General features: G+C 35.1%; 5 protein-coding genes across 13 annotated transcripts; 2 read left to right on the top strand and 3 right to left on the bottom strand.

The window, feature by feature from the left end:
* Positions 1-1485: 1485 nt before the first annotated feature.
* On the bottom strand, positions 1486-29034 carry LOC128985860 (protein SPT2 homolog). The gene is made up of 8 exons (XM_054405805.1): positions 28666-29034; positions 26809-26955; positions 16948-17083; positions 15597-15754; positions 12005-14423; positions 9222-9348; positions 4398-4483; positions 1486-3792 (listed from the first exon to the last, which is right to left on the bottom strand). Exons 1-8 carry the CDS (start codon positions 28723-28725, stop codon positions 3701-3703), a joined length of 3225 nt encoding a protein of 1074 aa, XP_054261780.1. The 5' UTR covers positions 28726-29034; the 3' UTR covers positions 1486-3700.
* A 7875-nt stretch (positions 29035-36909) lies between these two features.
* LOC128987671 (39S ribosomal protein L39, mitochondrial) lies at positions 36910-66329 on the top strand. Its single transcript, XM_054408647.1, has 8 exons — positions 36910-37272; positions 49214-49402; positions 50691-50933; positions 53466-53684; positions 54730-54830; positions 64398-64469; positions 65829-65876; positions 66187-66329. The coding sequence occupies exons 1-8, from the start codon at positions 37209-37211 to the stop codon at positions 66250-66252; spliced, it is 1002 nt and encodes a 333-aa protein (XP_054264622.1). The 5' UTR covers positions 36910-37208; the 3' UTR covers positions 66253-66329.
* A 3321-nt stretch (positions 66330-69650) lies between these two features.
* On the bottom strand, positions 69651-170023 carry LOC128988139 (histone deacetylase 11). 7 transcript variants are annotated; one of them, XM_054409366.1, is made up of 10 exons: positions 124027-124183; positions 122540-122671; positions 100639-100791; positions 95991-96101; positions 95045-95136; positions 82936-83146; positions 77949-78118; positions 73446-73554; positions 70366-70474; positions 69651-70020 (listed from the first exon to the last, which is right to left on the bottom strand). In XM_054409366.1, the coding sequence occupies exons 2-10, from the start codon at positions 122570-122572 to the stop codon at positions 69980-69982; spliced, it is 1029 nt and encodes a 342-aa protein (XP_054265341.1). In that variant the 5' UTR covers positions 122573-122671; positions 124027-124183; the 3' UTR covers positions 69651-69979. The 7 variants fall into 7 exon arrangements, with proteins under 7 accessions (XP_054265341.1, XP_054265340.1, XP_054265336.1 ...); XM_054409365.1 differs by having other exon boundaries at positions 70269-70474; positions 124027-124182; XM_054409361.1 differs by lacking the exon at positions 124027-124183 and adding an exon at positions 169910-170023 and having other exon boundaries at positions 69651-70474.
* A 4676-nt stretch (positions 170024-174699) lies between these two features.
* Positions 174700-204375, top strand: LOC128986914 (F-box only protein 6-like). The gene is made up of 6 exons (XM_054407525.1): positions 174700-175583; positions 184054-184170; positions 190067-190298; positions 196395-196524; positions 200847-201026; positions 204192-204375. The coding sequence occupies exons 1-5, from the start codon at positions 175238-175240 to the stop codon at positions 201024-201026; spliced, it is 1005 nt and encodes a 334-aa protein (XP_054263500.1). The 5' UTR covers positions 174700-175237; the 3' UTR covers positions 204192-204375.
* A 10019-nt stretch (positions 204376-214394) lies between these two features.
* On the bottom strand, positions 214395-267807 carry LOC128987419 (zinc finger CCCH domain-containing protein 11A-like). Of its 3 annotated transcripts, XR_008490238.1 has the most exons (6): positions 267709-267807; positions 263139-263244; positions 256808-257042; positions 228818-228940; positions 217995-218900; positions 214395-217417 (listed from the first exon to the last, which is right to left on the bottom strand). XR_008490238.1 is itself a non-coding variant. In XM_054408253.1 (5 exons), the coding sequence occupies exons 2-5, from the start codon at positions 263196-263198 to the stop codon at positions 218395-218397; spliced, it is 924 nt and encodes a 307-aa protein (XP_054264228.1). In that variant the 5' UTR covers positions 263199-263244; positions 267709-267807; the 3' UTR covers positions 214395-218394. The 3 variants fall into 3 exon arrangements, 2 of the variants coding, with proteins under 2 accessions (XP_054264228.1, XP_054264229.1); XM_054408253.1 differs by having other exon boundaries at positions 214395-218900; XM_054408254.1 differs by lacking the exon at positions 267709-267807 and adding an exon at positions 267470-267670 and having other exon boundaries at positions 214395-218900.
* Between the last annotated feature and the right edge of the window lie 3214 nt (positions 267808-271021).

Raw genomic sequence — 271021 nt, forward strand, 5'->3', positions numbered from 1 at the left:
AAACACCCTGTATGGCACAATGATCAAGGACAGCTGGGTCCAGTTTTGAACCATCACAAAGCTACAAACTTTTCTCAGGATTGAAATAGCTACCTTTTGATTACTAGTCGAACAATATAACCAGTGAGCTACTCAGCTATATATACCTAAGGAAGTTTATGACGGGCTAAGACAATTACTTTCCACTGTTTTATTTTTGTTGTATTTTACATGCAAAAGAAAAATATATGGCAGTGACAAAATCAAACAATATCAATAATTACGCCTCTCAAATATTTATATCTATCGGCTACTTGGATTCTTTACATAATTACATGTTTTACAAAAACCTAATTTAATATTAGTAACATTAGAAACCAATAAGAATGTAATAAGGCAGAAGACAACACAAATCTCAAACAGCGATAAGAGATCAAATTCACGACAAGTAGGTAAAAGAATTGTCTTATAAAACTTAAAACATATATTTACGCTTATACTGTTACTCACAAGACGGTAAATATACATAACAGATGGAAAGTGGGATCAATTTCGATTGGACACTCCAATCTTCATCAGACCTAATAGGTGTCCAACCTAAAGGATAACCAATAGGGTTCTTGTGAATAACAATATAAGTGTAAATATATGTTTTAAAACATTTCTTTTATTTACTTTTCGTAAATTGAATAACACGTACAATGCTGATCAAGAAGTTATTTAGATAAAATTCAGTAAACCACTAGTTATTTTGAGATGACTGTAGTTAGTTAAAAGAATGTAGTAAAAAACTATTTAACTGAATTTAATGTCACTGGGCTAAACTGAAAGAACAAAGAGAAGATACTTTTGAAATTAAGTTAAATTAAGACTAACTTGTGTTGAGGAATTGTATGAACTGTTTGTAACAGTAGAAAAGAAAAGAATAATATTTTCACTATTTTTCCAAGATGTGGGTATCTAAAATGGCATACAATTTTAGTCTTGATTTTAGTAATTGCAAAATGATGAAAAAACTTTCATAATAAAAAAAAAACTGTGTTTTTTAAAAGCACTAAATTCGTAAAATAGGATCTTACATTGATAATCTAAAAAGTACAAGTGTATTTCTAGGAAAACAAATTATTCTTGTAATTTCCTCTCAAAGCACGTTCTTTCATACCAGTAGAGTTTGCTGTTTTGTGTATTTATTTGATTTGTAATATTGTTTTTATTTGATTTTTTAGTGTATTGTACAATTTTCTTATGTTTTAAATATTGTAGATTATGGATATAAAAAAAACTTAATTATGAACACTTTTGCAAAAAATGTTACATTTTAGCATATGAGGTTAAAAATCTAGAATTATACAAACCTCTATTATAAATAACCCCTATAATAATAAATATGGCTCACAAAATATTCCAAAATTATTTCCTAAAATCCACAAAAAGTGTGTTTATATATATATATCACATATATATAAAGATGACATGCTCATTTTGAAATACACATTACATGGTAAGTAAAAGCTCACAATCTTTGTATTCAGTAACAAAATAAAAAACAAGTACGGTACACTTAAAAAGACTTGACAAGTCTAAAACATAAAAGTAGGAATGAAATCAATAGCCGATGTTTTTGAATCATCAATGTTCAATGTTTTTGGCCAACTATCGTAATATCAATGTTTTTCATTGACTGAATTGTATTAGTTTTAATGAAAATTTTAATATTGGTATGAACAAGAAATATAATTTTTGTACTTTTTCTATTGAGAAATTAATGAATCCAAAAAATATTGCAAACTGGACTAGACTTAGACAAAAATTTTAATATTGGTATGAACAAGAAATAGAATTTTTGTACTTTTTCTATTGAGAAATTAATGAATCCAAAAAATATCCCAAACTGGACTAGACTTAGACAAGAGTAGAGTGAGAGTGAGATAACTGTCTACATTGTTGAGGTCCCTGTTATAAATACTGCAAAAAAATCAATTCATTCTTAATAAATTTCAGAGGCAGCAGTCCAGTTCCAGCCTAATTAATTGAAATATTTTGTCATGCAAACATGAAAAAATCTTCCAATCTGGAATGTCTTGCCAGTAGCTAGGTTAATTAATTAGTCGAGGCAGAAAGCTGGAGAAAAACTCAAAATGAAGAAAAAACATCGATTATTGATGACGTTTGTGGATATCCACCGAATATCCATGTTTGGGTAAACTAATCTAAACAATTGACAAGTTAACAAACAAGTTATAAGAGCCAACTCATAAATTCTCTATCTTATAATATACTGTATTTTTTTTACTTACATTTTTCACATTTTTACATTTTTTATACTTTTTTTACAGTACAATAGGTATCATAAAAATAATCTTAATCAAATTCTAAGTCTACATACTCATGGAAGCGCTGCAAGGTGCGTTGTGTATTGCACGCTTCAACGTGCATTCTTGAAACACTACCAAAGAAATTTCTGTTCTATTCAAAAGGCCTTTTTTTGTTTGAATTTTAAACGGTATTTTTTTACACTTTTTGTTCATATTTTTTACACAGTAAATTTTTGCTGTATTATCATTTTTAATGGTAAAAAAAGCAATTTTATACTTTTCGTTATGATTATGGAAAATAAAAATGCCATGTTAAGATTTTTAAGTAGATTTTGATAAGGGGGGACTAATAACCGAGAGTATAGATTAGTGTACTAATTTACCTGGTTTACTTTCTTTGTATTTTCGTCCGATCTTTTAGTCTAGAGTGCAAAACCCATCAAATACAGCCTCAACCATTTCTATAGTTACTAGGACGGTCCAAAACTCATGAAGATGTTTTTCTTTTTTGGTGAGTTGGTAGCTCAGTTGGTAGTACCACCGACATTGGGCTCAAAGCAGTTATGTCATGGGTTCGGATCCTGGTTTATACCACTAATTAATATCAGTACACTTCACTCTTCAACTGTGCTAGCTCACAACTTGCTTTGCTGGATACTTTCCACGCACACGTCTGAAGCCTATGTGTACGTGCAAATGAAAACATTAAGAGGATGACAACCTCTTAAAAAATCAATTCTAAAGACGAGTTTAAAGGTGCGATGCAATGCTTTCATGTGTACATAGCCTTAGGTTGCATAGTTAAACTTCAGTAAAATAAAATGTATAAAAATATTGATTCTTCAATTTCACAACATTGTAAAACATTTAAATAAATATTAACAGATTAATACATGTTTTGACAAAACAGTTAAAATAGACATTAAAATTAAATAGATCAATTATATACATACACAACAGAAAAACTCTTAGAGTTACATAACTTTTATAGACCAAGCATTACAATTAGAAATGGAAACACAACAATAAAAAAATAGTGACCAAGCCACAACCATGTCTTTACACTTAAAGTTTCTTCCATTAATATGGTTTAAAAATATATAGGCTAATGTGCATTTTAAACTAAAAATTCAATGTTAGGCTCAAATTAGAAGGGTACTGTATAGATCTAAAATAGCAATTAATTACATATCACATAAAATTACCTAATTAACCAATAAATGTAAATGAACTTAACTGTAAAATCTATACGTCTTAATTGTGCTAATGTAAGAAGGCTAAAAAGAGCAAGAGAACATTTTTTACATGATAGAAAACTAAGTATTATTTTACATCTAATATGGTTGCTGTACAACTGGTAGTGTGTTTAATTCACAACCCAAAACGTTCCCCACAATACTTTTGCATCACCTCTTTCCTTTCTCCATTAGTTTCCGCTGTTTTGCCCTTTTTTTCCTTGCCAAATCCCTCATCAACTCTTCATAATCTTCTTTTGCGCCTAGAAATTAAGCGAATTAGATAAGGATCAAAATAGGCAACTTTCACTGATTTTGTAGGGTTAAATTAAAAACCAACATTGGCGATCATCAAAAACATCATCAGTGTGAGGTTAATTTAGTTGGATTTTAAGGAATATTTTATAGTTCAAGTATTACAATCTTGGGGAAAAAACAAAAAGTATGGTGGTACGAACTTCTCCAGCAAGCGTCAGTTCAAAATTTGTCAAAAATTTACAGTAGACACTCACTAATAATGCTGTTATCGGGTTGCACTAAACTCATTGATGAAACAAGTTGAGACTCGGGACTCGTCATGTGCCCACTCATTTATGTAGCCTTATTAATTTATAGTTTTTTATTAATAACGACAAGAACATCTAAATGATGGATTTTCAAGTTTTGTTCAACCCAATGATGAAGTGTCAACAAGATCGAAACTCATAGTTCTTTCACTAAGTAGAAGAATCACAAGGCAGTACCACATATTTGAACCTAAATAAAACTTAAATTCATTAAGTTTTTCAACTTAATATTTATAGAGACTAGCCAAACTGTGGCTATGATTAAGTTTTTCGGCTAAAATTAATGAGGTGAAATATCTTACCTATCTGGAGACTTCTAAGTTCCTCCCTGTCTATCTGTCCAAAGTTAGACTCCATACATTCATCATCATCATCCATTCCTGCGTATCTGTAAAATACATCCAAATCGATTAAAGGTTTATCACTAACAGCAAAATTGTTCAGCTTGATACCTACTCTGATAAATAGTTAATAACTTCACTTCTATCAGTTATCCTTGCATTTTGGAACTAGGTAGACTAATTTGACCTTAAGAACTTCATAGGCTTACATATAATACGCAAGACTAGCATAACCAAACTTCCATTTACCATCCTAGCTAGAACAGCCTGAAAACAAAAAGCTTTATTTGACAAGCCCTGCAAACTGAAAGTCAAGTTTAGAACTACCACGCTGGGGCTTTTGGTTGCACGATGTTGTAGTTGTGGTAGACCTTCAGATTTAATCAATGGTCGAGCGATCTAAGGTGTTTCTCCTTGGTCAGGAGATGCAGAGATGGCACTGTAGATTAAGGGTTTTGATCCCGTCTTGGTCAGGTGTTCACCGTTCACCTGACTGTGGCAAAGTTTGTCAGGAAAGGCCCAACTTTATAATCAAAAGTGGACAGCTTGTGTGAAAGTTGACAAGTTGTGCATATGTTTTGTGAGTTGCACATTTAAACAGTAGTTTTACTGAATTTTCCTATTCCTTACTGTGTGTGTATGTTTACAAAAATCTCCACCAATGGATTCAAATAGTTATTTGTGTAACTAGTGAGCAAAGTGGCACTGTGCTGCACACGAGAGCGCGGAATGATCTCGAGTGCAGCAAAGGCCTTTGCACTCGTGTTACACATTAAATTTTTCCTACAGTCACTATAAAGCATATAAATAACTAGGCGTACGCTCATTCTTCCCGTATTGGGACGAAACGAAGATAGTGAACAAGTGGAATAAGGCTGCGGTAAGGCGACCAGAATACACAGTAGTACCATTTGAGTAGTACTCTAGTTGTTGGTGAACAGAGGAATTACTGGATATAGCAGGCATGTTTCCACACATATGCTAAGACGGTGTCTTGCAAAGCAAGAGATCATTTTGAGAATTCCAGAGGTCTTGGCGCAGATGCGGTGAATGTCTGGCTCAAACTCTTATGAAGAGTCAATAAGAATATAAGAAATATTCAGTATTCAGAGAATTTTGCTAAATGCTAAATGTTTTCAACTTATTTTTGGTGGGATTCACCATATTCTTTGTTTAAGTCTTAGCTGAGACATTATTAAGAGCCTTCAGCAAGGACTCAAAGTCATAGAGGGAAGCAACTTTCCAAAAAAGTTTTATATTGTCAGCAAACTTAAGAAAAGGGATCTTTATAACTCTTTTGATGTCATTAAAGAAAATGTAGAACCAAAAATATTTGAAATTTTTTTGCATGTTTTCTTGATAAATAGGCAAAAAACTCCATATTCACCCAATAAAACCACATGAAAGCCAGTTTACATGATCTAATGGTTTTAGTAAAACCATTAAACTCAAAATTCCGTATTTTTTTGTAATTTGAAGTGGTTTTCTTTAGGCTTTAAAGGTATTTTCTTGTTTATTAAGATCGTAGGAATGTTTTAAAAACGTTTAAAAGAAAAGTCCAGAAAGTTCAGAACTACCGAAACTCTAAACATGAAATGACAGGTTAAATCGTAGTTATAATAGTCAATCAGCTGCTCATAGTATTACAGTAGAGTCCCGCAAACTCGGCGTAATGTGGACTGGAAGGGTGCCGAGTTTGTGAAATGCCGGGTTATCAGTAATTAGGGTTAAAATAAGAACAATAAAATCTTTAAGCTTTTTAACCGCCTTTTTTATTTATATTTATATTACAAGTTAGTATTGAGTCATCAGATATAGTACAACAAATCCTTAGTATGAGTTGCTAATGATTTGACTTGAGCTGGCTTGAGTCCATGTTTAACTCGGACTCAAAAAATCACTAATTTTCTGAGCCAGGTGATGGCCGAGTTATCCAGACTGCCGGGTTATCGAGTGCCGAGTTTGCGGGACTCTACTGTATTATATTTAAGTGTTGCCAACCTATTTCCAAGCGTACACGGATTACTTGCATAATAGAACCACGCTGGTTTGTGTTGTTTCGTTGGAATTCTGATGTGCGCCAAAGTATAAACCGTACGACAAAGTATAAATATGCAGCAATTAGCAGCTTTCTGTACTATAAACAGTACAAGGAAGCCCAACTTTGTCGGGTGACTGTAGGAAAAAGGTATTTAACCTCTAGAATACAAAGGGTTAAATATTGTGTTATTTAGTTCGTTGGAAATAAATCTGAGAATAATTAAAAAAATTAAGATTACACACTTTTAACAGTCCCAACTGGACAACTCAACAATAAAACATATGGCTTACATCATCCTCTTCTAAATATGAGTTTGACCTATGTACTGTAGTACATGAGTAAATCCTCATTAATCCACACTAATTTGGGTTCAAAGTTGACTGGATTAAATGCAATAACCTCGACATAAAGAAAGGCAGCGTTATTCCTGGAGTGTTTGCGTATGCCTCGTATATAACTTATTGAAGAAATAGTTGATATTAGACGTCATGAGACAGCTCAAAAATAATATTTTAGATGTCATGAAGCTGACTATATCATTGGACGTCATGACACTGACTTATATCATTGGATGTCGTGACATTGACTTATATCATTGGATGTCGTGACATTGACTTATATCATTGGATGTCGTGACATTTGGACGTCGAGCAATACTCCCTGCAGCTCTACCAGTGGCAAGAAGCCTAGTTGCGGCGTTAAAGAGCTATACGCAGAAACGGCCCTTACTTGAAAAACGACCCTCGTATTTATACAATAAGGGTTTCTCTGTTATATCCCTTATTCAATCTGTTACCTTATTCAATCGCCCTAATTAACAGATTTTAACGATTGATGTGTAATTTTAAAGCTTATGATCTAGCGGAGCAACAAATGGTAACTGAATAGACGGTATCAGCAATCTGACACATACCTTCTCCCATAAGTTTGTCAACAACCTTTATTATGGGTAAGCGTTGGGAGTAACTATGATATTTTATAGGGGAAAATCACATAAGTTGCAATGACCTTTAATCCTTAATTGTAACAGCAATGGGGGTTGCACTTTTTTGTTTAGAATGATAGAAATAACAAAGTTACAACAACTTTAGAAACCATAATTTTTAAAAAAATTGAATTTGTACCTTTTTGTTCAAAATTTAAAGGACCATAACATACTAATTTATTCGAAACCGGCGATTTTTTGTTATTTTATGGGGTTTTTATGGGAAAATAGCAAAGTTGCAATAACTTTGAAACCGTAATTTTTACGGACATGGGAATTGTACGATTTTGTTCAGAATATAAAGGACTATAACATACTAAATTTTTATCAAAATCGTTTTGACCATTTTAGAGAAAATCCAATTTTTCCGTACACAGACATCACTTTGAGAACCACTTTTTGGGTTCAGGGGAACCCAAAACGGATATATCCACGCAAAACTCAAACTCGACGATTTTGACAAAACCAATACTTTCTCCATAGGCTTTACTATGTATAGCAGGAGAAAGTAAAAGGCAATTTCTTTTATGGCTTAGCCTCTAGCCTTTGATCAAACATTCAGTGTTTTTGAACAACTTTCTTTACAAAGTTTACATGTGAATTTCAATGTGAAGAGACGATACTTCAGGTAAATGTTTGACCACAGTCATACTGTTAGCAAAAGACAAACCAGTTTATGGAAATGGATTTGAAATAGGTTACAGTAGAACCCCTCATATCCGGCCTTGGTTTTACCGGTCCTCTGTTTATCCGGCCCCTTCCAGGAAGCCAATATCAAAATGTTTTTCTCACAGCTTACGGACGTTAAGATGCAAGCACTAGTCTTTGTGACTGCTCAAGTCATCAAATAAATTGTTCTCACTATTTATCTGTTTATACATTTTTTGCTGTGTCACTATACTAAGTTGAGCTAGTAGGCCTAACCTTTGATCAGTTGGTTGATTATTTCCAAAGTAGGGTTAGTGTTAGTACAGTACAGTATATTATTAGTTTTTGTATTTTACAAAATGGATAAAAATGTTGAGTTGAAATCACATTCTGTGGTTGAAATGCATGTACCATTTAAGTCCTAATGATTTTCAAGTCCAATTTATAGTCATTTTTACCTTCATTAATAGTATTTGTCGGCTGGAATCATAATATTTGTACGTTCTTCATTACTTAACCATTTTAACCTACAAATATTTTTTTTTCTTATTACAAACATGTTTATTTTTTTTAAGAACAGACTGGAATGAGACTTTTCACTGCATATATTGATTACCTATTGTTATAACTGGTATGAATTATCATTTTCATTATAGGTTGGTTTATCCAGCCAAATCGTTATCCGGCCAGGGGCTTGGTCCCGTGGTGGCCGGTTATAAGGGGTTCTACTGTACTTTTTTTGTAACTACATATTGTTTGAGGTAGGTAAAACACTCTTTATGGTGTCAATCTATAAGCAAAAAATTTTACAACATTATCATATACTTTTAATTCAAAGTTGTATGGACTTAATAACTATCTCAAAGAAACATAATATTTACAAGGTAAATAATGCTACTTCATTGGTTTTGAACCCTATTGAAATGCACAATTTTCTCACAAATCCCCTTGTTATACTTAAACACTCTTATTCAATAGTTTATGACAATAATATTTAGCTTACAAATTAAAAACATGATTAAAGAAAAGCTAAACTTAGTTTTATTTATAACAACAACAAAGTATTTTCTACAAAAATTGCTTTGTCACAGAAGTAATGATGAACAGTTACCTTGATTTGTCGTAGCCGAATATCTGTTGGATTTCTCTAGATATATCTTCTGCTCTGAGATCTGTGCTATCATCAATAAAGCTGTCCATATCAGAGTCATATTCATCATCCGAGTCTTCGATTCTACCTATTGACAGAATTAACAACAAATTTAGTAAACTTTTAAAAAGTATAGAAGAAAAAATAATAAAATGCCAAAGGTAAGCAAAAATAAACGGTATCAGCAATCTGACACATACTTTCTCCCATAAGCTTGTCAACAACATTTATCATGGGTAAGCGGTGGGAGTAACTATGATTTTATGGGTGAATATCAAATTGAGAGAAAATTTATGTCCCAGAAAAAAAAAACTATAAATAAATTTAAAAAAACCCAAAACTTATTTTTATTTTACTGTTCCATGTATAAATAACATACTTAATACAATTTATGAAAGGATTTATCATATATTAATATTTAATACAATATTTGAAAGCCGTTTTTGTCAGGTTGCTAACTGTCCCCAAGACGTCGTAGAGGAACTTTAAGCAGTTTATGAAATTTAAAGAATAAAAATAAATAAACTTTTATGTTGTACAAAAATTGTTCAGTGTCTTTATTAACCCCTATTAAGTGTTTTACAATTAAATTATCACTTTAAAACAAAATTTTAGCATGTAAACTTAAGTTCCCAGTAAAACGCCAAGTATGAACGACAATTTGAATTTGCCGCCATAATTACCACTAGCCCACCTAGAGTCCCACCAGAGCCATCAGTGTCGCCATGACAGATGGATAGAGTGGACTATGCAGTGTTTGTCCGGATTTCATTTAGGCTACCCTTTTGATCGCCAAATAATATCGATTGAGCTAAGTGTTGTTGTTATGTTTATTGTCCGTCAGGTCGCTAACGTCTTTAAACTTATTATTTATGCTAATAAAAACAATTTTAACACTGAATATCATAGTTTTTGTGGTGCACTGTTGTCACGACCGTTTACCACCATTTTAGCTGTTACAACGGCACTATAGACAAAGACGACCAAATTCGTCAGTTCGGTAACGCTATTGCTCTTAATAAACGTTTAACTCATGTCGCTGATGTTATTGACCTGATGTTATACCTGATTATTCTCTGTTTCATCACAGATCCAGTAGATTTAGATGCAATGAGTTGTTTGCAATGTGAATTGTTTTACTCTTCTTTGTTTCAAATGAATATACTTTCTTACCTGTACTTTGGTAATGACAATGTTATATTTCTATGTACAGATGCTATGGGTCAGATCGCTAAAGTTTTCTAACATCAGTAATATTACTAAAACAAGATAATTTGTACTAAAAGTTGTATTGTCTGAAAATGACTTGCATTTGTAGTAAATACTCCTTATTTACTTCGCTGAGTGCCATAATTAAAGCCTAAAAAACGTTTGTTTTGCTAGCACCGCATCAGGTCACCAACTCCACATCAGATCACTAACGCTCACGAAAATGAATGCAAAATGAAATTTAAAAAATATATTACTCTGTTGATGTATTATTTATAAAGGTTTGTTCGATTTGGTTGAAGTAGTTAAAAATTAATAGGAAAACATTTTTTTACATTAAATATTCAAAATTATTAATAAAAAACGTGTACATTTCAGATTGTTCCGTTATTAATGTTTTACTTTTACATATAATACAAATTTTAATTTTAATTATATGATAGATGCATTGTTTTGGAAACAAGTTAGATGTTTATAAACATTATTTTTAATTTTCAGTAGAATTTACTAATTTTTTCAGACTTTTATAAACATTAGTGACCTGATGTGTCTTTGTAGTTGTTGAGACAATTATTTGTAAAAAAATAGAAAAACTTACATTCAAGCTCTGATAAGGTTAGCAATTTATAATGTAACACTTTGTTAATTATTGGGTCTATAAAATATGTATTTGATCCAAAAAAATATTTTTTATTTTTTCTGTTTTGATTTTCTCTTTCAATTAGATTAGATATTCATAGGGGGAAATCACAAAAGTTGCAATAACTTTTGAACCATTATTGTAACAGCAATCGGTTGCACTATTTATTTTTTTAGAATTACAGTAGAGTCCCGTTAGCCCGAAATGGTTGGCACCGGACCTATTTCGGATTAGACGTTTTTTATTTTTATTTTTATTTTTTTTTTATATTAAAATTTTTTTTGTCTTAGGACGCTAGGCACGAGCCCGGGATTGTTTTTTACATTACTTTAGGCTAGACTTAGGGGCTGCAGCATTATCACTTAAATAAAATCCATTTGTGGATCCCATTGTCCGGTGTAGTCAGCTATATACACATCCACACTTACAGACACACACTCACCAAGACCACACTAAAAAACAGGCCGTAATGCTCGTCAAGCTAATGTACGCCACGATAGAAGACGGCAATGACATAATTTTTGCCGTTTGTGATCAGCTGCTGGTTTTAATCTTTCCTAGGAAAATAAATAAATAAATAACTACGTCATTGCCGTCTTCTATCGTGACGCCATGCTTGACAAGCATTACGGCCTGGTTTTTTAGTGTGGCCTTGCACACACACAACCAGACATCACTTCGAAAACCCCTTTTTTTGGTTTTGGGGGACTTAAAAGGGATATATCCACTCAAAACTCAAACTCGAAAATTTTGACGAAAAACAATAGGTACTTTCTCCATATATACTATGTATAGGGGAAGAAAGTAAAAGAGAGAAAATTCTTGTAGCTAAATTGATAGGATGAGTTATTGTACTGTTACTGTTAGAACAAACATTGTTAAAATAAATACTTACGAGGCTTTGGTTTCCTTTTAACATCTGGTGGTGGAAATTGTCGTGGACGTACATCTTTGGGAGGAAACTGCCTGGGCCTCAAATCACTTGGAGGAAACTGTTTGGGTTTTAGATCATTCGGAGGAAACTGTTTGGGTTTAATTTCTCCCTGCTTTAGTCTTGAGTCTTTAGCAGACAGATCTCTGGATTTGTTGACAGATGATTCATTACTCCTTGATGAAGCCATCTGTGCCTTTGCACCTCTCTCAGCAGCGGCCTTCATTAAAAGACTCGGTTTGCCCTGAGGACTCAGTCCTGGCTTAGCTGCAGGTCTCCCATCTGATCTACCGATCAATGAACTTCTGTTTTCTGAAGGTCCAGATCTAATTCTATTTTCAGGAGGCTTTGAAAGAGTTGGTTTTTTATTCATTTCTCGTAGTCTCTGCAGCTGACTTTCACTTAAACCACCTAGAGGTCTGGGTGAAGGATTAGATGGTGACTGATTGCAGGGCTTAGACCAGACATCAGCACTTTTTTTTAGAACTTCCTCTGCAGTTTTCTTTATGTTTTCTTTTGTGTCAGTTTTAAGGGATTCTGTAGAGGGACGAGGTTTGAAGCTACTTGTTTCGCCTGGACGTTTTCTATCACCATCTGGTTTGGAGGTTAAAGAAACTCTCTCTGATTTTGAACTTTCTTGTTGATACTTTTGTGTATCTTTGCTTGATGGTTTTAGAGAATGAGAAGATTTTGAATTTTCCGATGATCTGTATCTGTCACTTTCTGATGATTTGGATTTTTCAGATTCTGATTTAGAACTTTTAGGAATTTTGAATTTTGAATCTGAGGAAGGGTGTTTCTGTCTGTCTGATTCAGGTTTTGATTTTCTGACATCGCTTTCATTGTGTCTTTTGTGATCAGTAGACATTTTTGGTCTCCTATCTTCATTTACTCGAACTTTGTCATGGTTTGATGATTGTTCATCATCTGATCCCTCAAATAAACTTGAAATTTTCTTCACCTTACTTGTTGATAATTTTTTTGTTGGAGGTCCATTTCGCGAGTCATGTTCTGATTCAGGTTCAGAATATGAAACTTTACGTTTTTTCTCTTGACTTGAGTAGCCTGGAGACTGAGACTGATCTTCATCACTCTCCACAACTTTATCACGATACAAAGGCTTGTATGAAGAACTACCCTTTGTGGATGGTCTGTATTTCATCTCATCTTCAGAATCTGAACTAGATTGTTTACGGTTGTTTGAATATTTTCCATTATTGAAACTACTTCCTACAGGAGAATAAGACCTGCCGTTACCATTAGACGAACTGTTAAGCTTGGAAGATTGTTTTTCTGGATGGTATGGTTTATATAGGTCATGTTTATTTCCATTTACATCAGTTTTATACTTTGCCTGAGGTTTGTATTTGTGATGACTTGCTTCAGAGTTTGGCTGTAATTTTGTAGGATTATATTTTCTACTGTCATTACTAGACTGAGAGTCAGTACATTCATTAATATTGTTAGAATATTTTTTTGGCTTATATTTTTCTGCATTGCCTCTTTCCGACCCAGATGAAGGACGATGTTCATACTCTCTGTAGGAAGTTGAACGTTCTGATTGGTGCTCCATCAAATGGCTGCTATATGATCGTTGTGATTTCTCATAACCTGAATCTGATGCATCTGACTCCTCGTCATCTGATATGTTATGGTTTCTTGATTTAATTTTGTTTGATGAAATTGAAGGCTGTTTCGGTTTAAGTGGTTTCTGATCATCTGTCGTTGAAAGCCTGGACTTTAAGATGCTCGAATCTTTCCTGTAATCGTTGGTTCCAGAATTACTATAAGACCTTTCAGATTCTAAAGTGTTTTTACTCTTTTGTCTTTCAGTATTTGAGTACCTGTCACCATTCCCCTGATGATCATCAGTTCCACCAGAGTACCTTTGGTTCATTTCCTGTTTTGGCTTACTATCTGCTGCATTTGATTTTTTTGGAATACGTCCCAAACCATTTGGTTTCTCTTTTCTTTCACCACTGTCAGATGACTTGGATCTTTTATTTACAGCAGCTAGCCTCATCGCTTCTCGTTCTTCTTTCCTTCGTCTGCTTTCAAGTTCTCTTTCATATTCAAGTCTTTGTTTTTTTGTCATTGGTCTCTCTTCATCTTCCATCTTTTTTTCAATTTTGATAGGTTCAAACTGCTTTTGTTCTGCTAACTTCAGTAAAGAGGAGAAATCTATCGGAGGAGGAGCCATTTTCTTGGGCTTTTTAGGTTTTTTTTCTTCTACGGGAGAGGATTCTCTTGAGGTTCTCCTTCTATCATCATCGTCTTCATTGCCGTTTTCCTCATCATGTTTATCAGATTTTGATTTTCGTTTCCTTTTATGTGGCATCATTTCTTCTTCTTCTACTCGTTGCAAAGCAGCTTTTACTCGATCCTTGTGAACAGAAAAAAATACCTTTTTATGTGCTGTTTTGTGAAGTGAAAAACATTTGAATGTATACATAATTTGCCTCCAGGATTGATCTATTGACATAAAATGAGGTTACTAACCTGTCGTCAATCAATCCTCTATTGTCTTGGATGACTAGTTTCGGGGTTAAAACCCCATTTTCAAATCTCTTCAGTCTTCAAAAGTCAAACATGTTTTCTTGCATAAGCCGTCGTCAAAATTACTTCACACATACACATAAACACACACGAAAACATTTATATTTACAAATCATGTACATGCGCGTGAGGCCGGCCAAGGACAAAACCAGACTGCCAGTCTGCCAGTCTTGGCAGTCTGGTTTTGTCCTTGGCCGGCCTCACGCGCATGTACATGATTTGTAAATATAAATGTTTTCGTGTGTGTTTATGTGTATGTGTGAAGTAATTTTGACGACGGCTTATGCAAGAAAACATGTTTGACTTTTGAAGACTGAAGAGATTTGAAAATGGGGATTTAAACCCGAAACTAGTCATCCAAGACAATAGAGGATTGATTGACGACAGGTTAGTAACCTCATTTTATGTCATTTGAATGTAATAGTTTTATGATATGAAACTTTATTCTGAGCTTTAGTTGCTTATATCTCCACTGTCCAGACAGGTCAGTGTGATATAATAGGAATCTAAATAATTCTTAATCAGCAAAGTGTCTTAATAGTACTTGTCTTAAATTAATTTAAAGAAAAGTAAATAAAAGTCAAATAACCTTTGTTTCATACAACCCTTGATTAAATGGTGTTGCAAACCTCAATAAGAAGTCAACCTTGATAACAAGCCCCATTTGATCATCCCAATGAGACTTCTTATCGAGGTTAAGTTTAGGTCTACATCATAGAATAGTTTTATTTTCTGTATTTTTTGTTTAGGTTAAGTATTTGTACATAGTAATTATAAGCTTGACACTATTTATTGTACGTTTTGTACATAATATAAATAAAGATAATTTGAATACATTATTTCTATGGCTATTCATTGCGAGCATTTAAAAGTTAAACTATCTATCTGAAACAAACAAACACTTAGTAAGGATACTTTATCCATGTGAGCCAACTATTCAAAAATATTCAATGGAACAGTTAATTGTGATATAAATATAACTTTAAAAAAATATATTTACCTTAGCAGCATTTAAATCCTTTGGAACAGTTTTCTTGGATAAAGAGAATTTAGGTTCTTCAGGTGGCATATTTGCATATTTATCCATCATTTTAGAGTAAAATTCAGAGGCCTCCTTGGAAACGTAGCCGTAATCGTCTTCATCACATTGTTGCGGTCCTGAAACATACCAATTTATAACACCAGACTAAAGAAGATTTAACTTGCTAAAAAGTATTATTATTGTCATACAAAGGCTGTCTGTATGATAAAATCTCTAACAAGCTCCAATTGCAGCTATGCGAGCTATTTCAAATCTGAAACCAGAGACGTGTTAACAGCATGAGGCTGGTGCTAGATTTTAACTAAAGTAGCTTGCTTGGTTGCTTGTTGTAGCTAGCTGGACTGGATCTCATTGGAGACTTTGACAAACAGACAACCCTCGCACATTAGACTAATTACTTTATTTCTTCACTCAAAACCACAATTGTCAAACATGTTACCAGTTTAACCCTTAGCTATCCAAAAGATCCTTTTAGGTTGACTCAGCTAGTCGGGTAGAATTTGAACTGTCCGAGTTCGCACAGTAACTCAGATAAATCTCAAAACAATTATTGTCCCTGCTGCTTGTTTGGCCAACGGCGCTACCCTAAATTAAACACACAGAATGCTCAGCAACAGCACAGGCAAAAACACATTGTTTTTTTCATAAAATGTTGCTGTGATGTCTGCTGTTGATGCCTGGTGAGCAACTTTGAAATTAAATTAAATGTGGGCTGTTGGGAAAAATCGTCCATGATCAGTGCAGAGCTGATACATAGACATACTGTTTCCTATGAAACTGAGAAAGACCGAGCACAAGGATAAGTACTGACTGTACCGGAAACTAATAATATTTTTTATATTTATAAAACAAAAACCTGTAATTTTGCTGTGAGGTGTTGTGATTTAATATTTTTTTTGTTTACAATGTTCTTCAATCTTGCAACATTTTGTTTTACTTAATTTTACATTTTCTGTGCTCTTCTGGTTCTGCATTTTCTGTTTAACTTATTCTATGCTTTGTAAAAAAAATCCTTAACTTTATATATAAATATTATTGAAAATAGTTATATATATGAGACATACTTATACAGTATTTAAACTCTGATTAGGGGCATACATAGGTTCAACCGTACCTTATAGAACTTTCAATACCAAATGGGGAAATATTAGTGCCACTGGGTAAAAACTGAACTTAGTGCCTCTTGCAGCAGCTAGCTTAAAGTTGAAAGTGAGAGCTTTGTCTTTTTACATTGTAAAAGCTTTCAAACAATAAGTTATAAGCAGCAAGTCTTTAACAAAAAAAATCTGAAAATGTCATCATAACATACCTGCCATGGTAACAACGGTGTTGACTTCATCAATAGCATCCTCCATTACACTCTTGTTTGCCGATTTTGTGCGTTTCAACATTGTCTGAACTCGTTTAAAGGCTTTCTTGTCTTGATTTCGAAGAGCTATAAGTTCCTGAAAAATTGAGCAGTGGTAAAATTTAGTAAACATTGTAAGAAAAATATTGTTCTCAATTAAATTATTCCAATTGTGATAATACATCATCTATACTTATTTAATACGCAAGCAGGTTTGGTTTTTTGTGACAATTACTCCTCCGAAACTACTGAACCGATTGACATGTTTTTGGTGTCATTGGAAAGAGCGTAACGTGAAGTTGTGCAGGAAATAATTAGAGAGTGAGGCCCTGGGGCCCTTTAAAGTTTTGTATTTCCCCATAAGATTAACATGGGAAACAAACATTATTATGAAACTCCAGCTGTTGTCAGAAATTATATGTGAGAAGAAGAACATTTTTTATTGTAAACAGTCAATAAGTTTGCTACAAACATTTACTGACTTGGTTGAAATGAATATTTACTATTTGAATTTGGGTTGACGTAAATATTACAATGAAAAAAGCGAACGGACCTGGATCATTGAAAGAGCCTATTTGCAAACTATGGAAACATAGGAAAGTCATAGAACACCACCAAGGAGAAGAAATAGAAATAATGTTTGTTTTAGAACTTATAATACTTATTATGGACAACCTAATGCGGCTATGAGTGGGAAACATTTGTAGAAAACACTAAAAAATCAAGATCAGCTTTTGAAAAAGGAAAGATATTTACAAGAAATTGCCATTACATCGAACTGTTATGTACATCGTGAGTATTTCCATAATCTTTGAGTCGAATCTTATAAAGTCATAAGAAATTATGATATTTACTCTTTTTTAAATAACGCCAGTAATACTTAGCAATTGTTTGAATTTGAGCAACAGGGATAATATTCATATGTAGGCTTTTACTACCTGTATTAGAGACGATCAATGTTGTTATTGCCATATATTATTAAAGGATAAGTCTCTGAATTTGCCACTTTACAACAAAGGCAAAATATTTGTCAGTGAATTATATATGGTATGATGCATTTGATCCTAAAAACACCGAATGGAATTGTTTCTGTGTAGTCTTCTCCATTAGTCAAAATAGAGAAAATTTCAACCCTTCAATACTTTTAAGATTAGTTAGTTACCCTCACTCAATTTTTACAAGAATTTAGTTTTAACCCTCGACTTATTATTTGCTAACTAGCTGTTCCCCCACAAAATGTTGCGGTTCAATCAAAATAATAAAACTCATAATAAATACAAACATTTTGAATTTTTTATTTAAAAGTTTAAAATACCCACATCAAAAGTTACAAAATCTCCTTATATACTATGCTGACCGTTCTGTTGGTTTTTGGGAGGATTTCCACCTTGATTTCTTTGAAATTCCTAGCTCTGGACAGAGCAACATATAGCTGGCCATGGTTAAACACTGGTTGTGGTAGATAAAGCCCAACCCTGTCCAAAGTTTGTCCTTGAGCCTTATTTATTGTTATTGCAAAAGCCAGGCAAATTGGAAACTGTCGCCTTCAAAATAAAAAAGGCAATGTGTATGAAGGAGATACAATTGTTGTTGTGAGAAGGAAGATTGTCCACTCTTGGCAGCAAAACATCATTTCCTGTGTGCTGTTCAGTTATAATTTCTAAACGTAAGAAATATTCATGCATGTTTTTAACAATAAGTCTAGTTCCATTTAATAAACTGATTTTAGCATTCAAATTTCTAAGCAAAATTACAATTACCCCTTTTTTTAGTTTCAAGATATGTGGTGGAAGACCACTCAAATCCAAACTATCTAAAAACTCTGAGGGAAACTGCATAACTTTACTCAATTCTTCACTAATCAAGTTATTCACACTTAAATATTCCTGATAGTCCCCTGAGAGTAAATCCATCACCTTCAAATTTATTTCATTGCAGTGTTTATTTTTCGGTACAAGAATTGCAACCTTCGATAATTTCCCTCTGCAATCTTCCAAAGTTAATTAATAAATCCCTATAAATATCAGAAATCATGTCCGTTTCTGAAATTATCTGTGTGGCTAAATCAACTACCTCTGGGGCCTCACCATCTGGAACTATGTGATCTCAATTTCCAATGCTTAATAAAAAATTTGCGAACTCAAGGTCCTCTTGATTTGATCTTTAATTCTTTGTTAGTTTAAAACTTTGAATGCCAACAAAATTGGTGAACATTTAATACTGTTCTGCACTATCGTGTGTCTAGAAGCATGTGGGACTACTAACAAGCAAGACTTACCTAAAATCTCTCTCCTATTACACATTACGTCCTGGAGTAATCGATCCACAGCCATCAAAGCATAACAACTTTGTCCCAAACAATGAGTCTAGCATTCTTTATTGAATCAGATTCCTTGCTATTTGGCTTCAGTGGAGAAACGGAAGTTTCATTTAGCTGTAGTGGCAATTTAAAACAGCTGTGTACTGTGCGACCATAAGGTAACAACATTGTTGCTATCCCAGTCCACGCTACGGGAATCACACTAAAGTTTTTGGTTTCACTGTATTGGATTAAACAATTGTATATCAAAGTTTTTCCTGTTCCCCAGGACCTTATATGAAAAATGCGTTGCTCTTATAAATTGTATTTTCCTCTACTGCCTTGATTACTGTTTCAATTACAGTTAATTGATCACTGTTTGCCTTATGGATAGAATCAAGATTATTTTGAAAAGGGTCCTCCTTATCAGAGTGATGACCTCATTTGTATTCATTGTAGGAAGAGAAAAATTGTGCAGTTTAATTAATAGTTGCATCAATATTTAATAGGGCATGATTAATGGCTACATTCTCGTAAAATATTCCAAGGTAAATTGGTAGTCCTCACAAAGAAAAGCCTTTAAAACCTTCCTACATCTGTAGTGCATTGTTTGGTGATTGGAATACCAAACTGTAGGAAAATAGCTGACAGTTGTTTAGGCATTTGTTAAACAACGCTGCCATTCACTATCATGTAAAAGTAAACCACGCTGTATAGCATCCTCCTTATATGTACGGTAAACGACATTTTTATATGTTCTTATTTATTCAAAACTTGAAACACCAACTAACTATGTGATTTGGTAACAAACGAAGATGGTATCTTTCACAGTCAGACGGTGAAACATTGTACATTCTTCCAATTATGTTCCAATTTACATATTGTGTTTGTCCAGCAATTCTTGGTCTTATTCCAAACATAATGAAGCGGGGTTTCTGGGTATGTATATGGGCTTTTTGTTTCCTCGTCAGGTTTATGGTAAAATGTCATAACCATATCTTTGTATGGACGATTTTCAACCATGGCAAGTTGTTTATCCTCTTCAATTTGATGGTGTATAGTTTTGTACTGTTTTATATAAGGATTGCATTTTTCCAGCTCTTGGCTAATCAAGTTTAGAACATCTCTCAAATTACAGTTAGGTTGACGATTTAACCTAATATTATTTGCTTGATTATAATCTAAGATTTATAATAGTCCATATGCAATATCACTTTTGACGTTTGCGTAAAGACGAGAAATTGAATGGTGGACAGTGCCTAGAATTTTGGAAAAAAACAAGTTTCTTTTTAAACGGCTGTAGCTCGAACGATTTGAAAGAATTTTCATGGTCATTTAAATTTTCTACAAAACACTCTTAAGCGTTTTCCGAAAATCGCACTCCTTCACCTTAAAAAATCGCTCTATTTCTAAAATTTCTCTGATTTTTCACAGGTTTTTTTATTGAACAAGCATTTTTCAAAGGTGTGACTAGCTAACATGCTTGTTCCATAAAAAAACCGTAGAAGATCCAAGAATTTTTACAAATTTAGTGGGGTGATTCTACAGGACCTGCTACACAAAATTACCTTCAAATCAAAAAAAGGATCATCAAAATCTGTCAAGCGGTAGTATCGCAATCTGAGTTAACTAAATGACAAAATTTGTCATAATTTATTTAATATTTTTTAATGTATTTAATATTTTTTAATGTATTTAATATTTTTTAATATATATGATACCTTAATTTTTTGCCAACACAGTAAGTAGGACCTCGATAACAAGTCATCCTTGATCAAAAGTGTAATTTTCAAAACCCATTGAATTTATTTTACCCTTAATCACATGTTATTACAAACCTCAATAAGAAGTCAACCTTGATAGCAAGTCTAATTTAATAATCCCCATGAGAGTCTTGTTATCGAGGTTCTCCTGTAATATTAGACTATGTCTCCAATTTCCACTAGAAACATAAGTATTTAACGATAAACATTTAATTTTACACAAGCAAACACAAAAGTTTACTTAAAAAAAAATCAACATTTCATTCAAAAAATAACAAAGCATTTAGGAAATTGGAAATGAAATAAACGGTATCACATTCTGACACATACTTTCTCCCATAAGTTTGTCAACAACCTTTATGATGGGTGAGAGTAAATATGATATTTTATAGTTAAAAATCACAAAAGTTGCAATAACTTTTAAACCAGAATTGTTACATTGGGGTGTTGTACTATTTTTTTTTAGAATTATAAGGACCATAACATAGGTACTAATTTGGATAAAAACCAGCTTTTCTCAAGAAATCTGATTTTTTTGTTACCGGTATTTTATGTTTTTTTTTATGGGAAAATAACATAAGTTACAATAACTTTTGAACCGTAATTTTAAGGGAAATGGGATTTGTACCATTATGCTCAGAATTTAAAGGACTATAACATAATAAATTTTCATCAAAATCGTTTGGGCCATTTTTGAAAAAATCCAATTTTTTCGTTATTTTATGAGTTTTTATAATAAAATCAACATTAAAAATAAAAAATTCAAAAAAATAAAAAAAAACGCCTGGAGATACCATGGATTAAAACCTACACACCAAGTTCATTGAAATCGGACCACAGGTGTAGTCCCTAGCTCTGTACACACACAGACATCACTTCGAAAACCACTTTTTTTGGGTCCAGGGGGACCCAAAACGGATGTATCCACTCGAAACTCAAACTCGAACATTTTGACAAAAACAATACTTTCTCCATATAGGGGGAGAAAGTAAAAAACATATTTTCTCATTGGAGAAGGATTTGATGATCAATAACAATCTAGACTGAACTTTGATTTGTCTAGTAGAGTAGTTGCATTAAGTAAGACGATTAAGTAAGTAGACGATGTATTAAGGTAGGTATTATTATTTTAAATAACTGCCTGACACCATAGACCTACCAAGTCTATGTGGTGACCAAAAGACAATGAGTTAATGTTATGGATTTTATCACATGAACAAGAGTGTGGTGTCTGTAGTGATAAGATAGTGGTCACAGACCAGCAATATTAGCCTTATCAGTCCAAGATGCAAACAATGAACTACCTCGCCAACACCAAACAACATACAGTAATAACCAAGGTAATGTGGACCGAGAAAATCAACATCCTCGGTCAACACGGATACTTAAATAATAAAACATTAATAAAACCCCAAAATAACATGAACACTTTTACTGTTAATTAATTGACTCACAAAACATACAAATAACTTTTTAATTATTTACATAAAGAATGTATCCAACTGTAATACCAATTATTATAATACAATTTGTAACATAGGCTCACTCCTACTTTACCTCTAAAACTAAATATGTACAAAAGTTCAAACGGCTTGACCCTGCTGCATCAAGTCTGTGCCGCCAAACTGTGCTTACGACAAACGTAATTGTGGCATTGTGTCTTTTTATTTTTCTGTGTACAGCAGTGCCTTCTCTATGCCGTGAATTCTTAAACACCATTGGTCAAAAGCAAGTCAAGAATTTTCAGAAACTGTGTAATGTGAAAGAAACCTAGACACAACGTAAAATCGTTCTGTTTTCTACTGGACGACGGAAACCATATAGTGTGAAAGGAGCGAAAAGATGTTTTAATAAAGATATCAGAACATTTAATCGCGGTTTCAATTGTATTTTTTAGTACAATTAACCTCATGCAATTGCCCAAAAACTCCACTGAATACGCCCAGACTCTACCGAACATGTAGGGATATTGCGATATTATCGATATCAATGCATATATCGATATTTTAATTTTGATATTTCCGATATTGGGGTTTCGATAATATCGTGATATCGGAAGAATTTTGACGATATCGGTTCTCGATATTGAATTTTCTAAGTTTAGATAAAGTTTTAGTGATATCGTCATACCTCACAGCCGCCTTTAACTCCAGGCCGCAGCCTTCGAAGTGGCAACGTCGCAAGTGGTGTTGTAACAGCTGTTTTGTTTGGAAGCAGCTAATGGTATTTGTGCATTTGTGAAAGATTGGTTACTGGACTATGACAATATTAACTCCGCTTAAAATGTACAGATCTAGATTTTTAATTCATATTGTTTCGGTTTTCCATTCTGTATGTTTTATTTTCAATATTTTAATAAATTTATGTTCATAAATTTAAATTTAAATCAATAAAGTGTGAATTAATGAGCTGATGTCACCTGTCTACCATGTTATCTTATGGGACGTCTGTCGCTAAACAACACCACTTACACGACGTTGCCAATTCTACCAGGCCGCAGCCTGTAGTTAAAGGTGGCCGTGCATACCTTCTTATCGAGTTAAGTTATGTACAAGATGAAATCCACACTAATATGGGAATAGCTGCTTATATTTTTTGTGGTAGAAGGAACTAAGTTAGTAGTAACTGATTTTTATTGCTGGAGTGTTGGTTGCGCTGTCAGCTGTCACTTGTTAGTTTTCAGAGCTCAAGAGCCATTGATTATAGCCTATACTAAAGTCTACCAGTGCTAACATTGTTTAAATTGTTGTAAATACGGTAATTATTGTTTTTATTGTAACTCCAAAAAATTAGGCTGGTTTTGAAATGCACTGTGTTTAAAGCTCCAAACAACTATGTTTATCGCTTAGATTTTTATTAATAATTTCAAATTTCACTTCCTCTTTAGTCCTTATAAATAAAAAGTAGTAACAATCAACAGGTACTAATGTGAAAGTAACATATCTGCCAAAAAAGATTTCCTGACAGAACGCCCAATCAAAATCCTAAGCAAGCTCAAGCAAGTCATTAAAAAGTAGATTCCTTCAAAGTAATATCGATATTCGATATTACAGGCTGGTATATTAGAGGCTGGAATCGTTATCGATATCTAATATCGATAGATTGCTGGTATCGCAACAACCCTACGAACATGCCCTGAAGAGTTTGTCAGTAACAGAGGCCTTCATTGAAAAAGAGCCAAATTAGAATATAGAATATGCAGGATTAACATGTGACGTGCTATATTCTAAATAAATTTAATTGACTGTATATATAGTATCAAGGGCGTTGTTGTAGGCCTATTTTTTTTTATCAAGCCTACTTTATTTTATTTTAAAGTAAGAGAAAAGATAAATATTCTGCAGTTTGAGTGGCGTATCATAAGGCTAGGGCCACACTTGGCGACATTGTCGCAGCGACCTTTTTTCGCGCGACTGAGGGTGGCTACAATAGGCGACAATTTCAACCTTTCAATTTACTTTTTTACCATACCAGTAAAAATAGAGTTTCGAGATGTTATAGGCCTACTGTATTTTCAAAATCGTGTCATTGATAATGGAAAAAAATAAGGATCCATGAAAGTTTTTGTATGTTTTTGGGCCACCTTAGAATACATCTGTTTTTACTATTATTTACCAGTATCATACAATTTAAGCAAATATTTCACAAATTAAATCGTATATACAGTATTTATACGTGCACTCTTTATATTTCGTACTAGGTCACGTAATAATTTTTAACCATTTACCTGCAACAAAAGAAAAAAAATTTTTACTAAATAAATGTGTTAAATTATGTTTCTAAAACCAATGTGGACGTCTAAATTGTCAAATCACAGTTTAATGCTTGTTGTTGCTATTTATTGTATATCTAAATACCCCCGCCGCAACAAACATGCAGACTAAGCGAATTTACATTTGTTTGGCTAGATTTCTACTAAAATATTCACTTTAACTTGTCGGATTTATTTCCTATTTAAAGCAGATGAATTTAAACGAATGTTTAGGTTTGCTGGTACAGATAAGGTAACCTAATGAGGAGCGTTTGTTAATTTAAATTTTGATAGCTTAGTAAGAAATTAACAATATTGCCAAATTGTATTAAAATATATATTTGAATAAACATGCAAACTACAACAGTTCATTCTCCATAAAAATGGGCATTTTAAATTTACAATTTTTTAAATTATCTCTGTAACCGTTAGGCTTACAACAAGGCTTCAATGGTATGTTTTAGGGTCAAAATTAAGAAATAAACAATTTTATACCCCATTTAAGCCCCTTAAACCAATGTTCCCATAGTACGATCATTCTGATTTGCGATCTCGTTTGAATTAACGTTGGTTTAAATATTTATACCAAATTTCATTAACTTCTTTAAAAATCTCATCACTTTTGCTCAAGTTATCGCGCTAATTGGGCACATAGACCTATAAAAACATAAATATATACACTGCACATGTATATATATACAGTGTGTAAATTAAGTATGGAAACAAATCTGTATTTTTAAAACCGAAATAGATAGAAATATTCTATTTGTGGCAATAATAGTTAACAAAGATTCCGCAATTTTTCACATGAAAAATATTTTTTTACCCCCCTAACAGGGTAGGTGGTAGGGTGTGACTTATTTTTTTCAAATAGCAACCCCTATGGAGTGACCCCTCATTTTGAAGCGTTTGTCAAAAGAAACACAATGACGCAAATCCGAGGTGAATATCTCACTCCTAGCTAACATAGCGGATATTCCAAAATGGGCTTTTTTTTACAAAAATTAAATTTTTCATTACCCACCATTTAGGCTAGGGGTGAAATATCTACCTCGGGTTTGCGTCATTCTTTTTCTTTTAACAAACCCTTCAAAATGAGGGGTCACTCAATAGGGGTTGTTGTTGAAAAAAATAAGTCACTCCCACCCCCTACCCTGTTAAAGGGGTTGAAAAAATATTGTTGATTAAAAAAATTGCGGAACCTATGTCAACAATCAATTCCACAAACAGAATATTTCTATCTATTTCGGTTTTAAAAATACAGATTTCTTTCCATTATTTGTGAAATTGGTGCTTTTCACGTACAATAAATCAAATTTTGGAATATCCGCCATTTGGGCTAGGAGTGAGATATTCACCTCGGATTTGCGTCATTGTGTTTTTTTTTGACAAACTCTTCAAAATGAGGGGTCACTCAATAGGGGTTGCTATTTGAAAAAAATAAGTCACCCCCTACCACCTACCCTGTTAGGGGGGTAAAAAAATATTTTTCATGTGAAAAATTGCGGAATCTTTGTTAACTATTATTGCCACAAATAGAATATTTCTATCTATTTCGGTTTTAAAAATACAGATTTGTTTCCATACTTAATTTACACACTGTATATGTAGCTTACTAATATATATATGAATTTGAACGGAAGGATAGGACACATGATAACATGTCGACACTTATTTTGTCGATGAAAATATTTAAAAGCATATTTTCCATATGTCAGTCTAAAATGAACAATATAGATATGAAAATAGAGCAGCAAAGGGTGTGTGAGTAAGCGACTTGTCGTCTAGTATGGCCGGTGCCGTATGATAACATAGGGAACGTATTTGACGCCGTGACAAAAAAACACACCTGGTTTCGTTTATTTTTCTGTTACCGGTGGTCACTGGTCGAGAGTCACTTAGCGTGGCCGCCTCTAGGGGCCTATTTAGTTTAATGCTACGCACTTTGATTCATTGTCACCGCAATTTTGTCAACAAGTGTCGCCTTAGCCTAAAGGATGCAATATTACCTCTTTCTTTCTTTTTTCTTCTTCAGCTCGTCTTTTTTCTTCTTCTTCTCTTTTCTGAAGATATTTTTGAATGTTTGCAGACAGATTGGGTTTAGGAGGTTTGACCTCTTTTTTAGGAGGGTCAAATTTGGTTTTGTAGCATTTAACCTAAAAAGAAAATCATTCAATTTAGAAGTGAAGAGTATGCTCGAAATGGTAATAAACTAGAGTATGCAGACCCAACCACAATGTTAACAATTGTTTAAAATAACATTCAGCATTTTATTTACACACTAAATACACACCCAACCAACCCTACAACAAAATCCAGCCGTATCAACCCAACATTACCATAAGACTAACTTAGGCCTAGGCCTCCCGTCCACTAGTCCCAAGCAACAGCAAAACAGTACGGTAAAATAAGTTATGTCTAAGTTAGGCCAAAAAATATAACGACAAAGTAATAAGTTAATATGTGACTGTAATGTAAACAGAAGAGAGGATATAACTCCAAATGTTTATAATAAGTTAAGTATATATAGGCTATATAAATGACGATCAGTAGGCCTATGAATAACTATCAATATCAAATGACTTTCACTTTAAAATGAACTGTATGCTCTGATTGCAAATCTCTTAACTTACTGTAAGTTACATCGACATATCAACTAAGTTAAACAGTTAGATGAAATTGTAGAATTCCTCATGGAGGACATACTGGAGGACATAACTGACCTCAACAACGAAATTTACCATTTCAAAGAAAAATTATCTGCTCCCAGAAACCATTATTAATTCAATTAATAACTTAATAATAATTAATTTAAACCTGAAGTAGGTCTAATAGCCAAACTTGAAAATGTAATTAATGATTTTGCTCTTGGAAATTACTCCCCCACTTTAAGCCTAACCAAGGATAACTTAAGTAGCCTAAATTTAAACTCCTGGCTTAAGTTAATGACCCATTAGACGAAGAAACTTCGCACTTTTTCCACTTGTACTTTCGGGACAGTTGCTGATTTCAACTCAAAATTTGCGTTTCAAGGTTAAAAAAACGCAATGTTAGTGGGATAGCCATAAACGTGATTAACTTATTTTGTTTAGAAAGTAGATCATGCATGTGGGTATTTTAACACCATTCTATTAATGACGACTAGCCTTCTGATACCATCATAATTCATTTTAGTTCTCTATGTAATATTTTCTATGGTGATGTATGTAGGTATCTAACTTATGTAGGCTAGGCTAATATTGTAAAATGGATTAACCATTGGGAGAATTAAATTAAATAGAAAATACCAGTGTATCTACTGTTATCAGTGGCTGCACCTTTAGTATCTGTCCTACACTTATTCAAAAGAAAAATATTGATGTAGGCATGGGCTACATAGATTACCGGTATTCAATATATCGATTGTTTTATTCAATTAGTTAGATTAGGTTAACCTATGTCTAACTAGCCAAACTATCGAATGAAATAATCGATAGGCCTATATTGATCAATATTTTTCATTCAAATTAGTGTGGGACAGGTAGCCCAGGGTACGGTACTAAATTTTGGCCTTATCAGTAGACCTAACTAAAATGTAGGACTAGGCCTATGTTCCTTTAATTTATTGCCTAACTTACTATTGCCTAACTGTAGACTAAAAATAGGCCTAGGCCTATCACTGGGCTATGTAAAAGGGTTTAAAACCAATCCTAGGTATATTAGATTTAATAATTAGGTCAATAAATGAGTGATTACAGGTAACAAACTCAAATCTATGGTGAAAGGCGTGTCAATTTGAATCTGGCATGGTTTAAAAATAAAAGTAATTTGAACTTAATCTAATGTACTACAGTACGCCTAGTAGTGTACCCGTAAAATATATTTACCTCTTTGTTGGTAATTTTCTCATTTTTATGAGCAGTATAGAGAACAGAACCAAAATCCATTACAAAAATATAACCTAGTTTCCTTAATGCAACACAAGAAAATGAATAAATTTTTCACACCATACTGAATTTTAACCGAGAAATGTGTTGCTCTTACACTTGCACTTGGGGGCAACGCTGCATAGAATAGGTTATTTAGGTTGATAGTTGATGTCGATGTTGATGGTCAGCAATGGAAAGTTCTGTTTTAGATTAGATAGAAAGAACCCACGATTACTAGTAATCGTGAAAGAACCTGACTGACTGAGCTGAGACTGCTGTGCTGTGATGTTGATGTGATTTGTGATTAGAGTAGAGGAAGAGTAGGATAGAATAATTACGAATAGGACTACACACACACACGGATACAACAGCTGATGCAGACAACCTCTACCTCTCTCTACTTACTTTACCTACTTCCCTGTCATGGTCATCTTTTCCTGCCAAAGTGGCACAAAGACATTTAAAATTAAAAATGCTATCTGTCGTATTAGCGATTTTTTTACTATATTACGTGACAAATGAAATAAAATAAAAAAATAAATAGACTATTTGATCCACGGCCGCCTTTAACTCCAGGCCGCGGCCTTCGAAGTGGCAACGTCGCAAGTGGTGTTTTAGCAGCTAATGGTATTTACTATATTTACGAAAGAATGGTTACTGTTGATGACAATATTGACTCTGCTTAAAAATGTACAGATATAAATTTTTAATTCATATTGTTTCGGTATTCAATTCGGTATGTTTTATTGTCAATATTTTAATAAATGTATGTTTATAAATTTAAATTCAAAGCAATAAAGTGCGAATTAATGAGCTGATGTCACCTGTCTACCATGTTATCTTATGGGACGTCTGTCACTAAACATTAAACAACGCCACTTGCGACGTTGCCAATTCTCGCTGGTCGCGGCCTGTAATTAAAGGAGGTCATGATTTGGTCATAAAATACCCCTACCACAGCAAACCTATAGACTAAGCGAATTTCCATTTACCAGAATTGATTTTAAATAACCTTGCCATACCTATGTGGCCACTCAAACCTCAGTAGGTTTTTGGTCTCACCAACGGGTGGGTTCCATATTATCAACTTTAGATAATAAAACAAAAACTAATAAAAAAAATCCATCGAAAAAAAAACTTTGGATGGATACCATAATCATCCTCAAGCAAAGTTTGGCCTAGGTAGCACGTTTTAACTACCTTCTTACACGAAAAAAAAACAGTATAATGAATCATAATAATAATGTCAAATTATTGTAAAGCCTTCAAATGGCAGAATACAATTTATATACAAAAGATAGTTGTGATAACAGACAAATTTGAAGGTGACTGCAATCGCCGTGAAAAGAAGTCGCTCGAAGTTTAAAAAAATAACGACTCTCATTATATATGCATCCGGACTCAACCACTCAACCGAGCTTTTCAGCAAGAACTGTTCACCTTCAATCTGAATCCCCCGCTCTTTGTCGATCCGTTTTATTAGCGAATTTCCCATATAGGGAATAAGCTATTACCGTAGTACTCATGGTAAGACCTGGACGCGGGACCGATTTTTTTTTCGTTTTGAGGTCCCTAGAGGCCAAAAACACCATCCGTTCAAATTCATATATATATATATATATATATATATTTATATATATTTATATATTTATATATATATATATATGTATGTGTGTGTCTGTTAGCACGATAACTCGAGCAAAAATGATCCGATTTTGATTAAATTTGGTACAAACGTGTAAACCTACGTTTATTCGAACGAGCAATAGTTCCCAGAGTGGATGTGCTGTCCATGCACACCCACTACTAGATTAGGGGTTGTGGCCTTAGGTGGTTGATCGTGCGAATTTACCGTTTATTATTGGTTTTATCGATTGATTATCTGATTGGTTTATTATTGGTTTCATCAATTGATTGATTAACTGATTAGTGATAACTGTTGCCCTAGAGCTCTTTCATGATTCAAGAGTTTTCTCTGTTATCTGGCATCAGCTAGTACAGGACTGTTATTGCATGTAATTGATTGGTTATTTGTGGTACTAATTGGACTTAAGTAAGTACTTTATGAGTTTAAATTACTATTCTACAACAATCAAATAGTTTTTGAAGAAACTATGATGAAAGAAAAGCTTTTTATAGTATAGTGTCAAAAGATTGAAATTTACAAAATATTGGGTCCATCATAGGCATGTACCCATCATTCTAAGATTAAAAACACTGTACTAAGGCTCTAAGACAATATATTACTTTTACAAAATGAATAAAGTTTGAACAAAGTCATTTATTAGTGTTTAATCTCCTGTTTCAATCGACATAAACTACCTTTTACCTCGTCTACTTCCTGTACTATAAATTTACAATTGACTGTATTTCAAAAGTAAAAAGGTCAAATTTATTAAAAATGGTCAGTTGAGTCACTAAAATATATAAATCGCCAAGAAATATAATAATAATTCACTATATACTGCATCATTGTATGAGAAATGGCAAAAGTTAACAGTAATCTCCTTGAAAGAGGAAAATTTTTTCAAATGGATTTTTGAGCCCTAAATATGCAATTAAATTGAGGAGATTATTCTCCCAACTTATTTTGTATGAATTTAAAGTAATAATTAAAACTATAAAATATTGAATATGCCAAAAGATGTTTGTTTAAGAAGAAAAAAAGGTTTAGTTAACATTAGCCTTGATAACATTATGTTCATATCTAGTCACGTATGACATTGGGACCAACACTTTGGTTTACAAACTGTTTGAATTCTCCTTACTATATAATCTGATGGATGATCTTTATACTTAGTGACTTCATAACAGTGTTACAGGTGAGAATTCATTTGTTATATTCTATATCCTAACATGTTATCTTATGAAGATTTTTTAAAATTTCTCATTAGAGATTATCTAATAATGAATTTTGGATTCGGAACATTGAGTGTACATACTAAAGAAGAAATTAAACCTATGATTCAAAGATTTAAGAATAAAATTCCATCCATTAATCAAAAAATACATGACATAATAAATGGAAAATGTATAATATCCAATAGAAGTAAATTAGTCAAATGTATTATGGAGATACTATCTGAAAATAAAGACAAATTAACAGGAAATGTTCAGGTTACATATAAGATTTTAAATGAAATGGAAGACTCTAAATTCGACTCAACATCAAATCTACCCAAATGGATTGATTGTGGAATAAGAAGAACAATAAAAACATGTGACTCATGCAAGAAGAATTCAAGTTGTGTGAAGCTTTGTAGAGACAACTTTAATGATTTTTATCAAATATGTTGTTGTTGTTCACTATTGAACAGTAAATTTTGGAAGTATAAAAATGATTTGAAATATTGTGAACCAGAATTTCATACCTAACTTTGTATAGATGGTTGAATTTTAAAAAAGAATTCTTGTTATTGTTAAAAAGAATTGTATATAATAAAATTGTATATTTGTATAACCATTCTTTTCATTATTCTTAACTGTGATAGCATATTTTGCTTAAACAACTGTCGACAAAATAAAAAATGTATTTATTTCTTTCTATTACCATCATTCAAATCTAAAATCGAGATAAACTCAAAGTATACTCACAGAAATCCTGTTATTTCAATCATCAATCAGACAATCAATCACTATTAAGACAAATTACTTTTTGTAGCAAAACCTTCTTTATGGTAGACAAAGGTATAAGAGACTGATTTTAAACATGGCCCTAGGTTAAACTAGAGTTATTTTTATATACTTGAGATAATAATACTATACGGTACATTATTTCAGTAGGCATGTTAGGAATAAAGGGAAACTCATCGTCTTTTTGGTAGTTTTAACAGAAAAAAACAATCAATCTAGCATCTTTTGGGTAGGTTTAGTACCATACCGTATCTTATCAGTCAATCTATAAATCAGTAATCAGCCTATATATCAATTAGATAAAACCAATAACAAACGGTAAATTCGCCCGATCAACCACTTGAAGCCACAACCCCTAATCTAGTAGTGGGTGTGCATGGACAGCACATCCACTCTGGGAAGATTACCCTCCCTGATGCAGCAAACCTAAGTACTTGTTAAACTAATTCTATTTAAATAGGGAATAAATGTTATATTTTTAAGGAGACATTTCAGTGTAAATCCAATCAGTCAAATGGAAATTCGCTTAGTCTGCAGGTTTGCTGCGGCGGGGGTATTTGTCGACATTGCAGTATCGATAAAATGGGAAAACTTACACAGCTGTTGCATATTGATACTCTCCTGATCTCAACAACCTGAAATGTCTTGTCATGTATCTGTTTACTAAGTACAAAAATAGTCATTTAAGATCTTTACCTATGCCAAGAAAGAATACAAACATGCCTTACAACTAGCCAAAATAAATTCTTATGAAAATAAAATAAACTCTGCCCAGAACAAAGCGAAAGCTGCTTGGCAGATAATAAAAAAGGAGTCCGGTCTCAGCTCAACTATGAACACTTGTCCTGCAGCGTCTAACTTCAGCAGCTACTTGAACACTATTGTTGAAGATGTCCGGAGCAGCATCCCTGCTAGCGCCTCTCCTACGCCAGCCCTCAGGACCCAACATAGAGCACCCCCCACAAACCTCAAATGGCAGCTTGTGAATCCAGGTGATGTCTGCAAAGTTGTATCCAAGTTTAAGTGCTCAAAAAGTGCCGATATTTATGATATTTCTAATTATTTATTGAAGCAGGTCATCAGTGTGATATCAATTCCTTTAAGCATGTGCATTAATGTACTTATACTTTTATTTCAAATGGCGACCATACAAAGTAGGTATTTTAAGCCAATTATGAATGGAGATGAGTGTATGATGAGTGGCGCGATCTTGTAGTCTTGTTAGTGACTAAGGCCGACATATTCCTTAGACACAGCTGTTAATTAATAGCCCATACAGCTAATGGCGACTAAGGGACCTATAGTTTATAGTGGAATCCGAACCACATTTTTTCCTTGGTATATACGAATTGGTCTAATTATCAGAATAGTACACTGCGGATAGTCGTAGCACTCACCCGTGCGGACGTTAATCCACAACAGGGAGTATCGAGTATCGCATCTACAGTGCATTCCTATAAATATCCACAATTCGTGACCTCCTAGTAGCCGGATTACAGGACGACGCCACCCGTCCCAGTCTGTTTATCTGAAGGTTTTTTTCCTCAAAGCTCAAAGTTTCAAAGGTTATACCTATTTACAAAAGAGGGTGTCGTGATTCTGTCAGTAACTATATAGGCCCATCTCTCTGGTCCCGACTTTCGGCAAGGTTTATGAATCGATTACCGTATTAAAACTCAGGTCTGTAATTTTTTTCAAGTTTTTAGCCTTTTTTCTAAGAATCAGATTGGCTTTAGATCAGGAATGTCCCCTATTGATGCAGTCGGAGAGCTAATCTCATCTATATTAACAAACTTTGAACTTGGCCAGCCTACAGGCGCAATTCTTTACGACCTAACTAAAGCCTTTGACTGTGTGGATCATGGCATTCTTTTGAAGAAAAAAAATGGATCTTACGGAATAATTGATTCAAAACTGTCTTTTTAGATCATACCTCAGTAATCGGAACCAAAAGGGTTTTTCCAATCAATTCTTCTCGGAACAAACTGAGGTAAAATATGGGGTACCACAGGGGTCGGTACTAGGCCCTTTCCTTTTTCTAGTCTTAATAAATTACCTAGATATGAATGTTAATGCTAGTTCTATCCTTTTTGCAGATGACGTAACCTTTTTTAAGACAAGTCCCTCTGTTGCCACAATTAGGGATGAATTCAGTAGCATCATAAGTGAAGCCAATGAGTAAGTCAAATCTTTTGTTTATGAATGTAGAGAAAACTGAAAGCATGATCTTTTCCTTGAACCCTAGCTTAAGTAGATTCTAGTCATAGTGTTAAGTTGCGTGGTATTCACTTATATACCCTAAATTATCCTGGAATGTGCATGTAGAGTTTGTATGTAAGAAAACTAAGTCGAATTAATTATTTATTGAAACACTTGAAGAAATATGTATCCTCTGACTATGTTAAAACTGTCTACTTTAGTCTATTTCAAAGTGCCTTTTCCTATGGTCTCTTGCTCTGGGGATATAGCCCTTCTGTGATCGATCGATGTACTTCTCGCCCAAAAGAAATGTATTGGAATAATGACCGATTCTGATTATAAAGATCACTGCAAACCACTTTTTATACAAGAAAAGATTTTAACTGTTGTAAATCTCTACATCCTTCACTGCATGCTTCACACAAAGAAAAATCTTAACAGTTTAACTCTTAATAGAAACTTACATAGCTATAACACAAAAAATTGTAATTCAATATAGCTAGACCCTACTCCTACACCAGGCTGAGCAAGGTGTTCAATTCTTTTGAACAAGTTGGTGTAAAATTGTTTAACAGGCTGCCTTTTGAAGCCCATGTGGCTGATTTTGACCATTTCAAAAAATTACTTCACAGGTGGCTTTCAGTCACACCCTTCTACAGTATTGAAGAATCCTTTGCCTGTGATATTAGCCTAGTTTTTTAACCACATTGATTTTTTTGATATCTGTGATTTTATCTTGTGTAAATTTCCAACTTGTAAAACTTTCATTGCTAACTGCTTGCCTGTATTATTTATTCAAGTATGTCGCCTACTGTGATTTAACTTATTCCATACTTAATTACTAGGTGTGCAATGCAATTGTATGCTTGCAATATTGAGCGGAGCTAGCATATTAATCCAATACTTTTCTAAAATCAATTTTACATGTGTTCCTCGCAAATGAGATTAAATACTTGCAGATCCAATGTCAACGGTATATTTGGTTCACTAAAATGGAATGTCTATTTGCAGTATTCTAAGTCAATTATAAGTCTGGTTCACGCAAATGAATTGTCTACTTGCAGGAACCAAAGTTTATGTTTCATCTGGTTCTCATATATTAAATGTCTAATTACAGTTTCCAATGCCAATTATACATTTGGTTCGGATAAATAAAATGCCTATTTGCATTATCCAAAGTCAATGGTACGCCATTGACGGTTTACATAAATGGAATGTCTATTTGCAGTATTCCAAGTTAATTATACGAATTGTTTACTTGAGGTCTCCAAAGTCAATGATACGTCGGGTTCACGTAAACGAATTGTTTACTTGGAGTATCCAAACTCAATGGTGCATTTGGTTCATGTAAATGAATTGTCTACTTGCAGTATCCAAACTCAATTGTATGTAGGCCTAGATTTGGTTCACATAAATGGAATGGCTATTTGGATTATTTAAAATCAATGGTGCATCGGCCTTATTCCGCCGACCATAATTATTGGTATTTCATTTTGTAGTAAATTATACTCAATGATATTAATCCGATTGTTCTTCCCTTTTTCTCTGTACGGTATTTGTAATATGCTATTTAGATGATTCGTTGACTAACATATGTTGCGACTCTTGTTTACCTTTTTATTGTTTTCTCGCAAATGGCAACCAATTAACCCATAAGGCCCATGTTAAATTTCCAAAAGTTTGAATTCACGTAGAGAAAAGCCCTGTGGTCCGATTTCTACCATTTCAGATTTATACCTTCCCATGGCCGGTTCCTATGATTGTGCTAAATTTGGTGCAGATCGCTTCAGCCGTTCAGAGGAGTATTTGTAAAACAAAAGCAGGAGTGTAGTATAAGAGCTTCGCTCGCTTCGCTTCGCTCCGCTCAACTAGTGCATATATTATTTAGTAAGCCTGTCTGTATGATTTATAATTTATCTTATAGGTACTTATTTATTGTGCATGTAAACCTTAATTGATGTGGCTTGATTGTATGTATCTCTCTGATTACCTTGTTTACTATTTATTGATATGATCTATTGCATTTTATGTATAATGTTTAGTGATCAAATAAATCTATCTATCTATCTATTGTCGACATCCCAATTAACCGACATCCCATTTTACAGACATCCCATATTACCGCCACTGTCGATATTTTGAGTTGTCGACAATATGGGACTATTTCAGTGTCGATCTTTTGGGAAGTCGATAATCTGGGACCCCATGGTCTTAACAACATTATGATCATAGTGCTTTCACAAAAATCTACACCTTTTTGTAGACAAAATCAGTAGGTTCTTTTTCTTTAGTTCTTTTTCTTTAAATCTTCTTCTTCTGCTTTACGCTTCAGTCTGTTCACTGTTCTCTCGTTCTCTGTTCTTCTTCTTCTCTCTTCTCTTCTGTTGTTCGTTGTTCTGTCTGTGATTGTGTTTTTACTCTACAAGATAATATCAATACAATATCCTGTTTTAATAATTCAAGTTGCCTAGTAGTTTTAGTAATTAAAATCACACTTCCTTATTATTTCATACCGAACCGTAAATTTAAACCAATCCACCGTAAAAGGCACTCTCAATACAAACATAATTTTACCCTAAAAAAATTAATAGGGTTAGGATAACAGTTAAAAATTGTTCAGTACTTTTTGTATGTTCTTAAACTTATTTTAGTCAAGCGTGCTTACAAAAATGAAAAAGTTCACCCGTATTGGTTTATTAACAACTCATACGTTTAAAAGTCTAGCTCAAAATAGTAAGTACCCATAGGATCTCATTTAGGTTAGGTGTAGTATTTACCATTTACCAGTAGTATATGTAGTTTAGTATATGTGGTGTTAGAAATTTGAAAGCTTGTTAAACAAAAGTTAGATAGCCTATGGCTCTTTACACAATTTGAGCGTAAACCCTCTGAGTGGCAGAATTGTAGTGCTCACTAACTCATAATAAACTTATCTTACAAGCAACAACTGCAATTTCTTAGTTGAAAAGGTGGCGTGAGGAGGCTACTCGTTAGCGATATTATTTTGTTGGACGATATTAAGTTACTGTTGATAGTCAAGTGTTACTTTTTACAGGTTTTCTAAACTTCAAAATTACGGTGTTCAGGCTGTGGGTACAGTTCCACAAAAAACCTGTGATTGGAAACATTTGATGAAGGGATAACTTAACCCATTGGGGAAGAAATTAATGCGCTGCCTGCAGCACCCTCTGTCGGCAATTAATTTTACCGAATTTGTAGACTTTTACTCTAATTGTTATAGAAAGAAAACCTTAGGTAATAAATTAACAATTCTTTCACCATTTTGTTTGCAGTAAAACTAACTACAGAAAAGTGGTAACTTAATTGGATAGTCAAAGTATAAAACTAAAAAAGCAAAAACTGTAAAGATTAGGCTATAAAAAATAAAAATGTTAAAAACAATTTTTTGAAAGTAAACTTGATTTACAAATTTCAGGATTAATCTAGACACCAAATAACACCACTATTATAAAGTTCAATTGATTCCCTACGTAGAAAAATCAAAAGTTGTGTACTTTTATAAGTAACTAGCTGTACCCGCGGGCTTTGCCCCGTTTTACTTCATAAGTGAGGTCGTTCGCATGGCTCAATCACGTCCTGGTTGAAGTTCGTTCGCTACCCTCACTCACCTTTAGGTTGGAGCTCATTCGCTGCGCTCACTTGCCTTCAGGTTAGCTCGTTCGCTACGCTAACTCGCCTCCAGGATGAAGTTCGTTCGCTACGCTCACTCACCTTTTGGTTGCAAATTAGCTGTTATCATAGATTAAAAAAAAATAATAATGCTGCACCCTGTTGGTAATCCTTGTAAGTTTTTAATGCTTTTGCATATCATAGAATCAACTTTTTAGTTGAAACAGCTGACTAAATTATTTAATTCCCTTTTAATATGAATGCTCATAAGGTTAACATGGGGAACTATAGAGCCACTGGGGCGGAGCCCGAAAGGATTTTTGAGATAAGAATATGCCTATACCTATGTTAATCGGGAATGTGAGCTATCATCATGCCAAATTTCAGCAAAATCCGTCCAGTGGTTAATGCGTTCACTTGTCACAAACATACATCCAAACTTTCTCATTTATAATATTAGTAGGATAACGTAGAAAAATATTTGTTTACCTTACCGCAGCTGATTTTTGGTGATATCTGGTTTCCATGGCAACACAAAATTGTTTGTTATTCGCTAAAATAAATGAGTAAATACGCAAATCAAGAAGCAAAATATTTTTAAACATTATAAAAGTAAGAAGAAACAAAAAGGGGGGAAAATAATCTTATATATTAAAAAAATTTGGTTTTTCTTTTCCGAGTTCGTTTGGCTCTTCTACCCAACCGATTTTCTTGATTGAGGTCTCAAATTGAAGGTATGCACGCTCAGATTTGCCATCAAGCATCGGCATATATTTATCTATAATCCTACTCGGCTTATACGTAAAAAAAATTTGCTCCCCATGTTATTCTTATGGGAGTTAAATTTGGTTTATCTTTGCCGAGTTCGATTGGCTCTTCTACCCGACCGATTTTCATGATTGAGGTCTCAAATTGAAGGTATGCACGCACAGATTTGCCATCAAGCATCGGAATATAGTTATCTATAATCCTACTCGGCTTATACGTAAAAGAAATTTGCTCCCCATGTTATTCTTATGGGTGTTAAATTTGGTTTATCTTTGCCGAGTTCGATTGGCTCTTCTACCCGACCGATTTTCATGATTGAGGTCTCAAATTGAAGGTATGCACGCACAGATTTGCCATCAAGCATCGGGATATATTTATCTATAATCCTACTCGGCTTATAAGTAAAATAAATTTGCTCCCCATGTTATTCTTATGGGAGTTAAATTTGGGGTTTCTTTGCCGAGTTCGTTTGGCTCTTCTACCCGACCGATTTTCATGATTGAGGTCTCGAATTGAAGGTATGCACGTACAAATTTGCCATCAAGCATCTGCATCAATGTATCTATAATTCCACGCGATTTCTACGTAAACGAAATTTGCTCCCCATGTATTTCTTATGGGAGTTAAATTTAGTTTCTCTTTGCCGAGTTCGTTTGGCTCATCTACCCGACCGATTTTCATGATTGAGGTCTCGAATTGAAGGTATGCACGCACAGATATTCCATCAAGCATCGGCAAATACTTATCTATAACCCCACTTGGTTTATACGTAAAAAAAATTCCTCTCCATGTATTTCTTATAGAAGTTAAATTTTGTTTCTCTTTTCCGAGTTCGTTTGGCTCTTCTAACCGACCGATTTTCAAGATTGAGGTCTCAAATTGAGGGTATGTACGCACAGATGTCCCATCAAGCATTGGAATATATGTAGCTACAGTCCAAACCCGGATTATACGTAAAATAAATTTGCTCTATTGGTAGTTAAATTTAGTTTTTCATTTCCCAGTTCGTTTGGCTCTTCTACTCGACCAATTTTCATGGTTGAATTTTCAAATTGAAGTTATGCATGTCCAGATTTCACAACAAGCATCGGTTTAAGATACAATATACAAAATACAAAAAAAAAATAAAAAATACAAGGTTAAACCCGTCGAAATCAACAGGTACTGTTGAGGTAATTCTATTTTGGAACCATTTGGTTTGTTTGTGATTCAGCACTATGCCAATCTTAATAATCATAATTAATTACACAAATGATGCCGGAATTTTACCGAAGGTTCTTATATGAAAATAAATAGGATAACGTAATTAGAATTGAGTATAGATATCAACTTTCGTTTTTTCGTTTCGTTTAGTTTTTTGTTTTGTTTTTGTCTAAATAATCTACTCTTATTTGGGCTATCGGTATAATATCGGGCTATACTTTTATTCGGGCGGAGGGTATGTTGAGTTGAGCTGACTTTGAACTTTAGTTTCAAAACATTTTCCAATATCTTATCTTAGACAAAATTTGTGATTCCTTCAAAAAAGTCTCCGGCTTAAAAGTCAACAGTAAAGAGGCTTCTATCATTCGTTTTGCAAAATTAATAATTTGGGATGAAGCACCTATGGCCAACAAATATGCTCTAATGTGTGTCAACCGGCTACTGAAAGATATAATGGATAACGATGTGCCATTTGGTGGGAAAATCATTTTAGGTGGAGATTTCCGGCAAGTGTTGCCGGTTGTGCCTCATTCATCTAGAGCCTCTACTGTTCAGAATTCAATTAAGTTTTCATACCTATGGCCACTATTAAAAATTTTTAAATTAACAAAAATATGAGGGCTAAAACTAATGAGTTATATTTTGCTAACTTTTTGCTCGAAATTGGCAATGGGGAATACCCAACAATTGATGACAAATCTGTGGACTACCCCCACCACTTATCTCTGATTCAGACATAGTTTCAGAAATTTATGGAAAAAACCTACAAACGCCTATGGACTCATCGTACTTATCAAAATGTGCCATTTTAGCACCAAAGAATGAGCATTGTGAGGAAATCAATAAAAGAGTTTTAAACCTCATCCCAGGCTCAAGCAAAACATATATAAGTGTGAATAAACTAATTACAGATGATGACAGTGAACTATTGCAATTCCCTATTGAATTCCTCAACAGCCTTGAGATGACTGGTTTGCTTTCTCACAAATTAGTCTTAAAGGAAGGTGCCATTGTGATGTTATTAAGAAATTTAAACTACACAGCAGGTCTTCTAAACGGAACAAGACTTATTGTCAAGAAAATGTATGAAAACAGTTTAGACTTAGAAATCATAACTGGCACAAATATTGGACAACGTGCACTATTACCCCGCATTGATCTCTCTCCATCAGATTCTACAGTACCATTTTCTTTCAAACGAAGACAATTCCCCATAAAGGTTGCGTTCTGCATGACCATCAACAAGGCGCAGGGCCAAACGATTGATCGAGTTGGTGTGTACTTGCCTGAACCAGTATTTAGTCACGGTCAGTTGTACGTCGCCTTATCGAGAGGGAAATCTTTCGATACTGTAAAAGTAGAAACTAAATCAAAAGATGGACGAACAGCAAACATTGTTTGGAAGGAAGTATTACAAAAGTCGTAATATTAATAAAGATTACCAGATGGAGGGAACTACTCCTGAGAATATGCGTACATGCAATTCTACCGACAGAGATGTCTATTTTACAAGAAATATTGTTGTTAATAAAACATTCTTAATAAAGCCTCATTCACGCTGTGTTACATATGAGTTAACAAATGTACGTGCTTTCTCTGTAGGTGCTTTTAGGAAGTGTGTGGATATTGTTCTGGATTAATTGATTTTCAAAACGGAAAAAAATACATCGGGACGATTTTCTCTGTGTTATATGGAATGTGTTATACTGTACTTTAATTTGGTCATAAGGCGAAATTAATCCAGCAGCCCTATAAGAGTTTAATTAAAGTTATACCGCCCTTATTAAGTTTAGAATTTTATTTCTTTATTATTAATTTCAATGCTGCGGAGCAGCACGGGTCATCTAGTAATAATTAAATAACTAGTGGCGCTGCGTAGCGGTGACACGAGCGGCACTCGTAAGTCAGCCACCGAGCCTGCAGCAGCCGTACGAGTAACACTCGTAAGTCGACGCCAATGGGTTAATAATAGGGGCACGATTGGCAGAAGCCTTGAATATTGATTATGGTGCGCATTCTGGATCAAGTAGTTTGTTCGTCAGTTCTAAACAATAGAAAAGTTGGAAAAGAGAATGACGGCAAAACCACTCGGATGAATATAAATATACATATCGATTAGGCCTATGATTCGTTTCTATATAGGGTAAATATCGGGTAGAATTTAATTTTACTATCCTAGGCTATGATAGGTATAAATGAAATCAAAAACAAAAATATTTATTTAACTTAGTTGTTTCTTTTTTGTATCCTTAGTTGTATTTTTAATTTATACAAGTAGGTACATGTAACTTAACTTTTAAGTTTAAAAATTGAAGAAACAATAAATTTTTTAACCGTATGCGGTACCGGTAACTCAAGTTAATTATATTGTTTTAAGAGTTAACTTATTGTTTGTCTTGGTAACTTTGATGAAAAAATGTATTTTGTTATTGAATGTTGATGGCTTCTTTTATTAAACAATAAAATCGTAAACAGATAAGAAGTTAAGTTAACTTAAATCAATTTTTATATAAACAAATTATATCGTAGTTAAACGATCTATTGACCTTAATCAAAATTGATATAGTTATTGTTTTTTTTTTTTTTTATGATAATATCACAGGTTCTCTGCGGAGCTGAACCCCAGCCTGTGAAGAGAATAAGTTTAAGGCAAGATTCGGTGGAAACCACCACATGTGTAAGTTAGTACTGTAACCAGACAAGATTTTATTAATGATGGATGACATTCTTTAAATAATATGAGCATTTGTTCAACAATGACAGCCTCGACTGCACTTGGGATATTATAATTCCCACCTCTCTATGTAAAGATTTCCACTCAATTTAGGTTTTTTCATCAAGGAACTCCTCTACATCCGTCAAGGTGCTCCTAAACAGACAAAATGAGACAGGTGGCTGAGTGGTATACCATCTCATGAATTCAAATTTTATATTTGCCCGTCAGTGGACAGCATTAAGCCGATGAGCATACACACTCAGCTGCTAAGTAGCGCCTATGATGACCAGTCTCGAGTGATTCTTACAACAAACAATAAGCTTAACAAAATTAAGTTCAACGTCGCTGCTCCGATGCTTAATCTCTCAGGAATCAATTGACCCCACGGGGTCTCAAAGTTGCAATGTAATCCTTATGGAAGCAGTATTTAACATATAAACAAAGGCATAAGATCAGCTGTTAACTTTTAAATTCAGTATATCAGTATATCAAAAAATAGCTGATAGCATTGTTCCACAGATATTAGAACAGAAACGGTCTGGATCATAAAATTAATCAAATGACGACACTAGCTTGAATCTTATACTTTTGTTTGGATCTTACTAGCTGGCCTTAGCATCTTGTTTGGACGTTTATTGATAGTTACAAACATGTTTGGTTTCGGTCCATCCAACTAAATTAACAGTAGAAGAGTTGTGTTTGAAATGTTCTAAGCTTAGTTGGGAAAAGCTTATGTAATCTTTTTAGTAGCCTATGTACTAGCGATGAGTTATTGGTTTGTGAATTAGTCATCAATGCAAACAAAGTTGATGTGTTAACATGGTAGTACATACAGCTTTTTAAATAATAGTTCCTTAGTTTATATTGTGTTTTTTATGTGATAGGCTTACTTGAGAAAAACTGAATTTTTAATATTAGCTTTAATGAAAAAGTTATGAATTCGTTTGAATGAAAACCATACACGTTAACAAAGTTTACATATCATCCATACACAGGATTCATTGAATAATTGTGGATTTTATTATGGGTTTGAAATGCCGCTACATAGCAAATAGTTCAAACTTGTCAAGATCAACAATGACCACTAGGAAGCACAACACTTAGCCAAAATTCGACGGCTTAACCTTCGTATTCGATCACTTTCCGATTAATTATTAACGTGTAACACATCGGTTACGCTAGAATCAGTGTGAATGTCAATGTCAATATAACTTCTGTAACATTTTTTTATATTTTGAAATGTTCACATTCATTGAAATCAAAATAAAGTCAAATTACAATTCATTTAAGTCAATCTATAAATTTCATATTGTAAAAAAGCATGTTAAATAGTTTTACTGAGTAGGTATATTCTGTTTTAGTAGTTATGAAGGACTCAGATTTAAGAGAGTTATATATATTTCGCGTTTTCACTTATTGAGCGGAGCGAGCGAAGCTCTTATACGTCGACTTTTATGCATTTCGTAATACGCAAACTCCTCCTAGACGGCTGAATCAATCGTTTTCAAATTTTGCATGGTGATAAAGACCATATCGGTGAGTGCCAACATCTATATGGCGTTAAAAAAGTCTCTCAGGAATCCGCCCCACTGGGTCTCAAAGTTTCAATGTAATCCTTATGGAAGCAGTATTTGACACAAAAACAAAGACATATGATCAGCTGTTGACTTTTGAATGCAGTAGATAAATAAATAGCTGATAGCATTATTTCACAGATATTAGAACATAAACGGTGGTATGGATCATAAATATAATCAAATGAAGACACCAGCTTGAGGTCCGTGACATAGGAAGTGGTGAAGGAAGTAGTAAAGGTGAGCAGTCTGGAGTGTATAAAATGTTTAAGACGATTAGATTTAGGTAGGTATCTGCATTCCTAAAATTCTATGGGAAGAGAGGAAAACGGGTCCGAGACGTAGGAAGTGGTGAAGGAAGTAGTCAAGGCGATCTGCCCGGAGTGTGGGAACTGTTTATGACGATTAGATTAAGGTATCTGCATTCCTAAAATTCTATGGGAAGGGAGGAAAACGGGTCCGCGACGTAGGAAGTGGTGAAGGAAATAGTCAAGGCGAGCTGTCCGGAGTGTGGAAACTGTTTATGACTATTCGGTTAAGGTATCTACAATCCTAAAATGCTATGGGACGGGAGGAAAACGGGTCCGCGATGTACAAAGTGGTGAAGAAAGTAGTCAAGACGAGCTGCCTGGAGTGTGGGATCTGTTTATGACCAATAGATTAAGGTATTTGCATTCCAATAATGCTAAGGGAAGGGAGGTAAACAGGTCCGTGACTTAGGAAGTGATGAAGGAAGCAGTAAAGGCGAGTTTTTCAGAGGGTGGGAACTGTTTGTGACGATTAGATTAAGGATCTTGGTATCTACAATCTTAAAATGCTATGGGAAGAGAGGGAAACAGGTCTGCGACGTGAGAAGAGGTGAAGGAAGAAGTAAGGTGAGCAGTGTGGAGTTTGGAACTGGTAGCAGTTAGATTAATGTATCTGCAATGCTGTAATGCTATGAGAAGGGATGGAAGCATGCCCACGACATAGAAAATGGTGAAAGAAGTAGTAAAGGCTAGCAGTGCGGAGTGTGGGCAATGTTTGTGGCAATTAGATTAACGTATCTAAAATACTAAAATGCTATGGAAAGTGATGAAAACAGGTCCACGATGTAGGAAGTGGCCTAGGAATTAGTAAAGTATTAACATATTGTGAGAACGGTCTGTGGCAGTTAGATTAATGTATCTTCAATCCTAAAATGCTATGAGAAGGGAAGGAAACAGGCCCCACGACGTAGGAAGTGGTGAAGGAAGTAGTAAAGGCTGGCATTGCAGAGTGAGGGAACCGTTTGGGCAGTTAGATAAATGTATCTAATACTTAAATGCTATGAGAAGGGAAGGAAACAGGTCTATGACGTAGGAAATGGTGAAGGAAGTAGTAAGGCTTGCAGTGCAGAGTGTGGAAACTGTCTTAGGCAATTACATTAATGTATCTGCAATCCTAAAATGCTATGGGAAGAGAGGGAAACAGCTCCACGACGTAGGGGGTGGTGAAGGAAGTAAGTAATAATGGTGGGCAGTGTTAAGTGTGGGAATGGATTAATGTATCTGCAATTCTAAAATGCTATGGGAAGAGACTGTAGACTGAAGGTTAAAATGATTATGAAGGACGAATCGTTACATATTTCGATACGTATTCAATCGTTTACAATAGAAATTTACAACTGAGTTGACAACAGCTCTACAGCTGAGTTTTACTCCATAGGGGCTTAAACGAATTGTATTCCCTAAAGAATAAAAATGCTACTTTAGACCCGCAACGCATGCACCAATGACGACTGTTTTTACTGCAGTATGACAAAAACAACATAATATGAACCCTTGATGACTCCGCTCAATTTTGTGGATGCCTCTGCGAACGCCACCTAGTATAATCACCATCACATGTAGTCCTTTTATGCAGTTGTAAGTAGCAAAAATGGTAGAATCCGAAACTGTATGGGTTGATTTCTAGGGTACAGCTGGAACTGTACTGCCTTGTTTGGGAACAACTTTATGACTAACCCAGAGGTTTTAAACGTAAAATCTAAATGCAGGTCTCCGAAAGGGCCTAAAATGATATCTCTGTGTTTTTACACCCCTTCAATGCAAAACTATGTTTAGTCAATCTAATTACCTAATATTTATCTCTACACAAATGTTGTCTTCACTTAAAATTGTAGGTGAAAATAATTATGAAGCTCGGTGGAGAAGGTGGATAAAAATATAATAACCCTAATGACTCCGCTCAATTTTGTGGGTGCCTCTGCAAACGCCACCTAGTATTTAATTTTGCAATTCAAGGAAAAGCATATAAACACTGAGTTGGTTTAAATTAAATATTTAATATTTGAATTTGGGTTTGCGTACATATTATAATAAAAAAATCAAAAAGCTTGGACAATTTGATATATTTCACCAAATAAGATAAATGAATTGACACAGTGCCATATTTCTTGAGCAATCCTTGAATGAACCGATTTTCAAACAATTGAAACATAGAAAAGTCATAGAATGCCACCAAATAGAAGAAATGGGGATAAAGTTTTTAAAGAATTCAGTATTGTTCTTAGCCTATAATGAAAAACGCCAACAAGATGAAGATTCCTACAAACGATGAACGAGGATATAGCCGAAGTGCTACCAATTTTAGTACGAAACATGGAAAACCTTTGTGATATATTGCAGAGGAAACGCCTAGGACTAAATAAAACTGGTATGGCAAGGCCGTTAAATATATGTTTTCATAAAAGTCAAGTGCGTCCATCCCTTCCAAAGAAACTTTCTTGAGAATAAGCCTTCCTTTTCTCCGTAGTCAGCTAGACTTTCTCTTACTTTTAAGACGTCCTAAATTCAAACAAAACCTGTGGCCTAAAGTAGCTCGCCATTATATTAGTTACTGTAACCAGTTTAGGGGCAATCCCACATCTTATGATGTCGAAATTATTAAATGCTAGTCAAGCAAAAATTGCCAGCCAGTACGAGAATATCAAGTTGAAACTTGCATATTCAGTTCACAATATTAAATTTAACAAAACCTGTCTCAGACATGATTTAACACCGAACTATGTCCAGATAATTCGTTATATGTGTTCGTGTGTGTGTTTGTGCTGTATGTTGTGAACTGTTATTTGTTTTAACCCAATGACGTCCATTGGACTGAAGACTCAAAACTGGCCCGCCTGATGATGGTTGGGTTAAAACAAATAACAGTTTTCACGACATACAGCACAAACACGCACACAAAAACATATAACGAGTTATCTGGACATAGTTCGGTGTTAAATCATGTCTGAGACAGGTTTTGTTAAATTTAATATTGTGAACTGTATATGCAAGTTTCAACTTGATGTTCTCGTACTGGCTGGCAATTTTTGCTTGACTAGCATTTCATAATTTCAACATCATAAGATGTGGGATTGCCCCTGAACTGGTTATAGTAACTAATATAATGGTTTTAAATACCTTCAGTCACCAGTTCAAATAAGTCGGCTGTTGCGACCTAGGTTTCAGCACGAAATTGTACCATCATCAGGCGGGCCAGTTTTGAGTCTTCAGTCCAATGGACGTCGTTGGGTTATAACAAATAACAGTTCACGACATACAGCACAAACGCGCACACGAACATATAAAACGAATTATCTGGACATAGTTCGGTGTTAAATCATGTCTGAGACAGGTTTTGTTAAATTTAATAATTTAAATAATAATCTAATAAATAAATAATCTAATAAAATAAATAATTTAATATAATTTTGTACACTAACACCGGGCTTGTAGAATACTTTACATCACGTAATTATTAACATATTTTAAGATTGAAAGAATACGTTTATCGTTGTATTCTAATGCCCCGGTGTTAGTGTACACACTCTCAACAAGTAGTGTTCCAACAGCGCAAGGCATCAAAGGTACGAATTCACAACCCAAACGACTTAACATAGGCTATCACATTTTTTTTAATTTCAATATACAGATACATTTTCCCCCAAAACAAACAGCTAGGCCTATTTTCAAAATTAAAAAAAAAATTATAAAAGAAAATTTTTAATTAGCTAGTGATTATTATCTTATTTTTCCACACCTGAATGCCAATTTTGGTGAGAATCACATTACCCATTCTCCCTGTGAATTGGTAACAAAGATGAAAAATTTACTACTTTTAAGCTCCATATCTCGCGTAATATTCAAAATAGAAAATGTTGTCTTATATATTTGTATCTCCAATTTTTAGTACAATTGAACAATAACAAAAAATAAGACATCAAATTTTTGACCAAACACCCTTAAATAATTTTCTTCTGTTGTAATAAAGAAGTTTTTCATAAAACTTCGGTGGAATGTAGAAGTAAATATTTGTAATTTTCTCAAATCATAATTCTTCTTAATTCTTAATTCACAATGCTGCGAGATGGATCAGTCCAACTTGACAAATATTACCTCTTGATTAAAATCCATTCGGTTTCATAAATCCCTGTTTGTTTATACAGGAAATTGTTGCATGGAATAACAACTCTTGGATTAAACTGTATGAATTTACTTAAGTAACATAGTTTTAAGGTTCTGTAACTGTCAATATGTGTTAAAACGTTCAAAATTTTCATAAGTTCCCTCCCACTGGGAATATGCCTGGCCCACATCACTATATATATTTGTTACCGGTATTGTCTTATTATTCCAATTTAGCCTCACTAATAAAATAGTAAGAACAATAACAGTTATAATTCAACAACAGGTAATGTAATTAAAAGGCAAATAAAAAGTATTACAAAATACAATTATTAGCCTAGCACTCAAAGGGCTAACAATTATTTTTTTTCCAGGAAAATCAAGTTCCCTGCCATTGAGTGAATGTATTAATAAAAGAAATGCCTTATACAATGCTGAAGTTAAAAGGCAAAAAGAAAGCATTGGTAGAATTGAAAAAATAAGTGTCTGCTATGAAGGAGTGCCAAAAAATGAATATTTTGCGATGAACCGACAAATGTCCACCCCTTACCATGTTGCATTGCGTAAGTTTTAAATTGTAGCCTAATCTGTTCCATAATTTTTTTAGTGTAAGATGTCTAGTATTCTTATTTTTAATACAGCATTATATTATATATGAAGTCGTCTGCTATATAATTATTGGTGTAGTCTGTCTGCTAGTCAGTTCAAGTTTTTACAGTTATAATCAGTTTATTGTTGTTTTTAAAGCCCTCAGTACAAATAAAATGAAGTGTGAGTTATACTACACATTCAATCGATACATTTAACTTATTATTTAATTTAAAGAGTAATTACTCACATTTCTGCAAAGACTAGGTTATGCATGCTGTATTTTGATTGCATTAACTGAACAGTTCACACGTTTAAGATTGCATGGAACATATTTATAAATAACTGTTACGAACTAATTATGTGTATTCTGAATTAATAGTCAAGTAATCATTTAATTGCTTTCTAATTGAAATGATTTTGGGCTCACGAGTTGTGTTGTGATTGAGCATGTTCTGACTTGAACTACTGTTGGTACTTGGAACTGACAACTGACAATCAAATCCGTCTGCACACAGAGTATTCCAAGCTAGTCAGTTTTAGTTTCCATGAAGCTGTTCTGTTCTTCAAACAGCATTGAATAAATCCTCTGATTCATTAGTTTGACATTGGCACACAATTTTATATTATTATATTCTTAAATTCTTATCCATTTCTTCATAGTTTACATGGAATTGAAACTTGGGCAAACCAAAAATGGTAAACCAAATATTATATACAATAATTTTAAATTCAGACAGAACTGTAATTGATTCAGTTTTGATTATTTTCATTTCCTGGTTCTTGGTTTTTGATTTAGATAATGATCCAAGATATGCAAATCTGTAAATTATTAATTTAAGATAGATTTAGTTGACACCATTCAATGTACAACACTGTACTTTATGAATAAAGCATATTTGATTTGATTTGAATATGGCAAGTCTCTAATAATTGTGTTGTCTAGTGGTATAGCCAGGTTTAGAGCTCCAGGGAGCAGTATGGCCCAAGCCTCCCTGCAAACATTGAAAGTCATCGTGCAAAATACATTATACAGTTGTACCAACATATCCGACCATGACGGGATTGGGCCATCATCAGTACAGCCAATAGGTCAGATATTGGTAGGAGCCTATCTTGCAGTCTCGGCGACACCAGAGATAAATGAGTTCATAGCACACAAGTCTGGCTGGGACTAGTGGATAGTCAGAGACTCTGGGACATGCATCGGCCCCTTTACTCTGATTGTATATTTCAGTTGTTGAGTCAATGTGGATGTTGCAGATATAAATGAGTTCATAGCACACAAGTCTGTGCTGGGACTAGTGGATGGTCAAAGACTCTGGGACATGCATCGGCCCCTGGACTCTGATTGTACATTGCAGTTCTTGAACTTTGTAGACTCCGATCCTCACCACTGCAACAAGGCATATTGGCGGTCGTGTTCCTTCTTACTGGGAGCCCTCGCAGAAACATGCTTCAAAGATAGCATCCACTGTAACCTGCACAGCTTCCCATCTCCCAATGGTCAGTAATCATCTCACTGATTGGTTGTAATATACAGGTTTGTATTATTCTTGTCATGCAGACTTAGATAAAATGTCAAGTCTGGCCAAGGTGGCACTTAGCAATAAAGTACGTGTTAGGTAGGGGAGGCATCAGCAAACTGACAAATTATTTTTTCCATTAGCTTGACGTTAAAATTGAACACCATATGTAGGTAGCCTAGTGGTTAAGATTCATGGAAGCATGCAATTTACAGTTGGCTCTCAATAATCCACATCGACATTTACTAGTCCGTTACGCTCGGTAGTCCGATGCACCATTGGGTGGCGGTGTAGTACTGTAGTACAAAACTGTACTGTACTGTACAAGTGTTTCACATCGCTGCAGGCAGACGACAGTCTGCTTCCGGCTGTCACAAGTAGGCCTAGACTACTAGACTCGGTCACAGCCAAAGGCGTTTAGTGAAAAGATATGCTATAGTAACTATGATCAGCTGTCATAATAACAGTAGAATAATCTTTAATAATTTTAATCATTACTTGATTACTAACTATTGAGCATACTTCACTATATTTATGTCCATGCCCTTCACCTTGCCTCATTCCCTCAAATTGCTCATTTCACTGATTTATCTTCATAATCATTTCCGGTACCTTCTTTACAAATTACTATTACTTTTTTTATTATTTTTAAGAGATTGATTTTTAAGTCACTGATAGCAACTAAGCCTACCCACAGGCTTCGAGCCCATGTAGGCCTATTTCCTAAACATTTAATATTGAACATCGCTTTCTGTTAAACCCACTATTCTTTGTCATTAGTATTATCTTTGACTATAAATACAACTGGACATTCCATCCCCATGTTAAATTTGTAGCCAGTTTTTTTATGTGAGCCACCGACTGTGCTGATCCAAATTTCTAACTTCTGTCAAATACACCAACTGTTTCACCAAGTCAAACTAATGGCATTATTTATTGTGAGCTATAGCAACTTTTATCATACTAATATTATAAATGTGAAAGTTGTGCAGTGGTGTAGCAAAATTTGGAGCAGGAATGGCCCAAGCCACGCCCCACTACTGGGGCGTCCGGGGAAAAAATTATAAAATAATAACTGTAAACTAGCGTTTTTATGCAATCTAGACATAATAATAAAAAAAAATATTTGGTATTTTTATTGGATTTATTATATTTAACCTATTTTGATTAGGGTGTTTGAAAATAAAAACATGAATATAAATTAAATTCATTGGCCGGAACTTATCCTTATTTAGAAATCTCCTCAAAACAGAATAGCTTTACCAAGTGCACGTAAACAGGGGGAACTGAGCAAAGGACGCACGAATTTACAAATGGCGAGATGTCAGTGAAGTTTAAGCACTTTCTTAGTTAGAAGATGATGCCCGTTTAAGGCATAGTTGAACAGTACAAACATAAATCCTTTCCTACTTTTTTTTTATCCTACAGGTTTTTTGACTTTGTGTAATAACTAAATCGGGTTTTGGCGGGCCTAGCAACTTTAACTCAACTTCTCTGTTTAAAACTTACCACCCGCATACTTTGTAGAAATATTTTTATCCGAATTCAAAGTTCATTAGCAGCACTAAACAACACTTCTAAAGAAACAGTGGTATATTAATAAAGTAACAACTCGAATACTGGCGCTTGCGGCACAATAAACATAAAATCACGAATCAATACAGTGTTCACTTATTTGACTGATCAGTGATCTCATAATAATTGTGGTTTAGTTGTTGTGTCTTATTGTATTGGTGTTGTGTTGTAAAAAAAAAATCCTAGCCTGGTGCTGCCCCCTAGTGCTTGCCGCCCTGGAGCGACTGCTCCACTCGCTCCACTGTCGCTACGCCACTGAGTTAGTGTGTTTGTTTGTTCAATCACGCATTAACTACTGGTCGGATTGGGCTGAAATTTGGCATGATGATAACTCACATTCCCGAATAACATGCAGGCCTACCTATTCTTATCTCACAAATAATTTCCGCCTCTGCTTCAGTGGCTCTTTAGTTTCTTATGTTAACCTTAATAGTAGTCATATTTAAAAGAAATTAAAGAATTTTGTCAGCTGTTTCAACTAAACAAGTTGGTTCCATGACATTCAATAGCATTAAAAACTTATAAGGCTTACCAACAGGGTGCAGCACTTTAACTTTTATTTTCTCCCCCTATACATCATAGCATATGGAGAAAGTATTGTTTGTACAAACAAACAAGAGACTAAAAGAAATAGGCGTAGAATATCGGAACGGAGAGGCTAGCGTGTTGGCGCGGGTACCAGCTCCAATATGTTTTGCCGCCACTACAACATTGACATTACATGTATTATTTAAAACCCACTCCACTACGCTCTAGCCTCCCGCTCCACTATGTTTTCACCCTAACCAACACAATTAAGTTTTATCTATGCTTATTCTGTCCCTATGTCCTTCTATGCTTTCTATACTTTATTTATTGTTCTTCATTTTTATGAAAAACTCTGTGAGCAAGTAATAAGTCTTTAAAATAAAATGTTAAAATTTCAATTTCTTTATAGTGAAGAGTGGCAGTTTTGTATATGACGTTCAACTGTCTTTGGATGATTGGACGCCAAGCAAAGACGAGCTGCGTATCTTGTCTGCGGAGTTCAGCAAGCTCTGTCGACAACATCTGCCCTTTCACCGTCTTGATGTAGATCCGGAGGTAGCTCTGGAGATATTCAGCTACAACCCCTTCAAATCCTCACAAATACCTGACATCGCAATGAACAGTCCAGGTAAAGCCTTTCTCTCATTATTTGTTCATGAAGCCGTGACCCACTTGTTATTTGCTATGCATGTGCTATTAATTATTATTTATTATGTTTCAAACGCATATTGATTTTTTTTACTATTACCGATTGTATAGCTTTGCATCTTTGTATGTAAGGTATTTGTTTTATAATTGTTTTTGTCGTAAAATAAATAAATTGAATTGAATTAAATTGACAATACAGGCCAAGGAGTAAAAGTTGATTTCCATTTTATAAACAAATAATTATTTCAAGGCCACTTCTTTAATTAATTTATCAGGCCTACCATTGTGTGAACACTTAACATTAAGTATTCATTAAAATTGAAGTTAATAAATAAGAAATAAATAATCAGACAATTTTAAGGGAATATTTTAGTGAAAATCCAACCAGATAAATATTCTATTTGTGGGGGTATTTTGTCTTATTCTTGCTCAACTATTATTTTGAATCATAAGACTGTAAACAACACTTTTATGTGTGGGTGGTAGTCTCAATTAAAACTTACAAGAACAATAAAATTCCTCTGAAAAGTTTATAAAAAATAATTAATGAATTAAACCTTTTTTAGTCTAATGGTTGTTGTGTAAAAGAGAACAGAAAAAATATTAGTATTATTATCTTGCAAAAAAGAATAAAAATATATATACATATATGTCAAAGAAGTAAAAGAAATATGTCTACTATGGTGAAAACATTTAAAAGAAAACGCAAAATACTGAAATACAATTATTAGCCTACTAACATTTTATAATGCAAATACTCTAAGTTAGACATGATGTACTAATATTAAGAATATAACTGTTCAATTTCATAATTTGATTTTGTTCAAAGACTCTTTTTTTAAGACTTCTTAATAACGCTAGTTACAATAACAGGAATAACAGTAAAAATTTTTATGATAAATAAAAAATACACTTCTTAAATTATATGACAAATAATGAGCCTGCACTGGTGAATGCATAGGACTGAATCTGCTGTCGTACAGACATCTAGCAAGAGTTGCTTTAATTTACCGTTGTGTTTGTAGGCAACAAAATCACACTGTACAGAGTTGGAGATCACGTGGACATCAGTCGAGGGCCGATGATCAACAACACGAAGCAGATTGGTCGAGCAACCATCACTGCTGTACGTATATACAGCAGATTTATCAATATTGGAAGAAAATAATTTTTCACTGAGATAGACACAATCAATAGAAACAATTTTAAAAGAACAGAATTTATCACTATAACCTTTGACTATTGGATACCGAGGTATCCCTTTTATATGGACCAGCTGACGCCGTATTTCTTTTATTTATTTAAAAAGGATGTAGTTTTGTGAGCCAGTTCCAGAATGCACTAGAGTCTAGAACTCAGATGTTGTGAGGTGTTTAGTTCGGGTAGGGTCACCTAGCCTAAACTTACCTCCGTTCGCTCGGACAGCTCGAGTAGTCCAGGGTTCTCACGCTAACAGTCTCCGTCGCTCGCTACCGCTTCTCGGCCCTCGTAAATTTGCTATTGCGTCAATCTACCAGTACACGAGTACACCCTGTGTACGTCGGCACATCGACGCACCGAACACTAATTGCCACTATAACGCGATGTCAGCACAGAGACGCATTGACAATGAACAGGTTGATTCTAACTAATATGCGCCTATGAATAAAAAGGCAAAGTAGACTGGGAACTAAAGTAGAGAGCCAGCTCCTAGGCTTAACAAAAGAAATCACTCCTCAAATAAAACTAAAAATAATCTTCTCGTAACAGAAATGTCACTAACTCGCGATAATTAAATAAAATAAGTCTGGGCTTATATGCCAATGCACTTCTTGCCCCTAAGGAAAAGAAATAAAAACACTTCATATGAAATAAAACAAAACGTAGAAGGCTACTGCGACACTACACTCGCAGTGTCGGCCGGTAAACTACGATAATCTTAGTTCTTAACGACCTAAAATAGCCTAATAAATAATAATGTAATTTCACTCGCCAAAGTGAATACGAGGAGGGATACAACACATACGCTAGCTATACATTGTACTTACGTTTTACAATATTTAAGTATACTCGATTGACGAATAGGTGTTCCGCATACCTTTGTCTGGATACGTTAGAAGGATTCGACACACAGCCCAAGGGTGCTTGGTGTGCGCGAACCTCTCGCTCGCTGCAGACTGACTTAATAATCCTCTACTGTCCACCGGTCTCGGCTACTCCCCACCACCGCTACGGCAGCACTCCGAGGTGGCACAGCCGAGTCTCAAACTATGTAAGGCACTGGCCAAGTAGATCATTGTTGCCGTCGTGACGTAACCGACGCGCTCGCATCGTTCGTGCATATAAATTTTTAAAAAATACCCCTAACACAATTTGACCATTGCAATGTATACATTGTTTTTTGTTGCTGGTGACATATTTAATGGGTCATAACAGTTGATATGGCTCACTGTAAGTAGTTTGACTTGATAAAGCAGTTTGTGTATTTGACAGAAATCTGTCATTTACAGATTATCGCACAGATTATGCACAGATTATCGTTGGCTCTCATCAAATACGACGATTTTGAAAAAAACTGGTGACAACACATGGTGATGGGATGTCTAGTTTTATCAACGGTCAAAGCTATATACAGTATAACATATGTCACATTCCTTTTGTTGTTGTCTGTTTTTTTGGCTCAGGGCTGTCTGTTATGCATAGCCCCAATCGATCGATCTTATGCAATCTGCTGCTTTACTAGTTACAAAGAAAATCTAGAATCTACAACATAGGTGTGTCACCCAGATCTCGCCTCTGGTTGGTTGTCATTCCATTGCACTAGTCAAAAACTTGCTACGGGAGTCAAAAGGATTCATTGTCTGTACCGTGCTGCTACCTAGCATCAAATTATGAACTATGTCCACCATGATTATTGGTAGCACATTGTATTGAATTACGATTTTGACATTAGGTGGTGACCCCTTTCAGTCTGGGAATGCATTTTCTACAACAGATTGGATATTTGGTTGCAGTTTACAGAAGTTTGAAGAAAACAAAATCTCTTTTTTGGTTTGGTCTATTTCAATTTTGCCATTCCCAATGTCCAATAGTTATTTAAAGAATGTTTTTGCAACTGTTACTTTCAGTAAATATACACGCATGTTCGTTGGAAGAGTATTTTTTTCAACACTGTACCATAAGTAAGATTTTTAGGCATGCGTTTAGCTGGTTCACATGAAAATATGTCACACAAAAATATTGATTTGAAATTCCCTGAGCAACACTCTAACTTAAAACAAAACCCTTTTGACGGATCTGCATCGTTAATAGTGGAGGATTTAACCGTTGCTGAATGCACAGGTGTGCTGCAATTAGGGTTTAATATATTTGGACGTATTTAAAAGTAAGATAGTTTTCGGTGCTGCATTCTGTGGTAACAGTGTGGCACTTTTTCAAATCATGACTAATAAAGAATGCTGTGATTATTCAAAACTACAAAACAGATGGTAAAAGTAAACATCTGTTTTTAAATAATATTTATTTGTAAACATTATAGTTACTTTACATTATACAGGGTTAGGCAAAAGTCTGGAACCCCCCAGTTAAATTTTTAACGTGTTGCAGTAGGAAATCCAAACTCGGCACATATGTACAACATAAGAAATTGTACTTTTTCATCAAAGTTACAACTTTGCCTCAGCCCCCAAAATGGGGTATTTTGGGGGCAGCCTCAAATTTTCAAATGTAAACACCTATCATGTGACCCCTCATTTTAAAGGGTTTATCAATAGAAATTGAATGGCGCAAACCAGAGGGCAATATCGCATCCCTAATCAAAATGGCAGTCATTTTGAAATATACCCTATTAAATTTTTAACAGATTATAGCAGGAAAACTAAACTCAGCATACCTTTATAAAAAAAGAGAATTCACCTTTTGGCCAGTATCAAAATATGAAATTTTTAAAGTTAACTGGGGGTGCTTTTATCTTGCTTGCTCATCTTAAATAATTAAAATGGCTGCCATTTTGGTTAGGGGTGCGATATTGCCCTCTGGTTTGCGCCATTCAATTTCTATTGATAAACCCTTTAAAATGAGGGGTCACATGATAGGTGTTTAAGTTTGAAAATTTGGGGCTGCCCCCAAAATACCCCATTTTGGGGGCTGGGGCAAAGTTGTAACTTTGATGAAAAAGTGCAATTTCTTATGTTGTAAATATGTGCCGAGTTTTGTTTTCCTACTGCAACGCGTTAAAAAGTTAACTGGGGGGGTTCCAGACTTTTGCCTAACCCTGTAGACTTCTGAGCCGATTATATGGTATTTAATTTAAAATTGATTTTTGTGAATCTAATGGGAGTCTATCCTCGTAAGCCTTTATAGCCTAACTCCCTAGCCTTCTACCGAGACAGTGCTTTGTTGCCCATTAATTTACTCTGCACAATCAAAAACTCTCACTTTTGAAATGTGTTACTCTGTCCAGAAATTACTACAAAATATGAAATACAAAATGCTATAAATAATTATACTGATGATCGTAAAAATAAACCCTTACATAGAACATAAAAATTAATACTACATCACAGATAATCATTACACTTAAATTAAATGGCTTTTTTAATTCAATTTAATAAGTTTATATTAGGGATGGTCAAGTCTCGAAATTTCGGGAAATTTTCGGGAAATTTTAAATCTCGTTACATGAGACGAGATTTCTTTTTGGCCGAGATTTTTATCGAGATGAGAATAAAAAAAAAAAAAAAAAAATTAAAAACGCCTGCAGAAAGTCAATGCAATACCCGCAATACAGGAGCGTGTTGTAGTTGCGTTTCCTTTGCGAAGGCGTTCTTATTTAATTAATTCTTTAAATGTAAATATTACTTTAATTTTAATTATTTTAATAATATTACTTTAATAACATTTGAGAACATTATCGTGTGAGGAATGTTTTATTACTATAAAAAGTCAAAACAAGTAACTATTTTATAAAAAATTAATATTGCTTTTATTTTATGATTTATTTTATTTTAGGATAAGTTGAACTCTATCCTAACTGATATCACTATGTTTCCTAATCGTAGGCATTTTTAACCCTCCGAGTGTCATGCGTCGCTGCAGCGACGCGTAACGCACTTTGTATAGTGTCGTGCGTCGCTGCAGCGACTCGCGAACACTGTTTACGGCGAAGGCTCTATGACTAACTGAATCGGACTGTACTGGATTGAGTTAGGTACCTATCGTTCTTTCCATTATATTCTAAGCTTTCTCCAAATGTCTGTCTCAGCGCTAGGTTATCTGAGCCGATCCTAATGTAGTAGACAGCTGACGTTCGTGTTTTAGACAACTTGGATATTTCGCATCGGTGACTTGTGTGTTTTTGTACGTTTATCGTCGTTTTTAGTGGTGAAAATGGACAGTAGTGATATACGTAATGCACTACAAGATGAAATTAGTGATGGTGAAGGACTTATTGACGATCCGGATGAAGTTAGTAGTGACATAGAAGTTAATTATCATTCAGATTCTGAACTATCTTTGCTAGACTTTTCGTCAGGGAGTGGAGAGGAGTATGTGCCCGATTTGAACGATTTAGAGACGTCAGATATTGACGAAAATCTTGAAATTGAAAATGAACAAGACCCTAATGCAGGTAGGCCTAGGCTAATACCAGTACAGCAAAACATAGAACCTTGGATTAGGGTGTATCCCCCCGAACCTCCGAAAGATGTCAGACCTCAGTTTCAAGTTAGGGCTACAGGACCCAAAGATTTACCCCCCAGAAATTCTTCCCCTATCAATTATTTGAACCTATTTTTGACAGCTGCCTTTTGGAATCTCATAACTAGAGAGACAAATGCCTATGCTCAAAGAACATTAGATGAAAAGAGAGATAATTTGAGTCCACAGTCTAGGCTCAAAAAATGGACCAATGTTTCCATACAGGAAATGAAAAAGTTTTTTGCTATTCTTATCAATATGGGAATGACAGTTAGAAAAAACATCAAATCATATTGGGACACTAGAAAAACAGAACATATAGCATTTTATTCAAACACCATGGCGATAAATAGGTTTTTACTCATAAGCAGTTTCTTGCATTTGACATCGGCCCGCGCTGTTGAGAGGGGTCAGCCTGGACATGACCATTGGATAAAAGTAAGGTGGTTGTTAGATCATCTGAATTCAAGTTTCAAAAAACACTTTGTACCAAATCAGGAACTCTCCATCGACGAAAGTGTAGTAGGAACAAAGAACCGATGCATATTTATTCAATATATGCCAAATAAGAAACACAAACAATACGGAATTAAGAAGTTCGAACTTTGCGATAGTGCCACCAATTATGTTATGCACATGGAACTATACAGTGGACGTGACTACCTTGCTGAAGCTAATTATGATGAAGAGTTATTTACTGAGAGGGTAGTAAAGAACTTGGTTGAAAAATCTTCATTGTTTGACAAAGGATATCATGTCTTTACCGACAATTTCTACACGAAAATCCCATTGGCTGAACACCTTCTTGAACGACAAACATTCATCACCGGAACCATAAACAAAAAGTCAAAATTTTTATCAAAAAGAATTAAAAACTATAACTTAGGAGAAAGGGAAACAGTATACTTTAGAAAGGGAAATCTGTTATTGGTTGGTTACCGTCAGAAACTGAGTAGGAAAATTGTGTATTTGATTTCTACAGCATACCATGCGGAAGATCAAATTGTTACAAGTAAAAAGGGACTGAGAGGTATGAAACCGGTTTTGATACACCATTACAACCAGTTTATGGGTGGTGTGGATGTAAGCGATAAATCTGTGTACCATATGTCTTGCAACCGCACCACTTCTAAGTACTGGAAGAAGCTGTTCTTCAATTTTATTGATATTGCGCTCGTAAATGCTTACATTCTGTACAGAGAGAACACTGACAAACCTGTATCAAGAAGAGATTTCCACATATCTATTGTAGAATCCCTCGTAGGCCAAGCAACCTGCGATGCCTTACCTGGACCAGTTCCTGGACCCCACGGAGATTGCGGTGACCACCGACTTGAAAAACTGCCTCAAAGACAAGAAAGAAAGTGTATCGTTTGTGGTCACACCAAAACTAGAGGCAGGTCTAGATTTTGGTGCCCCGGTTGTAATGTGGGTGTTCACCGAGAATGCTTCCACAAAATGCAGCACTTTTTGAGGCTAAAGAGGGGCAGAAAAAGGGCCAAAGTGACCCTAGACCAAAGTAGCGGTGAGGACTCTGATTAGGCCCATGTGTTAATTCTTCTGTATATAATATTTCTTTTCATAAGTGTTTAGTTTTTATTTACAAGTGTTGAAAACTATTGACAGCAACAACTTTGCAAGTTTTTTGTCTAACTTTTGTGACTTTTTGTAAATATATTTTGGATACTTTGTAATTTATCAAGTTCAGCAAACGAATTCTTCAAGTTCGGCAAAGGATTCTGGCCCCAATCAAGGTAAAACCATGCTGTATTTTTCTCATTTACTAGTAGGCTGATTTTGTACTAACTGTAAATAAAATTTCATACAACATGAAATACTCTGGTTGGTTCAATATGTGTTTTTATGAAAGGTGTTGAGTCATTTGGCGATTTCGGTATTTTCTTTCAAACGCGCAAAACATGTTTTTCACTCATAACTTTTTTATTTCATAACTTACCTCACTATATGATTATATATTTGTAATCCTCATAAAATTTAGAACAAAGTGGCTATTTTCAAATATTTATAGGCCTATAATTTATACAATTTCATTGAGCGCGAACTTATTTTTTTTTTGAAAATTTTCCAAATTATATTTTTTTTTACATAAAGATTTTTTTTTTTTAAAAATGTTCCTTATGTTTTATATATAATATTGAAGCCCATGATTTTCCAAACAAAATGGTATATAGAACAGTATAATTAACATTGTTTTTAAGCTTCTCAGATCAGTTTTAATAAAACCTTGCAAATGAGCAAAAAATAGGCTGACATTAAGGCCAAAACACGTGACACTCGGAGGGTTAATAAGTTAGGCGTGATTAATAAAAAAATTTTATGCTGATGTTTTTTAATAAAAGATTGTAAATATTCTTGCCTATTGTCATTATTTTTGTATTTAAACAGTCATCTAACAATGTTACAAAATCAGGTAAAAATTTTGAACGTGCATTTCCCGTTGTGTATGAGAAGGGAAAGCCCGTCTCGATCTCGTCTCGAAATTTTATGAGAAATAAAAAATATTGTCTTGTCTCGTCTCGAACTAAAAATCCAATCTCGTCCATCCCTAGTTTATATTCAATTGACCAGAATTTCTATCACAAACTAACCTCTTAATGCAATGTGTCAAATTTAATAAATCATTTAATTCTGAATTTGTGGCCATGTGCTTTAATCATACCAAGTGAAACATGAAATATTCAGACCAACTGTGACATGATTTTTCTGACTGTAAAAATGGACCATGCATGTGAAAAACAGCAGATTGGCAGTACTAAACTATTTCTAAAACACAAACAACACAAAACATTCACTTATGTACACATGTCGACACATTTAACACTCATACAGATGGCAATTCACACACGGACGAAACATTTAAAAACTGACTCGTAGCATTTGTCTGACCGAGCGAAATTTCACGACAACGGTTGTTTCCAGTGTAGGACTTATAAATGTTTTTCGAGCTGGCGTTATTGATTCAATTGAAAATACCGCCACGACAATTTACGACTCGCTAAGAAACTATAATTTGCTATCGATTTGATGCATGTACGAATCTCCTCACGAACGCAACAATCAGTCTGGCAATCTCAAACGACTCGACTTAAAACTAGTAAAACACACCCCCAATTGCAGTTTGGCAAAATTTTGACAGTTGCGATCATATGATGCACATACAATTTTCACCCGAACGCGAATTTCCGAGCTACGAATAAGATATTAATAAAATTGTCCTACACCGGTGACAACGCAACCTTCGTTCTTCACGTCGCTACTACGAGTGACGAGTGACTTTGCGCACGGCCCAGTTCTCGGCCCTTCGCTCTCATATCAATCCGCGTTAGGTCATGGTTAGACTGACTTCTCCGTTGCCTTGGCGTGGATTTTAAGCCTTTGGATTTGAAATCGGCACAAAATGTTTGACATTGGACCCCTTAAAAGCCCCTTGGGAGAAGTCCTTTCAACAGCTCTGCACCAAACTTCACACAAACCATCCTTGAAGAATAATGCTTAATAATGCCTGAACGTTTCATTACAATCTATCAAACGGTTACAGACTCCATAGAGTATTTACATATATATATATATATACATACATACCTCCTGTTTTATAGATTTAGATATGTGTCCATTAGCATGATAACTCTAGCAAAAATAATCATATGAAGTGGTTTTGAACTGTTATTGGTTGTGACGAGAATTGTTCCAGTTCTGAGAAAAAAGCTAATTGCAGTCGGCTTTGCTCGGAACGGGAACAATTCTCTTATTCAATATATTGAACCGTTGCAGTTAGTACGACAGGCCTGATCGTTTTTGTAAAATGTTTAAATGTTATTCATATTGTTCGTGGGTGTTATGTGTTTTAACTTCAACGTAGCTACTTCAGCCGAGATTTCGTTGTCTGACGATGGCATTGTAATGCCGAAACGGCCGTAACCAAGGTAGTTACATCTTTTGAGCTGGATTGTCAAAGGTAAAGCCTATTTTTAGTATACATAATATGTACACCCTTCTTTGGTTCGGGGTTTGTGATTATTTTAACATGAAGAAATTTTTTGTGTTTTGGTTTAGTAACACAGGTTATACAGGGTGTTGAAAATGTCTGGAACCAGCATTATATCTGGTGAGTGGTTAAAGAAATACAACTGATATTTTGTGTACGGATATACTATGGTTTTACCTATCTTTTGGTGCCTTATGACATTTTTTACCACTTATAGGGAACGTCCTGTGGAGGATGCAGTAAAAAGTTTTAATGGAAGGCTATGGTAAATGATACATCGTTTTAAAGGCCATTTTATTCTGAGTACGGAGCCACAAGTTTCATCTCAAAAGGACCACCCTAGCGAAAATGGTGACTGTTTGAAGTTTTTGAAAATAATTGAATTTTAAATTTCAAACAGTCGCCATTTTTGCTAGGGTGGTCCTTTTGAGATGAAACTTGTGGCTCCTTACTCAGAAAAAAATCGCCTTTAAAATGATGTATCATTTACCATAGGCTTCCATTAAAACTTTTTACTGCATCCTCCACAGGACGTTCCCTATAAGTGGGTTTTAAAATTTCAAACAGTCGCCATTTTTGCTAGGGTGGTCCTTTTGAGATGAAACTTGTGGCTCCTTACTCAGAAAAAAATCGCCTTTAAAATGATGTATCATTTACCATAGGCTTCCATTAAAACTTTTTACTGCATCCTCTACGGGACGTTCCCTATAAGTGGTAAAAAATGTCATAAGGCACCAAAAGATAGGTAAAACCATAGTATATCCGTATACAAAATATCAGTTGTTTTTCTTTAACCACTCACCAGATATAATGTTGGTTCCAGACATTTTCAACACCCTGTATATTAAATCGTAGCTAAAAATTTTTTGGAAAATTGCTGTAACTTGAGAAATTAATCTGGCGCATATCAACTAATCAATTTGAGTAAATATTAAACAGCTGATGCGGTTTCAAAATGTTTTCATTCACACTGCATTTCTTGGAAAGTTAAAATCATACTTATGTTTACAGGTACATAAACTTGAGAGTGAACTTGGTCAAATGTTCAGATTTCAAGGAGTTTCGATTCCAGCTGAGTTTAGAGTAAGTATTCCTAAAATACTACCTTAGTAGCCCTTCTTTATACCAGTATTGATTAAATAAAATGTTCTCCTCAGTGAGTTTTTTACTAATGACAGTTGTAATAGTACATTTCATAACAAGAGTAGAAAGTGAGTCATTACATATTTGAGACCATATGTTTTAAATTTATCGAGCACTTTAAATATGGTCGAGAATATGTATACAGTATTTACTCGTGTTTTGAACGTTACTTTTCGCTACACTACAAATATAATTTTTTCCTAATTAAAACAGACAGACTTTTCTTTTTTTAAATTAGAAACATTACTAAAGTCATAGGAATTTTTAGGTCATATATTCAATTTAAATTTAATATTTACATTCATTGTACAGTTTTGCAACAGTTGAGACAACAGTTGCAGTTGAAACAGTTGAATAGCAAATATTTGTTTATTTACATCGGCGAAATCCAAAAAAGATAGTAAACATTACTTTTGCATAGTAAACATTCTTTTTGTGCAGTAAGCAACATAATGAAGAATTTTTGCAGGTGATAAACATATAACGAAAACAGGTCATTTCACAGTAGTGAAGCAAAAACATGTTTTAACACTACAACTTCATGCAACTTCATACAACTTCATGAAATGTTTAAGATGTTGAGACACCATTTAATTTGGTCTATAGAGCCCATTTGACTGATGTAATATCCGAGTAAGGTTAAAAAATATAAATTAATCAATTGTCCATGTTTTAGCAAATTTCCCATATAGGTAATAAGCTATTACCGTAGGTCTCTTGGTAAGACTTTGGCCTAGGACCGATTTACTTTTTCGTTTTGAGCTCCTGAGGCCAAAACAACCCTCTGTTCTATTATATATAAATGTGTGTGTCCATTAGGGTGATAACTTGAGCAACAATAATCAGATTTTTATGAAATTTGGTACAAACATGTAAACCTACATTTATTCGAACGATCAGCATGATTAGACTATGGGACCAAGGGTTTATGGGGTGAAAATAGGTTTTTCCCATTTTAGACCCTAAAAACATAACATTTTCAATAATAATAATAGTAGTAATCATAATACTAATAATGGTAGTGATAATGATAGTAGAATCAATTATATTTCTTAAAACATACACCTGGAAACAAGCTGTTTGTAATTTTTTAGCTACTGTTTCAATGTTAGGATATCATGTCAATTTTTTTTTCAATATTCAAGCCTAAAAATTTAGTTTGTTCGATAAAACTAAAATATCATTTTTATACGGTAATTAAAAAAGGTTTTTTGCTAGTTTTATCCCTAGCAAGTTTCCTGATATTTTTAATTCACTTGTTCAATGCTACAGACTAAAGCTGTCTAATTGCTTTTTCAGCTTAACCACTTTGCGTACAACATACTTGAAGAGAGAGCAATGAAACTGGTAAGTTCAAATTGGAGATAATGTTATTTGAGCGGAGCGAAACGAAGCTCTTCAGGATCGGCTTCAATTTAAACATTATCACTCATTGAGAGGACTGCTGGAGTATTCTTAAAAATGTAATATGTAAATTACTTGTTGGATACAGGTTCACAATCTTTTGTTTTCAAATGTGGGAATGTCATTTAAGCTGTCTTTCCTGATGTATAGAAAGGGTTGACTTGTTTTATTAATTTATTTTCATTTCATTTCTACAATGTAGTAAGATAGGTAGAAATATATTGATTTCAATAAAGCATTTGATCAATTTCAGAATCAAGCAAGAGTTCCTGGACCTTCAGAGTTTGCCCCTGGACTTCAGTCTGCAGAGATAGCATAAAACCATTAAAGTTTTTAAACCAATTTGTAAATGTATCATAAATAAAACGTGTAAATAGATAGCCTCTTTTATCTGAAGTGTTCTTTATTCATTCTTACTTTTATTTTGTTAAACAATTATTGGATTAGTGATACCTTGGGGTGAAAACACACATACAGCGACTGAGTGCGGAGTGGGCAGGGCAATCCAAGTGAGCTGTAGCGGCTTATGTTGCACACACGCAGCGGCACAGAGAGCTTGCCCAGGCTCAGTTCCAAGATGCCACATAGTAAGTTTGCACACAATTTTTTGTACATTGAAAATACATAGTTAAAAACATTCATTTTGCGTGATCAAACCAGCTGGAGTAGTGAATGAGGGAAGGGAGGTGCATGGTGTATATCACCATTGTTTCCAGTTCTTAAGAGGCATGAATCACGATTTTTGCAGTACATGCGTATGTCTACCTCGTCAACCTATGATTACATCCTTTCAAACTTGAAGCACACTCGGTGAAGCAGAATACTAATTGGAGGAAATCAATATGCGCAGAGGAAAGACTCGTGGTGATTATAAAGTAACTATCAAACCACAAAGAGGAAGAATTTATTTGTTAATGTATAGCATATCCAATACAATCTCTATTTACCTCCATAATATCTCAATGGTTTCAATATCCTTTTTTTTTTTTTTTGTAATTTAAAAGAAATGTAGGGGTAAAATAATTGACGTCACTACACTCTACCTTCGCACAATGAATAGAGCAGACTGACGAAAAAAAAACAAGATTGTTCCAAATTTAACCGCCTCTTCGTAGTTGAACATTTTTTTTCAAAAGCAATGAATCTGTATTTTAAGACTTTTCTGCATATAGTTCAATGTTCCACAAAATGGTTTGATACCTGATCGCAACACAATTCTTCGTTGGGTTGCCTCTTCTTACAAGTGGATCAATTATGAAGCAGAAGTCGTCTGGTTGTCCTCGCACGTCGCTAACTCCACAAAATGTTGACAGAGTAAGGGCATCTGTTATTCAACGTCCTCGCCGCTCCACTAGGCGGCGTGCTCAAATTGTCCAGACGCTCGCTGCAGCGCATCCTGAGGATGAGTTTAAATTTCATCCTTACCAAATCTGATTGTACAGAAGATTTATGAACGTGATTACTAACAGTGGAGACTGTTTTGTAAAAGAATGCTTGATGTTCTTGCCACTGATTGCGTTTTGTTAATGATGAGTGATGAAGCGCACTTTCATTTGATGTCAATAAGCAAACCTGCCGCTATTGGGCAGCTGAAAACCCCAAAAAATTGCACCAAAAACCACTGCACAGTACAAAATTGACCGTTTGGTGTGGGGTTTCAAAAGTGGGAATCGTTGAGCTTTACTTGTGTCCCCTTTTCCCTTTCTAGGTGCCAGTTTGTCCTGCGCTGCTGATACCTTCCTCTCATCCACTTTTTTCCTGGCTTCATTAGTTTCTATGCCCTGTTCTAAGAAGCATAGGTACAGTAACATCCTGTAGAGTTAAGCGTATTGTTCCCATTGCAAATCGTTGTTGCGGAAATGCAGATTCCTAGAAGGCAGTGGTTAAGCCAAACTGATCTCAAAACAAGGTCGGTCAAAACCAACTGTAATATTTTGTGACGTAATTTTCCTGGCGGACGACAAGTGGGAAATTACGCCACCGGTAATGAAACGAAGATCCCAGGATTCGCCCTAGTCTGGTCGCGGGGAGTTTCCCAGGAGTCGATAGTAATTCGGATAGCCTAGATTTGATAGCCCTGGTTGTCAGAGCTCAAGACGAACGTTGCGGGTTACCCAAACACCCAACTAGAAATCACCACTCTAGCCTAGGGCTTGTGGGGAAATTAATAATTTTGACTTGACTCTGTGGGCAAATATCTAAATGACACACTACTAGCTAACTTAACGAATCAACAAGTAAGCTAAGTAGCCACTCCGCTTACCTACGGAGTTAAGTCGTTAACCTGAAACAAACAAGGTTAGTACAAGATAGGCCTAACCTAGCCTACCTCCCACAGAGTCCGAATTTACTAAAACAAGAAAACAAGTTGGCTTAAATTGTACAAGTGAGACACGAAACGAGAGATAACTGAAACTAAAAATAAAACCGCTCCTGGAGCTGATAACGAAAAACTAAAACTTTAACTTCCTCACGTGTTCAACTTAAACCAACTTCGACAGAAATTGTCCAGCAGAAACCTGTCTGCTGGGACAAACTTTGGGACGTTTGGGAACTTTACAAAGGGTTTTAAGAATTAAAAAGAAAGTCCCAAATATGGATTATGAAACGTTAATCGAAAATAATTTTCACCAACTGCAATACTTTACCAAATTAGTTGGTTAAGGCGTATGACTAGGTCTGCGTATCAGGCCTAGCCTTCAAGTTCAACCAAGTTTCGTACACGAAAACTGGTCAAGCAATATACGAAAACCAAAGAAGTTAAGCAACTACGCAACTCACCAGTCGACGAAATTATAACCCAACTATTCACTACAAAACTATTCGAACTTAAGCTTTCAGAGCTTGCCGAAACGTAACTTTAAAAACAACGAAGAAATTGAACGAAATCACTTAAAATTCAAGACGAACGAACGAACTCGCGAAAAGCCGGGAATACCAATGACAGACCATCCTTTCACAATTCTTATTCTTCTCCTCTTCACCTTCGTCTCAGAATCGAGACGAAGGTTAAAACGCTCCCTGATTGGTCGGCACAAACAGAGTCAGCTGAGTCCCGTGCTGGCGAAGGCAGGCGCATAAAAGCTTCAACATGCTTACAGCCGCGTACCGTTTAAAAGGTGGCCCGCTGCTCCTCTTTTCTCCCGTAGCCCGCCCTCAGACGCAGTCGAACAGCCAAACAACCAAACTGACACCAACGTCGTCTGCGATCTTGGAATTTGAGGTTAGGTGCGATGTCAGTTTAGCGTCGCGACTAGGGCACAACAGCAGCTTACATTCAGCTGTTTAAGTTTTGTGGTTTAGCTGTTATTTTACCCCCTACATATTTGACCCGTTACAATTTTAAGAGCAGGGGCGGATAATTCGATTTTCGGGTAATGCGAGGTCGGTTAAGAGTGGGTCTACTGTACTTGATAAGTATATCGGATGCTATGTTATAAAGCATACTGCGTTGGTTTAGGATATTAATCCAATGTATAATTGGCAATGTATACAAGATATGTCATATATCTTATAAAAAGTTAAATGCAAATGTTAAAAATTCAGTCTGGAATTATTAGAATTTTGGCAAGTTCCCACAGGGGCTGTTAGATTAATTTTCATTAAGACCAAACTTGGTGGCCAAATGAAAAATTTAAAATGCAGAAATTAAAAAAAATACCATAACAAAACAGAATACTTAAAGTAGAGTAGGTGATGAGGAGAAAAGGAAGGAACTTTTAGATGTAACAACTGTATATTCTTTGTATGAAAAAACTGTCAAAAACATCAATTTATACAAGCTTATAACTTCTGGGTAACAGATATTAGAAGGTAATTTTTTTTTATATCATAGTTGAAAAAAAACATGGTGTGTCTACTGAACCATTAAATATGAATCCTTGACTTTCCAGTGACTTTTTAATTTGCCTGCAATATATTTTTGTTGCATACATAGTGTATCTTTTATAAAATGGAAATCTCAAAGCCGTAGTTTGCACGCTAAGGGCCCAAGAGATAATTGTCCCCCCCCCCCCCTACTTGCGGGGGAATGATGTTTCTCACCTTTAGCATCCATGGGCCCATTTAAGCAGCCCTGGGAAAATTCCTAGAAATACAGAAACTATTAAGTAAATCATGTGCTGAAGAATTTCTCTTTATTTTGGATGGTAAACATTATTATAGAACTAGTTTTCTGTAACTTAGTCCATTTATGCCAATGGTGGTAAATTGGTACTCCAAGAAGGGACGCAACTATTGGCTATAATTTAAAATGTTCTTACTACCTACTTAAACCAGTAAATTTATTCTGTAGCTTGAACAAACCGATGTTAAGAGTTTACAATGATTACATACTTTTTAGGACATGAATAAATGATTCAAGAGATCTGCTATAGGGATTTATCAGTCAGTGATATGAGACTATGCTCATGAAGATTGAGAATGGAATCACCAATGATGCGAGCTGTCTTCTTGAGGTAGCCTCCACTAGTGAGCATCACGATCGGAATCTTGCGTTCTCTTGCCTTCTTGAAAACCATCTCATCTCGCTCTATGATTCCCTGAAATCAGAATATAGATTATTATAAATTTATTTATTTCTTCTTCCACAATTTGCTTGATACAGAAAAGCATGCAAAAAACATTGTTGAATAGGTTCAAATCTACAATGACTAATATTATCTATTTATATATATATATTTAATAGGTGAACACAAATTTTGTGATAATTGTTTTGAAGCTACTATGCATCCAATCACCAAGTTTAAGGTGTCGTTGGATAGGTTGTGGCACGTAGATTTGCCATTTGTCATCTATCAAAAAATCTTTGAAATTCCATCAGGGCTCTGCCACAGTGGCATTCAAAGTTCCCATGTTATCCTTATGGAGAAAATGTTTGTTTACATTTGAATAGATGAATACATTGAAATCCACATATAAATCCCAAAGTACCCATGAACTTTTGAGAAAACTACACCCCCATAAACCATATACTTAAAATGATCGTCATGACAAGAAACCTTGCACTAAACCATCCATTATTACATAAATTGCCCGTTAAAGTTGTAATTCCTTTCCAAAGGGAACTTTCCATATAACTACAGTCGGGACCACATAAGTTAGCAGTTGATGGAGGAGCCTATTTACCATATGGTTTTGAATGAACCAATGAGAACGATGCGGTGTTGCCAAATCTAATAATACCAGCTGATTTGAAAATATTTCTTACAGTATTTGCTTTGTATATTTTAATTAGTGTTGTCAATGGGCGATGTGGCAACGTCGCACTAGCCTTGTCTTGTGATTGGCTGCCACCTCAGCTGTACTTATTTGTATGTTTTATTCTTTCAATTTATTACCTTACTAGCTGCTGTGCCCGTGCTTCCCAACGGGAAGATGTACCATACGCCCATACTGCCTAATCCAAACACTTGTTAAGTAGATCAAATTTGTAAACAAAGAGCCACCAAATTTTACAAAAAAGTATGACCTACATTGTAATTGCCCTACTGTTTACATTAAAATATATCAATAACATAATTTTCATAACTTATGGTTTTAAAATTTTGAATTTTACTTTATTTCCATAATCAATTATATAAATAAACCTACCACATGGTTGTGTAAAATATTTATATAATGTTTACAATTAACATATGTTCTTCTCACTTTTAATTTCTGACAACAGCTGGAGTTGCATAACAATGTTTTTTCCCATGTTAATCTTGTGTAGAAATACAAAACTTTAAATGGCCCCAGGAAATAACTCCCTAAATATTTCCCTAAAAAGAAAGTTTCCTGCACAACTTCACATTACGCTCTTTCCAATGACACCAAAAACATGTCAATTGGTTCAGTAGTTTCGGAGGAGTAATTGTCACAAAAAACCTGTTTAGGTATTAAATAAGTATAGATTACAATGTGATTAATTGTTCGTATTACTGTATTCTGTTTTGTTTATTTCAGCTTAACTTAACCAATCCATAGTTTTATTAATACTTATTAAGTCAAACGGGGTGAAGCCCGTGTGTAGAAACAGCTGGTTATACTAAAATTCAAATTAATATAAACATCAGCTATAAGTATTTACTAGATTTGTTGAAAAGATAAATACCCCCGCCGCAGCAAACCTGCAGACTAAGCGAATTTCCATTTGACAGATTTGATTTACACTGAAATGTCTAGTTAAAAATATATAACAGTTATTCCCGATTTAAATAGAATTAGTTTAACAAGTACTTAGGTTTGCTGCATCAGGGAGGGTAAAACTTTTTTTTTGTAAAATGTTAATAGTTAGTAAGAAATAAAAACATTTTCCAAATTTGATCAAAATATGTTCATAAACAAACTACAACAGTTTACTTATTCTCCATAAGAATAACATGGGAATTTTAAATTTACAATTTTTTGGAATTTTCTCCGTAACTATTAGGCGCATAATAACGCTTCAGTATACTAAATTATTTGTTTTTTTAAGCTCTACAAAATGGTTTGGAAAGAAATTGCTAAATTTTATGTTTTTTGGGTCAAAAATGGGAAAAACCTATTTTTACCCCATAAAACCCCCCGTAAACCCCCGTTCCCATGGTCCCATCATGCTGGATCGTGAACTCGTTCGAATAAACGTAGGTTTACACGTTTGTACCAAATTTCATCAAAATCGGATCAATTTTGCTCGAGTTATCGTGCTAACGGACACATATATATATATAAATATATATATATATATATATATATATATGAATTTGAACGGATGGTGTTTTTGGCCTCTAGGGACCTCAAAACAAACAAAAAAATTGGTCCCGCGTCCAGGTCTTACCATGAGTACTACGGTAATAGCTTATTCCCTATATGGGAAATTCGCTAAAATGTACTCTGTTTTTGTGGTTTAAAAATTGCTGTTTCACTGAAAAACATGTTTATAAAGGTTCAATGATTTTAAAAGTCAACTGACAATACAGCAGTTACACTATTTGTTGTGATTTTTAAGATCATTGTTTACTGAAACTAAATAACAGTATATTATTTTTTGAGGGAAGAATATCAATAACAACGGAACAATAATTTGTTTTCCAATTTTTCTATTGTAAGGGATGGCACGTGCATTCTTCTGTATGATTATTTATAATAGGTGCACAAGAATAATGATCAGAAGTTATTGCCATTAGTACCGGTATAAACTTTAAAAACATATTTTTCATCTCCGAAAAGAATATTTTTTTATATCGGAAGGTTGGATGGGCGGGTCTAAAAAATTCTGGAAAACACTATTGTTGTTTTAAACAGGAATCTTGAAATATCGTCATTTTTATGTGAAAAATATAACGCTCTTTATATAAAGAATGAAAACGTCCTTGTACCACCTGATTAGGCCCCACATAGGAGCCAAAACTAGTTGCAACTGCAATTAAATAGATTGCATAGTAGCAGATATTTACATCTTTTTAATGTAAAGCTGAAATGGCAATATATTGACAACTTCACAGGAGTGTATCTATAGTCAAAGTTATTAATAAAATGTAAATAAATTACATGAGCTGACACAGAGAGCAGGCCCAGGCTGTCCCCCGCCAGGACATCCGTGCCAGCGTTGTAGACCAGGATATCCGGCTGGAAACTATCCAGGCTCTTCTCCAGGTTTCTAAGTAAAAAATAAATTAATGATCCTTCTCCCTTCAAATCATATCGTTTCCAAGGAGAAACTCCAGGGATTATCTAGTAATTAAATTTGACCTGTTTCTTAAAAATGTCTATACCTAAAATTATGGAAAAACATCTATATATTAATTTGAAACTGTTTTTCTTTGTCATAGCTAAATTGGGAGAAATGCTGGGCGTAGAAACTCGGTAGAGGTGTCTAAAGAAAGGTCTTGGTCTGTAGATGAGCCATCAAAAGAGAAACGTGGTAAATTCCCTTGGGGTTCTGCCCCAGTGGCCTTTGAATTCCCATCCCATGTTATTCTTATGGAGAAAAAACTGGGTTTTTGTCCCAGCTAATTTGAGAGAACGGCTTGGCGTAGAAACTTGGTAGGGGTCTCTAAAGAAAGGTCTTGGTCTATAGATGAGCCATCAAAAGAGGAACGAGGTAAATTCCCTTGGGGCTCTGCCCCAGAAGCCTTTAAAGTTGCCTCTTCAAATTTGTTTACCATATGCATAATTCTACACTACTGTTTAATGAAACAGCTGTTAATATTTAAATAGTGATTTATTGAATTTTTTAAAAAATAGTACAGTTTTTGCAATGGGTTTTTCTGATTTTAAAATCGATTTTATTCTGCATCGTGTCATGTTTTGCAATATAATGTTCTATTATCAAATCAGTGAAAATCCTAATATCACAGTAGCTCTTAAAATTATTTCTTATGGAGTTAACTTATATCATTGTATGACTTGGTTTCTGCCTTTTTTTACCACTTCTAGGAGATTGTACGTAGGTGATATTCTTTGGCATATTGCATCTGCAGACGAAACTTGGATTGGTGAAATTATTACAATGGAAAACAGCGAGAAATCCTGGACAATTTGATATAGGTAGGCTAAAAATAATCTATATATTAATTTGAAACTGTTTTTCTTTGTCATAGCTAAATTGAGAGAAATGCTGGGCGTAGAAACTCGGTAGAGGTGTCTAAAGAAAGGTCTTGGTCTGTAGATGAGCCATCAAAAGAGAAACGTGGTAAATTCCCTTGGGGCTCTGCCCCAGTGGCCTTTGAATTCCCATCCCATGTTATTCTTATGGAGAAAAAACTGGGCTTTTGTCCCAGCTAATTTGAGAGAACGGCTGGGCGTAGAAACTTGGTAGGGGTCTCTAAAGAAAGGTCTTGGTCTATAGATGAGCCATCAAAAGAGGAACGAGGTAAATTCCCTTGGGGCTCTGCCCCAGAAGCCTTTAAAGTTGCCTCTTCAAATTTGTTTACCATATGCATAATACACTACTGTTTAATGAAACAGCTGTTAATATTTAAATAGTGATTTATTGAATTTTTCAAAATGAAGTACAGTTTTTGCAATGGGTTTTTCTGATTTTAAAATCGATAATGTTCTATTATCAAATCAGTGGAAAATCCTAATATCACAGTAACTCTTAAAATTATTTCTTATGGAGTTAACTTATATCATTGTATGGCTTGGTTTCTGCCTTTTTTTACCACTTCTAGGAGATTGTACGTAGGTGATATTCTTTGGCGTATTGCATCTGTAGACGAAACTTGGGTTGGTGAAATTATTACAATGGAAAACAGCGAGAAATCCTGTACAATTTGATATAGGTAGACTAAAAATAAAACTGAATTAACAATATGCTACATTTCTTGAGCAATCATTGAAATAACCGATTTGCAAACAATGGAAACATAGAAAGTCATAAAACACAACCAAGTAGAAGAAATGAAATAATGTTTTTTTTAATTAATAATCGTTATTATAGACAACCTAATGCAACTATGAGAGGGAAAATTTTTTAGAAACACTAAAAAACAAGATCAGCTTTTTGAGAAAAGATAAGATATTTACAAAAGTTTTTGATTATATCTAACTGTTGCGTAGATCGTGAGTATTTCCATAATCTTCGTGAGTCGCCTGTAATGCTTCGCAATTGCTCGAATTCGAGCAACAGGTACACTAGTTTTAAATTAATTTAGAAAAAAACAATGGACGTACACACAGTAAGGAATAGCAGAAAGAAGCAAAATTTCTGATTTGAGGAGGAACTTAAAAAGAGTGTCCACCTATCCCGTCAGTCTCCAGGCTAGTCATCTACACAGACTCTGTCCTAACGGAGACAGGATTTGAACACTCAAGCTGCAGTTCTGTCTCCTGGTGAGGGAGACTACTTCTCATACTGCTCTGCCTTTGACCATACCTGGGTTGCGGCATTAGGCCTTGCACCAATTCTTCTTGGTGCTGTTTCTCAAACTTTGTCAGTGTGTTAGTTGGAACCATGGTTTTTTAAACAAAAATTCTACTTTAAAAATTGTGTTTTTCTCAATTATGTACAAACTAGCTGTACCCGCGGGCTTCGCCCCGTTTAACTTCATAAGTATTCACATGGCTCATTCACGTCCTGGTTAAAGTTCGTTCGCTACGCTCACTCACCTTTAGGTTGGAGCTCGTTCGCTTCGCTCACTTGCCTTCAGGTTAGCTCGTTCGCTACGCTAACTCGCCTCCAGGTTGAAGTTCGTTCGCTACGCTCACTCACCTTTTGGTTGGAAATTAGCTGTTGTCATAAATTAAAAAAAAATAATAGTGCTGCACCCTGTTGGTAATCCTTGTAACTATTATGCTATTGCACATCATAGAACAGAACCAACTTGTTTAATTGAAACAGCTGTTAAGATTCATTAATTCCTTTTAAATATGAAAAATCATAAGATTAACATGGGGAACTACAGAGCCACTGGGGCGGAGCCCGAAAGGGTTTTTGAGATAAGAATATGCTTTGATGTTAATCGGGAATGTGAGCTATCATCATGCCAAATTTCAGCTTAATCCGTCCAGTAGTTTATGCGTGATTGAGCAACAAACACACACACAAACACACACACAAACATACACACAAACATACACACAAACTCACAAACTTTCAGATTTATAATATTAGTAAGATATTGAAACTCAGAACTGTCTTTAGCTGATCCATTAACCTTTGTAGACCTAATGGCAAATAAATATTTGATGCCGATAAGCATGGTAAATCTATTGGGGAGTATGTTTAATCTATGGTTTTATAGACCGAGAGGGTAATCCTATTTAAAGAGGTTTTCTGAATTAAGAAAGTTTGAATTGAGCTGTCTAGACTCTGCTTAAGGCATAAACTCTGTCATTGAACTGCTGATTATTTTGAGATAATTCAAAGTTAACTAACTAAACATTTGATTGTAGTTGTTAGCCTCCGGATTGCCAAATAATATTAAGAGGTTCAAATACCTGTTATTAAGCAATCCAAATTTGTTGTTAGAACAACTAGTTTCGGTGTCTGTGTGACACCATCATCAGGCTGTACAAGGACAGTTTTCTTTCTTCATACGAAGAGCGTCATATTTACACGAAAATAAATAAACATTTACAGACGACACAAACACGAACACGAGACATTTATGGTAACTGATCAGTTAAGAAAACAGACGACGCTAACCCGGCGGAGTTTGAGTCCAGACTGCGGGTGGTCAGTGCAGTGGTGTACTTCCGTTATCTTCTCATCCCAGGTTGCGTCCTGTCAATCACACCTCCCCTCTCCAGTAAACCGATGGCAGTGTCATACATAAAATTAGACGAGAAAAATTGTTAGTCATTTAGTACATTATGGTGGTCGGATTTTACTGCCTTATATATCTCAAACTCTTCCAATGTGTTAAGTTTATATCTGTCTTTACAAAAATGTAGAATATCCATATTGCTGCTAATGTTGGTATAATTGTGGCCTTGGGATATTAAATGTTTGGCAAAAGATGATGTTTGGTGGGCTGTTGACGCTTTTGGAATATGCTCTTTGAAACGTTTTGTAAAGGAACGTGCTGTTTGGCCGATGTAATATTTCGTACAATCGGTGCAATTGATCTTGTAAACGCCAGTTTTATCATAAGATTGCGTCATCGTGGGACTGCGTTCCTTTAACAATGAACCAAGCTTGTTTTCTGTTCTGAAGGAAACTGTGATTTTGTTTTTTGCCATGAGATTTTTATATTTATTGCTCATAAAGGTGCCAAATTTTGCAGAGATGAAAGTGTTCTGTTTATTAGTTCCTGTTTTATTTTTATGTTTGTAGATGAGTTTATCCACAATACTACTTGGATAACCATTTGATACGGCTATATGTTTTATTGTAATTACTTCTTTGTTGTAGTCCTGTTCATTCATTGGAATTGTAAGCAATCGGTGTATGAAACTATTAGTTATGTAACTAGTAGCCTGATGATGGTGTCACACAGACACCGAAACTAGTTGTTCTAACAACAAATTTGGATTGCTTAATAGCAGGTATTTGAACCTTTTTTAATAAACATTTGAAGTGTTATACATGTTGATGAGTCAAGTGACCTGTGGACTAGAGCGAGATATTCTCTGTCCTCGATGAAAGGAGCAATCTTGACCTTGCACCGGATAGCTGCTTCGGCTTCCCGATCCTTGGGGTAGATGGAACTGTTGTAAACATCCATGATGAACACTTTATCTTCCTTGCCCAGGAAGTCCCTTTCATGGCCGTTCCCCTGAGAAAATAGTAATGTACTGAACTGATGCAGGCTGACTGTTGAGTGAAATACTAACTAATTGTAAACTTTTATTCAATGGATATCACGTACATCCAATCTGGTTAGTGGTAGGCCTTATATTTTACTATAATATCATTCAAATATCAATATGTTTTTGTGTTACCGATTTATGTTTATGCAATACCGCAATATGGGTTTACAGAAATTTAAATTAAATACAATGACAGTTGCCAACAAATATATTCAACAATTGAGTTATACAATTTATGTTGATTCTTTGATCAACTTTTGTGATAGTATGCTATCTTTTGTATACAGAGCCCTCCCACCACCTTTGATCACCAGCCAATACTACACTACACTGACTTACATTACTGGACACATTTACCAAGTTGTAATAAAAAGATAGTTTAAGTTTGTTGATTCAATGTCTACGCTAAACAGGTTACATGCCACGTTGTGATTTCACTGTTTATAAGAAACTTGGTGCCTAGACCCTTGGCTACCTGTGGTCCGACCCTCCCTCCCTTGCTTCTTCAAGCAGTTGTTCCAGTGAAGAGCTACCTAGAAGCACCCCTACTGCAGTTATTACTTTTTTTGTTACACAAATTGTTGATAGATTTTTATTACAACCAAAAGGTTTGAGTAAATAGAAAAATTATACTATTTGTCTTCTCCTACACTTCTACATTCCTCTTTCTACACCATCTGCCATTTCACTCCTTCCTTCATTTCATCCATTCCCTTTGTCTCAGTTTCCTATCCTTTATCACCATCAACTCCACTTTCCTATAAATGCTCTTTCCTCTCTTGCTTAAATCATATTACACCTATTTAACTTTTTCTACTCTCCCTATTACAGTAGACCCCCTCTTAACCGACCCTAATGGGACCGGACCTAGGTCGGATAGCTCAAAAGGTCGGTTAAAACGGGCAATCCCTAAAATCATAACATAATTAAGTGTTATTAATTTTGAATTATATAATCATTATTTTGAAGTCATACTTCTATTATTTATAAAATAAACTACTCTTATCTCCTTTTTTTCCTATTGATAGAAAAGTCATAAATAAACACTAAACACCGTTAAGTCAAATATGCCTACTTTAAGTGGAATAGATTATAGTACTAGGCAAGAGTCAATAAAAATTCCTATTTTAATAACTTTAGTTCCAACCCCCCTTCCCTGCCCTCCATACAAGTTGCATTGTTTGTTTACTCTAGCGATAAGATAATCAGTTCTCAAAATCGTAACGCACTTTACGATTTTATAAATTTGCCGCACAGATAACAAATCAGATCAGGATGTGCTCGCACTAAACGATGATGACAAACTGACAATATGCTATATTTTTTTGTGATCAATGCAAAATAATTTATTCTTAGTCACATCCTGTGGAGATAAGCGTATGGTTCGGTTCTCATCGCCCAGTATGGGAGCGGAAATGCCGAGATTCCTAGAAAGCGGCGGTTAAGCCGAACTGCTCTCAAAGCAAGGTCGGTTAAAACAAACTGTGATATTTTACGATGGAAGGCGGATAATCCGATTATCGGTTAATACGAGGTCGGTTAAGAGAGGGTCTACTGTAACTATTTTATCCTTTCCCAGTTCACAATTCAAACAGAAGATTACTCATTCAAAAGACTTAATTTATTGTAGTAAAAAGTTAAAATACCCCCGCCGCAGCAAACCTGCCAACTAAGCGAATTTCCATATGTCTGAATTAATTTTCAATTAAATTTAATTAACATTAGGTTTAACGAGTACCTAGGTTTGCTGTTACAAGGAAATTAATAAATAATGTGTGTTTTTAATAAAATATTAATACAGTAAACCCTCATTAAACCGGACTTATTGGGGCTCCAAGTCGTCCGGATTAACGAAAGTCCGGATTAAAACAAATAATCGTAAACGAAGAAAGACAGTGATTTTTGGGTACCCCTGGTATATAATGAAACACCTTTTGCAGATAAACTTTATGTATATTCTGAATATAAAAATACATATTGTACAAACAGTACATACAGTAGTTACATTTGAACAAAAATATACACTTGGTATTTACTTACGTCCATACAAAAAATGAGACAACGAAAAAAGACAAAATTACTTTGAACATGAGGGTTGAGGTTCGTCCTCACGTGACTGAACTGGTTTCACTGGTTTGAAGAAGGAGTTGATCTTCATTTGCCTTCCTTTTGTGTTAATTTCTTGTACAATGAGATGGCGCAAATGTCTTAAATGTTCATAATATCCAGAGACCTGCTCATTGCTACTTTCGGAAACATATTTAATGACACAATCAATGTGATCTTTCACTTCACTTAGTTTAGGCTTGGGATTTATGTCATCTGCTTCATCGTCGTCGTCGTCATCTTCTTCTGCCACTGTTACGCTTTCAGCAATTTCCTCTTCTGTCAAAATGTGGTGGCCTGGATCTTGATCATCTTCTTCCAACCACAGCTCAATGTCATCTAGGGTAACTGCACGCTCACCACCATTGATAAGAGCGTTGTGAAAATCTTCAGTTTCCAACCCAGCGGTGTCCGGCTCATCATCTTTATTAGTGAGAAGCTTCTTCCACGAGTTTACTATCGTTGATGGCTTCAGCTCTCTCACAGCCGCTGCAAAATTGAAGATCATCGATCTGATGTTGTACTCTTTCAGATTCTGCAATGTCTTTTCACCTCTTCTGTCTTCTTCTCCTTCAGCTGGTTCCTCGACTTCCAAAATTTCATGCAAAAGCTTCTTTTTGTATAGGCGTTTAACTGCGTAGATAACGCCTTGATCCATAGGCTGGATTAATGATGTAGTGTTGGCTGGCAAAAACATACATTTAATCTTTCCGTCCTCACTTGTCATTTTTTCTACTGATGGATGAGCAGGACAGTTGTCAAGTAAAACTAGGGCCTTCACTTCATCTTTAGGAATTTTTAAAACTTCCGTTTGATGTTTTATAATTTCTGGCACTGCCTTTTTGTGGAACCACTCCATTGTGATGTCTGAAGTAAACCAGGCACTTTTTGAACTGAAGTAGTGCACTGGTAGCTTGTCCATTACATTCTTTATAGCCCGAGGCTGTTTACTTTTACCCACAATCACAGGTTTCAGCATGTGACTTCCATCAGCGTTTGCACATAACAATGCAGAAACTCTATCCTTACTAATCTTTCTTCCCGGTGTGTTTTTTTCAGCTTTAGAGGCTTGAGTTGTGTCGGGTAATGCTCTCCAATACAACCCAGTCTCATCATAATTGTAGAGTTGTGACAGCTGTATTTGTCCTGTTTTTAAAAGTTCATCCAATTCAATTCTGAATGGCTCAACTTCATCAACATTTGCACTGAGACTTTCTCCACAGACTTTTTTGTTTGTGATGTTATGGCGCCTTCTGAACCTGAACAGCCATCCTGAACTAGCTTTAAAGCCTGTAATGTTTAACTGTTTAGCTAATCTTTCTGCAGCAGCTTGAATTTCAATCCCTCGTACAGTCATTCCAGAAGAACGAAGTTGGCAAAACCATTTATAAACAGCATCGTCCAGGGATGGATCTGAAGGAAGACGCATTTTTTTCACTGAACTTGCCTCTTTTTCAACATTAAACTTAAGAACAAATTTTCTCAGGTTGTCCTTTTTCTTTCTTATGTCTGAGACTGTCTGTTTCGCTATTTTATATTCTGAACAAATGCTTGAAACAGTAGCTCCATCTTCAAGTTTTTCTATAATTTTCAATTTATCATTAAGAGACAGAGACACGTGTTTTCGTTTTTTACAATCCACTGGTTTACTTAAAGACATTTCTAATCTTCCATTAACACACCTCAAATACAGTTCACATTAGTGTACACACAAACCCACGCACATTTACAAAAACTCGTAACAACGCAACTAAAACGTAATGGTTAGAAACAGTACACAGCAGTGCTACCTCTGTGACCTCTGTGGAGCAACTGACGGCCTGACACGAGCAGGAGGAACACAATCGTGTGACTGAGCTACTATTGGCTGACAGTATCCATGGCAACGGCACGTACGCCTTGCGCTGTGACAGTAACCATGGCAACGGCACGTACGCCTTGCCTGTGACTGCCCCCTCCACCATCCGCCCGCACTCGGCACACTCACATCGCCGGGCGCAGTCGTACAGTGACGATCGCGTGCTACTAATCAGCATTCTGCGCATTAAAACTGCGATCCAATGGCTGTCCGGATTAAGCGAAGTCCGTATTAATGGGGTCCGGATTAACGAGGGTTTACTGTAGCTTGGTATAAGATAAATAAATTTGCCAAGTTTTATCAAAATATATCCATAAACAAGCAAACTACAAAATTTTACAATATTCTCCAATAGGAATTTTAAATTTAAATTTTTTTAATTTTCTCTGTTATCAATAACCGTACAAAAACACGTTTATATACTAAATTATTTGGTTTTTTAAACTCTTTAAGAGGGTATAGAGAAAAATTGAGAAATTTTATGTTTTGAGGGTCAAAAATGAGAAAAACCAATTTTAACCCCATAAAACCCCCTGTAAAACCCTTGTTCCCATGGCCCGATCATGCTGGTTTGCGAACTCATTCAAGTTTATCCCGCCTTACACCTTTAAACAATATTTCATCAAAATCTGAAAAAAAATACTCAAAAATTACACGGACACATATATATATATATATATATATATATATAATTTTTAATGAATGGTTTTTTTAGCCTCTGGGAACATCAAAATGAAAAAGTAATTCGGTCCTGGGACTAGGTCTTACCGTGCTACTTCCCTATAGGGAATTTTGCTAACAAGACAAATTCACACTAACCTGATGAGCATCCAAGTCAACGATCATTGCCGTCCGTACACGTTGAGGCTCATACTTAAACAAGTGTTTCACCAACAATGTGATATCAGCATATGCACAGAAGCCTCCGCCCTTGTCTCTGCTGCAGTGATGGAACCCTCCTCCAATGTTGATGGCCCAACCCCGCTCCAGAGCCAACCGTCCTGCCAAGATGGATCCTCCCGTCTGGAACCTGGGCATAGCAATGAATAAGAGAACCAAATAAACAGTATCAGCAATCTGACACTTACTTTCTCCCATTAGCTTGTCAACAATCTTTATCATGTGTAAGTGATGAGAGTAACACTATGATATTTAATAGGTAAAATCACAAAAGTTTCATTAGCTTTTGAACCGTAATTTTTACAGGGATGTCCTATTTTGTTTAGAATTATAAGGACCATAAAAAGGAATTTCAATCTGTAGAATTTCGGTAGCTAGTGTGGAGTGGATGGAGTGGACTGTATTTGTTGCATAAGCGGAGTTTAATTCTTTATAACACCAATTACCAGCACTTGAAGATACAATTGACAAATAGTTTTAATATTAACAAATAAACTTTCAATAATTTCACAGAGCTTTAAAAGAGATTAACATTACAAAAGAGAGAGAGAGAGAGGGATCTTCATTCTTGATGTTTTGTTTTCAACTAACAAATTACTATTAAATTAGTCCATTGTTAAATCACTTCTATTATATATATATCTAATATATAAAATTCTCGTGTCACAGTGTTTGTCTGCAAACTCCTCCGGAACGACTTCACCGATCGTTATGAAATTTGGTGTGTAAATTCTGTAGGTATGCGAATCGGACGTAAACTATTTCCCGTTTTGAAATTCTTAAAAGGGCTCCGCCCCAGTGGCTCTGGAGTTTCCCATGTTAACCTTATGAGAAATGGAATTAATGAATCTTAACAGCTGTTTCAATTAAACAAGTTGGTTCTGTTCTATGATGTTCAATACCATTAAAGTTACAAGGATTACCAACAGGGTGCAGCACTATTATTTCTTTTACATTTATGACAACAGCTAATCTGCAACCAAAAGGTGAGTGAGCGTAGCGAACGAACTTCAACCTGGAGGCGAGTTTGCGTAGCGAACGAGCTAACCTGAAGGCAAGTGAGCGCAGCGAACGAGCTCCAACCTAAAGGTGAGTGAGCGTAGCGAACGAGCTCCAACCCAAAGGTGAGTGAGCGTAGCGAACGAACTTCAACCTGGAGGCGAGTTAGCGTAGCGAACGAGCTAACCTGAAGGCAAGTGAGCGCAGCGAACGAGCTCCAACCTAAAGGTGAGTGAGCGTAGCGAACGAGCTCCAACCCAAAGGTGAGTGAGCGTAGCGAACGAACTTCAACCAGGACGTGATTGAGCGATGCGAACGAGATCATTTTGAAAATTAAACGTAACGGTACTTAAATTATAAATAGTCAAAGGCAAGACAACGTCTGCCGGGTCGGTCTGTCTTAGGGGAAACCTATAACTTAGGCGATACGAAGTTCGCTGGGTCAGCTAGTCCTTATATATAATACGTGAAGGCGATTTCTTGAAAACACTACCCCTCCGTTAATAATGGACGGATTTTTACAAACGACGTGTCAAAATAAAATATTTTTTGTGTAGACACCCCCTTTCACCAATTCATGTAGTAAAAATCCTCGGGCTTTGCCCCACAGGCCATCAAAGTTGGAGTTTCTCCCATAAGATTAACATGGGGGAATCTAAATATTTGATTGGAAACTTTGTCCCCACTAATTTGAGAGAACGGTTGGGCGTAGAAACTTGGTAGAGGTGTCCAAAGAAAGGTCTTGGTCTGTAGATGAGTTATGAAAAGAAAAACTAAGCAAAATCCCTTAGGACTCTGCCCCAGAAGCCTTTAAAGATCCCTCCACAGAGTTGTTTACATTTTGGCCATGAGAATAATACTTTTTAATGAAACAGCTGTTCATTTTTAAATTGTATTTCAAACAACACATATTTATTGGGAGTTGAATTCTACCAAATAAGTATTTGCAATGTTATTTTCTGATTTTAAAATTGATTTTCTTCTTTATCATGCCATGTTTTGCAATATAACGTTCCATTACGAAATCAGTGGAAAATCCTTTTATCACAGCAATTCTTAAATTATATCTTATTGAACTATCTTATATCTATTGTACGGGTTGGTATGTGCCTTTTTCGCCACTTTTGCCTACATCTAATATATAAAATTCTCGTGTCACAGTGTTTGTCTGCAAACTCCTCCGGAACGATTTCACCGATCGTTATGAAATTTGGTGTGTAAATTCTGTAGGTATGCGAATCGGACGTAAACTATTTCCCGTTTCGAAATTCTTAAAAGGGCTCCGCCCCAGTGGCTCTGGAGTTTCCCATGTTAACCTTATGAGAAATGGAATTAATGAATCTTAACAGCTGTTTCAATTAAACAAGTTGGTTCTGTTCTATGATGTTCAATAGCATTAAAGTTACAAGGATTACCAACAGGGTGCAGCACTATTATTTCTTTTACATTTATGACAACAGCTAATTTGCAACCAAAAGGTGAGTGAGCGTAGCGAACGAACTTCAACCTGGAGGCGAGTGAGCGTAGCGAACGAGCTAACCTGAAGGCAAGTGAGCGCAGCGAACGAGCTCCAACCTAAAGGTGAGTAAGGGTAGCGAACGAGCTCCAACCCAAAGGTGAGTGAGCGTAGCGAACGAACTTCAACCAGGACGTGATTGAGCGATGCGAACGAGATCATCTTGAAAATTAAACGTAACGGTACTTTCTTTCCATCGGTCTGTCTTAGGGGAAACCTATAACTTAGGCGATACGAAGTTCGCCGGGTCAGCTAGTTTTATCATATTATTCTACAAAATATCAAATATTTATGTAGAAATATCTGCTCTTATTGTGTCTAATAAAATCCAAACTTAGAAACATTGCCTAAAATAGTACCTATCTTGACAAATAATTTGCACCTGCCTATATTACGGACTTTGGCGCCCTGAATTAGTAACATTATCGAAAATAACACGACATTTTCGCTGTAAAATATGGTACAAAGAGAAAATACTATTTAAGCAGCTACTGTCATGACAGAAAGGTCATATTCCTTTTAAACTAGATCAAATAATCCTTTGACTGGGACGGGTGGCGTCGTCCTGTAATCCAGCTACTAGGAGGTCACGAATTGTGGATATTTATAGGAATGCACTGTGGATGCGATACTCCCTGGTGTGGATTAACGTCCGCACGAGTGAGTACTACGACTACCCGCAGTGCTATCCTGATAATTATACCAATTCATAAATACCAATGCAAAAAAATTTGGTTCCAATCCAATTCAACTATAAACTGTAGATCCCTTGGTTGCCATTCGCTGTATGGGCTATTAATTAACAACTGTATCTAAGGAATGTCGGCCTTAGTAACTAACAAGACTTCAAGATCGCGCCACTCATCCTACACTCATCTCCATTCATACTTGGCTTACCTACTATGAATGATCGCCATAAAAAAAAAACGTATTAAAGGATTAAAGTATTTATCATATACGTTGATTAACAATATGTAAACGTCAATATATACGTAACAGCCATTTTACAGTATTTTTGCTTTTTGGAAAAGTTCAATTGCTATGTCATTTGCATTATTTATTGCCAATGAAGCCGCCAAGATCATATGAACTAGGAGGCCCCTAACAGTTCAAGAATAAAAGCCAACTTTACTTCATGTATTCCACTACACCTAACATTCCGTAGAGAGATTATATTGACAACTTTATGTTATTGATAAGGCCGAGGCCGAGACAACTAAATGACATCCCCCATGTCAAGGAATTTCAGCAGCTTTATCAGTAACCCCACAGTCAATTTCTCAAAACTATGCTAGAGGGTTCATTCATTGGCACAGAAGTACGATATGAACTGACGCGACGTGACGAAGGAAAATCAAACTTACACTGTAACGGATATACCTCCCTTTGAAGTTAGAACGTGTCTTCTCAACAAACATATATTTTTTCTCAAACACTGATGAAGTCGCGGAAGTGTTTAACTACAAGATCCACCAATACGATTTAAATACTATTTAAAGGTTCTACCAAAGGAAGAGATACCATATAACATACTAATAATAACTCCGATGACGTACAGAATAGGAAATATTTTAATCATTGAATGAACAACCAAATTTGGCAACTAACGCAATATTGTTATTGTTTTTACACTTACTCTTTGAACAATGTTAAATGCTCAAAATATGTATATTTCACCCAATTCATCGCAGTTAGATGAATTAACGTAAGCCTTGAAAGTAACCGTCGATTTCGACGGGTTTCCCCTAGTATATATATAATACGCTAAGCCGATTTTTGTGAACAGAACTCCTCCCACATTTTTGGACCGATTTTGATGATTAAAGTGTCAAAAAAATTGCCCTGATCTGTAGTTTTGCAAAGTGTTTTTAGTTTTTTGAAATCTTTATTAGTTTGGGCAGGATATTCCATCAAAGTTGGGTTTTCTCCCATAAGATTAACATGGGGGAATCTAAATATTTAATTGGAAACTTTGTCTCCACTAATTTGAGAGAACGGATTGGCGTAGAAACTTGGTAGAGGTGTCAAAAGAAAGGTCTTGGTCTGTAGATCAATTATCAAAAGAAAAACTAAGTGAATTCTCTTAGGGCTCTGTTCCAGAAGCCTTTAAAGATCCCTCCACAGATTTGTTTACATTTTGGTCATGTGGATAACACTTTTTAATGAAACAGCTGTTCATTTTTAAATTGTAATTTAAACAACACATATTTATTGGGAGTTACTAAATAGTCCAAAAGAAGTATTTGAAATGCTATTTTCTGATTTTAAAATTGATTTTCGTCTGTATCATGTCATGTTTTGCATTATAAAGTTCCATTACGATATCAGGAAAATCCTTTTATTACAGTAACTCTTACAATCAATTATTTCTTATTGGACTATCTTATATCTCTTTTACACGACATTTTGGCTGTAAAAAATAGCACAATGAGTAAACAATATTTAAGCAGCTACTGTCGTGACAGGAAGGTCACATGCTTTAAAACTAGATTACATAATCCTTTATAAGATATGTTGATTAAAAATGCATGTAAACATCAATATTTACGTAACAGCCAATTTACAGTTTTTTTTTTGCCTTTTGAAAATGCCCCATTGCTATGTTATTTACATTATTTGCTGCCAATGAAGCCGCACGACCATATAAACGAGGAGGTCCCAGTTCAAGAACGTACTACTAATACTAATTTAAAAAGCCAACTTCACTTCAAGTATATTCCACTATACACCTACAGTAACATGAACTGACCCAACGTGAAGAAGGAAAAATCAAACTTATACTGTAATGGAAATACCTCCCTTTGAAGTTATAACGTGTCTTCCCAACAAACAGATTTTTTTTTCAAATAAAATCATTGATTAATCTGCATTACACTGATAAAATCACGGAAGTGTTTAACTACAAAAGATCCACCAACATACCAGATAACATACTAATAATATCTCCGATGACGTACGGTATGGGAAATATTTTATTCGTTGAATGATCAACCATTTTTTGTAACGAACGCAATTAATATCATTATTGTTTTTACACTTATTACTCTTTAAACAAAAAACAATGCTGAATTCTCAAAATATGTATAATTTTACTCAATTTATTGCAGTTAGATGAATTAGCGTAAGCCTTGAAAGTTACCGTCGATTTCGACGGGTTTCACCTAGTGTTGTTTTAAACATTAAAACAAGTTAAAAATCAATGCCTTCTGTATTTATTTTTAGATAAAAGAAAGCATTATTATAACAAATCACAGTTACACTGAATATTACAGAACATACCCCCGCCACTAAGAGGGGTTCACCTAATAATCAAGTATTGAGAAAAAATGTATTTTAGAAATGAACATATTTACAATAAGTTTTTGGTTAACAGTCTAACTTCTTTCATTGTTCATTATTGATTGATAGGGGTGAGACTTTAGTTATAGATCTGGAGAGTGTTCCTGTTGAAGTTTTTAATCTTACAACTCGTACAAGACCATCTTGCCCTGGGGAGGTTGAAATGATACGTCCCATTTTCCATGAAAGGGGAGGTTGGTTTGGTTCATGCAATAGGACAAGATCTCCAATTTTGATGTTAGGTTGAGGACTTCTCCATTTCCCTCGTTGTTGCAACGTGTAGAGGTAGAGGCATTCCTGTTGCCATCTTTTCCAAAAAACTTTGGGTTAAGGCTTGAACAAACTTCCACCTTGACAATCTGTTTGTTGAGACATCATTCAAGTCAGGTTCGGGAAGAGGTCCTCCAATCAGAAAATGACCTGGAGTTAAGCAATTAATTTCGCTGGGGTCAGATGAAAGTGGGGTTAAGGGCCGTGAATTTAGAATTGCTTCGATGCGAGTTGTTAGTGTGATGAACTCTTCAAGAGTAAGAATCTGTTCCCCTATGACTCTCCGAAGATGGTGTTTGACACTGCGGACAGTTCTCTCCCAAAGGCCACCTTGGTGTAGAGCTGCGGGGGGTAAGAAATGAAATGTAATGTTGTTTTCCATGAAAACTTACTAAGAGCTTCTTGAGTTTCTTTCTGGACGAAGAAATTCTTAAAAATCTTTTGAACTTCATTAGCGGCACCTACATAATTTGTTCCACAGTCCGAGTGGATGTTGCTACACAACCCTCGTCGAGAGACAAATCTTGTCAATGCTGCTAGGTAAGCTTCGGAACTGAGATCCGTAACAACTTCTAAATGTACAGCCTTAACAGAAAAACAAATAAAGATACAAACGTATATTTTGATTGGACAGGACTTCCTTAATTTGCAAGGTTTAACTGAGAATGGACCTAAAACGTCCGTCCCGCAGTTGTAGAACACTCTTGCGGGTAGGACTCGTTGTGGAGGAAGATCTCCCATTTTCTGAGTTGCTGTCTTAGGATTGCATTTGAAGCATCGGATGCACTTGTAAACTCTTCTTCGAATAACACTCCGAGCAGATAGGATCCAAAACTTCTGAGATATAACGGCTTGTAAAAACTGAGGTCCAGCATGCAAGTGTTTCAAATGGTAATGATCAACGATGAGATTGGTGACATGGTTAGTTTTGGGCAAGACAATAGGGTGCTTTGCAGCGTAGGATACTTGAGAGTGCTTAAGGCGGCCTCCAACACGAATCAATCCATTTTCGTCTAAGAAGGGGGAGAGAGACGCAAGACGAGAAGAACAAGGTTTTCCAGCTTTCAATCTGGAAATATCTTCAGAAAAGACTGTTTGTTGAATCATTTTACATAATGTGATTGTTGCTTTATCAAGCTCTTCAAGCTTTGAAAATCCTGATTCTTTAACTTGGTTTGTTAAGTTATTTTTGAAGCGTAGAATGTAAGCGATGACTCGCTGGAGGGTTGACCAAGATGAAAAACTGTTGAATAAGTCTGGTTTTTCGGCCTTACGTTCTGGCAATTGTTCGTCTTGGAGAGGAGTGAAGCGAGGAATAGGCCACGATTCCTGATCCAGAGATAACCAATCGGGACCATTCCACCATAAACTGTTGTCTTTCATAGAAATGGGAAGGGTTCCTCTACTGGCAATGTCAGCTGGATTACAATGAGTTGAGACATGTTTCCATATGTAAGTAAGTTCCTGAACTTCTAAAACTCGATTTGCAACATAAACTTTTAAGCGGTAGGGTACAGTTTTTATCCATGACAAGACTACAGATGAATCACACCAAGCATGTAATTTGTTGACGAGGTAATCTTGAGAGAGTAGGGAGTTGCAATAGTTTAGGAGTTTGGACAAAAGATGGGCACCACACAATTCTAGTCTAGGGATGGAGATCTTCTTAAGAGGAGCAACTCGAGCTTTGGCAATTAACAGATGTACGTTGATTTCTCCGGAAGAACTTACACATCGCAAGTAGACACAAGCTCCGTAACCTGTTTCAGACCCATCACAAAATCCATGTAAACTGATATGAACAGCATCAGCTACGGAAACATATCGAGGTAAGCTCACTTAAGAAAGGGAGTTGTTGGAGGAACTTAGACCATTTTCCAGTTAGATCCGGAGGTATAGGCGCATCCCATGATAAACCTAGTGCCCATAAAACTTGTATCAACGCTTTTACCCAAAGAGTGACTGGAGTCAACCAACCATTTGGATAAAATATTCTGCTAACTGTTCCAAGTATACCTCGTTTAGTGGGAGGTGTGTCTGGGATATTCAACTGATAAGAGAAAGTGTCTGAGTTAGGTGACCATTTTATACCTAGTACCTTAAAATAAGGTTGATCTGAGGAGTTGAAATATAGAGGAGTTTCTTTGTAAAAGTCGGGAAGAGTTTCCATGATTTGAGGGCAGTTGCTTGTCCATTTCCTCAGTTCGAAACATCCTTTTAAGAGAAGTTGTTCCACCTCATTTCTTAGTACCAAAGCTTGTTCTATGCTGTTGGCACCTAAAATTAAATCATCTACATATACTTGTTTCTTGAAAGCCTCAGCTGCCAGTGGGAAGTTTGCTCCTTCATCAGTGATAAGTTGGTGAAGTGTCCTTAGTGCCAAGTAGGGTGAACAGTTGAATCCAAACACAACTCTAGTTAAATGGTAAACTGAAAGGAGATCGTCTTCCCATATACGGAATAAGCTATTAACGTAGTACTCATAGTAAGACCTGGACCCGGGACCGATTTTTTTTTTCGTTTTGAAGTCCCTAGAGGCCAAAAACACCATCCGTTCAAATTCATATACAGGGTGAGTTTATACTAAGTGCGTTAATTTTTACCAACTATTCTACTCACTAAAAGGAACAAAAAAATGCCAGGAAGAATTTTCTAACCCCACCCGTTAAGCTTTAGTGACCGATTTTGTGTATTTTATAAATTACCTGTAGTGGCATCACTATAGCTATCATAGAAGCCAAACCAAAACAGTTACAGAATTATACCTTACACCAATGAAAAGAACGTTAAATTTTCCATAGAATCATTGCAACAACTTTAACATACAACCCTATTTACCCCGCTTTAAAACTCACATAACATAGACAATGAAGTTTGCTAATAACTTCTTTACAACTTTAAAGTGCCGTTTCACCTATTAACATTAATGTAATGTTTTGTCAAATTGCTTAAAAAACTTTCTCATTTTATAACCTTTAAAATGATGTAACCAACAAGGTTATTACTGCATTCACATTTCGAAAAATTAGGTCAAAACTGTGTCAAGGTCAGAACTTTGGTAATCTAAACAGGGATCCAAATTTAATATCTGTTATTTTCTTTTTACCTGTTGTTAATCAACTGACACGATCAGCTGGGGTTTAAACTTTATTCACAAAACCATATGATTTTGATTGTTGCATTATAACCTTTAAATGATTAACTATTTTCTTATTTTATAATTTTGTGACAAAACTACAAACTCAGTTTAAAAAAATCTAGTTTTAATACAATTTAACAAATAAACAGGGAGGGATATTAAAAAAAATAATTGTGTAGGGTCTAGTTTCTGGATTTTCAATCACAATAAATTTTCAAAATGTCCACCATTTGCTCGTATACACGTGCGGATTCTTTTCCGAAAATTTCTCACTGTTGCATTCAGATTTATCTCCTCTTGAAGAAGGACGGAAGCTCTGAGAATTCGATTTCTTAGCTCATCCACTGTTTGAACTGGTGTTCGGTAAACTTCCTGTTTGAGGTAACCCCATACGTAGTAGTCCATGGGAGTTAGGTCTGGTGACCGTGGTGGCCAAGCAATTGTTCCTCCCCTTCCAATCCACATTGGGAAAGTATTTCCAAGGTAAGCTCGTACACCATTATCAAAGTGGGGAGGTGCACCATCCGCTTGGTAGACAATTCGCTGACGCACATCCAACGGGACGTCTTCAATGAGCCTTGGTAGAGTATCAGTAAGGAAGTTGAGATACTGACGGCCATTTTAATGAAGGCGGAAGATCAATGTAAGGGCCGATTAACTGATTTTCAATAAGTCCAGTCCATACATTCACTTTAAACCTCGTTTGGTTTCTACACTGGTGAATCACGTGTGGGTTTTCGGTGGCATAGTGATGTTCATTATGGATGTTGTAAACGCCATCTCGAGTAAACGTAGATTCATCTGTCCACAATATCGTCTTCAGAAAGTCACCCTGATCAAGTCGGCTAACAGAGTGACAAAACTGAAGTCTCTGTGAAATGGAAGGTCTCTCTGAACTCGTGTGAAATGGTAGGGATGCAGCTTTTCCTTTCTTAGTAACTTGGAGACGTAAGTTTGAGAAACGCCCAACTCACGAGAAACTGCCCTTGTGCTTGTCCGTGGATCGTCCTCAAACCGCCTCAACACAGCTTCTTCAACACCCACATCTTGTATCACGTTCCCAACTGAACGATGTTTGGTGGGAAATTTACCATTTTCACGCAAACTCCTATGAACACTGATGAATGTTTGTTCATTCGGAAGTCGCCTATTAGGAAACCGACGACTGTATTCACGCTGGCTCTCAGCTGCATTTTGAGAACAGAATCCATAAACTAAAATAATGTCAAGATATTCTTCGTTCGTGAACACTGACATAGCACTTAATTAAACTATTTCCAAGGTATGTTCATGAAATAGTGAATAATTTGAATGTTTACAATGCAACAATCAAAAACCAGCTGGTTTTGTGAACAAAATTTTATAACATCAGCTGATCACATATCAGTTGATTAACAACAGGTAAAAAGAAAATAATAGATACTGTATTAAATTTGGATCCCTTTTTACATTACCAAAGTTCTGACCTTGACGCAGTTTTAACCTAATTTTTCAAAATTTGAATGCAGTAATAACCTTGTTGATTACATCATTTTAAAGGTTATAAAATGAGAAAGTTTTTTAAGCAATTTGACAAAACATTACATTAATGTTAATAGGTGAAACGGCACTTTAAAGTTGTAAAGAAGTTATTTGCAAACTTCATTGTTTATGTTGTGTGAGTTTTAACGCGGGTTAAATAGGGTTGTATGTTAAAGTTGTTGCAATTGTTCTATGGGAAATTTAACGTTCTTTTCATATGTGTGAGGTATAATACTGTATCTGTTTTGGTTTGGCTTCTATGATAGTTTTAGTAATGCTACTACATGTAATTTAAAAAATACACAAAATCGGTCACTACAGCTTAACGGGTGGGGTTAGAAAATTCTTTCTGGCATTTTTTTGTTCCTTTTAGTGAGTAGAATAGTTGGTAAAAATTAACGCACTTAGTAGAAACTCACCCTGTATATAAAGGCCTATATACTGTATATTTATATATATATATGTGTCCGTTAGCGCGATAACTCGAGCAAAAATGATCCGATTTTGATGAAATTTGGTACAAACGTTTAAACCTATGTTTATTCAAACGAGTTCGCGAACCAGCATGATCGGACCATGGGAACGGGGGTTTATGGGGGGTTTTATGGGGTAAAAATGGGGTTTTCCCATTTTTGACCCAAAAACATAAAATTTTGCAATTTCTTTCCAAACTATACTGTAGAGCTTAAAAAAAAAAAAAATTTAGTATATTGAAGCGTTATAATGCGTCTAATGGTTACGAAAATTCCAAAAAATTGTAAATTTAAAATTCCCATGTTTTTCTTATGGACAATAAGTAAAGTGTTGTAGTTAGCTTGTTTATTAACATATTTTGCCCAAATTTGGAAAATGTTTTTATTTCTTACTAACTATTAACATTTTACATTAAAAAAACACTTTTACCCTCCCTGCTGCAGCAAACCTAAGTATGTGTTATAAACTGATTCTATTTAAATAGGGAATAAATGTGATATTTTTAAGGAGACATTTTAGTGTGAATCCAATCAGGCAAATGGAAATTCGATTAGTCTGCAGGTTTGCTGCGGCGGGGGTATTTTAATTGTTTTATGAGTTAGAAACTCTAGGCTCCAAGGACGCTTAACTAAGGTTGTAATATTATGTTTGAAAAAAAGGTATAATAATCATATTTAACTGGAGACTATCTCTGTGGATAACCACATAGTTATAGTAATTGCAAACAAACAAAACAGTATTTGTTGGTTAAAACTTCAACCATTATTTACCTCATAGGTCGAAGATAAAGCTTCTGTATTAGAAAATTTGGCACAAAAACGAGAGCAGGAATTTCTGCTATAGCTGCAACATTCCAGCCCCACTGCAACATAGGATTGAAAAAAGCTACAGTTACATGAATGGTTGCAACAATAACTCTATCAAAGGAATGAATCTAGGCCTATTATTATAATTCACTTAAAGTGAGGGGTGTAATAGTATCTTACATTGGTCTCACTACTGGATATAGGCTCTCCCTGTTTTATGTTGAAATATTACATAAAAACAGTAAAAACATTAAGCATCTCATTTCTCCAGCTTGGTTATTACCATGTGATATGCATTTAGTACCAAGAGCTTGTTAAACACCAACAAGTCATTTTTCACATTGGCCAGAAGAAACAGAAACATAAAAAATAGAACCAAATTAATTGTCTAGGTTGCCAGATTGTTGTAGTGCTAGTTTTAAAATTTGAAGATCGTTGGTTTGATTCCAAGCAAGATAGTTTCTGACTATTTGTGATTGGGCATCAATAACAAGAGGTCAATGTTGGATAGTAACAAAACCAGGTTTTGGACTGCTAATTTACAAAAAACATTAAAAATATGCAAATGCCATGGAAAAAACAAAAACACAAAGGATTACAGAAACTGGGGATGTAGAGAAGGCAAGAAGAAGAAGAGAAGTCTGAAAATGTATTAATATGTTGGTTGACTACCCACTCAGACAGGATTTCTGACCTAATGTCATGCATGGTTAAAAGGCTCCACTGCACCTTAGGCCAGTAAAACCAACTCAAAGATCAGTTCACTATTATTAAAACACTGGGAATTTAATAGTGTAGTCGTACAGAATTTGGTAGACCAGCGTCGGTCGGACATTTAAAGATTTCTTGTGCCTGTAACTTAAAAGCCCTAGAGCACTTAGTATAAAACAAATGTTGGAATATTACTTACTTTAAGACTATTCAGGTACTTCTTGGTATGAACTAACAATAAGTCTGTTTCAGTTGCTTCTTTTGGCTTAGCTATAGAATCCTCAGTGACCAACCCTTCTTCTTTCAAATACTAAATTAAGAAAAAACCTTATATTATTTTAAATAGAAAAATAAGTGTACATCAAATACATCCAATAATGATATAAGAACAAAGTATAACGTTTAAAATAGAATAGCTCTGTGAAATAGAAGAAGAGTGGCATGATATTTGACATTGGAGAGAAATACCTATCGTCCAAATAGGTATCCTTATATATAAGTGAAGGCGATTTCTTCGAAACACTACTCCTCTATTAATAATGGACGGATTTTTACAAACGATGTGTCAAAATTAAGTAGTTTTTGTGTAGACACCCCCTTTCACCAATTTCTGTAATAAAAGTCCTCGGGTTTAGCCCCACAGGCCATCAAAATCCCAATGTATTTCTTATGAAGAAAAAATTTTGTTTACTTAAACAGACGAATAATTTGTATTAATTACATACTAAAACAGCTGTTTATAGTAATCACATGATACACACAAGAGCGTTCATTTTCAGAGTGAGTTGGTTTTCAGTTTCGATAACTGGAGTGGAGTGATTGATTAGAAATTATTTTTGAGTTGACTCTTTTAAGTCATCGGAAATTATTACTATTATTCGTTTTGAAATAACGCCTGTAATACTTTGCAGTTGCTCGAATTCGAGCAACAGGTACACTAGTTCTCCAGAAAATGTGAATATGAAAACAAACTAAGAATCCAGGCTGGAGTGAATTCACACAATTGAAATACCTCTATCTTCCAAGTTTGAGACCAACAATACTGGAGGCTCTTCATCAAATCAATGACAATTGATGCATATTGAGGTTGAAAGACTTAAAGAAATGAATAAAATAGAGAAGTTACAAAAAAACAAGAGCTACAGCGCCTGAGACACTTTGAGGAAAGAGATATGTAGTGTCTGCGATGGGAGATAGAGAGGGAGACAACTGAAAGCTAAGGAATTAGAACTGCAGAAACGATTACTACAGGCAAAGCAGCATCAGTTTCTCATCAGTGACTCAAGTCAGCATCAGTTTCTGGTAATTACTATTTCGGATCTAAGGCAGAACTTCGTGCAATCCTTGGAAAGGAGGAAGAGTCTAACTGCAATGTCAAAAATGGCAGTAGGAAAAAGAACCGTCAGTTCAGATGCCCCATTGTGATAAAGGCCATGCAGAAACTAGCAGATTTATTCAGACATACTATCCAGCCTGTTTCTAGCAGCCAAATGCTCCCAAACCATAGTGATAAATCTGAAAAATAGCTGATGTTTTACTCCGCGTACAAAAAATCCCCTATCTTTTCAGCAAGTAGGATAAGAAAGTCTTGCTAGGATAAGAAATCGTCTTGAGGTAGATGCCTTTAAAATGGGAAAGCCACTTTATACGCCCCCTAGGTGCGTATTTTAACCCAAATATGACCTGTGTAGCTTTGTTACTGACTAAGATCAGCGGTTTCATTAGTCAGGATCTTTATTTAAAGCCCAATGATCAGGAACAGCTAGGTCCAGTTTCAAACCATCAAAAAGCTACTGACTTTTCTCAGGATCAAACCAGCGACCTTTTGATTACTAGGCGAGCACTATAACCACTCAGCTACCCAGCCAGTTGAAGATAACTCGTATGCTCTTCCCTGTAAAAAAGTTATCCAGCTGGTCTTATTGTTTTCAATCAATATTTTTTAATTTCAACCACAACAGCAGAATCATTGCACTTTCAGAATTAGTATATGCTTAACCCACAACTGTAAAATTTAATAACTAAGTAAGCTATCTTACAGTCTCAAATTTTTTATGGACAAACCTGATCTTAAAGAATTGTCAAACTGGTTAGTATAGTAATGTTCAATCTTGAGAAGGCTATACACTCCCACCTTCCAGATGACATGGTGCAGAAGGAAGATGACTTGAAAGTGGTTTTCACAAACTCAACTTAGATAAAATCCCTTATTCGCGGAGAATATTGAAAATGAAAGGTGTAGGGAATTTTCAGGATAGCAGATGTGTCCCAACGATGAAAGATGACTGTAGAAAAGAAACCATGTATTTTCTGCTTACGGTCTCATTGGCTCAAAACGAATAGAATCAAAAAGGTTTGTGGAATAAGGTTCACTCATCCATTATTGGGCATTTCTACAGTTAGTTCAATAACAAATGCGTGATATTAACATCTCAGCTGTTGACCAGCATTGTTGCGAGTTGCGAATATTATGCGCTCTCTGGTTGTAACATATGTTAGTCATTGGATCGCGTAACGTCGCAACAATGATATCGTCCACCGATATTAGAACAGAAACGGTTTGTATCAAAACATAAAAGAATGACATCACTGGATGGAATCTAATACCAATAAGCTCTACATGTGTTTTGGACTTTTTTGAGAGTTTTGTTGAAATAATAATAAAAACATGTTTATTTTCAGGTTGGTTATTAGTTTGTTTATGACCCATATTGTTTCTATTTTATAATCCATGGGATCGTCAAACAACACGCCCATTCCGGTGGCGCATCGTCAAAACTACAGAACGTCCTTGGGTTTTTCTCAAAACTCTTAGTTCAGCATTAATGTATAATTTTTGCGGTAAAATATTCTATGTTTATGAACAGTCGTAATTATCCAATTGTTTGATAAAATACCCCAACTATATTAAATATACAATGCTAGATGGCATGGATTTATGGAAATGTTGTTTTCTTTTGTACTGTATTTAGTATTTTGCCACTGCACTGTAAATGATTGTTTATAAGCACATGTTAATTTACAATAAAGTTCCAAACTCCTTAAAGCAGTTAAACTTGGCAAAATTTACAGACAAAATCAAAACAGTTTTAGTAGGAAATAGTTATTTGTGTAACTAGTGAGCAAAGTGGCACTTTGATGCACACGAGAGCAACGTTTACTCACCTGCGGCTCGTGCGGAATGATCTCGAGTGCAGCAAAGGCCTTTTGCACTCGTGTTACACATTATATTTTTCCTACAGTCACTATAAAGCATATAAATAATTAGTCTTTCAAACACTATACAACACGTTTTTAGGTTCAGCTGGCAACACAAATAGGGGCCCTAGAGAAAGTAGTCACCGGTCCGTATCACTCCGCTATTTTTTCCTCGGCAAGCAAATGTGCTCCGCGACTTGAGAAAATAGTTCCGTATGTTTTTGTAATTTGCAGTGGTTTCCGCGCCTAAAAAAATGCTTTAAAGGTATTTTCTTGTTTATTAAGTCGTTTTATTATCGTAGGAATGTTTTAAAAACGTTTAAAAGAAAAGTCCAGAAAGTTCAGAAATACCGAAAAGAGAACAAACTATAAACACGAAATGACAGGTTAAATCGTAGTTATAATAGTCAATCAGCTGCTCATAGTATTATTTTTATTTAAGTGTTGCCAACCTATTTCCAAGCGTACACGGATTACGTGCATAATAGAACAACGCTGTTTTGTGTTGTTTTGTTGGAATCCTGATGTGCGCCAAAGTATAAACCGTACGACAAAGTATAAATATGCAGCAATTAGCAGCTTTCTGTACTACAGGGTGGCGCAGATGGATCGGGTGGTTTTAAAATACTTGTCAAACTGTCAATTTTAAAGGTATTGGATTGAAATAAAGTGCAAAACGTGTAGTTACAATGTTTATTGAGTTTATTGAGTTTATTGAGAAAAAATTAGTTAAGTTAGTTTTTTTAAATTACATCCATCAAATGCCTTCCTTCTCGAGCGACGCATTCTTGGAGTCGGTCCTTGAGGTTCCGCATTGCTCGCTCAAGCACATCACCAGGAATTGATGTGATTTCGTTGTGAATTGAAGCCTTCAACTTCTGAATGGTCCGGGGTTTGTTCATGTAGACCCTTGCTTCAGGAGTTGAAGGCTGCAATTCACAACGAAATCACATCACTTCCTGGTGATGTGCTTGAGCGAGCAATGCGGAACCTCAAGGACCGACTCCAAGAATGCGTCGCTCGAGAAGGAAGGCATTTGATGGATGTAATTTAAAAAAACTAACTTAAACTAATTTTTTCTCAATAAACTTCCATTGTACTACACGTTTTGCACTTTATTTCAATCCAATACCTTTAAAATTGACAGTTTGACAAGTATTTTAAAACCACCCAATCCATCTGCGCCACCCTGTATAAACAGTACAAGGAAGCCAACTTTGTCGGGTGACTGTAGGAAAGGCATATTACACTCTTGAGGAATTTTTCAACGACTCCTGGTAATAGACACCCATTCTCTCATCAACCTCTCCTAACATAAACAGTTCCACCATGCTGTAGCTTTAGTAGGGGTACCTTACTGGCTAAATCTTTTTTATATATTTAGAATTCCTTATTTATTAGAAACCTTGACAATGTACCTATCTGTGTATTATGTTTGTAATAATTGTAACAGATGTTATGTGCAATAAAGAATTGTCATTTTTGTCATTTGTTACAATTCATTTATTTACATTTTGGTAAAACTGTCTTGGCTACCTAGCTTTCCATAAGACCAATGTATAAAAGTAAATAAATAAATACATATTAATTACATGGTACCTTAAAATATCTAAAATATAATTATCGAAGCAAGAATGATTTACCATTACCTGGAATATATTTGCCCATTTAACAGCGTCAAATGGATGAAGTTTTTCCAAACCTCCGAACCTGACATTATAATGATTGCAGTAAACTATTGGCCACTGTTCAGTTGAAATGTCAAACCATAGGTTAGTCTTTGGTTCACTGTTCTTGCTATCCTATAAAAAGAAAAATTGTCAATATTTAAGTCACAAGATAAGCTCAGTACCAACTTTACCATGTACAAATTATCGATTTTACCATTGGTATTAACTCACTTGTAATACCTACTTATATATAATTCAGTTTTAAAAATCGTTGTACAACTAAATCTAGAATTCTACTGGACCGATTTTATTAATTAATTTACCGTTGAGAAAGTTAATTCATGTAGATCATACTAATATTATAAATGTGAAAGATTGTGTGTTTGTTTATTTGTTTGTTTGAAGTTCAATCACGCATTAACTACTGGCCGGTTTGTGTTGAAATTTGGTATCATGATAGCTCAGATTCCCGATTAACATATAGACATATTCTTACCTCAAAATCCTTTCGGGCTCCGCCCCAGCGGCTCTAGAGTTTCCTATGTTAACCTTGTGTGTATTCATATTTAAAAGGAATTAAATAATTTTGCCAGCTGTTTCAACTACACAGTTTATTTCTATGATATTCAATAGCATTAAAAGGTTATACGGTTTACCAACAGGGTGCAGCACCATTAGTTCTTTATACATTTATGACAACAGCTAATTAGAACCAAGCAGCAACAAAAACCTGAGTGTGATAACTTTACTTCTTTCTATTGTTTAGATGGCTATGGTAGATGTTCTATATACTATAGTATACTGTAGATTATAGTAAACCAAATTTTCTCAAAACGTGTCCTCTCTCATTGCAAATGCAAAGCACGAGTATTTAACTACAATAAGCATTGTATACCAACCCCGTACGAAGGACGGGTACTCAGCTAGTTTGCAAATAATTATGAAAGTTTGTTTTTGTTATGATTTATAGTGAGAAATAAAAAAAAAAAACATGTTTTTCATAAGAAATACATTGAAAACGGTGTTTTTCACACTTTTTATTTGGATGTGACTTGTGGCTGCCTTTTTTTAGTATTTCCAAGTGCATGGTATCAGTTTGTAGGTAATTTTATTCTCTTTCAGAATATCACCTTTTCCTTTGGTCGATTTCCTCACAATTTAAAAGTTATTTGCAAAAAAGCTAAGCACCCTCAGAATTTATAGTAATGAGAACATACTGAGTTAGGGATTTTTGTTAAACTTTGTACAACTAAATCTAGACTTCTAATAGACCAATTTTGTTAATTAATGGGTCAATGGAAAGCCTAATTCATTTAGATCTGCAAATAATTATGAAAGTGTGATTTTATTAAATATTTGTGGTGAAAAAGTAAAAATAACAAAAATTCATTAAAAACTGCTTTTTTCAAATTTATATTTGTAGCCAGCTTTTGGCTGCCTTTATTAAGTATTTTCAAGAAATGCGTAGTAGTTATTTATAGTAAATTTTATTCTCTTTCAGAATATCACATCCACTTTGGTCGATTTCCCCTACATTTAAAAGTAATTGGCAATAAGCTAAGTGATCTCCAAATTGATAGTGGTGAAAAAATTACTGAATTAGATATATTTTTGTTAAACTTTGTACAACTAAATCTAGACTTCTACCGGACCGATTTTGTTACTTAATGGGTCTTTAGAAAGCCTAATTCGTGTAGATTTGCAAATAATTATGAAAGTTTGATTTTATTACATATTTGAGGAGGAAAAATAAAAATAATCAATAATAAATTTAAAACGCCTTTTTCCAAGTTTATATTTGTAGCCAAATTTAGGCTGCTTTATTGAGTATTTTCAAGAAATACATAATAGTAATTTGTAGGAAATTTTATTCTCTATCAGAATATCACCTTCCACTTTGGTCGATTTTCCTCACCATTTCAAAGTTATTTGCAAAAACGTTAAGCAACCTCCAAATTTTATAGTGGTGGGAAAATACTGAATTATAGATGTTGTTGTTAAACTTTCTACAATTAAATCTACAGTTCTACAGAACCGATTTTATTAATTAATAGGTCATTGGAAAGCCTAATTCTTGTAGATTTGAAAATAAATATGAAAGTTTGATTTTTTAAGATTTTCTAGGTGAAACCCGTCAAAGTCGACAGTTACTGTTGAGGTTGCAAACAAGATTGTTTCATAATAAATCAATGATAAATAACTCTTAACAACTTTTAACAATTTGGGTTGTTTGTGATTTAGCAGTGTGCTTTAGGTATGTCCGATCTTAATAATCAATAATTCAAATGGAAGCTGGTATTTCACTGAAGGTTCTGAGGTCAAAATAAATAGAATAACGTCAATAGAATAACGTAATTAGAATTGAGTAAATATATCTCAAACTAAATTCCATATCCAAGATATGACAAAATTTGTGTTTTCTGATTGAGAGATACAGTATCTTTAACTTAACTGATTAAAACTATCAATATCTCAAGTGAAAGCCTTTGAAGTATATTAAGACCAAGACATAATAACTTAAATAAGAAAAGAGTTACGTATCATTGATTTCAGATTTAAGTACTAAAACGATTATAATTATTGTTGATTCGTGATTCAGCATTGTGCTTTAGGTAGGATTATTAAGATCGGAATCTTAATAATCAATAGCTTAAATGTAAGCTGGTATTTCACTATAGGTTTTTAGACCAAAACATATAGGGTAATGTAATTAGAACTGCTGGAATACATCTTTAATTAAAGTAAGAAATAAAAAATAAATCAAATTTATGTTTTTTGTTGAGTAATACATTAGATAAATTAATGAGCATGCTTGATGACAAATATGTGCTAGCATAAATTTATTTTAAGACCAAAATTATGAAAATCGGGCGGGTAGAGAGCCAAACGAACTCGAAAAAAACAAAATTTAACTCCTATAAGAAATGTACAGGGACGCATTTTGTGCATAACTCGAAATATACATCAAATTGAATGCTGAGTGCTTGATGGAAAATCTGTGGTGCGTCCATACCTTTAGTTTAAGGCCAAAATTATGTAAATCAGTCGGGTAGAAGAGCTAGCCGGACTCGGATAAAAGAAAAACCAATAATTTTTATAGATGGCAACAATAAGTTTACCAGTATGCATAATCTAATCATACAAAACATGTGTTAATAATTTAACAGCTAATTGTTATATTATTGTTATTTAATTGATTTTTCTTTGATTAAATGTTGTTGTTAACACTTTGCATTTGTGTTTAAAGTGTGTTCCTTATGTTAAGTGTGTGATTCTAATGTTATGTGCTTAATCTGTACCATTAATATTAGTGAGTAAAGAGGTGTATGGATTTCATAACCATTGTTTTACTAGAGACTGTTGTATTCAACCACAACGGGCTATGTTGCTAATTATTATTATATTTGAGATTATAGATCCTGAGAAAAGTCAGCAGCAGCACCTTTTTCATTTAAAACTGGACCCAGCTATCCTTGATCATTGGGCTTTTAATAAAATGGTCCAGGCTATAGAAGCAGCCCATCTAAGTCAGAAACAAAACTAAAGAGATCATATCACTCCATTCTACACTTATCCTTGCATTCATACTCATCTAGGTGTGCGTCACTATCTTCAAGTAATAATAACTAGCAAACCTGGTGCACGGAGTCATGATAAAAAAAAAAAAACGTTTTTCAATAGCCTATTTCTAGCTTTGGATAAAAAATTGCTAGCCAGTTGTTGGCTAGTAAGTTAAATCAGTGATTTAAATTATTTGTTTTAGTTTCAGTTGCAATTAAATTTAAAAAATCAGTAAGATAGTGTACAATGAATACAAACCCTTTAAGAAGCGCAATGCATTTGTAAATAATTCAGTCAGGAAATATATCAATTTTGGATAACTCCCGTGGTGGCCGCTAGGTAGACTAGCTATCGCGAGCGTGCGGCCAAGTCAGCTGACTGAGTGAGACAGAGAGGTGGCCTTGCGCGACGGCCGTGTGAGCGATCGTAACGGCGGCGCGCAAAGCTTATTTCGGTGGCAAAATTTTCCATCTTTCGCTTCTCAATTATCAATTATCAATTATTTAAGATGGGGACGCCACTATGTGCGTATTTTAACGGGTATTTCTTAAAGGGTTTGTATTCATTGTTGTGTTCATACAGCGGTAGTTTCCAAATGCCCTGTAATACTTTCTCTCAATAGTTAACTTCTCATGTTGAAGAATGCTTTGATCAATGGTTTTCACCTGAGTGGTTTTTCCTTTGTGCTGCATTTAGATTAAATAAGTTAGGTATTTTGCTAATAACATTTTGTAGGTAAGTTACCTTATAAATTTAGTAACTCATAGTCCTTTCAACTCCAAGCAAAACGGTACAACCCCACTGCTTAATCAATTACGGTTCAAGGTTCAAAGTTAAGGTAATTAATGTGATTTTACCATAAAATTCTGGAAAAATTGGATTTTTGAAAAAAACTACTTGACTGCTTTCAATTAAAATTTAGTATTATTATGTTAAGTTATGGTCCTTATAATTCAAATCAAAAAGGTACAACCCCTTAAGTTTTATTTCTTAACATTTTTACTTCCAACGCCTTTGCAATCGCTTACTGATTGACTTCCGGTCTCTGCTCCACTCTAGCAGTCATCACCTCAGACCAACAGCAACGCTTCAACAAACCAAGCGACACGACAGTGACTCAACAACCAATGTTTATTTTGGTAATGACTAAATTTACCTACAGTATTTCAAGTCAATTTCCCATAATTTGGGGAAAGCTCCCATTCCTCCCGGCTAATTAAGCACTATAACCCATAAAATTACCCTCCAATCCAAATAATTAACCAATATGGATGTCCCCTCCCCCCACCCAAAACCTAGAATTCCCACTATTCCCCTAGTGAATTGGGGTGCTTATATATTAAAGTTAATTAGTACCTAATAAAAGGAGGCCTTGCCCCCAAAAAGTCAATTTTAAGAAAGTTGTAGTGTTGATGTCAAAGAATAGTTTTAGGGGTTTCTTAAACATTTCAGGTCTGTCCTAAAAAACTACCGGTACGGTACTCGGTTCATTGTTAAACACAAACAATAGAATATATAGGCTACCTATGTAAAAATAATCGTGTAGTAGAAGCAATATTATCACTGTCACAAGATGGGCCACTTTTTACATTGTTTATTTATTTATTTTACGGCAAACACAATTTTTACATTAATTTTACATTGTGATACATGCGACAAGATGCCTATTACATGTTGTTAAACGTTGTACAGATACATACAGTGATACATGCAAAGGTTGTGTTCAATGAAAATGACTTGGAGTTGTAATAGCAATGAAGAGTGATAGTTGAATTAACTAGGTACCATAATCATTATAATTAAGTAACATGTTCAGTGAATAACAGACTATAACTATAGGTAACAATAACAATTAAATATAACATGCTTGGCGATAAACAATCTATAACTAGGTAACAATAACATGTCTATGTTGATGATGTCACTGACTGATTGAGAGTACCGGTAGTGGACACGTAACCAATTGAACCACTGACAGATTTTCGACATCCTAAAATAATGTCATTTTGTTTAATGACAGTTTTATATATTTTTAATATTGGTAACAATAATAATTGGCAACAATACTGGCAGTGGTGATAGATTCAATGTGGAAACGAGTAATAGTGATAACAATAACAGAATAGAAATAGATAACAGTGATAGTGAATGAAGTAGGCAACAGTGATAACATTTATAAAAGATAACAAAGTTAGACTCTGATGCAAACAGCAGATAAATCGAAAACACTCCCCCGCCCCACAATGTGGTTGTGATTCTCTAAGGCGCCACCAATAACAAAACACAACACCGTTTCATGACTAGAACACTGTAGCGAGGTCACTTTAGTCACAGAAAACATACTACTATAACCCAGAATGCCAACCGCATGGTAAAAAGCGTTAAGTACTTTGAGAGAGCTTTGCCTGTCAATTTGTAGGCAGTGCCACCAGTGTTGCTATGCTATAATCCTGTCTGGGTTATAGTAGTATGTTTTCTGTGCTTTAGTGGAGTAGCCTCCGGACGTCTCGCTTGAATGAAGCTGGTGATGGCCGAGAATACACATCTTCGCTGGTTCTCAGGAGTCTAGAGATGCCGTGGTTACGAGCATAGTTAGTTGGCTGGTATCTCCTTGTGAAGACAGATCTGGATCGAGTGCCCCTGGGAATGATGAGGTCGATGTCGTTTAATAACTCAGGACAATCAATGATCCCATTTACCAGTTAATACACGAAGATGATGTCACAGACCCATTGTCTCACTGGAAGAAGTTGTATATCAAACTATTGGGCCAGGGCTGTCACTGGTGCTTGCAGGAAGGGGAATCCAAGTTTAAGACCTAGCAGTCTGAGGAAACGTGTTTGAATTCTGTTTAGGATGTCCATGTGGCCTACTTGATATGGAGACCAAATGACTGAGTAGTATTCTAAAATTGGCCGTGCTAGTGACTTGTACAGGATGACTAATGTCAAAGGGGATCTAAGGGGCCTCGTAGAGCGATAGATAAAACCCAGCAGAGATGATACTCTAGAAGACATATACACCAAATTTTCAAGTGGGCAAAGGAAGGGAGTGGTAATCACACCAAGATCCTTGATTCTCTGGACCACATTAAGACTGCTGCCATCAATGCAATAAATATACTCATGCACCACGCTACTTCGACTGAAGAACATAACCACACATTTTGAGACGTTGAGTTCCATAGCATTCAATTTACACCAGTTGCTAATGTAGTTGAGAGAGAGTTGGAGTTCTTCTTGGTTACCTGTCGAAGTGATTTTGTTGAAAATCTTTATGTAACAACATAAAAAATAGCCGATTGGTAACAAACTGCCAGTTAAATTCAAATAAACTCTTGAAAATAAAGATTTTTTCTGACAGCCACGGGAAAGATTTAAGCAACTTATTACAGCAGAGGACTTCCTTTAACGTCTCAGCTTACGTTAGACCCGGAGCCAAATTTTACCACGTGGTGGAGGAAGTAAAGACAATCGCCAAGGACATGAAGACTATCTACTGGTAGTGGGAGGAGCAAATAATGTGGAAACTACATCGACAAGTCAGCTTTTGGACGACATCAGCCTTTTCATTAAAAGTGTGTCCAAAACAAACCTGCTGCTGGCAACCATACCTATGCGACATGATCGACCAGATCTTGACCTTAAAATTAGCAGGATAAATGCAGAGCTGGAAAAAATAACAACCTCAAGCAGTAACATGACTCTAGTACCCTTCCACAAGTTACCAAGGCACTTTTTCACAAACCACGGTTTGCATCTGAATAGGAGGGGTAAGAATCACTTAGCTAAGATGATAGTGAACATCGTACATAAGAAGGAGTCACCCAAATTAAACAAATTAAGAAACATCCTGGTAGAGAGGGATACTAGAAGAGAAGTTCAGCTAAAAGAAAATGATATTAACGTGGTTGATATTAAAATGGAGGATATGATTGCTAATGTTAAACATGACTATGCTAAAACAGCCTTTGCTCATACAATTTCGGAAGATTTTGGAGATAACAGGCACATGTCAGCAGGAGTAGCGGTGGTGTTTCGGAAAATGTTTGGTCGTCCAAAAACCTCGGATTTTGTTGATACAAAACTAACCAGACAAAAGGAAGAAAATGGATTGACAATCTTCAGTTTAGTAACCAAGTCTAGGTATAATGGCAAGCCTACTGTTTCGGACTATGACGAAGCATTTATCCAGCTTGAAAAACATTTCAAAAGCCAAGAACTCGAGAATCTTATATGCTCACCTATGGGCTGTGTGAGAGACTTAATTGACGTGCATCACTTTGCTCAAAAAATTGTAAATTTTCAAAAAAGAACTAAAGCTACAATTACTATTGCTTCCTATGATCAGCCATCAGCAAAAAGAGCTCTGTGGAAGGGCCTTTCTCACAATCACTTCCTTGAGGTACTGAGAGAAGAAATTAAAAAATCAAAAGCTCAGTTCAAAGAATCCTTCCTACTGCATGACGAGCCTGAAGGAGGTAGACGCCCATCGGAGCAACCTACTGGCATCACGAGTCAGGTGACAGAGCATCAACCATCCACTGCCCACAACCCAGACACCAGCAGCTCTTCAACTTTAGGGGCATCTCTGACCCACAGTGCTAGTGATGGTGCAAATTATGGGCAATATAGTGATTGTGAAAGTGGTAGAGTGGAGAATAACAATAGTATTTTTTTAGCTCATCCTTCAATGTCCATAGTAATATCAGATTAGAAAATAGTCCCCCATTTAAACACCGTTCTTACAACCAATCAATTTCTTTAGCTAATACTAAAATTAATAAAACTAAGAACCTGAAAATTTTTCATCAAAACATGCAAGATTTACAGTCACGTATTGAACCGTTAGAAATAATTTTGTCGGAAATTAAACCTGATATAATAATACTTTCTGAGCATAATCTTGGTCCAGTAGAGATAGAACGTTTTAACCTATCTAATTATTGCTTAGTAAATCAATATGCTCGAACTACACCTACAGGAGGAGGAGTAATGGTTTTGGCAGAACGGGGTTTGAAGGGGAAAGTTTTTGTTTCTATAGAATTAAACAGCCTTTGTGAGGATAGAATGTTTGAATGTTGTTTGGCCAAATTTCAGATAGGTAAATTCAAATTTATAACAGCGGCAGTATATAGAACACCTAACTTCCAAACAATAGAATTTCTCAATAGGCTCGATAACCTGATAACTATACTGTTAAAAAAAGAAAAATATATTGTGATTGCTGGAGATTTTAATATAAATATTTTACAAAGCTCTACTGAATCAGTTGAGTTTTAAAATGTTCTTACTCGGCATGGCTTAAGGTACTTAGTAGACTTTCCCACCAGAGTAACAGCTAATTCAGAATCTGGGATAGATAATTTTTTAACTAACATTGATGTCAATTTTCTTCAGATAGAAGGTTTAGTACCTAACTGGTTTGTCTGATCATGATGGGCAGGTATTGAAAATTAGATGTACATTAGGTAATAATGAAAATAAACAATTATTTAGGTATGGGAGGAAATTTACAAAAGATAACATGACTCTCTTCAATTCATTACTTGTAAAACTTGCATTTTTAGTCGTGTGAACTGTGGTTGAACATTAAAACACTTTAAGATTTAAACGGATTATATTTGAGACACAACACCAGTCAACAGTACATAAACACTACATCATTACATTCAGCAACCGACAGCAGGACTACCAACATTACAAAACGTATTAGCCTATACAAAGCAATGTACCAATCCATTAGGCTAAATCTATATCACTAGATTACAGTGATATATATAATAATACAACATACCCCCTTAATCTAGTGATAGCTCAACCAACGCTTCTTCACATTAAGTCAAAGCAATACCTTTAGTACAAAATACATGTTTAGCTTTAGGAAGACCTTTAGTCAATACATCTGCTAACATTTTATCTGTAGGCAGATACTTCAAAACTACTTTGTTTGACTTAACAGTTTCCCTAATGAAATGAAACTTAGTATCAATGTGTTTTGTTCGATTATGAAAAACAGGATTGTACACTAGTCTTTGAGCGCTTTGGTTGTCATTATACACTACAATTGCTTCATCATAATCAATAAGTTCTTTTAAGAGGCCTTTTAAAAACACACATTCTTTAGCTGCTTGTGTAATTGCAACATATTCTGCTTCAGTACTACTTAAAGTTACACAGGGTTGTTTCTTAGCTTCCCAAGAAACTGGTCCATTACACATTTTGAAAACAAATCCGCTGTAGGACTTTCTATCTAGTACATTGTTTGCCCAATCGGCATCTACATAACCTATGACATTTATGTCTGCACTGTCATCATAAGTTAAACCATAGTTGATTGTACCTTTCAAGTACCTCAGAACTCTTTTTGCAGCTTTCCAATGAGAGAGATTAAAACAAGTATTAAATTGACTCAAGTACGAAATAGTATAAGCAATATCAGGTCTAGTATTTACAGCCAAATACATTAATGAGCCAATTAAGGATTGATATGGAACATCGGGCTTTGATTGGTTTTCCTTCTCTTTGTTGCTCAGATCTAACCTAACATTACATTCCATTGGTGTGCTTACAGGATTTGCATCCAACATATTGAATCGCTTTAACAAATCAAGGATAAAAGTTTTCTGAGAGACTTTTACTTTACCATCAAATTTCTCAAGATTCAAACCGAGACAAAATTTTGCTTCACCTAAGTCTTTTACACTAAACTTTGACATAAGATGTTTCTTAAGTTTAGACTTTTCAGAATCATTATTAGAGAACACCAAAAAATCATCAACATGTAATGCCACAACATTGAACGAGTTACTTTTGATTTTTGTGAACATACAAGAGTCATACTTAGATTTCTTATAGCCAAGTTCATTTAACTCTTCCTCAACTTTATTATGCCATACCCTAGGGGATTCTTTAAGACCATAAAGTGCTCTTTTTAAAAGACAAACTTTGTTAGGAAATTTCTTATTTACAAAACCTTCTGGTTGCTCCATGTAAATAGTTTCCTCTAACTCTCCATTTAAAAATGCAGTATTAATATCTAGGTGATTAATTGATAGATCTAACTTACCAGCTAGAGCGAACAATACCCTTAGTGTGGTTTTGTTTACAACAGGTGAGAATGTTTCATTGTAATCCACACCGTATTCTTGCGTAAAACCTTTTGCAACCAACCGAGCTTTATGATTAACTGCTTCACCGCACTCATTGCCTTTTACACTGTACACCCAATTGCACTTCACTATCTTCTGATTCTGCGGAAGATCCACTAGATCCCACACGTTGTAGCTAGACAGGGCTTCCATCTCCTTTTGCATCGCTTTCAGCCAAAGTCCTTTTTCATCACTTGCCATCGCCTCACGATATGTAGTTGGAACACTATGTGAAAGTTTTGACTGGAACAAGACGTAATCAGAAAATCTTTCGGGTATTTTTCTCTGTCGTCGTGGAGTTAGGCCTAGACGTAGGCCTATATTTTCATCGTCTTCTGCTTCATCTGGAATGATAATGTCTGCTGCGTCATTTTGATCTTCTGCTTCATTTTCTTCGGAAGATTCTTCATCGCCGTCAGTCTGGTTTTCTTCATCTATAACATTGTCGTCTTCATTATCGCTGACTTCATTCTCGTGGATTGAAACAACAGCCGAGTCTTTTTCATCTCTTGAGCTATCCAGTTTGTCAATTGAAAATTTATTCTCCAAGAAAATTACATCTTTCGCTCTTACAATATTTCCAGGTTGATTTGGATCAATCAATCTGTAGCCTTTACTTTCTTCACAATAACCGACAAAAATATACGGTACACTTTTTGAGTCCCACTTTTTCCTTTGAGCTTTAGGTATATGTGTGTAAGCAACACATCCAAACACTTTCAAATGTTCTACGCTGACTTTCTTCTTTGACCAAACTTCTTCTGGAGTCTTCTGTTCTTTGATCGCTTTATGAGGTGACCTGTTTGCTAGGTATTCTGCTGTATTTACTGCTTCTGCCCAAAAGCGTTCATCACAATTAGCTTCTTTCATCATACACCTTGCTTTTTCTACTAGAGTCCTATTCGTCCTCTCCGCAAGTCCATTTTGTTCCGGAGTGTAGGGAATTGTCAACTGGTGCTTAATTCCTAGTTTCTGCAGATGATTCTTCATGTCGTTTGATACATATTCACCACCATTATCTGTCCGAAGCACTTTGATTTTCTTGTCCGTTTCATTTTCAACCATGGCTTGAAACTGTTTAAAAACATTAAACACTTCGTTCTTTGCCTTTAGAAAATAGACAAAAACTTTCCTCGAATGATCATCAATGAAGGTTAGAAAATATCTAGATCCACCCCAAGACTTTTCTGGCATCGGTCCACAGAGGTCAGAATGAATTAGTTGTAATGGTTCGTTTACTCTTTTACCGCCTTTACCTTTAAAAGGTAGTCTAGCTTGTTTTCCTTCTAAACACGCGATACAGGGTTCAGATGAAACATTGTCAAGCGATATTCCACTTGCCATTCCTTTACTGAGAAGATCCATACCAATGCGGTTCAGATGTCCCAATCTTCTGTGCCAAAGTTGTCTATTTATGGAGTTTTTCACTGTTACGAGAGAATACTCTGATTTCTCATCCAAAATATACAAGTCATCCTTTTTAGTTGCAGTAACAACAATTTCTTGATCAGAGTTGTACACTTTACACTTCTCAGAATCAAACACTACTGTATGACCTTTTTCTGTCATTTTATTAACCGAAAGTAGGCTAGTCTTTATATCAGGCACAAACACAGCATCTTTAATAACTTTTTCACCATACTCCGTAGTTATTTTCACATCTCCGACACCTTGTGACTGAATTGTTTGATTATTAGCCACAGTGACTTTAAGACTTTTATCTAATTTAAGATCCACAAAATTCTCTTTCCTGGGAGTCATATGAGCAGTCGCTCCAGAGTCGACAACCCAATTCTTCTTATCACAACTTGCAGATAAGACAGTTAACAAAGATTCACTTTTACTTTTATCTACATTTTTACTGTCACTTCTTTTTGTAGGCCTATCAACTTTATTGTTATTAAGAGAATAGCAGTTCTTTTTAATATGTCCAAACTTGCCACAGGCATAACATTTTGGTCCGATTTGATTCGTGGGTTTACTATTCATAGTAGCCACTTCATTAGGCTTAGGCCTATATCCATAATTTCTTTTGAACTTAGTCTTGGCAGCAAGAGCTGTTGTCGCTTCTGCACATTTATCCTTCTCGAGCAGCCTGTTCTCCACTATACACAGCCTCTCACAGAGATTCTTTAAATTTCTCTGATCTTTAGGCATTGATTCCCAAGCGTTTAAAAACTCAAAGTAATCATTAGGCAGAGTATTGAGTATTCTGTTCAAAAAGAGTGATTCAGGCAATTTTACCTTGTCTTCTTTCCAGGTTTCATCTTGCAATTCCGTCCACAGTTTTTCGAGTTTTGATATGTGTTTAGCAACACTGTCATTACTGTCCTTCATTTTTATACCGAAAAACTCATTAAACAGTCTATCCTGGCGTTGTTCTGTCCGTTGTTCAAACACACTGTGTAGTTTGTCCCACATGTCCTTCGCTGAGGTGCACATGTTTATAAGCTGCCTCACCTGGCTACTTATTGAGCTTACGATAAGGTTTTGAGCTACAAACTCACTTTTGTTTAAGGCTAGCACTGTCTTCTCGTATTCTTTATGAACTTTTTCACTTTCCGTATCAGGAGGTTTCTCCGGGAGTTCGAACTTATTTTCGACTGCACTCATGACATTGTTCACTTGTAACTGAATTTAATCTGAAATTTCCAATCAGTCCAATTGTGCTGTCCTTCCAATTTATCAACAATACATTTCATTGGATCCATTGTGAGTATATAATTTCACAATTTTAATTCCAAAAACGAACTTACTCGCACTGTCAAGCAATTTAACTGCATAACCTCAACCTCACTTCAGTTCAAGCAATGTGACTGCATAACCTCACTTTTTGACTATGGGGTTATTCACGACTTTAACTTCCAAAAAATAACTTTTTTAGTTTTAGCATACTTGGCCCATGACCACTTGCATTTTTTGTCGTGTGAACTGTGGTTGAAGATTAAAACACTTTTAAGATACAAACGGATTATATTTGAGACACCACACAACACCAGTCATCTCTGTACATAAACACTACATCATTACATTCAGCAACCGACAGCAGGACTACCAACATTACAAAACGTATTAGCCTATACAAAGCAATGTACCAATCCATTAGGCTAAATCTATATCACTAGATTACAGTGATATATATAATAATACAACAGTAAAGGAGGATTGGAGCGCAGTCTACAATGCAACTGTTGATGAAAAGTACAACAGTTTTGATAGCATATTTAAATATTATTTCAATCTTTCTTTTCCACGAGTTCTATTAAAAATAAATAAAAATAAAAAAACATGGATAACTGAGGAGTTAAAAGAGGAAAAAAACAATATTGTAGAACTTAGCCAACAGGCAAGAAGGACAAAGTCTACTGAACTTCATAAACAAGTAAAAACTAGAAATAGGCAGTTCAAAATAAATTCAGTAAATGCAAAGAAACAATTTTTCCAAAACAAAATTGCAAACTCCAATAACATCTCCAAAACAACTTGGGAAATCATTAACTCAGAAGTAGCAAATAAAAAAATCAAATCTGGTGAAAATATTGTAATAGAATCTGATGGTAGACTGGTCTCCAATCCAACTCATGTTAGTAAGATTTTTAATGACTATTATGTAAATGTAATTGAAAATTTACTTGAGGATTTGCCTCCAGCACAACCCGTGACTTTGACAAATAACTTGTTAAATCCACAAAAAGTGTTCCGATGCAATCCACTTAATGAGGACGAATTGGCTAAAGTAATTGATTCTTTGAAAAATAAAAACTCTTACGGATATGATGAAATACCAATAACAGTTATAAAGTTTTCAAAAATCGCATTGATAAAGCCTTTATTACACCTGATAAATTCATCATTCATTTCTGGCATCTTCCCGGACAAATTGAAGATTTCTAAAATCATACCAATCTACAAAAAAGGGGATGAACTTAATGTAGAAAATTATCGTCCAGTTTCTATTCTCCCTTCAATCTCAAAAGTTTTTGAAAAAGCCATGCATGGAAGACTCATGCTATGTTTAGAACAAAATAGTCTTTTAGATGACGAACAACATGGTTTTTGCAAGGATAAATCTGTCACAACAGCTCTGATCAATTTTACGGAATCAATTATACAATCAATAGACAAAAAAGAATGTGTTGCTGGTATTTTCATGGACCTTTCCAAGGCATTTGATAGTATACATGAAAGGCTGTTACAGAAATTGCACTATCTTGGGATTCAAAAAACTCCTTTGCAGTGGTTCAGGTCATATCTCACCAACAGGCAGCAATTTACAGAAATCAGTCATATAAACAACGCTATAATTTCAAAAATTCCCTCCGCAACACAAAGTATAAAGAATGGCGTCCCGCAAGGGTCTATTCTTGGACCTTTGCTTTTTATTTGTTACGTTAAGAATATGCCAAACTGCCTATGTAACAATGTAATATATAGTTCTAAACTCGTACAGTATGCTGACGATTCTAATCTTATTGTATCTGCTAAATGTCAGATTGATTTGGAAGTAGCAGCTCATATAGAATTATCACAAATCCAAGAATTTTTTGTAAACAATCGATTAATGCTAAATTCACAAAAAACTAATTTTATTTCTTTCAGCACTAAGCAGAACAAAAATAAGTGTAGCCCTCATATTTTTATTGACAACAACACAATAAATCAAATTGATTGTACAACATTTTTAGGTATCCATATTGATGAATGTCTTAGGTGGGATCATCATGTAGAAAGCATTGTGCGCAAGGTAAATTCTGGAATCTATGCCTTGAAAAGAATGTTTTATTTAAGTGACCTAGCAACATTAAAAATAGTTTTTCATTCCCATATCCAATCACATATATCTTATGCAATAGTAGTGTATGGAGGCACTTCCCAGAAAAATTTAGATAAGATATTTGTTTTACAGAAAAAGGCAATAAGAATAATGTTAAATCTAGATTATAATGAGTCTGTAAAGCAACAATTTGTCAATTTGAAAATATTAACTGTGTTTAGTTTGTACGTACTCGAATGTATCGTGCATGTAAAAAATAACCAGGAAAAATTTAAAACACATTGTGAAACCCATCAATACAACACTAGAAACAAAAATAATATAGTTCTACCGAAACACAACTTAGAAATGTATAAAAATAAGCCCTCATATGCCGGTGTAAAGTTTTTAAAGATAATACCAAATGAAATAAAAGATATTAAGGATAAAAAAAAGTTTAGACAAAAACTTAAAGAATTTTTGATAGAAAAACCCATCTACTCAATAGATGAACTGTTTATGAATGTATACAGCTATAGATAGTTTTATTTTCTGTATTTTTTGTTTAGGTTAAGTATTTGTACATAGTAATTATAAGCTTTGACACTATTTATTGTACGTTTTGTACATAAAATAAATAAAGATAATTTAAATTTGAATTTGAATTTGAATGTCATCAGCAAACAGAAGGAACTGTGTTGTAATCGAATTGCAGATGTCATTGACGAACAGGTTGAACAGCAGCGGGCCAAGGTGAGAGCCTTGAGGCACACCCGAAGTGACTGAGAAAGGGGGAGACAGGCCTCCGTCACATTTAACAATGAGGATGCGACCTGTGAGGTAACTCTTTACCCAGCAGAGTAATGAACCACATATGCCATATCCTTCTAGTTTTTCAATCAGATAAATCCTTTTGAAGGCCTTGCTGAAGTCTTGATAAAAGCAATCTACTTGAGAGTGTTCAGTAAACGCTGTCATTACGGCATTTTGAAAGATAAGGAGGTTGGTATTGGAGGAGAGATTTAGCATGAAACCATGTTGTTCAGTAACAATGTGTTTGCTGAGCTGAAAACTTAAGGAATCAATAATGAGACCTTTGTAAACCTTGGATAAGGCAGGCTGAATCGCAATAGGGTCTGTAATTTTGTACGTTCTTTTTGCATCCAGATTTGAATATGGGGACAACATAACTCTTCTTCAAAGACGAAGGAAAAACACCCACTTTGAGTAGTTTTGTGAAGTAAATATGGAAGTGAGGGGCAAGAACAGGAGCACAGTATTTGAGTACAGCAGGAGGAATGCCCAGCACCCTTGTTTGGGTAAAACCCAGCAGAGATGATACTCAAAAAGATATACAGGGTGATTGATATAAGTGTGCCAGCCGTTTTATTCGAAAACTATAAGAGATATCAAAAAAAGTTAAATGGTAAGTCCCTTGGATTTTTTATTTAAAAAATTATAGTCAAGCCAAAAAAATTATTTTAGCCGCCATTTTTCCAATATGGCCGCCAACTTTGATTTTTCTTATGGAACACTCTGTATTTTATGATGTATTCTGGTAGAAAAAGTAATTTTAAGACGATATTTTTTTCATAAACCTAACCGTTTCAAAGATAATAATGGTTTAAGTTGTGAAATTTTTAATGGTTTTCGAACAAAACAGCTGGCATGCTTGCTTAGGCCTTTATCGAAACTCTTTCTCATGCAGAAATTTCAAAACTTTAACCATTATTATCTTTGAAACGGTTAGGTTTATGAAAAAAATTACAAGAATAAAATCGTTTTAAAATTACATTTTCTACCGGAATACATCATAAAATACAGGGTGTTCCGAAAGAAAAATCCAAGTTGGCGGCCATATTGGAAAAATGGCGGCTAAAATAATTTTTTTGACTAGACTACAATTTTTTTAATAAAAAATCCAAGGCACTTACCATTTAACTTTTTTTGATATCTCTTATAGTTTTCGAATAAAACGGCTGGCACACTTATATCAATCACCCTGTATACTGTACACCAAATGTTCAAGTGGGCAAAGGAAGGGAGTGGTAATCACACCAAGATCCGTGATTCTCTGGACCACATTAAGACTACTGCTATTGATGGAATAAACATACTCATGCACCAAGCTACTTCGACTAGGAAGAACATAACCACACATTTCGAGACGTTGAGTTCCATAGCATTCAATTTACATTATTTGGAAAACTGCAGTGCCTGCAACTTACTTTGTCATCTATGGCTGAAAACAGGGCCGGACTTACCTATGGGCGAAGGGGGCGAACGCCCGGGGCCCCCGGGCCAAGGGGGCCCCGACAGGGGCCCCCTTTGTACATTAGTTTTTATCATTAACTTCGAAAATTGATCAGACACTTAACAAATGGCCTTCTTTTGTAATAGCTTTATTTTTATTTTCGCTATCCTATGTTTAAGGTTATTGTTCGGTGCATTTTAAGGCATTACTAGGAATGAGATTCTTGACCCTAAGGGACTTTTTCTCAGAGTTGCACTGGGCCCCACGCTTAGGCCTGGTTTACATGAGCTGAGCATATGTGCTATATGTGGTATTACTATAGGCTGTGACGGACAAGTTTCAGTTTCAATGAAGCCGCTCGCCCGAACGTACGGCCGCGGCGAATGAGTTGAAGGGGGTCCCGCGTTTGGGGCAAAAATACAATAAATATGAAAACCCTTGTCCCAACGTAGAACGTAACTTGTAAAATTGTATTGTGTTAAATGGAGATTCACTGGAGTTCAAATACTTTTAAAAATAAAAACATTGCTCCGTTTATGTTTTATTAAATGTTATTCTTTTCTTTTACCTCTAAGTATATACCAATCAGGATTTTAAGGGGTAGAAGTATATTATCCGTTCAATTGAAAGGTTTTGTAAAATAGTAATTAATTAAGTTATGCGTCCAAATTTTGATCTCCAATTTAGTCTTTGGAGTCAAAATCATATACTGTAGCACCAGTAAGATTTTTTAAACCTATATAGACACTTTAAAACCACTAGAGTCGTCTGATGTTAACAAAAAATTACATTTATTGGGATTGGGCGAGCGTTGTCGTATGAAATCGTAAATAAGCGAATAAGCAGAAGCAGCTGCAACAATCTATACTATTATAAAGAAGAGGTGGTGTCTGTGTGTGTGTGTGTGTTTGTATGAGATAATCTCAAAAACTACTGAACCGACTGGGCTCAAATTGCACACAATTGAAGCTACAGCTCCGAGGATACATATTCCCGCCTCGATATAGTCCTAGGGCTCTGCCCCGTGGGCTTTCAAAAATTTGAGGTGAGAGATTTAAAAGTAAATATTGATTGGTGGTATCCATGGTAACAAAGAACAAACCTACAAAGTTTTAAAATGTAAACAAGCAGAACTAACGGTCAGATGAATTTTGATTTCACAATTCTACACAGCTGGTTCAAACATATTAAATACTGCACGAATATTAGAACAAAGAGGGTAAGAATTATAAATTTAAAATAATGATGTCACTAGGCCGAATGTAAACATTATTTAAAATGACTTAAATGGAGCTGTCAAACCATATGTTAATGTAATTTCATTAGTAGGATTCTTTTAGTTACTTCATTTGTTTACGTTTATGATCTCTGTTCTAATATTTGTGAAATGTAGTAATACATTTTATAGGAAATAATTCATTGTAAAAGAAATCATTCACGGATATAGGAAATAACTCAGATTCTATATTGCCGTATTAACCTAGGCCCTTATCCTAAATTTTTATGAGGTTTATTCTTTTGATTTATTTTTTTGTTAACAGTAATATAATCCCCCTGCCGCAGCAAACCTATAGACTGAACGAATTCCCATTTGCCTGATTATAATTTCACTAACATATGTTAGAATTAGAAAATTACCCTATTGTCAGGTTTGGAACTATTGTGATAGCTTTTCCTTTACAGTGCAAACCATTAAACACATTCTTTTATCATACCTTAAAACCTATCATTGGTTTTGTATCCTTGGTAGCCTAAATAAGTATTCACAGTATGAGTTAACAAAAACGTACTATTATTAAGTTAAGTAATAGAGTTTAATGTCGTTTCTAAATTAAACGGTAGGAGTGAAACCGTTTTGCATTTTCAAAGAACCAACTTTGTCTCTTTTGCATACTGACCCTGTTGCAAGGCACGGGCATAGCTGCTAGCACGAATTCGTGGCTGCTAGAAAATACGAATAGTAGTGCTGGTTGCAGTAGCGCCAGTCAATTAACAAACGACCGGCTCTACTAATTGTGACCGACGGGATTTATTTATTTAGTATCTTATATAAATTTGAGTTAATCATGTATTACAACAAAGTCTTCTTTCTAAATCAATTACAATTCCATAATACCCTCGCCGCAGCAAACCTGCAGCCTAAGCAAATTTCCATTTGTGTTACTTTTTTCAATTAATTCTATCTAATTCAACATCATAAGGTTTAACGAGTACCGAGGTTTGCTGCTACAGGGAGGGTAAGGAAGTGTGATTTTTAGGAAAATATCATTAGCTTAGTATAATTAAAAAAAAATAATCAGCCAAGTTTGATAAACAAATATCCATAAACAAGCAATATTACAACAGTTTACTTACCCTACTAATTTTGTAGATGCGTGCTACACTATAGGATACCATTACCATATAAATGAAAAAACCAAATTTTCTTAAACCATCTCCTCTCCCATTCTGCAATAAGCATTTTATACTTATATGCCAACCCCGTACGAAGGACGGGTATTCTGCTAGTAAATGATAATGAGCTGATAAGGGATCCTGTCTAGTCCTGCCTCTCACGCACGTGCATACACACACATAAAATGCCTTATCGCCTATCCAAAACAATTTAAATCACTTTACTCCCATAGTTTGTCCTTTGAGACTAGTGGTCACGTCAAGTTGGTTGAAATTGTCTTACTTTTGTGTTATTTTATTGTAATTCTGCAAACTAACAGTACAAAAACAAAGCTGAAGTGAGTAATGTTGTATTAAATGCTATGTTTGTGTTGTAATCGATATTGGATCCATTTAAACATCTTTCAGTTACTCATATAAATACTTAGCTTGTGAGTGTTTATTAGACATTGCAAGATTTTGCTCCTCAATAAAAAAACTCAAACTTGAAAGTCCCCAATGGTACTTTTCATGTTAGGACTTTAACATATTATAAAAACGAGAATGCCATAGGTACCAAAACCATTATGAAAATAAAATAATCACACCTATATTGTAGTAATATTGAAAAACCATACAAATCAACGGCAATAATCGATAATTTAAATACGTAATAAACAAAAATATATCAATACTTCTTATCCAAATATATTATGGTAGCCTACCATAATACCATACCAAATATGCCGTCACTGGTACTATAAAGCAATACATTTTTATTTTTGTGTATAAAATTAAAATATGCTGTATATAAAAATATGTTAAAATAGTTATATTTTAAGAAAATTTTTTTATATAGAACTTATTGCTTATTTGGCCTTAAATTGCTCTATTTGAAGCCTAAATTTAGAAAATTTTCCCGGGGGAGGACCCCCTAATCCCACTGGAGGACCCCCTTCCCCCGAACTGAAATCCTAGGGCCCCATTGGAAAATTTGCCCGGGGCCCCTGATGTCGTAAGTCCGGCCCTGGCTGAAAAGGTACAGTTCTATTGACTGATTCAACCCAGAGTCATAAGTTGGCTGTGGTATGTTGCTCAGGTTGAATACGGATGAGAAGAATCTCGAGAAAAGGTTACATTTTCCTCCTGCGTCAGTAGCCTCGTCGGAGTCAAGAAACATGGAAGATGGAAGAGAAGTGGAGCTTTTTTGACAGTTAACATTTAAGAACAGAAGGATTTTATATTTGAGGGGATGCTCTCCTCAACTTTGTTTAGATATACAGAGTGGCATTGGCTGGTAAGTTGATTACAGATTCTTCTTAAATGTTGAAAGTTGATCTAGTCTTGTTGGGACGGGGATGACTTGTAATTTTATGCAGAATCTTCTTTTGAATTACCAAACTTCTAAGATGTTTTGAAAACCATAAATAAAATTTACAACTGGCAACTTTTCTCATCGGTGTGTACTGTTTGATCGCAGATTCCAGGTAATTGCAGAAATTGTTAAATTCGTCTTCAATGATGGTGATCGGTAAAAGCGGGATAGTTGAGTTGGAGCAGACTATCAAACACAGCACTCATGTCGCAGCGACGGAAATCATGGAAGTATGAGGAACATTGAGAAATTGGGGGGTCAGTGACCCTGAAGGAGAGAGTCAAAGCAGGGTGGTGTATATCTTCTTGCAGCAATATCTCTTCTGCAGTCCTCACCTCAAGACCTTCATTGTGTGTAATTCTGTACCAGGCTATAGGCCTACAAACTAGCCTACATACTTTTGAGGCTACTTACCCTAACTGAAGAATGTCTTTTGAATTTCCCCATTGACGTTGACTTTAATTAAGGTTGTATTAAATTTAAATTGTGGTCATTTTGGTCTTCATTGGTCATGATTTATCACAGCTCTTCAATCGATCTCCAAACCTAAAATAAATTAAACTTAACTATATAACAAAGACAGTTCCTATAAGTTAGCTCATGAGCATTGTAATTGCAAATAAGAATTTGTATTCTACAAACTTGGTCATTTGGATGTGGACTATTGAGCAAATATATGTAAAACTTCTATAAATATTGTCAATGTAAGAAATTGATATTATAGGTAAAATACAAGAATTTGAAAATGAATTTCTTATGTTTTACCTTTGACTATTAACACAACTCTACATACCATCCCCATGCAAAATTTGTAAGCCAGTTTTTTAACCAAAATTGTCATAGTTGATGTGAGCCACCGACAGATTGTGCTGATCTAAATCACTGATTTCTGTCGAATTAACAATCTTTTTTACCAATTTAAACTAATGGAATGACTTATTGTAAGCAAGAGCAACTGTTATGACCCACCAAATTGGCCAGCAAAAAAAAAATAAGGTAGAAAATTTTAGTTACCGCTGACACAACTGTGTTCTTTTTTAACAAAAAATTTACGACAGCTGGTCCATATAGATGAAACGTCTACTACAGTAACCAATAGTCAATGGTTTTACTGAATATTGTAGTAGAGTCCCTGAGTAGATTACGGATTAGTCTAGATAGGTACCAGTAATGCTATTATTAATGATTATAAGTTAACGTAATGAATTAAAAGGTGGCGATGACAGTGGTAAAAAAATAATAGCCAAGGCACAACCGACAATCTGAGACGACAGTCCGTCCGTCCGACAGTGTGAGAGTGACAGTTTGGAATTGGTAGTTACTAAGGGGTTTTATATTACGATTACACTAGCAGCAATAGCGCAGTTAACATGGGAGTTTTATATTTACCTACAATTTTTTGTAATTTTCTCCGTAACTATTAGGCACACAACAAAGCTTCAACATACTGAATTATTTGTTTTTTTAGCTCTACAAAATGGTTTAGTTACAAATTGCAAAATTTCATGTTTTTAGGGTCAAAAATGGGAAAAACCATTTTTTACCCCCTAAAATCCCCCATAAACCACTGTTCTCATAATTTAGTCCAATCATGCTGGTTTACGAACTCGTTCGAATAAATGTAAATTTACACGTTTGTAGCAAATTTAATCAAAATCGGTTCATTCAAGTAAATTGGTCTTGGGTCCAGGTCTTACCATGAGTACTACGGTAATAGCAATAGCTTATTCCCTAAGGGAAATTTGCTAAATGTTACAAAGCATAGATTGAGCTTCCTATTACCAAATAAGTTAAATGGAAATATATCAATGCCTAACTTTAGAATAGAGATCATCCAAATAACCTTTATTTTTATTTTAAAATTAGGCCTACAAAATTTAATAGCAAATGTTTCAACATACCATCACAATAATTGTAGGCTAGTAATTGATTAAAAATAAATAGCTAGCCTACTATCTATTAATATTGTACATTTTAAATAAACAACCAATTTGTTGTTTAGAGATTTGACAGTTACAAAACAGAGGCAGGGAGGCAGACAACTACAACTACGTACAAAAAAAACGTCACTGTCCAACGCTGACGCTGTGTAGTGCAACCACGTTTTTTCTAGTAATCGTGAGTAGTCCAAGCCGTGGGGTCCCAGTTTATCGACATCCCAAAAGATCGACACTGAAATAGTCCCATAATGTCGACAACTCAAAATGTCGACAGTGTCGGTAATATGGGATGTCTGTAAAGTGGGATGTCGGTTATGTGGGATGTCTGTTATGTGGGACGGTTGTGTAAATTTTCCCACTTTATCGACACGCAAAATGTCGACAAGCAAAACAGATCGACAAAGAGCGGGAGATTCAAATTGAAGGTGAACAGCTCTTGCTGAACAGATCGGTTGAGTATAATGAGAGTCGTTCTTTTTTTAACTCCGAACGACTTCTATTCACGGCGCTTGCAGTCTCCTTCAAATTTGTCAATGCTATATCAACTATCTTGTGTATATAATATGTGTTCTGCCGTTTGAAGGCTTTACAATAATTTGACATTTGTCACACTTGTATTATGATTCATTATACTGTTTTTTTTTCGTGTAAGAAGGTAGCTAGTTAAAACTTGCTACAAAGGCCAAACTTAGCTTGAGGATGAATATGATATCAATCCAAAGTGTTTTCAATCATAAATTTATTTGAAATATATACAGGTGTTCATTTGAAAACTTTCCATATCTGTTGTGTGCAAAGGTAAGGCGTTTAACACTTGTTTGTTCTCATTTCCCCCTAATTTGGACATGCAAAATCCAATAAAATAATTTTTAATTTTGAAAAATGCCCCAAAAGGGCCCAATTTGGGGGGTTGGGGTGCTTTTTGAGAAATTTTCAAATTTAAACATGGGTTGTGTGATACATCAATTTAAAGGTCTAATCACCCCGATCATTTTTGTGCAAAGAAATTTAATTATCTTTAACCGTATTTACAGGGTGGTTTAAAACGTTTTACAAAAGGACTTTGAAGTTAACTACCGTAATACCCTAACTACTGAACGGAACAGCACCAAATTTCTTTCCAAGCCTATTCATGAGCTACTCTTTAAGATAACTTGTAGCAAGGGCATTTTCCATGTTATTTTCTAATTATAAAAAAATCTCGAATTTGAAGAATAAAAGAAAGCTGAAAACTCAAAACTGTTAAATAGCAAGCTAGGCCTATAACAAATCTTCTATATATATAAAATCCAATGTATGTTTGTTTGTATGTATGTATGTTTGTTTGTTTGTCCTTTATGGACTCCGAAACCGATCGACAGATTGTAATGAAACTTTCAGTTATTATTAAGCATTATTCAAGGATGGTTTGTGTGAAGTTTGGTGCAGATCCGTCAAAAGGGCTCCGCCCCAGTGGCTCTGGAGTTTCCCATGTTAACCTTATGAGTACTCATATTTAAATGGAATTAAAGATTCTTAACAGCTGGTTCAAACTAAAGAATTTAATTCTATGATGTTCAATAGCATTAAGAAATTAATAGGTTTACCAACAGGGTGCAACACTATTATTTTTTTCAATTTATGACAACAGCTAATTTGCAACCAAAAGGTGAGTGAGCGTAGCGAACGAACTTCAACCTAGACGTGATTGAGCCATGCGAACATGCTCATCTTGAAAATGAACGAACATTTGACATAAAACCACATTAGGACAGGACGACGTCTGTCGGGCCAACTAGAAATATATAAAAGAAAGTTGTGTTAGTTACAGCGTTTATAACTAGAAAACTACTGAACCAATTGGCATGAAAATTTACAGGGATATTCCTTAGGTACTATAATAACATAATAGCCGGTTTCCGTTTCAAAAACCCTTAAGGGTAGCGTCCTAAGGCCCTTTACAGTTTACATGTTAATCTTATGGAAGAATGTTTTATTTTGTTTACTATGCCATGTTTGTCATTTCTTGATTAAATTAAATTAAGGAAACAGCTGTTGTAATGATAACCTAATTTTTAAAAACAAATCTATGCATAAAAAAATGAGAGCTATCAAATAGGTTTCTATCCCATTTGTTTTTTACGAATATTTGTTGTCAAATGTAACATAAAATATTACATTATGTTGTTAAATATTACATGTTGTTCCTTGGAGGCAATTCTGGAAGCAACCACCCCCTTCATACATTGCAATGTAATTACTAACGTTGATTGTTATAACTCTTATAAGCCTTGACTGAGCTCCAATATTGGCTTAAAAAGTGGAGGATAAAAGTCAACGAAAACAAGTCCAAACATATTGTTTTTACTCTGAGAACAGAGTACAATCCTCCAGTAACCATTAATAATATGTAGCCTTAACGGAGGCAGACAGTGTAAAATATTTAGGTCTAACTCTTGACAAAAAATTAAATTGGAAATCTCATCTCTGGTGCAAGAGACAGCAAATGGAATTAAAAATTTGTAAACTCAATTGGCTACTAACTAGGTACGAATTCAAAATTATCATTGGCTAAGAAAATTTTACTGTATAAAATTATGATCAAACCAATTTGGACATACGGAATTCAACTTTGGGGGACCTCGAGCAAATCCAACATCGAAATTCTTAAACGATTTCAGGCTAAGGCACTGAGAAGAATTGGCGCACCTTGGTTCTTATCCAACACTACAATTAGGAATGACTTCAAAATTAAATCAGTGAAAGTAGAAATTACAGACCTTAGCAAAGAGTATCAAGAAAAATTAGAATATCATCCGAACAGTCTTGCTGTTAATCTGCTGGGCAATAGTCAGTGCATTACCAGATTAAAAAGTGTTGTGCATGTGCTGGACCTAAGCTACAGATTTCTGTAAATATTTATGATTGGTCCAATTTTTGGCAAGACTTGTTGATGAACAGGTGCTTGCTTCCTGACATTGTTTTGATAAATGTTTTACTTATTGTTCTCATATTTGTTTGACCAGATTGTAATAGTATATTTCATTACTAGGACCGAAAGTGGCATTTTCCGTCGCGCGCCCAAGTTTTTGTGTGAGGCGAAGCCGAACACAGGGAACCCCAATTACACGTGCGAGGCGAAGCCGAGTATGTGAGAGCTATTTTCACGTACGAGGCGAAGCCGAGGACGGGAATAATGGAGCAAGTGCCGGATAATAACTTTCGGTACGAGTTATGAACGATACTTTTCATCACGACGCAAAAATACACAAACACAGAATAGCAGACCTCAGTATATTAAAACAATTTGATTTCTCAATTAATTTGATTGAACATCAAAATAAAATAAAATCTTCTAAAAAGAAACCTACGTATATTTCTCAATAAATTTTGTTTAAACATCAAAATAAAAGAATAACACAACTTTTAAAAATACGTACAGCTGATTAAAATCATTAAATTAAACCGTAACAAAACACTGGCGCGCGCAGTGAATAAATGGAGAACTAAATGAGAGCGAGGGAAAGTAAATTTAGAGCGAGGGAAAATCAGCTGATCGATTTTCCCTCGCGCTAAATTAGAGCTTGGGAAACGACTAATTTCATTGATATCAGCTGTTATCGAAAATAGTTACTTTCGTTAAGGAGTGATGAAAAATAAATTCTGATAAAAAATGTAACTGAAGGCAAGTGAGCGCAGCGAACGAGCTCATATTGAAAAGGAACGAGCATTTGACATAACACCACATTAGGACAGGACGACGTCTGTCGGGCCAGGTAGTTAAATATAATGTGAAATGTCCTTTTTAAACAAACATTTTACGTATTTAAGTTTTCTTTCTATCTCTTACCGTTTCTATCTCTTACCGTAAAAATTGCAATAGAAAAACATAATCTTCTATGGTAAAATTATAACTAGTTGTCTAATAAAACACATTGCATTTGCTCAACGATGTAGTAGGATTAATTACAAATTGATCAACTACTTTTAATTGTGTCAGTTCATCTTGGACCATTCATCCTGTCCCTTTGTCATTGGTAACTGAGAGTAACTGGAAAACTTCCTAATTTAATCATTTACAGCTATTATTATGACTTCAATAATCTCGTTTAAGTGACTAATTGAATGATATACGGTTTAACGAAAAATAAATAGTGTTTGTCAAATGACTTAGAATACGCTATATGAGTTCCTGTTAGGAAATGTAAATTAATTAAAAGTGTTAATCTATTTCGATTATTTTATTTAAAAATCTAAAGATCAACTGTTGTATGAAACATTTTGTACATATTCATAAACAGGCTGTTATTGCCGTAATGTCTTATTTGAACCGTTTACCTATTAACTTTTACACTTATTGTAATAATCATGTGATTGTGTTTACCAAAGTTTGTTTAGTGCCTAATCTAAGTTAGACAATAAACAACAATGAATTTTTAAATTTTAGCTAATAATCTAGCTCATAGAATATTTTTTCGATTCTCATTTTTTACTATGTTATAATTGATGTATTAATGTCTCATGGCACACTCTCTTATATGTCGCTCTAAACACAGATTGTTTAAATTCATCTTAACACTGATGTTTTGACACTAAATACACAATTTAAGCTAGTCGGACGGCAATAACCCATTAAATTTAGTAAATAAATTAGCTTTGATGGACGAAACAACCACCCCCTTCATACATTGCAATGTAGTTACTAACCGTTGATTGTTTCAACTCTTATAATTTAAACCAAACAACTGTAATGCTATATATGATTTTAAAATATTACACCAAAACATAAGAAGTTATGGTAAAAACATTGACGAATTTCTAGTTTTATTACAAGGTATTAAATGTAGATTTAATTGTATTATTCTAACGGAAGCATGGTTGAATCGTCAGGGTGATCTTATGCATGGTTATAATACTTTCAGAACCTATAACAATCTGAATCAAAGTGACGGTATCGTTGTCTACATCGATGACTCGTTATCAGTGTCCTGCAATCAGCTGCTGCTCAGTGACGTGGCTACGAGCTTGTCCTTGACCTTCGACTGGGCCGGAGCTACATGTAACCTGCTTTGTGTATACCGTAGTCCGAATACATATTTACAGATTTTTTAACGACAACTTGAAATAATTTTTAGAACTTAACACAATAAGTTCTCAGATAAATGTCTACGCAGGGGATTTGAATTGCGATATTATTCAAACTAATTTTAACTCACAAGAAGAGCGGTACCTCGATATCCTGTCCGAGTCCGACTTAGGATTCATTGCTTGCATTGATAAAGTAACACGTCCTGCTAGTAAGACATGCATTGACCATTTTTTCATAACTTTGCCACCATCTTTCACAGCTTTCTCGGCTGTGTTGGAGACAGAAATAACAGATCATTTTACAACCTATCTGGAATTGCAAAGCACCAGGTCAAAAAATATAGAAATAAAAAATTGTACTTCAAAGACAATCAATTTGGCAAAGCATTGGCGTGGAACTAAATTCATCCAATTGGAACAATAGGAATTAAATTCGGTAGACGTGGACGAAGTTTCAGAAATGTTTAATAAGATTATAGGGCAAATTTTAGATAAATATACAATTATTGAAAATAAATCAGCCAAAGCCTCTAAATTAAAACCATGGATAACTAAAAATGGGCTCCTAAAGTCAATACGCTATCGAGATAAGTTAAGTAAGCAGCTCCGACATCATCCTTTCAACACGCATTGCGGACAAGGTTTACTAGATACCGGAACATATTAATATAATTGATAAAGAAAGCTAAATACAGGTAATATAACACTAAAATTGATGAAGCTAACGGTGACTCAAGAAAGTTCTGGAACATTGTGAATGAGTCGCGGGCCGCCCAAGTAGAAAGGAAAATTTCCCAGTTTATTGTTTCTGCGCGCACGGTGACTCTGCTACACCTGTTTTCTGTGACCAGACGCAATAAAAATTGTCAGCAATAATTTCAATAACTACTTTGCCTCAGTTGGCGCGCAACTTGCGAGTACAATTAAGACGGACGGGCCAGCCGAGGTCGTGACGCCATTTACGCCACAGATAAGGTTTTCTCCCTGAGACATGTCAGCGAGAACTCTGCGATGTTGTGAGAACTATAAAGAGGCAATTAAGCTGCCGGATGGGATGACATTCCATCGAAGCTTATTAAATATAATATTGAAACTTTGAATACACCACTTTTACATATACTTTATACTTTTCTTTGAAATGGCGACCATACAACGAAGGTATTTTAAGCCAAGTATGAGTGGAGATCGGAGATGGAGTGTATGATGAGTGGCGCGATCTTGTAGTCTTGTTAGTGACTAAGGTCGACATATTCCTTAGACACAGCTGTTAATTAATAGCCTAAACAGCTAATGGCGACTGAGGGACCTACAGATTTGTAGTGGAATCCGAACCACTTTTTTCCTTGGTATATACGAATTGGTCTAATTATCAGGATAGTACTGCGGATAGTGCGTAGTCGCCACCCATCCCAGTCTATAGGTATATACAGTAGTAATACAGTAATAGGTACACTATAATACAGTATAATAATGGTGTTTTTGGCCTCTGGGGTAATCAAAATTAAAAAGTAGATCGGTCCCGGGCCTAGGTCTTACCATGAGACCTAAGGTAATAGCTACTTCCCTATAGGGAAATTCGCTAATATATACAAAATTCCTTATCCTGCATGCCATAAGCTATTTACATTTGGTTAACATTTTACATTTTGTTTGGAAATTCACTCATTATGCTCACGTAAAAATCTTTACCTCTTATTCTTATTACCTCCATAAACTCCCGTTCACATTCACGTATTCCAAATGTGTTGGTTCGCGGACTCATTCGTTGTAGGTTTTCACGACACGTTTGTACAAATTTCATCAAGATCGGATTATTTTTGCCATGAGACCATGAGAGATTTTTTCGCATATGGTAATAGCGTATTACCTATATGGAACAGTCACCAAAATGTTTTTTACAATATCTTTTAAAGAAACCACATTGAGAACTCAGAGCAGCCATTTTTGGCAAAGGGTATGGTATGGTAAAATGGAAAACTCTATTAAATTCATTCACATAGCTAATGTGTTTATCAAAATATATCCATTGATATTTAGTGGTATTTCTCATGGCTAAGTAGTTTATTTAATAATAATTAGTGAATCCGTTTGCTCAGAACAGTCTTTAATTTATCAAAGCTTGCCTCCTTGTATTACAAATCAAAATAAAATCAAATAAAATATCATTTAATCCATGAAAATTGAATGGTTACAGAAATTACAATAATTCTTAAAAATAATGGAAGATCCCCACATAGGCAAAGCCTGTGCGTGAGGAACGAGTACATCAGTCCATCCATATTCTATAGTCGAAACATTGTTATATAGACAAGTTGCATTTACAAAAGGAGGAGAAAAATAATTTTACCAGGAAGCCGCAGCGGATAACGTTAACACTATGAAAAATAACTAGCAAATTTAAATAAAAATAAAAATAAAATTAAGAAAGTGCAAGGAAGTATAGAGCTGGCAAAATCGGAAACAGGGAACAAATGCTACAAGCTAAAATAGTACGATTTTATTAATGCTACAAGTTTCACAACTCCATTAACGCTCTATTATAAATACTCGAATAAATTATAGAGTTGATTGGTTTAACCCATAATAAGCCTAACAAATATGCATAAAACATTTAGTTTCATTAAAAAATGTTTTAGAAATATAAGAGATTACGTTAGATTAGAACGTTAACCAGAAACGTTTACCAATTCTTGGACATGAAAGTACATACAGTAGTTGTACAAATCCATCCCTGATGTTAGGCCCCATTCGATATGGATCCATATATGTTCATTGCAGCAAGTGTTGCAAAAGTTGTAATACCGGTTAAGCGCATATTTTGCTGCATAGTACAGTATTACATTTTGTGTAACAACAAATTTTTTTATTTCTACCACCTAGACTACTGCATAGTTTTACCATGTTTGGCAGAAAATGACCCGCCAGTCATTTATATACATGTCAACGATAAAATTATTTAAATTTATAAATACGTATGATTAAGCCTATATTGACTATAACATAGTGACTATAATATAGTGGTATAATTACCATTTATATTGCCCAAATAAACAACAAAATAATAAAATACATGCATATTTTATTTCGTGCAACATGGGGTCACCACATTTGATATATAGTTGTTAAAACGACGGATAGTTACTGAAAAATGTGGATTCCACTATAAACGGTGGGTCCCATAGTTGCCATTGGCTGTATGGGCTATTAATCAACAGCTGTCTCTTTAGGAACTGTTGTGAGAACAGTTTATCCATAACACCTGTTAAATTCTGTTAATTATAATCATATGTTTTTTCGTTATTCTATATTTTGAAAAAAGGTAAATAAAGTGAGTTAGTTACATGATATGACTATAGGTAAACCGTTTAGAAAACGACCTGCGCGAAATTTTTAGCGCATGTAGGGGAGGTAACGTTGAGGGAGGGTATGTTCCCCCTCTCCGCCAACGTCCGTTTTCACACTGCAGGATCTATTTTTTTCAAATTTTAACATTAGGCTTATGGGATAAAAGTAGCCATATGACAGTTTTTTGTTTACAAGAAAAATGTAAACAAGGGAATCATAAGGTATTTCCAAACTTTCTAGACTTTTCTTTTAAACGTTTTTAAACCATTCCTATGATTTAAATAAACAAGAAAATGCCGTTAAAACACTTTTTTAAGGCGCGGAACTCACTGAAAATCGAGAAAATATACGGAACTACTTTCTCAATGCGCAGAGCATAAACAAGGAGCGGAGGGATACGGACCAGTGACTACTTTCTTGGGAACCTATTTGTGTTGCCAGCTGATCAGAAACAGCAAATGTTAGAAATCAGGACTTAATAAGCGATATATCGAACCGCATCGAAATCGATATTTAATCCGATAATACATCACAGGTTATATTATGTTGAATTACATCGACGGTGCAGTCAGCTATATTACACTTATTAATAAAACGCAGATTGAACACTGATCTAATTTAGGCATGTGGGGAAGGTAGGTCGGGGTTTATGAGTATTCATGACTACATTAAAAGTTTTGAAGTAAAGTTAGATTAGGGAGGTAAAGTGTAGGTTATAAGTAGGTGATCGAGTTGTTTATTTGTGTTGCACCATATAACTGGCTTTCACCTATCTGAAAGCAACCCTAGTTTACATTTTGATCAGCTGTATAATTTAATTGCTGTTAATATTTAAGCTGCAATTCAAAGAAATGCGTCCTACAAAAAACTAAATCTTTAGAAATTAATCACTGAAAGAACCCATGAAACATAAAAGTCATAGAACGCCACCGAGTAAAAGAAATAAAGATAATATTTTTTAAGAATTTACTATCGTTATTAGCCTGTATAATGAAGAACACCTAGGCCTACAAGATTCACATTCCTACCAAAGATGAACGAGGATGTTAGCCGAAGTGCTACAATTTTTACTAGGAAAGATGGAAATGTGATCATTGCAGAGGAAAGCCCTATATGGGAAATTCGCAACAATAACTATATAACTGTATTCACAGTTCCGTTTAAGTAATGCCATTGACTAATATACCAACAGGTCAATGGTAATGTATAGTCAATGGTAATGCTCAATTGTGTTTACGCTAGTGACATCATTAGTTATGGTACATACCGTTTCTGTTTTAATAATCGTGATTTAACATCTGTTGACAAGCATTGTTGTGACGAGTCAGTACGACCCTGCGCTGAATCCTCCACGCGGACTCTCTTTTTATGTCTCGAGATTTCCCCCTTCATTTTGTTGAAAGTTGCAACAACGTTTATAATTGTTAATATTTAGTGATAGTTAGTGATAGTTTAGTAGGTAGGAATAGTTTTGTTCAGTTATTTTATAGTTACGGTAGCTATTTAATAGTAAATCGTTTTTTGAAATTGTGGTAGATTGGTATATGACCTGTGTTTGTTGACAAACGTAATGGCGACATCAAAATCTTCTTCTGTATCTGGTCGACCTCTTGGAGAGCAGGCAAGAGAAATTGTGTATAAAGTTGCAGAACACTTGAAAGGTATGAGGAAAGAACATGATTTGACATTTAATTTGGCCGAGGAAACATCAACAGCTACAGGTATTGGGCAAACCCTCGTAAAACAAATTATTCGTGAGGGAAAAAGAGCGATTGAAATCCGAGGACAGTTGACCTTTTCTACACCTACAGGCAAAAAGACTGAAAGAAAAAAAAGAATTGAAGTTGATGATTTTACTAAAGCCGCTATTAGAAGGAAAATACAGGAAATGTACATCTTAAAAAAAGAATTGCCTACTGTGAAGACACTCATTTCAGCTCTTGAGGAAGCAGACATTTTAACATGTGGAAGGACGTACTTAATATCTGTGTTAAAACAATTGGGCTTTAAATGGGTTAGATGCCAGTCTAGAAGAAAACTATTGGTAGAAATCCCTTCAACCGTTGATTGGCGAATTCGATATTTGAAAAAAATTAAGAAATGTAGATCAGAAGGCTTTCCAATTGTTTACATCGACGAGACTTACGTTAATGCGAACCATACAGTAAGTAAATGTTGGCAAAGTCCTGAGGAACCCGGCGTAACCAAGGCTGTTGGGAAAGGCGAACGGCTGATAATTGCACACGGTGGCGGTGAAAATGGATTTGTAAGGGACAGTTTGGCAATTTTCAAAGCACATCAAAAAACAGGCGATTATCATGAGTCCATGAACTATGAAAATTTCAATAAATGGCTTGAAAAACAACTGTTGCCGAATCTTGAAGAACCAAGCGTTATAGTGATGGACAATGCAAAATACCATTGCGTAGAGGAAGACAAAAAACCAACAAGTGGTTCTTTGAAGAAGAACATTCAAGACTGGCTTCATAAACACAACATTGACTATGACGAAAATTTTACCAAAGTAGAACTTTTGATGTTGGTGCAAAACGTCCAGAGGGAGCCGGTGTACAAAATAGACCAGCTTATTAACAATTTTGGACATCAAGTGCTGCGACTGCCACCATATCACCCCGACCTCAACCCCATTGAGTTGGTATGGGGAGCTATAAAAGGACAGGTAGGCTTAATTTATGTTTTATTATTGTCATATATTTTATAAGTGTATTAAAATTGTTTTCATAACTCCAATCCGGTTGTTGAGGAAGAGGCAATATGAAAATAGGTGGAGTGCGTTTAATATATTTTTTTTAAAGTACTTTTTAACACAACAGTATTAAGCCAACTACACATAACCTTTTACAGGAATTCCTATATTAATATAGCATTATAACACATAATTGGTTTGAATTATAATAACAAGTTATAGTATTTAGTATAATTAATAATTATAGTACGTGTAGGCTTAATATATATAATTGTAACAGTATAAAAAACCAACGTAAAATGTAAAGAAATTACGTGTTCGTATGGGATTTAAAAAGTATTTATTTATACAGGTTGCTAAAGATGTAGCTGAAAGACATTGGACCAAAAAATGAGACTTTGTGACAGTCTGTTTACGTCATACACTGCAGAAGAATGGAAGAAATGTTGTGAACATGTCAAAAAGGTCGAACAAGATTACTGGGAAAAAGACCATATAATAGACAATGAAATCGACAGACTGATAATTTCAGTAAACCAAAATGAATCTGAGGATGACAGTGATATCAGTGATTTCATTACCGATTCGGAATAGAGATAATATTTAGATCGTCGACATTTGGTTTTCACTATTAATTAAGGTATGTCGTTTATTTTATTCTCAAACTGAAAATTATACAAATTAATTTGTATCAATATCATTCAATATGATGCATACTGTACATATGGTTCACATTTATCAAAAAGCTTAAGTTCTTCCAATAACTGATCAACATATATATCGCTATAAAGGTAGTCCGTGAGAATCATTAGTCTATTCTATTATATTAGTGTTCTTAAGCTATTTATATTTATGTGTGTTGTGTTACCTAACGATGGACTTAGTCCCAAAGAATTATTGTAGTTCAAAAGGAAATAATTATTGTATCATTGTATTCAACGAGAGCGAGGTGCCGGTCCGGTAGCAGTACGCGAGTACACTGCACTCTGCAGGGTTGTGTTTGTGTTGCGTTGTGTTGTATCACTGCGCGGTCCGCGGTGTTCGGGAAGGTTGGGGGTTGGCGGCAGCGGAGTGGGGGAAGAGCCATAGTCTGTCTCACTCCCACAGCTCGGTATCTCTCTCTCGCACCAATGCTACGAGGAGGACGCTTTCTAAACGGTTTACCTATATTTATTTTTCCAATCCAAGATCTTTCACTGGGGAGATTCTTGGTCAAGTCATTTACTTATATTATGCCTTTTACTAATTGTTCACAGTTGTACCGAACAGATTGTAAAATAAAATAAAGTTTAAAAAAAGGAGTTTAAGTTATGACATAAAACAGTGCATCCACTTAATTCTTAGTAAAATATGGAGGTACAGGAACAAGTCGGCATTTTAGTCATTGACAAGACTACGAGATCGCGCCACTTCCTACACTCATATTTGGGTTAAATTAAAATACGCACAGCGACTTCCTCGTCTTAAATAATTGACCATCGATAATTGATAATTAAAGTTAGAATGTGCTTCAGCTTCACTGACCACTAAATGTGTATAGTTTTTTTTTAAACTTCTATCTTTACAAGTATAGTTAGTTAATCTTCCCCATAATTTGAGCCGGACTTCCAATTATAATCAAAACAGTTAGCGTTTTGTCATCGCATTGGCCGTGCTCGAACGGGAAATTTCGTTCCAACATACTGACTACATCACTGCATTTACCTAGCAGTGTAGCCATGCTGCGGGAGGAAAGTTGAAATCAGGGGCGTAGTCTCGCTGAATTGAATTTAAAATCATTCCAATCCATTACCGTCATCGTCCTACCGTCATTATAATCATCGTACCAAAGCTTACAAAAAAGGTTTCCACTCATTGACGGTGCTTCAAGGACTGTTGTGTAAAGTGCAAAGTAAAAAAATCACAACTGCAGTGGGTGATCGTGGATGATGCTGCGATCTTGGAAGATCTTTCTGATTTCGCTGTGGTCGTAGCTAAACTCGCTTTTCCAATGTGTCACTTTGGTTTCTACTTACGGTACTTACATTTCGACAACGATATCGGTACTTTTCCTACTGAAGAAGTAAAACTACAAACGTCCAAAACCCCAGATTTGTGCGTTTTTTGTCATATTTCCTCCGAATATTTGCTAGATATATGTACCGATTATCGTTTAGAGATTACATAATCTTTTAAATAAGAAACCTTTGTTTGGATAAAGGTGGTTTCTTCAAACTGTCATTAATATGTTAACATTAAAAGTTGCTTACAAATAATGCTATTAATGGGAAATAACTTTGATTTTCGAAAACTAAAAAAAAATTATATTAATAACTTTGGTACTGCACCACAGTTAACAGTGAACAGAGTGAGCAAACCATAGTGAGTTAAAGCTTTACATTGTTAACGTTACATCTACATGTTACATGTTTTGTGGCCTGTGTACTTATTTATTTGCCAACGGATTAACACCTATAATACAGTTTGATTAGAAGGACAGTTTGAATTGGTTGTAAGTCCTAGCCTCTAGTTCTTTTCTTAAAAGTAAACGTTGGTTTTTGTACTGCTACTTTTCCTTAGAACCGGTGGTAGCATTAAGAATCATTTTTACGTACAAACACATCACTATTTACAACTATAGTTATCGTTTGTGCTGCACCTTATTTCTTATTAAATTTAATTGATGTCTTACTGTATAATTTTTGCATTTTCTGTCTGGACCCCAAAATGTTAGTTTATGCTATGAAAATGATAAAACATTAGTGAAAGATTTGTTTTAGCAAACCATCATGAATTTAACGTATCAATGTTTTGTGGACTGTGTATTTATTTACTTATTTATATATTTGCCAACGGATTTACACACCAATTTTACAGTTTGATTAGGCCTAAAGACGATTATCATAAAATTTGATGACACTATCAAAACTTTCAAATAATTATTTTGTTTGTAATTTGCTTTGGTTAAAGCGTAGCAAATCCCCTAATTCAATTTTGTATTTGTGTGTGTGTCTATTGGTAACGCATTAATGTCCTTTATTTCTCAGTGTTTCGTGGAAAAGACAAGAAATTTTCAACCCGAATAAAGTGAGTAGGTGGCTCAGTCGGTAGCGTCGCGGACTTCGGGCCCAAGGCAGCGATGTCGTAGGTTCGGGTTCAGATCCTGGTCACTGCCACTAAAATTTATCAGTACAGTCCACCTTTGTACTGTACCACCTTGCTTTGCTGTAAACGTTCCAAGCACGGGCGGTTAGTCTATGTGGACGAGCAAATGCAAGGTTAAAAGAGGCCGCCAACCTCTTTTTAAAAAGTAAAGTAAAGTGTGCAGTAGTGAGGTTGAGGTAGTATTTTAACTACTTTTAACCATTGTCAAAAGTAACTTTCAATTACAGGCCTACCTTAGGGCTATGCCTCATAGATCTATAAAGCAATTCCTTTTGTCAATAGATATGGACTAACACGATCGGGTGACATTTAATTGCGAAGCATTCGTTTTGGCTTTGAAACTGTCAGATATTGTATTTGCGAAGGTTTAAAGGTATTCCTATACAGTAATAGTTTTGCAAGGATATATGGAAAAATGCACACTAAATATGCAAACCAACTCCTGTTCTGAATATAAGGTTTCAAAGATTCCCGTACGTAGAACGGGCAAACAGCTAGTTTATAATATTTAGTAAGATTATTTATATCTATACTTATTTAATACGCAAGCAGGTATTTTGTGACAATTACTCCTCCGAAACTACTGAACCGATTGACAAGTTTTTGGTGTCATTGGAAAGAGCATAACGTGAAGTTGTGCAGGAAACTTTCTTTTTAGGGAAATAATTAGAGAGTGAGGCCCTGGGGCCCTTTTAAGTTTCGCATTTCTCCATAAGGATAACATGGGAGATAATTTTTATTTACACAACCATATGTTTGTTACTTGAAAATAGTCAAAGTCTACTACATAATAATTGCTGTGTATTATGACTGTTAATGTATACTACATTTCAATCAAGGATTGTGTACCTTAAAGTTTACTCGTAATGGATCTCACTACTTTATTGTAATGCTGGGAATAGTAAAATTTAGTTGAGAATAAGTTATCATGATTTAGAAAACTTTACTATAATAATTGATGTATTTAAAATCACAAATCTTTGACATTATTAATGCATTAGAAACGAAACAGCTGATCATGAAATCAAACAAATCATCTAATTCATGTAAATAATGTTTTTACACAAACATAGTTTTTTTGTTTAACCAATAACTTGATTCTTTTTTACTTGGGTGTATTTTGAGTTAGCAGTTTTGAAAGCACCAAGCCAAGTAACTTCTATCTAATTTTCTATAAACTAACAGTATTAATGAATTACTACATGAACTTGACAAGTTAGGTAATTAATTGTCAGTATGCCAAGGGGAAGAAGAGTGAGTCCTCGAAAACAGACGAAGGCGGAGACACCCATCTAGAAAATCCAACTGAGTTTTTAAATATAGAGGTCAGTGGATTGCCAAGACACAGATTATACTATTAAAGGGGGCAGTGGTTTTATTGATATTAATACATCAAAAAGGGCCTCATTAATGGCACAAGGCTTCATGTGATCAGAACGGTTAACAACAATGTAAAGTAGAATGTAAAGTCCTAACTGGAACAAGTGAGTAGGGACATATTTTGATTTCGAGGAAAAAATTTGCCCGTCTGAAACAAACTTACCTTTTAAAATGGAAAGATGCTAATTTCTGTTATCTTTGGCATTTGCAGCACAAGAATACAGCTAAAAATGACTGGACTGCTTCCCTTCTATTATTACTGTATTTAATTTTCGACTTCGAGTCAATATATAGGCTAACGCGATGCATTTGTTTTCTAAATTCATGTGTTTTTTGCGGGGCATTGAGCCGCACAGGTTCACTAGTCATTTGCTTATTGTTCAACTTGAACAGATTGTAAATTAAATAAAGTAAAATACCCCCGCCGCAGCAAACCTGCAGACTAAGCGAATTTCCATTAACCTGATTGGATTTACACTAAAATGCCTCCATAAAAAAATAGCACATTTATTTCCTATTTAAATAGAATTAGTTTAACGAGTACTTAGGTTTGCTGCAACAGGGAGAGTAAAAACGATTTTTTTTATAAAATGATAATAGTTTAGTAAGAAATAAAAGTATTTTCCAAAATCGATCAAAATATGTTCATAACAAGCAAACTACAACAGTTGACTTATTCTCCATAAAAATAACATGGGAATTTTAAAATTACAATTTCTTTGAATTTTCTCCCTAACAATTAGGCGCATAATAACGCTTCAATATACTAAATTATTTGTTTTTTTAAGCTCTACAAAATGGTTTAAAAATAAATTGTGAAATTTTGTGTTTTTAGGGTCAAAAATGGGAAAAACCTATTTTTACCCCATAAAACCCCCCATAAACCCCCGTTCCCATAGTCCGATCATGCTGGTTCGCGAACTCGTTCAAGTTTATCCCGCCTTACACCTTCAAACCAAATTTTATCAAAATCGGACAAAAATTACTCAAGTTATCGTGCGGATGGACACATATATATATAGATATATAAAAATTTGAACGAATGGTGTTTTTGGCCTCTGGGGACATCAAAATGAAAAAGTAAATCGGTCCCGGGCTTAGGTCTTACCATGAGACCTACGGTAATAGCTACTTCCCTATAGGGAAATTCGCTAAAACTGCATATGGGCCATGGTTTGCCGTGCTGGTGACGAAATAACAACGAAATGTAAACAGAAAATCAAAACAAATGGAAGAAATTCCAATCGCACAGTGCGGGTGGAAATATAGAACTCCGTACCTTATAGATTATTTTGGTCGAGTTTTTGGCCACTGAACGACCTCTCTCGTATATGGTATACATTATATGGTAGGATAGTTGTAAATTTGAATTAACGTAACACCATCGACTATTTAACACTTAAGTTTTACTCAAATTATATTCATATATTACGCGTTTTTCACAAAGGCCATTTAACTTATAGTTCTTGGACCAGAAGAAAAATTAGAAAGAAGCTCTCTGTTTACGTACGTATGTATGTGGAGTCTGTGACTTACCCAAAATTCCCTGATGAAGGCCTTATTCAACCAAAAGGCCTTCAATTTTAATAAGGATAGGTACTAATTTTAATATTAGTTCATCTATGGCTATAGTTCGCTGACGCAGAATTTCCAGACATGTGTATAAGCTTGGTGTGTATTTGGCGAGAAGCAATATAGGTTCTATGTATTTTTCATGCAATGTATAATCAACCTTGACAATGTTTGTTATTTAACAAATAAACAAAGTTTTACCGCGTTAGATAATTTAAATACCGTACTTAAAGATTAAAAGTATGCAAACATTATTAACGGGTACCCCAAAAAAGGGCTGTCGGTGCAATCGTAGGTACTAATCCCTGACCATAGGTGCAATCGGACAACTACAGGAGGAATAGTAAACTTACTATATATTAGTTAAATGAAAGCAATACAGATTACGTTAACTGCGTGTTTTATTGATTTGGCGAATAAACCCATCCTGACCTTTTTACTGACACAATTCTTTATATGGAGCTTTAATTATATGTTGTAATTGATAATAATAATTGTATTGTTGTATTTTAAATGTACAATTATTAAGGGGTTTCGAAATTATATCACTCTTCTTTTCAGTTGGACAAAATATTTCATATTGTAGGGTGTAATATTAAATTTGTTCCTTACTGAAGTAGAGTTATTATTTCGACGCCACCATATGTGAGTATTTTAAGGAAAAGATGAGGGAACAAATATATATACAATACAATTGACTAGTCAATGACAATACATGCTCATATCCTGCCTACAGTAGGGAAACGGTCCTTACTAGACCTAGACAATTTGAATAGTACAGTACTGAATATACATAATACAGTATACTGAATAGTACAGAAAAGTACAGTACGCCGTTGGGAGGCTCACGCTCACATCGTTGGGTGAGCTTTTATGATATCAATGGTATGGTATTTCCGCTCGGGCATTGTATAGTGCTGGAGAGATAGACAGCAATTGAGATAAGGCTTGTTTGAGTGGTTTCGGCTTCTCTAATGTATAAAATGTAAAAATAATCAAAAATATATAATTCTGAGCAATGTACAGACTAAACTCTAATTTTATTTATGAAGATTTATTGTTTGTTTGTTTAGGCCTACTCTATTACCTTTGACTCACGATATTTAATAGTGCTTTGAAATAATAAGCGCTTCTTGTAAAAATATTTTAGCATTTTTTTGACCCGGCCTTATTTTTTTGTGTTTTCCACAAATGTTTCCCGAATTAAAGCTGTTACCAGTAAACATTTCTTGCGCGTATTTATTTGATCTGACTTTAGGTAGGCTTACTAAAGATTACCTTGGTGACAGATTGTTACTACTGTGACAACATGATGTGTATATTCTTCAGGGTTTTTTTAAGTTGCTTAATATATCTGGCAAAAATTATTCATCTCCGAAGTATGATTGTGTACCTGGATTTACTGTGAGACCAGGCATCTCCTCTACTCATCTAATACGTATAATATTTCCTATTAATTGTCTCCTCCTCCTGTTTTCAATATTTCTTCTTTAAACTCCAGAAATTTTGTGTTCTTCCAGCAAAACTGATTGACTGTTTAGATTCGTCTATAACCGCAATCAAGAATCAAGAACTTTTATTTCCACAAAATGGCATTTTGAAAATGCAGTTATATTACTGGAAAACGTCAGTACAACTACAGCTAAAATAAAAACTAAAATAAGAGAATGGTACAAGGTTTCATACCAATATCCTATCCTATACTCTAATATGAACAATGTTTGCTGGTATGTATGTATGCATGTATGCTTGCACCAAGATCTCAAAAACGGCTCCGACGATTTTCTTCAAATGTTGTAAATAGTTTATTACTGGCCTAAAAACGAGTTTACTGCAGTTAGAACTGCCAACAAAAATCTAACTACGTAGAAAAATGAAACTGAAAGTCACAGTTTTTTAACATTAGTCTTATGGGTTGCTTAGTAACCATCTTGGCTGAATTAAATAACAAGGAAAAAGTAAACAAAAGACTTGTAAGTAGTCTATCCACAGTACTAGCAATTACAAAATACAGTAAAAAAGGAAAAACATCAGTTGTTACTATTAAGCAAAGATTATACTGAAGATTACTCGATACATTGTAGTCAAGGGTAGCAGTGTGGAGTGTGAGATCTGTTTATGAGATTAGATTGCGGTATCTGCAATCATTAAATGCTATGGAAAGGGAGGGAAACAGGTCAGCGACTAGGAAGTGGTGAAGGAAATAGTAAAGGCGAGCAGTCCGGAGTGTGGGAACTGTTTATGACGATTAGATTAAGGTATCTTCAATCCTCAAATGCTATGGTAAGGGAGGGAAACAGGTCCGCGACGTAGGAAGTGGTGAAGGAAGTAGTCTAGGTGAGCAGTCCGGAGTGTGGGAACTGTTTATGACGATTATATTAAGGTATCTGCAATCCTAAAATGCTATGTAGAAAAGGTGAGCAGTGTGGAGTGTGGGAACTGGAAACAGTTTGTAGCAGTTAGAATAATGTATTTGCAATACTGAAATGCTATGAGAAGGGATGGAAACATGTCCACGACACAGGAAATGGTGAAAGAATTGGTAAAGGCTAGCAGTGCAGAGTGTCTGGGAATGGATTCATATCTGCAATACTAAGACTGCTTTTAGAGTAAACTAATGATTTTCCCCGAGCGGTCTCCAACAAATATTCTTCACATTTTAAGTAATTCAATCAGCTGATTTATTTATAAGGATTCTTCTAAACAAACTGGAAGTGTGGAGAATCTTCTTTTGTAAAGTAGCTCATGAGTAATATTTATAAAATTTATTTATTACTATTCCATATTATTCTATAGACTACTAGCTATTGTACCCGTGCTTTGCAACGGGAAGAGGATACAGAACAGAAACATTTTAATATTTACATCTGTTGCATATAATAGTTACACATCCCCCAACGCTTTTAGAAACAAAATTCAACGTTTAGAAACATTTAAGTTATGACTTTTAAATCTGGTAAGTAGTAGATATGTACCATCATTTTGGTTTTGATTAATTTTAAATCTTGTGTTGGCTGATATGCGGAAAACTGACCAAATCCTCGAATAAAACTTTGACATACATTATTTACCTTCATCTCCCTTAGTTACATATATCTTTTAATTTATTATTGACATTTTCAATTTCAACTTTGAAGTTGCAAAAAAACTAATTATTAGATTTAAATGACAATTTTTAAAAATTTAACTCTTCTTTATATTAAATCACAAATCCTTCCATCTTCAGTTTCTTCTCTCACAATAAATCATTAGCAAAACTAAGTAAGCTGTTATAAACTTTAGAAATATTGCTGTGCCTTATCAATACAGTCTTTTCAAATATTAAAGAAACTATATCTATAGGTACTATAAAAAATGTTAAACAAATAATTTAGTGTTAAAGACAGCAGACAAATTAATATGATTATTAAAGCATCAAGGACTAAAAAATGTAATAGCAAATACAGTATATGTTTCATTGCATCTCTGATTCTACTCTAAAAATATCAAAAACCAACTTAATATACAAACCAGTTCTTTTAATCAGTTCCATCATCCATTGCCTTTACATTTTCACACTTACCATTAAGTAAACATAGTAACAGATATTTCATAGATTTTAGAAACAAAAGAACACTGTGTACTGCAGTTTTATGACCGGTATTTTCCTTGGTTTAATTTAATCAGTGTTGTTGCAAAACACTAATAATAAATGTATCAAATAAAGTAAATATGAGCTGAAAGCTATGCTAAGATAAAATAAGAGTATGTTGTATTATTAAATTCAAATTGTAAATATTTCATTTCAACCAAGTCAGTAAATGTTTGTAGCAAACTGTTAAACTAGCAAACTTAATTGACTGTTTACAATTATCATATGTTCTTCTTCTCACTTTTAATTTTTGACAACGGCTGGAGTTTCATAACAATATTTGTTTCCCATGTTAATCTTATGGAGAAATACAAAACTATTGTCACAAAAAACCTGCTTGCGTATTAAATAAGTACTAGTGTCCCTGTTGCTCGAATTCGAGCAATTGCTAAGTATTACAGGCGTTATTTTAAAACGAACTTCAACCAAGTCAGCAAATATTTGTAGCAAACTGTTTAATTAGCAAACTTATTGACTGTTTACAATTAACCTATGCTCTTCTTCTCACTTTTGATTTCTGACAACAGCTGGAGTTTCATAACAATTTTTGTTTCCCATGTTAATCTTATGGAGAAATAAGAAACTTTAAAGGGCTCCAGGGCCTCACTCTCTCATTATTTCCCTAAAAAGAAAGTTTCCTGCACAACTTCACGCTACGCTCTTTCCAATGACAACAAAAACATGACAATCGGTTCAGTAGTTTCGGAGGAGTAATTGTCACAAAAGATCTGCTTGCGTATTAAATAAGTATATAGATAGATAAGATATAGATAGACTTTAAAAAATTAGGAACATCAATCTCCTTAAAACCAAATCACCACAAATCTTTCAACCACTCAAAAGTCACAATACAATAAATCATTAATAAAAACACAAACATCAGCTGTTATAAACTTTAGAATATTGTTATGCCTTATCAATAGTGTTTCATCAGAATATATAAAAAAACAACATTTAATTTCATATAATTTTATTCATTTCAGTACATCAATACAGAAATAGCGATCTATACTATATAAAGTTGGAAATGATTAATTTACCAAATATCGAAATATAAGAAGGTTTCAACTGACTTATACGATCCCCGCCCATAGATAGAACAGGCACCCTGCTAGTTAAATATCAAGATATCTCTTTTCACCCAAGACAAGGTCCATTAGTGGAAGTAGGCCTAATCATTTTAACAAACATAATAAACAGTTTTGTTTTTTACCAGGCAGAAGTACAAACAAATATTAAAAATTTAAGAAAACATCTTTATAAAAATAATAAAATTTTCTTAATTAAATAATCTAAATGAGAAAAAAATTTGAATAAAAGTATACTGGTATTCAAAATAAATATTAAAATAATCATTATAATGAATCTAAACTGATTTGTCTTCACTTCTTCAGCCTTCTCTCCCCCAACCTCCATGCCTCCATCGCCATCCACCCTGTCATCAGGCCTGGAATATAACAGAACAAAAATTAATACAGTCTAACCTTGATATAACGAACCTCGATATAACGAATTCCTTGATATAACGAATTTTTTTTAATCCCCTAGAACTTTCCATAAGACACAATGTATATTTTACCTCTACATAACGAACAAACCATAACAACGACAACGATTTTGATGAAATTTGGTACAAACGTGTAAACCTACGTTTATTTGAACGAGTTCGCGATCCAGCATGATCGGACCATGGGAACGGGGGTTTACGGGGAGTTTATGGGGTAAAAATAGGTTTTTCCCATTTTTGACCCAAAAAACATAAAATTTAGCAATTTCTTTCCAAACCATTTTGTAGAGCTTAAAAAAACAAATAATTTAGTATATTGAAGCGTTATTATGCGCCTAATGGTTACGGAGGAAATTCCAAAAAATTGTAAATTTAAAATTCCCATGTTATTCTTATGGAGAATAAGTAAACTGTTGTAGTTTGCTTGTTTATGAACATATTTTTATCAAATTTGGAAAATGTTTTTATTTTTTACTAACTATTAACGTTTTACAAAAAAACTGTTTTACCCTCCCTGATGCAGCAAACTTAAGTACTTGTTAAACTAATTCTATTTAACTCGGGAATAAATGTTATATTTGTAAGTAGACATTTCAGTGTAAATCAAATCAGTCAAATGGAAATTCGCTTAGTCTGCAGGTTTGCTGCGGTGGGGGTATTTTTTTGTTGTTTTTAAATTGAAATATTTGTATATCAGCTTAGAATTAGGAAATTTAACGTCATCAAACAATGTTTATGTCGAGGGTAGGTTAAGTTAAGAGGAACTTGGTTGAAAATATACATATCATGACCATGAAACGCTCATAAAAAGTTATTCATTGAATAGAATGTGAAATCTACAGAAAGTGTCAAAAGTTAAAATATGGATAGGTAGTAGCTACCTCTGGATTAGAAAACATCATAACTAATCTATGGGTAGTAATATGAAATTAGGATTTAAAAATTTGTGAAAAGGCAAATGGTGTAAACAATATTTCTCTCAAAATGGCAAAAATATACAATTAATTATCTCCTTGAGAAAAAGTTTCAATTTTTAAGGTGTGTATCCTACTCTTAACACATGTTAATTGTTCAAAAATTTTAAAATGATTCAAGTAAATGTGAACTTTATAATTTCACTATTTTTTACACCAAAATCTTTCAATACAATTATTCACATTAGCGAAATTTTTAATAATTAATTAGGGTTAGATACAACAACAGATATACAATCTCACTTATTTCATAAAATCAATAATCAATGAACCATCAAATATAAGAATAAATAAACATGTCACATTTTATTTATATTCGTTACAGACAGTTAATGAATCTAATCAAAAGAATAGTCCCTGCTCGTATTGATTCATTGTACTTGTTTACTGCCGATGAAATAACCAATATTTATACAATCAATATTCAAAAGTAGGCCTAAAAAGCAGATATTCTGATAATGTCTTTGAATATTAGCTTTGTATTCTACAAGCAGAAAGACAACAATTAACGTGCGGGAGACTACCTGACTGAGGGTAGAACGAAACTTGTTCGCAAACGGGACTCCTTCCCAGGTACCTCACCCCACAGCCAAAAATTTGTTTGCAAATGGGACTGTTCGCAAACGGGACGACACCATTCCCACCACCCTCCAACACTCACTTCCTTGACAGGGTGGCAAAAAAAACCGTCAAATAATTTTGTTTGTCAAACGCCCTGAATGACCTTTTTTATTTCTTAAGATAACAAATTGACCTGGTGGGCAATGTTTTATGTCAAATGATGAGGTCATCACTGAAAAAGAAGAGTATTTTGAAGGCTTTTCATGTTTGTAGGGTGCTATTTATTTGGACAGCATTTGAAGGAGGTTTTGCGAAACTAAGATAAGTGTATAGAGCTAAATAAAAGGAGATTATAACAAAATAAATCGAATTTATCACAAAAAATTGTGTTATTATATATTTTTCTAAGGTCTTATTGAACCACGCTCGTACTAAATACCTTATTGATGTATGAGAATTTTTCTACTTGTTTCAACTGCTTCTGTTGACAGGGCTTTTCCATTTGTCTTAAAATTATTGCTGTTTCAGTACTAACCAAATGTAAACACAATGACATATTCAAAATAATTATAATTACTGTATGGTGTAAAAAAATATAGCCTACATTTCCTAAAAAACAAAAACAAATTTTTAAGCACCTCTCCAGTTAAAATGCTGGTTAAATACTAGTAATTCAGGAGGGTTATGCGACATAGGCTTCGGGGCAATGGACACGGCCCTGGATTTATAAGTATTAAATTTAAGTAAATGGCAAAACTTACCATAAGTTAGTTTTCTTCAATATTAGTCTTAAACTGGCCCCATCCTCCATCTCCTCTTCCTCTGACACCTCTCCCCTGTATCCTCCAGTGTCGGAGGATATTAATTACAACACCCCCATTTTACTGGTAGGCTTCAGCTCTGTACAGAAATATTGCAAAAAAATAGTGTTATACAAATAATTTTAGTCTAACAAATAATACAAGTGTGTACACTCCTTTCTATATTTGCGATATTCAAATAGGTACACAGCTAATAGGAAAATGTTTGAGCAAATCTGGGTCAAGTTAGTACAAATATTAGAAATTGTAACAATAATTTTGGTTTAGACAAAATAAATTGCTTCAAATATTAATTCATTGTTATTTCCCAATTTGCAAAAATGCAAGCTATAGCCTAATTAAGTAATTTCCAAACAACATGTTTCGAGATGTAATCCAAATAAATTTTAAGTAGGGGCCTAGATTTAAATTGTTATAAAAAACTATAAATTTGCATACAGATTATATATTATCCTCATGCTCCACCAAAAACTATAGTAACTAGTGGGCGAAGTGGCACTTTGCTACACATGAGAGAAATGTTTAAACGCACGAGCCGTAGGCGAGTGTGGAAAGTATCTCGAGTGCAGCAAAGGCAGTTTGCACTTGTGTTACAAATTATATTTTTCTTACAGTTATTATAAAACATATAAATAATTAGTCTTTCAAACTCTGTTCAACACGTTTATAGGTTAGGTTAAATCCAAACATTGGTGAAATGGTAAGCTGTACCAGTTGATCGTAGTCGTAATATCTTGAATGGGTAGCCAACTTATTTTCAAGTGTACGTATGTATTATACGTGTCTAATAAAACCACGCTGTTTTGTATTGTTTGGTTGGAATACAGAAGTGCGGCAAAAAAAGAGCGCGGTAAAAGTAAGTAAATGCAGCAATTAGCAACTTTCTGTGCTATAATAAGTGCAAGGAAGGCCACTTTGTCAGGTGACAGTTGGAAAAATAATTCACATGCGCTTCATTTTGAAAATTGTGAATGACTGACTTAAACAACCTTTTTATTATTACAGTTATCATGTTAAAATGTGTAATTTTGCACACAGGCCGCCTAGTTATTAGTTTATACCGTAACTAATGTGATAACTGTATACACACATTTTTTTGTCCTAGGACGCTACAGGCACTAGTCCGGAATTTTAATTCACATTTCACACTTCAGCCTAGGTCTAGGGCTGTGGTGTTCACAAAAAAATAATAATAAAAATAATAAATAAAATCCATTGGTCATCTGGCAGGATTTGAGCCTGGTACTGAAGTTCTGCTCGCTCCCCTAGGGTAAAGAATTTAGTCAATTGTAGGCATTAGGCAGGCCTATAAAATGAGTAGAGGAGACTATGACTTAGAGCATTGGAACGCCGATAAATATGATCAGCCATTTATATTAATTGGGGCCAATTGATGTGACGTCAATAGGCCTAAGAGCGAAGAAAGAATCATATTTATTAAATAAAGTTGTCACTTCCAATTGCTTGGTGTTGAAAACAATCAGCTGTAGGCTTAAGTTACTTCACCCACAGTTCATTCCACTTGTTAATGTAATCCACTCTACCTTGACTATTCAAACATTTTGAGCGGTGATTTATTCCGTTTCAGTAATATTCATCTGCAGTGAAAAATAGTGGTCTTTGAATTCAGTAGGCCTACGTAAAAATCTACGCAGAGGATACGGGTCCGGTAACCGGACGTGGATTAGGCATCCGGCAGTTACTGTCATAACCTAACCTAACCAACCAAACTTGCTGATAATGAAAAAATCGAATGAAGGTTAAATTCTGTCCATAAAATAAATTTATAAACGCAAAAAATTCAAACAAAAGATATTGTACAGTTAAGAATAAACCCACCCAAATATGGACAGTAGGCCTAGGACATAAAAATGTTCTTTCCATGATAACCCAACCTAACATAACTTAACCGCCGCAAAGCGCTGTTTATCTGTAGCCTCCGGATAATACTTACCAAAGTACCGATTTGAACTTTGAATTACTTAGTTAACAAACAGCCTAGAATCTATCCCAAAGGGGAAAGAATATTGACTCACCTCACTTAAGTTATGGTTAGACCAAGGAACATTATCACAGCAGTATGGTAATTGCCTCCAGGGTACACAACTCTGGTCTCTCTTTCTCTCTCATCTGCAGTGATGTAGATGGCAATGTCGTCCAGAAAAGTTAGTCCTCTTAACTTATTGGTTCAAGACAATATTTAAAACAGAGACCAATTTGGGTTCAGGTTAAATTATACAGCCTTTGCTCCAGGATCATCTATAAAACTAACATTGAAGTCATCAGCAATGAATGATATAATCCAAGTCTAGTCTTACACCAAATACAAACAGCTCTAGAATATTTGACGGCACTTAAGTTTACGTCCTAGACTCATTCCAATGAATGTATTTCTTTAATAGGCCTACTTTCTTTCTTATTACTTGGCGACCATACAAAGTAGGTATTTTAAGCCAAGTATGAATGGAGATGAGTGTCTAGGATGAGTGGAGCGATCTTGTAGTCTTGTTAGTGACTAAGACTGACATTCCTTAGACACAGCTGTTAATTAATAGCCCAAACAGCTAATGGCAACTAAGGGACATACAGTTTATAGTGGAATCCGAACCACATTAAGTTATTGCCTTGGTATAGGCCTATAAGTACGAATTGGTCTAAATATCAGGATAGTACTGGGGAGAGTCGTAGTAAGTACTCACTCGTGCGGACGTTAATCCACACCAGGGAGTGTCGAATCCACAGTGCATGCCTATAAATATCCACAATTCGTGACCTCCTAGTAGCTGGATTACAGGACGACGCCACCCGTCCTCAGTCATATTGATTATTTCATTTGATAAACTTAGGCCTAGGCCTATATCAAGTTTGGTTAGTTAGGGTAAAACCTAACCTAACTAAAGGAATGAAATATTCAAAATACGGGTAGAGTTTGTTAGCTGGGCTATGCTTATAAGTATAGATTGAAACTATCGATTCGATTAGTAAACCTTCATGCGATTTAAGTGCAGCCAAATATTTTTACATAACTTAAACAAATTCTTAAAGTTGATACTGGGTCAGTGGGAAAAAGAGGCGGGTACAGTTTCTTAACTGGGCTGTGCTAATATCGATTTAAACTATCGAATTGAAAATAGAGATTGATTAATAATCGATATTTTTAAATATATTTATCATCAAATTAAACTATCTTAACCTAACCTAACCAACCAAACTTGCTGATGGTGAAAAAATCGCATGAAGGTTTACTAATCAAATCGATAGTTTCAATTGATATTAGCATAGCCCAGTTAAGAAACTGTACCCATAGAGACCAGGCTGAAGTTAGCTGACGAGCATCTGACGAATGCTAGGCCATAAAACTGCCAGGACGAAACAATAGGAACACTCGCTGCAACTTACAACAGACCAGCGCTTGGTCCCGGTCCTGTCTCGTTTCTAGTATACATTGGAAAAGCCTTATATTGCGTGTTACACGATATAACGATGAGATATCTGAATAAATTGTATTTTCTACTATTTATAACGTAACCACATAGGTGGTGACATATAATTAAAATGTGTCAATGATATCAATAAGGATTAGAACGAAAAATTGCCTTCTAAACATGACGTCTGAAACGCTATAGCGATGAGCTAATTGAATAAATTACAGGTTTCAACTACTTATACAGTAACAACCTAGGTGGTGGCAGACCTAAGAATAAAATATGGCTTTAATAGTTATTGAAGCTAGACCATTAAACAATTAAAAATGATTTCTATAGGTGGAGAGCCTTGGATAATCCCGTGTGAACATTGCGTGTTAAGCGATACAACGATGAGCTAATTGAATAAATCCTAAGTTTCGACCACGTCTACGGCAACAACCTAGGTGGTGGCAGGTCTAAGCTTAAAATATGTCATTTATAGTTATTAAAACTATACTATGAAACAACTAAAAACAATTTCTATAGGTGGAGAGCATTGGATAACTTCTTGTGAACATGGCGTGTTAAGCGATACAACGATGAGCTTATAATGAATAAATCGAATAAATAATTTGAAACCACTATAATTTCTTTATTAAACCGGCTGATTTGCTAGAAGGTAATTTTGTTTCTTTAATGGGTTGAAGGACTTACGCGTCTGTATATCTGATCTAAATATATACTGAACTTAATTCAATAAAACTAGCAGGACACAAAATCTGAAAACTTAAAAGGATTTCTGTCAGTGAATAACCTTGAGAAACCTTGTTAGTCTAGCAGTGATATACGGCGTGCTTGTAGAATAAGTTGTAAGTTTCGTCCACTTCTACGATAACAACTAACAACCTAGGTGGTGGCAGATCTAAGCTTAAAATATGTTACTAATGGTCATTAAAACTAGACTTTAAAACAAATATAAATGATTTCTATAGGTGGAGAGCCTTGGAAAATCCCGTGTGAACATGCTGTGTTAACTGATAGACGGCGTGCTAATAGAATAAGTTGTAAGTTTCGACCACTTCTACGGTAACAACCTAGGTGGTGGCAGATCTAAGCTTAAAATATGTTACTAATGGTCATTAAAACTAGACTTTAAAACAAATATAAATGATTTCTATAGGTGGAGAGCCTTGGAAAATCCCGTGTGAACATGCTGTGTTAACTTATATATGGCGTGCTAATAGAATAAGTTGTAAGTTTCGTCCACTTCTACGATAACAACCTAGGTGGTGGCAGATCTATGCTTAAAATATGCCATTAATAGTTATTAAAACTAGACTATGAAACAATTAATAATTATTTCTATAGGCGGAGAGCCTTGGATAATCGCGTCTGAACATGGCGTGTTAAGCGATACAACGATGAGTTAATTGAATAAATCATAAGTTTCGACGACTTATACAGCAACAACCTAGGTGGTGGCAGGTCTAAGCTTAAAACATGCCATTAATAGTTATTGAAACTAGACTTTGAAATAAATATAAATGATTTATATAGGTGGAGACCCTTTGATAATCCCGTGTGAACATGGCGTGTTGAGTGATATAAATACCCGGTGAGCTAAACACTCAAGGTTAATTATTAGTTTCCCCGTCTCACATTAAGACGACTAAATAATATATTAGATATCATACTTCCGACTAAATCATGTTTCAAAAAATAAGAACTTATTAAATGTAATGTTGAAAATAGTTATAGTCTGTGACATTTTTGGATTGTTTTTTAACATGTTATGTGATAGCATAACTCAGTGTGAACATTGCGTGTTAAGTCATAGACGGGTGGACGGTGCGCTAAGGTTTTAAGCTTAGCTGGTGGCTGATCTAAACTAAAAATTAACTTAATAAGACTTAAAAAACGTAAAATATGTCATTAATGGCTATTAATACTAGACCATGAAACAATAACAAATTATTTCTATAGGTGGAGAGCGTCTTACGCTGAGATTATAACATTTGCTTTTTGATGTCATATGTCCCGATCGGGAGACGGGCTATGAACGGTATGATGCGGAAGGGTTCGACACCAACCTAGAACTGACAGGTCAACCAACCGTGATTAAGAGGATTACAGCCTCGGTCATGTGCCTACACCCGTCCCGATGTCTGCCTAATTTATGTTTCCTAAGATTATGTTGCTAAAACTTAAATTTAAAAATTGATGCATTGCGTGTATCATCGAAATTATCACTGAAGATAACTTTGCATTGGGTATTCGCAGTAATTGGAAACCAGGGCTTTGGGGCATATAACTTAGAATTACACTATGATTTATTAGAACATTAGTTTGTTCTGAGCCCTTAAAGTCTATTACATAAAATGTGTTTTGTACTAGATAGTGCACTTTTAGAATTGGTACATTTCATACGGTACGTGAAGATGGTTATGTTGTAAAAAGGCCTATATAGTTATTTGTGTAACTAGTGGTGAAAGTGGCACTTTGCTGCACACGAGAGCAATGTTTACGCACGAGCCGCAGGCGAGTGCGGAATGATCTCGAGTGCAGCAAAGGCCTTGTTCACTCGTGTTACACATTATATTTTTCCTACAGTCACTATAAAGCATATAAATAATTAGTCTTTCAAACACTATACAACACGTTTTTAGGTTCAGCTGGCAACACAAATGGTGCCCTAGAGAAAGTAGTACCCGCGGTCCGTATCACTCCGCTATTTTTCCTCGGCAAGAAATGTGCTCCGCGTTTTGAGAATATAGTTCCGTATGTTTTTGTAATTTGAAATGGTTTCCGCGCCTACAAAAAATGCTTTAAAGGTATTTTCTTGTTTATTAAGATCGTATGAATGTTTTAAAAACGTTTAAAAGAAAAGTCCAGAAAGTTCAGAAATACCGAAACTATAAACACGAAATGACAGGTTAAATCGTAGTTATAATAGTCAATCAGCTGCTCATAGTATTATTATCTTTAAGTGTTGCCAACCTATTTCCAAGCGTACACGGATTACGTGCATAATAGAACCACGCTGTTTTGTGTTGTTTCGTTGGAATCCTGATGTGCGGCAAAGTATAAACCGTACGGCAAAGTATAAACCGTACGGCAAAGTATAAATATGCAGCAATTAGCAGCTTTCTGTACTATAAACAGTACAAGGAAGCCAACTTTGTCGGGTGACTGTAGGAAAAATAATATAATAGACAACATATGCCTACTTGCCGTTTCGTGATGTTGGGACTATAAAATGAGCTGTTTATTGCATGAACTATATGGTGCAAGAAATTACCGAAATAATCTCAGTTGGAACTAGAGTTATAACTTCAACCAATGGTTATACAACAACGGGTCGCCTACAACAAAGGTTGAGGCCAATCGTTACGGTGAAGTTGACAATTCCTGGAACTGACCACACTGGTAATGCCACTGGGAACAAAAACAGAACCCCCCTCTTAGGTGTTTGCAAAGCAGTTTTACGTCTCATTTAACACCCATTCAACCCCCTTTTCTAACAGCGTGTACAATTCTAAGAAGTGATAGACGAAAATGTGGTCCGTGCTACCTGAAGGATCAATATACCCTTGACTCCCACAAGTAGAAACAATTATTACTAACTCAGCGAATTTAATTAGCGTAAACTTAATTTTCGCATTGACATATTTCTCGACCGATCATCAAAAGATCCGATTTGTAAATGACTGAGTAACAGAAAGGTGCTAGAAAGCTAATTAGAACAAATAGAGATAATCTATAGGTTTTTTTTTAATAGCCGTCATTATGAACACTTTTATATACAGTAAAACATTGACTAGGTGAAGAACGGTCAGCCTAAGTTCTAAGATATATATAAGATATAATATATTATGAAACATACTGTTTTTGATCAGTGCATAAAACCTCTCAAATGCTAAACCAAAACTGGCAGGCCTACGTCAACAACATTTAATCTGAGTTCCCATAACAGTCAAGTGTTATTTTGAAAGTATGTCTTTAACATAGAAACCGCCATCATTATTACTTTAGTTGTACTGCTTCCGCGCACTGATCCGGGTCCCCCAAAAGGATTAGCGAGGGTCACTTATTCCCGTTCTGGTTTGCTCTTTATTGGGGCCAGGTAGCCAACGTGACGGTATTCACCACCATACAACTATTTGTAAACAAACCCTTACGAACTGGATAAATATTTGTAATTAGTCACCACTTGCCATCGCCTACATTCTTTTCTACCCTACTCAGATCGGCTGAAATATTTGCAAATATATGCCACTGCCATTTACCTGCATACTTTTCTACCCTAAATTACATTATCTTTTACAAGTTGACTCAGATTTTTTATACTACATTATTTACAAATAAATAAAATTTATTAGTGTAAAAAGCGTATTGCAGTTATACTCTAACATAGCTATTGCAATCCCAGTGGCTCAGGAGTTTCCCATGTTAACCTTATGAGTACTCATATTTGAGTACAAATAACTAAACAATTTGATTCTGTAATTATCAATAGCATTAAAAGGTAACAAAAATGTACCAACAGAGTGTGTACGCAAACTTCGCGACACCAACTGCTATGGACCTTAGTACAGTATAGATACATGTAGATAGAATTGGTGCTATTACAACGAAGACTGGAATTTGTAAACGTACTGGCGACAATGGGTGATACCATGCAGACTACATTATCATTGACAAATACCAACATGGACAACCTATTGCGGCTATAAGTAGGAAACATTTCTACAATACACTAAAAGCCAGATCAGCTTTTGAAAAATGGTAAAATATTTACAAGAAATGTTGATTATAATGAACTATTAAGTACATCGTGAGTATTATCATTAGTTACGTAATATTTGAGTTGACTATTTTAAACTCTAAACTCATCGGCATTTATGACATACATTTGTTCTTAAATAACTTATTTGCTTTTAAATAACTCATTTACTTCCTTGCGATTGCTCGATTTCGAGCAACATGTACACTAGTAGGGAATAAATGTTATATTTTTAAGGAGACATTGTAGTGTCAATTTTATCAGGCAAATGGAAACTCGCTTAGTCTGCAAGTTTGCTGTGACGGGGTAATTTATTATTTATCATAAAGAATAAATTTCCATTTAAATTTTGAGATGAAATTTAAACCTTAAATAGGAGAGATTTTGAGAACTATTTTCTCCTTGCGTAAGCGTCAATCCTGCAGAGAGTACTTTTTCAATTCAAAAATCTTGACTTTTCCCTCCATCTACATTCTAGAAACTGTGACCTTTTTGAAACAAAACTTTCCTGAATTTGACTTTTCTGTTAAAAATAAATACACATTGCGCAATTCATTTAACTTGCCAATTCCTAAACACAAAGCTTCTTTTTTCAAAAAACTCACATTGTACATTGGCATAAAGCTTTTCAATTCACTTCCATTATCCCTTAAGTTGGAACTAAGCCTTTCAAAATTCAAAAAAACAATACAAACATAAATTGCAAAGTATAACCTGTTATAGCGTCCAAGAATTCCTGAAATATTTTGAAAGCTCTGATTTGTAATTATTATTGTATATATTAGAAGTGGTCGAAACGTACAACTTATTCTATTAGCACGCCGTCTCATCGTTGTATCGCTTAACACGCCATGTTCAGACGCGATTATCCTAGGCTCTCCACCTATAGAAATAATTTTTAATTGTTTCATAGTCTAGTTTTAATCAATATTAATGACATATTTTAAGCATAGATCTGCCACCACCTAGGTTGTTATCGTAGAAGTGGTCGAAACATACAACTTATTCTATTAGCACACCGTCTCATCGTTGTATCGCTTAACACGCCATGTTCAGACGCGATTATCCTAGGCTCTCCACCTATAGAAATAATTTTTAATTGTTTCATAGTCTAGTTTTAATCAATATTAATGACATATTTTAAGCATAGATCTGCCACCACCTAGGTTGTTATCGTAGAAGTGGTAGAAACTTACAACTTATTCTATCAGCACGCCGTCTTTCACTTAACACAGCATATTCACACGGGATTATCCAAGGCTCTCCACCTATAGAAATCATTTATATTTGTTTAAAAGTCTAGTTTCAATGACCATTAGTAACATATTTTAAGCTTAGATCTACCACCACCTAGGTTGTTACCGTAGAAGTGGTCAAAACTTAGAACTTATTCCATTAGCACGCCGTCTATCACTTAACACAGCATGTTCACACGGGATTATCCAACGCCCACCTATAGATTTCACTTATAGAAATCATTTATATTTGTTCTACTGTCTCGTTTCAAAACTATTTATACGCACACATTTTAATCTTACATCTGCCCCCTCTCCTTCAAGGATTCTTGTTGGGAAAAAATAAATTTCCATATAGCCAGTTCAGGGCCGCCTGGATAGGTTGTGGGTATTAGTTATCTTCATATGAATCCTCTGAACACTTGTCATTGAAACTGGTGAGTTTCAATGAAAAATTAAAGCAGGTATTTTATTGTAAAATAATTTAAAGAATGCATAATAGATAAAAGCTGTTGCTAATGTACAATGTACGATATCCATTATTCAGTAAAACATGCAACTAAATTATCACTGAAGCAAATTGCGTTGTTGATTGGCGTGTTTTGAACCCTCGACTTTGTGGACTATTACTAAGAAGTAGAGCATAATTTAATAAAAAAATGATCGTTCTGAACTACAAACAATATATTATATAGTGCCATGTTATTCACACTTGGCAAGGAATTCATCAACCAGTATTTAAAAAAGGTGACTCTAAAGATCTCAACAACTATCGGCAGGAATTCACCCAATATAAAATGTCAAGCATTAGAGTGTGAGCCGATTGAGGGAATCTGTGAGCTGGCTGCGGTTTCTGTGGATCTAGCCGACAAAGAAAAAATGTTGATTATTGCATGCTACAGGCCTCCAAATAATTATTATAATGAGTTTTTTGACACGATTTTAGAATGTCTAAACAAATACGTCCATAAACATGCAAAAGTAGTTATCATGGGAGATCTTAACATTGATCTCTCTAAAAAAAAAAATTTGAAAGTCAAAGACTTGCCTCATTAATGAAATGTTTTAACTTAGATAACGTGATCAAATCATATACAAGAGAAGCCTTGGGCTCTAGATCCTTAATAGACCCTATCTTCACTAACGACGTGGAGGCAAAAGGCTCAGTCATGGTTACCACTTTGTCAGACCACCACGCACAAGTGATCTCCATAAAAACTTCTCCCCCTGAAAACATTAATGAAATCAGATACAGGGTTAGTAGGAGGTTTGATGAGGCAAACTTAAACGTTTTCAGATTCCACCTTTCTAATGAAACTTGGCTAGATGTATTCAGTTCAGACGACATGAATCTAAAATACAATTTATTCATTGACAAAGTAAAATACTATTTCGACATATCTTTCCCAAAATTGACAAAGAAGATCATAAATAAAAAAATTAGGAAAACTACCCTTAGCCCTCAAGCTTTGAATATTAGGAGTGAGCTATGCAGTCTTTATCACAGAACAAAGGATCTAGAGTCAACTCATTTCATGCGTGAGTATTACAGAAGGCTAAAATGTCGCTATCGTTCTGTTATAAAAGAAGAAAAATCGAATGAGATATTGCGCAAAATCCAGTCAGCTGATAATAAATCAAAAGTGATTTGGCAAATTATTAACAGCAGAAGGCCAATAAAGAATAATAAATTTGATGATATGTGTATTAGAGACATTGATGGAGAACTGACCCACGACCCCTTAAACATTGCCAACAAATTCAATGACTACTTTGTGAAGCACAATGATAAATCAGTAAAAACATGTAGAAAACCCGTAGCTGAACAGCCAAAGGAATCTTTTTTCTTCCACCCTACATCTGAGAAAGAAATAAAAGAAGTAATAGCAACGCTGAAAAACAAAAACTCAGCTGGAGTCGATGAAATATCAGTTAGAATGTTAAAGAATATCACTGACTTACTGGCAGAACCCATCAGCCACCTGATAAATTTTTCCTTTTCTTCTGGTTGTTTTCCCGACTCCCTAAAGCTTGCAATAGTCAGACCAGTATTTAAAAAAGGTGACTCTAAAGATCTCAACAACTATCGGCCTATATCCATTTTGACAGCTATTTCTAAAGTTTTTGAAAAAGTAGTATTATTGCGCCTAACAAAATTTCTAGAAAAACATGAAATAATTAGTGAATCCCAACATGGCTTTGTAAAAAATAAATCTACCACCAGTGCGATGTTTGCTCTCATTGATGACATCGTGAGTGCACTTGATGAGGGGAACTGTTCTGCTGGCCTGTTCTTTGATCTGAGCAAGGCTTTCGACTCAGTAAATCATGACCTCCTACTTGAGAAAATGAAAAATATTGGAATCAGAGGCTTGGCTCTAGAGTGGTTCTGCTCTTATTTGAAGGGAAGGAGGCAATGCGTAAGGGTGTCGTCCGTTGATGAACATGGATTACTACGACAATATAACTCACCCGAACGTCCTACATTGAGTGGTGTGCCCCAGGGTTCTATTCTTGGCCCTACTCTGTTTCTGTTGTTTGTGAACGATCTCCACACTGGAATCCAATCGGCCAGGGCTTTCCTTTATGCCGACGACACGTCTCTCGCATTGTCCGGCCCCACTGTGGAATCCATAGAACAATTAACATTTGCAGAGGCCAACAGTTTAGCTCAGTGGTTTGACGACAATCTGCTCTCTGTCAATTCCCTTAAAACGCATCTTCTTAATTTCCACATCTCTGATCGTTCTTCCTCATCGTTTAGCTTTCATCTAGATGAGTATCCTGTCCACCCAATTAGTTGCACTAGATTTCTCGGATTGTTTTTAGACGACAAGTTAAAATTTTACCATCATATTGACCACGTAATAAAAAAAGTTAGTTCAGGAATATTTGCCATCCGCACCCTTGCAAATTCGACGAAATCTGAAGTCCTACTTTCCGCCTATTATGGCCTTATTTTCCCACATCTTACCTATGCCTTGCCCATATGGGGGTATGAGAATAAGTGGACCTTATTTCTATTCCGATTGCAGAAGCGGGCAATTAGGGCTATATTTTCTTTAAAAAGACGACAAACCTGCAAACCATTTTTTCAAACTGCAAACATCTTAACGTTTCCATCACTTTACATCTACAAAACCTTGTCATTCCTAAAACAAAATATCGACAAGTTCAACAATTCCCATAACCATGCTTACAATTTAAGAACATCTTATAATCTTCCAGTCCCTGTCCACTGTACAACCTTTTTTCAAAAAAATCTCCGTTACAATGCAGTAAATATCTTTAACCACCTTCCAACGCATCTAAAGGCAGAGTCAGACCATCTGAAATTCAAAAGAAAGTTAAAATCTTTTCTATTAAATAAATGCTACTACAGCGTCCGTGACTTCCTGACTGACGGCTAGAATCTTATTTATCTTAATTTTCCTTTAGACAGATTGATTTTTAAAAAGTATGTTTAAGTTAATTTTATTATTTTAAGTTCAATTCCAATGCATATTATATTATTTTGACCTAACCTATACATGTAATTGTGTCTACTTGGTTCAATAAACGAGTTATTGAGTTATTGAGTTATTGAGTTACTTATACATTTAAATCTTTATGTACAGGTATTACGGAATGTAATGTGTTATACGTGTAGAGGTTTCATGTTTAAACTATTTCTGCGTAAATGTTATATTAAACACATGTATAAAGCTATTTCTTTAAATGTATATTAGTATGACACTTTAAGATTTAAAATTGAAAATCCAAATTAATGGAAAATAGCAGTCACGAAAGTAGTTCAACAGTTATGTTTTAAAATTAATTTCCAGTCTAGATCCAGAGCTGTTATAATCAATATGATAAATAGGTTATACAACTTTATAAATCCGACATACAGCTCATTTTTTAGGGTCGTTTACATGTTTCGGCTTATATCGGCCATTGTCAAAACGTTGCAGTAGGATAATGAAATCCTGTCATTGTTTTCTACTGAAAGTACATACACAAACACACATACACGGAAGGAACGAAGACATTACGAATAACACTTTAAATAAGCCTATTACGTAAAATACACGGGCAGGACGCACACCTATTAGTCATGCTTTAATAATGCTATAAGTGTCGAAGGCATTTCCACGAAGGGCTGGTCTCTCTGGATGTTTTAGTGAAGCATCCCCGGTTTGCATTTTTTATAATAATCATCGGGGACAAGGAAAACTAAGTATAACATAGAAATTGTTATCAGTGTTTTGCAATTTTGTTATAAAATAGAATGTCTGTGAGTAGCCTGTATTTAGTGGATTACTGACCAAGTCAATGGGTAAAAGTCTGGGATAGAAGGAAATAACATTATGGATGTGAAAGTTACGCTTTACATGAAATTCTTTTTAAATAAAGTGAAAACTACTGGATCAAATGAGCGGGATTTTCTACATATAAAACCAATTTACCGTAATGATCATACGTTTTCAATTGTCTTCTCGTAGTTAAACAGGACTTTCACACTGCTTCACTGGCAATAGGGTTTTTTATTCAAACATGACCAAAATGTTAATGTACGGGAATTATGTGCAATTTTTCTGATGACGAATGGTTGAATTGCGAGACTGGTGCCTCGCATGTTAGATTTGTCATGACGGATATGAACGACAGTTTCTGTGGAGGTTTTTTTAGTGTTAAATTGAATCGGCGTCCTGTTTTTGCTCATACTGACATTATTTTTATTTAGAATTGAGGGTCAATTCCCGGAATTCCCACAGTGACGATTCGTATGCGTCTCAACAACTGTTGTATATGATTTGTTAATTTCTAATAACAAATGGTTGTGGTATCTGTTATAAAATAACAAAGGAGTATAGTTTAATCAATTATCTTTACTTATTTAATACAGTTCCCCATCAGCTCATTATCTATTACAAAACACGTTATCTTAAAAAAATACGTGTTGATAATGTTGTAATTTTAGTACTGAAATGAGCCACTAAGTTATGGTTTCTAAAATCCTGTGAAAAAAACGTTGCTAATTTCTTTAGTGTGCAGTTGTACAGACCTGCAATTCAAGCGTAGAACATGACATTCTTAGGATTTATTCAATTAGCTCATCGTTGTATCGCTAACCACGCCATGTTCAGTCGGGATTATTCAAGGCTCTCCACCTATAGAAATCATTTTTAATTTTTTAATGGTCTAGTTCCAATAACTATTAATAACATATTTTACATCTAACATCTGCCACCACCTAGGTTATTGCAATAGAAGTCGTTAAAACTTACGATTTATTCTATTAGCGCACCGTCGCCACCCGTCTATGACTTAACACGCAATGTTCTCACTGAGTTATGCCATCACAACATGTTTAAAATACGCTTTCAAAAATGTCAAGACTATAACAATTTTAACATTACATTTCATAAGTTCTTAGTTTTTGAAACATAATTTAATCGGAAGGATGATATCAAATAGATTATTTAGTCGTCTCAATGTGAGACGGGGAAACTAGTAATTTACCTCTTGAGTGTTAAGCTTACCGTCTATCACTTAACACGCCATGTTCAGACGCGATTATCCAAGACTCTCCACCTATAGAAATCATTTATATTTGTTTCAAAGTCTAGTTTCAATAACCATTAATATCCTAATTTAAGCTTAGACCTGCCACCACCTAGGTTGTTACTGTAGAAGTCGCCGAAACTTATGATTTATTCAATTAGCTCATCGTTGTATCGCTTAACACGCCATGTTCAGACGCGATTATCCAAGGCTCTCCACCAATGGAAATTATTTTTAATTGTTTCATAGTCTAGTTTTAATAACTATTAATGACATATTTTAACCATAGATCTGCCACCACCTAGGTTGTTGCTATAGAAGTGGTCGAAACTTTAGGTTTATTTAATAACTAATCGTTGTATCACTTAACACGCCATGTTCAAAAGGGATTATCCAAGGCTCTCCACCTCTAGAAATCAATTTTAATTGTTTCATGGTCTAGTTCCAATAACTATTTAAGACATATTTTAAGCTTAGATCTGCCACCACCTAGGTTGTTGTTGTAGAAGTCGTCGAAACTTCGGACTTATTCAATTAGCTCATCGTTGTATCACTTAACACGTCGTGTTCAGACGGGATTATCCAAGGCTCTCCACCTATATAAATCATTTTTAATTCTTTCATGGTCTAGTTCCAATAACTATTAATAACATATTTTACATCTAACATCTGCCACCACCTAGGTTGTTGCTATAGAAGTAGTTAAAATGTACGATTTATTCTATTAGCGCACTGTCCACCCGTCTATCACTTAACACGAAATGTTCACACGGGGTTTTCCAAGGTTCTCCACATATAGAAATGATTTATAGTTGTTTGATGTGTTATTCCTTTACTAATAAAATGGTTTATCTGTTAATAATATTACCCATTTGTTAGTCAATCTCTATACTGTTTTTGAAGTCTTTAGACCTTTTTAAGGGTATAATTTAGTGCTTTTGTTCATAGGGCAAATGCCTATTACCTTACTTACGGTACGTGGCACGGTTAAGAACTCGACATAAAACCACAATTCGTTTGAATTGTTGTATGTGTGTATACACGTAAGTGAACGCAATAACTTGAGTAATCTTTGTCCGACTTTGATAACATTTGGTTTTTGAGATGTAGGTTGGGATACACTTCATTATGAGTTGGCGAACCAGCATGATTGGACCATAAAAGGAGCAGGGGTTTTGATATCAAAACTCTTGACACTTTCCAGAAAGTTATAATAATAATGTCACACATAATGTAATAATAATCATAATGTAATTTACATACAATAATAATTGTAATACATTTTTTTAACTTATTTACTGGTAGCCAAAACAATACCCGTATCAACTAAAAATACCAAAATTATGAATGATAAATAATAATTTAGTTAGTTGGGAGCTGTACATTTCTAATTTAAGTTCAAGCTAATTTTCAGTTCTGGGTGTATTTCAATGAGGCCATCCACCTATCCAGGTAAATTCTTACTCATATGTTTTGGGAGTTCAGCGTTCAGCTAAGTGGTATGCATCTCGAGTTGGATGTTTTGAATCTTTACATTCCACTTAGGCTTAGGTCGCATTGCTATTTCTCCTCCCTACCCTACCTGGGACCTGGATTCTTTTGAATACCAAATGTTTTTCATCATTTCTAATATAAATAATAAACGGTATCAGCATTCTGACACATACTTTCTCCCATAAGTTTCTAATATAAATAATAATATGTGAATTATTATGTAGAAGTGAAGTAGTCCTAAACAATTTACATATTTAACACGAAAACATACATCAGTTATACAGATACATACATACAACGTGGTCTAAACGATGAAATTAATAATGTTTAATTTAATCAAAATATAAAATAGCAAACTACATTTTTCCAAATGTATCCTATCCATATGGAGGTCTACTATATTTTGAATTCCGTCCAGTTACCACTCGGCCTGTCATAAATCAAATGGGCAAAAAAACAGGTCGTCAGATGGACCGTCAGCTATCTTCAGCCTGGTCCCATAGAGGCTATCCTATAGCCTAGGGATAATGCCTACTCAAACATTTGCTACAATATTGCTTGATGATCCAGAATTAGCCTACGAATAAGCTGTATCTTAGGTTCTTGTTGGTGACTTACCTAAGTTAGTGTCTGGTAGGACTAATGTTATTAAGTTATCATGTTTAAGTTTTTTATCCTATAAAAGTTACCTTATTTCACATTATTCCTTAAAAACTATAGTTTGTAACACTCGAGTCATCTATTTTCTTGTAAACAAGGAAAGAAATAAACAAGATAAATATTTACAACATAAAAGTTCTTAGTCAATAAATGTAGATGACCGTCGGAATTCGGAATCAAATATTGCGATTGCGACTCGTGAGTTGAGGAACTGAACGATGAATTAGAACAACTCCTTTTCAAGAGTAGCTCCGAAGAACGGGTGCTTGTCGATATACTGGGACTATTTCAGTGTCGACAAAATGAAACTTATCAATCAATTATCAATTATCAATTAGTTAAGATGGGGACGCCACTATGTGCGTATTTTAACCCAAATATGAGTGAAGGATGAGTGTAGGATGAGTAGCGCGATCTTGTAGTCTTGTTAGTGACTAAGGCCGACATGTTCCTTAGACACAGCTGTTAATTAATAGCCCATACAGCTAATGGCAACTAAGGGACCTACAGTTTATAGTGGAATCCGAACCACATATTTCCTTGTAATTTACGAATTGGTCTAATTATCAGGATAGTACTGCGGATAGTCGTAGTACTCACTAGTGCGGACGTTAATCCACACCAGGGAGCATCGCATCCACAGTGCATCCCTATAAATATCCACAATTCGTGACCTCCTAGTAGCTGGATTACAGGACGACGCCACCCGTCCCTATTTCATTGTCGACAATATGGGATGTCGACAATTTGTGGTGTCGATCATTTGCGACGTCGGTTATTTGGGATGTCGGTTAAGTGGGAATATTCCAGTGTCGACAAACTGGGAATAATTCAGTTTCGATCAATTTCTACGGTTGTCGATATTATGGAACCCACCCGTCCAAGCATATGAGGAAAAAATACGATGTTTTCAGGAAAAAATTCCCGAAGTTTTTTTCTCAGTGGTTTCTTATGTATTTTTTGGCGCTGAATCCGATTTTAAACTTTGCCACCTCGCCAGAGGTGAGCTAACTTCAGAAATCGCAAAAAACAAATAAAATACTGTACTTGTTTTACTCTTTGGCGTATAACTCACAAACGGAGTATTTTTTTGTAATAACTGCCATTTACTAAATTAAAGTACACTAAATTCCCTACAATATATGTATAATAACTTTATTTATACGATGTTCCAAACTGACGCTAGAGCGCGCTAAAAATTCATCATTTTCTTTTACCTATTGGAAAACGTAGGAAACACCATTATAAATCCTTGGATTAGACACCCAACTAACTCTATTTTATGAATATTGATAATTTTATAATTATATGGTATCATTAGGTCACATTTAGTGGTAAAAAATGTAAGTGAAGTTTTTTAGTCGGTAACCATGGCATAAAAAAACACAAAACAATTTACATTTGAAAATTATTATTATAAATCATAGGGTCGATTAAAAATATAGTTTAATATGTTGGAACTGCAGTATAGATACCATTTTCCCCATATATGTACATTATATAGATAGTATCATTATAAATGGACACACTATATACAGAAAATAGACAGGGATGTTGACTAAAATGCTGTAGACGAGCTTCTATTTATTAAATTAACATGTACAACTATTGTTTTTATTTTCCTTTTTTCACCTCACTTGCCGTCTTTATTTTCTTGACTGTCTTTAGTGCCTTTACTTTACCTTGTTGGAATAGAGCGGACGTCGAGTCATAAGACAGTTATAAGTCATAACGACCTACCTATCTTTGCTGGTTTTCTAATCCCAATTCAACAACAAACGAAATTACCGAAGCAGGGGAGAGACTCTTGGTGGCCTTGTATGGTGGTAACCATATCACTAACAAGCTGAATAAGCTGCGATTCAAGAGTTGTATTACATCAGCTTATAAGATGAATGGTAATATATTATCTCTTCTACCAACTGAAGCTGCAGCTGAACAACACTCCCAGAGGGTGTTTTACCAAATTCAAGAAAGAAGTAGTCACCCGAAAATTGGGGCTGGAGAAAGACTGCAAACTCATTTGTTCCTATTACTACCGTACGGAGCCCAGCCCCAGATGCTCTCTTGAAACTGGTAGCATGCTCATGCAAGAAGGTAACTGCGGCTGCCGACGAGTAGGGCTCTTTTGCTCAAAAATATGTGGGAAATGTGAGGGGAACTGCTCCAACTCCGAACCAACCATCGTAGATGATGAAGTAGAAGATGTTCCCTTAGATTAGGACAACATCCCAGGTCTTCTACAGAACATCAATTTTAAAGCTCAGCCCACATCCCTAGCCAGTCAAGAAAATAAAGACGACAAGTGAGGAGAAAATAGGAAAATATAAGTTATAGTTGTACATGTTAATTTAATAAATAGAAGCTCGTCTATAGCATTTCAGTCAACATCTCTGTCTATTTTCTGTATAGTGTGTACATTTTATAAAGATACTATCTATATAATGTACATATATGGGGGAAATGGTATCTATACTGCAGCCCCAGCATATTAAACTATATTTACAATTGATTGATTTATAATAATAATTTTCATAGGTATCTTACATATAAACAAATTGTTTTTATTTTCGACTACGTTTAGCTCTTCTACCCGACCGATTAACATGATTAAGGTCTCAAATTGAAGGTACGGTATGCACGCACAGATTAGCCATCAAGCATCGGCATATATTTATCTATAATCCCACTCGGCTTATATATAAACGAAATTTGCTCTCCATGTATTTCTTATGGGAGTTAAATTTTGTTTCTCTTTTCCGAGTTCGTTTGGCTCTTCTACCTGACCGATTTTAATGATTTAGGTCACAAATTGATGCCTTGCACGCAAATATTTCACATCAAGCATAGGCATATATTTACCTACTGTATTACTCGACTAAAAAACATAATTAGATTATTTTCGAATTCTTACATCAATTTAAGATGTATTTCACCAGTTATAATCCTATATATTTTGGTCTAAGAACTTTCAGTGAAATATCAGCTTTTACTTAAGCGATTAAGATAATGTATTGTTCAATAAAAAATCATAAATTTGATTATTTCTCCGATATTATATTTATTTTAACGCTGCGGAGCAGCATGGGTCCTCTAGTTTAAATTGAAAATTGTTTTGTTATTTATTTATTGCTATGGTTACCGACTATAAACATCACTTACATTTTTTTACCACTAAATGTGACCTAATGGTACCATATAATTATAAAATAATCAATATTCATCAAATAGAGTTCGTTGGGTGTCTAATCCAAGGATTTATAATGGTGTTCCCTACGTTTTCCAATAGGTAAAAGAAAATGATGAATTTTTAGCGCGCTCTAGCGTCAGTTTGGAACATCGTAGAAATAAAGTTATTATACGTATATTGTAGGGAATTTAGTGTACTTTAATTTAGTAAATGACAGTTATTGCAAAAAAATACTCCGTTTGTGAGTTATACGCAAAAAAGTAAAACAAGTACAGTATTTTATTTGTTTTTTGCGATTTCTGAAGTTAGCTCACCTCTGGCGAGGTGGCAAAGTTTAAAATCGGATTCAGCGTAAAAAAATACATAAGAAACCACTGAGAAAAAAACTTCGGGAATTTTTTCCCGGGAAATTCCTTATATGATTGGACTAGAGTGCAACAGACCACAGACGGAAACGGTGCCGGTACCGATCATTGAGATGAATAGAATAGATACATAACTGGACTAAGGACGGGACCACACTTGTAATTTTTAAACAGCGGGATTGTTTTTCCATTTTTCACGTGCGACGCACGTGGAAGAGTTTGGCCGTGGCCACACTCGTCTTACGAATTAGGGTTTTCGGGCTAACCAGTGAGACTGGACAGCGAAACCACACACGACGCCATGAGAGCAACATCAGAGTTACAATATGCAATAACTAGATTTTTCAAAGAAAATTGATTTTGGTGCTGTTTAGAAAATACAATAAATCAACTACGACACATAAACTATTAATCACATGAACATAGAATATAAAACAAAATAGAATTTATTCACGTAAAATATCAGAAGCTAGGCCACTGCCGACATGATCATCGTCCTCATTCCAATCCTTAAGTATCCTCAACCTCAACCATTGGCTAATGCCTCAACCTTGTTCGACGTTCGACGTCAAATTCAAGTTATATAGCAACTAGGCCTAGTAGAGCCTGCTCAAAGAAAGGATTTCTACGTTGACACCACTGAGCTATAATTTTAGCTCAGTGGTTGACACTTGACAGCCTGGACTGGACTGCCGTTTCTTTTGTTATCGATTCGTTTCGTATTGGTTGGTTTGGTTCCACTTCCACAAGCAGTGTTTCCATTCGCGGGATTATTATCCCGAAAACGGGATTTTTAGACCTTGAGCGGGATTAAAACGGGATGCGGGATGAAACGGGATTTTCGGCTGTGATAATTATTTTTATTTTTTTCTACTTAATTTTAGAGAAAAACTAACTAAAATTGATTAAAAACTGTAGCAAAATATAATAGTGATGTTTAAACAACTTCATAAACATGATACGTCAAGTATAATACTAGGTATTGTACAAAAAAATCAAGCGGGATAAAACGGGATTTTTCACAAGTTAAAAGCGGGATAAAACGGGATTTCTCGACCCAGTCCTGAGTAAGCGGGATTATTTTTTTGGTCGTGTGGAAACACTGTCCACAAGCTGACATAAAACACGACTCCATTCAATCAGGACTCGGTACCCCCCACCACCTCGCCCGGGACAGTGGAATTGGTATCGGATCGGAACGGAACACGGAGCATCCGAACTGAAACGCGGCAGACGATTATTGTTTGTTATTGTTGTTGTTATCACTTTTAACAACAGTTACTGACTGTCGTCTTCTGCCCAAGTTAACGAACGTATTTGTGTCCGGGTTTCATTATGTCTTAAAGTATTTATTGCAGTATTGTTATTACCTGTTAATAATGCATGTTGTTTTCCCACTTATTTAAATGTAAAAGAGATGTAGGCCTACCTCATTGAAGCAAAAATGCAGAGGGCAGCCCAAAAGCACTTTTAAGTATTGAAAGCCACATTTTTACTTGCATTGTTTTTGAAAATTTAAAGTCGATTAAGTTAAACAAAGTAGTTTGAAAAACTGAAAATTATCTAAATTTTTAATTATCTTATTAAGTAAACAAAGATTTAGTATCATCGATGTACCGAATAAAATTGCTTTTGGGCTGTAATGCAGGGTTCTGCAGTCCAACAGAACACGGTCCCCACCCCGATAAAAAAGTAAAAGTAAGTAGTATTCTTATTGTAAAGGTAATAACACATTTTTTTTATATTTTTTAACTAATACCATTGACTGAAGTGAGACATTCCCCCATCTATACAGACCAGCTTTCACAAATTGTTTTTGCAATGCCCCAGCTTAATGGGCTATTTACATAGGCTGGTAAAGAGAAAGTTTAATAGGCTGGTGTCTAGAATTCTATTTTCATCCTTTTATTTTGCTACTCAGTTAGTTAAGGTGACATAAAGATACTACAGTCGACTCTCGATAGCTCAAACCTCAATAAGTTGAATTCCTTTCCGTTCCCTTTGATAAAATCTGCCTAAGTCGAAAAGAAGACCATACTTAACTTAGGCTAACTCGAATTAATTTTGCACCCGAATTTTACCTCTATAATTCGAAATGATAGATAAATTACCTCTATAACTCAAAGTTCAGTAGGTAAGTCGAAGTCCTTAAATACATTACCTCAACAACTCGAAATTTTCAGATCAACCTTCGCTAACTCGAACCGGTCTGGATATGTCGCTGAATTGTCCAACTGCCTGCCAAAGGTTTTAAAGGATGTAGGGAATAAAAAACATTGTTTATTTGTACCTCTATAACTCTAATTTTATTTTGTTTACCCCTGTAAGTCGAATTTAGTGAAATATTACCTCTATAACTCAAACTACTCAAGTCGAACTATACGTAACTCAAAGAAAACAGCCGTTCCCTTGAAATTCGAGTTATCGAGAGTCGACTGTATAGCTTACAATAAGTTGGCCTATCACTTTGACTTGGTAAAAAAGTAGGCCAATGCATATATTTGACGGAAATCAGTAATTTATATCAGCGCAATCTGGGGGTGGCTCACTAACTTGATTAAGAAACTGGTGACAGCTTTAAAATGACTAACTTATATCATAATTGGGCTTTAAATAAATGATCCTGACTAATGAAACCGCTGATCTGTAGTCAGTAGCAAAGCTACACAGATCATCTCACATCATTCTACACTTATCCTTCACTCATATTAGGGTTAAAATACGCACCTAGGTGGCGTCCCCATCTCAAGAATTGATAATTGATAATAACTAGTGATGTCAATGGTCAAAGCTAATATGCTATCAATAATATTCAAGTTTGTTTTGCCTAGTAATCGTATTGCACCTTATGTGACCATCTTACAGGGAGAAAGTATCTGGCTGATAGAATCTATCTGCCAGAAAGCACTTAAACACCAAAGATCAGCCTCATTTATTTATTATTTTAATGAGCTTCAGAAAACACTGAATCATTTCTTGCCTTAAAAAGCTGATTTTAAGGCTTACCATCAGCAGTTACCAGCTCCACTAAAGCCAAAACACTGTCCAGTAAACTTATAGTAAGTTTAGTAGTCTGGTTCTGGTTCATGATGGCCCAGTTATTGCAAGATGTTGGTTAACTATACTAAGTTAAAAACCTTTTTCGGATTTAAACATAATCTTTTATGCCTAAGTTACTAAAATATGGTTAAGAATTACCAAAATGGATTTTTCAGTAGGTAATTTAGTAAGTTAACTTGGGTTATTTTCAGCTATGTACAAGTAATTAATGTGAAAGACTCCCAACAAATTAAGCCTACCCTTTTTAGGTGCATGGTGCATGCATTAAGAAAGGAATGGAAAGTCAGCCGTTTGTAGCTGAAATCGAGGCTTTATTTCATTCCATTACAATTAATAACGAGACTAAATCAATAGGAACAAACAAAGCCGTAGAATGAAATTATATATTTGTGTTCAAACTCCTAACCTAGGCCTAACTAAGTTTATTTAAATTTCAAACATTAAGTTAAGCTTACCGTACTGGTAATTAAACTCAGTAGGCTTAAAGAATAAATTGTTTTAAGTTAAGTTAGGCCCTATCTTATGTTTTACGCAGAGGATACGCGTCCGGTAACCAGACGTGGATTAGGCGTCCGGTAACCAGACGTGGATTAGGCGTCCGGTAGGGGGTCCCGGAACACCATTACCACAATGATACGATGTTCAGCCTTCAGTGTTTGTGGTATAGTGGATAGAGTGCTTGACTAATGTGCGAGAGGTCCCCGGTTCGAAACCCATCGGTAATTTAACTTTTTGTCACAGATTTTGCTTTGAATGTAATTTCTTCTTAACTGTACATCTTTTGTTAGAATTTTTGGCATTTATAATTTTATTATATGAAGAGAATTGAACCTTCATTTGATTTTTTTCACTATCAGCAAGTTTGGTTGGTTAGGTTAGGTTATGACAGTAACTGCCGGACGTCTAATCCCCGTCCGGTTACCGGACGCGTATCCTCTGCGTATGTTTTATTATAAAGTAGCCTATAGAATAGGTGATTTAGGCTAGCTTAGGCTATATAACTTAAGATGCAAACAGTAAGTAGGCTAAGATTTTATCTCACCTTAAAAAGAAATTGTCTAAAGAATCAAAAACAAATAATAAAGGTGATATATTTATATAGGCTACAAAATCATTACCTAAGTTTATTAAAATTTCAAACACAACCAACTGGTATGTTATCCTAATAATTAGGCTAATCAAGTTAGCCTATTGAATAAAAAAATTGTTTTGTTTAACTTATACCCTAAGTTATGTTTTATTATTATAAGGTAGGCCATAAGATTTTCTATAAGATGCAAAAGGTAACTTGAATGTTTTGTAATCACAAAATTTATTTAGGGTCCATCTTACTCCTTACAATTGACAACAGTTTAAATTCTTTTACCTGACTTTCATAATTACGTATAACATATTTAAATAAAATATCATAATAATACTATCATATTATCAATAATAAAAGGTAAGGTCAGTTAAATAAAACCCTTCAACATATTTGTACAACACAGAACATTGTTTTATAAAGATCCAAAACTTATTAGGCAAGGCCTAAATCAATTAGGCTAATTAATTGGTTTCTAGAAATATGTCCATCGATTGATCTGACAAACACATTTTGAAATTAATAGTAAATTAGTTATAAAGATTGGGAACCTAAGTTAGTAAGTTTTATTACTGGTTATTATTGTATTGTAACTCCGCAACATTAATTATACAATAACAATAAACATAACCTCAATTAACCACCAAACCAAATCGTTCCGATTCCGATTCCGCTGTCCCGGCAGTGTTTCCACACGACCAAAAAAATAATCCCGCTTACTGGGTCGAGAAATCCCGTTTTATCCCGCTTTTCACTTGTGAAAAATCCCGTTTTATCCCGCATGATTTTTTTGTACAATACCTAGTATTATACTTGACGTATCATGTATATGAAGTTGTTTAAACATCACTATTATATTTTGCTACAGTTTTTAATCGATTTTAGTTAGTTTTTCTCTAAAATTAAGTAGAAAAAAATAAAAATAGTCGTCACAGCCGAAAATCCCGTTTTATCCCGCATCCCGTTTTAATCCCGCTCAAGGTCTAAAAATCCCGTTTTCGGGATAATAATCCCGCGAATGGAAACACTGTGTCCCGGGCGAGGTGGTGGGGGGTACCGAGTCCTGATTGAATGGAGTCGTACATAAAACCTGCTGACGCTGACAGAGCTGACTGTTAGCAATGTTCTTATCGACATGTTGTCGGTTCAATGATAAGAATATCAACATTCAACATGAACATAGCCTTCTCATGTAAGGTGTCGGGGCTCGGGACCGGTTTATGGTATCACAGATTAAACATAGTCGATAAATGAGGGTAAATAAATACGTGGTCTAGTGAAAAGTTTGGTCCATGCAAGTCAGTCATCATCACCAAGTCAAAGTTGATACATTTTGGTTTAGTGGTTTGGTTTTTGGTTTGAGTCATCGGTTTGATTTATACAAATTATGTCATCCTGCTCTAAAGATATTTAATGTTTGTTAAATTAGTAGGGTTACTGCGCCCAAAGTGAGTAGGAATACTTGTAAAGTAGCCTTATACAAATACTATTGCATTTTAGATAGGCCAAACTTACTTGGAAGGAGGCATATCTTAATCTTCATCATCATCAGAGGAAGAGGTATATGAATATATCAACTAAGGGCTTATTCTATCAGATGTATTAGTCCCTCCAGAGATTCTTAGATTCTTGGAAGGAGGCATGTCTTCATTTTCATCATCAGAGGAGGAAGAGGCATTTGAAGATGTCAACAATGGGCTAATTCTATCAGATATATTCTTCCCTACAGAGATTCTTCTGAATATATTGATTTTTGTCAGCTGGAAAGATTTGCTAGCTTGTCGATCAGTATGCCAAACTTGGAAGAGAATAATAGATTCAGTGGTGTCATTCGAGAAGTTGAAGAGATATAGTTTAAAAGAATTAAGGGAAAGTTTTACCCATACCCTTCCCACAATCAAGTCTGACTGTGTTCCTTTTTATCTATACTTTGCTATCAGCAAAGGTGCTTTTGGAAATAATCTCTTAAAGAACGCTTTTGGCTCAGGTAACTTAGTTATGTAAACCTATAAGTTATTGATAGATAACTTAGGCCTATGTACCGTATAGGTAAGATAGGGGTAGGCCTTTGGAAGTTAGTGGGTACAGTTTCTTAACTGGGCTACGCTAATATTGATTGAAAATATCGTCGATTCGATGAGTAAACCTTCATTCGGGGATAGTTCTAACTTATGGGATACTTCTAACCTGTGGCGAAATGCGTATCAGGTATCAAAAATCAACAAGAACTTAAAGGCAACAAAAGGGTAATTCTGAGCAATTACTTGGTCAACCCCAATTTTTTTCATATTTTACTACGGTCATCAGGAGGTTTTTAGAAAGCAAGAAACATATAATTCAAGCCCCGCAATTTAGGTTAGGTTAAGTTAGGTTATTAATTAACCTAACCTAACCTAACGTAATGGTACTGTTACAATTGGCCTTAAAGATGTATTTGAGACTAAAAAAAACATAATAAGTTAGGTTAGGTTATTAATTACCTCAGTAATCGCCGGGTTCAACGTCCTCATCCGAGTCAGAACGGCCTTCCGCGCGTCTCCCGCAAGCCACTTATATCGCTTGGACTTTGAACCTTCTTATCGCTCGGCAACCTGTGCAATGGCCTTGCGGGCCTTGAATTATATGTTTCTTGCTTTCTGAGAACCTCCTGATGACCGTAGTAAAATATGAAAAAAATTGGGGTTGACCAAGTAATTGCTCAGAATTACCAACAAAAGACCAAAAAAAGTTAGTCCTGCAGAGAACCTGTACTTAATATATATAATTTAGGTATAGGTACAATTGAAAACATTATACAAACATTAACTTAGTAGGTACCCTTTTAACTCATTTTAATTATCAAATGACTAGTTTCAACACTTAGGTCCTAGTCATGTTGAAATGTTATACAAATAGGCTAGGTACCATAACAAATAATGTACTTACCCTAATTACCTAGGCCTATTATATATATATATATATAATACACCTGTGATATATTATCAGATGAATAACGTTATAAGCAATCAATAATTATCTGATTCAAAATATTGTTAATACTGTATGTTATTTCACTATGTAAACATCAAATTGAGTTATGATTTGTTTATGATTTTATTTATAACAATAATAGCTTATATTACTTAGATTATTCGATATATCGATTATTTCATTCGGTTAGTTAGGCCTAGGTTAGGTTAACAAACTTGATTTATCGAATGAAATAATCGATACATTGATCAATATTTTCATTCAAATGAGTGTAGGACGTAAACTTATGTACAGCTGATTATTGCATACATACCGTAACTTAACCCTATATTAACTTACTTGTAAATTTAAAAAATATTACATCAGAATTTGCTAGCCCCAACTTTTTTAAAACTCGATCAAGTAAAGTTAAGTTGGGTTAGATTGGCCATTTCATTTGATAGGCTAGTATATTGACTTGGAATAACTTATTTTCAATGAAAACAACTTAGGCCTATGACTTTTTTAACCCTAGCAGTGGCCGATCGTCGTCTGGTGACGATCTGATGTTGATGCTTAGAATGGCCAAAGTCGTCTGGAGACGATGTGGGCCGAAATTTTTTTTAGTGGTAAAAAAACACTTATAATCAACTCACATGAGAATAATATATATACCATTCGAAAGATCACATTCTGAACTTTCATTTTATTACATAAACAAACCCTGTAGCAGGTATATAACAATGTCACGACGATTAGAAATCAAATGAATTTTTGGCGCGGCACGACTTTAGCAGCCAACACTTGGGAACTGGCAAAACACGTCTTGTTTGGCAATACCCTGCTCGGGTAATTTTCGTCGTGGGATGTTGCGGGTGGTACCACTGGATAGCCATTGATTTTATCTTCATTGTGGTAGTAATATTTAGAACGAAATATTGATTGCACAACCGGTACGATTTTATGAAAACAGCCGTTTTCAAAATTTTTAACAAATGGCCAATGGTTGTCAGGTGACGATATGGAAAATACGAATTACATACAGTGTAAGTTATTATTACTAGTCATATAATATGTCATTTTGAAGAGGAAGAAATATAGATTGTGAGAGTGGCAGCCCTGCGCTCAGGGTTATTTGTCTGCTCACATATGAAGACGACGGAAGTGAGTCATTACTGCTACAGCTGTCTTGTGTATTCGCCATTGTTTGTTGTTCCTGGTGGGTTTTGCTCTCGTGTTATCCGCGATTTATTACTAAATACGTTATTAGTTCGTAGTGTTAGTGTTAGTGAAGTTTGTGTGCGTGTATAATAGTAATCTTCATGCATTTTATTATGCATAAATATTACTGAATTGTGTGAAATAGTGTTCATCAAAGGTTGTATTTTGTTAGCATCATGTCCTAAAATGACGATTCTGACATTCAGAGATTGTTGTACGAGACGGACCTTAGTTCGCCATGCTATATAATGATATACCCAAGGTGTTATACATTTTTATAAAGGTATATGAATACACTACAACATGTTTATAATGGTTTGGGGGTACAACATTTTGTAAAAAAGTTATAGCCTATACTAAATACTGTATTTTGTTAGCATCATGTCCAAAAATGACGATTCTGACATTCAGAGATTGTTGTACGAGACGGACCTTAGTTCGCCGTGCTATATAATGATTTACCCAAGGTGTTATACATTTTTATAAAGGTAAATGAATACACTACAACATGTTTATATTGGTTTGGGTGTAAAAAATTTGGTAAAAAAGTTATATAGGCTACTAAATACTGTAGCCTACACTCCATTTTCTCGAAATGCGCAAAAAATTCAAAACATTCTCAAATTGATACTTAATCATAGGTGAAAATAACTTTTTACCATCATACTTATGACTTTTTTGGATTCCTTACTTCATTAGCTTTACAAATATGTAGGCTACATATCATCAGCCTACATAATGTTTCACAACACAAACAAACACTGTAGGCTATAGTTTACACTTATTTGCGGTTATTGTATTATTATGTTCCTATTACGTACCTACAAAAAATATTTCTAACATGTTATACATTTTTATGTAGGTAATTGAATACACTACAAGATTATTATGTTGGTTTGAAGTAAAAAAATTTCGTACAAAAGTTGTATACTAAATACTGTGAATTTTTTTTTCTCGCGAAATCGCAAAAATATGAAAACATTATTTTATATACGTATGTTTATAGGTAAAAAATTATTTTTACCATAAACTTTATGACTTTTTTTTATTCCTTACTTCATTAGCTTTACAAACATGTATATATCATTATTAGTATAAATACACATATACTATATAACTTTTTACAACATAAACTAACACTGTACGGTTTTCAATTTTATCGGTTCTCCGTTTGTCATTATATTTCGCTCCAAAAACTTATAAAAAAAATATTTTCCTAACATGTTATATATTTCTATGTAGGGAATTAGATTGTCTACAAAATGTATATAATGAATTTCCCATAAAAAATTCGTAGAAAAAAAAATACCGAAAGAAATTAAATTTTTTTTATTTTTTTCACTTTATCGATAAAATAGACTGTCTAAATCATTATGATATTACTATTTCTAGATTCTCCTGTTCTTTCCGAACAAAATGAATATGAGGTTGGCTAGGTTTACTTGTACGGTTGAATTTTTACGAATTTTCAAAAATAGGTCTGCAAAATCGCCAAAATGGGTTGGCCATTCCCCACTTCTAACATTGGCCACTGCTAGGGTTAAACTGGTAAAAATTAAATAACATACCTGTTTCTTGTTTTAAAATAAAACTAAATCTTTAAGAATTCCGATTAATTAACTACAAGTTAGTTTGTTTACAAAAACAATATAATAATAATAACTAACAACCATATGACTTTATAGTCATATGTCATCTCCCTTCTTCACTTATAAGTCAAGTCTTTTGGGACGATTTACTCTCTGTGATGACTTTCTACTCTCTCCATCTTTAACTCCATTTCCAGCTTTACTTCCGTTCACTTTACTTGCTCCTGCCGGTTCTTCAACGTCATAAAATTGTTTCTTCAAAAACCAAGAGTTCCTTCGATAAATATTCCCATCTGGAGTTTCTATAAGGTATGATCTTGGCTCCGGACCTTTTCTTACGACTGTAGCTGGCTGCCAATCTTCGTGTTCTTTTCTATACAGTACTTTTTCTCCTTCTTCAAATTCTAAGTTGTTCTTTTTTGTTCTGTTACTATATTGTCTGGATTTTTCCCGAATATTTTGCAATTCATTGTGAACATTTTGAATTATTTTAGGTTGCAGAATAATTTTTGAACTCGAATGAATTGAACTGAGTAGGCCTACCTCCATCTGATAATAACGTTTCAGGAATTCCATGTACTGTAAACAACTTTTTGAGTTCAGTAATAACATTTGAAGATGTTGTAGATTTTAACTCAACAATGTCATAAAAACCAGAGTAGGAATCCGCAACAGCAAGATAATCTTTACCGGATAGGTGACAAATGTCAGTTCCCATTTCCATCCACGGTCTAGTTGGTACTTCTTGCTGTACCGGTAATTTTTTTTCCTCGTTATTATCTTTCTGGAGCTTTGAGCATATTTTGCAGTTCAAAACATAATGTTTGATTTCGTTCGTCATGTTAGGCAAGAACATGTATTCTCGAGCAAAATTTAGTGAGTCTTGTATTCCTCTGTGCCCTAGGTGGATTTTCTTTAGTGTAAGTGGACGAAGATGCATGGGCAGCAATATTTTTTCCCCTTTAAAAATTATATTTTCATGAACAGCTAGTTCATCCCGATAATTCCAATACTTGTGTAGCTCTTCTGGCAATTCAGATTTTTCTTCAGCCCAACCACTTAGAATGATGTGCTTAAGTTTGGAGAGTTCAGCTTCTTTTTCTGTGAGATGTTGAGCCTCCTTAAGTTTTTCTTTTGGCATGGATATTACCAAGTCTACTGCAAAAGAAAGTTCTTCTTCAGGACTAGCATGATTTATGCAGTCTCTACTCAGTGTGTCCGCAATATATAATTCTGTTCCTTTCTTATAAACAATTCTTGGATTGTAGGGTATTATCTCCACAACGATACGCCTAACTCTTGGAGGGGTGTCATGCAAGGGTTTTTTAAAGATCAATTCAAGAGGCTTATGGTCAGTTTCAACTATCAGACCAGTGAGATGTAGAGTATGTAGAGGGATTGAGTGATCCCCATACATATTCGTGAAATTTCTTACATGCAACTGAAATTGCTAGAGCCTATTTCTCTAACTGGCTGTAACTTTGCTGTGTTTTAGTTAGAGATTTGGAAGAATATGCTACTGGCCGATTTTCCTGTAGGAGCACTAATGTAACAGAGTGTGAGCTTGCATCAACTGATAATGTTATGGGATTTTTTGGGTCAAAGTAACGGAACAAAGGAGGTGACGCAAGAGCTTCATTTAGCTTTTTGTATGCTGTCTTTTGATCAAAATCCCAAACCCAGGCTATTCCTTTGTTCAGTAGTTTGCGCAAAGGCTCTGTCAACTTTGAAAAGTTATTAATGAATTTACCCAAGTAAGTTACCATGGCAAGATATAGCTGTAGCTCGGCTACATTTGAGGGCTGTTTTAGATTTTGTATAGCTTCAATCTTAGTGGGATCTGGAAGGAGGCCATTTCCAGAAACTATGTGTCCCAAGAATTTGATTTCTTGTGCTTTGAAAATACATTTGTCTTTGTTGAGCTTAAGACCTGCTATATTGAGAGCAGAGAAAACTTTCAAAGTCCTTTTTTCCAGAATATCAATGGTCAAGCCATGAATAAGAATGTCATCCATTGAAACTTCTACTCCATCTAAGCCTGAAAAAATGGAGCACATGCGTTCTTGAAATATTTTGGGAGCAGAGGCTATGCCGAATGGCATTCTTAAGTAGCTGTACCCTCCCCAAGGCGTGGAAAAAGTAAAAATAAGTTAAAAAGTTAAAGTAAGTGGCCTACTTAGAAGTACGCTCAGAAGCCTTAATTTGCCAAAATCCTTTCTGCAATCTAAGAGTATGCAAAATTTTGAGCCATTTAACCTAGATGCTATTTCTTCTAAAGTTTGAAGTGGGTGATGGCGACATTTAATTTTTTTGTTCAAATCGGTTGGATCTAAGCAGATTCGGACTTTGTCTTTTTGGCGTACAACAACCATGGGGGATACTACAGTAGTAGGTTCAGTTACAGGTTTAATAACACCTAACTATACCATGTAATCAAGCTCACGCTTAAAATGTTCTCTTAATGCAAAAGAAATTCGCCTAGCTGGATAGATTTTATGTGAAGGATTGTCAACTATATCAATGTCATATTCATAATTTTGTTCAAACACCCTATCCCATTAAATAGGTTTTCATCAAGATTGCTAGCGTGCAAATTAAGTACCCTTTTAACAAATCCCAATGTCTGACATGAATCTCGACCTAAAATCGCTGGATAATTTCCATTAACTACAATAAAGTTGACTTTTTGTCGTTGTTTGTTAATTGTTTACATTTGCAGTACATTCACCAAGGACTGGTAGCTTGTTATTTGTGTATGAAATAAAATGTTTAATCTTAGAACCATTAATTTCTGAACTACTATTTAATGCAACAGTTTTACTTATTACATTACATTGAGCTCCTGTATCTAATTTGAAAAATACTTCTTGGTTCTTAAAAAGTATTAGAAGTTCAGTCCAATCTCCTGCTTTTTGTTTTCTTTCGTTAGATAAGGATCTAATTAATGTTACCTGGTCTGAGTGTTGAATCGAATGTACTTCACCATGTTGTTCATCGGAGTCCTCAGTTTTTAATGATTTCACTCGATTATTTGGTTTTGAGCGGCATACCTTAGAGAAGTGGCCAAGGATACCACAGTTATAGAGCACTTCTTTTGGGGCTCGAGGGCCATGGCGATATCCGCAGCGACTGCATGTGAAGGTGTAATCCTCTTGTTTTTTGCTTAGTGTTTTTTCTTCTTGCTTCTCACCTAAAGTTTCTTTTCCTTTAACTGCATAAACGTTGCAGCATTTCTTTTCAGACATTGTATCTAGCTAGCTGAAATTCTACTTCTTCAGAAGTCTTACAGATGTTTATTGTCTTTTCAAGCGTCAAATTTTCTTCATGTACGGTAATAGTTTTTGGCGAGTGTTGTCATGATTGATTCCGCACACCAGCCTGTCTCGTAATAAGCTATCCTTCATTGTTCCGTACGAGCATTAATTTGCTTGGTTAGACGCTTTAGTTAAAAAATCATTACAAGTTTCTCCTTTACCCTGATTTATATTGTTGAAGACAAACCGTTCATATATGACATTTGATTTCCTTTCAAAACACAAATCAAATTTTGCAATTATATCATCCAAGCTAGTAGATTTTTCATCAATACCAAAAGACTCAAAGAGTTCAATTCCATCTTCTCCAAGTATTGTCATAAAAGTAGCGCTACAGTATCTGTTTCTCTAATGTTCTCTTCTTCAAATTGACAGCAGTAGTATACCACTGAAATTGTTTCCGCCATAAATTCCACTTCTTTGTCATTTCACTACCACTGGTAACTAACAGTGGCTTTGGTGGTTTTATGTTCATTGGTAAGTCTTGATTATTCATCTCGTCATTATCATAATCAATGTTGTCTGTAACCTTCTGAATGGAGAACATTGTCATTCTTTATTCTTATTTCTGGTTCTTCGTTTCGGCACCATGTTTCTTGTTTTAAAATAAAACTAAATCTTTAGATGAAGAATTCCATTTCATTAACTACAAGTTTGTTTACAAAAACAATATAATAATAATAACTAACAACCATACGACTTTATAGTCATTTGTCAATACCAAACCTTGCCTAACCTGACCCAACTCTAATACATCCATTAAGAGTTGATCCGATTTCTAATTTAAATTACTACAGTAGCTAGTTGTAGGTAGGCTATAAGATATTTAATCTAACATAGCTTAGTGTTATAAATTAATGAACACTATGCTGTGTGATTTATGAATAAAAGTTGTGTTTAAAGCCTAATTTATTCTTTGACTATGTAAAGAAATAAATAAAATTAAAAATCTTTTACTTATTTATTTATTTCATTTCATCAAATGCAAAATTTATTCACACCTCTATGTAATATAATTTGATATTCCATAAAGGTGTGAAAATATCAAAAAGTTGCCCCCTGGTGGGGTTTAGACTAATGAGGACATATAATCACAGAGCAGTGCGCAGTAGAATAAAAGATGTTAAGTGTGGGCCCTTGTAATTAAAAACCTCAGAAGTCCTTGGGGGATCGGAGAAATCTGGCAGCTGTCCTCCTTCACACCTTCCTCAGCCTTATATATGTTTGGCAGAAATTGGCCGTTTGGATCAGCACAATCTTTTGGTGGCTCACATCAGGCCTTTGATTTTGATTAAAAAACTGGTGACAACATGGGGATAAAATGTCTACTTGTATCAATGTCAATGATTTAATATGGTAACTTGAGCGAAATTGGATGTTGTAGGAGATGATCCACATGTTTGCGAGCGGGACCAAAATGCATGGAGAAATTTCCAGTTTAGAAGCAACAGAAGTGCTACTGGGGAATCCAGCTATGTCAATGGCTTAATCTGTTCTCAGAGTAAGTTAAGTGTACTGTTACAAAAATATGTTTAGCCAATTTTAGCAAGGCCACATTCTTAAAATTGAGTAAAAATTCTAGATATCTGTCAATCAATGAATAGGTACGGTAAGTGTTAAGTTAACCTCAATGACTATGGTTTTAGTTTAACGGAGACTAAAACAGCAAATAACCCTCCAAGTGTCCATAGTAATGGTATTAATGTCCGCCCATTTATTGCGCAATTGCAGGGTTTTATTTAAATGTACCGGTATCTTAGAAACTTAAAAACAATGTAAAGTATACTGTTTTATACATCATTTTGTTTGGGAAATTATAGGCTTCAATGTAGTACATAAAACATAAAAAAAAATTTCCAACAATTTTTGTTGGGTTAACATTTCTCAAAAATTATAGAATAAATGAAAACAAATTATGTTTCGGCTCAATAAATTTTTATAATTTATAAGTCTACAAATATTTTAAAATAGCCACTACGTTCTAAATTTTATAAGGATTACAAAAATATAATAATATAAGAAAGTAAATTTGCAATTAAATAAGTTATGGGTGAAAAACAGATTTCGTACATTTAGCGTTACCGTAGCTAAGAATCAATATCACTACCTACTTCTTCAGGATCATCAACCAGCCCTTCAAAATCACTTAAGGGTACGTCCACAATGCACGCTGTCGCTGGTATAAGCAGGAAGTCAGATTCAGATTTTCGGTGCCGAGTGTCTGACTCAGATGAGGTGGCCATATAAATGCAAGCAGGTTGTCAGCCGGACCTGTCTGTGTTGAGACCTATTTAAGGGATACTGTACGTACATTGATACATACATATTATATAAATATTTATACATATTTTATACAGGTTTTATACATTGTTGGTTGAAACGCGTACTCCACAGCAATTTATGGATTGATAACGTAAGTTATTTAATTATTTGATAACTCAATCCGTTGTGCTACAATCTCAACATTATTTATACATATTATTAACTTCTTGCAGACGACAACCGATTTTTTAAATATTTAAGAATGAGCTTGAACACCTTCTTAAAAATGAGCACAAGCTTGCCAAAAACTTGGGACAATATCACAAAACCTTGAAATAGCATGTCCCGTTGAAGTAACTAAATTTATTTCCGTAAGTTAAATTGCTTATTTTGTAAAAAATCAATATTACAAACAATTTAATTCAATCAGCAGATAAATTTGAGGTACAATGTTACTATATTTGTTAAAAATTATGCACTTTGATGCGCTTATTGCAATTTGCTGGAACGTGTTGAACGTTTGATAGCAATTTGTTAATATCCATGGTTAATGTAATGAAAAACTTGTACACTCAATACAAAAACAAAAATCAACGGTCCGATATAAGCAGGTTGTCTGAAACCAGAATGAACAATTCATTCCAGTAAAAATCTGAGTCAGACTACCTGCGCACAGAAAATCGGCGCGCAGGTGCACTATGGCCGCTTACGTTTACTAGCATGGGATGATAAGCGCGCCGAGTCTGACTTAATCGGCGCCGACAGTCTGACTCAGAAAACCAGCGTGCATTGTGGACGTACCCAAAATCTTCTTATAACACCACGTATATCACTACTTTTTATTTTTTACACTAAAACAATGATAAACGTAATAAAACACATCAGTCATCGGTGCGAGGTTAACCAAGTTGTTTACAAATACGCACGTCGGCTGTCTGCTACAATATTTTCAGAACTAAAATGAAAAGAGTCTAGAAACAGACATCAGGAGAAAGATTAGAATCTGCCGAAAACAACGATACCAACCTCGATCTAGTTCAATCTGTTTCAGTCAGTCCCAGAGCCCTTGCCGTAAACGATGTTTGTGTGTCGCAAAAGCGACGCATAACACCACGGCGGGTGTGTTGTGCGTCGATTACGCGACGCTTAACACTCGGAGGGTTAAGCTCAGAGTTTGTGATAAGTTTTGCAGATTGCTGCTGCTTCAAAGTCTAAACTAAGTACATTATTCCATTTCTAGAAATTATTAAACATTGAGCCTAAAGATAAAAACAATTATTTTTCATTTTAGGTAGGGCCTATTAAAAATAGGTTGATATTAAAAAGTAAGATAATTAGATAAAGATGAATATCTATATATTTAATTATGTAATGTGATTCTTTGCGTCAAAATTGTGGGCAACTGGAAAGTCGTAGAATGACAGGAGAGGGTTCAAATTAAAGGTCTCTATCCCGTGACGGCAGGAAAATAGTGATGGTCGGATCCGGATATCGGTACTGGATCCGCCGGATCCGAGCTAGAACCGGCACCCGATCGGATCAAAAAAATTCCGGATCTTGGGCTGGATCCACATAGCTGTCTGTATCCATGTACAAAACCGATTTTTTCCCGATTTTTACTCAATGTCACAGTGATGTATATTACGACGTCAATAACCTCTATGGTTAGGCAATGTCACAGTACTGTATATTATGACGTCAAAACCTCTATGGTTTAGCAATGTCACAGTACTGTATATTACCGTGTCAATAACCTTTATGGTTAGTCAATATCACAGTACTGTATATTACGATGTCAATAACCTCTATGGTTAGGCAATGTTACAGTACTGTATATTGCCGACGTCAATAACCTGTATGTATGGTCAGGCAATGTCACAGTAACTTACTGTATACTACGACGTCAATAACCTCTATGGTTAGGCAATGTCACAGTACTGTATATTACGACGTCAATAACCTCTATGGTTAGTCAATGTCACAGTACTGTATATTACAACGTCAATATCCTCTATGGTTAAGCAATGTCACAGTACTGTATATTACGACGTCAATAACCTGTATAGTTATGCAATGTCACAGTACTGTATATTACGATGTCAATAACATGTATGGTTAGGCAATGTCACAGTACTGTATATTACGACGTCAATAACCTGAATGGTTAGTCAATGTCACAGTATATGGCTCATAATTCTATTCCTAAAAAATTTATTCTCGAATCCCAATCTTTTCTTAAGATTCGGTGGATTCAAGATCCGGATTCGACACATCCCTACCTTCGATCTTGAGTATATCGTGGTTTTTGCGTGCAGCATCCAATTTATTTTTGCCTGGATCACCCCTTGCGTAGCTCTTCCTTAAATTCGTTCCAGGTCCACAGTACTGATAGCCGGGTATGTAAAATTCTACAGGTAAAATACCCTGTGTCTGTGTACAAAATTTTCTGTGTACATACAGGGTGAATAAAAAGTCAAGACCCCCCCATCTAATATGATAGAACACAGTATAGTCTTCTTGTACACAGACACAGGGTATTTTACCTGTAGAACTTAACTTACCTGGCTATCAGTACTGAGGACCTGGAACAAATGTAAAGAAGAGATTAACCAGAGGTTATCCAGGCATAAATAAATTGGATGCTGCATGCAAACGATATACTCAAGATCAAACTATAGTAAAATATACACAGATACCCTTTTGGTGGTCGTGCAAACTGGACACATAATTTCATTTTAAGATTTTGAAAAGTTTTAGTGTCCCCAAAAAATGAGGGATTATGGGCTCAACTGGAGATTACTCTATATATAAGATATATTAACCTTTAAACATTACCAATTTAATTTTAAACAGTAGGCCTATGATTTAAATTGGCATTCTGTTAATTACGTTTTTTTTAACCCGCCCTTATGACATTGTGTATCTGGATCCGGATCCGAAGATCCAAAGTTGGCTAATGTAAAATGTTCTCTATAAGAATAGCATTAAAAGACATTTAAAAATATTAATTTACATTTAAATTTATTGTCATTTAAAAGTCATTTAAGATTCATAAGAGATTGCTGTCTTGCACAAATTTAGTATGTTGTAGCCCTTTTCGGAACAAAATGGTATCACTCCCATTCCTGTAAAAATTACGGTTCAAAAGTTATTGTAAATTATGTTATTTTCTCATAAAATAACATAAAATAAGATTTTAGAAAAAAAGCCGGTTTTGATTTAACTTAGAATGTGATGGTCCTTAAAATATTGAAAGTTTTTTATTTAATTTTTTTGAAAATTTGATATTTATTAGGGATTTTTCCATAAAACCCCATAAAAAACGGAAAAATCAGATTTTCTCGAAAATTGTCTGAACGATTTTCTTAAAAATGTTGTATGTTATACTCCTTTAAATTCTGAACAAAATGTTGTACTTCTCATTTCTGTAAAAATTGCGGTTCAAAAGTAACTTATGTTATTTTCCCATAAAAAACCATATAATATATAAAAAAATCTGGTTTTTGGAGAAAAGCTGGTTTTTGATCAAAATTAGTATGTTATGGTTCTTAAAATTATAAAAAATAGTCCAACACCCCATTGCTGTAACAATTAAGGATCAAAAGTTATTGCAACTTTTGTGATTTTTACCTATAAAATATCATATTTACTCTTACCGTTTACCCATGGTTGTTGACAAGCTTATGGGAGTCGTAGTGGATAGTGCAGGTTTTTAGTCTATAAAAATAATCTTTTGATAATGTTGTAAGTTTTATTTTTTTTATTTATTTATTTTTTTCAGAATTCATGTACTTATTACAAATTTGACAATTCATAACTAGCTGCTCAATGTCTACCATAATACCTGGCCAATATTTGTGTTGCCTTTTAAAGAAAATTAAATCTGAAGATTTATAGGCCTAATTTTTGGAACTTTCACATTAGCTAATAACTAACTGAGTGAAAACTGATCAAATGTCTTTTGTCTACTAATTTCTTAAATAAATTGTCAGTATATTAGTAAGAAGTTAGATTGAATAACTTCAATTTGCAGTTTCATCTTTAAATGAATTGTTAGTATGTTAGTAAGGAGTTAGATTGAATAACTTCAGTTTGCAGTGTCATGGTTTGCAATGTCATCTTTAAATAAAATGTTAGTATGGTGAGGTTAGTAAGGAGTTAGATTGAATAACTTCAATTTGCAGTGTTATCTCTAAATAAATTGTCAGTATATGTTAGTAAGAGGTTAGATTGAATAACTTCATTTAGCAATGTTCAATGAGTAAATAAATTGTCACTATGTTTTTGTTAGTAAGGAGTTAGATGGAATAACTTCAATAAACAATGTATAAATTTGTAATTTAAATTTTTGAATTGAATAACTTTTTTAAACACTATATGAATATTAATTGTGTAAAATTGAAAAATAATATAACGAGAAATTTTTTTTTGTGTGTGACGGAAGTGTTGTAAGTTTTATTTTTTGTCAAAGAGGGAAGTGTTATAAGTTGTGTTATATTGTTATAGCTCATTACTCTATGTTGTTCCTTTTGTACTTTATAAGCAATGACTTGCAGTTCATTCTTTGTTTTTCTTACTAATGGATTTTGGAGCGAAACCACTAACTCGCTCTCTCTGATTTTGGACCTCATAAAGAGAACATGTAATCTGTGAATTAAGTATTGTGTGAAGTTAATGTTGTAAGTTAAGTTCTGTTGAAACAGTAGAATCTGTATATTAATTAATAAAGCCCCACTTGCAACTAAATAATTAATTTAATGAATCCAAATCAGAATAGATAATACTGTATATCTTTGTTGTAAATTATGTAAAGTGCAATACTGTATTTAATTTTGATCTATTTTATGAGTAAAAGTAGCTCCTTAAATTGTAATACATCACTAACAAATCCTTTTTGAATTTTTTAAACTATTTTTAGACTTTGAATATCAAAGGTATAGTGTATTCCCTTAAAATAGAACTCCATTAAACACAATCTATATTTTTACTTAAGATAGTAAATTTAAATAGAGCTAAAAAGTATGCTAATAATGTACCTGTCTTCCTGTTAACTGAAAACATGCTTGTACCAAATAAAGCTACTGTAGCCTATCATATTGTAAATAAATGAGTTGAATTTATTTGTAAATTTGCAGAAGAGTGTCCAAGATACTTGCACTGGGGTGTGTTGTCATCAGAAGGTAACGGTTGGTCTGTAGAAGTAGAGCCCACAGGATCTGAGCCTCTTCCCGCCCACCTTCCCGGCCGCTCTTGCTTTACCACGTCTTATGGTTGGTGTATCAAAGAACAATTAATAACATTGGAAGGACACAGTCTCAACTCGTTGATTATGGATCAGATTCAACCTCAGCTTGATGTTTCTGAGTGGTGAGAAACTCCTGCTTTGCCTTGTTATTGTCTGCTTCCAACCCCGCACCGCGCCGGACAAAATCAATACTATCTAAAAGTTTTTTGTGTATTCGTACCATTTTAATGTTTTTTGTGTTCGTGTCGTCCGTGTTTTAATTGTGTTTTTGACGAGTTGCAAGCTTTGAAAATGCTGTCTTCGCAACAAAACATGTAGGTTGATGAGCAATATTAATTGTTGGACTATTTGACGGACGTATGTAAAAAACCTATTATTGTCTTAGTCTAGGGACCAGAAACGTGAATTTTGAAAACAAAAATTGCAAAACACCGTACAGCAAAAAATCTCGCAAAGAACAGAACAATGGAAAGTCTAGTAAGCTACTGCTACCATAGTCATCATACACTATAGGCTACTACTACATGCTGTTTCAGAACAAAAGAATGTCGATAAAAACATTAGATGACTCATAAAAAGTCATAAAACAGCATAAAATCATAGTACCCTACTAAAAAAGTCTTAAAGATAATAACAACAGTCATAAAATAAGATAAAGATAACAATCGTGAAACACCTCTTTCTATTTCTCCATTCTTTCTTTGGTTTCTCTTCATCCACACATTCAACAAGTTGCCATGGTTACTAATCACCCAACCTCAAGCTTCTAAAGTTGCCATGGTGACTAATCATCCAATCACAGGCTACTAAAGCTGTCATGGTTACTAATCACCCAATCATAAAATGTTGAGACATATCAAGCACACAGCACTTTAGCAATGAATACAGAACCTTATAAGAAGTGAAACCGCCGTATTAAAAGAGGCGACGCTACAAAGATTTCTGGCAGCGGTAGTTCACGAAGATTTATGTAGGAAGCGCTAGAGTTGCCGGCCAAGTCTTCGTGAACTACCACTAGCAGCAATCATTATAACGTCGTCATTGACTATAGCAGACAGATGTGTAAGGAGCAGACGATTGTCAGTGCAAGCGGATAGCTTGACCTCGAAGCTATCAATGGAAATTTCTTTGTTTTGCTTCCATTTATTTTTGTCAAATAAACTGCTATTTTTTAAAAACAATAATGAGGGAACATACTGCATATAAAAAATAGTTAGATATACCAACATATTATTAGACTGAAGAAACACAACTTATAAAAACTTTCTTGGTATTTTTGAGGTTGTGTATTATAATTTAAGAGACATCTTTTTACCACAGTTGATCCGCCCCCGGTTAGTCGAGGTTTTACTGTAATTAAGTAACCCTTTGCCCTCGAATGGCCAGCAGTGCTGGCAACAGCTGTTTTTGGCTCAGCTTGTCATTGTCCAAGCAGCACCACTGGCCATTGCCGTTTCTTTGTAATGTTGGCCACCATTCTGCCAACCCTGTTACATCAGCTTGTATCAAGTTTTTTTTTTAATTTGGTAAATTATAATTAGGGTTAAGGTTTAGCACATTGAAACCAAAAATAACTCAATAACTCATTTATTCAACCAAAATAACAAATTCAAAATTTGCATTAGTCATGGCAATATCTTTACTACTAAAATCAAAAATAAACAATGGTGCTTTCATCAAACTATACCAATGATATACTCCTTTCAAACTAACTAACTGAACCCATCAGTGACACGATCTCGGATTCAGTAACTCTTGGCCAAGAGTTTCTTTTTTTTTTGCCTTTTAAAGCGGTGTAAGTCTGACTCCAGGTGAAGGGAGGGAAGAAGTAGAATAGTTAAATGCCGTTGTAATGGAAGTGTCTCTTAAAAAATGGCATTGACTGAGATGACAATTTAAGATAAGAATTGTTACGTAGGTAAATAGGTGAAGATTGGAATCTGTTTGATCATTGCGTTTGGTCCCTTTCTGAAGAGTTTCCTTCTCCGAAAACGCGATTTTCACCTTAAGTTTCTCACAGATTTCATCGAAGTCCAGCATCAGGAAAATGTATCTTCGATTACATTTTCCTTTTCCTCTTTTTCTGCAATAGGTAAATCATGAAGGTCCATTATTGACTTTGTAATCTCCTCGATCCATCGTGCCTAAGTTGAAAGTAAATTTAAGGTCGGTACTAGTCTCTGTGAAGGGGGAGCGAGCTGGTGTAGTGGTTAGAGCGCAGGACTTAAGTCCCTGAGATCCCGAGTTCAAATCCTGCCAAGTCACCAATGGATTTTATCTAAATGATATTGCCGCAACCCCTAGGTCTAGCCTGAAGTAATGTGAAAAACAACTCCGGGCTCGTGCCTAGCGTCCTAGGACAAAAAAAACAAAAAAGTCTCTTTAAAGAAACGGTAGCCTCATCAGCAGCTATCAAGTTGTTGGCTTCGGCAATTGCACTCTTCAATCGTTTGCTAGCCTTGATGTAGTTCCTTCATAGCCGTTGAGAAGACATTTATAAGTTTGTACTATACCCTTGGGGATCTTCAACCATGGAAAAAATTCTGTCAACGCTCTGCTACCATGACATGAAATATACTATTGAATATACTAATGAATGAGATTTTTCTTGTCCAGTTAAAAGACACACTCTGCTACCATGATGCAAAAATATTAATGGATGAGGTTTTCTGTGTGACGGCCCTTAAAAATTCCCAGACCCATTACATATCAGCTGGGGAGGTTTTTTTAGATGCACCCTCAGGAATCCCTGTCAATACCGTCACAAAAGGTTTGCTTTATCTATATAAATAAAATTACAGTTTTGTCTGTACATTGCTTAGAATCATGCAGTTTTTGGGGTCTGACTTAGGGGAGGTACGAATGAGGCATTTAGTTCAAAATTCCTCCGTGAACAGCGCTGTAGTAGAGAGCACTTTGGCAATGAAGGTTTACTAATCGCAAAAATAGTTCTGTTCATGAAATAAAATTATAAATGCCTCAAATTCAATTTTATTATTTTTTAATTATAAAATTTAACTATCATAACCTAACCGAACTAACCAAACTTGCTGATAAAGAAATAATATAACAAAAGTTTAGTAATCGGAAAAATAATTCTGTTTATTAAATAAAACTAGAAATTGCTCAATTAAAATTTTATAATGACTTAATAATAAAATTAAACTGTACTAACCGAACCAAACCAACCAAACTTGCTGATAATAAAAAAATCTTGGACAAAAAGTTAATAATACCAGCGGGATTCGAACCCGGGACCTACAGAATGTCAGCCCGGCACGCTAACCATTAGACCACCGAGGCCAATGGCTATCAACAGTTTTGTTACGGTAATGGCGTTCCCTCAGCTAATAAGAAGCCCACAGCTGTCATCGTAGCCTCTTCTATACCTCCCCTGAGTAAATACCCAGTTTTTGGAAATTTTTACGTTTCATAGCCTAAGAAAGCCGAAACGAGTCTTATCTCAATTTCTGTCTGTCTGTTTGTCTGTCCATTCTGTCATTCTGTCTGCGACACCAAAATGTCATTTTACGCTGCCTACTCCTAGAAAACTAGAGTACCGATCAAGGTTCAAATAATTTTTCTGTATTTACTGAATTGGTGAGAGTATCTTTGGCTATAAAAACATGGCCTCGCTTCTTTAAAAACAAAATAACGAACCATCAAAACCCCAATTTTGTTTGATTTTTGTCATATTTCCTCCCTATGTTTACTATTACATTTTATGAAATAACGATCAGCTGTTTGGATTGGTTCTCACTTCTAGTTGTCACTGATATGTTTACATTAAATACTGTTTACAAATACCGCAACCATTTCCGATCAAGGTTTGTAAGCACATCCAAACCAAGTGAGATTAAAAACGTTGTGCCGTACTTAACCGGTTTAATTAATCGCAAGTGCAACGATTGTTCTTGAGTTTTGATAACCGGGGAAAAGACCGTGAATCAGTGTTGTATAGTGCTGGGAAACTTACATTTTTTAATCATCGTCACCAATAGCATACAAAAAAGGATTCCACTAATTGACGGCACATCAAGGACAGTTGTGTAAAGTGCAAAGTAAAAAATCACAACTGCAGTGGGTGATCGTGGATGTTGCTACGATCTTGGAAGATTTTTCTGATTTCGCTGTGATCGTAACAGACGGTTAACTAACAGATGTAGCTAAACTCACTTTTCCAGTGTGTCACTTTTGGTTTCTAATTTCCTCTTTGTTCTTGGACCATACCGCAAATCTTGGCCCATACCTATCTCTTGGGTAGGTCCTACGTAGGCCTAATTATTCACAACCACATTTCAACAACAATCGGTACTCTAGATATACCGATCATCGTTTAGAGATTAAGCAATCTTTTGAATAAGAAACCTTTGTTTGGATAAAGGTGGTTTCTTCAAACTGTCATTAATATGTTAACATTAAAAGTTGCTTCCAAATAATGCTATTAATGAGAAATAACTTTGATTTTCAAAAACTTAAGAAAATCCAAAACCGAGGGAGATTAATAACTTCGGTTCTGATACCACATCAAGTCAAAGATTTTTTGAGCAAACCATCATGAATCTTTTAAGCTTTACGTTATAAACGTATCAATGTTTTGTTGCCTGTGTATTTATTTATTTATAATATTTGCCAACGGATTTACACCAATTTTACAGTTTGATTAGGCCTAAATACGATTATCATAAAATTTGATGACACTATCCAAACTTTCTAATACGGTAATTATTTTGTTTGTAATTTGCTTTGGTTAAAGCGTAGCATATCCCCTAATTCAATTCTGTATTTGTGTGTGTGTATGTCTGTTGGTAACGCATTAATGTCCTTATTTCTCAGTGTTTCGTGGAAAAGACAAGAGCACTTTTGTTTATGAAAATTTCAACCCGAATAAAGTGTGCAGTAGTGAGGTAGAGGTAGTATTTCAACTACTTTTATCTAGTGTGGAAAGTAACTTTCAATTACTGGCCTTCCTTAGGGCTGTGCCTCATAGATCTATAAATGAATTCCTTTTATCATTAGAAATAAAATATGGACTAACACGATCGGGTGACATTTAATTACGAAGCATTCGTTTTGGCTTGAAACTGTCAGATATTGTATTTGCGAAGGTTTATATGTATTCATATATACAGATAGTTTTACCAGCATATCTAGAAAATGCACACAAAATATGCAAACCAACAACTGTTCTGAATATAAGAAGGTTTCAACTTACTACAAGATTCCCGTACGTAGAACGGGCGCACAGCTAGTTTCAAATATAAAAGGAGGGTCTATAATATTGAACTGTTTCAATCTCCCAACGTCTGCGTCAGCCAGTTGCCTCACCATGGAATATTTCGTCAGCCATGACTCGACGCCAGGCCAGCCACCAGGCCAATGTTCCCAGAAGTATAACGTGCATGGCTGAACTCAGTAACTGCGCAACTACAGTTTGTCTAACGCCCCGAGTGATCGTTAGGCAGCAGCACTGTCCAGCGTTGAACTGACGTCACGCGGCATAGCCGCAACCTTGATTGGCTGGTGCCCCTCCACGGCCAACTTGGCCACGGACGGAGAACACTCAGTAGAAGTTAGTCTAAATTCAAAATTTGTTTCGGTTGGTCGCCTAAATCTCCGCGTCGCCTTTCCCCATAGCCTCCTCGGGAGGCTATGTTTCCCCTTTTTCTAAAATGGAATTAATCATGTCAATCTTTATCTTAGCATTGTAAACCTATAAGTTAACTTGATTCGGAATTGTATTTTCTCATAAGCTCGTACTTTGTGTTCATAAATTTGTCAATGCAGCAAGTCGAAAGTTACTATTTTATTATAATAAACTAATTATTCGTCTCGAAGTTTGTAGTTTCATTCGGCAACCTGTCACATCTGGACCAGTTAAAAGTTTTAGTGTAGAAGCGTGTATATAAATTTAGTTGAGTAAATATCAGTAGTTTAGTTTCAAGTTTCTTGGTAATTAGTAAATATAAGTTCAGAATTTGTATTTGTTGGGATAGTCAACATTTTTTTGCAATGTTTAAAATACTATGACGTGGCTAATCATCTTATAGTGTTGGGGTGAAAATCGACTAGAAAAGAAGTTTGTTAAGTAAAGAACATGACGTTGGTCTCAGATTAGAACTAGCTGAGGTTGTGACAGAAGCTTAGTGACCACCTTAATTTACAATCAGCCTACACACATACAATTATTAAAAAATTTTCTTGATTTTATCCCACAGGTATGCAAGACGCTGGGATTGTGGTATTAAATACAAATTAGAAGTTTCATTGCTTGATAGTAATAAGCAAGTTCTACACACATTTGAAGAAGAAACTGGGGATTCTCTACAAGACAACAATTGGCATCAGGTATGTGATTTGTACCTTGTTTATTTTATTAACAACAAAATTACACATACTGGAGAGAAGGCCATCAAACCACTAGAAATAATGTTAAAATTGATTTTTAAGCTACATTAGTTCTAATTATTATAATTTAAATCAGTCAACTTGTGACACCTTATTTTATGTTCATTGAGTATCTATATCTATATTTATCTATATTTATAAAAGACAAAGTTTGTATATATATATACTAGCTGGCCCGACAGACGTCGTCCTGTCCTATTGTGGTTTTATGTCACATGCTCGTTCATTTTCAAGATGAGCTCGTTCGCATGGCTCAATCACGTCCTGGTTGAAGTTCGTTCGCTACGCTCACTCACCTTTAGGTTGGAGCTCGTTCGCTGCGGTCACTTGCCTTCAGGTTAGCTCGTTCGCTACGCTAACTCGCCTCCAGGTTGAAGTTCGTTCGCTACGCTCACTCACCTTTTGGTTGCAAATTAACTGTTCTCATAAATTAAAAATAAATATAGTGCTGCACCCTGTTGGTAAACCTATTAACTTTTTAATGCTATTGAACATCATAGAATCAAATTGTTTAGTTGCACCAGCTGTTAAGATTCTTTAATTCCATTTAAATATGAGTACTCATAAGGTTAACATGGGAAACTCCAGAGCCACTGGGGCGGAGCCCTATTGACGGATCTGCACCAAACTTCACACAAACCATCCTTGAATAATGCTTAATAATGCCTGAAAGTTTCATTACAATCTGTCGAGCGGTTTTGGAGTCCATAAAGGACAAACATACAAATATACAAACATACAAACCATACATTGGATTTTATATATATAGATATATATACCCTATGTAAATATATTTGAACGTTATGGACTCCAAAACCGCTCGACAGATTGTAATGAAACTTTCAGGCATTATTAAGCATTATTCAAGGATGGTTTGTGTGAAGTTTGGTGCAGATCCGTCAAAAGGGCTCCGTCCCAGTGGCTCTGGAGTTTCCCATGTTGACCTTATGAGTACTTCATGTTGTTTCTTGTCTCAGGATTACTGTTTTTAGATTATAAAAGGTATAATGTTACCTGGATCTGCCAAAGTAATCCAAATTGCTGTCTGTCGAGACTACGCGTTTCGAAGCATTAATAGCTTCATCATCAGGTCTTCAAGAACACTTATCACTCATCAGAGGTCGTCAAATAAATATAATTTTTACAAACGTACATACGAGTAGGCCTACGAACCGCGTGCGCGCACTTAGACAGGTTTGTCATGACTGCAGCGGTGAAGGTTGGTGTCGTGAACTTTGTCCCTTGCCGGTCAGCTGTTCCTGGTTAGCTATTACAGTAATAGCGAACCAGGAACAGCTTACTATCTCTACTTCAATTGAGAAAAAACGCAAATGGATTGTTTACTTCTAGGTTATGTTGCCAGTTCCTTGGACAAATTATACAAAGTCTTTGGACTGAATTTACCAACACAATCCAGACATTTCAAGTCAAAAATAAGGAGTCTCAAAAACTCATTTGCTATTGAAAGTTTTAGTGGCAATATTAGACCAAACATAAGTGAAGGAATTAGTGTTTATGTATTCAACGATCGAGTAGTTACGGGACGGTCAAGTTCATTTGAATGATTCAGGAGAGGCAAATAATATATGCTGTTCAAAAAGAGAAAATGAAAATTTCCAACCTATTTCGGCAAATAAATCCATACTTTCAAAACTTTTGGACAGATATAAGGAGAAACTCACTTAATAACGTTATGATGCTGGGCATATACTGTGACTGGCAGACAACACGTTAAAATATACGTTAACCAACTTTCAGTGGTGTTACTGCCTTAGCCTATTCAAAGCAGATTATGGCTGTCCAGCTAGTAACCCAGAGTTTGTGGGTAAAAAATGAAGCACATGAAATGGTTGATATCACCCCACTTTTCAGGGGTGGTCAATTGAATATAATTATGAAGTGAATTTAGATCCACTTCCTTTAGCTTGCGGATCAGAGCCAAGAGGGTCGCCAAGTTGACCAGTGAATGAGGGGAGTCAATTAATAATGACTCAGCGAATTATGGTTTAGCAATTTATTACTTTTAGTCATATAACCCTTTACATAACCCTTTACAAATAATCCTTTACACATATGCTAGAAGTAACCGTTAGTAGTACCCAATAATATAGATAGACTGGTACATTACTGAATACAGCAGGGGTTGGCTGGGCCATGTTTAGCCTAGATTTAGCTGTACAATTTGACTCCCGTATAATCACAAGAGCCATGCAACCTTGTAGCCAGCACCCCTACTAGTACAAATGATTTACGATTTTAAAACCCAACAGACAGATAAGTATTGCGGACCTCAGCCAAGGGCGGGAAATTCAAATTAAATCAATATGCTTTAAAAATTCCTCCTGTGTTTTTGCTTGAAATTTTTTGCGCAAAATCGTTAAATTTGCCATTATTTTTTGTTTGTTTTTAAGTCATAACTTTCTAAAACAAAATGGTAATAGAAAACTGTTTACATTTCCCTGTAGGGAAATAAATTCCAAACATTTTTTATATCTTGAATTTCACATGAATAACTTTTGGTTCACACAACAAAGTTTAATTATCAAAATTTCATAATTTAAAAACCAATTTTTGTAAAATGTTTTCTTCCTAATGTCAATACACACTGTTATAAATATTTATTCTGTTGCCATTTTTGAACAACTCAAGTATACGGGTTCAATAGGTTTGCTCTGTTGGTTTATATTTTATGAATTTTTGAAAAAATGACTTCAAAATTGATAAAATTATGCCTTGCCACTACAGAGTTCGCCCATTGCCAGTTGGAGGGTTAAAATTGAAACAATAAGTCAAGCTGACCGACTCCAGGATTCGAACAAGAATATTGATGACCTGAAAAAGTCCGGGAATTACTAAATAAGTTTAACCACTAATAGCCTTTGGTTTATTTATTTATTTTTTTATTTATTGCTCTTGACAATTTTTACATTGTGTAGCATATAATAGTTATTCTAATATTTATAGTTTATGGTTGAGCTTCAATTAATTAGTTCTCTTTCAACATCATAAGGAAATCATGGTCACTGGGGATTATCCTGGTATCGCCGAGATCCGAGATCGTAAGATATGTTCAGCAGTCGCCACAATCACGGATGACGATCATCAATGTATACTTCCAAATAATATTTTTTAAGAAGCCTATGCCGTAGGTTGGAAGAGGTCTATGGCACTAGCAAAACTGGTCAACCCAATGTCCAAGTAGGTTATAGTAGTTCTTATAACTTTGCTACCAAGTTGAAGGACTAGCCAGTTATATAGCTTTCAGCTGATTTGTGAGTTACACTTGTTGATGGTTGTAAACAGAAAGTTTGGTTATGTTATTTATTTATTTTATTTATTACTTGGTACAGCACATATACAATGAATTTATATATTACAAAACTGCATAAGCCTTAAAAGAGGCTTGTCCGCAGCGTTTCTTATAATACTATTGTCTTTTCCATCTTTATCTTGATCTTGAGTCAGTGTGAACTATTACTGTACAGAAACTTTAGAAAAATAAATTAAATTCAAAAATAAGAACAAGTGTAAATGCAAGGAATATTCTTAAAATTATTTAACATGAGTATATACTTTCAGATTACAAACATTCAACAAACAAATAAATATCTAACAAGGAATAATAACAGCTTAAACGAACTTTATAACATACAATAAAACAGGAACAGGAACTATATTTTTAACAGTTGATAAAAGATATATGTATATATATAAAATTCTGTAAAGAATAACAGCAACTGAAAAACAACAAAAGACACAACATGTATTATACTATGATTTAACAACAACAACAACAAATAAGAGTTCTCTAAAAACGTTAACTACTCGGTCATATACCATTTTTTTAGTTTTACCTTCAATAATTTTTATGTTTTTATTTCTTTCATACATTGTGGCAAACTATTAAACAATGTAGGAACCAAATAGTTTCTTGTACGCTTTGTGTATTTATTATTAATAGTAGGAACAATGAGAAATTCTTTCCTAGAGTTGTATCTATGCTCGTTTTTTACTTTGAACCTGTTTGAAAAATAATAATCTATTATTAACAAATAAGTGAACAGCTTTTCAACTGGTAAAACCCCTGTTAACTGATAACACAACATTGTTAGTCTTGTAACTGATGATATAGCTGTTGGTGCTCAAAGGGACAAGCATGACTTTTCCCATTGCCAATATTGCGAGTCATTAGAGTAGTCATAAGTATGTAGATTCAAAATGGTAACCTATTCAAAGTTCCCATGGTCTGAACTATGTTCCAGGTATCTCACAGTTTCAAGGACTATGGCCCAGGAGTGAGGTACATATTATTTCGTCACTGTGGAAGAGACAGTCAGTTCTGGGCTGGCCACTATGGCAGCAAGATGGCTGGAGGTTCAGTCATTGCTCGCATCCCGTCCTCCCAGTTTGAAAAAACTTGTGATTCTATTTCTCTAGATTAGGTATTGTATTCTAATTAATTTTTTACCTATCATTCAAATAACAGGGTGTCCACAGAAAATTTGTCATTTATTTCCATGACTATCCATGACCATTGATTTCCATGACTCATGAACTTTACTCAAAAATTTTAATATACATACACACACGAATGATACTGCCTAGACAAGTTATTTTACAGAATATACTTTTTTTTAGGGAGAGGAGGGAAAATGCTTTTACGCACACAGGTAGCCAGCCTGTAGTGTGAGACTCCTGAAAATTATCAGACTAGGCTACTCACTAAAAAAACCCCTCTACTCTGTTGGGCACAGACCTGGAATTGTTTGTCACATTACTTCAAGTCAGTCCAACATGTGACCTAAGCCCTCAGGGCTCGCACCGTTTCTGGCATTTAGATTCTTTATGACCTACACCGCATCCCGGTCAAGGTCGAGCTTCTTGGCGCGGAGAATACCCTGGATGTAATGTGACACACAGGTCCAATTGTCCTCACCCTCCGTCATAATCGGTATGACCGTGTCCACCGACAGCAGTCCTACTAACTGTTGAGCCTCCAGGCGGGGCCTTTCCCAGCGCTGGCAGTGGAAAAATGTATGTTCCACGTCATAGAGGATGCCTGGGCAGTATATGTAATCGGGTGACACGGCTTTTCCCATCCTGAACAGGTACGACTGGAAAAAGCCGTGTCCCGTCAGAAATTGGGTGAGGTAGAAGTCCACCTCTCCGTACCCCCGATTAACCCAAGGTTGGACTTGCTGTATCAGTCGCCTGGTCCAGAGTCCCCGTGTCTCCTGTTCCCAGCCCTCCTGCCACAGCTGGTAGGTGCGGGTGCGTTCCTCTGTTCGTGCCTCGTCCTCTCCACGGCGCCGGTAAATAGCCTTTCTCTCTGCCGCCAAAAGTTTGACGGGGATGACTCCAGCAACCACCAGGACAGCGGGCTTGGACACTGTTCGGTAGGCAGATGCTACCCTCAGTGCTGCCTGACGCTGCACTCGGGCAAGCCGCATCCTGTATGCATCCTTATTTAGTGCGTCTGCCCACACCTCCGCACCGTACAAGAGTACGGACTGGACCAAACACATTAACAGCCTTCTACGACTGGACCGAGGCCCTCCGACATTGGCCATCAAACCGGCTAAGAGAAGAAACCACCCTAGTGGCCTTGTCCGCTGTACGGAAGATCTGATCCCGCCAGCTAAGTTTGCTGTCTACCATGACCCCAAGATACTTGGTAGCACAAACGGTTTGAACCTCGACGCCTCCCACCCTCAACGGCACGACGGTGTCAATCGGTTTTTTCGTCAAAATCACGATCTCGATTTTGCTCAAAGCAAGCGAGAGACCGTGGTCTGCCATCCATGCGTTTATGGTACGCATAACTCGGTTTAGCTTTAGCTGAGCCAGCTCAACGCTACGTGCAGCTATCAATGCTGCAACGTCGTCTGCGTACCCAACCAAAACAGTTTCCTCAGGCATTTCAGACCTCAGAAGGCTGTCATAAGCGATGTTCCAGAGGCCTGGGCCGAGTATGGAACCTTATGGGCAGTACCAGAAGTGACACTCATCGTCCGCGGGCCCTCCGCAGTGTCATACGTGAGGAACAGAATATACTTAAATATTTTTTAACAGATAACAATCTATTAGTACATCTGCTAAAATATGGCATTCAAAATAAGTAAGGAAAAAAGAAAACCCAGCCTCCGCCGTCCCCACAGCTGCCCAAGTTATCTCTCCACTTTCATTTTTCAAAACTCATAGACTTGTACAACTTTAATAAATTGAATTATCGTACATTTGTGAAAAATCCTGAAAAATGCTACAATAGTCGGGGTTACGGCTGACTAGAGCATTCAAAAGTTCTCTCAAATCCATCCATCATTAGGAATTTCCATGACTTTCTATGACCTTTAGCCTATTTCCATGACTTTCAATAGCCAGACTTTGTTCCATGACTAGCCCTGACTCTCCAGAATGTGGACACCCTGAATAAAATTCACCTAATCTGTGACAATCGAAGACTTAGTGTCAGATTGCTTGAAAAAATGATATTACAATTAAACAATTCAACTAATTATGACTATTATAGTGATATGTTGATTCTTAATACTACAGATTCCTGAACATTAATATCAGTATCATGAATTGATTGTCAAAAGTCTATACGACACCCAACAATTCTGCAAAGATTGCACAACCGAAAAAATCCTTTTTATTAGGATTGTGGATGAATACAATAACGTTTCTGTGACCGCAAGAGACAATGGAGATGTCTAAATGACGACGAGAGATTATCAGAATTTTGCTGAGATCATTGAGGAAGAAAATTATGTTTTCGTGACCAAAGGAGATATTCAGGATGTTGTTGAACTTCCGATCGCGAAAAAATTCTCATCATCTTTCACAGCCGTATGGACATAGTTATTGGCGCTTTCACAGCTGTATGGACATAGTTATTGTCTTCGCCAGAGTTTAATTTGTAAAAAATGGGGTGCCGGAACTGTAACCTATTTAATGTGATTAGTACATATTTATGTGCTTATTAATGCCAATATGTTTATCTTTCGTCGCATATCAAAATCGTGGCAAAATTATGATTATCTCTTGCGGCCGTATAGATAACACATCATCGTCTCACGCTGTCACAGAAATGTCATTGTCGTCGTTCCGTGATCACTGATCTTATTGAAATTTCTGATCTTCTACTGCGACCATGTAGACATCATCACCGGCGCCCACGAAAATGTCATCGTCGTCTTGCGCAGTCGTAGAAAAATTCTGATCTTCTCCAGCAGCCAAAAAGACACCATCATCGCTTCCCTCTGTCACGGTAGCATTATTTTTGTCTTACACGATCACAGCAAATTCATGAATACCTCCTTCGGTCTTGTAGATATTATCGTCGTCTTTTGTAAACACGGCAAAATATTGATCATCTCCAGTGGCCATGAAGACATCATCATTGTCTTGTCTCCCACGGTCAAAGAAACGTCATCGTTGTCTTGTGCGATCACGGCAGTAGTAGTAATTTTCTGATGGCGTGATCTTCTTAGACGTGTCAGGAATCAGTATCGGAATCGACTTTTGACGATCGATTCCCTATACCCATATTAAATCCACGTCTCAAATCCATATTTGATTTAACACAATTATTGATTATGTTTCAGGTTGATCATCCTCAAGCAAAGTGGTTGTCAGAAAAGCTGATTCATTAACAGAACAAAATTTGTTAATCATTACTTATTTATGGCTGTTATTACATTTTAACTACCCAAATATTAAAATTAATTGAATGTTATACTTATAATGTGGAAGGAGCTGTATTATATTAAATATATTTAATAAATCTTTGCTTAGGTTATTTTATTTCCATGTGCTAGTGCGCTTTAAACATGCTCATTTATAAATACAGTAGTACATTATCTGCATCATATAAATTGATTAATGTGATTACTTAGTGAATCAGTTGAAGTCTTGACTTTATGATGCATAGCTTGTATTGTATGAAAATATAATCATACAAGCTGCTATACCCGTGCTTTGCAACGGGAAGAAAATGTAACCTAGAGAGCTATTAAAGTGGTGCTGATGTGTGTTTTAAAATACAGCAACTCTATGAGTTAGTTTGAAAATATAAACTGATTTAAAAGCGTAAACCTACTTACTTCCAAACACCTAAGATCCATAAGAATATGACAACATACCTTAGTGTAGCAATAGCCTCAATTGCTTCATATTGATGCTTCATGAATGACACGTTTTACCATAATTCTTAAATTTTAGTCAAGCCTCTTCACATGGCATGAATTAAAAATGAAACTTTGAGCAATACCTTTGACTATTAATAGTCAATGGCAATACTTTACAAAACTTATACAAACTCACTTTTAAACCAAACATAACCCTCCTCAATCTACATAAAGCGTCACAAACATAAAATTGTTCGATAAATAAACAAACACCTGCTCATTGTACTGAACAGCTGTTTCATTAACTAAATTAAATTAAATCATTTAAACACTGGAAGCATGCCAGGCGTAGCCCTTTGGAAATCAGCCTGTGGGGCAGAGCACTCAGGAAATTCGTCCATAGCAATATTTTTCGGCAAATCTACACACTCTAAGCTTCATTTTGATGTGCCATATGCCTATATTTTTATTTGGTAAATGACCTTAACCGTTTACATAAAATTTGATTGTATCACTTTAATAATATAATAGATTATTACTGCAGCTCATTTGCCTAATTCCCATTGTGTCAAACACTTTGGCAGACTAAGTTCCAGCCATGACTTTTGACTAATTGGATTTTTATCGAATGAGACAGCGAGCATTTAGTAGCACTATAATTTTAGATTTAATGGGACGGATTTTTCTATTGATCTAATGGGATTTTGACCTAATAAAACATTCCAGCTGTAGCCTACTTTTTATTATCTAAAAGAATAAGTTTTATGAGCCACTTGCAGAACAGGCAATAGTCTAAAATTGATTTTTTCCTTATTGTTTTTACTAGGTTATTGAGATAGTTGATGTGAGATGAATAGTTGGTGTATTTAACAGAAATCTGTAGTTTATATCTACACACTCTGTCGGTGGCTCAGGTCCATTTTGATTCTAAAACTGGCAACAACAAACGTGGGGATGGAATGTCAACCTGTCATTAGTCAATGTTTCTGCTCAAGGGTTTTAATAAGAGGAATTAATTAATGATATAAATATTCAAAGAAGTTTACCTAAAATAACGGTTTACATTCTCTGCCTTAAATTCTGTTCATTCAAATTTGTGAATCTTGATGCTGCTTCACAATCTGGCTTGTATTTAAAAGTTTGGACAGCATGCAGCAAAGTCAGTGACCCAAAAATTCTCACATCTCACATAACAGGTTTCATGCTCTCTTCATCTCCCCCAAGTGAGTTCAGGATTTTAAGTTGTATCAATGAGTATACACGTACTAGAATAGCCACTCAATGGAGGTTATCGTCACCTGAACAGCGCTGTTGCAGGGTAGCATCAGCGGCCCGAACTACTCTACCCTGGGCATGACGGTAAGGCAGGTTGGTTGTTTTTTATTATTGCTTTCATTTTAGGTTGTAGAATGTCATTTTTGTTGATGAAATTCATTTATTTGTTTCTAGTTTTGTTGTTTTATAATACATTTTTAATACTAAATGATTAAAAGGTCCTCAGAGCCGCACTGCCCTACCAACAGACTACCGCAACCCAAGCGTCAGCGGCCCCGAACTACGTCGCCTTGTGCAATAAGACCTTCTTCAAACTCCTTCCATACTCTGCACTTATTTTTTAACGTGCAAACACTTTACTCCATTTAAGTCCATCAAAATGGATGGACACACAATACAATAATTAATTTTTGGTGTGAGGGTACAATTTTTCATGTATTTAAATATGTTTTAATATAAAAGGTAATTCATTAACTTTTTTTTAAATCTTATCCTAAAAATAGACTTCAAACTGTCTCAGTTAATGGTGTACATTCCAAGGAAATCTTGGTTCAATACGGAGTCCCACAAGGATCTGTTTTAGGACCCCTGCTGTTCTTAATTAGTATTAATGATCTTCCTAGCTCTGTTCGTACAAAGTCTCTGTTATATGCTGATGATACCACTTTTGTAGACATTTCTGATGACTTTGTTCATCTCAATTTACTTGCCCAGACAACTTTGAAAGACGCTGCGACCTTGGCGACTTGGTTTAAAGCAAATGGATTTTTACTCAATAATCAAAAAACTCAAAAAATGTTATTTACATTAAGGACTGTAGATGGTGTAATTACTGATGATTTGGTCTCAAATGCAAAGTTTTTAGGAATTTATATTGATGACAAGTTAAACTGGCAACCACATATTGAGCACATATCTTGTAGACTTTCACGAGTTATCTATCTTTTAAAACGATTGACAATGTGCGTTCCAAGTCATTATCTAAAAACAGCTTACTTTGCCTATTTTCAATCTATTCTTAGATATGGTCTGATTTTGTTTGGCAACTGTGCTAAAATTGATGACATTCTTATCCTTCAGAAGAAGGCAATTAGAGTTATGACCAAAAGTCAGATGTAAGTGCTCATTGCAGGCCTTTATTTATTCAGTTGGAAATACAAACCATTATCAACCTTTACATTTTTGAACTTGTATCTTATATACTAAAAAATCAGGATCTTGTTACACTCACTGGGGATATGCACAGTTACAACACTCGCAATAGGGATAAAGCAGCAATTGAGTACAATAGGCTCAGCAAATCACTGTCTAGTCAAGTAGTACTATCCCTTAAGGTATATAGTAATTAATCTTAGTAAGAAATATACTGTTAAAGTTTTTAAGAACAAATTTTATGAGTGGTTATCTAAAAATCCTTTCTATTCACTTAGTGACTTTTTCTTATTAAAACCGATAGAATTTTAATGTTTGAAATCTGTTATGTATAATTTTTGATTCTTGTATAGTTCCTATGAATTGAATATTCCTATGATATGTGATATTACCCTTAGGCCTAATTAGTATAGAGACTTGGAATTTCTGCTGTAAATTTGACTTTGTCAATGCTTATGTAGCCTTAAAGACAATAAACATATTCTTATTCTTACTTTATGATGAGACCAATCATTTCATAGTGGTGGGAACAGGCTGGATTAATAAAAAAAAGTTGTCTCAGATTTAAACTAGCCAGCTTGGTTGAGATAGGTGCTTTATTGATGAGACCTTAGTTACCAGACAAAATAAAACAAAATTTTCCTGATAAAACTTTCAAATTATTCATTACATTTCCACTTTTAAGTAGTGTATTTACTATGTGTGGTAAAAGATTTTCATAATGATGTTATTTGGTCCAGGATCACTTCTTGAAAATTAAAATGGTATAAGATTACCTGTTTCTGTACCTGTCATGACAAAACATCTGCTGTGCCGCATCGTGTATGGAACTAGTTCCCGAATTTATGTTAAATCGTATTCGTCCGTCAATGTCTTGTGTTTTATTTATTTAAATGTCAGTGTTTTGTGTGTTTATAAAACTCGACGACCTCGCAAGAGTAACAAGAGCCTGATGATGTTATAACCTTGAAACCGGTAGCTCATTACTACAAATTTAGGATCATAGACGGAACCAGGTCATCTTATACCATTTTAATTTTAAAAGATTTTTCCTACAGTCACCTGACAAAGTGAGCTTGCCTGCACTGATTATAGTACAGAAGTTGCTTATTGGTGCATTTACTTACTTTCACCGCACTCCAGTAATCCAAACAAAAACCACAAAACAATGTGCTTTTATTAGGCACGCTTGGAAATAAGTTGGCAACACTTAAAGATATACTCGGTCAGTCTAGCGTCTTTGAGGTCCTGGTCAAAAACCGATAAGAACCTCTTTTGCGAAGGAGTGGGGGGCGTGATGTCACTCTCTTCTCTTGAGGGAACACCATTACAGCAACAATACAGTGCAGCCATCGGTGTTTGTGGTGTAGTGAGTACTTTGCTGATGTCCAGGAGGCAACCAGATCAAATCCCACCAGTGACTCTAACTTTTTGTCAGAGATTTTTCTCAGAATGCGATTACTTCTTAACTGATCATTTTATGTTAGAATTTGAGGCATTTATAAATTTATTTTATGAACAGAACTAAATTTTTCGATTAGTAAACCTTCATTCAATTTTTAGCGAATTTCCCATATAGGGAATATTAGCGAATTTCCCAAATAGGGAATAAGCTATTACCGTAGTACTCATGGTAAGTCCTGGACGCGCGACCGATTTTTTTTTTCGTTTTGAGGTCCCTAGAGGCCAAAAACACCATCCGTTCAAACTCATATATATATTCATATATATATATATATATATATATTCAGGGTGAGTCACTACTGAATGCATTAATTTTAACAGCTTATTCTAATCATCAAAAGGAAGCAGAAAATGTATATAAACCCTGGTCTGACCTTTACCGTTTAGCTGTAATGGAGTCATTTGTGATTTTTTCAAATAACAGGACTTTTTACTGTTAATTTGACGTTCTAAGCCAAACCCACGTTTGAAAGATATTAAAACTGTTATCATTTGAAAGAGGGTTAAATTAACTGCAAATTAAACACAATACCAAAGTAACAACTCTTCATACAATGGTTTGCAAATAGCTTCAAATGTAAAATTGATTTTTATTAAAAATTCCGTTTAAATTTTATAGCTAAAGAAAGTCAGTAAAATGTTTGATATTCTAATATTCAACTAACTAAAAAGCTTCCTTATGTTTCTATCTTTGAAATGGTGTATTAACATTAAGGGGTTATGTAGGGAAAAAATGCAGCTATTCGTTAAAAACGTGAGGAAGGCGCAGCGTTTGGATTCATGGCGTTAATGCTAAAATACCAAACAAATAACTGTATACCTTTAATTTCATTACCAAATAAATCAGTTTACCTAATCTGCTGATTGAGAATTGGAAATGTAGCAATTATAAACTCATCCCTAGCTAAAACAAACAAAATATTCAAGTGGGTTCTATTTTAACATATTAATAAAATCTGAAAAACCCTCATTAGGTACATTAAGAACAAAATGGTAACATGGCTCTTAGTCGTCCTTATATTTCAAAAGATTTTCCGAATTCCCACCATTTGCCCTACACATCATTGATAATATGATTTCGGACCTCGACATTGTAGTGTGGGGGTGCGTTGAAGACGGTACCTACACTGACACAACTGCAACGGCAAGCCTTCAAGGAGCAATGGTAACAAGTCTGTCAGGAATTCCAAGTACTGGATGCCATTTTAGGTTAAGATAATGTCCAATAAGCCTGTTTCTAACAAGACTACAAGATCGCGCCACTCATCCTACACTCATCTACATTAACACTTGGCTTAAAATACCTACTTTGTATGGTCGCCATTTAATTAAAAATCGTAAAAAAAAACATTCCTAATGAGTCCAATGCAGAAATTCACTTAAAATCCTACTTGACAGAAAGACTCATGGGCATGGTGAAGATTTTCGGAAGCATAGTAATGCTTGTTGTGAATGTTGGAAACTCTCCTTTGGGTAGATATTGACTGTTCAGTCCCTAAAAGTAGTATTTCTCTCCATCATCGAGTTGAGGAAATCATGGTGATCTAACTGATGTATCTGATGGTTAAATTTAAATCTTAGAGGAGGCTATTTAGTTCTAGAGCCTGCACTCAAAAAAATTGTAAGGATGTAAGACTACCGACCTATGATTGGGACACCCCAAACAGAAGCCTTCTGTTTGAATATTAGCGACTGCGTTCACGGAAGTTCTCTGTAGCATTATAATTTTTTTTTTAATCCGTATTTTAGCATTAACGCCATGATTCCAAATGTAGTGCCTTCCGCACGTTTTTAACGAATAGCTGCATTTTTTCCTTACATAACCCCCTAATGTTGATACACCATTTAAAGATAGATAAATAAGGAAGTTCTTTAGTTAGTTGAATATTAGAATATCAAATATTTTACTGACTTTCTTTAGCTATAAAATTTAAACGGAATTTTTAATAAAAATCAGTTTTACATTTAAAGCTATTTGCAAACCATTGTATGAAGAGTTGTTACTTTGGTATAGTGTTTAATTTGCAGTTAATTTAACCCTCTTTCAAATGATACCAGTTTTAATATCTTTCAAACATGGGTTTGGCTTATAACGTCAAATCAACAGTAAAAAGTCCTGTTATTTAAAAAAAATCACAAATGACGCCATAACAGCTAAACGGTAAAGGTCAGACCAGGGTTTATATACATTTTCTGGTTCCTTTTGATGAGTAGAATAAGCTGTTAAAATTAATGCATTCAGTAGTGACTCACCCTGTATATATATATATACAGTGTGTAAATTAAGTATTGAAACAAATATGTATTTTTAAAACCGAAACAGCGATAGAGATATTCTGTTTCTTGCAATAATTGTAAACAAAGGTTCCGCAATTGTTTACATCAAAAATATTTTTTTACCCCCCTAACAGGGTAGTGGGTAGGGGGTGACTAATTTTTTTCAAATAGCAATCCCTATTGAGTGACCCCTCATTTTGAAGGGTTTGTCAAAAGAAACTCAATGACTCAAATTCGAGGTGAATATCTCACCCCTAGCCAAAATGGCAGGCATTCCAAAATTTGATTTACTGTATGGGAAAAAGCACCAATTTCACAAATAATGGAAAGAAATCTGTATTTTTTAAACCGAAATAGATAGAAATATTCTGTTTGTGGAATTGATTGTTAACATAGGTTCCGCAAATTTTTACATCAACAATATTTTTCCATCCCCTTTAACAGGGTGGGGGTTGGGGTGACTTATTTTTTTCAATAACAACCCCTATTGAGTGACCCCTCATTTTGAAGGGTTTGTTAAAAGAAAAACAATGACGCAAATCCGAGGTAGATATTTCACCCCTAGCCTAAATGGCAGCCATTCCAAAATTTTATATTTGTAAAAAAGCACCCATTTTGGAATATCCGCCATTTTGGCTAGGGGTGAGATATTCACCTCGGAATTGCGTCATTGTGTTTCTTTTGACAAACCCTTCAAAATGAGGGGTCACTCAATAGGGGTTGCTATTTTAAGTCACCCTCTACCCCCTACCCTGTAAGGGGGGTTAAAAAATATTTTTGATGTAAAAAATTGCGGGACCTTTGTTAACAATTATTGCCACAAACAGAATATTTCTATCTATTTCGGTTTTAAAAATACAGATTTGTTTCAATACTTATTTTACACACTGTATATATACAGGGTGATCAACTCAAGGAGGCCACCATTGGGATATCAGAAACGGTAAGAATTAGAGACAAATTTAAATGCGGGACATTCCTTTATTTTTTGTGGCAGTTAAAAATATGATTTTATTTTTTCGAAATTCAGCCACCATTTTCCAAAATGGCGGCCAACTTTGAAATTTCTTATGGAACACCACACTTTGCATTTTATGATGTTTTCGGATAGAACAGGCAGTTTCAAAACTTTTTTATTCTTGGCATTTTTTCGATAAACCCACTCGTTTAAGCCTATGGAAAAATGACTTCCGGTGTACATTTTACATCATGTAGCTCCTAAACAAGTAGGTTTATTCAATTTAAACAATTTTTAATCCATTCCCATAGTCAGTATTAAAGTACTGAATACTTAAAATGCAACGGATGAAGGGGGTGAAAGAGATGACAGACTCAAGTCGTCAATCCTCATGCAGGTAGCTAACAGCAGAACTGAACTGAAACTGGACTGAACTTGAACTAGTAAGTTATGACTCATGAGTCGACTCGTTGAAGACCAAGTACAACTGAGTTGGTTCTTTCTGGCGCATGCGCAGTAGGCTAGTCCAATTCCTGCCCTGAAACGCTCGCTTTTTAACTGCCACAAAAAATAAAGGAATGTCCCCCATTTAAAGTTTTCTCTAATTCTTACCGTTTCCGATATCCCAATGGTGGCCTCCTTGAGTTGATCACCCTGTATTTATATATATATGTGTACGGAAAGTAAATGAAAGAAACGTCTTATAACACTTAAAACATATATTTACGCTTATACTGTTACTCACAAGACGGTAAATATACAAAACAGATGGTAAGTGGTAAGTGGTTTTGGACATTGGAGTGTCCAATCGAAATCGATCACCACTTACCATCTGTTTTGTATATTTACCGTCTTGTGAGTAACAGTATAAGCGTAAATATATGTTTTAAGTGTTATAAGACGTTTCTTTCATTTACTTTCCGTAAATTTAATAACACGTACAATGCTAATCAAGAAGTTATTTATATATATGTGTGTCCGTTAGCACGATTACTCGAGCAAAAATGATCCGATTTTGATGAAATTTGGTACAAACGACTTTATCTTTGTCTTCAACAATCGCGGACATTTTTGATAGATCCTTGATAGCAATGTACAAGTATCGTTGGTATCATGAATAAGTATTGACCATTTTGGGGGAGGGGTGCCGGAATGTTGTTAGCTTACACTTACCCAGTGGCGAAGCGACAGTGGAGTAGTCGCTCCAGGGCGGCAAGCACTAGGGTGCGGGGGCGGAGCCAGGCTAGGATTTTTTTCTATGTTGTCAAGGGTGCTAGGGACGGAAGGAAGGTGAGGGGTGGTTTTAACTATTATTGCCACAACAAGCACTGAGTGCTGCGATCTGTCAACACAATTATTATATGAGATTACTGATCAGTCAAATAAGTGAATACTACAGCGATTCGTGAGGTTTATCATGCCGCGAACGCCGGTATCCAAGTTGTTAATTTATTAATATACCACTGTTTCTTTAGAAGGGTTGTTTATTGCTAATAATGAACTATGAATTTGGTAAAAAATATTTCTACAAAGTATGTAGGCGGTGAGGTGGTAAGTTTTTGAACAGGGAGTTGAGTTAAAGCTACTAGGCCCAGCAAGCCCCGATTTAGTTATTACATAATGTCAAAAATCCTGTAAAAGTAGGAAAGGATTTGTTTGTTTTGTAACGCTAGTTTACAGTTATTTTTCAAAACGGACCCCCGCTCAGCCTGGGGGCCAGCTTGGGCCTTCTCTACTCCAGGGCGCTCCTAACCTGGCTACGCCACTGTCGCTTACACTAAGAAAATGTCTAGAACTGGCCCTGGGAAAAAAGTCCCAGGACAGGTAAATATTTAAAAAATAATACAGATACAGCTATAAAACTTGGCACAAAGTTACAAGGCATTAAAATCAATTTAACTCCATTGTTCAGTTTTACACTACCTCCTCAGGGGGACGGCTAACTATGAGTCGGAAGAAAATCTTAAATGTAAGCATAGTTTGATATGCACATAAAATTAAAGGTATTTTTTAGTTAAATACAATGCAGCAAACCCAAACGGACAACCAAGTCAAAAATAGTAGCCGTTCAAAGATTACTTGAATTTTCAATTTTGAATCATTGAACAGCTGCCATTTTGATTCGGTAGTTCTTTTGAGCTCTAATTCGTGGCATTGTGCTCGTATAATAAAGACCTTTCATTTGATGTGTGTAATGTCATCATATGCTTACATTCAAGACTACTAGTGTCCTCCATGGATAGCACATCACTAAATAATGTTTTTAAATCGTTTTTATGCACAATGACTTTGTACTAAGTTTTATAGCTCTGTCTTTATTATTTTTAAAATATTTAACTGTCCCAGGACTTTTTTCCACCCTGTATAGCATTTTATAAAAGTAAAGTATGGAAAATAGGGCAAATAATCCAAGTTTTGTAAAAGTGGGTTTATTATTAGCAGATTAACATAAAAGTTAACAAAATAACAGAATAAAACTATTTATTAAATACAACAACAACTTTTATTAACAGAACTCTGAAGTATAATACTAAAACCAAATAAAAATACCATGCATAATTTTTATCTTAATTTCAGTAGGACAGTTATTTTTTAATATTTTTTAGTTAAAAAAATATCGTTGACTGTAACAATAATATTTCAAGTTATTTATTTTTCATTTTGTTGTGTGAAATGGATTAAATATACAAACAAATTTAATATATGTATATTCAGAAAACAACTTTGAGTAAAAATAATCTTAATATTTAAATAATACTTGATGCAAGTTATTTGAAATTGTATTGTTAGTTACTAACTGTGAATTTCTTCCTATTTGCTGTAAATTTCTTTGTCTACATTATAAACAGCATATTTTCATTTGTACTGAACATGTTATAAGAGACCAGTCTCCGACTGAACCAGCCTTGCCTCACTATCCCAATTGAAATAAGTCTAGCTTGAGCATATTAATTGTCAATGATTGAGATGGGGATGGGGACACCACCTATCTTCGCATTTTTACCCAAATATGAGTGTAGAATGGAGTGTGAGCTCTGTAGCTTTTGTTACCAACTAAGACTGCTGTTTCATTAGTCAGGATCATTGATTTAAAACAATGATCAGGAGCAGCTGGGTCCAGTTTTGAACCATCAAAAGCTACTGAATTTCCTCAGGATCGAACCGGTGACCTTTATAAAGGCTAACAGAAATAGAGAGGCTAGTTTAGCTTGGACTGTTGGTGAATCTGTGTACCACATTGGAATGTGCTTCTTTGAATACAGTAGTATTCTTTCTTCAATTCAGATTGTTAGCTGGGAGTCCTTCAAGTAACACGGTGATTAGTGTTTACAACAATATGACCCTTCCATCAAGTTAAGTTACATGCTATATTTCAAACAACTAGATACGACTATCATTACATTGAGATAGGATAACATATTTTAACTCAAAGATAAATTTAGAATGGAGTCATTTATGTCATAGATTGTATTGTTCATGTCCTTGAATTGAATATACATACTGTAATACCCTAGTTAAGAAACAATGGACATCAGTAATTAAGGTAAATGCACCAGTAGCTGACAGTGCTCCAGAAGCTGACAGTTTGAGTTTCTTTACATTATAATGTGGTCTCTTAAAAATATGTACACATGATTGCATTGTTAGAAGAACATATGTTTATTCTTGATTTGTTTACAAACAAATCAGTGAAATTTAGCCCATACTCGCTGAATGGTGGTGGTTTGAAAGCGACCCTGTCTGTACACATCACATTTAGTCGATTCCCTTAATGAAATTGTTAAGAAGGCAAGTTTGGTTTTTTGTCATTTCGCTAAATTTCTTAAATAGTATTAATGGTTAGGCTAATTATTTTTATCAATTATACCAATGTTGACAATTTCATGATAAAATTGGGGTGTTAGGGGTTTTGGATTTAAAATTATATCAATGTCAGGCTTTGGTACACAAAAGCCATACAAGTTCCACTAGCTGACAGGGGATGTATTTGCTACTTGCACAATATTAAATTGGTTTTACCCATCGAAATTTGCATGCTATTTATAATTTATGTGATCTCAAATTTTTATAAAATGATTTAAATTTTTTAATTAATAAGCCAAATATCTTTAAAAAATGTATATTTTTTAAAATATATATAAAATATATATATTTTTTTTAATTTAAATATTTTTTATTTTAAAATATGAAAAATAAATTTTCTTAATAACGTTTTACATGATTTTATTTATAACTTAATTATTAAGTTAGATTTTATTCGCCTTATAAATTATAAAACCCTTAGGTTTAGCAGCTAGTACATTTATAGTTCCAGTGTCAGCTACTGGGACAACTGACAGTCAGCTACTGGTACAAGCACTTTTTTCACTGTCAGCCACTGGAACACGTACAAAGGTTGAATTAAGTTTAAAAATAATATAAAATATATTTAAAAAACCCTTTTTGTATGACAAATTTGAAAACTACACTAAATTTAGAATTCCATTAAATCCGTAATATCTCTTTAGTTCCTATTTATTCAAAACCACGGATTATTAAGTGCGTATAGTTTCTTATACTGTCAACTACTGGTGCGTTTACCTTATAGTATTGTTAAAATTTTTTAAAGAAAATTCTCACTTCTAGGCAGCCTATGAGTAGTGTTCTAAAGGACCCCTCTTTTATACCTGAAGCCCCCAGAGTAAAGATACTGGTTTGCCCTCCTTGGAAATAAATTTTTCATTTTGCTGTGCCCTTTTATTCTGTGTACTATCAATGGCCAGTGGCATTTTTTTACGTTTTAAAAGGGAACGGTCCAAACCTTGTCTTGTTACTATCTTACGTCAACCTTTTTGTTAGATAAGATCATTAACCCATAGTCCAATGACAAATGGCATCTGGGTCTGGAGACGATCTCGCTTGGAATCAAATCAGCGACCTTCAGAATTGAAGGCAAGCTCTACAACCACTCGGCTACACAGACAATTGTTGTATCCAACTTATCAATTTGAGTAAATATTATTAGGTTATAAATATTTCTGATAAAACAGCTCAACAAAGAAGTTTCAAGAATAAAAATCTTATATTACATCTAGCAAATTACCCGAGCCTTGTACTAGTTTAGTTGGTGAATAACATTATACCTAGAAGAAACATGCAGACTGACTTAAAGTTTTTGTTTTAATGATAAAATATTGTTGTAGTTGGTGGAGTGTTTCTAAGTTATTGCGAGTAAGTGTTATAACTAAACTTTTTTTTTTATAAAGTGCATGAATCATAAATATTAGTTAACTACTACTTCATTTTCATTCTTATCATCTGTGAGTTTATATTATTTACATAGATATAATATCTGCCAGTTTCATGCAGGTACATATCATGTCCAGGACAAATACTAACCACTAAAGTGTAATTCATATACAAAACAAACTAAAATGATTGAAAAACTTCACTTTCTGATAATAATTAGGATACTAAAAAGCCTACTTTATATTTTAACAACATTTTTAAAAGAGAGTTTTACGTGTAATTATTTAGCTCGTTTGAAAAAAAAATATATTTTTTGGTTAGTATGGTCCCAAACTTTTATATTAGAAGGCTCAGTTAACAGGTATTTACTCAGGGGAGGTATAGAAGAGGCTACGATGACAGCTGTGGGCTTCTTATTAGCTGAGGGAACGCCATTACCGTAACAAAACGATCGGTAGCCAATCGGCTTCGGTGGTCTAATGGTTAGCGTGCCGGGCTGATGTACTGCAGGTCCCGGGTTCGAATCCTGCTGATAGCATTTAAATTTTTGTCCAAGATTTTTTTATTATCAGCAAGTTTGGTTGGTTTGGCTAGGTTATTACAGTTAAATTTTATTATTAAGTCATTACAAAATTTTAATTGAGCAAATTCGATCTAGTTTTATTTAATAAACAGAATTATTTTTCCGATTACTAAACTTTTGTTATATTATTTCTTTATCAGCAAGTTTGGTTAGTTCAGTTAGGTTATGATAGTTTAATTTTATAATTAAAAAATAATAAAATTGAATTTGAGACATTTATAATTTTATTTTATGAACAGAACTATTTTTGCGATTAGTAAACCTTCATTTGCTCCCTACTACAGCGCTGTTCACGGAGGAATTTTGAACTAAATGCCTCATTCGTACCTCCCCTAAGTCAGACCCCAGTTAACATGTATTTGATAAAAAATAAATACAGCCAAAATCTAAGTATTCAAAAATTAATTAGAATATGAAAAATAAGTACAAAAACCATTGATTAGTTTGATTTTTCAAGGCGTCCATATCAATTACTTAATCGTTATATTAAGACTTTGTTGAGAACCAGCCTAAGCAAAATACAATTAAAATTTGTGTTAAAAACCAACTTCTTACATTTGAAATATAGGCTATACAAAACCAAGATTTGTGATTAAATAAGCTTCGGGCTGGCATATTTAAAAAATGTTAGTTGTCATTTTTCGTCAAGAATCTGTTAAAACAATAAAACCTTAACACAATCAAAATCATTAGCCTCAAAACCTGAACATAATGTATGCACAATACCCAGTCATCAGATTAAATTAATCACCAAGTAAGGCATCGATGTCTTTCAATAAATCGTCATCCGGGATCTTACGACAAATTTCCTCTTCCATTTCTGAAGTCAGCGGTTTATCGGTAAAATCCATTCCTTCAACTGGTTCGTTTGTTGAACTTACAGTCTGACTTTCCAACAACTTTGGTCGTTTTAACTTAACTCTCGACATGTTTTCTTCGTTACCTCTGACCAAACAACGCTTTAACCGGATGGGCTTGCTCCGAGGTTCATCCGGTTTCTCCTCCCTCCGCGAGGTGGTAGAGTCCGGCTGCAGTTGTCGTTCCTCCTTGGTTTTTCGGATCTCCTCCAGAGACAGAACCTTGAATGGCAAATCTTGTTTCTCTGGAGGTCTTAGCATCTCCGTGTAACTGTAGTACGCCGCAGACTCTTCTTGTATCTTATCCAGCTTTATTTGCTCCAGTGTTTTTACACTTACCGTCGACTTTGTGTTCTTAAAGGGAGTTGGTGGGACACTTTCGTTATCTGACTCTGCAAGAACACAGGCAACTGAGTTAGATTTTAGCAGTTTGGCTTTTGCAAAAATATATAAAATCTTAAAACGTTTATATCGTAACATTGTATACAATTCCGTTTTAGGGGTATTGTATGATCTGGCCTAAAAATGTCAGTAGAAGTGGTTAAAAGTGTAAAATAAACAGAGTAGAAAGTCCTAGGTTTCAAATATTTTTATAATAATATCTTCTTAGTCTAATAGTAGTAATCTTTTTTAATAGTGAAAACACAGAATTTCACATTTTAAATAATGCTTACTATTGCAATAAAACAGTTTTGGAATCGAGAATGTAACAGTGATATAAATATATATATACATATTTTAGTGCATTAAACCATCATTAAAAGGAGCATTCCAAATATCAACTGTGTTCAGGTGAATATCATGTTCACACCCTCATAAACTTTCCACCACCAAATTTTTTGAAAAGCTAAATGTAATTAAGTAATTAAAAATACATAACATTTTAAGTGAATTGCTATAGCTTGTAAATAAAAACTGCACTACCATTAAACTGATTTGCTTTAATTAATCAAAAGGTTAAAACAAATGTTATTCATTTTAATCTTTAATCTAAAATCAAGTTCTTAACACTGATAATAAAAGTTTTTAGCTAATAAAATTATGACAGTATGGAATTTGAAGAATTAAAATTTATTTTTATAAAAATTTTAAGAAAATGATTATCTGTAGTTGAAGTGTGTTCTTGCAGTTCAGAAAAATGAAATCCAACATTGAAATTATTAAGAATTTATTTCGCTCTGGTATAAATAATTATTCTACTTTTCAGGAAATGGCATTAATTTATGACAATAAATATTAAGGCAAGAGAAAGCTTACACTAGGGTAAATTGAGCAGTCAACAATAAAATAACTAAAATAAACTATGTAAAATACAAATAAATATCCCTTAGTTTATTTAACTGACTACTAACTGTTTACAAAAGATTAAATCTAAACTAGAAAAACTTCAAATAAAGAATAACCCAGCTACTATAGTGAAAACAAAAGACATTATTCAATCACATTTGATTTGACTTTGGTTGTTGTAAAAATTTTAAGTGCATTAATTAATTATGTTTAACATATTATCACTGACTATGAATACACAACTACCGCTTGGTAGCCATAGTCAATGATAAAAACTTAGACTAAGGGAAAAATTAATAATGAACAATCCAAATTACTAGATGGTGACTAACAAAGTTAACAATTCCTAGTATATGCCGCCTAATAAGTTTTGATTACTATACTAGGTTTAAAAGTCAATGCACAAAAAAGTTAAAACAATATTAAACCTGCAATTGCACTTAAAACTTGCTACAAAATACATTAGAACTAAGTCAGTTTTAATTTTAATAGATGCTACAGTAATTAATTAATCACCTCATTAACATTACTAATGTAAAATTATAAACTACCTCTACAAAATAGTAGGTTTAAAGAAAACTCTTTCACCAATAATACAAAACAACTTAAAACTAAATCAAATCAACGTTTAGTAATTTATACTCACACATTCAAAATTATGCTTATTGCTAACAGCTTCACAACTGTTTCAAGGACTAAAACATCGTTTGACTTGCAACCCTATATGTATACCACAGTAAAAACTAAGTTCACAAATCACACAACTAATTTAAACTAAAAAAAACATTCTTATAATAAAATATACACGAAAAATATACCCATACACCGCAAAAGAGCCCATATAAAAACTAAAAAATCTTTTCTACCAAACGATCATGAAGCTGAACGTTAGCACAACTAAGTATCACACATCAAAGTAAAGCACAGACATTTTATGTCATTGGAATATTCAATGTCAATATTTATACATCATATAAACTCAAATTAAATATTCATCTGATGCACGAATAACTGTAATGGTAACAAAACAAGATTGTACGAAAAAAAAATGATTTGTTGACTCTTAAGACACATACATTCTTTGTACAAGAAAGAAAAATAAATGAAAAGCTTATCCGAAAAATGGCAACAATATATGATAGCAACAAAGCTTTTCTCGAAGTTTAACTTCCTTGGATCTTTTTTTTTCAAATGGAGAGGAATGCAAGCAGTCCTAGAACAAAAAGGTGGAAATTTAGGAACATTTATTTCGTTGAGAATAAGTTTAGTTTAGTAATCAGCCTTAAACCGTTTAGTAACTTTTTGTAATAAAATTAAAATATTAATATAAACCATAGAAACAATGTATTTTTATCTCTTAAAAATTGTCTTGAATATAGTGATCAAGTTAAAGAAAAATTAGACTCTTATACAGAATGATAAGACAATTTTTTTTATAGAGGTCTACACTCTATTATAATTTGACTTATAAGAAAAACCAGCAATCTCTGATAGCATAACCAAAATAATTCAAGAATGTTTTAAACAAATATAGAACACTGATAATCCTTAGTAAAGAAAATTTAATTGAGAAAGGATGTTATGTTTGGGGAAAAATTTAAAAGTTAACTGAGCATACATACATAATTATTGGAATTTTGGACATGAGCAACTGTGTCTAAGACAAAACATTTAGATTTAGATTATAAAATCTCAGTAGAAATAATAATTTAAAATATGCTATCCAAAGATGTTAACACTCATTGAACTGGTTAAATTGAGGGTTATTAGTTGAATTTACTTGCAAAATTGAGTGTCAAGTCTGGTTTTCTTACTGTACATCATCTAAAGTTACCCATTCAGCATGAGTTTTAGGCCAATTCTACATGAGCATGAAATCCGCAACGGGATTCCCACGTTCGAGGCCACGAGCTTGACAGGGACCATTGCGTTAAAGTGGCGTGTCTACACGAGCGGGATTCATGGCGCGGATGGACGCAAAGTTGGTGTCAACGTCAATTCCGTGTCGGGCGCCCAGCCATTCTACATGCAGCGGTATCACGGTGTGTGGCAGCTCACACCTCAAATACATTGTCCAGTTGATTTTTGGTTCTATACGATGCACTGTGATGTTAGATCATGAATGTAGCATTAAATTTGTTTTCATATGTTATACATTTTGTATTCCTTTCGTCATAAGTATTTTTATTCAAACAACAAAAATAATTGGTCGGCTAGTAAATTCTTAATGTGTTTGACTTTTAGTACATTTAATTTATTAACAAAAATTACAATAGATATTTATTTGTAACTAGCTGTTACCCACAGGCTTCGCCCCGTTTGTCTTCATAAGTATTAATAAATACTTATGCTTATACTTATAACAATGTCATCTGTTTTTTAGCTATGCTATGACTCAAAACTTATATGACAATAAAGAATTAATTATTTATTTATTTAAAACTTTTGATGGGTAAGTTAAGCTGAAATAATCAAAACGGAATACAGAAATACAAAGAAATATTCACACCTGATTTTAATAAGGTAATAAATTGAATGAATAACAAACAAATAAGAACATCTGAGGTATTTTTAACATTAGGTATATGGAACGTTCCCTTTAGAAAGGAATTACGACCTTAACACGTTCGCGGCAGCATGGGAGCGATTGCTCCCATACGGAACCCTAATGCCATCCTGGTGGGTGTGATCGCTCCCAAGCTGCAATGCAGTACGGAATGATTTATTTTTAAGCCAGGATTAGAGCTAGAAACTTGAAACCTTGCACAGCACTGCTCAATAGTATACTGTATTTGGTGAGGTGTAGGTTGGTAGTAAACTTCCCCGTAAAATCCCCGTCTGGCAATTTCAAAAATCTACTTTTTGTCCTGTCTTTTTCCCTCCATTTGGCAATACAATTCCAATGGGACCGGCTATGTTCCAAGCAGTGCTGCCATCTGTCGGTGTTTAGCGAACTACGTCGACTCTCGTTGTAAAGCAGGACATCCTCGCACGTTATTTGCTATTCGTCAGACTGAAATTGGAAAGCCAATCACACGCAGCAATCGGGTTTGTTCGACGCTGAGGGCTGCGCCACACTGGGTATACGCCCACCATTTGACGTGCCGCCGCGAACGTGTTAAAGGGCAATTTATGAAATAATGGATAGTTTTGCGCAAGGTTTCTCGTCATGACCAACATTTAAAGTATATGGTTTATGGCGGTGTGACTTGTTTTCTCAAAAGTGCATGGGTACTTTGGGATTTATGTAAAGTAAATACAAACAATAATCACCATATGACAACCAAAATTTGTTCCTTAAAATGAATATTGCAATTTATTCGTCAAAGATAAGCAACTTTGAATGTATCGAAGTTTAAGTAAGTTATATCTCTAAATGATGTGAATAAACAAAAAAAAAAAAAAAAAAAACAAATTACAATAGCTTAGTCCAAATTAATAGTTGGAGTTGGACAACTACAAAGTGTGAAATTCGCGCTTGTGTAGAATGGGCCTTAAATGACAAAATAACACAATTGAAAATAGTTTCTATCAGACTGTACTTTGCTCAATAAACCTTTTCATAAAATAACAAAAAAAGAGTTAACATGTCAGTGAAATTATCATAGCAAACAATATATTATGACCAACTTAAATTAACGATAGCAGGATAAGAAACACACATACATCTTAAATACAGTACAGTCAAGAAGATAAATTGTACCTAGGCCTATTTAAAGAACACACTTCAAAAACAGGTTTCCAAGAAAATAATTAAGATGACTGGAGAACTTATTCCAGAACATTATTTAAAGATTAACAATATAAAGCCTTTAACACAGTGCACATAAAAAACATTACATTCTTAATAATTTACCAAGTAAGGCAAAGTTCAATAATTGGTTACACCATAGACAATGTACCTCACATATATAGGACCTGCTAAAACATACACTTTTTGGAAAAGACATGTTTACAAGAATAGCATATGAAAGTAGATGGTTTTATTTAAGTTGAGTAAAATTGTATGATAGCTATTTCTACATTATAAACAGCAGTAAAAATCAGTCAGGCCTACTTTTCTACAAACAAGAAGCTTGTGAAATTTTTTACGCAGTTATATTCTTTAGAGTAGATTGTGTTAGTTGTGTTAGTAGGTGTGTTAGTTACATTTTTGTTTTTTTTATTCAGCGATGTTTTAGTTTTATTTTTAATTCATATAATTGTTTGGTCTACTTAAAAGTATGGAATTAACTGACTATTTTATTTTAGTTAAAATAAATTTTTCATTTGTGTGTACAATATTTAAGGAAAATAGATTTAACAATTAATTCATTTCAAAACTGAAAGCCCAAGATGTGTGTAGTTAAGAGTTTTGGTTTAATGCTATGTTTAAAGGACATACCAGAATATTAAAGTTGAATATAACTATATTACTGCCGATGTCTGCAACTACTAACCAATAAAACTGCATGTTTCTGTATAGACAAAAGCCACCTATCAAATAAAATATTATGTGATTTATTAACAACAACAAATTGTAGCTTAATTAATGATAAATTTTTCAAACCAACAAATATATCGACAAGTTGTGTCAGAACAGAGACGTTCTATGTGCGTTTAAATATGATCTGGCATTGGTCTATCCATTGTGAAAAAATATAAGATCCATCCCTGGACCGCCACAACTCACCAAAATGATATAAAGGCAAGACTGAAAATCCTTTGACACCTGATTAAAAATCCACTTCCACATTTCTTAGATGGAAAGTTCAAAATATAAAGGCAATATTGTGAAAATTAAATATCAGGTGTTTTCTAAACATCAATCAAAACTGTTCATATATTTTTTGTAATCTCATTTGTTTATTTACTGTAAATCCCTAACTTTCCCAACTCGGTTTGAGACTGTTGAACTTTTGGAAATTGTCTCTCGTCTAATTAAAAATATGGTTGGACTCCCTCTTTTTGAATACCTGTTTGGTTTGGATTTAGGACGGTTTGCATAGCAAAATGTTTATTAATCCCACATAGTTCATAGCCTTGCAAAAAACTTACATTCCGCTGCTTGGTCCGTAGAGATTTTTATTTTGGTACTGACTGAAGAATCGCTTACATAATCTGTGGTTTCAAGGTTCAGATTTGTTTACATTCTGATAGGGATCTAGTCTGAGGTGTAAAGAGGAGGGGGAGTATACTGTACATTAAACATGAACTATTATTATTTTAGGTTTGATGTACTTTGATGTGAACTATCTATAAAGTTAATCAAATTTGCATTTATTACACAATTATTAGGCATCATAAACTGCACATATAATTTCTAACCAAAGCTAACATATACTAACTATAAGGTTAATTTGTAAACAAGCAATATTTAAGCAGTGGCTACACTTGTCTGATTCAGTCCGGTCCAGGAGCATTCATCCGCATTTGGAGGAAGCTAGCGTAGTGGAATTGACGAGTGTAGCCACTTACTTCCGAAATTCGGGTGAGGATTAGGGTGTTCCGTGAGCGCTCAGCTATTTCCAGAGTCGCATGATTACTTGGTTGAGGAATGGAATCATAAAACGTGTGTGTCCTTCTGAATATCATACAATTGTAACCACCTCTTCTGGCCAGACCGGACCAAATCGGTTAAGTGTAACCCCAGCTATAGATAACTCTGATACCGGACATCAAATAAACGACAATAATACTATGGAGTAGAAGAGACAATATTTTGATACTACATGCATTAAGGGGCCAGATTTTTCCCATCACCACTTACTGATTCCAATTCCAAACATCAACACAAAAATATCTTTAGTGAGTCCAAACAAAAATTTATGATCCACAAGCAAATACCAGAGCTATTTGCATAAAAAATCATCAATGTGGATGGTTTAACAATTTTAAATGATTTTCTATTCTTACAACTACGGGATTACGATGAGACTTTAACACGATTCACTTCAAACAGTTATTTGTTGCCATGCATTTGAAAATGCATATTGTTTTAGTTTGGCCTTTTTTAAATAGATAGTTGTTTTTACATTTGCATTAAAGACAGCATAATTAAGTAGGGTAGCATAAGCACTCCAAAATGTTATTATTAAAAAAACAATAGTGTAAGTTAAGTAACAAAACTGATGAAGATCAAAAACTCTGTATATGTTTATATTTATAATATAGCTCATCATTAAAACTGTTCAGGATTTATAATTAAACTTAAAAGGATTTTAATTGGGCAAATTCCTCTATAAGAAAGAAGCAAGTACCTTAGGTGGCCCAGCAAGACCTAGACCTGGGACGATTTACTTTTCCATTTTAGAGGTCAACCAATGTTGATAAATGATTATATGTGTGTGTATGTTCGTAAATGTGATAACTCTAGTAATTTTGATCAGATTTTGATGAAATTTGACATGAACGTCTAGGGCTGGATGCACTTGAATGAGTTTGCTAACCAGCAGGTCATAGAACAAGGTGATAAACAATAAGGTGGGGTATAAACATTTTTCAAATTTTTACCCAACAAAACATAAAAATACCTATTTTTATTAAAACTAGGGATGGACGGGTCCCGAAATTTCGGGAATTTTTCGGGAAAAAAATATTCCCGATTATCGGGACGGGATTACATTTGACTCGGGAATTTTTCGGGACGGGATTTGGTCCGATCGTCGGCGATTTTTCCGCTTCGCGAGTGCCGATAACGCCGTTATTGCAGGCGACAGGTCCGCGAACGCAGGAGACGAAGTCATGTCGACGATTACGCCGTGACCGCGGAGTCCTACCGACGTCCACGCCGTGACCGCGAGTCATACCGACGATCGCGCCGTGACCGCGGAGTCCTACCGACGATCGCGCCGTGACCGCGGAGTCCTACCGACGATCGCGCCGTGACCGCGGAGTCCTACCGACGATCGTGCCGTGACCGCGAGTCCTACCGACGATCGCGCCGTGACCGCGGAGTCATGCCGACGATCGAGCCGTGATCGCGAGTCATACCGACGATAGCGCCGTGACCGTGGAGTCATACCGACGATCGCGCCGTGACCGCGAGTCATACCGACGATCGCGTCGTGACCGCGAGTCATGACGACGATCGCGCCGTGACCGTGGAGTCATACCGACGATAACCCCGTGACCGCGGAGTCATACCGACGATCGCGCCGTGACCGCGTGTCATACCGACGATCGTGCCGTGACCGCGAGTCATGACGACGATCGCGCCGTGACCGTGGAGTCATACCGACGATAACCCCGTGACCGCGAAGTCATACCGACGATCGTGTCGTGACCGCGAGTCATGACGACGATCGCGCCGTGACCGCGAGTCATGACGACGATCTCGCCGTGACCGCGAGTCATGCTGACGATCGCGCCGTGACCGTGAGTCATACAGACGATCACCCCGTGACCCGCGAGTCACAAGTTTCTATAGGTTACCCAATTTTTTGGTTTTTATAGATCAGTGCCACAAATGGTAAAAATTGATTTCGTATGTCTCTTTTGGTAACTGCAATACAGTACTTTCTTTTTATGCACAGAAAAAAATCCCGTCCCGTCCCGTCCCGAAAATCGGGAAGGAAATAAAAATCCCGTCCCGTCCCGTCCCGAACTAAAAATTCAATCCCGTCCATCCCTAATTAAAACCATTGTGTAGAGCCAAAAACAAATAATTTTGTATATTGAAGCGTTGTAGTAGGATTATAGGTTAATGCGAAAATTCTGAAAATGGTACATTTGAAATTCCAATGTTATTTGTATGGATGATAAGTAAACTGTTGTAGTTTGCTTGTTCATAGATATATTATATTAATCATTTCAATAATTTGGCAACTGTTTTTTGTTTCACACTATACAATAAAATGATTAGCCTATACCAAAAACTCTTTTTTCCTCTAGCAGCAAACTGTACTAATTAAATCTAATGTTATTTAAATAGGGAATAAATCTGATAAGTTTTGGGGAATGTTTAAGTAAAAATTAATCAGACAAATGGAAATTCGCTTAGTTTACAGTTTTCCTCTGGCGGGGGTATTCAATGATTATTTTGTGCAGTTACTAAACTAAATTATGCATATGATAAAGATCTGTTTAAAACGTCATTTTAAATTGGGAGTCTATGACAAATAAAACAGTTTACAAGTATTTAGCACTTATTTTCTAACAAAATCTTGTACATGAGTTAGTAGGTAACCTACTTGTAATAAGAGGTGTGGTTTGACTGATTAAAAATGTAAATTACATTAAGAACAGATTAACACAGATGGCAATGCTAGTACTCTTTTTTGAAACTTCAAATATTAGCTTTGGTATTATTTGTTATTGTCAAAGTATATTAAAAACATAAAATTGTGGTTAACTAGTACACAACATACAAGTATATTTACCTTTTTGTTTAAATAAGTTGGAAATTGACCATGAACTTAAGTGAAAAGTTAATGTAAAAAATTTAACAGAAGGTTCCATAATTTCATGTCAAAATTTATTATTTTGTTTTTATTATTACAAAGTTCAAAATCAGATTACAATGCTTCCTAATCAAACACAATTAGTAACAACAAATCAAATGAAACATTAATCTTCAAACAAAAGTATTTGTAGATGTTATTTTTACAATGCAGCATAAAATTTCAATGCCTAGTGTATATTTGCAAGTAAAATATTTTACACATGTAGTTGAACAACCTTTAAGGTTGAGTTGTTTTATTATTAGTGAAGCAGGAACTTATCGGACTGACTTCAGATGTATTGGTTAAATACACAACCTTAACCTCCCGATGCTAATGGTCTGTTCTCAACAGCCTACATCTCATCGTCTTGAGAGTACGAGGACGTGTCAAAAAACAGAGATAGGCAACGAAAGTCATCACTTACTAAGACAAAATAAAATAAAGCCTACGAATTACGACTCGTACGAAAAACTAAGGGCTTTATTAGCTAAAAACAAACATTGCATTAATAAGTGATGAAAACCTTCGTTATTATAATGCCTGTGCAGAAGAGCTCAGAACTCTATTCCACGGTGCAGTCCATCAGTAGAGGCGCATACCTTCCTCAAAGCTGACGACGACAGGATCCACTACCGACGGGTTCCCATAGTTCGACTCGCTTCCTTGACTCGGTCGTTTTGTTGCACTGATTGCTGCTGGTTCTGATTTCACTTCACTTTGACCTGTTGTAAAACAGAAAATTTAAATTTTTGTAAGGTGTGAAAAAGAACATATTTGTACATCAAAATGTGAATCTAAATGAGACATTTTGAATAAAAGTTCGGTAGCTGAGTGGTTAGAGTGCTCACCCGACAGTGAACAAATTGTGACAAATTGAACAAAGAAAAGTGAGTACCTAGCTTTTTAATCATCGGTAACTGGGTCCAGCTATGACCGTGATCACTGGGCTTATAACAGCTTATCTCAGTCAATGATAAAGGCACTTGAATCATGTTATTCTATCCTTCATTCATATTTAGCCTAAAATATGTACATAAGTAGTATTACGACCTCAAAATTAATGAAAATGAAATAACAACTGAACTAATATACTGTCTTGAATGACAGCCAGCTTTTAAAACTGAACTCGATAAAATAAAATAATTTGCAGGCCTATATTTTTTTAATTTTTTTTTTTTTTTTTTAACTTAAAAAAAGAGGTTGGCGGCCTCTTTTAACCTTGCATTTGCCATTTGCCCGTCCACATAGACTACAGATCTGTGCGTGGAACGTATCCAGCAAAGCAAGGAGTGAGCCGGTACAGTACAAAGGTGAACTGTACTGATAAAAGTTAGTGGCAGTGACCAGGATCCGAACCCACGACACTACTGCCTTGGGCCCGAAGTCCGCGACGCTACCGACTGAGCCACCGACTCACCAAAGCCACCGACTCACCAAAGCCACCGACTCACCAATGCCATTTCAGGAGGCATTGGCAAAATCCAATTGACTGTAAACAGTACCGTACCTACCTACACATTGTTCAATACATTCAAGGTCTAGTTGCACAGTAAAAAAATAAAACTTAATCTATATCTATAAAAGAGGAACTATGTATGTATGTATGTATATATATGTATGTACCTTATGGACTCCAAAACCGCTTGACAGATTGTATAATGAAACTTTCAGGCATTATTAAGCATTATTCAAGGATGGTTTGTATGAAGTTTGGAGCAGATCCGACAAAAGGGGTCCGACCCAGAGGGTTTTAAGGGGTCCAATGTCAGGCTTTTGGAACTACAATGTTTACAAATAAATCTATATAAATAAAATTAGAGTTTTGTCTGTACATTGCTCAGAATTGTATATTTTTAGGTTATTTTTACGTTTTATACATTAAAGAAGCAGAAACGAGTCTTATCTCTATTTCTGTCTATCTCTGTCTGTCTGTCTGTCTGTCTGTCTGTCTGTCTGTAACACTCAAGATGGCATTTTACGCAATCTTCTCCGTGAAAACGAGAGTACCTATCAAGATCCAAGTCATTTTAATGTATTCACTGGATTGGCAAGAGTGTGTTTCTATTCACCGTGTGATGCAATCGCTGGACCATACATCCAATAGGGCCATAGCCCTTTCTCTTGGGTACGTAAGCCTACCTACTTATTAATAACAACCTTTTCGACGACGATCCTTATACTTAAGAAATAAAATTAAAAAATGTCCAAAAACCCAACATTGTGTGATTTTTGTCACATTTCCTTCTAATGTTAATAGATATACTAATCATTGTTAAGAGAATACGTAATCTATGAAATAACAAGAAGTTGTTTGGATAAGGTTGTTTTTATTTTCAAACTGACACCGATAAGTTTACATTAAAAGTTATAACTTTTTACGAGAAAATCCAAAACCAAGAGATCAATAACCTGGGGACTAGATTAATGCATTTAATTGGTCGGATGTACTATAGTTCTTAACTGTAAAAGTTGGTTTTTGGTACTGGTTCTTTTCCTTAGAACAGTTGGTATAGCTGCAAGAATCATTTTTACGTACCAACACATCACTGTAATTTACAAATTAGTTATCGTCGGTGTTGCACCTTATTTATTAGAGCCGTATTCAATTTAATTGATGTCTTAAGTGTATAAGTTTTGCTTTTTCTGCCTGGATTCCAAAATCTTAGCTTACCCAGTATGCTAAGAAAATGATAACCCATTTGAGTAAAACATTTGTAGAGCAAACCATCATGAATTGTTTACGCCTTTACGTTGTTTATGTATCAATAGTTCGTGGCCTATTTTGGTAATTTTTATTCTGAGTTACCAATCTAAATCGTCTATGTACTTTCATATAGTAAGCCGTAATTTCGATAACATTTCGGGTCATCTTTGGTCTAAGCAAATATAAATTGTTATGATAAAATTTAATGACATTAACAAAGATTTCAAATACTAATTTTATATGTAGGCCTACTTTGTTATGCTTAAAGCGTAGCAAATTCCTTAATTAAATTCTGTATTTTTGGGTGTATTTTTGTTGGTAACGCATTAATGTAAGGACATTAAGAAATAACATAGAACACTGAGAAATAAGGATTTCTCAGTGTTTCACGGAATGGACAAGAGCACCTTTGATAATGAAAATGTCAACCGGAATAAAGTGTTAAATGGTGATGTTGAGGTAGTACTTTAAATACGTTTAACCATTGTGGAAAGTAACTTTAAATTATAGGCCTACCTTAGGGCTATGCCTCATGGATCTATAAAGCATTTTTTAGTTTAATCATTGGATTTAACATATGGACCAACACGATCCGGGTGACATTTAATTGCAAAGCATTTATTTTGGATTGAACTATCAGATACTGTATGCAAAGGTTTATATAAAATAGTTTTGCCAGCATATCTGCAAATATGCAAACCAACTGCTTTTCTTAATATAAGAAGGTTTCAACTGACTACTTTAAGATCCCCGTGCGTAGAACGGGCACACAGCTAGTTTAATTTAAAAGCATATGTTTACTTTAACCAACTGTTGGTTTGAATAATCACAACATTCTGTTTTAGTCATGATTAGGAATAGTGCCACAATATTTCTACAGAATGCAGCACAGAAAACTATTTTACTTTTAGATAAGGCCAAATATATTAAACCCCAATCGCAGCACACCTGTGCACTCAAAAACGTTTAAATTCTTCCCTACCTTATTAAATATGTAAACATAAAAAGTAAAAACCTTTATCAAAGTAAAAACTGATATATTCATACACCTAATAAATATATAAAGATATCAATTGTAAAGAACAAATTACCATTTAAAATAACAGTTGTTAGCGCAGCAACGCGCGCCGGTTGAATGCTAGTAAATAAATAAAAACAAAATAGCTGGTTTTCCAATATATTAGCTGCAACCGTCTAGCTAGGCGAACATTTAATGCAACCTCAAAGATGATATTTAAAACATCACATAGGCATGCGTGTTACGTGTTTTTAAATGGTTTTAATGTATGTAAATTATTTGTGAACTTAGACGACCTTCGGAAGAAGTGATAATGTCCTTGAAAAACCTGAAGATGGCTCCGTTATGAGCCGAAACTAGTTGTTTCACAACCACTTGGGATTGTCGACATTACATGTAGTTACACCACTTTAATCATATTTAAGAGTTTATTTTATTGTGTTTATTTAATACAAAAATGTAAAATGCACAATTTTTAGTTGCAATTAATAAATAGGTATTCTAATAGTCTTGTTTGTAATATTATTTGTTAGTAGCGGTGTCAAATACTTAGTCTTTTGGTATCATTACAACAAAAGAACTATCTGTGAGGAGTTACACCACTTTAATCATATTTAAAAGTTTATTTTATTGTGTTTATTTAATACAAAAATGTAAAATGCACAATTTTTAGTTGCAATTAATAAATAGGTATTCTAATAGTCTTGTTTGTAATATTATTTGTTAGTAGCGGTGTCAAATACTTAGTCTTTTGGTATCATTACAACAAAAGAACTATCTGTGAGGAGAGGGAAGTTCAAAAACATATTATGTGTTTGACAGGTAAATAGCCTATTGATAGTAGACAGCAAAATCTTGAAACAGAGTCTGAAAAACTGGAGGATAAATTTGTTTTATCAAGGACTCTTTTTGAGTGAATTTTGTTAAATTGAGACTATTTGGGATGTAATTTTGCTACCTTTATAGTTTGACTTTCCATAAATCTTCTTCAGTAACTTTATAACAGCTTATAAAAAATTTAAACTGTGCTGTTACTAAATTTACACTGTATTGTAGTATAAAATACCCCCGCCGCAGCAAACCTGCAGGCTAAGCGAATTTCCATTAGCCTGATAGGATTTCACATTTAAATGCCTCCTTAAAAATATCATATTTATTCCCTATTTAAATAGAACTAGGTGAACCTGTGCGAATTCGCACGAATAATAAATTAGGATGTTATAGCAACGTCGTTAGAAGTTGCGTCGTTGTATCGACGTTTGTCTTGAGCTCGATCGTTGACTATATGCATTCTAAGTTCTTTTTGCTGTTCAGTAGGGGTATTTTGCAGGACAGAGCTCATCATGCTGAAAACTTGCGCGTATGGATTAATATCAAGTTGAGTCAGTGCTGCAAGAGCCATTAGCTTTGTTTAGCATTCTTTCTTGAACAGCGGTTTCGACGTACGTAGGTATAAATTTGGGCATATGTGGGATGCTCCCCTTCTGACGGTTGAAAGGTGACAATTGGGTGATAAACTGTGTCTTGCACCTTATACATGAAAGGCCCTCCGCCGTTATGTTCTTCAATTTTAGCTCAAATGCTGACCATTGCGAGCGCAGAGTTGTACGATCTAGTGTTCTGTTTGTAGTTTCTGCTCAAATGATTTGCTCCATTAAGTAGGCTCTTAATATAATAGATTTCTTGGTATGGTGGTAGATTCACTTTTCCTTTATGGCAGCAGGATGCCATAAAGCTGGCAGCTGGATGTAAAATCCTTCGCCTCGTCCTCTTTGTTCTTCTTTAAAATGTAGCGCACCACATTTCTGACATTTTAATGCCATCTCGCCAAGTGAATGCTGCTGAATTCTTGTTCTTGTCAGTGTAATTTTGTAAATACACGTTGCCACTAACTGTTCCAGCTCTTCGTCTGGGCTCCTACGTTTTGCATTGCTTGCCGTATGTTGACTTGCCGTGTCCGACCGGCAATATTTTTTTGTCGTCGGGTCCTTGGCATGTTTAAACGAAAATATAATGTAAAACTTTTCTCCCGTCGTGTCTTATAGGTAACATTTCTTTGCCCGGTTTTTAATTATTTTTAAAAACATGCAAACTGTTTACATTTCAAAACCAAACAAAACAGCTGGGATTTAACTTTTTTTTAAACTAATGTATTGACATCTGTTTCAGAATATAATAACATTCAAATCAATCACAATGTTATCCTTATGGAAGGAACTTTGAGGGCAGCTCACGCCCTTAAAAATATATATTTCGATAATCTAAAGCCAGTTTGCACATCTACACACACACCTAGACGAACATTTTGGTATATAATATGTGGGGTTAAATCTTAAAATAAAAAAGCCTTATTGTTTACAAAGTTTCATGTCGCGTATTAAATATATAGATTAGTTTAACGAGTACTTAGGTTTGCTGCAACAGGGAGGGTAAAAAGGTGGTTTTTTTATGTTAATAGTTTAGTAAGAAATGAATGTATTTTCCAAATTTGATCAAAATATGTTCATAAACAAGTAAACTACAACAGTTGACTTATCCTCCATAAGAATAACATGGGGATTTTAAATTTACAATTTTTTGGAATTTTCTCCGTAACCATTAGGCACACAATAACGCTTCAATATACTAAATTATTTGTTTTTTTAAGCTCTACAAAATGGTTTGGAAATAAATTGTAAAATTTTGTGTTTTTAGGGTCTAAAATGGGAAAACCCTATTTTTACCCCATAAAACCCCCCATAAACCCCCATTCCCATCATGCTGGTTCGCGAACTCGTTTGAATAAATGTAGGTTTACACGTTTGTACCAAATTTCATCGAAATCGGATCATTTTTGCTCGAGTTATCGTGCTAACATAGGCTCTATATATATATGAAAGGAAAAAAAGAACTTTCATTGTATTGACTGAACTGACAAACGAATTAGGTTAAGACACAATCAATTAGAGGAAATTACAGTGCTCGATTTGTGGGGGAACGCAGCGGAACGAAGTTCCAGTACTTATCTTTCGGAAAGATAAAAATATTGGCATTAGTAGGCACATAAATGGGTACAAATCACATTAAACATAGATTACAGGTTCCGGTACCACATTTGTTTACAAATCGAGCACTGGGAAATTATGTTTGTTTAAACCGTGTTCATTCAGTCATTTATAATTGATACATGTAACAACAACACTACAAAACACACATGATATCATCATATGGTCACATGGATCACATGGTATATAAGGTCCTTTTTTTGTTGAGACTGTTCATTATTTAAGAGGTTTAATTTACAGTACTAGTGTCCCTGTTGCTCAAATTCAAGCAATTGTGCTGTATTACAGCTGCGTTATATTAAAACGAATAACAGTGTCATAATTTCTGATGACTTAAAAAGATTCGACTCAAAGATTATGGAAATACTCAAGATGTACATAACAGATCGATATAATCAACATTTCTTGTGTATATCTTATAATTTTTCAAAGGCTGGTCTTGTTTTTTAGTGTTTCTACAAATAACCTTACTCATAGCCGCATTATTTAGTTGGGATGAAATAACACCTAAAATGATAGTTAATGCAGTAAAGAAAATGAAAAAATCTAATAGTAAAGATGTGTATGGAATGTCAAACAAATTACTTAAAAGTATTATCCATAGTTTAGATGTACCCCTTGCTATGACAGGGTGTCTACTACATTCTGGATAAAAAATTCATGGACAACTCCCGTACATTTAAGGACACTTTGCCGTAACCTTTGTCGGTGTCATTAGGCCTACCGAATAATTTTCCTGATTTGTCAAACTGTATTAATCTTGTTATTCACTGTAGTTGTACCAGAGAGAAAAGTAAATAATAATAGATAAGAGTTAAAAATAACAAAATAGAAATTTATTGAAAGTAAACAAACATAGGCCTACCTATACTTTAGGTAAAGCTTTTATAGTGTAACAGAGAAACGCAATCATTGTCTCCTGCGATAGCGACAAATATCTCCATCAGTCACGCAAACTTCATAACATAGCTTATCCGATCCAGGCCGATTAATTTGGCATGATTCGCCCTGGCACAACGTTAGGTTCTCGACTACTTTTGAAAAAAAATCTTTAATGCATATTGTTAAACTCAATTCTTCAAGGTTTGGTAAGCGGCTATTAATAAGCGATAAGCACAGAGTAAGATTATTGTATTTTCATTTGCAAAGTTAATATCGACACATAGCAATCATTAGTTGTTTATCTTAGGCTCAATTACATTTTCTTAATATATTTTACAGCTCTTTCAAGAATCAAAATACCCAGGCCTAGACCTAATTATTTAGGAGGGCCTATATAAACTGAGTAACAATGAGGTTATAATAGCAGCAAAGTCACTATCATCATTCTAGTTCATAAGATTTTGATTGCTTAAAGCATACAACTCAATAAATAAATATATGGGAAACAAAAAACATAGAAACCTGAATAGCCAACAATATAAGACAAAGATACAGAAAATGCAATGACATAATTTGAAACCAAGCAGGCCTACATAGTGATAAAACATTAATGCAAACAACAATGCTTGTGGTTTTGTCAATTGAAAGATAAAATGTCCATAAAAAAGGGGTTAACTTACAAAATAAGACTGTAGATTATTTACATGTATGAAACCACAAACAGTTTTATGGCCGCGGCTTTCCGAAAGTACAAGTAAGAAGTGAAATTTAACAGCCATTATAAAGCTATTATTTTCAAGATAAAATATGTTTGGGATCTAATAATAATTACCCTAGTAATAAAAAAAGAAGTTGTAAATGAATAAAAGTGATACAACTTTTATGAGCTAGCTGCTGAGTCAACAGTTCTTGGAAGTACTTGACTTGACACTTGATTGTCGTGATAAAATATTAATGGGTTTGAGATTGTTAATGGGATTTTTATTGCATAATTACTCTAGTAATAAATTATGAAAATGTAAACAAACATCTGATAAACCTTTTATGTGCTCCTAACCAACTAGCGATCAATAAAATTATGGCCCATTAAAAATTTAAGGACATAGTCTAGCATTTAAGGACAATTCCCGTACATTTCATGGCCAGTAAAAATTTAAGTACAATTCCCGGTTTTCCCGGATTTCCCGGTTGGTAGACACCCTGTATGAGTACAAATGCATTGTTAAGGGAAGGATTATTTCCAGATTCAATGAAGATTTCTCGCGTTTGCCCGGTCTATAAGAAGGGTCCCAAAAACGAGCCCCAGAGTTATTGTCCTGTCTCAATTGTCCCAGTCCTTGGAAAATTAATTGAAATACTAGTCTATGAACAAATCAGTGAATATTTTGAGGAAAATGACTTGTTTAATGTTTCCGAATTTGGATTTAGAAAAGGAATGTCTACAATTGATGCTCTTGACAATCTCATCAGGCAAATTCATCAGTCCTTTGAAAGCAAGACCTTTGCTCAGGGCACCTTTTGTGACCTGAGCAAAGCATTTGATTGTGTTGACTTTGAAATTCTTATTAAAAAGTTAGAACTGTATGGGTTTAACGGATCTTCTCTAAATTTTCTTTCAGCTTATTTAAAAAACCGGAAACAACTAGTAAATTCTAATGGGAAAAAGTCACAAGAAAGGGAAGTAACTTGGGGCGTCCCACAGGGATCAGTCCTTGGCCCACTTCTGTTTTTAATTTACATTAATGACCTTCCAATGGCAATAAATACTAAAACTATTCTGTACGCGGATGATACTACTTTTTTTCATGAAAACAATAACCAACTTGTACTTCAAAATTTAGTCCAAGTCACAAAATTAAACGCATCCAAATGGTTTCATGCCAATGGCTTTCTATTGAATGACTGTAAAACTCAAGAAATAAAATTTACATTGAAACACGATTCTGCCTTAAATAATGAAAATAGTGCTGTCACCACAAAATTTTTGGGTCTTCATATTGATAATAAACTATCCTGGAATGAGCATATAAATTATTTGTCTACTAGACTATCTCGAGTAATTTTTCTTCTCGGTCGTCTCAAAGATGTAATTCCAAAGAACTATTTGAGATCGGCTTATTTTGCATATTTTCAGTCTGTAATGAGATATGGATTGATATTCTGGGGTGGGTGTGGACGAATTAATGAAATTTTAATCCTACAGAAGGGGGCTATCAGAGCTATGAATGGATCAGAGCCAGACGAGCACTGCAAGCCTCTTTTTAAGGATTTTAAGATTCAAACTGTAATAAATTTGTTTATTTATGATCTTGCCCTTTATATCTTAAAAAAACCCCATTACCTAAAATTCAATAATCATAATCACAATACCAGATTTAAAAATAGTGCCTTGTTAGAATCACATCGTCTGAGTAAGACTAGCAAGAGCCACATAGTGTTATCAACTAAAGTATATAACCTTTTAAAACACAATATTGATGCTTATCCGCAAGAAAAATTTAAGTCCTTGTTTTATAATTGGCTATTAGACAACCCTTCTTATAGCCTGGACGATTTGTTCAAATCTGGCCAAATAAATCTTTGATTGTATAACCCTGCTGCTAACCTGTTGCTTTATCAGGTCCTTATATTGTTGTTTGTTTAGTCATTTGTACATATTTTAGTTATTAAGCCCTCTATTGTTTTTTCAAAATATTGAAAGTGTTTTGATTTTGTTTTGTTTGACAATTGATGTATAATCATGATTTTGACTTTGAATGAAATGAAATGAAAAAAATGAAATGAAAATGATTTATTTAGTCAGGCAAAGTTAGGGCCACATGGCCCTCTCTTACACTTAACCTGTTTATACAAATCTAAACATACAAATAAAACAAAACAATGTACAATACAAATAAAATACTATAATCTATTTACAATATTTAATGTAAAAAGAAACAATACACTTTTAAAACATACCACCTTACATAAACACCCACACACACACACACCTACACACACTCATACGCGTTTGGCAACCAATGTGAGCTCCATGGTATTACACAGTAATGTGAGCTCCGGTAGAAGGAGAGGTTATTTAAAGAAATTATGTGTCACTTTTTTAAAAGATGTCTTGTAGTTAACTGTGGACACTTAAAACTCAAGGTTTGATTAAAATTTACAACTGGGATTTTGTAATGCAATGTGAGCTCCGGTATGTAAGTCGACCTGAGCTCCGGAAGTGTGTATGGTCAATGTGAGCTCCGGCAGTGTGTATTCCCAATGTGAGCTCCGGCAGTGTGTATGCACAATGTGAGCTCCGGAAGTGTGTATTCCCAATGTGAGCTCCGGCAGTGTGTATGCTCATTGTGAGCTCCGGTATGATGTATGCTCAATGTGAGCTCCGGGAATGGTAAGTTCGAAGCTAACACCAATACTCGTCTTCGTTCTACGGAAAGTTGCTAGTCTTGCCTAGGAACCCAGTTTTGGATCTGTTCAATGTGAGATGCATTACTAGCTTCATTCCCACTGTTCTTGTGAACTTAACTCTAGATCAGACTGTTGCTTCATCCGCTTCTTCATCAGTTAATTTTTCATCTTAAAATCAAAAAAAATATCTTTTTGGTACCTATGTTATCACCCACGGGATCTTTGAATAATTTTAGGCTTAACTGAATCTGAAGTATGTGGTTTGGTGGTTGGTCATTGTAATTAATTATATAAGATTAACCTGCATTACACTATCAACAAATTAACTATCAAATATTTATTAAAACACTGAGGCATACTGCAAACGCTGAGTCATACTGCAGCAAAAACAGCCGTATTTAAAGAGCTTAAAGTAGCTCTTTTCACTCTTTTCTCCCTAGGAAGTGAAAATCAGCTGATTTAAACTCAGTTGTGAGCTTCGATTGTATGCAATCGCATGTATCGAAAGTAAGATTTTTTTTCACCACACTATGATGTTTTAGTGGTTTTACATACGTTAATTGGTGGCTCAAAGTTACGTTTTGCTGGCCATGCCAGCTGTCATCGTTATTTGGGGACCGAGCAGGTCCCTAGGGCCGCAAAATTAGCTGCCCGCTTACTTACTTAAAACATGAATGCATATTAAATACACAATCAGTATCCATAGCATTGCAATAGAATTATTTTATTGTCACCGTTGCCTAGCAACTATTTATTTTTATTTTTGCTGATTCCTCGAATTATTTCTTCACATAACCTTAAAGTTGTAGTTGTGTTGACCATCAGTGTGCATTATTATAGAGGTGAATAGTGGCAATAGGGTATAGTGTGGTGCAAAATAAATGGTTTTGCAGCTCTCGATCGAGACGAAGTCGAGAACTTAAAAACTATCTCGAGCCGGCAAAACCTTATTTTTGGCCCTAGGTACGAAATATACTATTAAATGGGTTGTAGCTTAATCGGGGTTCAACTTTATTTAATTTACAGTCTGTTTCAAAAGTAGAAAAATAAGCAAATACATTAACAATAATACAACATTAGAAGTATAGTGATTTACCACTCTCAACACTAGCTAACAAAGATAATTTTGATAACACAGCCGAATCTGAATGGGAGGTTTAATATCGTAAGTCGCTTCAGTCTGTAAATGGTGTTGTGATTGTCCAATAAATTTAGTGCAAGATGAGAGCTCGCCCTGTGGTCGGAAACTTGACCAAAAGTAGGGCCTACGTATTTTTCCAACTTATCTATATTTACCCTATGCTATAAATAAGACATGTAAATGGAATTTCTTCTATTTGGTTTTATTTTCTGTTTACATTTAGTTGTTATTTCGTTACCTACATGGCAACCCATACGGCCCAAGTTATTTTTTTAAATTTTAAATTCGTTTCTTGTGTTTATTTTTTAGCCTATTTTAATTTATAAAGGGATTCATCACATCTACAGGAAAATATCTTTCATTTGGTACCAACCGCGTGAAATTCGTTCCAGTAGTATGGTCAGGCTAGCTGTCATAAGTTTTTCAAAAGTTGTTTTGTATAAGACGATTTTGAATGATTTTCCAATTTGATAATCTTTTTTCACTAGATTTTGTAATTTCTTCTTTGACTTTTCAAATTCTAAGATTATTATGAAGTGTTCTGTTGGTAACAAACCAAGGTGCGTTGACAATTTTACGTAGCAATTTTGATTGGTATCGTTGAAAAATTTCAATGTTTGATGTACTTGATGATCCCCAAAGTTGGATCCCATAAGTCCAAATTGGTTTTATAACTTTTCTGCAAAGTAACATTATTTTGTGTACTAAGTTTTGATTTAGATCCAAGAACTTAGTTATTTTTAAATTTAGATATTGTCTTTTAGTCCAGATATGTGCCTTCCAACTAAGCTTTGCATCTAAGTGCATGCCCAAGTATTTTATTTCTGTTACTTTAGGGTGGTGAATATTGTTCATGGATACTGGAGGACATGTAGCCAGATTTAGGGTAAAAGTAATATTTTCTGATTTATTTTCATTAATTTTGAACCTCCGTGTTTTAAACCTATGTGCAATTTCATCCAAGTTTAACTGTAAATTTGCTGTAGTTTGAACCGGTTTGTCGTGGACAGATAAAATGGTCATATCATCCGCAAATGTGGCAACCATAGTGTTTACAATTTCTGGTAGGTCCGATGTATAGGGAATATACAAGTATGGTTTAAGTACGCTTCCATTGGGGATTCCTGATTCTATAGGGTAAAGGTCAGTTAAATAATGTTGATGTTTAATTTGGAAAGTTCTGTTTGTAGGATATGATTTTTAAATATTAAAAACTGAATGGGGTAGCTAAATGTGGCATTCTTGTCAATAGTTCGACATATCGATAGTAATGTACACCAACACAATCGTAATAAACGAAATAATTTAATTATATTTACTAAACAGATGCTTGTTTGCATTAGCAAAATAAATAACAATTTAAAAGTCATTTTGAGAAGTTATCTAAGTATTTCTGTTAAAGAAATGACATTTCTTTATAATCTTAACATCTCAAATTATTTTAATACTTTCTTCTGAAATGGCTACCATACTAAATTCAAACTCACATAACAAGAAATTAAATAACATCTAAACATAAATTAAAAAGTTTTACACCACAATTAAAAAAACAAACGTACGATTGCTCTTGCTCATTCTTCATCAGATTAGGCATAGGCACGAGACCCTCATTCATTGCGCAGTCTGTAGTCTTGGAGATAAGAGAGATATGCGGTAAAGATAAGGGAGAACTGGAACGGTCCGTTGTGGGTTTGCAATATGTATCTCAAAATCCAGCGCAAGGTTAACTAAATTTTGGAATTAGGGTCTGAATACGTGATTGGTGAAATCCAATCCAGGAGGCAATACTGAACTTGCACTACTTATGTTATATCGCATTGTTTACCTTATCTAATATCGCCACATTTGACTGGTAAGTGTCAATAAAAGAGTGTAAAAGAGTCCTTGGAGCCTAGACGTTCTAACTCATAAAACAATGAAAGAACTACAAAGACAATTTATAATCTCACAATATACTAGATATTTAAATTACAATCACTCTGGTATTTGAAGAAATATTTTTGGACTGTAAATAACTCTCCAGCTGCTGTTTGAAATTAACGTAATCAACATTGCTCTTATGGGGGACAAATCCAAGATGGCTGTTAGCTTTCATTGACTCCCTTGGAGAACAATTAAAAACTACAAAGAACATTTCTGATCTCACAGTATACTCGATGTTAAATTATAATCACTTTGGTGTTTTTGAAAAACTATTTTTGGACGATAAATCGCTCTTCAGCAGCTGTTTGAAATTATCCAAGATGGCCACTAGCCTCCAAGGACTCCCTAACCTGAGCTATATAAGAATATAACCTTTAGCTGAGCTACTCAGCTTAAAACCTAAGCTGCGTTTACCCAAAATCGGAAATTTTCGGCACTTTGCTGATCTAAGCATGGGTTAGGTTAGGTTAGGTTAGAGTAAGCTAGGTTGGATTACTTTGGTTTACCCACAAATTGGTAATTTTCGGCACTTTGCTATTTTTTACGAATTTTAAAACCTGGGTTTCTGGGTAAAAATGGCGTTTGCTGGAAAACTGTTAGCAGCAATTTTTTTTGAAATGGGTTTAATAATAATAAAAACACATTAAAAGTAGGGTAAAAAATTTCAAGCTCCAAAAATCTTCGGTTTCCATCGCTTTTTGCTATGTTCAAACGAGATTTTCGAGCGTAGGAAAGATGCGGACAAGGAAAGAAAGTTAGGGACAAATAGGGGTGAGAATGTAGAGATGAGCTGAAGTAGGCTCTGAAACGACTCTTTAAAAACGGACCTTTTTCCTTTTTCAGTTCACAGAGAGCTACAATAACGTCATTGACTTATTGTCAATTCATAATTTGACTATTTCCAAACAGTAAACTTAAAAATGTTAGTCAGTCGATTACTGATTGATCCAGGCCTTATCTCCTATGGTTGCTAGCTTCATTTTTACGTATTTTGGATAAGTTAAATATATATTATATAAAATATAAAAGTATTCCATGCAATAATATTACCAAATATAATATAATTACACATTGTTAAGATATGGTGACGTAATTAAGCGTTACAAGTTTAAAAATTTTAATAATCTTGTGATTGTGTAGGCTTGCTATAAACTTTATAAAATTATATATTTTTGCACATTGTACCTGTACTTTGGACCTAAAATATTTTTTTTCAAACACCTGTACCAATGCAGGACCAACTAGAAAGTTGTCCTGGTACCAATAGAATGTGTAAAATTGGTCACTAAATTAATTGTACTGCAAGAGATTCCAAAACACGCCACTGATTGTAAATTACTTAACTGATAAGTGTAAAGTTAGAGTTTGTAGGAAGAACAGATCAACCGATTGACATTTGTTTTCAGACGACGTGTTATCTCGTTACATTATTGGTATGTGGTGAAAAGTGACGTTTGCAGCAAAGAATTGAAGAAAGCGTATCCAATATCATACAAAACATTGATTTGGATTGTTTTGTATAAAAACATTTTAATGAGTTATAAACTCATGACCAAACAAATTAGGCCTAAATTACCACCACTTTTGAGAATTCAGAAAAAATAGTTTTATCGACAGCTGAACCTTTTAGTTTTATACGGATTAAATTAAGAGTTGTCCTTTTTGCGATTTATTACCACGTAAAACCTAAACAATATTTATAGGTTGGAAATTGGAGGTCAATCACACTCTCGCAATATCACAAAAGTGAACTGACCCGAGTGACCCGACACTCCAATAACTGGGATGGCCTGTTGCAAAAGGAAAATCTAAGAAATTGCTTATGAAGTCCATTTGGAGTAACGTGTGAATAACGTGTTATGTTAACGGGATATTCCTGTATTCTGCTCACTCATATTTCCTTAACCTGTCCAAGTACTGAATGTTTATGAGTTTGCTTAGATTAAACAATATGTGGAACACTTTGTACCAGGTGCCTACGATTATATCTTACTAGAGGTAGCTAGTCGTGGTTTGTTCCCGAATTAAGAATAAGACATATTGTGTTATTGCGTTATAATACAAACGAGAGAAATTCGCCCATATTCAAGGTTGTATAAAACAAATCGGAGGCTATAAAGTCTACACGAAGTTGAAGCTATTGTTTTGAAAATAGTCAAGTGTATTTTGATAAAATAAGGATTCGCTGTGTCGCGAGTGACGATGATGACACTTCCGTGATTGCGAGAGAATTTCACGATATGGTTCAGCGGACCTAGGAGACGATGATGTATCCGTAATCGCGGGAGATATTTGTCCTGGCAAAGTAACCTCGACCACAGAAAACGTTCTTAACATGTTTTCTGTGGCACGAGGTATGTTGAAGTGAGCACCGTGACCACGAGACATGTCAACGATGGCACCGTGAGTGCAAGATACGTTGACGGTTAACGCCATGACCGCAAAAACGTTGACGATAACACTGTAACAATGAGACCCGAGACGTGTTGACAATGGCATCGCAACCGCAAAACATGTCAATGATTACGCCACGACCGTGAGAAATTTTGACGATGGTACCACAACCGTGAGACATGATGACGATCGCGCCATGAGTGTAGGCAGTGAGGGACATGTTGACGATGGTGCCACGCCCGTGAGACATGTTGACGATGGTACCACAACCATGAGACATGTTGACGATCGCGCCATGAGCGTGGGCAGCGAGGGAAGTGTTTGCGATGGTGCCGTGAACGCGGGAAATGTTGTTGATGCGTGCTCACAAGCGATGGTGCTTTGACCGCGGGACATTCGGGGACATGTTGACGATCCGGCCACGAGCGTGGGGTGTGTTGTGGACATATATATAATACAGATTTGTTGTATTATATAGAGATCTATGGTTATAGATCAGGCGCCGAGATTACGAGATGTGTTGACTGCTGAGACGCCTGGACAGCTGAATATAGCGCCGCGAACATGGTCACGGTGGCTCCGTCATCACGGGAGATCTTCACAATGATGTCACAATTGAGGATTAAAGTCATGCAAAAAAAAATGACATAGTGGTTAAGTGGTAGGCACACGTTAAAATATTTAGGATTGGGCCTGCTAAACTATACTGTTTTTTTACAAGTAACCAACATATTTTAGGCTTTAAGACTTTACTCATGTTTTTTAAATGTAGTTGTATTCGTGTCGTATTCACGTTAAATGTCCATACGTTAAATGTAATTATTAGATTGATATTTCATAGTTTATTGAACCAAAAATTTAATTTGTTTAGTCAACAACAGATCTTGTTACTTGTTTAATTTTTATACGGAATTGTTTTTTAGTACGATGCTTGCTTTCAATATTATTGCTATCTGGAATAATATTTAACCTAGTTGTTTTACCCCAAACAATCGGGAAGGAAATAAAAATCACGTCCCGAAATAAAAATAAAAAAAACTTAATACTGAAATGAAAAAATGTAAACAGTTAGTTGTGGATACAATTAAGCATTTTAAAGAACAGACGATGGAACAGCTGTTTCAAGATGGCTGACTATTGATTACTGATTTGGAGAATTGGTAGAGCGACTTGAATAATAAATAAGTACCAGGGTACTAAGCTTTGCTCGGGGAAATCATTACTATACCCTCAGAGAAGGCTTTAGTTTATGTAATTTATCCTTATCATAAATTAAAGACTATTTTATTTTCAGCGGTAAACACAGCTGGAGAACGCAACAGACTACAACAATGCTATGCTGACGGCGAAGCTACCTCCCCCCTCCTCAGTGCCTATAAACACGACATGGATATACAGTAGTCTGGATCGCGTTCTGGCACTAGAAATTCGAGAATAACGCGATGAAAACAACTAAATGCGGAGCGGAAGTCAGAACAATAGCGGAACTCACATTGACTGTATGGAACCATGTTGGTGTGCATCGAAGAGTGTAAACGCGATCGTAGCGCGACGTGGTGTCGATTTTATGAAGCTATACACTCGCACACTTTGGTAAAAAGCAGTAAAATGAGCTCCGACCTAGTTCGAGCTATTTCGGGTATTTCCGTGATGCCGAAGTCACTAGGACAACGAATCAGAGGCTTTCTCAATCCGAGCTCCGGGGGGTCGGAGCTCACATTGAAAACGGAGCTCACGTTGTTGGTGTGTAACCATACGTCGGATCTCACAATGTATCATTCCCCAACACACACACGCACACACACAACACACACTCGCAAGAACTAGCACACACACACGCACACCTGTCAGTGATCAACCAAGCGCACGCCTAGGATATACCAACCATGGCCATACGTCCAGAAAACAGATTTTTTAGTGCTGTCACAAACCGGGGACGGCTATCAAGGGTTTTTATGGCTAGAGGGAGATCATTCCAAAGGCGACAAGCAGAAACAACAAACGCTCTGTCATAAACTGCCGTTCTATGATGAGGCATACGCAAAGTTACTGAAGCAGAACGTGAGTTTCTTACACTCTCTTCAGCTACAAATTTGAAGTCGTTTAAAAAATATTTTGGAAATTTTGTTTTTAATATTGAATAGGTTATCATAAGAATTTTTATTGATCTTAGGTCACATAGTTTTAGTAATTTAGAATCAACATAAAAAGGAGTGATGCGCTCATTACGTCTCAGATCATAAACAAATCTTAAACAGTAGTTCTGAGTGCGTTGGAGAGCATCAGCGAGATTTACAGTCATGTCATTGATCACAGAGTTACAGTAAGTGAAGTGAGGGAAGACAAGTGATTTTACTAGGTGTAACTTTATGTGTAAAGGTAAAAAATTCTGTAACTTCTTCAGTGAGTGGATTGATGCAAACACCTTTTTACGTATGTCTACTACTGCATCTCCCCAGGTAAGCGTCGAGTTTATAGTAAGTCCTAGATTTTTCACTTTGTCATAGTAAAGTAAAGCTGTCCCATTTATAGTTACTGAGTTCACTGTGTCAAAGTCAATTGAGTTTCGTAAACGTGAATGACAAATTATTATTGGTCTTGTTTTTGTATGGTTTAGTCTAAGTCCATGTTTTTCAGTCCAGGTAATGATTTTCTCGATGTCTTCGTTGATTTTTAGAACACTGTCATTGATATATTTTGCTGAGAAATGCGTATAAATCTGTAAGTCGTCGGCATACATATGGTATTTACAGTGTGTGAGGACTGAGCTCAGGTCATTTATGTATAGTACAAACAGTAGAGGGCCAAGGATTGACCCCTGAGGCACACCACAAGTAACTGTCTCCCAGTCAGATCGTACGTCATCAACCTCAACACATTGCCGCCTGCCTGACAGATAAGATCCCAGCCAGTCCAATACACCATTTGAAAACCCTATGGCCCTTAACTTTTCCAGAAGAGGATTATGATTTACGCAGTCGAAAGCTTTCGAAAAATCAAATAGTGTTAGAATTGTACCCTGCCGACGTTCCATTGCTTGTCTAATGTCGTCCGTCACACGTAATAGTGCTGTTTCTGTGCTGTGAGCCGTTCGAAAACCAGACTGAAAGCTGCAAAGTATGTTGTTGTCAGTCAGAAAATCCGTCATTTGGCAGTGCACAATTCTTTCAAGGCCTTTTGATAATGCGGGCAATATACTGATCGGCCTGAAATCCTGGCAAGATGCCGGGGCTGGGATCTTATTTAATGGACGAATAAGGGCAGACTTCCAAGAAATAGGGAAAACGCTTTGCCTTAGTGATGTGTTGAAAATGCATGTGACAGTTGGGAGTATAGCAAAGAAAATGTCTTTTATAAAACGAATTGGAATGCCATCCGATCCGACTGCGTTGCTACGAATCCGACGAATTGCGTTAAGAACATCTGACTGCACTACAGGTCTGAAAGTAAACTTAGGATGTCCTAGGTCCTGATCAGGGAGGTTTCTGATTTCGTTTATGTAATTTACAACATGTTGTTGGTCGATATTTTGACCATATGAAGAGAAGAAAGCGTTTAATTCATTGAGAGGGACATTCACTCTCTGTGGTTCAGTCTGCTTCCCAAGCCCAAGACTTTTTACATTGCGCCATAAAACCCTAGAGGATTGATTTTTATTTTCAAAAAGCATACGGATGTGTCTTAATTTTGAATTTCTCAAAAGCTGTTTCACTCTATTTCGAAGATAACGATATTGTTCCATTTCTGTTTGGTTTTGAGAACGTTTAGCTTTCCTAAAAATACAATCACGTCTAGCCATTAATCTGCGGATTTCTGGGGTTATCCATGGTGCCGGACGTGTTTTAGTCAAACGTTTAGTTACTGTTGGAGCATGTTTGTCAAAAAGATTAATAATTTTAGTGTTTAACTCATTCACCATTTCATCAACTGATGGTAAGTTTTCTATTAAGTGCCATTGTGTTTCATAAATGTCTGCCATAAAATCAACTACATTCATGTTCTTAAAATCTCTGTATTTTAGAAATTTAGTCTTGGGTTTAGGAGCCTTAACTGAAAACACACAAAATATGAGATCGTGCTTGGATACTGCTGGAACTGGAAGTTGCCCATGATGTATAATGTCTGCAGCATCAGACACCACTATCAAGTCGAGGAGAGTGTCAGACTCGGCAGCATGATGTGTAGGGTCGAGTGGAAGTATATCTAAGTTGCAAGAGTTAAACAATGTAGTCAGTTGTCTGTATTCATAGTTTTGATTTGTCGAGAGTAGGTCAGTATTGAAATCCCCCATGATCAAGGCATGACTGTATCTAAACAAAGAGTTTAATAGTGCATTTTCAAAATCCAAAAAATTTCCTACTCTAGGTGGGCGGTAACACACACACAATAACAGGTCGTCAGCCCCAGCTAGACCAATTTCTATAATAAGGAATTCTGGTTTTGCCGAGTACTCAGAAATTGAAGAGTTAATAACTTTAAAATTGATTCCCTCCCTGATATAAACTGCAACGCCTCCACCCTGTTTGCCGGTTCTATCATTGCGCTGCAGAATATAGCCAGGGAGGTTCACCTCATGAGATGAAATACTCGGCTTCAACCAAGATTCCGAAACAGCTATCAAATCAAAATCCCTGTATTTGAATATCTCCCTAACCTCATCAATATGGGAGCGCAGTGACTGGGCGTTGATGTGTGCCGCCTTTAGTTTCTTGGGGTAAGGAGATAAGGAGCGAGAGAGATAGTCGGCAGTTGATAGTGGGTGCTGGGAGGGGGGTGAGAGGGGAGTGATAAGCCGGCCGGTGTGACGAGCACCAAGACATGGACTAGCTATCCTGGGTCTACGGGTCGCAGCGCCACGGCAGGCACATCACAGGCACACACAAACATCGTGATCACTGACACATACACACACACATGCAACCACTCACTCAACTCAATATATGAAGTAAACTGCATGAATCTCCTAGCAAAATTTGTATTTTATTTTATTTTTATTATTACCTACTATTATTTATTTTTTATTATTATTATTTTTTTTTTACTAAACACGTGAAACAGTATAGACTCCGAAAATAATAAGCATTGCATTAGTAAATAAATTAAATTTTCTCAAAATGTATAGCCTATAAATAAGAAAATAATTGTAAATTTACAGTTTTGACTAAGCTTTCCTAAGCAAATGTAGGCTACTATATTCAGATACAGACCTATTTCATATTCATAAATATATTTAAAAAAGGCAGGTAAAAAATATACAATGTTTTTTAACGAGTTTAAGTTAGGCCTACCTAGAAAGAATGCAATTTATAACAATACAATACGGGTAACAAATGTACTGTATATATTAACTGAAATATGAAACAAATACTGAATTGAAATAAGAATTAAAATTATTTTAAAAATAAATAAAATAAGCGCTTTGCATGTAAATAACTATAATAAATCATTTATCCCTCATTATTTACTAACTGTAGACATAACAGATGAAACGAAACTTATTAGTCCTATAAATTAAACAGATATAGTAATAGTTAACCAGGAGCATATTACAGTAAAAAAAGAATAATCGTCTTGTAATGATTTACAGTAACTAACTTAAAATATTGCTTTTGTATAAAAAAGAAAACATATACTGTTAGAAAAATAAAAAGCTGATGCAAAAGACAATTTGTTAGCATTAATTAAATGAAAACTAATCAAGACTAAAATCTTATCTGGGTGAGTTGGTCCTGGAGCCAGTCGGCGTCGTGTTTCGCACCTCGGGCGGCGTCGTGTTTCGCACCTCGGGCGGAAGGTCTGCCATACTCGTTGCCACATGCTTCTCCCCTTTGTTCACCCACAGCACCCTGCCGTCGAGTGTCCATACATTTTTGGCGCCGTATTTTGACACGACCCTCCGATACACCTGAAGTCGACGATGTGTCAGGTCCTCCCTGATGATTATGCCTGATCCTTTCAGCTTCTTCTTCGACTCAAAGACTGCACGACGTGTTCTGTAGGATGTAAATCGAACTATTATCGGTCGGTGTCGCACCAACTCACCATCCTCCAACTCCTGATGTGGACCAACGCGATGCGACCGTGAGATGGCGTCCCTGGGAACATCTATTCCGAGTTTTTTGCGGCATAACTCAACCACCAGAGCATCCGTATCTTCATCCTTCTTCTCTTCAATGCCAAACACACGAATATTGTCCCGTCGCTGGTATTGCTCCAACTCATCAGTCCTGTCCTCCAGCCTCTCGTTGGCCACCTTTAGCTTATTTTTTAAATAACTAACATCATCTTGCAGCTTGCCTATGACTTCATTAAATGTTGCTAATGCTGCTTCCACTGCTACTTGTACAGCCTTCTCCACTGCCGTCTGTATTGCCGCGAGTAGAGCCGCGTCGACGTTGTCAGTGCGGCCGGCTGGCATTGTTGTTGTTTTGGCAGTACCGGTACTCGTCGCTGGAGCTGCAGCCGGGTCTGATAACGAGCGCTGGAGTTTTTCTTTACCGCCACCGGACAGCAGCACCGACTTGCCTTTGGTACCGGATCGCAACTTCTGTGGCGAACGAAACATGAAATTTTCTTTGAGGTTAGAAAACTTTAAACAACTTTATATTCACTAATATTAAAGAGACCAATAAATTAAGTAAAACAATACGAAGATAAACTATGGAACTTCTTGTATATACACTAAAACAATAAATAACTGTCAATTTAAAACAAATGTAGCATCAAAAATCACGGAGCCGAACTGAACACGCGTTCACTCAAGCAAGTTCATCCCCTCTCCTCGACTTTGTCGATGATCTAATGTATCCTTATGACAAATAAAGATTTTTATTATTATTATTATTATTATTAGGTTGTCCATAATAACTATTATAAATAAAAAAAAAAAAACATTATTTCTATTTCTTCTCCTTGGTGGTTTTCTATGTGAGTCTATGACTTTCCTATGTTTCCATAGTTTGCAAATCGGCTCTTTCAATGATTACTAAGAAATGCAGTGAGAGAAAAGAATTTATTTATAAAAATAAATACATCTGCCTTAAAAAATAAGGTTGCCAATGACACAGAAAAATTGTATATCTATCTATACTAATCTATCTATCTATACTATTATAAAGAAGAGGTGGTGTCTGTGTGTGTGTGTGTGTGTTTGTATGAGATAATCTCAAAAACTACTGAACCGACTGGGCTCAAATTGCACACAAATGAAGCTACAGCTCCGAGGATACATATAGAACTATTCCCGCTTCGATATTGTCCTAGGGCTCTGCCCCGTGGGCTTTCAAAAATTTGAAGTGAGAGATTTCAAAGTAAATATTGATTGATGGTATCCATGGTAACAAAGAACAAGCCTACAAACAATGTTTAAAAATGTAAACAAGCAGAACCAACTGTCAAATGAATTTTTATTAAATACTGCACAAATATTAGAACAGAGAGGGTAAAGGATTATAAATTTAAAATATGATGTCACTAGCCCGAATATTATTTAGCCTAACACTACTTAAATGGAGCTATCAAACCATGTTAATGTAATTTCATTAGTATATGATTCTTTCATTAGTATATGATCTATTATACTGAGTACCTATGTTCTAATATTTGCGAAATGCTGTGATAATATTTTACAGTAAATAATTCGTTATAAAAGAAATCATTCATGGATATATGAAATAATTAAGATTCGATATATAATCATTGCCGTATCGACCTAGGCCCTTATCCTTTTATGAGGTTTATTTTTTTTTATTTTTTTTTTTGTGTCAACAGTAATATAATCCCCCTTCCGCAGCAAATCTATAGTCTGAGCGAACTTCCATTTGCCTGATTATAATTTCACTATGTTAGGAAATTACCCTATTTTCCATATTTATTTATATTTTCGCAATTTTTTCTATCTTGCGGTTCGGATCTATTGTGATAGCTTTTCGTTTATAGTGCAAACCATTAAACACATTATTTTATTATACCTTAAAATCTATCATTGGTTTTGTAACCTAGCCTAAGTATTCACAGTATGAGTTAACAAAAACGTACTATTATCAAGTTAAGTAATTTACAGTTAAATTTTGTTTCTAAATTAAATGGTAGGAGTGAAATTTGGCATTTTCAAAGAACCAACATTGTCTCTTTTGCATACTGATCCCGTTGCAAGGCACGGGTATAGTTGCTAGCAAAAATACGAATAGTAGATCTGGTTTGCAGTTCAAATAACAAGCGACCGGCGCTACTGTGACCAACGGGATTGATTGATTTAGTATCTTATATAATTTAGAGTTAATCATGTACTACCTTAAAGTCTTCTTTCTACATCAATTACAATTCCATAATACCCCCCACCGCAGCAAGCCTGCAGCCAAAGCAAATTTACATTTGTGTGATTTTATTTTCAATTAAATCTGACTTTATTTTCAATTAAATCTAATTCAATAACATTAGGTTTAACGAGTACCTAGGATTGCTGCCTACAGGGAGGTTAACAAAGTGTGATTTTTAGGAAAACATTATTAACTTAGTATGAAATAAATGAATTTGCCAAGTTTGATAAAAATATATACATAAACAAGCAATATTACAACAGTTTACTTATCCTACTAATGTTATAAGTAAGAGAGTATGGATGTATGGATGGATGTATAGATGGATGGATGCATGGATTGACGTTTGTGACAAATACACGTGAAAAATACTAAACCGACAAGGTTGAAATTTGGTAGGATGATAGCTGACATTGCATATAGACATTCTTAACTCAGACATTCTTTCAGGCTCCACCCCAGTGACTCTGGCTTTGGAGTTTCTCATGTTAACCTTATGAGTAGGCTATTCATATTTAAAGAAATTAAAGAATTTTGTCAGCCGTTTCAACTGCACAAGTTGGATCTGTGATATGAAATAACATTAAAAAGTTATAAGGCTTGCCAAAAGGGTGCAGCACTATTATGTTTTTTGCATTTATGACCACAGCTAATTTAAAAAGTTGTGGTACACAATGAGAACTTTACTTTTTTCCATGGTTTAGGTGCAGTGGTAGAACATTAGAGCTATGGTAGATGTGTGCTACACTATAGGATACCGTATAAATTAAAAGACAAAATTTTCTTAAACCGTGTCCTCTCCCATAACTGCAATAAATATTTACACTTATATGCCAACCCCGTACGAAGGACGGGTATTCTGCTAGTAGTAAATATTTCATTTCAACCAAGTCAGTAAATGCTTGTAGCAAACTGTTAAATTAGCAAACTTATTGACTGTTCACAATTAACATATACTAGTGTACCTGTTGCTCGAATTCGAGCAATTGCGAAGCATTACAGGCGACTCACGAAGATTATGGAAATACTCACGATCTACACAACAGTTAAATATAATCAAAATCTTTTGTAAATATCTTATCTTTTCTCAAAAAGCTGATCTTGAATTTAGTGTTTCTACAAATTTTTCCCTCTCATAGCCGCATTAGGTTGTCTATAATAACGATTATAAATGAAAAAAAAAACATTATTTATTTTCTTCTACTTGGTTGTGTTCTGTGACTTTTTCTATGTTTCCATTGTTTGCAAATCGGTTATTTCAATGATTGCTCAAGAAATGTAGCATATTGTTAATTCAGTTTTTATTTTTAGCCTATATCAAATTGTCCAGGATTTCTCGCTTTTTTCCATTGTAATAGTTTCACCAACCCAAGTTTCGTCTACAGATGCAATATGCCAAAGAATATCACCTACGTACAATCCCCAAGAAGTGGTATAAAAAGGCAGAAACCAAGCCATACAATAGATATAAGTTAACTCCATAAGAAATAATTTTAAGAGTTACTGTGATGTTAGGATTTTCTACCGATTTGATAATAGAACATTATATTGCAAAACATGACACGATGCAGAATAAAATCTATTTTAAAATCAGAAAAACCCATTGCAAATACTGTACTTCATTTTGAAAAATTCAATAAATCACAATTTAAATATTAACAGCTGTTTCATTCAAAAGTGGTGTAGAATTATGCATATGGTAAACAAATTTGAAGAGGCAACTTTAAAGGCTTCTGGGGCAGAGCCCCAAGGGAATTTACCTCGTTCGTTTGGTGGATAATCTATAGACCAAGAGCTTTCTTTAGAGACCCCTACCAAGTTTCTACGCCCAGCCGTTCTCTCAAATTAGCTGGGACAAAAACCCAGTTTTTCCTCCATAAGAATAACATGGGATGGGAATTCAAAGGCCACTGGGGCAGAACCCCAAGGGAATTTACCACGTTTCTCTTTTGATGGCTCATCTACAGACCAAGACCTTTCTTTAGACACCTCTACCGAGTTTCTACGCCCAGCCGTTCTCTAAATTTAGCTATGACAAAGAAAAACAGTTTCAAATTAATATATAGATATGTTCTTCTTCTCACTTTTAATTTCTGACAACAGCTGGAGTTTCATAACAATGTTTGTTTCCTTCCCATGTTAATATTATGGAGAAATACGAAACTACAGGGTAGCTAGTGAAATCACATTGAAAAATTCCCTGACTTTTCCCTGACAATTCCATGATTTTTTTAAACTTTCCCTGATCGACAAATTCAAAATTACAATTTTAATACTAACTAATTCTTCAAAAGGACTAATCTTTATCTGACAGATAGCTTATGTTTGTTTACATGAAAAAATACATAAAATCTATAGATACAGGCTAGCTTATATTCAAACTTTGCAACTATATTCAATTTTAAAATTTTCCCTGACTTATGACAAAATTCCCTGACTTTTCCATGACTTTTCCAGATATTTAATATTCCCTGACATTTCCAGGTTTTCCAGGTCACTAGCCACCCTGTTAAAGGGCCCCAGGGCCTCACACTCTAATTATTCCCCTAAAAAGAAAGTTTCCTGCACAACTTCACGTTACGCTCTTTCCAATGACACCAAAATCATGTCAATCGGTTCAGTAGTTTCGGAGGAGTAATTGTCACAAAAAACCTGCTTGCGTATTAAATAAATAATATATAGATTAGGACATATAGATAAGGTGACTGGGACAGGTGGCGTCGTCCTGTAATCCAGCTACTAGGAGGTCACGAATTGTGGATATTTATAGGGATGCACTGTGGATGCGATGCTCCCTGGTGTGGATTAACATCCGCACTAGTGAATACTACGACTATACGCAGTACTATCCTAATAATTAGACCAATTCGTTAATTACGAGGAAAAAATGTGGTTCGGATTCCACAATAAACTGTAGGTCCCTTAGTTGCCATTAGCTGTATGGGCTATAAATTAACAGCTGTGTCTAAGGAACATGTCGGCCTTAGTCACTAACAAGACTAAAAGATCGCGCCACTCATCCTACACTCATCCTTCAATCATATTTGGGTTAAAATACGCACATAGTGGCGTCCCCATCTTAAATAATTGATAATTAATTGATAATTGACAGTGGACTCTTGCTAATCCATCACATTTGGGTCTTTGGCAGTACTAGATTACTAAAAAGTTAATTATTGAATGTCCTTTAAAAACTGCTGATATTGTGAATATAGCAGAAAACCCACAAAAAAATAGAAAGTCAAAAAGGTATTAGGTATTAGAGGTCATATTTTTAGTTTGCTAACCTCAGCCAATTTCCTGCGAACTCTGCTGAACACGTTCAAGCTCTACCAAACAAGTTTAGAAAGCTAAAACCTATGACCTGGTTTTATGGAATGACCTGGATTATACATTACCTGATTACCAATTTATACTTTAAGGGTTAAAATACTTAGACGATTTTCGGTAAAATAGATCAATTTCTTAAAGTTAAAGTTTACAAAAATTCTATAAACTGATGTTTTAAACGGAATAAATTTATATAGAGGTATAAATTGCATTGAGTTTTTGGCCTACCTATGAGTCCTAACATTTTGTTATTACAAGGAATTTTTATATTAAGGTTTCAATATTTTATTTGATTGAGCTTAAAATCAAATTAAATTCAACTAAAAATAATGCAATGGTGAGCAATATCAAATACTAAAAAAACATTTTTGGCCCATTTGTTTAAGGGAACTGTGCAATTGAATTTGAGAAAAACTACAATTATCACCTTCTTTGGGGGTTTCAGATCCAGACTTTTGGTTTCGGTGCATGAACGGGCAGTGTGGTTTGCAGCATCCTGAGGGTTGTGTTTCCCAATAACAAGGTATACTTTTTCGGTTCTTTTTCAGCTCCATGTGTCTAAAGTTACAATGTTGGTTGAAACATTTGCCTTCCTTCCAATATGAGCAGGTGATTTCACACCCCAAAGCTCCCTCCTCATGTCTGAATAGACAACTGTCTCCCTGCAACAGTGGACAGTCATAAAATTATGATAAAATAAGTGTAGTGCCCTTTTTTGTTAGGTTAGACAGTTATTTGTTTAGCTCTAGGGATTATTTATTACATTATTTACACCTTTTAGCGTATTTCCCATATTACCGTAGATCTCATGGTAAGACCTTGACCCGGGACTGATTTACTTTTTCGTTTTGAGGTCCCCAGAGGCCAAAAACGCCCTCTGTTAAAAGTTTTATATATATTCATACGTTATTCAGTGCTTGTGATCTTGAGCGGAGGGGCTCAGAAGCGTCATGCATCCGCAACAGTGTTATTCCGATCGCAGTTGACGTTGTCTTGTGTTGTAGTCTTATATAACTGATCTTATATAACCTGGACACATTTATATGAGATACTAGCTGCTCTACCCGTGCTTCGCAACGGGAAGAAAGATCAGTAGGGATGGACGGCTCCCGAAAATTTCGGGAATTTTTCGGGAAAAAGATATTCCCGATTATCGGGACGGGATTATATTTGATTCGGGAATTTTTCGGGATGGGACTTTGCGAGTGCCGATGACGCCGCTATTGCGAGCGATAGGTACGCGAACGCAGGAGACGAAGTCGTTTCGACGATTGCGCCGTGGCCGCGGAGTCATACCGCCAATCACGCCGTGACCGCGGAGTCATACCGACGATCCCCCGTGACCGCCGATTCATACCGACAATCACGCCGTGACCGCGGAGTCATACCGACGATCGCACCGTGACCGCGAGTCATACCGACGATCACCCCGTGACCGCGGAGTCATACCGACGATCACGCCGAGACTGCGAGTCATACCGACGATCACCCCGTGACCGCGAGTCATACCGACGATCACCCCGTGACCGCGGAGTCATACCGACAATCACACCATGACCGCGGAGTCATACCGACGATCGCACCGTGACCGCGGAGTCATACCGACGATCGCACCGTGACCGCGAGTCATACCAACGATCACCCCGTGACCGCGGAGTCATACCGACAATCACCCCGTGACCGCGGAGTCATACTGACGATCACCCCGTGACCACGAGTCATACCGACAATCACGCCGTGACCGCGGAGTCATACAGACGATCGCACCGTGACCGTGAGTCATACCGACGATCACCCCGTGACCGCGGAGTCATACCGACGATCACCCCGTTACCGCCGTCATTTTGACGATCGCACCGTGACCGCGAGTCCTTTCGACCGTGAGTCACAAGTTTCTATAGGTAGGCTACCTGAAAAATTGTTACACATTTTTTGGTTTTTATAGATCAGTGCCACAAACGGTAAAGATTGATTTCGTATGCCTTTTTTGGTAACTGCAATACTCAAGACTTTCTTTTTATGCACATAAAAAAATCCCGTCCCGTCCCGAAAATCGGGAAGGAAATAAAAATCCCGTCCCGTCCTGTCTCGAACGAAAATTTCAATCCCGTCCATCCCTAAAATCAGTTTTATAATCATTGAAATAGATTTAGAATAAATAATCCATCATTAGGTTTTAGATTAATCCCACCACATAGTTGTGTAAAATAAATTTAATTTATTTGGATCAGCTGTCTACATTTGATTTTTCTCATTTTTCCATATGGACCCAAATTAGTATTTACTTTCGGGGGTGAGAGGACCCCGATTTATACTAACTAAACTCTAAAGTAGGTTACATTTAATGATTAGGAATATACAATTTTTAATTTCTAACTATTGATAAAAAAAATGCATTGTGCGTTTGCTGTTCAGCAATCAATCAACGTATTTGCTGTGCTTAAATTAACTGGTTAACAGGAAGTTTATTCAAAACAAGGGTTGGAAGAGAATATCTCACTAATGCCTATGTGAAGGAGGAGGTAACGATCCTGACTGGGACAATTTAATCTTTTTTTTCAAATTGATCTTGTCAAACCCTAGTAGTAGGGTAGTTTAAAGGATTGAGATAAAATTAGGAAAAAAGGGTTTGAATAATCAGGCCGATACAAGTTTGCATTGAAGCATATTACACTGTCACTGTATTAAAATTGCTAACCCATCTAAAATTATTTACATCATTGCTGATTGTCTCTTTAAGAAACAGTTGCTCAATCTCAGTCTAAATCCCGGAAGGTCTAGTCAGACCTTCCAGGATTTAGACCCTTAGTTTGCAACATCATAAACATGTGTTTGTCTCATTGTATAGGCCCTAAACATTTATTTACAAAATATAGGCTGGGTGCCCAAGGTATAAATCCCGCTAAAACAGTATACAGGTCTAAAAGCGTATACAATGGATAAGTTTTCTTCATTGACTGTACTTTAGACCCAGCGGGGTTTAGACCTGATACTGTCTGTTTAGACCCTCAGCAACAAGTCCAAAATGCAACTTGTATGGAACATGTCTAAATAGACGTTCCGGGATTTAGGCCTTCAACAACTCTCCCTTTTTTCAAGTGTTCTGCTTTAACTGATCAATTACAGTACACTTATAACTACAAATAAATAAAATAGGATCTTGAGTTTCAACCCTTTCAGTGCTAGGCCAATAATTCGTATTTCGTAAGACTTATTTGTTTGTCTTTTAATTCCATTACCGGTACCTGTTGTAACTGTATTGTTGTCACTAATTTATTAATTAGGCTAATTTGGAATAATAAGACGATAACAAATATATAACTAAAAAACTAAGATTTTGCTGTCAATTTCCAAGTTTTCTTATAAATTGTAATGTTCTGATAGCATTGTTAGAAACCAAAATCTCATAAAATCAAAAGTTGACATCTAGTTTACAATGTAATAATATTGAATTTAACACGTTCACTGCGGCAGGCATTCCAACAAGCGCTCGCCAATGGCGGCGAGGCCCGGGTGAAGCCACAGCGCGGCACCGTAACAGCGAACGCAATTGGCATTCAAATATTTCAATCTGACGAATAACAAAAGAGCAGCGGTGATTGTACTACGTTACCCCGAGATTGAACGTAGTTCCCTAAAACACTCAAAGGTAGCAGCACTGCCTGGATCAGTAGTCAGTGGCCTTGTAATATGGCTTGAAGAGAGAAAATCCCCGAAACCGGGACAAAAGCATTGTTAGACGGGATTTTACGGGAAATTTTAGTACCAACCTACACCAAAATAAAGCTCATATTCTAAGCTACAGGCTAGCAACGATTTTAACGTTCCCCGGCAAAGGCTAAGCTTATACTGAACTAATGTATTGGGGGTTGCGCAACTACATCAATTGATGTAGGCAAATAGGAAATTGATGTAGGCCTAGTCAGCACTGAACGTGTTAACCTTGATTTAGTTTGAAAAGGTTATATGATAAGGTTTACAGGGTGTCTACTACATTCTGGATAAAAAATTCATGGACAATTCCCGTACATTTAAGGACACTTTGCCGTAACCTTTGTCGGTGTCATTAGGCCTACCGAATAATTTTCCTGATTTGTCAAACTGTATTAATCTTGTTATTCACTGTAGTTGTACCAGAGAGAAAAGTAAATAATAATAGATAAGAGTTAAAAATAACAAAATAGAAATTTATTGAAAGTAAACAAACATAGGCCTACCTATACTTTAGGTAAAGCTTTTATAGTGTAACAGAGAAACGCAATCATTGTCTCCTGCGATAGCGACAAATATCTCCATCAGTCACGCAAACTTCATAACATAGCTTATCCGATCCAGGCCGATTAATTTGGCATGATTCGCCCTGGCACAACGTTAGGTTCTCGACTACTTTTGAAAAAAAATCTTTAATGCATATTGTTAAACTCAATTCTTCAAGGTTTGGTAAGCGGCTATTAATAAGCGATAAGCACAGAGTAAGATTATTGTATTTTCATTTGCAAAGTTAATATCGACACATAGCAATCATTAGTTGTTTATCTTAGGCTCAATTACATTTTCTTAATATATTTTACAGCTCTTTCAAGAATCAAAATACCCAGGCCTAGACCTAATTATTTAGGAGGGCCTATATAAACTGAGTAACAATGAGGTTATAATAGCAGCAAAGTCACTATCATCATTCTAGTTCATAAGATTTTGATTGCTTAAAGCATACAACTCAATAAATAAATATATGGGAAACAAAAAACATAGAAACCTGAATAGCCAACAATATAAGACAAAGATACAGAAAATGCAATGACATAATTTGAAACCAAGCAGGCCTACATAGTGATAAAACATTAATGCAAACAACAATGCTTGTGGTTTTGTCAATTGAAAGATAAAATGTCCATAAAAAAGGGGTTAACTTACAAAATAAGACTGTAGATTATTTACATGTATGAAACCACAAACAGTTTTATGGCCGCGGCTTTCCGAAAGTACAAGTAAGAAGTGAAATTTAACAGCCATTATAAAGCTATTATTTTCAAGATAAAATATGTTTGGGATCTAATAATAATTACCCTAGTAATAAAAAAAGAAGTTGTAAATGAATAAAAGTGATACAACTTTTATGAGCTAGCTGCTGAGTCAACAGTTCTTGGAAGTACTTGACTTGACACTTGATTGTCGTGATAAAATATTAATGGGTTTGAGATTGTTAATGGGATTTTTATTGCATAATTACTCTAGTAATAAATTATGAAAATGTAAACAAACATCTGATAAACCTTTTATGTGCTCCTAACCAACTAGCGATCAATAAAATTATGGCCCATTAAAAATTTAAGGACATAGTCTAGCATTTAAGGACAATTCCCGTACATTTCATGGCCAGTAAAAATTTAAGTACAATTCCCGGTTTTCCCGGATTTCCCGGTTGGTAGACACCCTGGGTTTATATAGCCATTTTAGGAAAAATACTTTTTTGCAGCAAAAGCGTCAATAACACAATTATTTATGATCACTGTTGTGGTTCAAGTGAAAAATATCATCTTAACAGTCCGTGACTAAGGCCCTTATTAGACGAGGCAGCCAAGTTGCGCAGCCAGCCGGGCAGCCAGTCGGCCAGCTAGTCACTGGGCATTGGTTCTTATGGAGCTTATTACACGAGGGCAGCCAGTTGCGCAGCCTCTGTTTGGCTGCCGGCTGGTTGCCGAGCCCGGCGACCGCACAGGCAACCACTGGCTGCTCGGTCTGGTCACGCTCCTGTGTAGCTTACGGATCTTATTACACTGGGCAGCCAGTCGCCCTCTGCCACACACAACAGTAGTAGATAATCACTCGTGGAAGTGCGTTCATCTCTGCCGGTCACATCATTGTGTGTTGTTATCCTCAGTATTCTTGTAATATAATTGTGTAATTAGGTGTAATATAATCCTTTTTCTGTTCTTGATGAAAGAATAGGATGTATATGCATTCTTCTCTTCCTTCATCTTCTCTTTTTCATGAGTAGCAGAAGAAGCAAATATTCATCTCGCATTCTGACAGCGTCTCTCCCCAACAGAACTGTTCCACCAACACTGTTCCAGTGTCAACAAGAGACTGGCCTAGTTGGTAATTTTGTGGCTGCCCTGTGGCTGCTCTACTGGTTGCTACGCTAGGCAGCCAGACAGGCGACTGGCTGCCCGGCTGGTTGCGCAACTTGGCTGCCTCGTCTAATAAGAGCCTAAGTAGTGGTGCTACCTAGTAACGCATTGAACAACCTTGCTGTAGCGCTATCTGTTTGCAATCATTAAATACTGGTATTTGACTCCTCAGTCTCCAAGCACAGATAACCGAGAAGGCTGGGGCGTGTGTCACTTGGCCAGTGGCATTCGTTTGCTCGGGTTCGATTCCCGTCCTGTTTGGCAAATAATTAGTGACTTGTGTGTTTGTAGAGATGTAGTATATCGCTACAAACACACAGGTCACCACTGGGGCATCTTAGTGAGGTGTTCATAATCCTTGGTTAAGACATAGCCTACACCTCAAATCATCGGATTGGGCGAATCTTTTAGCTAAGTGGTTGTTAGTGTATCCTATGAACATGCATGTCACCAATGGCCGTTTTGCTACATTTTGTAAAAAAAAAACTTCCTCCTCTCTATATCCCTTAGAGATTTTAGTAAACAATTTTAGTAATACATCGTTGCATAGCACTCAAAGGGTTAACCGGGTGGTTAAATATAAATAAATAAATAAATTTTGAGAACATATAAGCTAAGTACACTTACCTTTGTACAAGTAGAATAGTAATAAAAATAGCAATCATTATTTTTCCTTGTCAGATCCATGATTGGAATTTTATTCTTTACAATGATTAATGTCCATCAAATTAACCTAAAAAAAAAACATCTCAGTAAAACTATTTTTATTTACCATATAATAAGCAAAATGTTAAATTAGCTATTTAAGCGAGCCTAGACTTATAATATTGAACAAATACTGTAAAATGTAGGCTATAGTAAAAATTAAATACCCCCGCCGCAGCAAACCTGCAGACTAAGCGAATTTCCATTTCCTGATTGGATTTACACTAAAATGTCCCCTTAAAAATATCACATTTAAATTCCCTATTTAAATAGCATTAATTTAACGAGTAGGCTACTTAGGTTTGCTGCAACAGGGAGGGTAAGGTATTTTTTGTAAAATGTTAATGGTTTAATAGGAAGTTAACGCATTTTCCAAATTTGATCAAAATATGCTCATAAACAAGTAAACTACAACAGTTTACAATTTTCTCCATAAGAATAACATGGGAATTTTAAATTTACACTTTTTTGAATTTTCCCCGCAACCATTAGGCATACAACAATGCTTCAATTTACTAAATTATTTATTTTTTTAAGCTCTACAAAATGGTTGGGAAAGAAATTCCAAAATTTTATGTTTTTAGGAATGGGAAAACCCTATTTTTACCCCATAAAACCCCCCATAAACCCCTCTTCCCATAGTCCGATCATGCTGGTTCGCGGACTCGTTTGAATAAAAGTAGGTTTACACGTTTGTACCAAATTACTTCAAAATCGGATGATGAGAGCAGCGAACGAGCTCCAACCTAAAGGTTAGTAAACGTAGCAAACAAACTTAAACCAGGACGTGATCGAGCTATGCGAACGAGCTCATCTTGAAAATGAACGAGCATTTGACATAAAACCACATTAGGACAGGACAACGTCTGTCGGGCCAGCTAGTATATATATATATACGGTATATATATGAATTTGAACGGATGGTGTTTTTGGTCCCTAGGGACCTCAAAACGAAAAAGTAAATAGGTCCCGGGTCCAGGTCTTATCATGAGTACTACGGTAATAGCTTATTCCCTATATGGGAAATTTGCTAAAAGCCTGAAGGAATTAAAATGTAGATTTTCACTAGTGATGGTAAAATCCAGAAATTTTGAATCTCAAAACCAAACCAAAATTTGAAAAATTATGCTAGGCCTAAATCCAGAATCTCAAAACCTAAAACTCAAACTCACTAACACTGACATAGTAACAAGAATATGAGATCATTACTTAATTGAATAGGCTAAATAGGCTTAGCCTACTTAGTTTTTAATCTGAAAACTCACCAATTGAATGTAGACCAATAAAAGAATCAAACATCTTATGAACTAATCCAAAATAGAATAATGATAAAAACCATGCAGTTGTGTAAAAAAAAATTGTAAAGGATGTTCTGAGTAGAACAAAATAAAAGAGGACAGCTCCAGTGCTATGGTAGGTAGAACATCAATAGCCTAGCTTGTATTTTATGACTTGGTCTCTCGGAGAATTTGCTAGATAGAAATATAGACAAAAAGAATCAAATATAGTTACGGCGTACGCGCTATGTAACTACACGGCGTTCCCAGCATTGTGAGCCAGAACCTATGGTAACCATGGTAACCGCAGCACGGCTGACAGTCTATAATTAGCCTAATTCTTTTTGTCTATGATAGAAACCAACATGTAAAATTACAGTTTTATCCTAACAGTCAATTTAGGAGTAATTCTGTGATCGGTGGAAATGAAAATCTGTTTATATGCTATCAAATAAAAATACTTCCGCAGTACGCCTTTGTGGGCCGGACAAAATTGGTTTGCAGGCCGGATGAGGCCCGCGGGCGGTAGGATAGACATCCCTGATTTAAGTTAAAGGCAAGTGTAAACTATTGGAGTAGTGTTGAATAGTAAGGTTGAAGTTTTTAACGTTACCGGTAGTTAAGTTTTTATTTTAAGTTAGTGAATAGTGAATGTTTAAGTAATTTAAGTTGAGACTCTTAAGTAGCCTACACATAATTTTTTTATCGAAACATTTATAAGTTAAAAGCAAAAAAAATTAAATCCAACCAGCTGACATTTAATATCTTAGGTAACTAAATCCATGCCTTTGGGATTTAGTGGGCGTGTTCTGGCTACCTAATAGAGTAGAACAGAGTGGTTATACATTAAGTTTTAGGTCGGCCCTAGATTTTTGTCAAGAACTTCCACACAATGCAGTTCCAAGTTAGAGCATAGTAAGTTAGGCTGATCGTGTATAGTTACCGTTTAGTTGAAATGTTTAGTTTTACGTCATGTTCCGTCTTATTTGTATAACTTAAGTTATAACTTCTGAATAACTCCACCCTGAGGAATTCGTAAACACCATAGTTGACATTCTTACCAGATGATGTGCTACATCAGCAAAAAACAAATATAATCGATTTAAGTTAAACTGCAAATGATCTAATTGATAGTAACCAGTAATACCGTACTTAAAGTTTAAAATTTTCAGGTCTAGTAAATTAAGACGATTCAGAGGCAAATCCATCATGAGACCAAGATGGAGAGGGGGAAAGGAATATTAGGATTTTTTCTTGACTCTGCACCAGACTGTTTATTGTAAGACAAACGGGTAAAGTATACTAAGTTAATGCTTATGCTATTATCGATGTGTCAGGTCTAATTTAACATAACTTTAGTAGGCTGTCGCTCAATTTAACACATGACGCTACTGATCGTCAACTTTGGTTAACACCAAACTTTTAGTCACTGCCCTAACCGGCGGGCCTGATTTCCCTTTGGGACCAACCTTATTGATTTAAACATACTCTCAGAGACCAATCTTTTGTACTCGTTTTCATGAACAATTTCAGGGTCTAAATAATAGGTAGGCCTACTTTGGTAGCCTATTATACGGAGGCCACTTATTTTGGAAAAATCATTTTTACTGGGGACCAAAAATAATTACATAGGCTAATTGGAAAGAACATACTTTAACTGACTTACTGTACAAATTTGAAAAGATTACAGTTCGCGGCCTTTGAGTTCTGCCTCACAGAAGGCAGCGATGTCGGCGAGGATTGAGTTGAATGTGTTGCCGCCGCTAGCTGCCACATGTACTCTGCCAAGTAGGTATACAGCGCGCTGCGGCGGGTATGATAGGTTGGGTTATCATAAATATGTTTGTAGAACTTTCCTTGTTTCGTTATGAATCGAATTATACCAGATGAGTAATCACTCAGGTAGGACACTGATCCAGATACAGTCGGCTGACAAGTGATGCGCACGCTCCAGTCAATGACCTGACCTTGGCCTACTTGGAGGGGAATTGGCGAGTGAAAAATATGACTCATTTGGTATTGTTCCATTCATAACAATGAAATTCCTACAAACATATTTATAATAATTCAACCTAACATAACCGCCGCAGCTCACTGTATAAAAGTATTGGCTATCCATGTTGGCATCAATAATCATTGACGTCGGTCCTCATGCATCTACCATAAGTTGACTTCAGTCCATGGCAAATACTTAGCGAACGTGTAAGCCAATTTAGTAAATTACGCCAACTAGGCCTATCAAAATGTAATGTAGGCTAATATCAGGGTACACTTCCATATCTGTTGGCACAAACAACCGAATGAGTAATATCGATCGATGTATCGATTATTTATTATTCGGGCTGCACTTTACTTGACGTCCTACACTCATTCGAATGAAAATATCGATCGATATATCGAATAATCGATTGCTTCATTCGATATATCGTTTGGTTAGTTAGGTAAGGTTAACCTAACCTAACTAACCAAACGATATATCGAATGAAACAATCGAATGAAAATATAGAATCGAAAAAAACAATCGAATGAGTGTAGGACGTCAAGTAAAGTGCAGCCATTATTCGATATATCGTTTGGTTGGTTAGGTAAGGTTAACCTTACCTAACTAACCAATCGATATATCGAATTAAATAATCGATATTACTCATTCGGTTGTTTGTGCCAACAGATATGGAAGTGTACCCTAATATCATGTTCAACAAGCTTGTAGCATATGCTAGGCCTATAACAAGCCAAAGAGAAATTGTAAGGCTATGTCAGGGACAGTCTTTCTAGGTTAAACTGAAGTGGGCTCATCTAGAGTTGAAAAACTAGAATATGATCCAGCCTAGGAGGATTTAATATTTAGTGACTTACAGCTTAGACCTAGGCCTAAAACTATTTCCAAGTTAAAGCCAAACTAATGTAGTTTATGGTGTCGTGTGCCAATGATGGTGGGAGTTAGTTTTCTATTTACATTGTTTTAAGGTAGCCTACCTAAGTAGACTTATCTTCTTGTGCTATTGATACCGATAAGCCTGGTGGGCCATGTCCATGTCACACAATTTCTAACATCTTGTCATGATAAGATAACGCTAGCATAACAGAGTAACTTTATCATTGGATATGAAATTTTGCCTGCTTATGATAAACGAGTAAGTTAATTCGTAGGATTAAATAAATAATAATAACTTAAACATATCAAACCTAATTTTCAAAGTAATATAAATACCTACAATATAATATTAATAGCATAAATTTGCTACTTAAATTGCCATAACCAGCCTGCACAAGCACAACACAGAACAGACAGACTGAAAACGAGAATAATTGGATACTATACGGAACGGATACGAAAAATACGATACGACCACGACAAAAAATCACTCAAAAAATAGCAATGCTAATTAATTGCTATTCCTTTCGTTTTTCCATTTATTTTGTTACTGCCTTCTGTATTTAGGTGTACCTACAGAATGGGCCCCATAAGGTCGACAGCCATTAGCGTCAATATCACAATCAAAGCCACCTTTAAATCCACTTTAAATCTACAGAAATAGATTTTCAATTTATATTGTTTTTGTTTTTGTTGTCAACTCTATAAGATTTATTTTCAATCTTTTAATAAATTTATAGTCATTGACCGGAGCGGGCGAAGCACTTATGCTTATACGTCGACTCTTATGCATTACGTAATACTATTGACGATATAACCACGGCCGCCTTTATATAACACTACATGGTAGTGTTTTTTATAGTCAATGGTAAAACGCAAACTCCTCCTAGATGGCTAAAGCAATCATTTTAAAATTTTGCATGGCGATAAAGACTATATTGGTGAATGCTAACATTTATATGGCATTTAAAAACTCTCTGAGGAATCCGCCCCATCTATAACTTGTCTACTGCTTGCGTCTTCTAGCTTAATTTTCTTCCAATTATTAGCTTAACCTGCAAACTTGTTCTTATTTTGACATCTGATAATATTTCGGTTAGTTAGGATTACTTCAGTTCCTTATATAAACAATTTATGGGAGCAATTTAGATACAAGTTTCCAAGTCGTTGTATTAGTTTGTTTAGTCTCACAAATGTTTTATTGTAAACACTAAAAATGATTATTAGCTTTGATAATAATTTCTAATGAAATGAAATAAAATGATTTATTGTCGTTAAAACTATGTACAAAGTTCATGACAATCGTCAAAATAAAAACAAAACAATCAAGATGGCTCTGGCAACTAAAATATCTAAAACTCTAAACCAAAGTACTCTTCATGTTTATACAGGCAAGCCTGGGTTAGAGTAGTTTTTAAAACATGTTTGAATTTTAAAACACACAGGTTTTTGATGGATGCAGGCAAGAAATTGTACATTTTAACACCTTGGTACTCAAAACTATTTTGAGTGGCTGTATACTTATGCCTTAGTGTAGACAGATTATCTTTTGATCTAGTACAGTGGTTGTGCACATCAGATATCTTTTCAAAGTGAGAAATGTTTTCTTTTACATATAACAAACTTGCCAAAACATACAAAGATGGAAATGTGAGAATGTTAAGACCCACAAAAAGGGGCTTACAATGTGTTCTTCTATTCACACTACAAATTAACCTCACCGCCTTCTTTTGTAAAGTAAAGAGCAACCTGTTAGCATAAAACAGTTGTTTATGCTAAACTAAGTTCCCAGCTCTCAAAATTTCAATGTAATCTTTATGTAAACAGTATTTGGGGAACGCGTCAAGGAACACCATGTCAACGAGGGGCCCATTTCATAATAAAGTACAAACTAATACTATTAGTAAATCAGCTGACTCGGTTCAGCTCGCTTTACCAGAAAACTAATCCAGGCAACTAGTACCCCTGTGACAACGAGGACTGCATACCAAGCATAAAGCCATCGTATGCTATGGTATTATCGTAGGAAGTGTGTTTTTTTTTTATCTCTGGTATTACTGTCTGGGGTGGATCCACTATTGTATTGTTCTTTTTCTTTATGTCTACATGTCACCAGCCAACAAATAATGATAACAATAGAATAACATATTGCTGTGTCGAGTATAACCACCAAATAAACAACTACCTGAAGAAAGATCTGAGTAAACATGGTGTCAAACTGGCTTTTAAAACTTCCAATCGGCTACGGAACGTATCTAAAGGTAAACACCCACAAGGTGATAAGTATGAGAAGACAGGTGTATACCGTATAAAATGCGCCGATTGCACGAGCACCTATGTAGGACAAAGCGGGAGGCCTTTTAAAACCAGGTATAAAGAACACCGACCAGCCCCTAAATTAAAAATGCAGAAATCTAAATTCGCTCAACACATTATCGACAACAAACATGATATGCTAGATATAAATGATGGTCTTGATATCCTTCATTACTGTGGGAAAGGAAATTTATTAAACACTCTGGAAGAATTCGAAATATATAAAGACATAAAAACCAAGGACAGCACACAAATTTTGAATGAAAAACTCAACTATGAATCTCATTATATTTCCAATACTCTCCTCCATCACTACAATAGACCAATATCAGCTGTTGATAACGCAGACGACAGCCCGGAGCCAAGTCACATCACAACATAACGTTCAGTCTGCTTCCTGCCATGTCCACGGCAGTGCGTGTAATTGATAGGCCTATCATGTTCGTTTTTGTGTTTTGTAAAATGTGTGTATTATTTATTTATTCTGACGACACATCAAGTGGATCCTTTTGTTTGCCTGACGATGGCGGAGATCAGTAATCCGCCGAAACATATGTAGCAACATCGACACTACATGTTAAGGATTGTCTGACGAGGTATGTTTTAACCATTATATGTCATATTACGCAATCCTGGGGCTATAAAAATGAATTTTAAAATCTATATCTGTACATTTTTAAGCGGAGTCAATATTGTCATAGTCCAGTAACCAATCTTTCGTAAATGCACAAATACCATTAGATGCTTCCAAACAAAAACAGCTGTTACAACACCACTTGCGACGCTGCCAGTTCGAAGGCCGCGGCTTGGAGTTAAAGGCGGCCGTGATTTAGGCCTAATGCTGTTCACATTTCTCGTGTTTTTTCACGCTGCGTTCTTGCATAGACTAACCAACACAAGTAGACTTCTCATCCCATTGTAAATTTTGAAGCACGTTTTTCGTGTCTAGTTCATGTACGTGACACATGGGCGCTAGTGTCGACGAAACTTTGTTTCTATTATTTTAGGGTTAATTGGTTAATTTCTTGATTTGTGATTTACTGTTTGGTTATATAACTAGGGGACATGTTATTGTTTATGATTAGATCGTATTATTTGGTAAAACGAGGTTTTAATGGCTGTAATAACGGGAAACAAATTGTAAACAAAACACGACATCTGCAGAAAACCGTACAGAACTAACAATAAAATTGTCTTCAGCTGTTCCATAAGGATGAGAAATCTACTAAGGGAGTATGCAGTGTTTCCACACGACCAAAAAAATAATCCCGCTTACTCAGGACTGGGTCGAGAAATCCCGTTTTATCCCGCTTTTAACTTGTGAAAAATCCCGTTTT

Source organism: Macrosteles quadrilineatus, unplaced genomic scaffold, assembly GCF_028750875.1.
Source record: "Macrosteles quadrilineatus isolate MER2022 unplaced genomic scaffold, UCM_ALF_1.0 Scaffold_2__2_contigs__length_208266976, whole genome shotgun sequence".
NCBI lineage: Eukaryota > Metazoa > Arthropoda > Insecta > Hemiptera > Cicadellidae > Macrosteles > Macrosteles quadrilineatus.

Bases quoted from the DNA above. Each gene is read 5' to 3' on its own strand.
- LOC128985860 (XM_054405805.1), bottom strand. From the start codon at position 28,725: ATGGATTTTGGTTCTGTTCTCTATACTGCTCATAAAAATGAGAAAATT. The intron at 15,755-16,947 runs GTATGTTATGAT...GGTATGTTTCAG, and splicing joins CACCGTTGTTACCATGGCAG to GACCGCAACAATGTGATGAA. The intron at 3,793-4,397 runs GTAAGATATTTC...CTTAATTTCTAG, and splicing joins ACTTAGAAGTCTCCAGATAG to GCGCAAAAGAAGATTATGAA.
- LOC128987671 (XM_054408647.1), top strand. From the start codon at position 37,209: ATGAAAAAGTTCACCCGTATTGGTTTATTAACAACTCATACGTTTAAA. The intron at 50,934-53,465 runs GTCAGTAATCAT...ATTTCTTTATAG, and splicing joins CAGCTTCCCATCTCCCAATG to TGAAGAGTGGCAGTTTTGTA. The intron at 64,470-65,828 runs GTAAGTATTCCT...TTGCTTTTTCAG, and splicing joins CGATTCCAGCTGAGTTTAGA to CTTAACCACTTTGCGTACAA.
- LOC128988139 (XM_054409361.1), bottom strand. From the start codon at position 122,572: ATGGGGAAATTCAAAAGACATTCTTCAGTTAGG. The intron at 73,555-77,948 runs GTCACTTGACTC...TTTTTTACTTAG, and splicing joins TATCTCGCTCTAGTCCACAG to AAACCTGGAGAAGAGCCTGG. The intron at 70,475-73,445 runs GTAATTTATTTA...TTCTGATTTCAG, and splicing joins TGCTCTCTGTGTCAGCTCAT to GGAATCATAGAGCGAGATGA.
- LOC128986914 (XM_054407525.1), top strand. From the start codon at position 175,238: ATGTCTTCATTTTCATCATCAGAGGAGGAAGAGGCATTTGAAGATGTC. The intron at 175,584-184,053 runs GTAACTTAGTTA...TGGATGTTGTAG, and splicing joins AAAGAACGCTTTTGGCTCAG to GAGATGATCCACATGTTTGC. The intron at 184,171-190,066 runs GTAAGTTAAGTG...GTAAATTTGCAG, and splicing joins TGGCTTAATCTGTTCTCAGA to AAGAGTGTCCAAGATACTTG.
- LOC128987419 (XM_054408253.1), bottom strand. From the start codon at position 263,198: ATGGATCTGACAAGGAAAAATAATGATTGCTATTTTTATTACTATTCT. The intron at 228,941-256,807 runs GTGATAATTGTA...GTTTTACAACAG, and splicing joins ATCTGAAACCCCCAAAGAAG to GTCAAAGTGAAGTGAAATCA. The intron at 218,901-228,817 runs GTATGCGCCTCT...GTGTTCTTGCAG, and splicing joins CGTCGTCAGCTTTGAGGAAG to AGTCAGATAACGAAAGTGTC.